This window comes from Centropristis striata, chromosome 15, assembly GCF_030273125.1.
Source record: "Centropristis striata isolate RG_2023a ecotype Rhode Island chromosome 15, C.striata_1.0, whole genome shotgun sequence".
NCBI classification, from domain to species: domain Eukaryota; kingdom Metazoa; phylum Chordata; class Actinopteri; order Perciformes; family Serranidae; genus Centropristis; species Centropristis striata.
In genome coordinates, this window is record NC_081531.1 from 22,855,381 (window position 1) to 23,110,247 (window position 254,867).

The 254,867-nt window shown below is 38.4% G+C and overlaps 5 protein-coding genes and 1 long non-coding RNA gene across 12 annotated transcripts in view; 2 read left to right on the plus strand and 4 right to left on the minus strand.

Moving 5' to 3' along the window:
- Positions 1-8,236: 8,236 nt before the first annotated feature.
- Positions 8,237-82,341, minus strand: hlcs (holocarboxylase synthetase (biotin-(proprionyl-CoA-carboxylase (ATP-hydrolysing)) ligase)). 3 transcript variants are annotated; one of them, XM_059351052.1, is made up of 11 exons: positions 81,875-82,341; positions 80,577-80,717; positions 71,799-71,961; positions 68,836-69,866; positions 67,227-67,406; positions 52,696-52,976; positions 20,937-21,004; positions 20,645-20,805; positions 18,704-18,818; positions 17,056-17,269; positions 8,237-8,937 (listed from the first exon to the last, which is right to left on the minus strand). In XM_059351052.1, exons 1-11 carry the CDS (start codon positions 82,148-82,150, stop codon positions 8,766-8,768), a joined length of 2,802 nt encoding a protein of 933 aa, XP_059207035.1. In that variant the 5' UTR covers positions 82,151-82,341; the 3' UTR covers positions 8,237-8,765. The 3 variants fall into 3 exon arrangements, with proteins under 3 accessions (XP_059207035.1, XP_059207036.1, XP_059207037.1); XM_059351053.1 differs by lacking the exon at positions 80,577-80,717; XM_059351054.1 differs by lacking the exons at positions 8,237-8,937; positions 18,704-18,818 and having other exon boundaries at positions 17,115-17,269; positions 81,875-82,340.
- Positions 82,342-94,344: 12,003 nt separating this feature from the next.
- On the plus strand, positions 94,345-155,121 carry LOC131986392 (inactive serine/threonine-protein kinase TEX14-like). 5 transcript variants are annotated; one of them, XM_059351315.1, is made up of 24 exons: positions 94,345-94,605; positions 99,366-99,547; positions 100,907-101,021; positions 101,738-101,903; positions 103,693-103,838; positions 105,957-106,035; positions 110,413-110,546; positions 118,762-118,857; positions 124,507-124,627; positions 134,564-134,742; positions 136,576-136,727; positions 137,839-138,029; positions 140,235-140,385; positions 140,526-141,295; positions 141,549-141,639; positions 141,726-141,816; positions 143,199-143,335; positions 145,666-145,778; positions 147,378-147,774; positions 149,361-149,462; positions 150,992-151,070; positions 152,066-152,173; positions 152,339-152,453; positions 154,887-155,121. In XM_059351315.1, the coding sequence occupies exons 2-23, from the start codon at positions 99,421-99,423 to the stop codon at positions 152,436-152,438; spliced, it is 3,645 nt and encodes a 1,214-aa protein (XP_059207298.1). In that variant the 5' UTR covers positions 94,345-94,605; positions 99,366-99,420; the 3' UTR covers positions 152,439-152,453; positions 154,887-155,121. The 5 variants fall into 5 exon arrangements, with proteins under 5 accessions (XP_059207298.1, XP_059207301.1, XP_059207300.1 ...); XM_059351318.1 differs by having other exon boundaries at positions 152,084-152,173; XM_059351317.1 differs by having other exon boundaries at positions 136,579-136,727.
- A 1,066-nt stretch (positions 155,122-156,187) lies between these two features.
- Positions 156,188-174,991, minus strand: ska2 (spindle and kinetochore associated complex subunit 2). The gene is made up of 7 exons (XM_059351321.1): positions 174,940-174,991; positions 168,217-168,309; positions 164,475-164,651; positions 163,174-163,248; positions 160,341-160,377; positions 159,728-159,854; positions 156,188-156,815 (listed from the first exon to the last, which is right to left on the minus strand). Exons 1-7 carry the CDS (start codon positions 174,970-174,972, stop codon positions 156,689-156,691), a joined length of 669 nt encoding a protein of 222 aa, XP_059207304.1. The 5' UTR covers positions 174,973-174,991; the 3' UTR covers positions 156,188-156,688.
- Positions 174,992-177,896: 2,905 nt separating this feature from the next.
- tiprl (TIP41, TOR signaling pathway regulator-like (S. cerevisiae)) lies at positions 177,897-188,976 on the minus strand. Its single transcript, XM_059352261.1, has 8 exons — positions 188,757-188,976; positions 186,298-186,425; positions 185,265-185,444; positions 184,561-184,660; positions 183,492-183,623; positions 181,949-182,044; positions 181,785-181,847; positions 177,897-178,436 (listed from the first exon to the last, which is right to left on the minus strand). Exons 2-8 carry the CDS (start codon positions 186,420-186,422, stop codon positions 178,305-178,307), a joined length of 828 nt encoding a protein of 275 aa, XP_059208244.1. The 5' UTR covers positions 186,423-186,425; positions 188,757-188,976; the 3' UTR covers positions 177,897-178,304.
- A 32,381-nt stretch (positions 188,977-221,357) lies between these two features.
- sptbn4a (spectrin, beta, non-erythrocytic 4a) overlaps positions 221,358-254,867 on the minus strand; it is a 62,369-nt gene continuing 28,859 nt past the window's right edge. The window contains exons 3-19 of the mRNA XM_059352258.1: positions 249,395-249,628; positions 248,014-248,103; positions 247,662-247,940; positions 247,072-247,202; positions 239,689-239,893; positions 237,027-237,272; positions 236,764-236,898; positions 234,537-234,778; positions 231,437-231,575; positions 231,216-231,300; positions 230,777-230,988; positions 228,868-230,396; positions 228,717-228,777; positions 228,357-228,625; positions 226,708-226,878; positions 226,446-226,488; positions 221,358-222,687 (exon numbers count right to left, since the gene is read on the minus strand). Coding sequence (XP_059208241.1) covers positions 222,388-222,687; positions 226,446-226,488; positions 226,708-226,878; positions 228,357-228,625; positions 228,717-228,777; positions 228,868-230,396; positions 230,777-230,988; positions 231,216-231,300; positions 231,437-231,575; positions 234,537-234,778; positions 236,764-236,898; positions 237,027-237,272; positions 239,689-239,893; positions 247,072-247,202; positions 247,662-247,940; positions 248,014-248,103; positions 249,395-249,628 — 4,371 coding nt within the window. The 3' untranslated portion in view covers positions 221,358-222,387. The remainder of the gene's footprint in view (positions 222,688-226,445; positions 226,489-226,707; positions 226,879-228,356; positions 228,626-228,716; positions 228,778-228,867; positions 230,397-230,776; positions 230,989-231,215; positions 231,301-231,436; positions 231,576-234,536; positions 234,779-236,763; positions 236,899-237,026; positions 237,273-239,688; positions 239,894-247,071; positions 247,203-247,661; positions 247,941-248,013; positions 248,104-249,394; positions 249,629-254,867) is intronic.
- Positions 244,440-245,463, plus strand: LOC131987103 (uncharacterized). Its single transcript, XR_009395735.1, has 2 exons — positions 244,440-244,957; positions 245,056-245,463. It is a non-coding gene; the product is annotated as an uncharacterized LOC131987103 (long non-coding RNA).

A 254,867-nucleotide genomic window follows, 5' to 3' on the forward strand; every position in this document is an offset into this window, starting at 1 on the left:
TTTCTTAAAATAATGAAAATAATATAAAACAACAGGATTATTAATGTATCTATTAAGTGTAATAATCATCTGTATTATCTTTTAATCATACTCTATTTGTATAGCACTTTTCATACATACAAGAGAAATGTAACACAGGTACTTCACATAAAAAAGAAAAAAAAAATAGAACAATAATAAAACATAGAAACAAGCAAACACCCTCCGCCCACCCATCCCATTATAAACAAAGCACAAACTCAGGAAGTGCCAACTCAGCGTGGAGCGGTGACAAAACACTGGAGGCAGCTTAGAAATTAATTAGATAAAATAAATAAAAAATAAATGAGGGTAACATTTTTTAAAAAGCAAGTAATAATAATAACAATAATAGTAGTTAAGAAAAGTAATAAAACTAGATAAAAGATGAAAATGTAAAAAAAATATAATAAATAATTATATATATATATAAATATATAATAGCAACTAAATAAATAAAAGAGAAGCTGTTGTAACACTAAGATGCATGATCAGAAAAATATTTAATTTGGTTCAAGTGAAAGCCAAATAAAGAATGTAAGTAAGTAATAATAATAATAACTAGGCCTGCAAGCAGGATTGAACGGGACCGAGCAGAGTGGAGCTGTCGGAGGAGGCAACGTCGGGCGTGGCGCTCTGGGCTCAGTCCCTATGCGTCCCAAATGGCGTGTCTGTGTAAAACATGTTACTTCCTGTAGCCAGCGGGGGGCGCTATGACTGTGTGTCAATAATGACATGTGGGTGTGGTCAGGGCTAGACCGTCATCAGGTGTGCGAAATTTGGGACAGATTGGACAATGTATGGTCAAGTTATAGAGTCTGGTGTATTATGGCGAGATGCCATATTTTGCCAGCATGCCACGCCCACATATTCGAAGGTCAGTAAAGGTGTTGATAAGTTATGTTCCCAAAGGGCTTGTAATGGTATTGACCAATTTAGAAGTCAATGGGATTAAATTTGTAGGCGGAGTTTGGTAAAGTATGCAATGTGGTCATTTTATGAAAGGGGGCGTGGATTAAGCATAAGGGGCGGGGCTTTATGAAATGTTGTTATTTAGAAGTGTTAAGGGCTGGACTCTGATGAAGCATGAGAAGTTTGGACCAGATGGGACAAAGTATGTAAAAGTTCTAAGGATGTGTAGTTTTGTGGCAAGACGCCATATTTTGCTGCCATGCCACGCCCACATAGTGTGACAGTCGGTAAAGCTTTCAATAACTTTGGATCCCAAAGTACAAAGCCCTTGTGATACTGACCAAGTTTGAAGTCCATGGGGTGAAATCTGTCGGAGGAGTTCGTTAAAGTATGCGAGGTGGAAATGGGAAAAAGCGATGAATTGTGCTCAAACCAAGATGGCAGACTTCCAGTTGGGTTTAAGGTATGGGTCCAAGAGGCTTTTTGGTGCGTCTCCACATGATTCATGTGTGTACCAAATTCCGTGTCTCTACGTGAAGCCTACTGCTAGGGTTAAGTATAAAACATGACACTACCTGTTGCCAGTCAATCAGGTTAAATCTGTAGGAGGAGTTCATTAAAATATGAAATGTGGTCATTTAATGAAAGGGGGCGTGGATATAGCATAAGGGGCGGGCTTTATGAATTATTATGATTTTGAAAAGTAAAGGGCTGGACTCTGATGAAGCATGAGAAGTTTGGAGCAGATTGGACAAAGAATGGAGAAGCCTTTGGGATCAAAAGTTATTCAAATCTTTACCGACAGTCACACTATGTGGGTGTGGCATGGCGCCAAAATATGGCATCTCGCCATTCACTTCAAAGTTGGTCAGTACGTATTCCAAAATGGTGAGATTTTGAATATGATAAAGGCTCCAAATATGCGATTTACTTTTGGTATGAATAATAATAATAAGAAACAGACCAATTACAACAGGGTCCTCGCACCTTCAGTGCTCGGTCCCTAATAATAATAATAGTATTAAAGCTAGATAAAAAATACAAAAAAATAAAAAGTAAATCATGATCATATATATATATCTATATCTATATATAGATATAGATATATATATATATACTAATAAATAATAGCGAATAAATAAATAAAAGAGAAGATGTAACACCAAGATGCATGATCGGAAAAATATTTAAAAATGGTTCAAGTAAAAGCCAAATAAAAAATTATATTATTTCTTTGTAATTTAAGCCAAAAAAAACCCTCAAAACTCATCCACACTGTAAATCATGTTTCTTTGAGAGAACCTGCTCCTTCATGGCATGGATATTTTCCGCATACTGGAACCATGATGACTTCCACATTGGCGTGTTGTGTGTGCGGCAGAGGGAACAGGAGGAGGGCTGGGGCTGAAACCAAGCACAGGGCTGAAGCCGTTCAAGCAGTTTGCATGTTTCCTTTGACGTTTTCACTTCATCTGTGGAGGATGAGCCAGGAGGCCCAGGTGCTGAAGACAAATGAACTGTCATCAAGTGGCTGTGGAACGGACCTCGGAGGAATTTTACCTCCACACACACATGCAAACACAAACAGAGCACGGTGTAAGGTTGCAGCAGGGAAGTTCTGCTGTGAAGTTTCAGGAACAAATGTTTCCTCTCTCTGCAGTTCAGCACAGGTACTGTTCTGCTCACAGTGATTATTTTTCTGATAGAGTATTTACCAAAATCTACATAAAGATGGAGGATAATATCTTTCTCCACTGGCCTGACAAGTGGGGGCAATTGGGTGATTCTCATGAAGCCATTCTAAGTTCTGTCTGTGAAGATTACATACTTTATTTAACTAAATATATTTCACTTTTATATAAATGAGCAATATAGCCATGATGAGGCATTGTTTTGTGTTAAAATAATATTTTCAACATATTTTTGATTCACAAATTCATTACTGTAATGCATCCAGATAATAATGTCATGGTTTACCCACACTTGTATACAATAAATATTTTATAAACTTTCTAACAATAAATACATATTTGTGTAAAAATTTTACAGAATATAATTAAACATAATGGTTTTTAACAATGTATGAAGAACAAAATCTGAATGAAAATTGATGAGAAAAATGGTTAAGTGTTACGGTAATGATAGAATTGATTCCATCAAAATATGTGTACATTTTAATAAAACACATTTTGGTGATACCAGCTACCCTTGAGCATGTTTAAGTGCTTGCCAAAGGAAAAAAAAGGTGAAAAAAATGTTTTTTTTATTTAAAAATGTGTTACAGTAATGAATTTTGCTCACAGTGTCTAAAAATGTCAGAAAATACCTTAAAATGTTTTAAATAGATTATAAATGAATATTAAATAGTGAATTTAGATTGTCAAAGAAAATATGTATTCAATGCTCTTGGATTTTTGGTATGAGCTGTACCATGTTCATGAGAATCACTCAATTTATGGTTCTCGTGACACTTTGACACTTTTATGTGTTAAGAACGAAACATGACATAACCAAATACAGGCTGTCAGCTGCCAGCACTCACTTTTCATTTGTCACCATTATCCCATCAGGCACTTACAGATGTAGGAAGCATTAATCTCTTAAGGTCAAACTGCCAAAAAGTCTTCTGAGCACTGCTTGGGATTATCATAAAAAGTGATAATGTAATAATCTGCCTATATTGTTCATTTAACAGAAGTTGTAGAGTTCTAAAAATGTAATTACTGGACATATATTGTCATAACTAATTGAAATCCCATGGTTTTCTTAATGATGCTTTTGGTTATTATCAAGAAAACCATGTTAAATGTCTAGATATCAGCTCTTAAATTAAACTCTCTATCAGATATTTTTGTTATCATTATATTTGTCCAAATAATAATAGTTGTACCAGATATTAAAATGAAGAAAACAAGGGCGATCTAATCATTTTTTTCATGACTGTATGTTATCATAACTAATTGAAATCTCAGGTCTACAAAGAGGATTAGGGCCAGGTAGGAGAAAAAATGATGAATGCAGTTTGAGAATGAAGTCAAAATGACCAAAATAAAGTCAACTTTTGAGTTGGGGAAAGTTGAAAAGATATTGCGAAGCTCAAGGTGACATACAGTCATTGAAAAAAATATTAGACCATTGTTTTCTTCAATTTCTTGTTCATTTTAATGCCTGGCACAACTAAAGGTATATTTGTTTGGACAAATATAATTTAAAAAAATAGCTCATAAGAGTTTAATTTAAAAGCTGATATCTAGACATTTTCCATGGTTTTATTGATAATGATTTTGGTTATTATCAAGAAAACCATGTAAAATGTCTAGATATCAGCTCTTAAATTAAACTCTCAAGAGCTATTTTTGTTGTGATCATTATACAGGATTTTGGTTATTATCAAGTGTGTTAGCGTGTAGGGCTGCCTGCAAAATATTTTGACAGGTTTTCCTTTTAGTGAAATAAAATCCAAATTTCACACATTACTTAAATCTAAATGCTTCTATTTATATTTTTAGGCTTTTGATTTGATTCTATTTAAGATACAAGGACACATCACTATGTATGAGAGGCTGTATGGGTTAGAATTCATTCTTCCCTCTCACTTGCACACAAAAAAAACCTCCCACATGTACAATCTTACCTCTCACATTCACATTTTACATCTAACATTCACGTTTTACCTCTAACATTCAAATTTTACCTGTCACATTCACATTTTACCTGTCATTCACATTTTACCTGTCACATTCACAATTTTACCTCTCACATTCACATTTTACTGCTCACATTAAAAATTTACCTCTCACATTCTCATTTACCTCTAACATTCAAATTTTACCTCTAACATTCACATTTTACTCCTAACATTCACATTTTACCTCTCACATTCACATTTTACCTGTAACATTCACATTTTACCTCTCACATTCACATTTTACCTGTAACATTCACATTTTACCTCTCACATTCACATTTTACCTCCAACATTCACATTTTACCCCTAACATTCACCTCTCACATTCACCTCTCACATTCACATTTTACCTCTCACATTCACATTTTACGTCTCATATTCACATTTTATTTCTAACATTCACATTTTACCTCTAACATTCACATTTTACCTGTCATATTCACATTTTACTTCTCACATTCACATTTTACTTCTAACATTCACATTTTACCTCTAAGATACACATTTTACCCCTTACATTCAAATTTTAAACCTAACATACACATTTTACCTCTAACATTCATAGATTACCGTCATAGATTATATGAATATGGTGAAAAACCAGGGAAACTTTTGGCTTTGCAGATACAACAATCGGCTGCCTCTAAGATGATAACTGAAATTAAAACCAGCGATGGAGACACCACCTTAGACCCAAGGGAAAAAAACACCGCATTTAAACAATATTATTCTCATTTATTTGCTTCAGATTCCGTTGTAGATACCACTCGGGTGGATTCTTTTCTTAGTAAACTACCTATTCCACAGGTCTCAAACGAAAATAAGGCCATGCTGGAAGAACCCCTTAGTATTGAAGAATTAAATCACTCATTTACATGCATGCAGAGCTCCAAGGCCCCAGGCCCAGATGGGTTCACTGTGGAGGTCTATAGAGCTTTTTTTGATCAGATCTCTGCCCTACTGTTAGACGTTTTCAACGAGTCATCTTCAATGGCTGATAAGTCACTCCGCCCTACTTTCTATATGGCCTACATTTCCTTGATACTCAAGCAGGACAAAGACCCACTCGAACCTGGATCTTATAGACCAATCAGCCTTCTCAACGTTGACACAAAACTATTGGCAAAGACACTGGCCTACAGGCTTGAAAGAGTTCTTCCGTCAGTGGTCTCAGAAGACCAAACTGGATTTATTAAAAACAGATTTTTATTCTCAAATATCCGAAGACTTTTGGTGAACAATTTATTTCCTGGGTCAAACTTTTGTATAAGGCTCCCCAAGCATATGTCCTGACTTATAATCTCCACTCAGACCCTTTTCCTCTTCATAGAGGGCTGCCCGCTCTCCCCCCTGCTGTTCGCCTTGGTTATTGAACCTCTTGCTATCGCATTATGTTCTTCTGGTCATTTCCAGGGTGTACATGGGGGGGGTAGAGAACACAGGGTTTCCTTGTATGCAGATGATCTGCTCTTATATGTTCAGAGCCCAGTTGAATCAATCCCACATATTTTGTCTCTTTTGAAGGAATTTGGTAGAGTTTCTGGATATAAGCTCAATCTTTCTAAGAGTGAACTATTTCCAATAAACAAAGCTGCTCAGAGCATATCCCTCTCCCAATTTCCATTCAAGGTGGTACAGGGCTCATTTAAACACCTGGGTGTGACGGTTAATAGAATATACTCAGACTTGTTTAAGCTGAACTTAAAGTCACTCGTGGAACGTACAGTTAAAGACATTGGGAGATGGTCCCACCTCCCATTGACCCTGGCAGGAAAAGTGAATATTGTGAAAATGTATGTCCTCTCAAGGTTTATGTTTTTGTTTCAATGTATCCCTATTGTGCTAAACAAACATTTCTTTGGACAATTGGACAGTGAAATCTGTAAGTTTGTGTGGAACAAAAGAAAGCCAAGGATCAGGAAGGCTTTCCTGCAGCGCCCAAAATGTGTTGGAGGCTTGGGCCTCCCTAACTTTCAAAACTATTACTGGGCCTGCAATATAAGAAACCTCTCGTTCTGGAACAGGTACAGAGAGTCAGATGACCGACCTGCCTGGCTCCGCATCGAGGAGGACTCATGTGGCCCCACATCATTGGGCGCCCTGTTGTTCTCCCCTCTCCCTATATCCCATGACTATATCCATCACAATCCTGTTGTGGCTCATTCGCTGCGGATCTGGGCCAAGATGAGACGTAGTCTTGGTTGGCGGGTTGGATCCCCCCTGGGACACTTCGTCCCCTCGCTGGAAAGCAACACCTTCCAGCGGTGGTCTAGTAATGGGATTAGTAGAATGAGATATTTGTATTTAGATGGGTTATTTCCCACTTTTGAGCAGCTATACCACCATCACACTTTTTTGCTTACCTTCAGATCCGGAGCTACATCCAATCCAACACAGTCACATTTCCAAATATTCCCGATCCTACTCAAAAAGATGTACTCTTTTCTGTTGATCCCACGACCAGAGGTGTGATATCATTTATTTATAACCAATTGTCTGTACAAGCAAAGATCACTTTAGACCATTTAAAAAATGCTTGGGAGGAAGACCTGGGCTTAGAATTGTCGATAGACCAATGGAAGATTGCACAGAGCAATGTCCACACCTCCTCCATCTGTGCTAGACACGGCCTCATACAGTTAAAGGTTTTGCATAGAGCCCATCTCTCCAAAGTTAAGATTAGTAAAATGTACCCAGATACAGATCCAATATGCGACCGATGCAAGACTCACCCAGCCACATTGGCACACGTTTTGGTCATGCCCAAAGCTGTCACAGTTCTGGACCTCAATATTCAGGACTTTTTCAGACTGCTTTGGGCACGTACTAGACCCGGACCCGGTTTTGTCCATTTTTGGAGTGGCAGGTGAGAACAGCCCCCTCACAGGATCTAATCTAATTGTGGCCAGATTCACAACCTTACTAGCCCGTAGGTTTATTTTGTTGAATTGGAAACAGGCAATCCCACCTTCCTATACAATGTGGAGGAGAGATGTTTTGCGGCACCTTGCTTTGGAGAAGCTTAGATTTACCCTAAGAGGCTCGGAAGAGAGTTTCCATAAAACTTGGCGGTCCTTTGTGGAGTTGATGGCTGGTTAGCCTTCACTCCCTTGGCCTTTTTTTCTTTCTTTTTTTTTTCATGTGGACTGTACGGCCTTGCATATCTGTGCGGATGACTGGGTGACTGATGGTTGATGAGAGATGTATAGCTAACACAGTGGTAACTTATTATTTTTCATTTTATTTTATTTTCTTATTCGTGTTTCTATCTCTTAATTTTATCTATTTTGTTGTATTCCTTGTCTGCGTGCTGTGCTGTTTGTTTGTTTTTCCCCTTTTCTGTGTTTTGTCATGTAAGTGCTTTTTGTGGGGAAAAAAATAAAAATAAATAACATTCAAATTTTACCTCTCACATTCACATTTTTACCTCTCACATTCACATTTTACCTCTAACATCCACATTTTACCTCTCACATTCACAAAAATGTGTGTACCTGAGAGGTAAAATTGTGTTTAAGTGATGTGTTTGCAGAAGGTCTTTCTCTCTCCTGCTCTCCTCATCTTTGTGACGTTCTCTCTTTGTACACCACTGTGACATGGTAAGTGAGCAGAATTGGTTTACTGAAAGACAAACAACACATTTCTGTGGAAATATTTATTTTAATGAAATTAGCAAGAGCAAAAGCTGCAATGATTACTCCTGTTATGTAACAGTAAAATGGGGTTAGCTGTTCAAATGAGGTGTACAAGATGTATTGCTCCCAAAAAGAAGTACAAGTGGTGAGATAATGGTTTGAACTGGTGGTCCCCAATCAGCAGGTCATAATCAAACCCATGAATGTGCTATCGATACATCTCTGATGCAGATATTTCTAGCTGCCTTTAAACCCTGTTACCAGCACTGTATGTCTTTCAACAAATTACCCCATCTACTTTTATTTTGTATATCAGGTGAACAAAAGGAGCTAACCAATCCTCCCACTGTAAACCAGGTGTAGATTAAGTGATATATGAATCCATTAGAAAAGCCAGATACACACACACACACACACACACACATATATATAGTTACATAAAGTTTTCTGTCAGACTGAACAGCTCACTTATTGCTTCAGTCTGTTGAACAAGATGATTCTGTGTTTTGGTCCTAATGCTGCTTGATGACCACCAGGTTCTTCAGCATGTCGAAGGAGTTCCCATCAGGCTCCACTGACACCAAGCCCTGCTCCTTGTTATGCACTTGGAGGAAGCCGTTTTGGTCCAGACCCACCACCTCAGCCTGCACTCCGTCCTCGCTCCAGAGATGCACCCGAGTCCCGCTGAGGACAGAGAACAGAGATGCTGTCACAGATCTGATTCAGGATGTTATTACAGGGTTCAGGACATGACAAAACACTGAGACTACTCACCACAACCATAGGCCATAAGCCCTTTATAAACTATATAAGCCTAATGCCATGCTCGCCCTACTACTAACTGACATGTGTGTCATGTTTCACTGCTTTGGCTCCTTCATTTCCTGACCTTTGTACATGATATCAGAGCCAAAGACCGATATTGTGTATGGAAGATTTCTTTGTCCGATTTGTTTTGCCCTATTAGGACCTACAGAGAATATTTAGCAATGTATGGTAACTTTCATTACATATTTGCTTGAATTGCTGTGAAGTTTTAGCATTGCTTGTTATCAACATTTGCTATAGAATAATTTTACGTAAAGCCAAATGGACATAGAAACTTTTTTTGGTTATTTGGGTTTGAAAAATTTTTTTCAAGTTCTTTTGTATACAGAATGTATACTTTGAGGGGAAAAAAAGTGCAATTTGAAAAAAATAATGAGAGGAGGGAGATTTTTTTTCATTATGCAGTTCGAGAAAAAAGTTGAAATGTCGTTAACTTTTTTTGTGTTTGGTAAAGTTGGAAAGATTGGCTGTTCCCGTGTCAATAAGTCACCAGAGGAACATTGTTTTCTATCCGAACAGTTACTGCAAGCTACAACCTGATTTTCATCAATGTCAGGAAATGAGCGATAACCACAATATTTAAGGTGTAGTAGTATTAAAATCTCAGACACAAAAAATTAGCTGTAGTTATATGGAAGTAAGTATGTGTCATCGGAGTTTGAAATAAAAAAGTATGGAAGAATTATCCTATCTTTATTCAAGAGCGTAGATTTTCAGTTTGAGAGCATAATTTGTCTTTCTCGTGCTCAGATTTGTTCTCCTCATGCTCACATTTTGCGCTCGCACTCAGATTTCTGCTGCTTTCTTTCAAAATGTGTGCGTGCACTTAAAAATCACATGCTTGTGCTCACATTTCTTCTTCTTGGACACAAACATTTCGCTCGCACTCAAATATGTCCTGTGCTCGCTCAAATCTAAAGTCTACGCGCTCAGATATCAACTCTGCGCTCTCAAAACTTTTGTGCTCGCACCCAGAACACGCACGTCCTCTCAGGTTGAGGTGTCTGCTCAGACTGAACGTGGTCCCGCCCTGCGCTTAAAATAGTGTGTTTCACCAGCCAATAGGGAGACAGCTAGATTGTGGCCCTGTCTTAGGTGCGTTCCCTCGCCTTTTTGAGCGCTCCATCGGGGCGGGTATATGGTCTGTTTGTAAAACTGCTTCTCTCTTAAAATACACCAATTTACCATATCAGCCAGCTATTTGAATCGTCACCTATTTAAGACGCAGCATATTTATGTAGATTAATCTTAAGTGGTTTAGATTATATATATATATATATATATTTTTTTTTTTTTAATTGTTATTATTATTATTTATATATATATGTGTCACGATAGTCCAGTGGTAAAGGACACTACCATCTGTTGCATTTTAAACCATGGGACGCCGGTTCGCATCCCGTCCGCTGCACTCTTGCTGCATGTCTTATTATGATTTAAAATTTTAATTGATAAATTAATGTAACAGTAATACAATCCGTGTAACCAGCTGCTTCTCTTATTGAAACGTTTAACAAGAGATGATGGGTAAATAGACTTGGCTACTTGATTAAAAAGGTACAATGAAAAATACGCTATGATGATGATAATGATTTGAGGATAACATTGGTGCGTGTAATGCAGTGTATCACCGTCCTATTTACGCGGCCAAAGCCAGGGGGCGTATAATTAGGCTAATGTTGGTAATGCTTTCACAAGAAGAAGACCTTGAGCAGGATTCGGAGCGCGGCAGCGAATGAATGGGAGACCAGATGGATGGCCAAAGACCTCAAGTAAGTTCATTGCTAAATGTTGCTACAACTCAAAACACTCGTACTTATCAACATATATAGCGGGCCTTTGTCTGCAAGGTCGGCACTAGGGACAGCAACTCATTATGAAGGAAGTGACGTCAGCGGGGATTCCCTTCAGCTCGCGCATCATTATGTGTGCCTACCTGCCGCTGGTTAGATCATACGTTGCCAATTATTGTACTTTCGTTGTACATTTTACAATGAAGGCCCGCTATATATGTTGATAAGTACGAGTGTCAAAATGATTACTGTACTGTTATTGAAACTACTGTACATGATCGATGTGTTTTGAGTTGTAGCAACATTTAGCAATGAACTTACTTGAGGTCATTGGCCATCCATCTTCTTCTTGTGAAAGCATTACCAACATTAGCCTAATTATGTGCCCCCTGGCTTTGACCGCGTAAATAGGACGGTGATACACTGCATTACACGCACCAATGTTATCCTTAAATCATTATCATCATCATAGCGTATTTTTCATTATACCTTTTTAATCAAGTAGCCAAGTCTAGTTACCCATCATCTCTTGTTAAACGTTTCAATAAGAGTAGCAGCTGGTTACACGGATTGTATTACTGTTACATTAATTTATCAATTAAAATTTTAAATCATAGTAAGACATGCAGCAAGAGTGCAGCGGACGGGATGCGAACCGGCGTCCCATGGTTTAAAATGCAACAGATGGTAGTGTCCTTTACCACTGGACTATCGTGACACCACTGTACAGATGAAAAAAAAATATATATATATAAATAATAATAATTAAAAAAAAAAATATATATATATATATATATCCATCCATCCATCCATTCTCGTCCGCTTATCCGGGGCCGGGTCGCGGGGGCATCAGGCTAAGCAGGGCATTCCAGGCGCCCCTCTCCCCAGCCACAACGTCCAGCTCCTCCTGGGGGACCCCGAGGCGTTCCCAGGCCAGGCGAGAGATATATATATCCCTCCACCGTGTTCTGGGTCTTCCCCGGGGCCTCCTACCAGTTGGACGTGCCCGGAACACCTCTAACGGGAGGCGCCTGGGAGGCCTCCTTACCAGATGCCCAAACCACCTCAGCTGGCTCCTTTCGACGCGAAGGAGCAGCGGCTCTACTCCGAGCTCCCTCCGGATGTCTGAGCTCCTCACCCTATCTCTAAGGCTGAGCCCAGCCACCCTACGGAGGAAGCTCATTTCGGCCGCTTGTACCCGCGATCTCATTCTTTCGGTCACTACCCAAAGCTCATGACCATAGGTGAGGGTTGGAACGTAGATGGACCGGTGAATCGAGAGCTTTGCCTTCAGGCTCAGCTCCTTCTTCACCACAACGGTCCGGTACAACGCCCGCATCACTGCTGACGCCGCACCAAACCGCCTGTCCATCTCACGTTCCATTCTACCCATTCTTGAACTCCTTCGCTTGAGGCAGTACCTCTCTCCCCACCCAGAGGGGGCAGTCCACCGTTTTCCGGCAGAGAACCATGGCCTCAGACTTGCTGACAACCGCTTCACACTCGGCTGCAAACCGCCCCAGTGAGTGCTGGAGGTCTCGGCTTGATGAAGCCAAAAGAACCACATCATCTGCAAAAAGCAGAGATGCAATTCTGAGGTCACCAAACCGGATCCCTTCCTCCCCCCGGCTGCGCCTTGAGATCCTGTCCATGAAGACCACGAACAGAATCGGAGACAAGGGGCAACCCTGACGGGGGCCAACACCCACCGGGAACGTGTTTGACGTTGTGCCGAGTATGCGGACACTGCTCTCACTTTGGTTATATAGGGACCGGATAGCTCGTAGCAACGAGCCCGGTACCCCTTACTCCCACAGTACCCCCCACAAGACTCCCCGAGGGACACGGTCGTAAGCCTTCTCCAAATCCACAAAACACATGTAGACTGGATGGGCAAACTCCCATGCCCCCTCCAGAAGTCTTGCAAGGGTAAAGAGCTGGTCCGCTGTTCAACGGCCAGGACGAAAGCCGCATTGTTCCTCCTGAATCTGTGGTTCGACAATCGGCCGGAGCCTCCTTTCCAGCACCCTGGAGTAGACTTTCCCGGGGAGGCTGAGAAGTGTAATTCCACGGTAATTGGAACACACCCTCCGGTCCCCCTTTTTGAAAATGGGAACCACCACCCCGGTCTGCCAATCCATAGGCACTGTCCCAGACCTCCACGCGACACTGAAGAGGCGTGTCAACCATGACAACCCAACAATGTCCAGAGCCTTCAGCATCTAAGGGCGAATCTCATCCAACCCTGGCGCCTTGCCGCTGGGCAGCTTTTTAACTACCTCGGCGACCTTCGCCAGGGATATTGATGAGTCTTCCCCTGAGTCTTCAGACTCTGCCTCCTCTACGGAGGACATTTTGGCTGGATTAAGGAGTTCCTCAAAGTGTTCTTTCCACCGTCTAAGGACATCCCCAGGTCGGGTCAGCAGGTCTCCTCCCCCGCTGAACACAGCTTGGGCCAAGCCCTGCTTTCCCTTCCTGAGTCGCCTGACGGTTTTCCAGAACCTCTTTGAGGCCGACCGGAAGTCCTCCTCCATGGCCTACCCGAATTCCTCCCATACCCGAGTTTTTGCTTCAGCGACTGCCACAGCTGCAGCCCTTCTGGCCGAACGGTACCTGTCTGCTGATTCCAGAGACCCCTCGGCCAGCCAAGACCGAAAGGCCTCCTTCTTCAGCTTGACGGCCTCCCTCACCGCTGGTGTCCACCAGCGGGTTCTTGGGTTGCCGCCACGACAGGCACCGACGGCCTTCAGGCCACAGCTCCTACCAGCTGCGTCAACAATCGAGGCTTTGAACATGGCCCATTCGGACTCCATGTCCCCAGCCTCACCGTGAGTTGAAGACCCTGCAGACAGGGGCCTCTGCCAGACGTTCCCAGTTCACCCTCACTACGCGTTTGGGTTTGCCAGGTCTGTCTAGCATCCTCCCCCGCCACCTGATCCAACTCACCACCAGGTGGTGATCAGTTGACAGCTCTGCTCCTCTCTTCACCCGAGTGTCCAAAACATGCGGCCGCAGATCAGACGATACGATAATAAAATCGATCATCGATCTTTGGCCTAGAGTGCTCTGGTACCAGGTACACTTATGAACAACTCTATGTTCGAACATGGTGTTCTTTTTGGACAATCCGTGACTAGCACAGAAGTCCAATAACAGAACACCACTCGGGTTTAGATCGGGCAGGCCGTTCCTCCCAATCACCCCCCTCCAGGTACCATCATCATTACCCACGTGAGCGTTGAAGTCTCCCAGAAGAACAATAGAATCCCCAGATGGTACCCCTTCCAGGACACCACCCAGAGACTCCAAGAAGGCCGGGTACTGCGAACTGCTGTTTGGTGCATAAGCACAAACAACAGTCAGAGACCTTCTCCCTGCGACTTGCGGCCGCAAGGAGGCGACCCTCTCGTTCCTCGGGGAGAACTCCAACACAGCGGCGCTCAGCCGGGGGCTTGTGAGTATCCCCACACCCGCCCGGCGCCTCTCACCCTGGGCAACTCCGGAAAAGGAGAGAGTCCAGCCTCTCTCCAGGAGTTTGGTTCCAGAGCCCAAGCTATGCGTGGAGGTGAGCCCAACTCTTTCTAGTTGGTAACGATCCACCTCCCGCACAAGCTCGGGCTCCTTCCCCGCCAGCGAGGTGACGTTCCACGTCCCCAGAGCTAGCCGCTGGAGCCGGGGGTCAGCACGCCCAGGTCCCCGCCTTTGCCTGCCGCCCGACTCTCTGTGCACCCGACCCTTATGCCTGAGTCTGCGGGTGGTGGGCCCACAGGTCGGCGGGTCCACATAGTCTTTTCGGGCTGAGCCCGGCCGGGCCCCGTGGACAAAGGCCCGGCCACCAGACGCTCGCCTGCGTGCTCCCCTCCCGGGTCTGGCTCGAGGAGGGGGCCCCGGTTTACCCATGCCGGGCGAGGTACACTGTTTTAAATGGTCCCGCTTCATAAGGGTCTTTGAATCGCTCTTAGTCTGGCCCCTCCCCTGGGACCACTTTGTCATGGGAGACCCTACCAGGAGCTATTGCTCCCAACAACACAGCTCCCAGGATCACTGAGGCACACAAACCCCTCCACCACGATAAGGTGGCGATTCTTGGAGGAGTATATATATATATATATATATAACCACCCGCAGACTCAGGCATAAGGGTCGGGTGCACAGAGAGTCGGGCGGCAGGCAAAGGCGGGGACCTGGGCGTGCTGACCCCCGGCTCCAGCGGCTAGCTCTGGGGACGTGGAACGTCACCTCGCTGGCGGGGAAGGAGCCCGAGCTTGTGCGGGAGGTGGATCGTTACCAACTAGAAAGAGTTGGGCTCACCTCCACGCATAGCTTGGGCTCTGGAACCAAACTCCTGGAGAGAGGCTGGACTCTCTCCTTTTCCGGAGTTGCCCAGGGTGAGAGGCGCCGGGCGGGTGTGGGGATACTCACAAGCCCCCGGCTGAGCGCCGCTGTGTTGGAGTTCTCCCCGAGGAACGAGAGGGTCGCCTCCTTGCGGCCGCAAGTCGCAGGGAGAAGGTCTCTGACTGTTGTTTGTGCTTATGCACCAAACAGCAGTTCGGAGTATATATATATATATATATATAATCTAAACCACTAAAGATTAATTCTACATAAATATGCTGCGTCTTAAATAGGTGACGATTCAAATAGCTGGCTAATATGGTAAATTGGTGTATTTTAAGAGAGAAGCAGTTTTACAAACAGACCATATACCCGCCCCGACGGAGCGCTCAAAAAGGCGAGGGAACGCACCTAAGACAACAATCTAGCTGTCTCCCTATTGGCTGGTGAAACACACTATTTTAAGCGCAGGGCGGGACCACGTTCAGTCTGAGCAGACACCTCAACCTGAGAGGACGTGCGTGTTCTGGGTGCGAGCACAAAAGTTTTGAGAGCGCAGAGTTGATATCTGAGCGCGTAGACTTTAGATTTGAGCGAGCACAGGACATATTTGAGTGCGAGCGAAATGTTTGTGTCCAAGAAGAAGAAATGTGAGCACAAGCATGTGATTTTTAAGTGCACGCACACATTTTGAAAGAAAGCAGCAGAAATCTGAGTGCGAGCGCAAAATGTGAGCATGAGGAGAACAAATCTGAGCACGAGAAAGACAAATTATGCTCTCAAACTGAAAATCTACGCTCACTCCGATGACACAGATTTACTTCCATATAGTTACTATAAGTATTGTTTTGGCAAAATCTGCTTTTATATAATTTATGTGAATTTTGTATACATATAATAGACATATTGAGGAAAAAGATTGTAGCTTGCAGTCTACTTTACTGATCTCAAAAAGTTGTCTTCATTCTCAACATTTGGACTGTTTTTCTCAAAATGCACAATTTTTTACCCCTCATCTCATTATATTTTCTGTTACCTGGCCCTAATCCTCTTTGGTACCCAAGTAAATGAACATGTGTGACACTGATGGTAGTAAAAAATTATCAACACAATGCTGAAACACAGCTGAATCAAGTTTCTCAATCTAAATGAAACATAAACCGAAGCGCAGTGACTTCATTCTGAAGAGTCACCTTTTTCAAAACCAACATGGCTCAGTTCAAAATTTTGTTTCAAAACAAAACTACTCAAATGTCTGTAGATTTTACGGTGAAAAACTGCTAAACCATGACAATAAAAGACCGTAAAATAATAAATGGGTTAATTCAGTTTCAGTAACAATGAAACACTGTAAATGTATATATCAGCCAAAACAGTATTTTTTACAACAACGTAAATACATTACTCCACTGTAAAATACACTGGCACCATGTGTGAAACAAAAATATACTGTAATATATATACAAGTGCACTGTAATTTTTGCATTTATCTTTTGTAAAAACTACTTTTTCTCACCGTTAAATGTATGAAACACCAATATCTCTAACAGAAATGGACTGTAATATTTTATGGTAAAATCTTTAATTTCTGCAGCATTTATAAAGTATTTTCTTGTCAATTATATGGCAGAACAGTTTCTTTTGATGGAAAAAACTTTTTATTTATACGGTAAAAAAATGGAATGAAATGACAATCTTAAACATGAAATCAACAGTGCAAATATCTTTTTACTGTAATATTTTTAAAAGTTTGACCGTATTTATTACGCTAAAGTTCTGGCAACCAGAGCTGCCGTTTTTTCACCGTTAAAACAACAGTTGCTTTTTTACAGTGTGCGGTGCTCACCTGTGAAGCCATCTCTTGTAGTAGGTGGGCAGGATGGCGTCGGGGCCCCCCTGCTGGAAGCTGCTGATGAGGTCCTCCAGGCAGCTGACGGTCCGGGCGATGAGCTGGGCGCAGCTGAGCGGCTGCAGGCAGCAGTTGTGCTGGATGTTGTACTGCTGGATCAGGTCGTTGATACACACTGTTGGGTTGCTGTTTGTCACATTGAAGCCACAGCCTGTAGGGTTAACACCATGGTCAACAAGTAATTAAGTAAGTAAGTCTCTGCAAACAACAAGAGGCTGGATCTCACTGGTGCTGCTATTACAAAAAGAATGTATCCAGTAGCGGTTCTACACAGGGGCCTACAGGGGCCACTGCCCCTGTGAAGAAGCCCTTGGCCCCTGCTGTGGCCCCTGTGTCAAATTAATAATAAAATGATCAATTTATAATGATGAACAACTGAACAATTCTTACCTATTTTTTGTTCAAACAATATCTCATTGTACACAAAATAAACCCAGAATGTGCACTTTGTACAATAGTTTAATTGTGCAATAAAAGCCTGTGTATATTTTTAAAAAAAAGAAAAAAAAAAAAAGGTAATTCTCACTGTGCTGCACTTTCAAAAAAAAAAAAGTAATTGTGCACAAAAAAATGAGAATTAATTGTTATTGTTAGTAAGTCTCATTGTTTCAATCAATGTTTTTGTATTTTCCAAATAAACTTAAATTAGATTTTTAAATAAGCTAAAATAAAGGTTTAAATATCATCATTGCCGTTTTTTAATGTGCCCTATTACAGATAGAGTAGGTGTAAGGTTCAATTATGTGAATACAAGTGCATCTTAATAAATTAGAATAACATAGAAAAGTTTATTTATGTCAGTAATTCAATTAAAAAAGTGGAAATAACACATTATATACAGGCATGGAAGAAACTATTAGACCACCTGTGTTTTCTTCACTTTATTGTTCATTTAATGTCTGGTACAACTAAAAGGTACATTTGTTTGGACAAATATAATGATAACAACAAACATACCTGATAAGAGTTTAATTTAAGATCTGATATCTACACATTTTCCGTGGTTTTCTTGATAATGATTTTGGTTATTATATATAAAAATAAAAAAAAACTTAAAATTTATTGTTGTTATATATTTGTCCAAACAAATGTACCTACAAATATTAGGCATATTAGGCAGGCCGTATTAAGGAACAGGCCGTATTTCCAGCTTCCTAACTATAAATTTAAAATATTGTTGTATGTAAACTTTTTTTCATATTAGGCATTCAAATGAACAATACATTTAAGAAAAAGGCTGGTCTAATACTTTATTTTTATGACTGTAGATCCATTACAAACAGAATGAAAAATTTCATGTCTTCATTTTTTAAATTTCTTCTTATTATAATGATTATGGTTTACATTTAATGAAGACCTAAAAATTCAGTGTCTGTGAATATTACAAAGGACCAATTTTAAAAAGTATGTTTAATATGTAAATGTTGGCCTCTGAAAAGTATGTCCATCTATATGCCTCAATACTTTGTTGGGGCTGTTTGACTTGAACTACTGGAAATGGGCTTTTCATCATATTCTACTTTATTGAGATGCTCCTGCAATTGAGTGCCAGTCTCATTAGCTGTGATAAAGGGAAGGTGTTTACCTATGAGCAGATGAAAGGTTGATCCTAATACAGTGGAAGTCACCAGGACTCCCCCGAGCTTCATCAGGTTACTGTAATAGATGTCATTGGGCCACTTCACCCTCAGGTCTATGTCCTGAGGAGCATTAAAATATATAAGACATTTTCATTAAATACCTAAAGAACTAATGTTACTATCTCAACAACACAACAACTATTTCAATGATATTTAGGATTTATTCAATCAAAAGCTGCCCGACAAAGCCAAAAGGCACTTATGCAACTTAATTTTAGTGAAAAATTAGTTTAAATCATTTTTGTGGCATTTAAGACATTCTTTATCACGTGGACAATATCTTGTCTCTTTTGTGTCATACTTTGAAGAAATACGGATCGTAGAATAACCAAGGGAAACCACAGTAACTTCAGTTGCTGTATTCCTTCTATGTTTGGCTGCGCTGAACTGGACTTACTGTAGAGTACTGGGAAGTCATTGCACTCTGGCTTTGGTTTGCAGAACATAAAAGTGAAGTTATTATAGGCACGTTTCCATTAGGTACTTTTTCCCCTAGTGAGTTGCTATGGGTGTGGTTTGGGAGAGAGGATCCGCCCAACCTACCTCCCTCGGGTAGGTACTTTTCTGAGTTGCAACTGAGCGGCGATTTTGCGCATGCATGATTCATTTGCAGACTGGTGCAAACTGGACACTGAGGGGTTAACAGACTGTTCCCTCTGACTGCAGCTGGAAGAGACTGGGCTGCTTGTTAGTGCTTTGGGACAATGGTCCTTTTTAAGAGGAGTAGGAACGAGTCTCCAATAGTCTCCAATAACACCAGAAAAAAATTGCTAGATCTGTCGCTAGTCGTTTTTTTAATAAAAAATAAAGAGTCTAGAAGGGACTGAATAGTCACTTAATATGGCGACAAAAGTCGCCAAGTTGGCAACACTGCTTGCCGCGTCTGTCTGTTGTCACAGACCAACACCATTGGTTAGCCGCTACTAAAGTACCTGTATGGGAACAGAGGCCGAGGGGAACTAACTTGTGTGGAAACTTTGTTTCCAAAAAGTACTCAAAAAGTACTCAGTGGAAACACTCCTTATGTTTCACCTCTGTATTATAGGGTACTCTTTGCTGAAGCACACTCTTGTATAGCTAGTGATACTAACACAAGTTCACAGCAAGTGAATAAAACAGTTAAAAGGAACAGGATGGTGGAGATGGCTTTGACACAGGTAATAACCATTGGATAACATAGGTAAAATTACCAAAGTGAGCATATATTGCTTGCTAGGGCCAGCTAACAAGCAAGTGAATAAACATCAAATAGCAGCAGAGCTTCTCCCAGAGAAAATGGAAATTGTGCAACAAATCAAAAGGAATCTTAGCCATAGACTTTGTTGTGAATTCCTGATGCTGACACGGTTTTATCTGTGTCACATTTCTGCATTTAGGTACCTATTTTGCTCTTCACTCAGAAACATCCAAAAACATGAAATATTTAGATTTTTAAAGATACTTGGAACATCACAAGAACACCATAATAATCATAATGTAACAGTAAAAGGTGAATTTTCATGTGATAGCATTATCAGAATAAGGATTTTTATCATCACGTCATTATATTGATTTTTGTTGTGATCAAAAACTAAAGCAACAAGATAAAATGTAAGTTACTGCCTTTTGCTTTGGTATGACACTTTGTTGAGAAGTTGTACAATGGCAGAACATAGTAACTGCCAAAAAAGGGGCAAAGGTCAAATCAGAGGTCAAGATTAATATGTACAAAGAATATTCTGATATATAAGATATAAAACTGCCACATATCAAATTATCTGCCTGGAACTATTTTGGCTGGACAGCAACTTCAGTCATTTTTCTCTTCACTCTGAGAAGTTACTGCCTTTTGGCTTTGTAGGTAAAAGCTGATATTATCTTAGTTGGGGAAATGTGAAGGCTCATACCTGGTATCCAGGAAGTGTGCGAACAGCCTCCACCACAGCCAGAGAAGCCAGATGCTGCAGGAAGGGAATCCTCTGTCCCAGTCTGGAGCTAAGCTCCACCTGGACCGTCAGAGTGAACATGGCACAACCCAGAGGGCTGAGCCAGGCGTTCCTGCCCCGACCTGCAGGGAACACACCAAACATGCAAGGAGATGCTTAGTGATGCCAAACGTCTATTACATGCCTGTGTTTCTACATCTGAGGTGTGTGTGAATGTTGTGTATGCAGGTTTACAGCATACTGGAGCACTGACCTCTGCCCTGGTTCTGTCGAGCAGCTACCGATATTAAACCCACATCCTTTGGCAAGTGCAGAGTCAGCCTGAAGGGAGACAAGAATGAAGAACACAGAAATGTTTAAAGCTTCTTCAAAATGCCTTAAAGGGGCACAGAGTTTAGCATAGGGCTGCACAATTTTAATCGCCACGTTTAAATTAATCTGAAGTCGGCGATATTTCCATTTTAAAATGCAGCTCTCTTGCATATCTAATCAAGCTCTTTCTACACCAGTAGTCCACCAACCACAAGGGGGCGGGGCTGTTTTTCTCCCCTGAAAAAAGCTTGGTTGCTGATTGGATAGAACGCTAAGCAGGATGTGACGTAGTACTCAACGCCACAACAACACGCCCCATTTGTAAAAGCCGGTGAAGCAGTGTTGCCAACTTAGTGACTTTGTTGCTATATTTAGCAACTTCAGATCCCCTTAGCGACTATTTTTCCAAAAAGCGACTGGCGACAAATCCAGCGACTTTTTCTGGTGTTATTGGAGACTCGTTCTTACTCTTAACAAGCCTCCAGCCTCCACGGAGTAAGAAGAGTAAGAACGAGTCGAAGCAGCACAGTCCTCCTACAGCAGTCTCTCCCAGCTGCAGAGCCGGGGGGGATGTTAACCCCTTAGCGTCCAGTCTGCAAATTGCTAACAGGCTAACAGTTAGCTCTGTTGCACTACAGTGTGTATGTGCTGCTACAGGGGGTGTTCACTTAGTGATCTCTGTTTGTTTACAACAAGCACCAGACACTCTGTACACACTAAAAACTGTTCCTGTTGTTTGTTTAAAAGTAGTGCAATACAAATACAGATGTTTTCCTTAACATGATGAATTATTGTGATTGATAATCGTAATTACAATATCGTAATTCATTTTGGCCATAATCGTGCAGCCCTAGTTTAGCCTCACGCTCACTGTTGCCCTTATCAACAAATAGTAATATACATTTCCTCGTGTAGCACTATGAGTCCAGTCTTAGTCTCAATAGAGACTGTGAATGATCCAACCCTGGGTACTTTATAGAGAGGGAAAAGGGGACCTGGCTGTACTGTGACTAAATCAGCAAGCAATACTTAAAACAGTTTTAAAGAAGAGTCAATTAATAAAGAAAATTATCTGCAGATTAATAAATCATAAACAGTTGTTGAGGAACTCCATTTTGGCTGATACTAAGCAATTTTGTCAACTTGTGGAATTCATTTTAATTATCCGACTAAACTTGTCAGCACCAGTTGTCATTAAAGCCAGCAAAGATGGTCACTGACTAAGACAGCTTATGAAGTTTCTTATTAATGCTAATGCAAGTTGTAGTTTAAAATGCAGTTGTGTTGCCACGATCGTCCCGCAAGGTTGTAATTATTAGCACAGTGTCAGCCAGTATTTCATCAATGCTTATTTGAGAGCTGGGGGCTTCGTTACTCTCAGAAACCAAAGAGAAAATGTTTGCACATTCTCTCATCTCCAAATGCAATTAAAGCTGATCCAGTGATCCAAGGCAACTGCCCTCTATTGGCTGGTGAACAAAGATTGTGAAGCTGCCAAAGCAAGCGAGCAGGGCCTTTCTGCTATTGTGATGCAAAGTTGGTCAGTGGTAAATCAGCTTAAACCCAGTCCAAGTGTGAGGGTGCCCCAACTCTGGCCAGATAGAGCTTTGTAACAGACTTCTCTAAGAACTGTTTATCAAAGGGATAGATGGATGGCTCAATCTAGAGTCTGAGCTTAGGGAATTCTGATGTGACAGGCTGTTAACTTTGTATTACTGACTAAATTAGCAATGAGTTAATAAGCCTTCAGGTATAGGTTAAGTATGGATGATTAGTATTAGTGGGTTTGCAATTTTTTCTTGTCCATCTTATAACAAAAGTCAGGTGCCAAAGACAAAGGCACTCATACAGTGCAAAATCTGAATCTTCAGCCACCTGAGTGAATATCTTCCAAAGTTACAGCCTTTTTAGTACAAAATTGTGAGTATCGTTTTTGCCACTCAACAGGGATACACCTTCAAAGAAGGACTTTTATGGTAAAATGAGCATACAGGCTGCATCCCAATGTCAAGGATCTTTCCTTGGTAGGCTCCTTCCTTCAGAGTCGGGTTCTCCAGAGACGAGGCCAGAGTCCTTCCTTTCACTGGTGTAACGCAAAAATGGAACAGCCTTCAGTGTGCAGCTGTGCATCATTGCATAATTGGACATCCTGCTTAAATTCAGCGCTACAATTTCTAAACCAGTTCACCACATGGATGTGTCTTTGACATCAGCACTCTGACACATATTTGTGGAAATGGAAGAATTTGCGAGATTCGCTGATACACTGCTCTCTGTTGGAAGAGCATTTAATTGTTCTGCCTCTCATTTCACGCCGCTCACTTAGAGTACCAATCAGGTGAAATTGGATAATCTTCCACAGCACACCTGATGATTTCTTACGGCACACTTGTGTGCCGCGGAACAGCGGTTGGGAATCACTGGTGTAGTGGTTAGTACTCTTCCCTTACAGCAAGAGGGTCGCCGGTTCGCCGGCCTGCAGCAATTCTGTGTGGAGTCTGCATGTTCTCCCTGTGTCAGCGTGGGTTCTCGTCGGGTACTCCGGCTTCCTCCCACAGTCCAAAAACATGTGCTTAGGTTTAATTGGTGACACTATATTGCCCGTAGGTATGAATGAGAATGTGATTGTCTGTCTCTATGTGTCGGCTCTGTGATAGTCTGGCGACCTGTCCAGGGTGTACCCCGCCTCTCGCCCAGTGTCAGTTGGTTAAGAATAATGAATGAATGTTTGTTTGGACAAATACAGTAGTGTTCAAAATAATAGCAGTCCAATGTGACTAACCAGATTAATCCAGGATTTTCGTTTATATTTTATTGCTACATGGCAAACAAGGTACCAGTAGGTGCAGTAGATTCTCAGAAAACCAACAAGACCCAGCATTTGTGATATGCAGCCCTTAAGGCTGTGCAAATTTTGCAATTAGTTGAAAGGGGTGTGTTCAAAAATATAGCAGTGTCTGCCGTTTACTTTACAAACACAAAACTATTTTGTACAAACTTTTTTTGTTTCTAGGATTTAGCAATCCTGTGAATCACTAAACTAATATTTAGTTGTATGACCACAATTTTTTATAACTGCTTCACATCTGTGTGGCATGGAGTCAACCAACTTGTAGCACCTTTCAGCTGTTATTCCACTCCAAGATTACTTAACAACATTCCACAATTAATTTACATTTCTTGGTTTTGCTTCAGAAACAGCATTTTTGATGTCACCCCACAAGTTCTGAATTGGATTTAGGTCCACTCCAGAACATCAATGTTGTTTGGTTTGGAACCAGATTTTGCTGGTTTACTAGTGTGTTTGGGCTCATTGTCTTGTTGAAACACCCATTTCAAGGGCATGTCCTCTTCAGCATAAGGCAACATGACCTCTTCAAGTATTTTGACACATGCAAACTGATCCATGATCCCTGGTATGTGATAAATAGGCCCAACACCATAGTAGGAGAAACATGCTCATATCATGATGCTTGCACCACCATGCTTCACTGTCTTCACTGTGTACTGTGGCTTGAATTCAGAGTTTGGGGGTCGTCTTACAAACTGTCTGCGGCCCTTGGACCCAAAAAGAACAATTTTACTCTCATCAGTCAACAAAATGTTCCTCCATTTCCCTTTAGGCCAGTTGATATGTTCTTTGGCAGATTGTAACCTCTTCTGCACATGCCTTTTTTTTTAACAGAGGGACTTTGCGGGGGATTCTTGTAAATAGATTAGCTTCACGCAGATGTCTTCTAACTGTCACAGCACTTCCAGGTAACTCCAGACTGTCTTTGATCATCCTGGAGCTGATCATTGGCTGAGCCTTTGCCATTTTGCTTATTCTTTTATCCATTTTGATGGTTGTCTTCTGTTTTCTGCCACGTGTCTCTGGTTTTGCTCTCCATTTGAAGCATTGGAGATCATTTTAGCTGAACAGCCTATAATTGTTTGCACCTCTTTATAAATTTTCCCCTCTCCAATCAACTTTTTAATCAAAGTACGCTTTTCTTCTGAACAATGTCTTGAACGACCCATTTTCCTCACGCTTTCAAAGAGAAATGCATGTTCAACAAGTGCTGGCTTCATCCTTAAATAGAGGCCACCTGATTCACACCTGTTTTTTCACTAAATTGATGACCTCACTGCTATTTTTTTGAACACACCCTTTCAACTAATTGCCCAATTGCACAGCCTCAAGAGCTGCATATCATGAATGCTGGGTCTCGTTGGTTTTCTGAGAATCTACTGCACCTACTGGTACCTTGTTTGCCATGTAGCAATACAAAATATACTAAAAACCTGGATTAATCTGGTTAGTCACATTGGACTGCTATTATTTTGAACATTACTGTATAATGAGTACAACAAAACTATCTCATAAGAGTTTAATTTAAGAGCTGATATCTAGTCATTTTCCATGGTTTTCTTTATAATAAGAAATTGAAGAAAACAATAATCTAATAATTTTTTCCCTCACTGTATTTAGTATTGCAGTATGGGTGCACTGTGGGACAGTGCAGGTACTACATCACAGGTTCTTGTTTTTTGTTTATGGCAAGTAAACAGTGAAATAATTTAGAGGTAAACAAATATAAAGCAAATGTAAAAGCGCCCCAGCAGAGAGCATCCCACTGGTTGCAAAAATAATTCAGAATGTGTAGAAGACTATGAGAACTTCTTGATTGATTACCTTAGAAAACATTTGTTAAAAAACAAATGTACCTTTAGTTGTACTTGATTTGAATAACTCAGACCACCTGACAGCCTTGAAAAAAATGTTAACCTATCCCTTAAGTTCACCTGTGTAGTGGTTAATTCACTAGACTATTCACTACAACACTATTTGCAAATCCTTTAATCTATGCAAATATGTCAGCCAGACGTGTATAGCTGAGGGCAAATGAAAACGTGGGGAATGTAAAAAAAAAACAAAAAAAACCAACCCTCTGAAAAAGCTCACAGCTTCAGGAATTTATTCACTAAACTGAAGCTGATTGCAGTGGACGTTTTGTATAGCGCTTCTGCAGCCAAGTAACTGCCAACATGTGCTCGCTAATGAAAAAAAAATAGAGTTTAAAAACAAAACCCTGGGTCTCTGCTGTCAGAAACACATCGTCTTTAGTCTCAGATGGAAGGAAGTCCTCTTGAATACTGAATATAAATAGCCTATTTCTTATGCAGAAAACTGAAAAAGACAAGAAAAAAGGCTAAATGCATTTTTTTCTATGTGATACAATTATGCTGGAGTACAAATCTTTATATTAGAACATCAATAGGAATAGATAAACACTCACAACCGGGAGGAGGCTGGAACACTGTTCAGTACTGTGAGATCTTAATATACGCCATATAAGCTGGAGCATGACCCTGCTGAGTGTGAGCCTGGTTAGGAGGTGGTTAGTCCCTGCTGAGGTCGTAACTAGGGGATGCTGTTGTTTGGCAGGACCACCGGAGAATCAGCCCGATGCGTGACTGACAGGTCTCTGCCAACAATCAACCCCCTTGGAGAACGAGACCAGGGGCCCAGCTGGCTCTCTCTCTCTCGAGTCCTCAAGCTTCAGAAATGAGCTTTATATGAGAAAAGCTGGACCTAACAAGACAAGTGAGTCCACTGCTGACCACCTCTTGTGATATCGCAGTACCGGGGACATGGGACTGGGCTGGGACTACATTTGGAATTGTTCCTCTGTCAATTTGTGAAGGCCTGAACTGTAAAAGTGGAAACATTAAAACACCCAGTTCTGATTTATTTATTCCCATCTGATCTGATACTTTCGTCAACAATAATCATGTTGAAAATGTTAAAGTGAGAACATTATTAATTCCACATTACCAACTTCCCTTATGTGCAATATTACAAGTACTGTAGTTATGTGCACCTTAGGGTTGGGCGATATGGCAAAAAAATGATCACGGGGGGGGCACGGTGGCGCAGTTGGTAGCGCTCTCGCCTCACAGCTAGAAGGTCCTGGGTTCAATTCCCGCCAGGGAGCCTCCACGCCGTAGCGCTGGTCGGTGTCGGCAAAGCGGCCTTTCTGTGTGGAGTTTGCCCCCAGTTTGTCCCCTGGTCGCTATAGTGCCTCCCTCTGGTCGGTCGGGGTGCCTGATGGGGGGAGAGGAACCAGTGGAAATAACGTGATCCTCCCACGCACTACGTCCTACCGGGGAATCTCCCCCTGTCAGGTGTCAAGAAGTGGTCTGCTAACTCCACATGTATCGGAGGAAGCATGTGGCCAGTTCAGGGCTCTCCCAGACCGACAGGGACATGGTATCGCCCAGGATCACGATAGGACAAACTGGGTGATGAATAAAATGGGTTACAAAATTGTGGGATAAAAAAATAAAAAATGATCACGATATATATTTTCATACAGTTGTCATCCAACTATGGGCAAAGGTTCATCATAATTTGTCACTGTAAAGGCTTCAATTTTGACAGTGTTTTGACTAAATATATACAAAAAGACATTTGTATATCGTTTCGATTATACCCATCCTTCTCTCTTTATGTTACTGCTGTGGTGGGTTTCTGCTCAGACTACACACACACTACAGGGGGTCAGAGAACCAAGTCTCCAATCCTTTAAAACAGCCAACATGTCCATTCCAATATGCAAAGAAGCTCAAATTTATTTCTGGAACTCAATTATAGGATCAGTAACAAATCATACACATATTGTGTCTTAACACTTTAATGCTCTTACACACTCAATGGGTGGCTGTCAATAAAGGAGGAGGAGGAGTGCTTCGGTTATGTGTCTTAATGTGTTCCTGTGTACTCAAGTGATCTCTATATAGGCCAGCTCGAGGCTGAGGGCTGGGGGCCAATGCATTCCTCTAGAAAGTTAATCTTATTTTGAAAGCACATCCACTGAATGTTACAGAGGCCATCACCAGCTCTGAGGAAAGCCTAAATGTATTAGAAAGATTCTAATTGATGTTCATAACAAACAGTTATCTCCACTCAATGACAAAAAGTGAACGAAAAAGATTGCAGATGTGGGAAAGAAGGAAAAATAATATTATTGTAGCATTTTCTTTGTCTGTAGCACCCACACTGCAATAACCATCTGACAAAAAAAGAGAAATAAATAGCTCGAATTAAACAAATACATGCTTGAAAGTAAAATTATCAGCCAGTGCAGTCAGTAAAGTTTTCTTTGGAAGAATTCTTTAAATAAGTAAAAATATCTAGAAACTGGAAAAACAATGTCTTAAAATAACTCCAAAAATACTTATTTCAAGCTTGTTGTGGCTTCAAAAGCCCGAATGTAGTAACATTAAAATAAGCCAGTAATAGTTGAAACTAGCATTTTTTTTCTAATTTCAGTATCTGTGGGTAGATACTGGTGATAGAAAATGCTTTTGAAATAGCATTTAGACTACATGCAACTAAAACTCTCAACTGGAACCAGTATTTTAGGTAAAAAGATGAAAGGTGAAATCACTGTGAAGAGGTTATTCACTCAAATTTGTTACAAAAAGACACATGTTCTTAAAATAAGCACATAAAGCTCCGGTCAGTAGGTAAAATATACTCAAAACAAGATAATTAAGATACTATTACTAGATATAAGAAGAAAGTACTTGGTACGCTTCATGTTTTTTGCAGTGCACAAACCCTTGTTAGAAGACTCGGTGTAGAGATCCTCACTGTACAAGCTGCTCTTCCACATAGTCATCTAAAACAGCACTAAAGACATGTGTAGAGTGTAGCGGTTGTCTCGATACTTGAGGCACAATACGATATTGCGATTTTAAGCATTTTGTGATATGGTAAGTGTTGTGATACAATTGAGATTTAACTGTTTAACTTCATTTTGTGTCCACACAATTAAATTCAATCAAGAATTGTTTTGTCAAATATGAGAAAATTCTCAGTCTATTCATCTCACTTCAGTCTTTTTATTTCTCCACAATGAGAGTCAAAGCCACAGACTGACCAACAAAGTATTCAGTCAAACTGAACTGAAATCAAACATGTATGGACGACAACAACTTTAACTTTAAGCTTCACTGCTCTGAATTTTTTTGAATGAAACACAAAATAGCCTAACTCTGCAGCGTTGTTTCGACAACTTGTCTCCAGTATATTCCTTAAAATACTAACGGCCCTCCGAAACGTAAAATATCGATACTTGGTGGCCATGAATCGATAAAATATTGCCATGCAAAATTTCACGATACCATGCTTTATCGATATCCCCCCCACACCTAATTATTATATACACTACTTGATCTTTTAGGTTCTTTTAGATTGACAGAAAATCTTCTTTTTCTCAAATTTTCTTCAACTTTAAGCTTCCCTGCTCTGAATTCTTTTTTAATTAAATATAAAAAAGCCTAACTTTGCAGCATTATTTCAATGCTTAGATCTTCTAGTTTCATATGATACCAGTATCTCCAGTATATTCCTAAATGTGAGCCTGAGACAGCCTCTGAAAAAAAAGGCGAAAATACTGACAGCCCACCGGGTGTCGGAACACTAAATATCGATACTTGGCGGCCATGAATCGATATAATATTGCCACGCAAAATATGGTGATACTATGCTGTATCGATTTTTTTCCCAACCTCTAAATGATAGAAACACACTACAAGATGTCAACTATTGCACTGGAAGTTAATGCCAAGTAGTCACACACAGCTGGGTGCATTCAGTTGGTGGGTTGACTGAAATACGCCTCAATAGTCAGTTCAAAAAAATAAACAAGAGGGAAAAAAGAGATGGGGATATTCTATTTTGTTACCCCATAAAAGACCTAAACCAAGGACAAATATAACCTGGGTGAAGTGTTCCTTCATTATGAGGAACACAGCCACTGCACTTTATTTTATTCTTGAAACAAACAAACAGTCCTGCTGCCTCAAATATTCATCAGTGCATCAAATGTGGATGAATTGGCTGCTGAAACTAGTCCCCATCAAATGCACTACTTACTAGGGGTGTGACGAGATTAAACTTGATGATAGTTCTTGTCGCATTAAAAATCTGTCTCGCGAGATTTGTGAGCTATCCAAACTTCTATTTGTGACCTGTGAAGGCAGTAAAAGGAAAAGAAGAAGAGGAGGAGAAGGAGGGGAAGCAGCAAGCAGCCAGAATGACGTCACAGGAGCCGGCGGCTTGTAAAGAAGAGTAGCACAGTCCTCCTGCAGCAGTCTCTCCCAGCTGCAGAGCCGGAGTCTGCAAATTGCTAATAGGCTAACAGTTAGCTCTGTAGCAGTACAGTGTGTATGTGCTGCTGCTACAGGAGGTGTTCACTTAGCGATCTCTGTTTGTTTACAACAAGCACCAGACACTTGATGCCGGTAAATTAAAGATCACTATGTTTATGATAATTAGCCATGCTGCTTTGTTTTGATGCTGATGTTGTGCAGTTAGCGACGGCGGCCACAGTTGCTTCTCCTGTGTTTAATCCGTTGTGTATGTGATCACGGATCGAAACTGTCGCTAAGCGATTACGCGACAATAGAAAACCATACATCACCTCCGGAGTCTCAATCCCTCTGGGAGGGTTCATTTTTTTATTTCTATATTTATTTTTAGATTTTAACTTTTATACATTTTAGTTTAAGTTTCAATTTGTGGAAGAAGAAGTTTATTAAAAGGTCATGCTTACATCATGCATGTAAAGAGTTATAATAAAACATTTCAAAATACATGTGCAACTCGGTTAAATAAAAGTCTGTTGGTCCAGTCATATATTGTGTCATAGTAGTTTTCTTAAAATCTCGTCTCGTGAGCGAGACGAGATTGAACGAGTGTATCGTCACAGCCCTACTACTTACATTTCCATACCATTTTAAAAGATAAACATCTTCAGTAGAACCATAGACTGTATAAAATAGGTAGAAACCAGTACACTTGAAGCTGAGTGCCACAGAGAGAGCAGGGAAGTGAAAAAGTATTGATAGAAGGACAGTATTGATAGCCCAAGACTCTATGGAGTCTTGGGCTATTTTGTCCATTTTTGAATCCTTTTCATCCTGCCTGTATACACCACTTAAAAATGTTTTTCTGCACAACCTCACCTATATGACCTAATAATAATTGATTTTTTATTCTGACTTACTGGATCAACATTTGGAACCAAAAAGAAACAAAGAAAAACCAACATTAGTGTGATCTTGTGATTGTGTGTGATCCTGTCATCCAACTCTTGTGTCTTGTGTGTTTAGCGTAGCAATTTATGTCATTTTGTGTCTTTTTTTGGTCATTTTGTGTCTTTGTAAGAATTTTTGTTTCTTTTGTTGTGTCTTTTTTAGTTATTTTGTGTCTTTTATGGTCATTTTGTGTCTTTTTTTCGTCATTTTGTGTCTTTTTTTCGTCATTTTGAATCTTTTTTTTTAACTTTCAAAACACTATTATGCTCAATAAAGAATTTGAAATGTTGCAAATGTGAACAAAGGTTACAAATAAAACATATAAGAGGGTTACATCCTGTTCTATCATTTTATACTAAATCTATTTGAGGTTGTCTCCAGTTTTACTTGGTATATCATCATCAAACTGAAACTGGCCTCTCAGAGTTTACAGCCAGAACTTTAGAGGTAAATTTACAGTAGGGCTCCACGCTGCTTTGTTTTCTAGTCTGGATGTCATGAAGAAGTCTGGATTTGGTGCTTTTGGAGACTCCAGAGGGTTAAGATTACAGTACAGCTGCACTTAGGCGAATAACTCTTAAAACTTGAAACTCAAAAATTTTAAAACTGATACAATCACGTAGAGACCAAATAAAATGACATATTAAAAAGTATTAAAAAAAAGAAGAAAAAAATAGATTCACATAAGAATAGCAATTCTTATCTTTTTTATAAAAATAGATTTTTAAATGACATTAATAACATCATGTTGTCTATTCTTTAAATCAAAAAATTGGAATCAAAAGAAATTGGCAAGCAAGTGGATCTGTAAACTCTGATTTGAATCATTACAATTTTGGGTAACCTGGAGCTTTTTCTTCTCAATTGATAGATTGCTTTGCCCATAAAATCATGTAAAATGCCTATCACAGTTTGTCAGAGTACAAGGTGACCTCTTTAAATGTCTTCTTTTGTTCGACTGATAGTCCTAAACCCAAAGACTTTCAGTTAACAATGATAGGAAACAAATAAACAAGCATATTTGAGAAGCTGAAACCTGAGAATTGTTGTCAATTTTGCTGAAAAAGTAACACATGATTAACTATTTATCATAAGAATAATAAGTATATAGTGTAAAAGTACTAAAGTGTGCAGCTATCTAACAGGAAAGAAGAAAAGGGAAGATTGTAGGCTTGTCACCATAATTACTATATAGGCATATTGTTCAATATATAAAATTGGACACGATAGTTTTTTCTGGACTCAATATATTGTCTTTTACATGAGTTTACATGAGACTTTTTTGTGTTTTTTGTGTTGTGTTTAAAATAATGCTGCAAATGTTTGACAGGCAGTATGATTTGCTGAAAAAAATAATAATCTCAAGCAGCAATTCCAGCTGTTTATATGTTATTTTAATTAAAAAATGATATAACAAATAATGTTTTATAAAAATATAATATTTCCCAAGCAGCCATTCCAGCTGTATATATGTTATTTTATTAATAAAATAATATAATACATAATGATTATCTCATTGCAAATAAACTACAACCAAAACAAATAAAATAGACTTTCAGGCTCTGTTAACAAAACATAACAGAACATAACAGAACTTTTTTTTTTTTGGTTGGAGTTCATTTATTTATGTTTTATATATCTAGGATATTTTGATATATCTAGGATATTTCTTTTCCACATTTCAATTCCAATGTTTAATATTCTTGAGATTTAAAATACATTGCTGTGGAAAACTACTTATTATGCTCTAATATCATTATAAAACTAAAACAACATCAATACAACGATACTATGGTGATAGTTTCTGGGAAATATATCGTCCTAAAAAGTATGTTAGAGTGACAGGCCTAGCAGGTTGTTTGAGAGAGAAGTGTTGGAAAGACCCTCTGTGATGTAACTCTGTTTCATCTCCTCAGATCACTCAGTGACCATTATCATCTACTCATTCCAACAAGACCAGAACAAAGACGTACAAAGTAGTATATCTGACAGACAGAGAGAGGAGGCATTGTCCCAAGAGGAAGAGCATGGGCCTCTAAATCCCTGCTCAGGACTCTTTGTTTTAGGGGGGCAGCTAAGCCACAGAGGTCACCCTCTGAGATACAGCAGGTCAGGAGGATAAACGGCCACCAGCCGAGTCATCAGTGAGGGAGAAAAGGTGGAGGAGGACCTGCGATCATAAGCTCCAGGCATGTCATCTTCTTTCTCACACACATCGACAAGAGACCAAACAAAAAGAAGAGGGTGGGGGCTTTGCTTTCCTTACTTTCACTGGCCCAAAGCATCTGTAAAGTCTCCTCAATAAGACCAAAGCCAACCACATGATACCTGTCCCTTTGTTACTGTTACATTTCCTAATAAATACATAATCTAACTAATTAAATGGGTGGATTTGATGATATAATTTTTCTGAAAGCCATTTATCTCCCCCCAAAAAACCCTCTCTACTCCCCGGATTAAAATATCTCAGATTAAAAGATTATTTCTGCCATCGATGCTCATTTTTGAAACAGGATTTGCTGTGCATAAGCGTGTTTGCATTGATCATTCAGCAGCATCAAAGGGATGATCAATAAGAGAGGACAAACTAATCTGTAAATGTGATTAATTGAGCTAATCCTGTTTACTGAGGGACAGCAGAAATTATCATTTCCAAATAGCACTATTGGAAGTGATCAATGAGAGAGGGCTGCTCCATTACCACAGGGCAGCTGAGGCACCAATGAATGACCTTGCTTTGCTGACTGCTTGTCTGGACGAGGCCTGCCTGGTTCTGGCCAGCAATACACAATCACTCATTAGACGGTCTATATACCTGAAAAGTCTCAGTTTCTGTGTTTTTGTCTCCTCTTAACCCATTTAAGGTGGGAAAGCATTACCAAATTTCTACCATTAAAACCGGGGCGCTGTTGCGTTATTCTACCATTAAAGCCGGGAAATCGGATACGTCGTTTTGTAGTATTTGTAGTTTTTTCTACCTATTTTCGGTCTCTTGGCCAATGAAATGCATCAGAATACATGCGTGAGTGTTGCAATGCAACATGGGACATTTCCAGAACTTTGAAATCATGGCGGAAGACGACTATGGCGGAGGGAGCTCAGAAGTAAGTGACGGAAGCAATCTTGATGAAAACAGCACCGGCGATTTTATTGCTGATCCGGACTTTGAACCCTCGGAACCAATCGACCGGGATTTATGGATGAGGAATATGTTTTTAGACAACATGTTTTCACTGAAGAACAGACAGATTTGTGGCCATCTGGAGATAATAACAATAATAATACTAATTGATTGTGATGATGACATAAGAAATCATGACTGTTTATGTCTTATATTACTTTATGCGTCGTTGAGTACCCTGAAAAGTGCAATATAGATAAAATGTATTTTTATTATTTATGATTATTATGATTATTATTATTATTATTATCATTGTGTTTTATTACAGTAGGCTAATGAGAACTATGTCTATTTCTTCCGATGGTCATATCGTGTTTGCATCTTGCTAATGGGCATGTATTAGTATTATGCATGGGATTTTTATTCAGTCAAATGTAACATTTGCAGAGTTTGTTTTTAAAAAACTTTATTGAAGGTTTGGACAAACTCAACTTCTCATGAAAGCCACCGGTATAAGCTCACAAATACTTTTTGAATTTAATTTCTATCTGCTACAGAGGCTGAAAAATCTTCTGTTGAATTTCCAGAAAAACTTCAGGTTTTAGGGGGTTATTTTAAAATCGCCCAGAGGTTTTCCAGGCATTTTAGGCCTTAATGGGTTAATGAGGCCACAGCTTGTAACAGCTGCAACACTGGTGGGTAGGAAACATGTTTTTCCATGGTTTTCTTGATAATGATTTTGGGTATTATCAAGAAAACATGAAAAAATACACTGTAAAAAACGTCTGTAGATTTTACGGTGAAAAACTGCTAAACCGCGACAATAAAATACCGTAAAATGATAAATGGGTTAATTCAGTTTCAGTTACAATGAAACACCGTAAATGTATATATCACTTCTTCTATATTACTTCTTCTTTTTTATATAATATATTACTCCACTGTAAAATACACTGGCACCATGTTTGTAACAAAGAATATACTGTGATGAATATACAAGCCATCATTTTTGCATTTTCTTGTCAATTATATGGCAGAACAGCGTTTCTTTTGATGGAAAAATGATTTATTTTTTTACGGTAAAATATGGAATAAAATGGTAATCTTAAACGGAAAAATTTACAGTGCTGATATAATTTTACCGTAATATATGTGGCTAGATATCAGCTCTAAATTAAACTCTTATGAGCTATTTTTGTTATCATTATAATTGATCAAACAAATGTACCTAGTTGTACCAGGCTTTAAAATGAACAAGAAATTTGAGAAAGCAATGGTCTCATCATTTTTATTCATGACTTTAGATGCATTAATACTGACTGCTGATCCAGCCAATTTGCAATATAGGAAATCTAGAGTTAAATTTTGTAATATTTAGATTAATAAACATCACAGAGACACAGAGATATCAGCATTTTCCCAAAGTGAGAGATAAAAGAATACAGGGTCTCTGCAGGTTTCAACAAGTCAAATTTAAGACTTTTTTAAGGCCATTATGAATACAATTTAAGAGCCATTTCAAATCCATACTGGCAAAAAATGTTGAATAATTCTTGCTGAATGAAAGTGTTTGCTTCTTGCATTTTTATGTTTTTCTGATTTGCGAACAGCACACTAGCTGGTTGTGCTCGGTAAATTCTTACCTGGCTGCACAGGTACTAAGTTATGTTACAGCGTCCTCAAAAATGGAAACATCTAAAAGCGAGACTGTTTATGAATTTATTCACAGCTCAAATTCTGACCGGGCCGCATAGGTACTTAGTTCCAGTTTGCAGTTAGCAAAAGTTATGCAGTTAGCGTCCTCAAATATTTAAACATTTAAAAGCGAGACTGAAGTTTATGCATCTGTTTTAAATAAAAGTTAATGAAAAGTTATTAAACGTGAATGCATATTTTAAGACTTTTCAAAATCGTATTTACGACATTTTATGAGGTTTTAAGAGAATTTTTGACTTTTTAAGACCCCATGGATAACCTTGTATGGAGTTGTTGACTTGTTTTTTAGTCAGAATTTGAATAAACAAATCCAATCGGAACAGATTCTACAGTAGTTATCTCTCACTAAAAGTAGTCTTTGGATTTAAATAGATTCAACTTTAGCTGACGGGTCTGTGTGGTCTTGGTGAAACTGAAATAAAAATTCTGCATACTTTGGACCCTTCATGGGACTACATGGCCCTTCACCATCACAGGGCTCCAGAGTATAACATACCTTCCACTGGACATAAGAAGTTCAAGTCAAACACTGCACCATATGTTCTCCAGAATAAGAAATGGGGACGTTTAAGCATCTGCTTACAATCTTTTATAATTGCAGGGGCAGCATGCAAGGTCAATTGGGCCAATTTGATTTTTATGGTCGAACCTGTTGCCACAGTTATGAGGAATCCATTTTCCTTGCACCAAACCCCCATGCATGTTCTGTGGTTTGTATTTTTCACAGGAAACAGGACTCTAATTCCATACAGTGTCAGTTTGGATATTGGATTGCTTGTCAAAACAAACAGTGATTGCCAGGGCTTTTACCCAACAACTGGAACAGCTTTAAGTCCAAGAATCCGTTGTTCAGGATGTTTTTCTATTCAGATTTCCAAGGTATGAAGGTGTTTCACTGCAGTAAGTGTATTCTGTTTATGTGACTCTCAGTCACAGTGACTATGACATTATGACAGAATAAAACCTTCCAAATGTGCAGGCAGCATGGAAAACAGAATGTGTATGACCGCAAATAGAAGGGAAAATAATCAAAAATACATTTACATCCATCGCTGCTTCTCTTCCTTTATGCATCAGGGGGAAAATAAAGGGGGAGAAAAGAATACAAAAATAAAAGTGGGCCCTTGGGTTTTCATGTCTGAGCCTGAAGCTCTTACAAGAAAAAGTCAACAAGTAGGAAGTGTGTTGCTCCAGGCACAGGGATCAAGTTCAACAGAGCAGGAAAAGAATCATTATGCTCTCTGGACCAGCCAAGTGGTGTTAGAAAACCCCTATAGTCTCTTATCCCAGGTTTTTCACAAATAAACACTTCCACACTTGTAACTACCCTTAATTAAACACCAACAGCTTCTTGCTAACACTCACACTCACTCACACAATTACAGCTGAAACTATTAGTGGTCGATTGAGAGAAAATGTATCACATTCTGATAATCGATTAATCGTTTAAGCTAAAATGCTACACATTCTCTCGTTTTCTGCTTCTTCAAAATTATCATTGTAACAGCCCATCACCAGCAAATATTGTTGCCATTATACATTTCTCCAAACCACAGATAATGTTAATGTGTTAATGTGTCAGATGAAAAGGCAATATGATGTTAAAAGCAGCGGACTTTAAACCTGGAGACCATTTTTTTACGTCCCATTTGTGGAAGTTTTTAAGGCCAATTCTGTTTTTGTTTTTTTTTACCTAATCCATATATTGATTTTGGTATATAAATTTAACCAAAGACAGTTTTAGGTGTTTATAACAGCAAAGTATCTCCAGTATATTCCTAAAAGTGAGCCTTTCTCTGTATTTTCACTTAATGACAGTTTATTTGAACGTTTTGTTCAGTAAAAATGTCTTATTCAGCGTTTAGTTGGACTAACAGACAGAAGTCGCTGTTCAGTTTTCTGAGGTCAGTAATGTAAATTTAGTTTTTTGTGTCTTTTTTTGTTCATTTTGTGTCTTTTTTGTTCATTTTGTGTCTTTTTATGTTCATTTTGTGTCTTTTTTTGGGTCATTTTGTGTCTTTTTGTGTCGCTTTGTGTCGCTTTGTGTCTTTTTTTGTACATTTTTTTGTCTTTTTTTGGTCATTTTGAGTCTATTTGTTTATTTTGTGTCTATTTGTTTTCAGTGCAGTAACATATTTCATGCTCAAATGCATGTATAACAGTATACATAGGAATACAAAAGGTTTGAAGCAAATAAAAAATAACCGTTTACTGTGATTTCTTTTTTTTTTCAGTGCAAGAACAGCAGACCAACATTAACTGCAACAAGTAATTTTGTGCATTTTTACACTGCACTTTTAAGATTTTATGCTCAAATGCATGTAGTTGTACTGAGGGCCACCTCAAGTGATCGTGCGGGCCGTATGCGGCCCCCGGGCCTCCAGTTGCCCATCCCTGGTCTAAGGTATTAAACAGACAGCTGGTATCAATCTTCTTCTCTAACTCTCCATGAGAAAGCGGATAAGCGCATTTCCCTAAAACTACAAATTAAAAAATGCATAGAAAATAATTTCGTGTGAGGTGGCCATGAAGGACAGCCTGTACGAGCTACTGACAGGGACATCACTGTGTCGAAAGGACTGCGGAGTGTGAAGCTGCTCACTAAAAAGCATTGAGATTCCAGTTTGGTGTGACCTTGTGAGAACACTGTCCTGTGTCTCAGTACTGGCTATTATTAGCCGCTCCCTGACAAACAAAGCATTAATACCCTGGACAAACACACAGTCTGCCAGCCATTGAGCCTCAGCTTCAAGCCTCTGCACTCAAGTGGCTCAACCTCTGTTTTCATCAGCTCCTCAATTTCAGGCCGAGCTGACCTGCAGCCGATTCGCCCTCGAACCAATTCCCTCTCTGCCTATTAGGCCCTCTCAATCCTTTATTTATTATTATTTATACTCCACATATAAGAAAAGCCACAGTCATTGTCATTTCAAAGGACTCTAATAACCGACTCATTTGAAATTCATCATCTGTTTGACTATTTGCTTATTAGACTAACAATAGAAGCCTATTCTTTTTAAATTGGATACTCTTCTATTGACATCCTCAGGAATTTTAACAATAATAACCTAATGGTCCTTTAACCACCATGTGCAAGAATCTACTCTTAGTGGGTCAAAAAAAAGTATTTATGCCTTTAAATCACCCACAGAAAATATATACTTCAGTGACATTTCACTGAAGGACATTTCCTACCAGACGATAAACAGACTTATGAGGAGCTTTAACCCATTTAGGCCTAAAACGTCTGAAAAAAATGCCTCTAAAACCTCTTTTAAAATAACCTCCTAAAACCTGAAGTTTTTCTGGAAATTAAACAGAAGTGTCAACGCCTACTAAAACATTGATTTTTCAGCCTCTGTAGCAGATAGAAATTAAATTCAAAACATATTTCAGAGCTTATACCTGTGGCTTTCATGAGAAGTTGAGTTTATTTGTCCGTGTGTTGCATTGCGACTCTCCCACATGTATTCTGATGCATTTCATTGGCCAAGAGACCAAAAATAGGTGGAAAAAACTACAAATACTACAAAACGAGGTATCCACTTTCCCGGCTTTAATGGTAGAATAACGCAACAGCGCCCCGGTTTTAATGGTAGAAATGCAGTAATGCTTTCCCACCTTAAATGGGTTGAAGCAAAGTGAGGCCTTCTATTTTGCAATCAGCATCTTTTTTGAACATTTATTAGAACAAGTTCCTTGACAGAGTCTCACACATTATGGCAAGTATCAATACTCATATTGGTATCAAACTGACAAAATACAAGGACAATCAAATAGCAAAGTGGTGAAGGAATATTCTTTGTAGATCTAATTAGCAATAGTAATAATAAAAAAACCCAATAATAATAATAATAACTAGAAAATTTCCTCTGGGGAAATTTTGAAAGGGCCACGGGGGCTACTGCCGGTGTGTGTACACTATGATGAGATTCTTCAGAGATTTCAAACTATGCCCTTTAACCTCAAAATCTGTGTGTGTGTGTGTGTGTGTGTGTGTGTGTGTGTGTGTGAGAGAGAGAGAAACATGTATGTGGAGGAGTGTGCGCTACCCCGCACATTTGTGTGTGTGTGTGTGTGTGTGTGTGTGTGTGTGTAGCGAAAATCGCATAAAGTTACCTTTGTGTGTGTGTGTGTGTGTGTGTGTGTGTGTGTGTGTGTGTGTGTGTGTAATTAAAATCACATAAAGTTACCTGTGTGGGTGTGTAGCGAAAATCGCATAAAGTTACCTGTGTGTGTAATTAAAATCACAAAGTTACTTGTGTGTGCGTGTTTGAAGCATGTGTATGCATGTGTGTATGAGGGGCATTTTATGCCAGCACACTACACTAAAACGCGTGTACAGCGCCTATGCGATGACATCAAACGTCTAACGTGCGCGTGTAAATTCCATTCACTTTTAATGGACAGACAGGCGTCACGCAGGCGTCACGCAGACGCTGTACACGCGTTGTTGCACATACGCCTACGTGACGGCTGCGTGACGGATGAACTACGCCTCAAATACGTGACATGAAGACCCGCGTGACTGTTAAGTACAATTCTACATAGGCGTACAGACACGCGTATTGCGAGTACACCAGATAATATGGGTGACGGGTGAAAAGTGCCACGAGCGAAGGTAGTGGACGTCTGTGTGTGTGTGTAACGCGTGTACGCCTATAACAGTTCAGCTGTTACACAGAGTCTCATCTTCATATGGTATTGTTTATAAGAAAGCACAACTTATAGATGAAGAGAAAGACTATCTCGTACGTACCAGATAAACTTAACGTTTTTCCGGCCAAAACCGGAGGCTTAATTAGCCTGTTTTAGGAGTGAAAGTCAGCAAAATGCAGCTTAAACAAAATGTTTTACCTCATTAGTTAACTACGAATGTCTGTAAAACATAATGGGACTGTGCATAAGTGCCGAATTGGGTTAAACAGTGTAGATATAAGGTCCGATGGAATCATATTGTGAACGGACTGCTGTCCACATGGCTACTGAATATTCATTAGATAGGTCCGCATGGCTACTTAATATTCAGGGAAGACAGCGATTACGGCTTCTGCAGGCAGGTAAACCTACCTAATTACAGCTGGTGCATAATGAACTGTATGTCCGCGCGCGAAGCTGGGAACTGGCTGTGAGCGTTGCACTTTACTATTACTATTTTTAAGTAGCTGAAATTATTTTAATTATCCCTTTCACCCTTGCTATAATTAAATATCAATTCGATATCATTCAAACCTAGAGAGAGAGAGAGAGAGATTTCGTTAACAAGAAAATAAAAACTGGCCTGAAAATAATAGAAATATCCTGACAGCTCTGTGGGGGCTTGGAGTTCATCTATAAGTTGTGCTTTCTTATAAACAATACCATATGAAGCTGAGACTCTGTGTAACAGCTGAACTGTTATAGGCGTACACGCGTTACACACACACACAGACGTCCACTACGTTCGCTCGTGGCACTTTTCACCCGTCACCCATGTTATCTGGTGTACTCGCAATACGCGTGTCTGTAAGCACGCCTATTAATCAGACTTTATGCTGGCACAGGCGACGTGTTTTAGGCGTTTAAGTATAGTGTGCTGGCATAAAATACCCCTGATAATGTGTGAGGAGTGTGCACACTTACGCGCATGTGTGTGTGTGTGTATCTGTAACTGTAATCACATCAAAGATCAAAGGCAATAAGATCAAAGCAATCAACTGAATTAACTGATACCACCTGTTAAAGTTCCGAAAGAGTGACAGCAGCCAGAGGTGGACTGGAATTTCTGGCCTCGAACAGAAAGCATTTTTGGCAAAACCATAATACCTATCATTGATTCGACTTCACTTTGAGCGTCCTGAATTCTTCCTGAACGTCTACATGGTTTTTTTTTTTCAGAAAAATGAAAAAATAGCTTTGTTAGAGCGATCTAAAAAAACTGTTCCATATCCCTTTTTCAAATATCTCCCTGCGTTTTTAATATGGGACCCAATTAGGCTGTTGGTGGTGTTGGTGCCGCATCTGTGCGTCGTACGCCCAAACTATAACTCTGACAGCTTTACCAGAGGATTGTGAGTGAACAAATTTTCCTACGTTTCTATGTATAAATTATTTCTGTAGAGTGAAATTTGTGGCCTGGAGCGCAGTTTTAAAATTTATTTTTTGACAGTTTTACCTCTCCCTCTACACTCTGAGCGATGACATCACACACTCTGACACGAACATTCCGTGCAATACACACCCATTATAATCTCAGAATTTCTCCAAAAATGATCATGGTCATTGAACAGGGATTGATAAAAAACTATATGACCTATCGAAACGTTAATACACTGACTTGTGTCTATTGTTTAAAGTTTAAATGGAGTCTCTAGGTGAAATTATGCCGGAGAAGTAGACGTTTAAAAATCTCTAATGATTGTTCTTTTTCGCTCATTTTTTGTCGGCTGTCCCATTCACTTCAATGCAAAATTTTGAGCAGTTTTTCGCGACTTACGTCGCAAAAAATTCGTATTCTGTAGGGAAAAGTAATAGCACACCGATCCCGATCAAACCGCACTTTTTGATATATAATTTGTCCTGCAACTCTTTAAGTTGTAGGACTAGTAGCGGGACGAAATTGCGTCCGGAAGAGGAATAAGAAGAAATCCACAGTATACAGTAGTCGCCCCGAGCACTGGTCCCTACAGCTATTGCTGTACGGGACCAGTGCTCGGTGCCGAGGCCCTAATAATAATAATAAAAATAATAATAATAATAGAAAAATAAGAAACACCATCTAGCCCAGTTGAACAGAGACAGTATTGTCACCTTTCCAAATACATTATAACACGTGACCATTTTTCAAGATACAAGTCCGTCTGAAGTCGAAGGATTGCAGTTATGTGTTCCATACAATTTACATCCTTAAGCCTTTGAGACCACTGGTCCAGTGTGGGTGGATGAGGCTTAGGCCAATTTACTGTGATCATTTTATGTGCAATTAATAAAAGAACCCTGAGCGTAAACACACTATTTTTCCCTAAATCCGTTAATGATACAGTACCCAAAATTAGTTGCTGTGGTTCAATTGGTCTATTTAAATTCAAAATCTCACATATTTGTTGCTTCACATTCTCCCAAAAGTTTTGCAATTTAGGGCAATCCCAGAAGATGTGGGAAAAGTCCCCCTGTTATACCCCTCGAACACAGATAGTTATTATCATAACTAGCTATGACCAAAGGAGTTTTGAAATATCTTACTCTCAACTTCCAGCCAAATTCCCTCCAAATTGGACTGCTTAAACATTTCTGCCAGGGCACCCAAGAACTCTCCCACTCCTCATAAGCCATTATGGTGTTAGCTTCCAATTCCCATTTAGCTTTCACATCAAGTGTATCCACTGATGTATCCATACGGATCCTGCCATATATACATGATATTGTGTTTTTTTGACATCTTTTTAACATACACTCCTGGCTGTTATGGTGTATGTGTGTATCTGTATATTGTGTATATTTTTTGTATTACTTGCATCGCTGATATTGTGTGCATGTTTTAATTGTGTCCTGCAAACTGCAGATGAATCACTAGAAAAAGAGCTTACTTGCATATTTCACCACTGTTAGAAAGCATCGGCAAAGAAAATTTTATAATAAAGTAAATAGAGATGGAGAGGTTCGGTTCAGAAACAAAGGTGCCCTGCTGGACTCAAACAGAGGTCGTTGTAGCTCTATGACACACATCTTAACCACGACCTCACCTGGCATTCACTGATTTTTATATTAATTACATTAGTATTAGAGGTGTGAATCAGCGGAGGTCCCACTATACGATTTTATCCTGATACTTGAGTCACGATACAATATTATTGTGATTTTAATAAGCCACAGACTGACCAACAAAGTGTTCAGTCAAACTGAACTAAACTGATATTAAACATGTATTGACGATAACAACTGCAGCATTTTATCAAACTTTCAAAAACTTTAACTGTCACTGCTCTGTAGTTTTTTGAATGAAACATTAAAAAAAAGCCAAACTTTGTAGCGCTATTTTGACAACTTATCTCCAGTATATTCCTAAAAGTGAGCTATGGCCTCAGGAAAAAACAGAAACAGCAAAAATACTGATGGCGCCAGAATGCTAAATATGGATACTTGGCGGCCATGAATCAATATAATATCGATACTATGCTTTATCAATTCCCCCCACCTCTAATAATTACATATACACCATTTAATCTTTTATATTCTTTTAGATTGACGGATAAAATTCTCAAATTTTCTCAAACTTTAAGCTTCACTGCTCTGAATTTTTTTTAATGAAACATTTAAAAAAAAAAGACATGATATCCTGACACATGGTGCCAATAGATTCCTTAGATCTTCTAGTTTCATATGATACCAGTATTGCCAATACATTCCTAAAAGTGAGAATGCTACAGCCTCCGGCAGCCATGAATCGATATATATCTCCACGCAAAATATCGCAATACCATACTGTATCCATTTTTCCCCCTCCTGTAATTAGTATATACACAATTTCATCTTTTATGATCTTTGAGATTGACAGAGAAAATCTGTTCCAACATATTGTTAATCTAAAAAGACATTTATTAAGTAGAAATGAGAAAAAGCTTGTCTAGTGCAGTAGTGCTGTTCTTGAACTAGAAGGTTTGTGTCCTGGCTCATTTTTAATTCAGTTAAATTTTTCTAATAATGGTGGAGCTACTTACAGTATGCACTGATGTCTAACTTACCAATATCCGAAAGAGGATTTAGTGGGGTATGCTTTTATTTTTAAAGGATGATACTCTATTTTCCTTTCAGATATGTGGTGCATTCATATGCACCACATATCTGGAACTAAGTCCAAGAAAACTGCAGGTCTGCTGCAACTCTCAACTCTTTTAAATGAAGTGAATGATGAATGAACTGATGTCTTGTCTGTTTGTCACTGCCTTTCTATGGGCTTAAATTTGTCTCAATATCTGCAAACACGCAGAGGGTGATCGACAAGTAGTCCTTGATTTGCACACGTGTTTTGCTATCCACAAATACAAATTTCTAATTTGTAACTTGTATTTTGGTTTTTACAAATACGTGTGTATTTGTAACTATATTGTGTATTTGCATTTTGAATTGCCTTGTTGTTGAGAGGTGCTATACAAATAAACTTGCCTTGTCTATAAGCAACATAAAATATTGTGATTTTAGAGCAGAATTTAGGCCCCTGCCTACATTAGAGTTAGTGCAGCCCAGTACTACCAGCAGCTAAGGCTGGATGATTTTTTTAAAATTACTTCATTTTGATTAATTTGACCGATATTGCAATTGTGATAATATTCACAATATTAGACGGAATGATTGTATCATTACTCTGACTTTCATTGAAAAATATAGTAGGGCTGCACATTTAATAACATTTTAATGATTAATAATCGTGATTACAACATTGATCAAAAAAATCGTGATTATCATTTTGGCCATAATCATGCAGCCCTAAAATATATTATAAAAAATGATCATGGTGTGATTTTCTTGCATGGCTCTCTACCCAACAAAGATTTTTCCTAAAGTCTACAGAATATGTTTTTGCCTTTAACGAATATGAGTTTCCCTGTGATTTAAATGATGCACTTGTGCATAATGTGATTTCAATAAAATGTTGATGAGCTGTGCAGGCCAGCTCTGGGGTCCTGTGATCAGGGTGAGTTGGGTGTTCCTCGCCGCAGGCTTGAATGTAAAAGAGACGCTGCTTGTGAGGTTTTGGCTCCTGAATTCTGGAATTCTTTTCCTTTAGAGCGAACATCTGCAGACACAGTGGACACTTCTTTAAAAGCAGCTCAGACCCACCTGTTAAGACTTTCCTTTGTGTAGTTTTTATATTTATTTCTATTTTCAGTTCATTATATTATAATTAGTTGGGATGGGAATAATTAATCGATGATCAATTAATGGCCGTTAAGAATTTGGTCGATCACGTGAAATTTTTAATCAATCTGCGTATTGTTTAATTCTAATTCTAACTGAAATATGGCCGAGCGTTCAGTTCAGTGGCCGTACGTCAATCAGCCAATCAGCTGAGAATTAAGTTGATAAAGCTACAGTTTGCAAACTGGTTGCAATAACAATTATAAAACACACAGAAATACAAGAGGATTAATCTGAGCAAAACTAGCTTACTGTATCAAACCTTTCTAACGTGAATTACTAGGTTTAATTTGATCAAAAACTTATTTAAACACAAAACACATTTAAATATGAAGATTACTGTGAAAACTAACCTCATGGCTCTTCAGGGGCTAAAAGATAAAACATTGAACTCCTTGACCTTATCTTTACAGTTTAATCTCACATGAGTTAGTTTTACCATTGACAGGACCAAGTCTCTTTTCGTCCTTTTCTTGTTATCAAAACAAGCTTTTGCATAGTACTGTATATATACTATATATATATTTTGCCCATGTATGCATGCAGTGATTAATCGGTTAATTGATCATTAACCTTATAGATGCTGGAGTTGGCAGGTTTCTTTCAAAACTCCCATCCCTGGTATTTAGGGTCTGTTTTTTATGCCTGATAAAACTCTCCTCTTTGTTTTTAGATCATGACTAAGATTAGATTAAATAAAAAAAAATAAGTGGAGGAAAAAAAGACCTACAAGAGACCAAATATAAATAAATAAACAGTCCAAATTGAGTAGCAGAGCGTCTCGCTGCAGTGTTCTTCCAGGGGAGTTTTTAATCCAGTAACGGCCTTGAGGCCAGAGCTGGGTGAGGGGGAAAAAAGCAGATAAGATTGGGATTTTTTTATTGGGAGAGTGGCCGCATTCAATTTACATAACTACTCATCTTGTCCATTCTGGTCTCCAGAATGATCAATTAGCCTTTCAGGGATGCAAACATAGGTATGGTGAAAAAAGAGACAGCCTTCGAACGTTAAATGACATTTAAAGTCATGAAACAATAAGCAGTATCATCTGCTCTGAGATGCTGGAGGTGTGTGCTGGAGATACTGAACTCTGTCCAGCTGCCTGCGGAACTCCCTTATAAAAATACACTATTTACAACAACCCTTGTTTAGAGAAGTTTAGGATAAACAACATGGATGATATTGAAAAAATAACATTCATTTAGCCACTTCAATGTAATTCGGCACATATTTTGTAGATAAATGTGGACTCATTTCAGTAACAATGTAACTTAAATGACCAGTTACCAGGTGATCTGTCACAATCATCGTTGTGTTAATTAGAAGGTTTTTTCAATGGAGTTCAGTAATAACGTTACTTACTTGGAACGAAATTCACATCAAACTATCAAACTAGTCAGTGCTGATCAAATCACAGCGGGGGCTGCAGCCCGACCTGTCTGCAGAGAGACCGGCGCCAGGTTGAGACACCACCCCTGCCAGCCTGTGCTGCGCACAGGCGTGCACAGTCACACACAAAGCACACATCTAAAGGTATAAATACTGCAGCGACATTATTGATTATACACAGATATCCATGTAACTTTAACATTATAAACTGACCGGATATAAGAAGTTTTGAGAGGCGAAAATAAAGATTAATTCATGTTTTCAGTCCCCAAAAGTTTCAAAAACAAACTCCTGTTGCTCATAAACATCTTTGGATTTGAGCGGTGTGGTATGTGGTGGTTATTCCTCCAGAAATCAGACCAGCAGCCCTCCCCAGCACATGAACATACATGCACGCGTGGCCGGCCAAGCTATGTACACAGCAGGCTGCAGATCAACCCACAGAGAGGGGGTGTGAGCACAGCACTAGTGTTTCACATAGCCATTTTTTAATCCCTTAAATCTAATTACACCTTTAACTACGTCACTACTCGCCTGCCCCCCCAAAAATAAAAACTCAATGGATCAACATGATTTGCACGAGTCACCCAAACTCCCGTGTAAAAAGCGAGAATCGCCGAAAAGCGCCTTGTTTGCATCCCTGGCCTTTGCAAAGCCGTCAGCTTCTTCATTATTTTATCCACATATATTATGGCCACAGTCTGAGTACCGACAGCTCTGCCCATCACTTCAATCAAGTCGGGCAACCTTATGGGGCTTTGGACAGCTGTCACCGTATTCTGTATTTCTCGATAAACCAGGGCAATGCCTAATCCTGTAAGCAAAAGACCTGTAATCGTGGTTCTGCATAGGTAGATATCTTCAATATCCTCCATGGAAAGAGCCGCCAGGCACACAACTCGCCACCTCTCCCACACGTCCATCGTGTAGCCAGCTGCGAACGTCCCAGCAGGACAGGTGGGCTCCCCAAATCCAGGCTCTCGTCGAGAAGATGGTGTCAATTGCGCTGAGAGACCAGTTGATCAAATCCATGATTTTTAGTTTTGGAGAGCAGTGCAGAGAGAGTCTCTCACAGTATAAGACAAGACGAGACGAGAGAAGGTAAGCAAGTAGGGAAGATAAGGGGAGGTGGAGAGGAGAGAAAAATGCATCTGCCTTCATTGAGGGCCAGTTGTTGTTATATAGTATTTATGTTCACTTAAATAAATGGTTTCAATAAAACTACTTGTGACGTCATATTTGGCTATGACTGAACATTTGCCCTACACGGTGGTTAGCGCTCTCGCCTCACAGCAAGAGGGTCGCCGATTCACCTCCCGCCTGCGGCTCTTCTGTGTGGAGTTTGCATGTTCTCCCTTTGTCAGTGTGGGTTCTCACCGGGTACTCCAGCTTCCTCCCGCAGTCCAAAAACATGCACTTAGGTTTAATTGGTTACTCTAAATTGCCCGTAGGTGTGAATGAGAGTGTGATTGTCTGTCTCTATGTGTCAGCCCTGTGATAGTCTGGCGACCTGTCTAGGGTGTACCCCGCCTCTCGCCCAATGACAGCTGGGATAGGCTCCAGCCCCCCGCGACCCGAGTGCGGATAAAGCGGTTAATGGTAATTAACGTTAATGAATGAACATTTGCTCTCACTTTGTGCTAAAAATATCGGAATTGATATCGTATATCGATATTCAGCCTAAATATATCGGGATATGACTTTTGGTCCATATCGCCCAGCCGTACCAGCCATTATAATGCTGTAAAACTGAGCTATTGTCCAATAAAAACATTTGATTGATGGATTGTGGTTGGCCTTTGGCCACACTGAAACACAAACAACACAAACTGATTCACTGCCACATGGTGTAATACCAAAATCAGTGGGCACCGAGCAAACACTCAACACAATTCTCTCCATTAGCTCGCAAAACTGTCAATTCTACCAAAAAATTTGGATTTTCTCTGCCATATTCAGTATCACACGGAAAACTTAATAAACACAAATGCTTGGAGAAATAAAACAGACATTCCTTAATAATAACATTAATCAAGGCTGCTCCAGAGGGACATCTGGAAACTCAAACATTAGCAGTGAAATCAAACTGCAGCAACAGGTTTGGGGTTATATGGCCTACTCACTCACCCTGCATTAGTTTTTGTATAACCTTAATGACAACACTGTCTGTTCCAATCAGCTCAGTGCTGCTCCACAATCCATTTTTCAAACTTTATGACAGTTTTAATTGCTCCCACCTGCTGCCTCATCGACCCGCTCAACAGCCACTTTTACTCACGTGTGGACGCAGACAAAGAAGTCTATTAGGTGCAACTCGCCTTTGCTGCAGTGAGGTCACTTAGGCATTAAATTAGTTCCAGCCCGTCTACCCTCCCACCCCAGCCGACACACACACACACACACACACACACACACACACACACACACACACACACACACACACACTTGATTCATTGTAGGATATTTTTTTCACTATATCAGTTTTCTTTCTTTTCTAGGCTGGTGTCAAATTCATTTTAATGCCTTTGCCAAAGATGCTTTTATTGATTTGTTAATTATTAAGAGAGCATATATCATCATGTAGGCCTGGGCCATTATATGATCGAGATAAATTTCAGGTCTAATACGGTGATCAGCTGTGAGCATATTTACTTGATCAAACATGTCGAAAATTTGCGTGACAACAGCCAATCAGAGTCAACCTTTTTCTGCTCCACTACTTTTTGTAAGTTGCTGGAGAAGTAAACAGAAAGATGCGGAGCTGAGGGCGGAGAAATAGATGTCAGCCATGACTTAGAGCAATAAACCAGGGAGGAACAGGTGAATGTTGGGAAAAAGCAAAGGAAATTATGATCTATTCGCCACTGTATCGAGAGAAAACTGACATTCACAGCACGGCAATTCGCCCCCTTTTTAGCAAGCATGGCCGACTGTGAGGTAGAATTGGGTGATATACATCGTCTATGATAATATTGTTGACGCTGTTTTGACGATGTGCAACTTTTTATTATTGAGCATTTACAATATCTCAAAAAGAAAACAAATGAAAGGCGCATAGACGGTAGAGGAGAAGTGCATGAAAGTCACTTTGTTAACAATATTAGAAATGACAATGTGCCACTTATTTGCTCATGCTTGTTTGCTGCACAATTTATCTGAATGCTTACCCATTTAATGTCTCTACAGTCTCTTGAATGCTTAAGTTAAGAAAATAAACAAGAGCTGTTGTTCTGAAACATCGTGCCCATCCATAGATGTCCTGGTAAGCAAGAAGAATTTTAAAAGCTATTTTGGGGGTATTGAAATCACATTTTAATGGATATCGTCAGATTACGTTACAGGAACATTTTAAAACAATAATTTTTTTTGCCCATATCGCCCACCCCTACTGTGAGGCAAGAAGGAAGCGCAAGGCACATTTTCTATTATTTGTATTGATAAAGTACAAAATTTGTATTTAAAGGGTATTTAAAGTAAACATGAGATGTATATTATGCATGTTAAATATACTAGCTTTTTCATTTTCGTCTATTTTTTGTTAAAATAATTATATATGCCAATGTGTTTTAAAGCATCACATTTACATTGATAAGTTTTTGTTGAGAAAAAAAATAAACTCTTTTTTGTCTTTTTTTTTTTATGAGGTGGTTTCTCACATCCAGATTCTGTTTTTTATTCAACAATTTTTAGATCGCTAATGATATATGATATATGCATTTAGAGTAGAAATCCACTAGTGATCTGAGTACTTTCACAACAACAGTTAATCAACTGTGAAGATCAGCAAAGCAGCCTAACACAAGTAGAGCATAGTAAAACTGTGAGCGAGTAAAAAAGAAATTATAATGCACACGCTCAAAAAACAGATCCACAATTACCAAGAAAATGCTAAATTTGTGGGTGCATGCCAAGGTTATTATAGTTAACGAAAACTGACGAAATTACTAAAACTAGAATCTGGCACCCAACAAATACCCCAATAAAAAAAAAACTAAAACCAACACTAAAACTAATGAAAACTAAATTAAAAACAAAGCATTTTCAAAAAAAAAAAAAAAAAAAAATTAAAACTAGCAAACACACTCTAGAAACTAATTAAAACTAAATGTTTGTTTGTTTTTTGAAAACAAAAAATTGACAACGAAATTAAAGCTAAAACTAATGAAAAAAACAAAACTATTATAACCTTGGTGCGTGCCAGACTAGCATTAGTCAACTGATTGGCCTGGAGTGTTAAAAATGTGAAATGAAATGGGTAAATCAAAGTGAAAACAATACAGAGCAGCTACAGCCAGACCTGCAGACCATCAGCCCTCCTGCCTGCTTTCAACCTGATGGTTTGATTACATGAGGCTGGTAGCACGCACTTACTGTACGCATCAACCCAACATTCAGACCTCACAGCCAAGCAGCGTAAAGAAAAATGAACAGCACAGGAGAAAAAGTGAAGGTGTGAGAGAGTTCTTAACAAGGAGGAAAGTGCAGAGAAATGCTGCAAAATTACAGATAGACAAAGGCAGTGTTTAAAGAAACACATGCTAGTGGGGCTAATTTCAGCATGTCATAATCTTACAAGAAAATGTGTACTGCGGCGTATCAGGACCAAGTCTGAAAAAAAAACAAAATATGGACCGGGGGAGGGGGGTCATATTTTGAGAAAAAAGTCGCAAATTTACGAGATTCAGGTGGCATCTCTAGGATAAAAAAGCGCAGATTTACGAGATTTAAAGCGGCAAAAAAAGTCAGTAAAATTGTTTTGTATGGAAAAGCGGGAAACATCCTGTGGGTAGAAACAAATGAAATGTGGCGATGAAATACCTTGAAAAACAAAACACTAGCCTATTTTTTCAAATTTTTTCTCAGAAATCGGCTACTTTTTTCCTCATAGATATGCCACTTTTAATCTTGTAAATCTTTGACTTTCTTCTTGTGGATTTGCAACTTTCTCTCATAATTTTGCAACTTTTTTCTTGAAAAATTACCCACCCTTCCCCAGGTCTGTATTTGTTTTTTTCTTCATAATTGGCCCTAATACACCATTGTAAATGTGTGCATATGGAAGTAATATTAAAATAAAAGAGATAAAAACTATTTTCTGACAGGTGGAAGCACCTCCTGTTAGTCTTGAAACTGTTGAGTCATGACAGGTTTTAACTCATGTTTGGATGTTGTGAATGAGATTCAAGATGCATTTTGTGATTATTTGATACAAAAATATCATGTTGACTTTGGAGTCTCTGAACAATCAAGTGTAACTACTGCAAGTAAGCTGAACTAGTTTATTTGACTAGCTGCAGGGATCTGTGCTTTAGAGTGATGAAAGGCACTTTGGAAGGTTACAGCTGGTCAGCCTGTGCACATTGCAGCAATCAAATCCAAGTGTTGCATGTGTATTTGGTCACAAAGACACCATTTTGCCTGTGAGAATACGCTGCTGCCAGACTCAGTGGACATTTCGAACATTAAACAGGCTCAGAGGAACATGTGTTACCCTTGTAACAGGTCCATGGTAGACGTGACGACCTCGGCATACAGCAGGGTGTGCCCCAGCAGGCTGCTCTTCAGGTTCTTGCTGTAGGTCTCCATACTGAACTGCGGCCAGCTCTGGGACTCTGAAGAGTTGGTGACCAGGGCCAGAGATCCCTCCGGCAGCGGAGGACTGTCCTGCAGCTCAGAACAGGACACCATCTTGAAGGAGGCCTTGGGCAATGTGAGGAGAGCGTTCTGATCTGCACGTGTCTGCAGCCACTTCAGGAAGCTGGCTTTGGCCTCCTGTGAGGAGGAGAGATGGACAATAATACCGTCATTTTATTTTATTATATTGGAGCCATTTCTCTATAGACACAGTCTACAGCCAAATAATCACAGGTGTTTTCTGTTATGTGATTGGATACACCAACTGACCGCATCTTCGAAAAGCTTGGAACTACTTTTGCATTTCAACATACATAGGAAAAAGACTATGAAGACTTAAATGTTTTTGCATAATTATATCATTAACTAAGGGCTGTTAGTAGTGTTCATGGTAATGAATGACCATGGCTTCAAGTGGAACTATGTAACACACATTTTTTTAACAGTTTCAGGAAGCACTGTTGGGTAGGAAAACAATACATCATGCTTTGGATTAGGGCTGGGCGATATGGCCAAAATCTTACATCTCAATATAAGCTCAAGTAAGCTTAAATAAAATATACAAGAACCCATATTATTCCACATATTCTCCTTTAGAATAATTCATTAAAATTTGCAATGATTAAGATCAGTGTACATGATGGAAAAGTGGCATTAGAATGTGTGAGAGGCACCAAATTTGGGCTTTTCATTGAAAAAACGTATTCTCCAGGGGGCATAAAGATTCTATGCCAGTTGATCTCCCAACTGTGAAAATTATTGTCTGAGGTGTTTGCTGTTTTAGCTCTCAAAGTGCACAAGACTGGTGCATTTAAGTCAAACACTGATATGATAACAGAACTCCCTAAATCCTACACATTGTTTCTTTAAATATGGCTGTTATCTGCATTACAATCCTAGATCCTCTAAAACTACAGCAGCGGCAGAGACACATTTCATATCAGACACCATCTCTCATTCCAAGCTTTCAGAGACACATTTCACATTCAGAATCAGTTGTAATGTATTTGATGGATGTTCCATTTGAAATAAATGTGCTGAATGAGTTAATCAGTGTGTGTGGCTAATCAATGACATGGTGTAATTAGGCAGCCGTCCCAGTCTGCTGTGTTCCAGTCATTTCCCATTAATCAGGTTCCTCTCCTGTGTCCTGACACACAAAACACGCAGTCTTAATATTTACTCTGTTCTTTATATTGGGAATATACTGTTTTGTTATTGGAGTTGACTTTATTCTCTCGTTGTCTGTAATTGCAACTCTATAAATAAAAAGCTGATTCCATTTAATTTGATTTGACATTAACATGAAGTCATCCTCACAGGATATAACAGGATATGATCTGAACTCCGTATGATACTGACATTTCACAGATGGATGAGAAACTCAGCTTAGATGAGCCAGACGGCTCATCAGAGCCTGTCACAGAACCGACGGAGCATGACAGATTGGTCCCAGTGTCAGACGTCTTTGTAAGTCTTGTTTCAACCCAACTTACTGTATGCAACAGCACAAGCCGTGGCCAAATGCACAACTAATGTCATGTAATCTAAAATAATGTTTGAGTGGAAATCTCCTTTCTAGAATATGTTTCCAACAGTGGTGGAATGTAACTAAGTACATTTACTCAAGTACTGTACTTAAGTACAATTTTGAGGTACTTGGACTTTACTTGAGTATTTTTTAATGTAATTTTATACTTTTACTTCACTACATTTTAGGGGCAAATATTGTACTCTTAACTCCACTACATTTAGCTGACAGCTTTAGTTACTTTTCAGGTCAAGATTTATCATAAAAACATGATAAATTTAAAGTGATTACGCATTTAAATTAAACCACATAAAGTATATTAAATAGTCAAAATGAGCACTACATTGACAGCAATAAAACATTGCTTACATAAATGCATTAATAATAATAATCTAATTATATATTTAGAACATATAGAACAATGTGAGTGCCTCCATTCTGCATAACGAGTATTTTTACTTTTGATACTTTATGTACATTTTGATACTTTTGTACTTTTAGGGGCAAATATTTTTCTTTTTTTACTGCACTACTTTTAACTGACAGCTTTAGTTACTTTTTAAGTCGAGATTTAACATGAAAAAAACAAGATGATTTAAAATGATTATGCATGTTTTAAAATGAAACCACATAACGGTATATAAAGTGCCTTAATAACCTGAACCCTCCTTGACAACAGCAAAACAATGTATCAAAAATTAAAATACAATCATATATTTGTAATATCTAGCAATATCACGGGGTCCATTCTACATTTACTTTTGATACTTTAAGTACATTTTGATGCCGTTACTTTTGTAGTTTTACCTCAGTAAGTTTTGAATGCAGGACTTTTACTCTAGTGGAGTCATTTAACAGTGTGGTATTAGTACTTTTACTGAAGTAAATCGTCTGAATGCTTCTCCCACCTCTGCACATATCGATTAATAATCGTTCAGAATTTGGTCAATCAAGTGGAATTTTTAATCGATCTGTGTATTTTTTAATTTTTATTTTATCTTTGACTGAATATCAGTATCACTGAACTGAAACACAACGAGCATTCAGTTCAGTGGCCGTACGTCAATCAGCCAATGAGCTGAGAATTAAGCTGATAAAGCTTCAGTTTGCAAACTGAAAGTTGCAATAACAATTATAAAACACACAGAAATACAAGAGGATAAATTTGAGCAGAACTAGCTCTCTGTATCAAACCTTTCTGGCATGAATTACTGAGTTTAATTTTATCCAAAACTTATTTAAACACAAAACACATTTAAATATGAAGATTACGGTGAAAACTAACCTCATGGCTTTTCGGGGGCTAAAAGCCACTGAACTCCTTGATGTTTTCTTTACAGTTAAATCTCAGTTGAGTTTACTTTTACCATTGGCAGGATCAGTTCTCTTTTCGTCCTTTCAAAATAAAAGCCTCCTGTTATCAAAACAAGCTTTTGCATAGTACTGTTTTATATATATCTTTTATTTTGCCCATGTATGCATGCAGCGATTAATCGATTAATTGATCGTCAACGTTATAGATAATCGAGTTGGCAGGTTTCTACGCCCATCCCTAGTAAATATAGCTAATTTTTCGCTGCCTGTACACACGACCTATACTGACATTTTTGAGGGAAGAACAGGCTTCCATTTACATAAAAAAGTAGACAAGTTGGATCTGCATTTGCATTTCTCCCGGCCCCTGTAACATCCAACATCATAGAACTACTGACTCTTTGTATGTTTTCCTGTATTAAAAAGGAAAATCACTAGTGTGTTTAAGAATAGATTAAGCACCACAAAACATAATATTGTGATACTCAAGTTAGGGCTGGGCGATATGGACCAAAAGTCATATCCTGATATATTTAGGCTGAATATCGATATGTGACATATATCAAAGTCAAAGCCAAATATGACATGTCACAAGTAGTTTTATTGAAACCATTTATTTAAGTGAACATAAATACTGAATTACAACAGGAGTATCTTTTTTTTTTTTTTTTTTTTTTTAAATCAAAGCTCTAAAAAGTGCATCTAGATAAAAAAAATATCTTACATAAAAATAGCCTATGAAATAAAATAGGCCAATCTTTTTCTGAAATAAATATATTTATATGAGAAAATAATAACGAACATTACAAAAGAACTAAATATGACAAACCCTAGTAAGGGCAGCATTTATATAACAAAATCTTTTTTTTAAAAACTATATTGATATATGCAATATTGTCCAATTCCATATCACATTTAAAAATATATGGATATATTTTTATATCGACATATCGCCCAGCCCTAACTCAAGTCTATGGATATTTCCTTACTCCCCTACTTGGTCGAGAGTGGGAGTTAAAGGCATCTTACAGGATCATCTGGGTGTCATGGCTCCCATTAGATTAATGACAGCGCAGCCTGGAAGCCACTGCAGTGCCCAATGAAGGCCAAAACATCATTTAGTATCAATACTGGACTTCCATAGGAACGCTATGAACTGACAACTGTAATTGAAGAGAATATCCATCACCTCTAACAAGCTTTGACACACAATAATCCTCTGCACTTCTGAATAAATCCTACAATAATAATAATAATAATAATAATCCCAAAGGCTTTGTGATAGTACTGACCAACTTTGACCAACTGTTCGTTTTCAGATATTGGTTCTTGAGACTTTCAGGTGCGTCTTCCCATGATACACGTATGTACCAAATTTTCGTGTCTACGTGAAAAAATCCTATATTGTGAGACTGTTTTGAAATTTTCCAGGGGACGCTAGTGACTCATTTTTCCACGTCCACTCAACACTAGAATACGTCAATTTCAAGGGAGATTGATGTATATTCCAAATATGGTGAGTTTTGGAAAATGATAAAGGCCCCAAAAAGTGAGCCATGTTATATATATATTTATATATATGTTGTAGCATCTGCCCCTCATCCACACACACACACACACACACACACACACACACACCTGTGATGCCTCTGTGCAAATCGTTGTACATTTATGTTTTTCTTTGTTGTTGTTTGCGCTGTATGTCTGCTGTCTCTACTTTTGTCCCTCAAGTCACCTTGTTTGTTATGTCATCTCACCAATAAAAATAAAATAAAAACAAAAAAGCCCCCAAAAAGGCAATTCATTTGGCAGAATACTACTACTACTAAGAATAAGAATAAGAATACACTGACCAATTACAATAGGGTCCTCACACCTCGGTGTCAGAGAAGCTTTGACAAATCCATTCCAGTCCTGATTCTATTTAACTCAAGAACCCACTTCACTTCCAGACAGAGGGAAACAGTGATTTACCACCTTATGGCAGAGAACAGAACACCCACTGAGCTGTGATGGAAGTCAGCCGCACTGATCACCACCACACTGAATGCATTAGTGTGTGCTTGGGAGGGTTTTCATCACCTGCAAACAGTCCTGCTACTACACCCACTACGGCAGAGTGTCGATCTTACAGCTGCTGCAGCTGCCCCCGCTCCCACACAGCTCTCACACCACACAACTGACCCGTTTATTACTCAACGGAGACATACTGATACAATTTAATGACACAGGTAAGATTTATGCGCAATGTGCCTGTGTATGAATGGTCATCATTATTCATTTGATAGTGTATATTATCTAATTCTTATAATGTACGTTACATGTAGGCCTGTCACCATAATTACTATATCGACTTATCGTTGGATATATAAAAATGGACACAATAGTATTTTTCTGGACCAAATGTATTGTTGTTTACATGCGTGACTTTTTGTGCTTTTTGCCGTGGGTTAAAAGTAATGCTGCAAATGTTTGACAGGCAGTATGATTTGCTGAAAAAAATAATAATCTCAAGCAGCAATTCCAGCTGTTTATATGTTATTTTAATTAAAAAATGATATAACAAATAATGTTTATCGAAGTGCAATGTTTTGTAAACAGAGACTGAAAGTCTATTTTATTTGTTTTGGTTGTAGTTTATTTATTTATGTTTTATTTATCTAGGAAATTTTAATAATTCTTTTCCACAATTCAATTCCCATGTTTAATATCCTTTATTTAAAATTTAAAAATGTATCTTTATTTAAGATTTAAAAATTAATTCTTGTGGAAAACGATGTACTTATTACGCTCTAATATTGTTCTAAAACTAAAACAACATCGATACAACGATACTTTCGTTTATCATGATAGTTTTTGGGCAATTATATCTTCCTAAAAAATGTGTTTTCGTGACAGGCCTACTTATATGTTTATAGTATTTTACATTTTTTATTAAGATTCTTGTTACTTATCAGACACTAGAGGTGTGAATCAGCAGAGGCCCCACAATGCGATTTTATCACAATTCATGAGTCACGATACGATATTATTGCAATCTGAATCTTCTTGTTATGTTGTTTCTTAGGAACAGCAATAACGTTCGTGGGCATGTTTAATTATCCAAAAGTGTCAGGAACCAGAAAATCTGAATAAACATTATTTATATTTAATTAATAATTCCATTACTAACCATTTCAATCAATATTTAGTGCAATGGTGTTCTTTACCTCTCACAGATCAGGTTCAATGAGGAGAATTCACTGGTTTTTCATACAAAATGCAACTTTTTTATGTACATTGGCAAGACCTATAACAAAAGTTTTACATGACTTGGAGTTTTCGAAAATTTTACTCACGAGTAAACGCATGAGGTTAGTAAATTTTATTCTGTTCTGGGTCAGATTGACCCGAACGGGGTCAAGGAAATGAACAATTTTTATTTTATATGTTGATTACACTTATTAAGCAAAGCAGAGGAAGTTTCATCCAGAAAAAATACTTTAAAATATTTTTTTTAGATTGTTAAACTGAAATGGGTCAATTTGATCCGCAACATAAGAGGAGGGTTAATCATTTTCCGATAAGGTGAGTATTGCAATCCGATATATTGAGATTTAACTGTTAACTGCATTTGTGTCCAAAATTAAATTCAATCAAGAATTGTTTTGTGAAATAAGAGAAAATTCTCAGTGTATTCATATCGCTTCAGTGTTTTTATTTCTCCACAATGAGAAACAAACCCACAGACTGACCAACAAAGTATTCAGTCAAACTGAACTGAACTGATAGCAAACATGTATGGACGACAACAACTGCAGCATTTTATCAAACTTTCAAAAGCAACGAGATTCACTGCTTTCAATTTTTGTGAATGAAACATACAAAAAGCCGAAATTTGCAGCGTTATCTAAACAACTTCCCAACATGATATCCTGACACATGGTGCCTATAGATTCCTTACATTTTCTAGTTTCATATGATACCAGTATCTCAGTATATTCTGAGCCCGCTAGTCCAAAATAAACCAAAAACGGTGAAAATACTGAACGATAAATATCGACACTTGGCGGCCATGGATGAATATAACATTGCCAAGCAAAATATTGCAATACTGTGATATATTAATTTCCCCCCACCTCTATCAGACAGTATGTAAATATGCCAATGGTTGTTTTTTTTTACTGGATTTTCTTGTTTAAGGAATGTTGAATACTAATTAGAAGACAACTTATCTGAGGTTCACCTGGCTTAAACAATCATGTTGGTAATTTCAGCAAAAAAAAAAAAAGTGTATTTATTTAAACAGTGACAGTAATAAAAAATATTATATAAAATATAAAAATGTTGTCATTATTGGTTGATATGTGGATTATTTGGTCTGCTAAGTGTAAAATTGATTGGTAGACCAATTCATTTATTGATGCCTGCTAACACCTGCAAACGAAAAATGTCTCCCCCACCCTAACGTCTTCATGCATGAAAGTAGGAAGCAGTGGCCAAATAATTTATTTAATAATTAGGTGTGGTGAAAATGCACATGCTGTACATAATAAGGTATAAGTGACTCACTAGCTTTCTTCTTTATCCCACTAAAGTCTCACTTCTTCAGCTCACTGGCTTAATTGATATTTTCTTAATATTTTTAACCTAAATACTTCACTGGGACCACCAGAGAAGAACACTACACTATATATTTATTTATGTATATTTATGTGGTTTTTTCCCTTTTTTATTTTTAGATTATATTTGAACATTTATTTAGTCGTAAAAATAAGAGACAGTTTAGATCTACTAATGAAAAAAGAAACAGTGCATTTTTTATATAACAAACACATCCTGGTTGTAAATAAAATACTGGTGGTTTATAAAATACTTTTGCCTGTTACATTCAGTATGAACAGGGCACAAGAATGTATCTGCTGTAGTTGCTTTTTCCTGCATTTGTTCTTTATGGACTGAAAGATCACCAGCAAAATTATAATTGTAAAATTATCCAATTCCAACAAAAAAAAAATTCCAATATTTTTGGTGTCTGGTATTCATTTTGTACATTTAATTGCATATCAGCAGTTTTAAAGTGACACTGTGGCTTACAGGGAAAACAGATGCTGTTTGTTTTTTTTCGTTTTCTTTGCCGTTTACGCCGCAAACTATATAAAGCTTATACTTTATATTATATTTACATTTTGGCTCAGAGATTTTTGTCTCCTTTTTATTATTACTACTCGTTAGGGCTGGGCGATATGGACCAAAAGTCATATCCTGATATATTTAGGCTGAATATCAATATAAGATATATATCCTGATATTTTTATCACAAAGTGAGAGCAAATTTTCATTCAAAGCCAAATATGACATGTCACAAGTAGTTTTATGGAAACCGATTATTTAAGTGAACATAAATACTGTATAACAACAGGAGAACCTTTTTTTAAATCAAAGCTCCATGAAGTGCATATTTAAATAATAAAATATCTTAAGGAAAAATACCCTATGAAATAAAATAGGCCAATCTTTTTCTAAAATAAATATATTTATATGAGAAAAGAATAACAAAAATCACAAAATAACTTAATATGACAAACCCTAGTAAGGGCAGCATTTATATATAAAGGAAGAATAAAAATTGAACTATATCGATATATGCGATATGGTCTAATTCTTTATCACATTTTAAAGCATATCGATATATTTTTTATATTGATTTATTGCCCAGCCCTAATCCTTTTTTCAATTAATGTTTTTTTATCAGATGCAGAGGAAAAAAAAGAAAAATTTGCCATTGTTAATTTTTAAAACCCATGTTGGTCGACTGCCAGTTAAAAAAGGTTCAAATATGTTTCTAATATCCATCATAATTTCTCTCTATGGTCTATGGTAACATCCATTTGTTGCTTTTTTTGTCCGACTAAAGTGCAAAACCAAGAGATATTAAGTCAAAAGCAGCAAAGATACAATTTCTGAACTCGAAATGTGTTTAAAATATTAAATCTGGCACATGAATGGGAAGGAATCTGTTCAATTCTATGTAATGAGGTACAGAGCTTCCAACCTGCTGAGAGCAAGTGGTGCCTGACAACAAGTACTAATGAAAAGCTCCACCACTCATACTCAAGACCCCTCAAGAGCTAAATATCAAGAGACAAAGACCGCCTGACAATTGGAAGACTGAATGAGAGCTCTAAAGCGTCGTCCACTCGGAGCAGAGAAGCGTTCTATAGACGTGTTGAGGTACACGGAGACCAGCTCTCCTCCTCAACCGACACACCAATCTGGAAACAATGATGTGAATGAATGTGGGTCATTTTTGACCCATGTTGTGCATTAGAAGGTGTTTATATGTTGTGCATCAAAGGGTTAAGGAAGGCCAAACAGGACATCCCACTTCACCGATACTAGCCAGTGGACGGTCACATTAGGAAATGTGATGCATGCTGCTGTGAAGAATGGCTCAGGTTGTTTGCTTCTCGGCAATCTGGAGCTCTGACTCCCCCTAGTGGTTGTTCTTTAGAACATGCATATCAAAAATGCAATTTTCCTACTCCATGAGATGAAGATTAATTACTTTATTAATCCCACAATGGGGAAATTCAACCTCTGCATTTAACCCATCCTTGTTGACACACAGGTGAACACACCATGCAAGGAGCAGTGGGCAGCACATTACTCTTTTTTGGTCATTTTTTGTGTTTTTTTTGGTAATTTTGTGTCTTTTTTTATCATTTTATTGTCAATTTGAGTCTTTTTGGTCAATTTGTTTCCTTTTTTGGTCATTTTGTGTCTTTTTTCGTAATTTTGTGTCTTTTTTGGTCATTCCATTTCTTTTTTGGGCCATTTTGTGTCTTTTTTTTGTCATTTTGTGTCTTTTTTGGGCTATTTTTTGTCTTTTGTGGTCATTTTGTGGTCAATTTGAGTCCTTTTTTGCTTAATTTTATGTAATTTTTGGTCAAATTGATTCTTTTTTGGGTAATTTTGTGTCTTTTCTGACAAATTCCAAAGTAGCAAGTTATTACTTTCCAAGGAGTCTCTGGCTTGAAGCTGACTGTTACACACTCAGGAGGTCAGAATGGACCTTTAAACTTATAGCAAAGGACTTAGATTAAAAGTAACAATAAAATATAAAAAAATATATAAATGCACAGACAGAGAGATGTTTTAGTTGTTGTCTGCTTCATTATTTGTCCAAAATTTGTCGTATCAACTGAGTTTGTCTCATCTGAACTGTGAGATTGTGTTCAGTAAATGGGGGTCGCGGACTACATGCATGTTAAATTGGGGGTCGTGACTCAAAAAGGTTGAGAACTACTGGTCTAGGCCACAGACTGCCCAACGGTCCAAAAGTAACACTGCCATTGTTGCAATTTTCTTATACATTCTTAAGGAATTTACCTGCAGCACAACACCTGTAATCCAGGCCAGGGCACTGGTGGCCTAAAGGTCAGACAGGTGAGCTTGTGACGGGAAGGTCATCGGTTCAGCCTCCCAGATAAGAGAGATCAGGGTGGATAAAGTGAAAAGCAGCCCCTTCCCTCATTACCACCACGAGGAGCCCCTGAGGAAAGCCCTTAACCTCAACAACTGCAGTGATTGTACTGGACAGCTTCCAGGTGTGAATGTGAAACTGTGAGAATGTGATCCTGTACAGCAGGGATTCCGAAAGTGTGGTGCGTGGACCACTGGGGATGTGAGCTGCCACGAGGGGGTGCGCAAGATGAAAAATTTAATGGCGGTCTGATAATTACACAATTAAATTTTTTTCCCCCACACAATAAAGGCGTGTAAATAAACATTTCCTTTGTAAAATGTAAAATCAAAAACCGTAATATTAATCAATAAATCAATGCAGGCTATTCAAAATGCACATCATCTTAAAATGAAGCGTAGAAGAAGTTATCTTCCTCCATTTTTCCAACCTGTGTTATGATGACATAAATGATATAAGGATATGCGTATTGAATATTAAGTTAACTGGTTCTTATTTCTATCTTATTACTTAGACGGGGCAGACGCATGCATGTGTATAGGGCTATATATACTGTATGTGTGTAAATGTTTATATATTTCATGGTCCCTATGTGAGTATGTGTATGTATATGTATATGCATCTAGCCTACGATGTTGTAGTTTATGTTGTTTATTTTTTCGTTCGAAAAGAAGAATTAATAAAATGAAAAAAAAAAGGAAAAATGAAAAAAAAATGACGGGGTTGTGTAACCTCCACGGTCATTTAAAATTGCTGCAATTTTTGTTCAACGTGGCTCAAAATATTATAACATTTTCCCAACTCATTCTCTTTCTGCCTCTGATCCTGAGCCTGTCATCATCCTCTTTGCTCTTAAAAGTGGAAGCTTGCACATAACTTTGTTGCATTATATTGAAACGGTGTTACAGTGTTTCAGATTAATTCAAATGCAAGAGGTCATTGTTGTGATCATGATTATTTTATTATACGTGTGTTCTGGTCATTTGGACATGATTAAACATGCCGCCTTTAATATGACGATAAAAAAGCTTATTGCATTTTGTTTTTTTGAAGGTGTGGGGGATTGGGGGTGTGTCAACCCGGTTGGGACATAGAAGGGGGCGCACGGCTAAAAAAGTTTGGGAACCACTGCTGTACAGGAAAGCATTGCTCTCAGGTGAAAAAGCTGACATAGTTTTCTTGATGAAAACAATCAAAATCTTTATCAAGAAAACTATGGGAAAATGGGCTAGATGTCGGTTCTTAAATTAAACTCTTATTAACTATTTTTGTTGTTGTTATATTTGTCCAAACAAATGTACCTTTGTACCAGGCCTAATGGTGGTCTCATAATAGTTTCCATTACTGTATATATTTGTGGATTCTTCATTCTTCAATGAGGGAGAAGTAGATGTAAATTTAGGAACTTTTTATAAGGTAATTGATCTCTCAGCACAAACTGGACATAATGAAGCCCAGGCCTTCTGAATATGCCTGTCCATACATTGTTCTGTCTGTGGTTATAGAGCAGCTTGAGTGGAGAGTCAACTATTTTTGGCTTCTTTAACTATGTAAATATGAATTGAGATTATATAATATATATAATTCATTAGACTGAACTTGAGTGTTTTCCAAAAATCAACGCGTATGGTATCCAAACGTAACGGCAGTCGCTGCAGTCAGTCACTGTGATGGCTGATCAAAGACTGATTTTCTACCCTCACGTTTGTATTGGCCGTCTGTACACAGACCTGCTGTCAGCCTGCTGCATATATGCTCATATATTTGCATATATTTAGGAAACCAAATTGTTTCCACATGTGTAGCATGCAAGATATCTGTGCTGCCGCTCATACAATTAACTCTAATAAAAACAATCTGGTCGTCACTGCGTGTGTGTGAGTGAATGGCTGAATGAATGAGTGGATGGATGGTTAGATGACGGATAATGATAATGATGGGTGAATAGATATTTGTTCTTAAGGAGCAGCAGGATGTCAACACAAATGTAAAGAAAACATGAGACATTTGATGTTCCAGGCACTCTTACTTCTCTCTATGTATTTGATGCTGCAGGGAGCAATAGGCTGTGTTGGCTTGGACAAACAGACTTGAGGAGAATCACCGGCTGTATCCAAATGTCAAGGAAGGATGCTCAAACAGATGAATTTGAAGGTTTCTACGTCATCGACACCTGCTGAAGGAATGTCCCAATGTCCAGGATCCTCCAGAGGACAGAGTCCTTCTTCTGGCCAAATTACAAGGATGCATGTGTGTGTCCTCCGTGCACCCCGAGTACCCATAATGCCTTGCGCACGAAGATTTAAAAATGGCGAGCGAAGAAACAGCGACACTGGCGGTGCAATATGAATTTAAATATATACGTATTTTCAGTTTACACTGAATATTTGTTATCACATAATTTACAAAACTTGTGTTCAAAGTCATGCAAACCGTATCCATAAACAAATGCCAGAATATTTAGCCAAAAGATAATAAATATCATCTTGATGAATTGCCAGTTAAGTTAATTGATGCCATCTCAGTCGCCAAAGTTATTGTCAATTCATATATATGCATTAGATGATGATGTACTATGTGCAAAGTTATTACGCTGCTATGCCATTCAGAAAGTTATACATTTGTTTATTGTGTTCGCAAGACTGAAAGTCCGCCATTATCCGTTATTGTTATTTATAAATAACTGTATTTGTACTGTAAAATTAAAAATTAAAAAATCACAGAACACATCTCCATGGTGAGTTATGCTGTGACAGTTTAGGTGCAGTTGAATGTGTGGGGGGGTCACAGGTGGGGTGCCAACCAGGTCTCTCTCCTGGCATTTGAGATTATTGGTCAGTCAGGTTTTATATTGTTCAGTTTTACCCTTCTCTTAGAAAAAGTACAACCCCACACAATTTTATACCCGCAACACTATAACCACACAAAGATAATACCTCTCAGGGTATTCCTTTTTATAATACCCAGAACGTCAACAAACAATAAAAGCACAAAAGCATCTTTGTTAAAGAAAAATGTATTCACACAACACAAAGTCCAAAAGTCCATCACATTATTCACTCACAGTTCATTTCTTTGTTTTTTTCAGTTCATGTATACTATAATGGGGGAACAAAAAGAGACAGGAAAAAACCCTCTGTACTTTTAAATGAATCCTCCTCATGAGAATTAAAAAAAAAAAAAATTTTCCGGAGAAACCACCGAAGAAGAAAAAAAACTCTGTCAACGAAAAAGAAAAACAGTGCGGTACCTTAAATTAATGTCAGTCAGTGTCTGCAATATGTCGACCAAGGGGGAAACTGCTCCAGGAGTTTTCAGGAATCCAGTGGACAATATGCCAGCCACAGAGGAAATCCGCTCCGGGAAAACTACAGGTATCCAGGGGACAATCGATTGACACACTGAAGGTGAAGTTAGGTTTCTGCTGTTAGTGGGAAAACGAGACGCATGACGATTAACTATTCCACTGCCTCTATCCTACTAAGCTTGGGAGCTCCGACGCATCCAAAACCGCAACCGGCAACCGGCATCCGCCATGACAGAGAGAGAGGTGGGGATTTTAGATCTTCCACCATTTACGCCTGGGCGAAACGGCGCTGCACACATCTAGTGGGTGGATAGGGGGGCGCGGACAGGCTGGCTGTCACAATGCGTCGCTGCTTTTATTAAACTGCCAAATTCAGCCAGGATCAGTGAAATCTTCAGGTTTAATCCACTTTGTGGCTTTTACTTGCTAAATAGTGAAGATTCAACCTTAAAGCATCTTCTTCCATTTTCCCTAATGTGTCAGAGTGCTGATGCCAAAGACACATCCATGTGGTGAACTGGTTTAGAAATTATAGCGCTGAATTTAAGCAGGACGTCCAATTACACAATGACGCACAGCTGCACACTGAAGGCTGTTCTATTTGTGCGTTACACCAGTGAAAGGAAGGATTCTGGCCTCGACTCTGGAGGACCCGACTGAAGAAAGGAGCCTACCAAGGAAGGATCCTTGACTTTGGGGTACAGCTACTGTGACCTTATCTGAGTCCTGCAGCCTGCCAAAATAGAGACAGGTGAGCAATGTGTATCTTACCTGAGAGGTGGCCAACAGGTGGACTGGGCTTGGGGCTGGAGTCTGGTTTAGCTCACAGCTGACGCCCAGAGAGGTGAGGATCTCTGTCAGGACTTCATAACGCAGTGCGTTGCTGACCTTCAGTTCATCAAAACCTTCAGACGTCAAGTTCTGAGAGTCAGGAGCAATTTCCAGATGGACCTGCAGACAGGACACATGGAGCAGGTCTAACAAGCTTCGAAACTTTGATTTCTTCTTTCTATTGCAAATATTAACATACGCTTTACAAAATTATTAGACCACTCTTTTTCTTCAATTTCGTGTTCATTTTAATGCCTGGTACAACTAAAGCTACATTTGATAATAACCAAAATAATTATCAAGAAAACCATGTTTAATGTCTTGATATCAGCTCTTAAATTAAACTCTTATCAGATATTTTTGTTGTTATCATTATATTTGTCCAAACAAATTAACCTTTAGTTGTACCATGCATTAAAATGAACAATAAACTGAAGAAAAGAAGGTGGTGTGATACTTTTTTCCATGACTATACAAACAATACATAAAAAAATTACAATTGCAATGTAAGCATTACATATTTATTAATTTTGTTGTGACCTAAAACTAATTTGTAAAGCTATGGGACTGAGCCCTGCCTGTACTACTGGTGAGCAGCTAAAGCCTGTTCTCTTTTACACAAGCCAGACTCACAGGACAGTTCTAGAGGCCAACTGGCATCTACTGGTAACTGCATATATGTTTTCCTATATGAAAACCCTTTTTACAAAACATTAGCATCTTTATTAAACTACTTGATACTGAACATATAGTACCAATGTTTATTGGGATATTTATTCAATGTTTTATTTATTCTCCTTTCTTCAATTGGTCCATACACAATGTCCCTTTTCAGCCATGGCTTCTCAGATGGTTCTGAGAACCAAACCATCTGGAATAAAATAAGCATTATTATCACACATCAACCTTTTAGCATCCAACACAGCATTTCAATGCACAGTGAACACTTTTTTTAGGCATACCTTTACAATCTAATGCAATCCAGTACAACAGCTCTGCCACATATTCAACCGTAACAAAGCTTATTAAGAATAAGAATAAGAATATGAAATATTCATTACTGAGGTCTGTAGTTAGTGGTGATGTTGTGCTGGACTTTTTTTTGAAATTTCTAGAATTCTTCCTCCCTCTCATGCATGTACTGGGCACCACTGCAAACTACAACTACGATGGTGAACATATAGTCTCCTCTCTGGCTGAAAATTATTATTTTCCTAATGGTAGAATACAGGTGCACCTAACTACAGTCATGGAAAAAATTATTAGACCACCCTTGTTTTCTTCAATTTATTGTTCATTTTAATGCCTGGTACAACTAAAGGTACATTTGTTTGGACAAATATAATGATAACAACAAAAATAGCTCATAAGAGCTGATATCTAGACATTATCCATGATTTTTTTTATTATCAAGAAAACCATGGAAAATGGCTAATATTTTTTCTAATGACTGTATATGGATACTGAGCAGTTATAAAATTCTAATTGTAGGAAACATTTCAAACAATACTGAGCCCTGTAAAGGTTTGTAATAATGTCATGTCTTTACCTGACAGAGGACAGCTTCCCCACCGTCACCTCCATGGGTTACCCTGACTACAACCATGTCCCTCTGATGAGGGACGTCCCCTTTTAGCTCCCCCCAGAGCTCCACTTCCCCTCCTCCCTGAGAATCCCTGATGTAGACCTTCCCACTGGCCAACACGCTCAGTTCCAGCTCTGTGCTGTCCTCCCTGGTGAAGCTCAGCCTGCTGACCAGTCCCTGCCGCCTCTCCCTGCCTTCTAGACAGAGGCCTGCAGGACACAGGCTGGAGGCTAGTCCCAGGACCCTGCCACCCTGGCTCAGGTATGTGAGAAAACGGGTCTGAAGTTCTGGGGACAGGGTTTCCTTCTCTGCAAGAACAAGGAGCCTGGTGTTGTCCAGCCAGGGGTCACTCAGTGCCTGCTGTGGCAGGAGGGGATACATGATGTTGTTTTCCATGCTTATACACTCTGATAAAAGCTGACGAACCGCCTGGAAACGCTCATCGCAACCACCAGTGTACAGCAGGATATTTGGCGGTTTGCTACTACAGTCAAATTGCCCTGAAGATCCTTTGGCATCATGCTCAACATCATCCAGAGTCTCATCTTCACTATCAAGCCCTACTAAGTTATCATCGGGGAGGTCTGGAATGTTCTCAGCTGAGGCATACTTGACGGAGAGGATGGTGCTGTTCTCCAGCTCCAAACATTCGTGGCAGCTGGACAGATGGAGGTGGTGTCTGTGGTCCTCCATGTGGTGATGATTCCCCAAGGAGAGGTCCTCCGAGTCACACGCCGGCCCCAGATCCCTGGTGCTGCGGAGCGGCTCGGACCCTCTTCGCTCCTCTAACCTCCTCTTTACGTCCGGGCTGAGGAAGAGGCTGCCTTTACGGCACTGGAGATGCTGCTGGTCAACTGACAGGTGACAGCGCGAAGGCTCAGCAGCACCCTCTCCAGTCTGGGTGCTGCAGAGACATTGTGATGTCTCAGTCTTTGGGCTCTGTGGACACTGCTTCTCCAACAGCTCACTGAGAGTGGATTCTTTGAGGAGGACAGCTATGGGAATATCAGAGAAATATACAAACATGTCAGTGCAACCTAATGGCTTACACGCTGTAAAAAAAAAAACTGTTGTTTTTATGGTAAAAAACGGCAGCTGTGGTTTCCAGAACTTTACCGTAATAAACACTGTAGAACTTTTTTAATATTACGGTAAAAAGATATTGGCACTGTTGATTTCACATTTAAGATTGCCATATTATTCAATTTTTTACTGTATAAATAAGTTTTTCCATCAAAAGAAACACTGTTCTGTCATATAATTGACAAGAAAATACTTTATAAATGCCGCATAAATTAGATTTACCATTTAAAAAGATTTTACCATTAAATATTACAGTATATTTTTGTTAGAGATACGGTGTTTAGTAAATTTAGAAGGGAGAAAAAGTATTTTTTACAAAAGATAAATGCAAAAATTACAGTGGTTGCTTGTATATATATTACATTAAATACATATTACAGTGAATTTCACAGTGGAGTAATGTATTTTTCAAAAAATAAAACTGTAAGAAATACTGTTTTGGCTGATATATACATTTACAGTGTTTCATTGTTACTGAAACTGAATTAACCTATTTATCATTTTACAGTCTACAGACATTTTTTACAGTGCACTATGAAAACAAAAAATACATGTAAGCTGTTAACAAGGCCTTAACAAGCTATAAATCATAGTAAATTAATTAAACCTTAAGGGCCGATTGGGAGCTCAAAAGCTGAGATTTCATATAAAAATGTGTTACCAAACAGTGTTTAAATACACATCCAGCAGATAGCATTAGCACCTGTAACCTGCAGCCACAATGGCACATTTTCACTATAATTTTAGTTCGTTTTAGTTAGTTTTGTAACCACAAAATATAGTTTGAGTTAGTTATCGTTTTTTCCAAAAACTCTCGTTTTTATTTTTATTTTTATTTCAGTTAACAAAAATATTTTTTCAATTCTAGTTTTCGTTATTTTGTTAGTTTTTGTAACTATAATAACCTTGATTCTAACAGAGCTAACAAACTCACTGAATGTCCCCTCTGGGAAAAGTTGGTAAAGCCAGAGCAGATCATACATAAACACCCTATAAGCCTCAAGACAAAACTTGCAAAAGAAGTACTGGGAACCAACTACAATGATGAGATCTGAGAAAGTTAGATGGGAATTGACTTGTAACTTATTCTTGTTGGTTAACTCATTATTATATTATATTAACTTTTATGCATAGCACATTAAGTGAAGTGTGAATTACCAGAGAAATTCACACATGAGGAACGTGTTCTGAGGTGGTGATGTAAAAAAAAAAAATTGAATAAAAAAAAAAAGAGGAATTTTCCTATTCACATTGGCTCAGAGACATGATATCCTGCATGAATCTAGAGAAGATTAGATACACTATTCGGGGATTGGAGAACAAATTCTACAAAATATGGTGCCCCTTATTCGTATTATAAGAAACCCTCAACAATAATTTCTGAGTACCCCCCCCTTTCTTATTACTTTATTTTTAGTTTTTAATTAGTATTATTTTCTATTATTTACTTATTTATTTTCTTCCACATTTTTCTTTCTTCCATGTATTTCATCCTTTTGGTTGCTAATCCTTATTTTAATTTATATATATATATATATATATATATATATATATATATATATATATATATATATATATATATATATATATATTTTTTTTTTTTTTTTTTTTTTTTTTTTTTTTTTTTTCTCTGTCCATTTACAAGTTTTTGTCAGCGGCTGTATATGTATGTCTATGTTTGGATGTTTGGGCAGTTTTTTGTGCTGTGTCATGGGTGGATGTTGTACAAAAAATTGAAAATTTTATTCCTGTACAGTGACTGTCTTGTACATACTTTGTCGTCAATAACAAAGCCCACTGAAAGTAAAAAAGAGGAATTTGAAATGTGATTGAAGGCAACATACGGATTATCTTTGAAGGCATAAGTCCATTGTCCAGCTGAAGACGATCTTCGATAAAAGCCACCCCGAGCCGACTGAAGTTATCTACACTGGCCTGAGCTACGGCCCTGAATGGCTGGCCAGGGCTACAGGCCAGAGGAAGACAGTAGTCAGACCACTTCAGCACCTGCAAACAACACAAAAAAATTGTGCTTAGCTCACATCCGGTACGGATCCACACAGTTCATTATGTCTGTCTGCTAAACAAACATCTCAGAAACATGATATGAGGTGCAACAACATAAAATATAAAATCTTAACAAAAAGGCAGTACATTTTTTTCCAAGGATTATCATATTTGAACTAGTACATAGCTCCTTCTGGTCTTGTATTTATCAAGACTACAAGAAATGATGTCAAAACTAAAACCTGTCCTACCTCAGAGCAGGACTGAGAGTTATTGATGTGGCTTCCCTTCACTCACTAACTTTGGTTTCCCCAAAATACAAATTAGAATGTTGTGCAGAAATTTTCTGACAGCTGCAGTTTGGAGAAATGGTAATGGTAAACATGCAAAAATGTGATGCCTGAGTTAATGCACAGTTTACATCTTTTAATGATATTAATCTACCATAAATTAGCAATACATTTGGATAGAACAGGGGTGGGCAACCTGAGGCTCTCGAGCCTCATGTGGCTCTTCAGGCCGTCTGCAGTGGCTCCCTGTGGCTGAGACAAAAAAATGTTTATATATTTATAATATTTCTTTAAATTTTCATTCATCATTGGTGTAGTCCCAACACTGGAAAAAGGTGTGTCTAAAAACCAGATAAAAACATTAAATCGGAGGGAAATGATCTTGCTGCATGGACAGATAATTTCACAAGATTTCTTAAATTAAGATTATTAAATCTAGAAATAAGCATGTTGAACACTTAAAATAAGAAATTAACTCCTAAAACAAGATAAATGATCTAAAACGTTTTTTTTTATCTTGGTAAGAAACAAATAATTGTCAGTGCACTCTGCTCAGGCCAGTTCATCGCTGCTTGCAGCTTTAATTTATCTTGTTTTAGGAGTTAATTTCTTATTTTAAGCATTCAACATGCTTATTTCTAGATTTAATAATCTTAATTTGAGAAATCTTGTCAAGTGAAATTATCTGTCCATGCAGCAAGATCATTTCCCTCAGATTTAGTGTTTTTATCTTGTTTTTAGACATACCTTTTTTGCAGTGAAAGCAATTTGTACCCTTCAGTAAAAATGTGTAGCTTATATACAGCATTAAAATATATATTCTTTGCATTTTAGTTAACTAAAATGTGCATCACAGCTTACCAAAGTCTACGGTCTGGCCCCTTAACCTCTAAATTTTGCCAACTTCAAGTCTAGTTTTGAGTTTCTTTAGCAAGACGCGCTTTCAATTTTCCTTTAGCCTTTTATTTGCTCTTGGGTCCTTGCTGCATTCTGACAAAAACATTAATAAATGCTCCTTAAGACCTATCAGTAATGTTAGACATGGTAGGCTTTGTTCTTCTTCATCATGAGGCTCAAAATAAGGTTTGCGGCTCCATTCCAACATTTTTTCCCTTTTTTTTTGCCAACAATGGCTCTTCTGTTAGTAAAGGTTGCCTACCCCTGGGATAGGGGATTCTGTAAAATAAATGCATACAAAAATGAGGCCAGTAGCTACATGCTGTCAGGGCTGGACTGACCACAGTGAGTGCTGGGTGAATACCAGATCAGCACAGACTGTTGGGTCAGTGTTAAAAATGCAAAAAAAGGAAGCAAAAACAACACAGGGAAATAAACGTGACATTGAGTCAGTGTGTAGAATGTACATGATGGAGAAAGAAAGACAGTACAGGAAAAAGAAAGGAGAGAGAAAAGAGGTGAGAGGGAGCGTATTAAAAAGTCCTGCAGGAAAGTGCAACAAAATGCTACAAAATGACAGGCATGATCAGAAACAAAGGACATTGTTAGAGGCTAATTTAACCTTCCTCTTGTGTTAGGGTTGCACCGACCCGTTTTTTGGTTTTCAATGCATGAAAGTTCCACAAAACTTTTGTTTATTGCATCAAGGCTTTTTGACTTTGTCAGGAACTTCTATTTAAACAAAATTAAAACAAAAAAAAAATTTTTTTTACTAAATTTAAAAATGTCCTGCATAAAATTATAACGTTGTATGTTCACGTGTTGTTTGGGTCGGTTTCGACCCCGCTCGAATATGTAAATGTAAATATATATACATGTCAAAATTGACCCTAACACTATAGGTGTTACTATAGTTAATAATATTAGAATAAAAAAGAAATAAAACAAATTATTTGACGGATGTCGTCTTATACCCCTCAGGCAGCATAACAACCTTTTATTTATTTATATAATTCTGTAATAATTAATTGAGGTTCATTTTACCATTTTAAAAAAATTAAAAACGAGGGGTATGTTGTCAAAAGAAAGGCCAAGGGGACCACACGAAGAATATTAAGACTAATATTTTCATTTAAGACACGATCAAAACCGACCCGCTAACATGGATAGTAACAGAAAGCTAACATAAGAGGAATGTTAAAAAAAAAAAAAAAGCATGCTAGGTACGCCACACTCAGCATGTCAATATAAAACAACTATCCTCCCTGAGCCCATTCTGTGTTTTAACCAATAAGAACCCAGACCCATTTATCCTTGAAAGAAAATGATGGGGGATATACCACATACGTGCAATAGATGTCGTTGTACAGGACATATATGTCAACTTTGGCATTTATTTTTATGATATTTCTTATTTTAATATAAATAAACTCGACACCTTTTCTGCTTACAGAAACACAAATTTGCCTTTTTCTCTGCATCTCCACAACATATATTAAAATTGGGACATTAATAGTGCTGTTTAACAACAAATTATTTTTTGAAATTAGCTACTTTTTTAGATTTCTGTTTCCAGTCACACCCACATTTTGGAGAAGTCACTTCTTGTCACAGTCACATGACCAACTTAATGAGTTAAGGTGAAGCATAAAGCTGAATATGGGAGATTCTAGAACATTTAAAATGTTTTTTACACCCGTGTCACCATGGATTCTTATGAGTAAACTCTATCGGAAAGCAGGCAGGCGATGCATGTGCATGGCGATTAAAAAACACTCTACTAGTTACTCAGAGCTACCAGAACTTCATGATGATCGACACATGTGCATCCAGAGCTCTGAAGAAGGGACAGGTGCAAAGCAAAATCTCCTCAGAAAGTGCACAACAATTACATATGAATATTACTGTAGCCTTAATTATGCAAGTACAACTCTTTTTGTGTCAGGTTTGCAACAGTAAACAACAAAAAGGATACAGTTAACATGCTCTGTTGTAGGGCTGGACAATTGATCGAATTGTAATTGTGATCGTGATTTTGGCCGCAGGTCTACTGCATATCTAATCAAGCACTTTCCACACCAGTAGTCCACCAACCACCAGGGGGCGGGGCCGTTTTTCTCCCCTGAAAAAAGCCTGGTTGCTGATTGGATAGAACACTAACCAGGATGTGACGTAGTACTGGACGCCACAACAACACGCACCATTTGTAAAAGCCGGTGAAGCAGTGTTGCCAACGTGGCAACTTTGTTGCTATATTTAGCGACTTTTCAGACCCCCTTAGGACTATTTTTTTTTTTTTTTAAAGCGACTGGCGACAAATCCAGCGACTTTTTCTGGTGTTATTGGAGACTTTTGGAGACTCGTTCTTACTCTTTTTAATGAGCCGCAAGGGTCGGAGGCTCGTTAAGAAGAGTAAGAACGAGTCGAAGCGGCACAGTCCTCCTGCAGCAGTCTCTCCAAGCCGGAGGGGATGTTAACCCCTTAGCGTCCAGTCTGCAAACTGCTAACAGGCTAACAGTTAGCTCTGTAGCAGAACAGTGTGCATGTGCTGCTACAGGAGGTGTTCACTTAGCGATCTCTGTTTGTTTACAACAAGCACCAGACACTCTGTACACACACTAAAAACTGTTCCTATTGTTTGGTTAAAAGTAGTGCAATAAAAATACAGATCTTTTCCCTAACATGATGAATAATCAGGATTAATAGACGGGATTACGATATTGATCAAAATAATCATGATTATCATTTTGGCCATAATCGTGCAGCCCTGCTGTGTTGTCAATATGCAGAGTTTGTCCTGGGCTGATGTGAGTTTACCAGGCTGAATTATCCTGTTCCGGCCCTGACTGCTCTTTACATTTGTTTATTTGTCGTTGGCACACAGGTTCTCAGTGGTCAAAATATGCAAACACTGCAGTGTAAATATAGGTTTAAATGATCGTGCTGTAAGAGGACATTATTTTCTATTGACAATATAAGTGGGGGGGGGATCGATACAGCATACTATTCAAGGCCGCCAAGTATCGATATTAATCGTTCTGACGGCCGGTGGGCGGAATATACTGGAGATACTGGTATCATATGAAACTAGAAGATCTAAGGTATCTATAGACACCATTTGTCAGGATAGCGTCTCAGGAAGTTGTCGAAATGACGCTGCAAAGTTTTTTTCATGTTTCATTCAAAGAAATTCAGAGCAGTGAAGCCCAAAGTAGTAAAGTAGATATTGGTTCAGTTCAGTTTGACTGAATACTTTGTTGGTCAGTCTGTGGGTATGACTCTCATTGTGGAGAAATAAAAAGACTGAAGTGAGATGAATAGACAAAATTCTTGATTGAATTTAATTTTGTGGACATAGAATGCACTTAAACAGTTAAATCCCAATATATTCTATCACAATACTCAACATATCACAAAATACTTAAAATCGCATTATGGTATCGTGACTCAAGTATCGGAGAAAATCGTATCGTGGGGCCTCTGGGTGATTGTCATGAAGCCAGTCTAAGCTATGTATGTAAAGATTATAAATATATAAATATATTTCACTTTTATATGAATGAACAATATAGCCATGATGAGGCACAATTAATTGTTTTGTGCAAAAATAATATTTTCTACATTTTAAAACATATTTTTGATTCAGAAATTCATTACTGTAATGCGTCCAGATAAAAATGTCATGGTTTCCCCACACTTCAATAAATATTTAATAAACTTTATAAAAATAAATATACATTTGTTTAAAAATGTATAATTGAACAGAATATAATCAAAGATAATGTTTTTAACAATGTATAAAGAACAAAATCTGAATGAAAATTGATGAGAAAAAATGGTAAAATGTTACGGTAATGATAGAATTGTTTGAATTAAAATATGTGTATATTTTATTAAAATACATTTTGGTGATACCAGCTACCCTTCAGCATATTCAAGTGCTTGCCAAAGAAAAAAGAAAAAAAACCTTCTGTTGTTTTTTTAATTTAAAAATGTGTTACAGTAATGAATTTTGCTCACAGTGGCCCTCATTTATCAAGCGAGCGTAGAAACGAGCGCAGATCTGAGTGTATATTTCGTCTAACAACAGGGTTCATGTGAGATTTATCAAACAATCGTATCTCTACAATCACAGCGTGAGAATGATCGGCTGCTGATAAATGTGGCGTCTCGAAACAAGCGTCATTTAAATACCATATATACATATATATAAATATAGCAGCAGCAGAAACGTTCACCGCCAATGGACTGAAATAACGCATGGGAAAAGGACTCAAACGGTCATGTTTTAGACCGTTATGATGCGGTCTGATTGTTGTTGATGGCAGAGTTTAATTTTGTTTGTTTGGGTTTCAGTTCGTTAAAATATTTCGATATTGTTGTTGGGATTCTACCACAGGTGAATTTTGGGTTCATTTGTGGACTTTAACATTTGTGGACTAAATGAGACATTTTCCTAAGTCAACTCAACAAAATGGCAGAACCTCCATTTTGTCCCCTCTCAAGAACTTCAGTTCCCAGAATGCACTGCATTTATGACACCTTCCAGGTGTCATGTCATTGGTCAAGGCACCTTTGACCCCACAGGAGGTCCACTGGCCTGCTATAAAGGAGGCAGTCCTCCCTGTGCTCTCTCTCTCCATCGCTGCTCTCTCTCCACCGTTCCTGCTTGGAAGGATCTCCTTCAGGAGGGGATCCAGAGGCCTGGACTGGATCCACCAGCCCTACCCCCTCACCCCCGCAGAGTCCTGCTGAGGTGAGACCTCTTCTCTTCTGAAACTTCAAGCTTCAAGAATCTCCTTTCCATAAGGAATTCTGAACCAACGGCAACTCTGACCTTCTCTACACACCAAGGCTGCATTAATGAACACAAAGTTCATTGCATCTGTCAGAGAAAGCTCTAATTCAACAAAAAGGACAACCAGCAACCAGCAACTTGACTCAACTTCCTTCTTCCACTCTTCTACTGAAAAGGCTCCCCCCCCTTTTTCACCGGACTCATGAGTAATGTAACTGGGCTTAGATAAGAAATCAGCAAGGACTTTAGCAACAAGGATTTGACCTATGATTAATGATTTGGTTTATATGTGTTTTAAGTATATTTATGTGACATTCGTGTTATGGTCAAAGTTGTATGTTAATCTTGCTTTATACAGACAGTCAGTCTTACTGCAACTAACTATACTAACCTTTGACCTGCTCACACACTGATTAAATTAACTGGAGCTGAACACAGCTCATTGTGTGAGGAGTGGTAAACCCCCTCACACACACACACACACACACACGTTTCCTTCTCTTTTGTAATGTATTCTCTATTTTATAGATGTGTGCTTTTATTTGCTTTACTTGTTTAGAATAAATATCTTTTGATTACGAATGCTGTCTATTTAATGTTGTATATTATGAATGATATGCTGGCCTCTGCTGTGTCAAGAATTCACGATTCCTTCAACCACTATTAAATATTAATATGGTAATTTGATTATAATTATATTCATAATTAATAATCAGTGTTCCAAATTGATAATTTAATAACTTTATGAGACTGATTTAGGTGAATTGGCTATATTTTCTCTGTTTACCGAGTGGTGCCCCTTTTTACGAGCTGACTTAGAGTAAATCAAGTCATATAATTTCTTATAATTAATAATTGTTTATGATAATTATTAATAATTCTTATAGCCATCCAACCACACTTTTGAACCGTGAGATCCACACAAGTGCTGCTCAGGTTCATTCTGCATATGTGGTATCCTTATGGAAGGGATAGCATTTATGATAACGCCCTTTTATTAATATATTTGACGCCCTGTGCAAGGTCATCATTTATTCATAAAAGAGCCATCCTTAATTCCCAACATTTTTGGTGATCCTTGATGAAGGCAATTGGTATCTTTAAACAGATACCCCAACATAGTTGATGCCCCGGTGCGTAATTACAACATTGTGCATATTTTGATTACCTTATTTACCTCAAATAATTGTATTTTTAAGTATTGCTTAAAGCCATGTTATTTATAACTTTTAATTTGGTTAAAATATAGCGTATTTTGTTTATTAAAATACAAAGTAAAACATTTAATGACGAATGAAACATAAGTATTTTTGTTAAACATGAGTGTTAAAATCTACAGTGAAATCGGCTATAAAAAATAATGCTTGATTTAATTTAAAATAAGTACAATAATTGTCTGAAAAGTACATGACATGTCTAAAAGCTGTATGTTAATTTAGGTTAAAAGTGAAGTGGGTTAAATTTAGAACTACATTTGTTTGGTCAATGGTTCATTTCAAATTTCAAATTCAAATGGATTATAAATTCATATTAAACAGTGACTTTAGATTGTATATGTTATAAATATGTATTCAATGCTCTTGGACTTTAGCTATGAGCTTTACCATGTTCGTGAGAATCACCCCTCTGCTGATTCACACCTCTAGTATAACTATGGATTTAGAAATACTTTGAAGACAGTGACCAAACTGGGGGGGGCGCTACTTTTTTTTAAATGTCCTGCTATTCAATCTGTCAGCCTTTTGGATCTTACAAAGTGTTTCACTCTGACTATAATATGACAATTCTATGTCCAGGTACATATGCCTTTTCTTCCCATCATTTGTTTTTTTTACATAGAAATAAATGTACAATAAATGTAACACATATACAAGCTTGCATTTAGAAAGTTGAGGTAAACAAAAATGACAATTTATAATTTCAAAAAAAGCATAAATATGAACTTTAATCTCATAGGATTAGGGGATAATGAAGCTGGGTGTTGGGAAAACCAGTACCAAATGTATCTGTATCATAGAGGTGTGAAATCCCCAGAGGCCCCACAATACGATTTTATCCCAATACTTGAATCCCGATACAATATAATTGTGTTTTTATTCATTTTTTTAACGATATGGTGAGTATTGCGATTTAACTGTTTAACTGCATTTTGTGTCCACAAAATTAAATTCAATTAAGAATTGTTTTGGGAAATAAGAGAAAATTCTCAGTGTATTCATCTCACTTTAGTCTTTTTATTTCTCCACTATGAGAGTCAAAAGCCACAGGCTGACCAACAAAGTATCCAGTCAAACTGAACTGAACTGATATCAAACATGTATAGATGACAACAACTGCAGCATTTTATCAAACTTTCCTCAATTTTTTTTGAATGAAACATAAAAAAGGCTAACTTCGACAACATATCCTGACAAACTTGGTGCCTATAGATTCCTTAGTTTCATATGATACCAGTATCTCCAGTATATTCCTAAAATTGAGTCAGAAGAAAAACACTAAAGATCGATACTTGGCGGCCATGAAACAATATAATATCGGCACGCAAAATATGCCGATACTATGCTGAATCGATTTTTTTCCCTCACCTCTACTGTATTACTATCACTAGTTAAGCAATGTGTGGTGCCTACTTTCTTATTCGATGTGTGAGGAGAATGGTAGCCCACTCTGTGTCCTGCAGCTTCTATGATGAATGAAATATTCTCTATTCGTGGACCACAAACCAGAGAGGACCCCAACAGCACGGTCCATTTGCTGAGGTCATCACATGCCTGGGGACAGTACAGACAGACCAGAAAATAATAACTCCAAACAAACTACAAGACTGTTACAACATTGATTAGTAGTTAGTGACAGGAGTCCTCAAATGCTTTGACCAAAGGTGCAGAATGACATCAAGTGTAGAAGCAGGGTTAGAGTAGGCACATGACATCTGGGCTGCAGCCATGTTGATATAAGAAGAATGATTTCTGTTTTTGCGCTGAAGTCTCACATCAAATTAAGTCTTTAAGAAGTGAAGTCTCAAGTCAGACAAGTCTCACATGTCCAGGATGAGTCTCAAAATCAGGAGTGTACACCCCTGATGTAAATCTAATGACTAATGTCAGATATAGAAAGCCGTGTTTTTACAATACCAACAAAACCAGTGGTGGAAGAAGTATTCAGATATCTTACTTCAGAAAAAGTAGTAATACCACACTTTGAAATGACTCTACCGAGTAAAAGTCTTGCATTAAAAACTTACAAATGTACTTCAAGTATCAAAAGTAATAGTACTCAGTATGCAGAATGGACCCACTCAGATTGTTTTATATATTCTAAATACATTATTGGGTTGTTATTATTATGGTGCATTTATGTAAGCAGCATTTTACTGCTGTCTATGTAGTGCTCATTTTAACTATTTCATACACTTTATGTGGTTTGATTTATAAACATGCATAATCACATTACATTTATCATGTTTTTATGATAAATCTTGACCTGAGAAGTAACTAAAGCTGTCAGCTAAATGTAGTGGACAAGAAGTACAATATTTGCACTTAAAATGTAGTGAATTAGAAGTAAAATGTTACAAATGTGGAAATACTCAAGTAAAGTAAAAGTAACTCAAAATTGTACTTAAGTACAGTACTTGAGTAAATGTATTAGTTACATTTCACCACTGACCAAAACAATGCTGGTTTGTTTGCCTTTTCATTCAATTTTCTTTACCAACAACGTTGAGGAGTTTACGCATATTAATGCCCATACTTTTGTAATTTGACTTGAGTAAAGTTTTGACTGCACTGTGTTTGTATTGCTATTGTTACTGAAGTAGAATATGTGAGTGCTTCCTGCAGACAGAAGTAGCTCTGGAGCTAATAGAGAGATGTAAACAAGGCTGTGACAGGCCCAGATATCATGTCATTTAAAGGCTAGCTCCAACCTGAGGCTCGGTCACATAGACAGCCTTGTCTCCCAGCTGGAGGAAGACGTTGTCCTCGACTGGAGGCGGACCGGGCTGCCGGCGGGCGGCTCCGTGGCGTCCAGCCGGACTCGGCGGTGCTGTGTCTGGTGCTGAGGCCGAGCTGGAGCACACTGTGAAGCTGAAGCTGCTGCTGTTCAGTCTGGTCAGGCTGTTGCGAATCAGCACAGAGTAGCACTTGTGAAAGCGCACCCACAGATAGACGTAGCACAGCGTTATTAACATGTTAACCAGCATACACCAAATGCGCCATGGTGACCGTTCTTCTCTCCATGTACATTGACCTTGTTCACAGCAGAGGATCCATTGCTGTCCAACTTAGCTGTCAAGCTAACTGCTGCCTTCCACTTTTCCTCTTTCAGTTAAATGGCTGTAGTTGTAACAAACGTTATGGCGCATTTCCGCCACCTATGCGGGAGTAAGAAGAACAACAATGGCAGCAGACAAAATGGCGGACTTAAAATGAATGCTATTATAGTCATTATATTTTTTTTATTTTTTATTTTTATTTTTTTTATCATAGAAAAGTTTATTCATGTCAGCAATTGAACCAAAAAAGTGGAAATTACACGTTACATAGATCCATCACACGCAGAACTAAACATTTCATGTATTCATTTATTTTATTTAAATGATCTAATTATAATGATTATGGCTTAGCCTACATTTCACGAAGACCTAACATTCAGTGTCTCAAAAAAAAATTAATATTCCAAAAGACCAATTTTAAAAAGTATGTTTAATATGGAAATGTTGGCCTCTGAAAAGTATGTCCATGTATATGCACTCAAGACTTGGTTGGGGCTGTTTGACTTGGACTTTTCCATCATATTCTAATTCATTGAGATGCACCTCTACTTACATTACAAATCAGAGTGACGGACAACAAAATAAGGTTTTTAATCGATCAATTATTATTATTATTTTTAATTATCAAACACATTCTTTACTGGGTATTAAAAGAAACCAAAAACCGCATATTCCCAATAATAAATAAATAAAATGAAAATTAAAGAAGCGATTTTTTTGGTACTTTTTTGTTATTTTTATTTAATTATTTATTTAATTTATTATGTATTTATTTGTATTATTGTTATTATTATTAATAATATTATTCATATTCTTTTTTTCCTTTTTTTTGTACTTTTTTTTTATTGATATGTATTGCAGTAACATATATATAGCAAAATAAAGAGTGAGGGGGGTTACATGGGGGAGTAACACAATTACAATTAATATTTGTGTGAAATCATAGAGTGCAGGAAGACAAGGTACGTTTCTAGTAGGCCAGCACAACACAAAATCACTTCAAAAACACGGAAACAGGCAAAATAATTCTCGAGTCTTTATGGCTTTCTTGTTTTCGGATTGAGTAATTGTCTTAATGTATTGTTTGATTTCCCTTTCAAGGCGGTAAGTACATGGTATTTGATTAGTGAATTTCCGGTTATGGATATGAGCTTTGGCTAAAAATAATATTAAATTAATTATAAAATATTGGTCTACTTGGGGGAATGGGACTGAAAAGAAACCAAACAATACATTTTGATATTCCAAAAGAAAGTTTTTGTCAATATGTTGACGGATGAATGTGGTAACATTTTTCCAAAATGTCTGCAGGTGGGGACATGACCAGAAGAGGTGGTGAAGATCTTCTGGAGCCTGTTTGCAGAAGGAGCAGAATTCGCTGATGTCTTTTTTATATCTTTGCATAAATAGATTGGAGGGATAGATTCGGTGGATGAGTTTGAGGGAAATTTCTTTGATTTTATTTGTGATGAAGTATTTGGCAGGTAGAGACCATATGTTTTTCCAGACCAGATTTGTGAATGTATTGTTCCAGTATGATACCGCATTTGGGGTACTGATGATTTCTTTTTGGTATAGTGCACGTATATTATGGTTATTGTTCTTTTTCACTGAAAAGCAGATTCGACCGACTTCTGTCAGCACAGGCTCCAGAGGTAACAGCTCAATTTCAGATACTATGACACTTTTGAACAACATACTTACACCCGAGGGTATTGCATCAAATACTATTGCATATTCTTTTGGAGGAATAGGAAATGTATATTTATTTAAAAATTCTGTGTAGGATAACAGTGTGCCGTTCGGACTAAAAAGCTGACTGACTAAATTTATGTTATGATTGAACCAGTTCTCTATAAAAAGTGATTTATGTTTGTATAGTATGTCCCTGTTATTCCAAATGTAATATCTATGTGGGGTGAAGTTATGTTTATAAACCAAAGACCAGGAAAGAAGTATCTGTTTATGAAAGTTGGCTAGTTTTGTGGGGAGTTTTTCAATGTTGTAGGAGCAGAGCAACAAAAATTTAAGGCCACCGATTTTGGAAAATATATAGTTGGGAATGAAGTTCCAGATTGATGTTGGGTTATTAATAAATTGCCTGATCCAGTTGATTCTAAATGTATTGTACAGGGTGGAAAAATCAAGAAAATTAAAACCTCCGTTTTCATAGGAGTTCATTAACGTTGATTTTTTTATATAATGAATTTTATTTTTCCACACAAAGTTATATAGAATTTTGTCAATAGCCACAGTGGTTTGTTTGTTGACATCCAGAGATATTGCTGTATACGTGAGTCGGGATAAGCCCTCTGCTTTAGATAACAGGATTCTGCCCTGAAGGGACAGATCTCTCTGTAGCCAGGAGTTGAATTTTTTTTGTGTTTTTTCTATGATGTGGTTAAAGTTCAAGGAGCACCTGTTGCTTGTGTTTTTGTTGATGATGATTCCCAAATATGTGACAGATTCCTTAACAGGTATGTTGGAGATGGATGTACTATTGCAGTTTTTGAGTGGGAGAAGTTCACACTTACTGAGATTCAGGTGAAGGCCGGATGCTCTGGAAAAAACTGAAATTTGGTTAACAGCACTTGAAATTTGTGAGGCATTTTTTAGGAATAAGCAGACAATTTCCCTGTCTGCTATAGATATCCCTTTGATGGGGCTCTGCTTGATAAAGTCAGAGAGCAGTTGGGCACATAACAAAAATAAATATGGTGACACAGGGCAGCCCTGTCTAATTCCATGATTTAAATTAAAACATGGAGAGGTACCTGTATGCAGTTTAATTGAGCAATTCACTTTCATATATATAGTTTCAATTGCAGAACAAAAGTACTTACCAAAACCGAATTTCTGTAAAGCCTGGAACATAAATTTGTGTTCAATGGTATCGAACGCTTTGCGAAAATCCAAAAATAAAATAAAGCTGTCATCAGGGCAGTATTCAGCATAATCAATGAGGTCCAGAACAAGTCTTATGTTATTAGATATATGTCTGTCCTTCATAAAACCTGTTTGTGTTTCATCAATAATGTTGTCCAGAACTACTTTAAGTCTTTTGGCAAAGATTCCAGCTAAGATTTTATAATCACTATTTAGGAGACAGATTGGTCTCCAGTTATCAATGCAGAGTGGATCCTTATTGGGTTTAGGGATAAGTGTTAAAAGTCCTTGATTCAGAGTGGGAGGAAGAGTCTGCTTATGGATGCTTTCGGTGATTACACCATGGGGGAAGGGGGCAAGCTTATCGGAAAAGGTTATGTAAAATTCAGATATCAAGCCATCAGTTCCAGGGGATTTATTTAACTTTAGATGCTGAATTGCCGATCTGACTTCTTCTAAGGTTACTTGCTTGTAACAGAGGACTCTTTGCTCAAGACTTATAGATTTTAAATGAGAAAGATGTCCAAGAAAATATTTTGTTGCATTTTCATCATATTGTGATTTATACAGGTTCCTATAAAACATTAAACAGTGGTTGGATATCTTTTGTGGATCATCTGTGACAGCTCCATCTATATTAAGTTTTTGAATGCAATTCGTTCTGCTGCGTGACTTTTCCAGTCTAAAAAAATATGCTGTGTTTTGCTCCCCTTCTTCCAGCCATTGCTTTCCGGATCTCACATAAGCACCTTCTGCTTTAACTCTGTATATTTCATCTAGCTTGAGCTGCTGCTCAAATAGTTCTTGTCTGTCATCCTCTGTTAAATCTTCAGGCATACATTGAGTAAGAGTGGCGATTTTGGTAATTACTTTTGTTTCTTCCTCTTTTCTTAGTTTAGCCAACAATGATCCATACTGTCTTAGGTATTTTGCTATTTCAAATTTCAGTAATTCCCATTTTTTTTGCAAACAATTGTCATTCAGCGCCTTCTGTCAATAACATTTTGTTAGAAAGTGAATTTTTTCTGTAACAACTTTATGTTTTAAGACTGAGTTGTTGAGTTTCCAATATGAATTTCGATGCGTGCTGGCATTAGGTTTGAAGTTAATTTGAATATTTATAGTTTTATGATCTGTGAGCGGTGTAGTCAAAATATTAACATGGATATTGTTTACATCTAAACTACTTGAAATGAACCAGTAGTCGATTCGTGACCTGCAGGTACCAGTTTTATTAGCCCATGTATAGGATTTATTATTTGGGTTCTTTTTTCTCCAAATATCTACTAATTGAAATTTCTGCATAAATAAAATGACATTGGAGAGGGAGTTTGCTCTATTCTTTGGGGGCCATCTGTCTACAGAGTCGTCTACTGTGACATTGAAATCTCCACCAACAACAAACACTATGTTTGGGTATTTATCTAACCAGGCTATAAAACGTGATCCCAAGGTGTCAAATAGGGAGTCATTATCAGTTTTGGTATTATACCCATATATGTTGGCCAAAAGAACTATTTTGTCATCAAGCTTTATAATTAGTATAAGAAATCTACCATTTGAGTCATTCTCGGAGTGTAATATAGTTCCTTCAAATTTGTTTTTCAGGGAGGTTACTCCTGCTGATCTTTCTGATCCATGCGAGAACCATAAGTCCTTTCCCCATTGACTTTTCCAGAATTTAGTATCATTTACGGTTGAGTGTGATTCTTGTAAGAAGCAGAAATCAGACTTTTGTTGTTTGACAAATAAGAACAGGGCTTTGCGTTTTAAGTTGTCACGCAAGCCTCTGGTGTTTAATGAAACCACTGATAAAGACATAAGAAGTTATGTAAATTATTCAAAAAACTCTTAATAGCTTTAGTATTTCGCCTCATCATAATTAGGGCCTTTATTTCTAAATTTCCTGCAGTTACCCAATATAAAATACAAAAACATCAGGCAACAATTGATAAACCCCCTCATCTTGAAGTTAAAAACAAAGCACTCACACACCTCTCTTAGGATGAGTGCCCAACAAAAACACCAGGCTTCTATGGCATATTCTACATATAAGAAAAACAAAAGATCCACACTAGGAAAACCAGGTCACTTGCACTGTAAAGGTTTAGTTAGGGAAAATTTGAGGGAGAGACTAAGTTAATTAATTTCCCAAGTAAGGCAACAGCTTCAATCAGATATTGAAAAAAGTTGGGCAACTAAGAAAGGGAAGACCGACCCGCCCACAAGTCCAAACCCAGCACTCAGCTTTCCCTCATTGTATTATGTAACAAAGGTTCATCGCAAATAAAGGAGGGAAAAAAAGAAAGAGTCTGCTGCCTCTGTGCAAACTGCGCCCAGTCTGCGGACTAAGTGACATTGTTCATGTCATTCATAGTGATCCTTTTACGGTCCGGGTACTATAGTATAATTCCTTTTTCTCATTTATTGATATGACGTCGGACACATCGGAAGCGGAAAAATCCCCCGTCAAAATAAAAGTCCCGTGTTAATAAGTACTTATTATCAAGCATAAAAAAGAGGGGGAAAGTATCATCATACACTAGTATAGGCTACTGTTCTCTGAACCATGCACGGTTCACATTTATTAACATAATTATTATTGATTATTAATTATAATCATAACTAATGCCGGCGGGTGAGCCTGACGTTTGGGAAGGCTATCTGACCACATGTTATACACAGCGCCGGGTAGTCGCTGGTGTTGCTGATCGCTTCTGAAGTACTTTTATGTTGTTTATCTCATCACCATGTAATAACAGCGCTACCCTGTGGCTAAACATCAGCACTGAAGCGATAACTTCACTACGGAAGCGTATTGCTGCCACCCTTATAAAAAAAATATATCCTCCATTTATCTCGTTATAACGAGATACTATCACGTTATTTCGAGATAATGACAGTTTCTCGTTATAACGAGATAATAAAAGTTTCTCGTTATAACGAGATACTATCACGTTATTTCGAGATAATGATAGTTTCTCGTTATAACGAGATAATGATAGTATCTCGTTATAACGAGAAACTGTCATTATCTCGAAATAACGTGATAGTATCTCGTTATAACGAGATCATTATCTCGAAATAACGTGATAGTATCTCGTTATAACGAGATAAATGGAGGATATTTTTTTATAAGGGTGGCAGGAATACGCTTCCGTACTTCACAAATTCTCATTTTTAATAATTATTATTTTCATAATGTGTGTGAGGTTGTCGCTGCAGCTGCTGCCCGTTCGTCACTATGCTGACAAGTTGCCGGTGACAACGCGTTGCCATGGTGATAAGATAAACAACATAAAAGTACTTCAGAAGCGATCAGCACCGGCGACCGGGCTGTATAACATGTGGTCAGATCATAGACTGTATAGGCTTCCCAAACGTCAGGCTCACCCGCCGCCTATGGCTGTAATTAAATGATATGACAATGTTCTGAGTGTGCTAATCAAAGGGAATCTTTTAATGTCCTACTTCATTTATCTTGAAAAAAAAAAAACTCTTTCATAGCGATAGCTTTCATTTATGTCGTTACTGGCATTAGTTATAATTATAATTAATAATCAATAATAATTATGTTAATAAATGTGAACCATGCATGGTTCAGAGAACAGTAGCCTATACTAGTGTATGATGATACTTTATTTTTAATTTTTATGCTCTATAATAAGTACTTATTGATACGGGACTTTTATTTTGACGGGACTTTTATTTTTCCGCTTTCGATGTGTCCGACGTCATATCAATAAATGAGAAACGAAAAAAGGAAAAATGAATTTGCAAAAAACAAATAACGGCCGTTATTTCATTTAGGTTGTTTGGTTATTTCGTTTTTTGATGCTGATAGCAAAATCCGTTTTTTCGTTTTTGGTTTAAAACGAAAAAAGGAAAAGGGGGCACTGTTTTCCTTTTTTCGTATTTTCGTTTGGACAGAAAAAGGAATTATACTATAGTACCCGGACCCACCCTGACCAAAATAGCCGTCGTTCGTCTTCGTGAAGTCAAGCCAGCCGCACAAACATTTTAACTGCGCCCGTAACATGGAGCTTACGGCGAATGCTCCGAGTCCACTGAGAAAGCTAGCGCTTGTTTAGAACCAAGTGAGATGACTTCCGGTTTTCAAAATAAGACGATGGAGGCAATCAATCAATCGTTTGTGTTGTGTGTGTGCGTGTGTGTGTTTGTTTTTTTTACACCGAAAAAGGTCTAATATCCCATTTTTACTGGACTGTAATATTTCTTTGCTCCATGAGTTCTGACAATGATGGCTACCTGGCTACTTCCTCAGTCATTGTCAAAGATTTTGTACTGTATTATTTTGGAGACATTTATAATTTTTAAACAGAAAAAAGGCCTTATACTCCATATTTACTGTACAATAACGATACTTTGGTCCACAAGTTCAGACTATGGTTGGTACAGTTGACTTCTGGACCATCCTGGCTAGTTCCTCAGTCATTATCAAAATTTTTTACTGTATTATATTGGAAACATTAAGCCTCAAAGTTGTCCTTTTTTGGTTTGTTTTGCACCGGAAAAGCACTCATACTCAATTTTTACTGTACAATAACGACACTTTGGTCCATAAGTTCAGACTATGGTTGGTACAGTTGACTTCTGGACCATCCTGGCTACTTCCTCAGTCATTATCAAAAAATTTTACTGTATTATTCTGGAGAAATGAAGCCTCAAAGTTGCATTTTTATCTTTTTTTAAACAGGAAAAAAGGCCTTATACTCAATTTTTACTGTACAATAACGACACTTTGGTCCATAAGTTCAGACTATGGTTGGTACAGTTGACTTCAGGACCATCCTGGCTACTTCCTCAGTCATTATCAAAGATTTTTACTGCATTATTTTGGAGAAATTAAGCCTCAAAATTAAAGTGCTGTTAGTGTATGTAGTAGACCTTTGTTGGTGCCAAAATAATTATAAGATACAACTTTGAGGCTTAATTTTTCCAAAATGATACAGTAAAGATGTTTGATAATGACTGAGGAAGTAGCCAGCATGGTCCTGAAGTCAACTGTACCAACCATTGTCTGAACTTATGGACGAAAGTGTCGTTATTGTACAGTAAAAATTGAGTAAAGGGCCTTTTTTCCTGTTTAAAAAATAAAAATAAAAATGCAACTTTGAGGCTTAATTTCTGCAAAACGATACAGTAAAAATGTTTGATAATAACTGAGGAACTAGCCAGGATGGTCCAGAAGTCAACTGTACCAACCACTGTCTGAATATATGGACCAAAGTGTCGTTATTGTACAGTAAAAATGAAGTATAAGGCCTTTTTTCCTGTTTAAAAAAGATAAAAATGCAACTTTGAGGCTTCATTTCTCCAAAATAATACAGTAAATATTTTTGATAATGACTGAGGAAGTAGCCAGGATGGTCCAGAAGTCAACTGTACCAACCATAGTCTGAACTTATGGACCAAAGTGTCGTTATTGTACAGTAAATATGGAGTATGAGTGCTTTTCCAGTGCAAAACAAACCAAAAAGACAACTTTGAGGCTTAATGTTTCCAAAATAGTACAGTAAAAATGTTTTATAATGACTGAGGAAGTAGCCAGGATGGTCCAGAAGTCAACTGTACCAACCATTGTCTGAACTTATGGACCAAAGTGTCGTTATTGTACAGTAAAAATTGAGTTAAAGGCCTTTTCCCTGTTTAAAAAAGATAAAAATGCAACTTTGAGGCTTCATTTCTCCAAAATAATACAGTAAATTTTTTTGATAATGACTGAGGAAGTAGCCAGGATGGTCCAGAAGTCAACTGTACCAACCATAGTCTGAACTTATGGACCAAAGTGTCGTTATTATACAGTAAAAATGAAGTATAAGGCCTTTTTTCCTGTTTAAAAAAAAAAGATAAAAATGCAACTTTGAGGCTTAATTTCTGCAAAATGATACAGTAAAAATGTTTGATAATGAGTGATGGAGTAGTCAGGGTGATCCTGAAGTCAACTGTACCAACCATTGTCTGAACTTATGGACCAAAGTTAGATTACAGTCCAGTAAATATGGAATATTCGACCTTAATCGGACACATACACACACACACACACACACACACACACACACACACACACACACACACACACACACACACGAATTTGGTTGATTGATTGCCTCTATCGTCTTATTTTGAAAACCGGAAGTCATCTCACTTGGTTCTAAACAAGCGCTAGCTTTCTCAGTGGACTCGGAGCATTCGCCGTAAACTCCATAGTACGGGCGCAGTTAAAATGTTTGTGCGGCTGGCTTGACTCGGCGAAGACGAACGAGGCTCATTTGACCGCAGTCCAAATCTCCATAGAGTTAATCCTAAAGCACTCCTTTGACTCAGTCTTTTAAAGGGTTGAAAACAAAACGGGCGTTAATAAACGGTCAGTCAGCCTCTGATTGGCTGGAAGAGACTGGCTGGCAATTGACGGCTCTACAGACCTCAGTCAGGGTGTCATTACTGATCAAACTGTTGCTGCTAAAAGAAGCTAAACAACTGTTTGTAAGTCTTGATTTTACAGCTCAACATATCTCATATTGGTGCATAATACTTTGAGTATTGTTAGGAATTATTCATATTTGTGCCGGTGTTTTTTTTTCAGAAGCTAATGATAAAGCTATGAATATTAAGTTAGCTAACCTAGCATATTAGCAGTTTTGCTAATTTAGTAATTTTCGTTTGGACTTGTTTTTATCTTTAAAGTTGAATGTATCCAGAAACCCAGTGAAATGTAATTTGAGATAATACTAGAAAACCTATGTTCAGTAGAATTGTATAGGCTATTAACGTTATACATGTTGTTAGGGCTGTTCGTGGGGCAGATAACCAGAAGGATTGTGCATTTTATGGTAAAAGCGTCAAATTTTGTATGTTTGTAGCCAAAGACATATAGATCAAAATTTGTCTTTTTTTTGTGGTCATTTTGTGTCTTTTTTTGGTCATTTTGTGTCTTTTGTGGTCATTTTGTGTCTTTTTTTTAGTCATTTTGTGTTGCTTTGTGTCTTTTTTGTTCATTTTGTGTCTTTTTTGGTCATTTTGTGTCTTTTTTTGATCATTTTGTGTCTTTTTTTTTAGTCATTTTGTGTCTTTTTGTGTCTTTTTTTGGGTGATTTTGTGTCGTTTTGGTCATTTTGTGTCTTTTGTGGTCATTTTGTGTCTTTTTTTTAGTCATTTTGTGTCGCTTTGTGTCTTTTTTTGTTCATTTTGTGTCTTTTTTGTCATTTTGTGTCTTTTTTGGTCATTTTGTGTCTTTTTGGTCATTTTGTGTCTTTGTGTCTTTTGTGTCTTTATTTGTTCATTTTGTGTCTTTGTTCATTTTGTGTCGCTTTGTGTCTTTTTTTGTTAATTTGGTGTCTTTATTTGTCATTTTGTGTCTTTTTTTTGGTCAATCTGTGTCTTTTGTTGTGTCTTTTTTTGTTCATTTTGTGTCTTTTTCTGACATTTTGTGTCATTTTGTGTCTTTTTTTGGTCATTTTGTGTCTTCTCAGTCATTGTGTGGTCTTTTGTGTCTTTTTTTGGTCATTTTGTGTCTTTTGTGGTCATTTTGTGTCTTTTTTGTCATTTTGTGTCTTTTTTGTTCATTTTGTGTCTTTTTTGTTCATTTTGTGTCTTTTTTGGTCATTTTGTGTCTTATGTCTTTTTTGGTCATTTTATGTCTTTTTTTGGTCATTTTGTGTCTTTTTTTGGTCAATCTGTGTCTTTTGTTGTGTCTTTTGTTGTGTCTTTTTTTGGTCATTTTGTTTCTTTTTTTGTGTCATTTTGTGTCTTTTTTTGGTCATTTTGTGTCATTTTGTGTCTTCTCAGTCATTGTGTGGTCTTTTGTGTCTTTTTTTGGTCATTTTGTGTCTTTTTTTGGTCATTTTGTGTCATTTTGTGTCTTCTCAGTCATTGTGTGGTCTTTTGTGTCTTTTTTTGGTCATTTTGTGTCTTTTGTGGTCATTTTGTGGTCATTTTGTGTCTTTTTGGTCATTTTGTGTCATTTTGTGTCTTTTCTTAGTCATTGTGTGGTCTTTTGTGTGTTTTTTGTTCATTTTGTGTCTTTTTGGTCATTTTGTGTCGCTTTGTGTCTTTTTTTGTCCATTTTGTGTCGCTTTGTGTCTTTTTTTGTTCATTTTGTGTCTTTTTGTCATTTTGTGTCATTTTGTGTCTTTTTTAGTCATTTTGCGTCTTTTTTGTTCATTTTGTGTCTTTTTTTTGGTCATTTTGTGTCATTTTGTGTCTTTTCTTAGTCATTGTGTGGTCTTTTGTGTCTTTTTTTGGTCATTTTGTGTCTTTTTTGTCATTTTGTGTCTTTTTGTGTCTTTTTTGGTCATTTTGTGTCTTTTTTGGTCATTTTGTGTCTTATGTCTTTTTTGGTCATTTTGTGTCTTTTGTTGTGTCTTTTTTTGTTAATTTTGTGTCCTCTTTTGTCATTTTGTGGGCAATTGTGGGTAATTTTGGGTAATTTTGTGTCTTTTTTTTGGTCATTTTGTGTCTTTTGTGGTCATTTTGTGTCTTTTTTTAGTCATTTTGTGTCGCTTTGTGTCTTTTTTTTTGTTCAATTTGTGTCTTTTTGTCATTTTGTGTCTTTTTTGGTTATTTTGTGTCTTTTTTGGTCATTTTGTGTCTTTTTGGTCATTTTGTGTCTTTTGTGTCTTTTTTTGGTCATTTTGTGTCTTTTCTTAGTCATTGTGTGGTCTTTTGTGTCTTTTTTTGTTCATTTTGTGTCGCTTTGTGTCTTTTTTTGTTCATTTAGTGTCTTTTTTGTCATTTTGTGTCTTTTTGTGTCTTTTTTTGGTCATTTTGTGTCTTTTTTTGGTCAATCTGTGTCTTTTGTTGTGTCTTTTTTAGTCATTTTGTGTTACTTTGTGTCTTTTTTGTTCATTTTGTGTCTTTTTTTGGTCATTTTGTGTCTTTTTGTGTCTTTTGTGTCTTTTTTTAGTCATTTTGTGTCGCTTTGTGTCTTTTGTGTCGTTTTTTAGTCATTTTGTGTCGCTTTGTGTCTTTTTTGTTCATTTTGTGTCGCTTTGTGTCTTTTTTTGTTCATTTTGTGTCTTTTTTGGTCACACACACACACACACACACACACACACACACACACACACACACACACACACGAATTTGGTTGATTGATTGCCTCTATCGTCTTATTTTGAAAACCGGAAGTCATCTCACTTGGTTCTAAACAAGCGCTAGCTTTCTCAGTGGACTCGGAGCATTCGCCGTAAACTCCATAGTACGGGCGCAGTTAAAATGTTTGTGCGGCTGGCTTGACTCGGCGAAGACGAACGAGGCTCATTTGACCGCAGTCCAAATCTCCATAGAGTTAATCCTAAAGCACTCCTTTGACTCAGTCTTTTAAAGGGTTGAAAACAAAACGGGCGTTAATAAACGGTCAGTCAGCCTCTGATTGGCTGGAAGAGACTGGCTGGCAATTGACGGCTCTACAGACCTCAGTCAGGGTGTCATTACTGATCAAACTGTTGCTGCTAAAAGAAGCTAAACAACTGTTTGTAAGTCTTGATTTTACAGCTCAACATATCTCATATTGGTGCATAATACTTTGAGTATTGTTAGGAATTATTCATATTTGTGCCGGTGTTTTTTTTTCAGAAGCTAATGATAAAGCTATGAATATTAAGTTAGCTAACCTAGCATATTAGCAGTTTTGCTAATTTAGTAATTTTCGTTTGGACTTGTTTTTATCTTTAAAGTTGAATGTATCCAGAAACCCAGTGAAATGTAATTTGAGATAATACTAGAAAACCTATGTTCAGTAGAATTGTATAGGCTATTAACGTTATACATGTTGTTAGGGCTGTTCGTGGGGCAGATAACCAGAAGGATTGTGCATTTTATGGTAAAAGCGTCAAATTTTGTATGTTTGTAGCCAAAGACATATAGATCAAAATTTGTCTTTTTTTTGTGGTCATTTTGTGTCTTTTTTTGGTCATTTTGTGTCTTTTGTGGTCATTTTGTGTCTTTTTTTTAGTCATTTTGTGTTGCTTTGTGTCTTTTTTGTTCATTTTGTGTCTTTTTTGGTCATTTTGTGTCTTTTTTTGATCATTTTGTGTCTTTTTTTTTAGTCATTTTGTGTCTTTTTGTGTCTTTTTTTGGGTGATTTTGTGTCGTTTTGGTCATTTTGTGTCTTTTGTGGTCATTTTGTGTCTTTTTTTTAGTCATTTTGTGTCGCTTTGTGTCTTTTTTTGTTCATTTTGTGTCTTTTTTGTCATTTTGTGTCTTTTTTGGTCATTTTGTGTCTTTTTGGTCATTTTGTGTCTTTGTGTCTTTTGTGTCTTTATTTGTTCATTTTGTGTCTTTGTTCATTTTGTGTCGCTTTGTGTCTTTTTTTGTTAATTTGGTGTCTTTATTTGTCATTTTGTGTCTTTTTTTTGGTCAATCTGTGTCTTTTGTTGTGTCTTTTTTTGTTCATTTTGTGTCTTTTTTTGACATTTTGTGTCATTTTGTGTCTTTTTTTGGTCATTTTGTGTCTTCTCAGTCATTGTGTGGTCTTTTGTGTCTTTTTTTGGTCATTTTGTGTCTTTTGTGGTCATTTTGTGTCTTTTTTGTCATTTTGTGTCTTTTTTGTTCATTTTGTGTCTTTTTTGTTCATTTTGTGTCTTTTTTGGTCATTTTGTGTCTTATGTCTTTTTTGGTCATTTTATGTCTTTTTTTGGTCATTTTGTGTCTTTTTTTGGTCAATCTGTGTCTTTTGTTGTGTCTTTTGTTGTGTCTTTTTTTGGTCATTTTGTTTCTTTTTTTGTGTCATTTTGTGTCTTTTTTTGGTCATTTTGTGTCATTTTGTGTCTTCTCAGTCATTGTGTGGTCTTTTGTGTCTTTTTTTGGTCATTTTGTGTCTTTTTTTGGTCATTTTGTGTCATTTTGTGTCTTCTCAGTCATTGTGTGGTCTTTTGTGTCTTTTTTTGGTCATTTTGTGTCTTTTGTGGTCATTTTGTGGTCATTTTGTGTCTTTTTGGTCATTTTGTGTCATTTTGTGTCTTTTCTTAGTCATTGTGTGGTCTTTTGTGTGTTTTTTGTTCATTTTGTGTCTTTTTGGTCATTTTGTGTCGCTTTGTGTCTTTTTTTGTCCATTTTGTGTCGCTTTGTGTCTTTTTTTGTTCATTTTGTGTCTTTTTGTCATTTTGTGTCATTTTGTGTCTTTTTTAGTCATTTTGTGTCTTTTTTGTTCATTTTGTGTCTTTTTTTTGGTCATTTTGTGTCATTTTGTGTCTTTTCTTAGTCATTGTGTGGTCTTTTGTGTCTTTTTTTGGTCATTTTGTGTCTTTTTTGTCATTTTGTGTCTTTTTGTGTCTTTTTTGGTCATTTTGTGTCTTTTTTGGTCATTTTGTGTCTTATGTCTTTTTTGGTCATTTTGTGTCTTTTGTTGTGTCTTTTTTTGTTAATTTTGTGTCCTCTTTTGTCATTTTGTGGGCAATTGTGGGTAATTTTGGGTAATTTTGTGTCTTTTTTTTGGTCATTTTGTGTCTTTTGTGGTCATTTTGTGTCTTTTTTTAGTCATTTTGTGTCGCTTTGTGTCTTTTTTTTTGTTCAATTTGTGTCTTTTTGTCATTTTGTGTCTTTTTTGGTTATTTTGTGTCTTTTTTGGTCATTTTGTGTCTTTTTGGTCATTTTGTGTCTTTTGTGTCTTTTTTTGGTCATTTTGTGTCTTTTCTTAGTCATTGTGTGGTCTTTTGTGTCTTTTTTTGTTCATTTTGTGTCGCTTTGTGTCTTTTTTTGTTCATTTAGTGTCTTTTTTGTCATTTTGTGTCTTTTTGTGTCTTTTTTTGGTCATTTTGTGTCTTTTTTTGGTCAATCTGTGTCTTTTGTTGTGTCTTTTTTAGTCATTTTGTGTTACTTTGTGTCTTTTTTGTTCATTTTGTGTCTTTTTTTGGTCATTTTGTGTCTTTTTGTGTCTTTTGTGTCTTTTTTTAGCCATTTTGTGTCGCTTTGTGTCTTTTGTGTCGTTTTTTAGTCATTTTGTGTCGCTTTGTGTCTTTTTTGTTCATTTTGTGTCGCTTTGTGTCTTTTTTTGTTCATTTTGTGTCTTTTTTGGTCATTTTTTGTCTTTTTTTGTCTTTTTTTGTCATTTTGTGTCTTTTTGGTCATTTTGTGTCTTTTGTGTCTTTTTTTGGTCATTTTGTGTCTTTTCTTAGTCATTGTGTGGTCTTTTGTGTCTTTTTTGTTCATTTTGTGTCTTTTTGGTCATTTTGTGTTGCTTTGTGTCTTTTTTTGTCCATTTTGTGTTGCTTTGTGTCTTTTTTTGTTCATTTTGTGTCTTTTTTTGTCATTTTGTGTCTTTTTGTGTCTTTTTTAGTCATTTTGTGTCTTTTTGGGTCTTTTTTGGGTCATTTTGTGTCTTTTTTTTTTTGGTCATTTTGTGTCTTTTTTTGGTCAATCTGTGTCTTTTGTTGTGTCTTTTTTAGTTATTTTGTGTTTTCTGTGTTTTTTTGTGGTCATTTTGAAAAATGGCCACCATATTGAAAAGTCTTGAACTATATGTTCCCCATTTTGGTGGCTCTAATTGTATCAAATTTCACGTTTCTATCACCTTTTATCTATTGTTAATGTCAAATTTAATCTCAAAACAGGCGGTCGCTGGTGACCATCTTGAAAATTCTTCGTGCCTGCATATCTAATTTTCTTCTATTTGTCTTTGGCTACAAGTTTACCAAATTTGAGACTTTTATCATAAAATGCACAATCCTTCTATCATTTCTAGCTAAGCTGCCTCACTATGTTACCAACAGACAGGATCACATTTTTTCCCTCTGAACTAAAGCAGTGGTAGCAGAAGCTGGGTTAACTTTAGTCACGTAAATCCTGATGGAATATATCAACTGCTTGCTAAGGAAAAATAGTAATACCACAAATAAAAAGAGAAAAAATAATTACAAGGGAAAGTTCTGCATTTAATTAGTTAATATTAAAATGTACTAGTGCTTGGGTGATTCTCATGAACATGGTACAGCTCATAGCAAAAATCCAAGAGCACTGAATACATATTTTCTTTGACCCTTTATAACATATACAATCTAAAGTCACTGTTAAATATGAATTTATAATCTATTTTTAAAAATGTAAGGTATTTTCTGACATTTTTAGAGACACTGTGAGCAAAATTCATTACCGTAACACATTTTTAAATTAAAAAAACATTTTTTTTTCTTTGGCAAGAACTTAAATATACTCATTCTCGTTCGTTCATATTAAATTGAAATATATTTAGTTTAATAAAGTATGTCCTTATAATCTTCACAGACATAGCTCAGCTTCATGACAATCACCCGCTTAATGTGAATACTTAGCTTATATTTTACTTATACTTAGTTTTGAATATGATGTGCTTTGTTATGATAGTATGATATATTACCATATACATACCATATACATTATATGCTTTATGTGTATTAATATGTTGAATGCATTTTAGCATTAATCAGCATTTAGCTTGTTGAGGTTGTGGTTATATCCTGCAACAAGTAATTATTCTGCCCTATAAAGTACACAAACGGTTAAACTGAGAAGTTTGAGTTAGGTTAAACTTTTTTTTAACGTTGTTTACTGGCAAGCCAAATGTGTTATAGGTAGATAAGTGATATGACACTTATTTCTACATGTATTGATGACATTTTTATGCTAAAAAAAATCATGATAATTTATTTGTCCTTTGACCCCAAAATGTAGTTAATGCACTCTGGTTTTGCTGTAAAAGGTTGTAATAGTAATACAGTAATTACAATGTTGTCGTCTTTCAGCTTTTATATTTTGTTTTCAGTAAATAAACATTTTAAATTTGATTTTGTTATAAATGTATTTAAGTGTATGACAACAACAAAAACTTATTATAGGCTTATTATAGATTCATGTTATATTTTAGTCATAATATAATTTTATCTCACTTTACTTCATCACTATCTAGATAATAATTTCCATATCAAATAAACTTATAATTTCTATTATTCTTGTCTTCACTATTCAACACAATGAAGAAATACATGGCTATACTGTATCACAGTCAAAGTGAACTTACTGTGGTCTGCTTTAGTTTTGAGTATTTCTCTGAAATTAAGCAAAATTGAAATCTTAAACTTTTTCACAAGATAAAACAGACATTATGGAGTTCATTTTTAGTTATAACTCAAATTCGACCAATAATGTAGTTACTGCAGCCGGACTTTGTAGGGCAGTATAGCTGTCAAATAAGTATATAGAAGGAGGCACAAGAGGTATTTAGTTACTTTACTCCACTGAACTTACATTTAAATATCTGTAGTTCAAGTCTAGTGACAGCGCCCTCTGCTGACTGCTAGTGGAGCAGATGAAACAGGATGACTGCGCTGCCGTTCCCCTGTCCTGTACATATGGGTGTTGTTACCACTGGAGGTGTACACGCTCAACTGCACAAATACACTTTGGAGAGAAATCTGACTAAGTTGGGAAAACTGCTGAATAAGGGTAAGTTACTGTAATAGTGCCAGTATTATATTGTAATTCTATCAGTTATACATCCAGGTTGAAAGTAGGGCTGGACAATTAATCGAATTTTAATCGTGCTCACGATTACACAATTAAATTAACCTGATCGTCTGCGATATTTCCATTTTAAAATGCGGCTCTCCTGCATATCTAATCAAGCTCTTTCTACACCAGTAGTCCACCAACCACCAGGGGGCGGGGCTGTTTTTCTCCCCTGAAAAAAGCCTGGTTGCTGATTGGATAGAACGCTAAGCAGGATGTCACGTAGTACTCGACGCCACAACAACACGCGCCATTTGTAAAAGCCGGCGAAGCAGTGTTGCCAACTTAGCAACTTTGTTGCTATATTTAGTGACTTTTCAGACCCCCTTAGGACTGTTTTTCAAAAAAGTGACTGGCGACAAATCCAGCGACTTTTTCTGGTGTTATTGGAGACTTTTGGAGACTCTTTCTTACTCTTCCTATTGAGCCTGGCCGGAGGCTCGTTAAGAAGAGTAAGAACGAGTCTTCATAATTCTCCATGTCGAAGCAGCACAGTCCTCCTGCAGCAGTCTCTCCCAGCTGCAGAGGCTAACAGTTAGTTCTTGTCATAGATCATGACAAAACAAGGGAGACCACACATGTATTCAAGTAATAAGAAAATGTTTATTTGATTAATTGAAAACACAAAGAAACTTAATTATGTGAGTCAGAATATCAGTGGTGAGGTGTGTGCATGCAATGTGGTGAAATGCAGGTGTACAAGCTGAAAGTAACTAACAAACTAAACAAAACCAACTAAACTAGACCAAACCAACTACAACAAACCAAGGTGGTGGCTGTGGAGGAGAGAGAGAGAGCTGAGGTCTCAGCTCCTCTATGTAGCCTCAGTGATTGAGACTGGATTCAGGTGTGCTTCTCCAGCCTCCTCCAGTCTCTGCAGACTGGAGGAGTGGCCTGACCTGTGGCTCCTCCTACAAAGGAAGACAAATACAACATGCCACAACACACAGAGGGGGAGGGGGTCATCACAGTAGCAGTCCAGTGTGTATGTGCTGCTGCTGCAGGAGGTGTTCACTTAGCAATCTGTTTGTTTACAACAAGCACCAGACACTCTGTGCACACACTAAAACTGTTCCTATTGTTTGTTTAAAAGTAGTGCAATAAAAATACAGATGTTTTTCCTAACATGATGAATAGTTGTGATTAATATTGTGATTACAATACCGATCAAAATAATCAGGATTATCATTTTGGCCATAATCGTGCAGCCCTAGTTGAACGTACACATGTATTATACTCTTGCATTTAAAAAACAAAAACAAAAGCATGCACTCAGTGTGTTGTGATTTGTTCTAGGTGTTGATGTGAACTGTGTGAATCACCTGGGTCAGACGCCACTCTTCTGTGCTGCTCTGTTGGGACATGTGAAGGTGACGGAGCTGCTCCTGCATTATGGAGCTGACCCCAACCAGTAAGTCTGGACCAACCATTCTAAGGATACTTAACCCTTTGATGCACAGCATGGGTCTAAAGTGACCCGACAGAGTTTTTATGTTCTATGTCTTTGCAATAAATTATTTTCATCATTCAGTATTCCAGGTTTTCCTCAATTAGTTTGTTTTTGATCATCATACATCCTAATTTTTATGTTTTCCTTTATTCATTTTTTAATAAAATCTATTTTTGTGTCACTGCTCTTCTAATGCACAACAGCTAACTACTTAGCTAACTTCTTGGCTAAGTTAGCTTGTTAAGCTAAATACTTAGCTAACTTCTTGGCTAAATAGTTAGTTTAAGCTAACTAGTTAGCTTAGCAAGCTACTTAGCCGAGAAGTTAGCTATGTAATAATACAAAAACCTTTTTTATTCATAAAGTATGAGAGGCAAAATGGAAATATTTGTGTTATCAAAAACAAGATATTTAAAGAATACTTGGAATATTCAATCATAAAATAAGTTGATATCAAAACATAGAAGACAGAAACATACAGCAGCATTAAATAACATGAGAAATGAGTGCATTTTTGACCCATGATGTGCATTAGAAGGGGGGTCAATATGTTGTGCATCAAAGGGTTAGATAGCTTTCTCATTCTCATACGGATTGCCTCCAAAGTCTTGTCAATGATGATACATGGTAATTATCAGGTGACTGCATATTGAAATATATAACCAACTGTGTTCTAGTCGCTGTGAGGACTGGAGCACCCCAGTTCATGCAGGCGTTCTCTCCTGTAAGCCATCAGTGGTGAGTGGCTTACTGGATGCTGGAGGAGATCTCAGACTCCATGACATTGAAGGCAGGACGCCCTTTGATTGGCTCAGGGCGGTGAAGCAGGAAGACAGTGCTAAGGTGAGCTACCGAGAGGAAGCAGTGACATTTTGCTTGGAGCTTGTGAGTGTTCTCTCTCACTGGGTGTTGCTGCACAATTGATCGAATTTTAATCGTGATCACGATTTTGCCCGCCACGATTAAATTAACCTGATCGTCGGCGATATTTCCATTTTAAAATGCGGCTCTCCTGCATATCTAATCAAGCACTTTCTACACCAGTAGAAACCAACCAACCACCAGGAGGCAGGGCCGTTTTTCTCCCCTGAAAAAAACCTGGTTATATTTGGTTATATTTAGCTATATTTAGCGACTTTTCAGACCCCATTAGCGACTATTTTCTGGTGTTATTGGAGACTTTTGGTGACCCTTCTTGTTAAGAAGAGTAAGAACAAGTCGAAGCGGCACAGTCCTCCTGCAGCAGTCTCTCCCAGCTGCAGAGCCGGAGGGGAGGTTTACCCCTTAGTGTCCAGTCTGCTAATTGCTTATAGCTAACAATTAGCTCTGTAGCAGTACAGTGTGTATATGCTGCTGCTGCAGGAGGTGTTCACTAAGCGATCTGTTTGTTTACAACAAGCACCAGACACTCTGTGCACACACTAAACTGTTCCTATTGTTTGTTTTTCCCTAACATGATGAATAATCATGATTAATAATCGTGATTACAATATTGATCAAAATAATCGTGATTATCATTTTGGCAATAATCATGCAGCCCTAATGCATAGTTACAACAACGCTGGATGCCGCCTTAACTTTAAAAGTCAGTTAGACTGATAAAAGAAATATTCTATGTGATTTAGCATTGCACTTCCAAAAAGTAAATAAAGAAACGAGAGCCATATTTATTTATTTCATTGTTTATACAGAGGCATTCAAAATGTTTTATACTGTTATTACTGTTCTTTAACTAAGAGATATGTCAATATCACATCTAGAGATTGTAGAGCATAGCATATGGTTTTCAATGTCTGTGATATTACATACTTCATCTATTTGTTAAAGTGTTTCTGTCTTCTTGCAGTCTGAGGTGTCTTTTGGTCCTCACAGTTGGCACGCATAAACATTGAAACTAAATAGACAGAGTGTTGGTCAGATTATTACTGCCATTGCATATATCCACTTAAAAATTTGCACCTGACTTTCCTAGTTTATTTTGGGCATATTGCATAACAAATGGTGATTGGGAAAATACACTGTAAAAAGTGTAGTCTAAAAACACTAAATCTGAGGGAAATTATCTTGCTGCATGGACAGATAATTTCACTTGACAAGATTTCTTAAATTAAGATGAATAAATCTAGAAATAAGCATGTTGAACACTTAAAATAAGAAATTAATTCTTGAAACAAGATAAATTAAAGCTGCAAGCAGCGATGAACTGGCCCGAGCAGAGTGACCTGACAATTATTTGTTTCTTACAAAGATAAAAAAACATAAAACATGTTACATAATTTACCTTGTTTTAAGAGTTATTTTTTTTATTTTAAGCATTCAACATGCTTATTTCTAGATTTAATCATCTTAATTTAAGAAATCTTGTCAAGTGAAATTATCTGTCCATGCAGCAAGATAATTTCCCTCAGACTGTTGTGTGTGTTTTTATCTTGTTTTTAGACACACCTTTTTTGCAGTGTACAGTTATTATTGTGATCTTGGAAGACACATCAAAATGCACTTTTGTCTCTCTCTCTCTCTCTGCATGTTTTGCTGCATCCTTCAAATGTATCAGACATAATTTAGTTAAAAAGGATATAGAAATGTTTCAGGTCCAACCTGTAATATTGTGACTCTGCTTCTATCTCATTAGATGCAAGAGTTCTTAGAAAGCTGCAAGTCCTCTATGCAACAGCTGTGTCAGAGTACAGCTGCGACAAAGCTTTACTGCAGGCCGTCCTACATCTCAACATCCAGCCTGTTGCACCCTGGATCTTTACTGGAGCGCATAAAAGCACGGTATGGTTACATAAACAACTGTTTCTATCTTTCTGTTCTTTGATTTACAAATTAACCACTCATATTACACATGAATGCCACAAAACTTGCACAAAACATCTCCAAGGTAGTTATTTACTTTCTCTATAACTATCTGGAAACCTAAGGGCTAAGAACCACTGCCTTAGAATTTACGTTTTAGAATAAGGCTACGTTTACATGATGACGGTCTGAACAGAAGACGCAAAAGTGGTGTCACGCCTTCACTTTTTATTCCGTGTTTAGACAAGCGTTTTCGGGAGGAAATCTGCGTGCATACGGTGACGCAAAAGTGTGTGGAATTGGATTGTATACATGCCAGGCGGCATCACTTAAAGCGATAAGAGCATCTTTGGGCATGCGGATGTTTTCACGCCACGCATTTTCATCAGCTACTCCTTCCACAAAGTTCTCCACCATCCACTAGATCTTCCAGGTCTCGTCCAAAGCCGTCTGGCTCGCCTCCCACCAATTGGTGCATCCAAAATGTGATAGAGGTAATTCCAGATCCTTCTCTGTTCACTAATACTATCTGTACATATCCTGTACATTTGGTGGAAAGACTCCTGTAAGTTTATTAGAGCTGCCAGAGCAGCTTGAAGGTCCAACGCATGGAAATAATCCCACATGTTTGTTTATTTCCCTGTACTGGAGCATGTATGTGACGTAAACACATACGTGACGTGAGCAGATCTGAGCAGAGTTTTGCATCTTGGCAGTGTAGATGGACACACTACGGCGGAGCGGATTCAACTTTTCCACTTTGGAGGGTGGTTTCAGATTTTTGCGTTTTTAAGCCCCAAAAACGATGTCACCGTCTAAAAGAAAGGCACTTCCGATAAAATATTTTGTCGTTTTTACCCGCAAACGTCCTCGTGTAAACGGGGCCTAAATATGAATGAAGTGCAGAGCTTAACCTGCAATTGAAACTCAAGCAGGCAGTTCAGTCAGTGTCTTAATCAGACCAGCACAGCACATTCCTAAATCAGTGAGCAGAGCACAGTCCAACTGGTAGAGGATTGAATGCACAAGATTGCATGTGACAATATTGTCATGTGACAGACGAGTGTAGTCCAACAACAGAGGTGCAGACACTAGAGGTGGGAGAAAATATCGATACAACATAGGATTGCGATATTTTGTGTGGCAATATTATATCAAGTCATGGTCACCAAGTATCAATATTTAGCGCCGGCGGTATTTTCACCATTTTGTTTTTGTTTTGGGAGGCTGTAGCAGGCTCACTTTTAGGAATATACTGGATATACTAGTATAATATGATGATAATATGAGTATAATATGCATCAGAATTAGGGCGTAAAATGAAAAGTTGTATATCACCATAGTAGACACTTTTAATTACTGAAAATCAAAGATTAGCACAAAACTTTTACTGTCATGAACTATAGAAAACAGTTTTGCTGGAAAAATAAAAAATGTTCATGTAATTTTTGCTGATATTTACATTTAAATTTACAGCAGAAAACCCACTCACTGTATTCTTTACGGTGAAGTTCTGGCAACCACAGCTGGTATTTTACCGTAAATTATACAGAATTAATTTTTACAGTGCATAGACACCATTTGCGTGCAATATCGTGTATGAAAGTTTTCCAAATAACGCTGCAACGCTGTTAGGCTATTTCTTGATGTTTCATGGTGAATTTTATTTTCTGGACTCAAAATACAGTTAAACAGTTCAATCACAATATTTTGAATGGCAATACTCACCATATCGCAAAATGCTTAAAATCCCAATAATATCGTATCGTGATTCAAGCATCGGGTTAAAATTGTATCTTGGGGCCAATGGGGATTCTCACCTCTAGCAGACACCTCAGGTCAAAGCTGCAGAGCTATACTCCCATATAACGACTCAGACATATAACAGCTGGCTGTGTGGTTCACACTGTATTCTGTCCACTTCAAAAAGAATGTACTTTAAGATGAATTGTTGCTCTACTAAACATATTACCGCATAGTCTAATCTATATAAAATAATGACATCAGGAAATTAGAATAAATTAATAATTTTATGTATCCGCAATTATGTAATCTTTAATCACCTGATATGTTTTTGTGTGTTTCTACTCCTTTTAGTCGAATTGACATGCAGTTCAACAAGAAAACACACAGCAAGAATTCCTGTACAACAACCCATGCTTTAGGCTTTGGAAAGGTATATCCCTTCATACAGTATACAGTAGGTGTTGGTCTACACATTGCTATGTGTGCAGTCTGTGTTTGAGAGTAGTGACCCTATATAGATAGGGTTGGCATAATCATGACATTTTGCTGACTAATAATTAGTGCAAATAATTGTGATAAATGATTGTATTTTTGTGATCATTATGTAATAATAATATTAATAATAATAATGGTAATATGTTTATTTATACAGCACATTCCAAGAGCAGAGCATCACAAAGTGCTTCACAATTTAATAAAAGAAAACAACCAAAGTTTTAATAAAAGTAGAAAAAATGCATAGGTAGCAAGGCATAGGAAAACAGTCAGTCAAAAGTCAAAACAAGTGGGTCTTAAGCTGCTACTTAACAGTGTCCACACTTGTAATTAAACATTAGTCCAAAGGGAGAGAGTTCCAAAGAGTAGGGGGGTGATTCTCATGAAGCCAGTCTAAGTTACGTCTGTGAAGATTATAAGGACATACTATATTAAACTAAATATATTTCACTTTTATATGAATGAACAATATATGAGGCACAATTCATTGTTTTGTGTTAAAATAATATTTTATACATTTTTAAACATATTTTTGATTCACAAATTCATTATCGTAATGCATCCAGATAAAAAGGTCATGGTTTCCCCTCACATATATACAATAAATATTTAAACTTTATAAAAATAAATATAAATTTGTTTAAAAATGTATAATTTAACAAAACATAATCAAACATAATGGTTAATGTATAAAGAACAAAATCTGAATGAAAATTGATGAGGAAAAAATGGTTAAATGTTACGGTAATGATAGAATTGTTTTAATTAAAATATATTATTAAAATATATACATATTTTAATTAAATACATTTTGGCGATACCAGCTACCCTTGAGCATATTTAAGTGCTTGCCAAGGAAAAAAACAATAAAAGGCTTTCGTTGTTTTTTTTCCATTTAAAAATGTGTTAGGGTAATGAATTTTGCTCAAAGTGGCCCTCATTTATCAAACGAGCGTACGACAGAAAATGAGCGTAAGATAATTTCTACCCAAGCCTCGGCATTTATCAATATGGACGCGAGCGGAGGGTACGATCAGATCTCACGTCTGCTCTCAGCTCGGGTACGCAGGTTTGAGTCAGCATGAAGTCCACACGGCTGAGTCTGAGAATTGATCTTAGACTATTGTATCGATGCCTGGAGCTGATAAAACTCTGTGCTGTTTTTTTTTTTTTTTTTTTAAATGGTGACAAAGCAAACCATGTTTAGACATCATTTATCATTAAAACATTTAAAATAAATACACCCTGCGATGTGATAATTCTTTTACGAGAATACTAGCCAAGGCTGTTAAATGTTGTTGTCTTCTGTTATTTACTGTTATTATTAGGGCCTCGGGGCAATCGCACCGAGCACTAGTCCCATACAGCAATAGCTCTGGGGACCAGTGCTCGGGGCAAAGCCCAGAGCACTACTGTTATACTGTGGATTTCTTCTTATTCCTCTTCCGGACGCAATTTCGTCCCGCTACTAGTCCTACAACTTAAAGAGTTGCAGGACAAATTATATATCAAAACGTGCGGTTTGATCGGGATTGGTGTGCTATTACTTTTCTCTACAGAATATGAATTTTTCGCGACGTAAGTCGCGAAAAACTGCTCAAAATTTTGCATTGAAATGAATGGGATGGCCGACAAAAAATGAGCGAAAAAGAACAATCATTGGAGATTTTTAAACGTCTACTTCTCCGGCATAATTTCACCTAGAGACTCCATTTAAACTTTAAACAGTAGACACAAGTCTTGTGTATCGGTGTATTAATCCACGTTTCGATAGGTCATATAGTTTTTTATCAATCCCTGTTCAATGACCATGATCATTTTTGGAGAAATTCTGAGATTATAATGGGTGTGTATTGCACGGAATGTTCGTGTCAGAGTGTGTGATGTCATCGCTAAGAGTGTAGAGGGAGAGGTAAAACTGTCAAAAAATAAATTTTAAAACTGCGCTCCAGGCCGCAAATTCCACTCTACAGAAATAATTTTTACATAGAAACATAGGAAAATTTGTCTTCTCACTCACAATCCTCTGGTAAAGCTGTCAGAGTTATAGTTTGGGCGTAAGACGCAGAGATGATCCACCAACACGCACCAACAGCCTCATTGGCTCCCATATTAAAAACGCAGGAAGAATTCGGAAAAAGGAAAAAAAAAACAGTTTGTTTTAGATCGCTTCAACAAAGCTATTTTTTCATTTTTCTTTAAAAAAAAACATATGTAGACGTTCTGGAAGAACTCAGGACACTCAAAGTGAAGTCGGATCAACGATAGGTATTATGGTTTTGCCAAAAATGCTTTCTGTTCGAGACTAGAAATTTCAGTCTGTCCACCTCTGCTGTCACTAAGCCGGAACAGGTGTCGGTTAATTCTTTTGATTGCTTTGATCTTTGATGTGATTACAGTTACAGATACACACACACACACACACATGCGCGTAAGCACGCACACTCCTCACACATGCATACAAATGCTTCAAACACACGCACGCGCATGCATGCACGCATGCACGCACACACACACGCACACGCACACACACACACACACACACAGTAACTTTATGTGATTTTAATTACACACACACACACACACACACACACACACACACACACACCGGCAGTAGCCCCTGTGGCCCTTTCAAAATTTCCCCAGAGGAAATTTTCTAGTTATTATTATTATATAGACGCGTCAGCGTCTCCTCCACCAGCGGTTCTGACCCAATAGAAACATTTCCAATCAGCGCTGCCACACACTCCTTTAACTGGGACAGAATTATTACTAAATGTAGAGCGGTGAATAATATTTCTCCATCATAATAATATTTTATAGATTAGGCTTTATCACAAAGTATAAATTAATTACTCAAACCTCGCCGGGAGTTTAATGGTCCACTGCTACTCTGCTGACAGCACCACTGATTTCCTTCCTTTTCACTTTTTATGCTGCCAAACAAAACCAATTTGTTGTTGCAGCTGTTGGACGTCAGCGTTTCACTTTCTGACTGAGAAATTACTCTTCTTTTGGAAATAAAAACGTACTTTAAAACATTGTTTACCTCCTTCAACCAAAAAGCTGTGAAAACATTTCAACAAGTCTGTAAAATATTCACCAAACTTGTTTGAGTTTATAACTATAAGGACTTTTATTTCATTAACCTCATTAAATGTCTATTTCCTCCTGTTATTTGTAACGGTGCACTTTGCTAATAAAGTGACTTTAGGGGAAAAAGAAAATCCTCTTTTTGGCCGCATTGCGTCCTTCGGTGTCGTAAACTCCTGGAGGCGAGCCATCTGAATCGGGTATAGATTATATGCATGTTATATATATTAGGGCGTGGTATTTAAATTATGCTTGTTTCCAGCCGCCACATTTATCAACAGCCGATCATTCTCACGATGTGATTGGAGAGATACGATTGTTTGATGAATCCCACGCGAACCCTGTCGTAAGACGAAATATACACTCAGATCTGCGCTGGTTTCTACGCTCGTTTGATAAATGAGGGCCAGTGTCTCTAAAAATGTCAGAAAATACCTTTAAAAAATTTTTAAATAGATTATAAATTCATATTAAACAATGGAGATCACACATGTATTCAAGTTATAAAAAATAATGTTTATTTAATTAATTGAAAACAAAGAAACTTTATTATGTGAGTCAGTATATCAGTGGTGAGGTGTGTGCATGCAGTGTGGTGAAATGCAGGTGTAGAAGCTGAAAGTAACTAACAAACTAAACAAAACCAACTAAACTAGACCAAACCAACTACAACAAACCAAGGTGGTGGCTGTGGAGGAGAGAGAGAGCTGAGGCCTCAGCTCCTCGATATAGCCTCACTGATTGAGACTGGATTCAGGTGTGCTTCTCCAGACTCCTCCAGCCTCTGCAGACTGGAGTGGCCTGACCTGTGGCTCCTCCTACAAAGGAAGACAAATACAACATGCCACAACACAGAGGGGGAGGGGGTCATCAGACAGTGACTTTTGATTGTATATGTTATAAAGGGTCAAAGAAAATATGTATTCATGCTCTTGGATTTTTGCTATGAGCTGTACCATGTTCATGAGAATCACCCAGGGGCTACCACCTCAAAATCAAAATCTCCCTTTGACTTCAGCTGGGAACAAGGAACAGTTCAGATAAAGAGCCAAGGCTTTCCATAATATGTGGGACAACGTCCTCCGGGTAGAAATAAGAATCTCAGTTTTGTCAGTATTGAGCGGTAAGTAGTTGTTGGCCATCCAGTCTTTTATGGAGTTTATGCAATGCAGTCACTATTGTAGTAGCAGCAGTGTTCTCCTTGTGTATGTTTGCCTAGGTGTGTATTAACAAGCCATGCCAGGTGTTGGCTGTGCCAGCATCTATTCCACTGATTAGAGAGAGCGATCTGAGCCAGGCTGATGACGGAACTCTTCTCCCCTTTACCTGTGGCTCTGTGACCTCCATGACCAAGTAAGACTTTTACTTAGTCAATCAGAACCACTGAAACTTTGTCCACACATAAAAGGAATTGGATTTTGATTGTCATAGCTCTCAAGATTATGGGCTTAAATTTGTCTCAATAATATCTGCAAATGCACAGAGGGTGATCTACAAATAGTCCTTGATTTGCACACGTGTTTTGTTATCCACAAATACAAATTTCTAATTTGTAACTTGTATTTTGGTTTTTACAAATACGTGTGTATTTGTCAATATATTGTGTATTTGTAAATACACAATTTTCCATTTGTAAAAACAAAAGACATTTGTAAAACTGAAAATTCTGTTTGTAAAGTGTGATTCAGCATTTGTGAATCATCAATCACACACGCATCTCTTTCCTCAAAGACGTATTTTTGAGACATTCTTGTCGAGAGAATCCACAAACAGCTGGTGATTCACGAATGGCCGCCCTCCTCGACAGTAGGTGGCAGTGTTATTATATGCATTGATGGAGCTATGGTTTGGATGTCTTACAGAGATATAACAGAAGCCCAAAGTATTTTCACTGTCTTACATGGATTCAAAAGTCTAAAAAATATGAAATACAATATATTCTTTGTGATTATAGAATCTTAATCAGTTTAAGCAAATGAAATATATGTAATCAAAGTAAATAAACTCACACTCAAACCTCTCCAAGGTTTAGTGAATTATGCATACATAGTGACCTTTGATAGTGATCTGCGTTACGCACAGAGACAGAGAACAGAGACAGACAAAATAGACAGAATAATCAAATTATTTTTACAATTCCCTCTTTTGACCTCACATCCAAGAGGTCAAGTAACTAAAACATGTCTTCGTCTTCCGCATTGTCACAATTATCAACAGTAGCAATATCAGTGACCATGGAGATGAGGCAGACACAGACAGAGCAGATACGAGAAATACACACAACACCACTATGCTTGTGTCGTCAATATGTCAATTTCTATATATAATAGTAATAATATAATAATATTACCACCATACGGTACTCTGTGTCCACTCTCCCCCCTCGGCTCCAGGTGACACAGAACAGAGAGCACTATAACGAGAGATATCAAACAGAGCAAAATAGCCATATCCAAAGCAATCTTTCTGTAATATTTATCCAAATGTTTGCAGTATTTCATGTCAAACACAATTGTTTATATGAATATGTTTTTTTCATGAATGTATGATTCTCACAGCATATGTCATTGCTGTTTCAACCTGATATGGACCTGCCCAACGTGGTTCCGTCCACTTCCTTTTGATGACCTTCAGCCACACCCACTCAGAGGGTCTTACACCCTTACCAGAGCTTTCTCTGTCTGGAGCTGTCATGTCTCCTGGACCTGTGGAGACAGAAGGCTTCCAGTGCAATTAATGTACAGCAAAAGGACACATGATCCAACCGTGGTAAATCCAGGGGCATCCCCCTTTCACCCACATTGGCTGGTCCTTCAAAACATTTACTGTAGAATAGTGAAGCACACTCAGTGGAAATGAAACCAAAATAAAACACAAAGTATCTCAGTACACTGATATTAACTGAATCAGTATTGGAGAATAAATTGCAAGAAATGTTGGGCAAGAATATAAATTCAGGCAGATTGTGAGTCAAATATCCATTTGAAAAAGTGCTTTTAGCCTTTTCAAAAATCTATTATAAAATAACTTTGACCAATGGGGTAAAATAGACTGCATTTAAAACGGCTGCAATTTGCTATATAAATATTCTATTTGCAATATAATGAATGGACTAAATTTAAACATGCTCTCTATATATCTGAAGCTGTGTGCATCTAAAGCAACCCTCTCTGCTGTTTAAACGTTAAACCTGTTGCTGCAACATGCAGAGACAACATATTACATGGTGAAAACAGCTGACGGGACTTCTGACAAATCCCCCCTCTTTTATTTATTTATTTTTTTTAACCAGCCAAACACTATGGCCTAGACAGTAAACAATGCGCCCCTCTAGCTGACTACCTGACCATTACTGTCTACCTCAGCTAAACCTAGTCTTCATGTGGTGACCAGCGGCGGATACTTATGCACTGAAGCCCATGGCGAGGGGAAGCAACCAGAAACTGGCAACCTACCCTTGACCATGGATGTGCTCCCGAGACAAATGCTCTGACCAGGGCCACCACAACACTAGTAAAATAACAAACAAGACGGTAAACGCCACTTAGCCTAACAGGGGAACACTTGTTTGCATTACAGAAACATTCTGCACACCAGTCAATTACAATTATACTACGCTTCCACACAGACCAGGAAAAACTCCTCCACCCAAAGCACAACACATTAAGGATAATAAATCAATCAAAACATAAACCAAAGATACCATGAGGTGTGATTATCAGTAAAAGTCAGTATAGGTGAGTGAGTGTAACTGTTAATTTGAAAAGAAAAATGTTGTGTATAAAACAACAGGCCTGAAGGAGACCAGACTATCTCTCTCTGCCTTATCTGTGGCCTTGGAGCCTCTGTCTCTCTGCCTGCTTCTCTCTTTTCTTTCTACACTTGTCTCTGCTCAAATCCTATCTCAAGGACCGCACCTTTCGTGTAACTTGGAGGGGTTCTGTTTCAGAACCCTGTCCACTCACCACCGGGGTCCCTCAAGGCTCTGTCCTTGGTCCGCTCCTTTTCTCGACACCAACTCCCTTGGCTCCCTCATCCACTCACATGGCTTCTCCTACCATAGCTATGCCGACGACACCCAGCTAATCTTCTCATTTCCCCAGTCTGAAACACAGGCAGCAGCACGTATCTCTGCATGTCTGTCCGACATCTCCCAGTGGATGTCCTCGCACCACCTCAAACTCAACCTGGGAAAGACTGAGCTACTTTACCTCCCAGGGAAGGGCTCCCCCACCACTGACCTCCACATCACTGTCCAGAACACAGTGGTTGTCTCCACAGAAACCGCCAAAAACCTTGGCGTGACTCTTGACAACCAACTGTCCCTCTCCACAAACATCACCGTCACCACTAGATCTTGCAGATTCTTGCTGCATAATATCAGGAGAATCCGCCCGTTTCTCACTCAGAAGGCAGCTCAGGTCCTGGTCCAGGCACTGTTCATCTCACGCCTGGACTACTGCAACTCCCTCATGGCAGGTCTGCCTGCCAAAGCCATCCGACCTCTGCAACTCATCCAGAATGCAGCCGCTCGATTGGTCTTCAATCTTCCCAAATTTTCACACACAACACCCCTCCTCCGCTCCTTCCACTGGCTACCTGTGGCTGCGCGGATACGCTTCAAGACTCTAGCTCTGGCGTACTCTGCTGCTAACGGTTCAGGTCCTACTTACATCCAGGACCTTGTCAAACCCTACACCCCTGCCCGTCCTCTCCGCTCTGCATCAGCCAAACAGCTGACGACTCCCACCCTGCGTGGGTCAACTCGCCTCAAAACCACTTCCAGACTTTTCTCTGTCTTGGCTCCCAAATGGTGGAACGAGCTCCCCACCGACATCAGGACCTCAGACAGCCTGTACATCTTCCGCCGCAGGCTGAAGACCTTCCTCTTCCAACAATACCAAGGTTAAGCCATGGTCACCTAACACATATATATATTTAAAAAAAAAAAAAAAAATTGCTCTTCTTCTCCTTCTTCTTCTTTTCTATTCTTTTCTTCTTTAACATATAGCACTCCTGTAGCGATTACAATTAGGTCTTAAAGTTATGTACTTACTTGATTTCTGTGGTCTATGTCTAGTACCTTCAGGTTGAATGCACTTACTGTAAGTCGCTTTGGACAAAAGCGTCTGCTAAATGACATGTAATGTAATGTAATGTACACTGGAAAAAAAATAACTCATAAGATTTACTTAAAAAATATATATTGTCAGTATTTGCACACAAATGATTTAAGTAAAATTTTATGCTGCAATATCAAGTTACACTCACTTGCCAGTATCAAGTAAATTTTACATTCGATAAAACATAACAGTTCTGAAGATATTAAGTAACATTTACTTAATTACATCCAAATTTTAAGCTATATTTATTTAACCAAATTAAGTAAAGTCTATTTGTTTTTCATAAACAAGAACATAATTTTACTCAACAATTTAAGAACACTTTATATATCTGTAGTATTTGCTGTTATGAAGTAAGTAGATATTAATTATTTTCTTGTGCTTGACATTTTAATTTACTTGGTTGTATTATGTTACATTACTCACTAAAATTAGGTAATCATGGCCAGTTTCTTTTAATAAATTTCACCAAATAAATTTAACCAATACTCTATGCATTTTATATATCACACAACCAAATTAAAATGCAATTAAATCCACTGCTACAAACAGACAGTATTACACAGTAAACACTGTATCCAACATACACTATTGGAGAAAAATATAGGAACACTGTCAATAGTAATAAACATAAAGTCGAATAATCACCTTCGGCTTTGTAAAAATAAAATAAAATAAAAACTGAGCAGGTAGAAATGTAACAAAAGTAGAAGCTGGCAGAGCTGTTGTACTGGAATTAAATATTGCATTAGACTGTGCAGCTGTTCCAATTATTTTGTACTTATTACAGATCTGTAAATAGTGCTTTTCAAATATGTAGTGAAAAACGTATAACCCCCTAATATCATACTCAGACACTCAAGAACCTTTCACTCACACAGACATGCTCAAAACAACTTCTGGGGGAAGGTCAAGACAGAAACAGTCTCTTAAACTTTGAGCAGTGGTGTAAGGATTATTCATACCCTTATTTAAATGGGAAACAAACAAACAAACACACAAAAACAAAAAATGCACAAGTACTGCATTAAAATTTGTACTAACAGTAAATTAAAGATGTATCTCCAGCAAAAGGAATTTAAAGTAAGACTTAGTATATTTTTTAAAGAAAAATATCCAAATTTTGAGTACAAGCAGGGTAGTGACCGGCCTTGACCAGTGTGTGGATACTTCAACCTATAATGTTTATATTTTTGTATGTATAACACATAGTAATGTAGTATATAAACTTATTATCACCATTATTAACCTACATAACTTGTTAGCATCCCCCACACACACAAGCACACACACACCCACGCAGCAACCACCTACTTTGATCTCTCACACCTGTTTTCACCATATATTGTGTGAAGACATGTTCTATTTGATTTTGAAGTGTTTAATGTTTGAACATTGTTTTAATTCTTCACACATCCCATTCCATATTTTTACTCCACTGAATGAAATGCAGTTTTCTATGATATATATATGTTCAGATAGTCTCTTTGCCACAGTGCTGAGTCAAAAGATTGTATTGGACGCATTGCCCTGTGTTTTGAATCAGATTGAGAAGCTTCTACAACATTTATAAGAAATGTTGCGCTCAATCTCTGGGAGTTTAACTCAGTTTAGCACACAGTTTTAAATACAATCTTAACAGAGTCACCAATAGTTTAAAACAAACCTCCCACAATTCCCCACAGACAATTCTCAGAGTAGACACACTTCACAATTTACTTCTATGAGAAAAAAACCCAGCCCAGACATTTCAACCCTTCATGGATTACTTTGATCTATTATTATATGCACACACATGTTATGAAAACTTCTTGATAAGAACAGTCTTGATCAGAACAATACAGCGAGACCTTGTCTCCTGTTTTTCAGCTGGATTTTCTAAAAAAATCCCCCTTTAAAATCAACACAGAGAACCGAATTCTCTGTCTTCAGGCTGGATAAAAATCATTTAAAATCCACCCTTTCTGCAATTATACAGCAGACTTAAATCTCTGTTCAATACATTTCTTGATGTATGTTCTAGCTATGACATCTGTTTTCCATTGACAACAACTCAATTTTGGAATTAGGCCAATTTGCACAGATTTTATTAAAAAGGTTTGTGCTCACCTTTCTTGATTAGGGCACCTGGCTGTTGTCAACAAAGTCTGGATGTCAGTTGTATCAGCAAGAATTCAGGCTGTTATCTATTTCCAAAGAGAAATACAGGTTAAATTTCAGATCAAGCATATATAAAAAATATTTATTACTCACGTCCTCCAGCTCCCACTCCCCATCACGTCGGGGTCACCATTTGTTAGAAAAATTGCATGAGGAAACATTGAAAATTGAATACTCTGACACCAACAGAAAATCCTCACTATTTTTCTCTGCGCAGTCGTTGATGGGGAAATGATGAGCAGGAGGATGTCCAAGTTCTCAGTTTAACAAAAGTTTATTACAATACGTCAAAAAATGTGCAGTTACAGAGCTCTGGGTCCAAAACTACATGTCCCTGATACACACAGACGGGTTCAGTTCGTGAAGTCTGAACACCGTCTATTTCCTTCAGACCCATTATTTATCCTAACAATTGTTTACAAAACATGATAGTAGATTTCTTCCAGGAAGTTCCGCCTTCTTGATCTGTTGATTCATCAGTTTTAATCAATACAAGGACACGTCATGCCACCTGGGCAACAATCTTGCTGCCCAGAACAAGGCCGTGACATCAAGTCCTGAACTTCTCCAGAACATTCAACAAAACCTCCTGCCTTGTTATGTCTTACAGAGATATTATGTCTTACTGAGATATAGCAGGAGCCCAAAGTATTTTCACTGTCTTACATGGATTCTAAAGTCTAAAAAATATGAAATACAATATATTCTTTGTGATTATAGACTCTTAATCAGTTTAAGCAAATGAAATATATGTAATCAAAGTAAATAAACTCAAACTCAAACCTCTCCAAGGTTTAGTGAATTATGCATACATAGTGACCTTTGATAGTGACCTGCGTTATGCACAGAGAACAGAGACAGACAACAGAGACAGACAAAATAGACAGAATAACCAAATAATTTTTTAACACACCAATACCGTGAAAATAAAATGAAAACAATGATAACACATAGCAGAGAGGAAAGAGACATTTTGAGCATAGCTCCAGTAAGCTGTGCATGTGAACGTACTGACTGAGTTATGACAACATGGCCTGCTCCTTGGAGCAGGTCTCTTTCCTCTCTGCTCTGGTGCACTGGCCAGTATACTGTAGGTAAATATATGTTTCAGTACCTCACTGTACCAATGTACTGTAGTATTGGATGGAGGGTTGGTCTGTTTGTAGGCCTAGTATTCCATGTATATTTTTTGCAACATGCATTTAGCCTACAGTGAACAGTGAACATGTATTTCTCCAGCTTCATGTCCTGAGCATTGTGTTTTCTATTTTTCTATGTAGTGTTTAGTGACTGCTCAGTAGTGTTTTTAATTTTGATTGACTCAGGGCACGATTTGACAACATAGTTCAGTTTTGAGCACAGATCTGAGGTTTTGTGAATGTAGCTTGAAAATTGGGTTTTGTGTTCACAGTTTAGAGAAAAGGAGAACAGCTTTCAAGAAATGTATCTTAGCGATCGAGAAAAACTGTATTGAGACAAATTTAAACCCATAAAATATTCTCACACAGTGCATAGAAGCGGTCGTTGCAGCACCCTCTGCTGGCCTCAGTGAAACACAGTGGAATAACATGTTACCTTTTAAATAATCTGTAATGAAGGAGAGTATGTATTACTTATGTATTGAATCAGATATTGGTAATCATAAAAGAAACATAATTGGAAAAAATCAGTCAGTCAAACTTATCACACCCAACGAGCCCCATTTTTGTCATTTTAAAGGGGAAACAGGTAAATAAAGAGAGACATGCAGGTCAGCAGTATGTGACATCAGAGTGTACATTATCTGAAAGCTGTGAACCTGGTATTAATTTGAGATGCAGCTCAGGATTGTGTTTTGGTTACACTTTTGCCTAACAGAATGTGACGCGAGCAAGCGTAAGCATCAAAATCAACTTGTTTTGGACACTGTTTCTGTTTATCCCTGTCGCTCTCTCTGAGAGCACCAGAGTCGACAAGGAACAGCCAACTTTTGAGCATCATTTATTCCCCTTGTCAAGATGCCTTGACATGATACCATTGGCATTCCTTTAGTCGATCAAGATCTGTCTCACAGGTCTCATACTGTAGAGTGAAGGCCTTTTTCTTGTTCACTCATTTCTTATACTTCGCACAAGATCATACCAGTGACTGTAGAATGAATGACTTACATTTATTGTCTACAGACTAAAAAAAATAAAACATTACAATGAGCCAAATTGGGTCAGGTAAAATTATTACGACCTTTTATTCAACCAGAGATATTTCCTTAAATTGATGACCATGTTGGGTGCCACTGTGTGTCTCAGTTTCAGCTGGAGGGGTTCCAGGGTGACAGTCAAAACATTGAGGGATAGTCAGACAGACTATTTGGACCTGCTGCCCATGGAACAAGACTACTGCAGGTGAGAGAGGACAGGATGGCTCTCATTTATCAAACGAGCGTAGAAACCAGCGCAGATCTGAGCGTACATTCCATCTAACGACAGGGTTCACGTGTGATTTATCAAACGATCGTATCTCTCCAATCACAATCATGATCGGCTGTTGATAAATGTGGCGGCTGGATACCACGCCCTAATATATATATATATATATATATATATATATATATATATATATAAATAACTGACTCAGAAGACTCAAGAGTTCACAACACCGAAGGACGCAATACAGCCAAAAAGAGGATTTTTTCCCCCCCTAAATACTAATAACAACTGCAGGAAATGGACATATTACAGAAATGAATATGAAATAAAAGTACTTATAGTTATATACTCAAACAAGTTCGGTGAATATTTTACATTTGGAGCACAGACTTAAAAGTTTCCACAGCTTTTTGGTTGAAGGAGGTAAACAATGTTTTAAAGTAAGTTTTAATCCAAAAGAAGAGGAATTTCTCAGAGTCAGAAAGTGAAACGCTGACGTCCAACAGCTGCAACACAACAAACTGGTTTTGTTTGGCAGCATAAAAAGTGAAAAGGAAGGAAATCAGTTGTGCTGTCAGCAGAGTAGCAGTGGACCATTCAACTCCTGGTGAGGTTGGAGTATTTCATTTATAGGCTAACATCGTGACATATAAAGCTTAATAGCCTATAGAATATCCAAATATTATTATGGTGGAGAAATATTATTCACCTTTTACATTTAGTAAAAATTCTGTCCCAGTCAGAGGAGTGTGTGGCAGCGCTGATTGGATCTATTGGGTCACTGGGGATTTCCACCGGACGCGTTACAGCAGCAGCACGTCTCCACAGCGTTTTTGCTGCGTCTGTCAATTCACACCGGGCGCGTTACAGCAGCAGCACGTCAGCTTAGCGAGCCGGCCGTATACACGTGAGATAACGAGATCACGCGATAATCCTGACCATACGGGAGACCATAAACTTTAGACTCTATTTATACAGTTTATACTATGTTTATACTATTTATACAGTCTATGGATAAACTGTGTGTATAAAGTAAACAACAACAACAAAAAACAACTTACTTTGCTTCTCTGAGGTGAAAGATATGTTGATCTGACCATCTATCCTTATAAAAAACAATATGTTATGTCATAAATGATTGTATGATGTTCCACTTCAACAGTCAGTCTCTTGTCTTCCGTGTCGCCGATCCTCTGAGACCCTTTGATTGATTGATTACCGATCTGGTGCCCCGGTCATAACATAATGTTGATGTGAAGTAGTTTTAGGCTGCATGAACTGCGTATTGTGTTTTATTTTGAAAGGGGCGGAAGTGTTTTACGCTGATTCTGAGTCGGACTTCCTGTCTGGTGCGATCTGCTCTGTTGAGATTCACGCGATTTGGCAGCGTCTCGCGGAGAAATAGAAGTCCTACCTAATGCTCGCGTAGAGACGCTGACGCGACGCTGCAGTAACGTTACGCTACGCGCCCGGTGGAAATGCTCTCATTGATTAGAGTGTTACCTATTTGCAACGTCATACGCGACGCTGACGTTACGCTGCAGTAACGCGCCCGGTGGAAATCAGGCTTCAGAACCGCTTGTGGAGGAGATGCTGACGCTCCGGTGTCAAGCAGGATAACGGTAAACATTTAATAGCAGAAGACAAGATTTTATAGACTCTGCTGGCATTCTGTTTAAAGAATGTAACAGTCGCAGGGTGTATTTATTTTAAATTATTTTTTAATGATAAATTATGTAGCCTAAACATGCTTGGCTTTGTCATCATAAAAAAAAATACACAAAGAGTTTTATCAGCTCCCGGCATCAATACAATAGTCTAAGATCAATTCTCAGACTCGGACGTGTGGACTTCACGCTGACTCAAATTTGCGTACACGAGCTGAGAGCAGACTGAGATCTGATCGTACCCTTTGCTCACATCCACATTGATAAATGCCGAGCCTTGTGTAGGAATGATCGTACGCCCACTTTACGCTCACTTTCTTTCCACGCTCGTTTGATAAATGAGGGCCAATGTGTGTGGGAAAGTCTAATGTTTTGTTTTTTGGTTGTGGTTTTGTTAACTTGTGAAAGTAACCACGGTTTATACTTGTTGTAATAATTTTATGATCATGATGAATCTCTTTCCTTTTGGAATCCATTATATTTTTTAAAAATATGGGTTTTTTTTAACCATTTGGTATAGAAGTTATAATGATCAATAAACCCATTAACAGGACTGTAACAGTTTATGTCTGGCCTGTGAACCTTAATTCAAAGTTTGAAAAATAGTATAGAAGGCTTTTATTTTGCTGTTCTAGTCCTCTTAACCTCTTTGCTGGCTAAATGACGGAAAGTTAGTGAATAATGAAATAATGAACAAGACAATAAAATAATGAAAACTAGAATTGGAAAAACATTTTCGTTAACTGAAATAAAAATAAAAATGAGAGTATTTTAAAAACAATAACTAACTGAAACTGTATTGTGTGGTTACAAAACTAACTAAAATTATAGTGAAAATGTCCTTCGTCATCGTCAACTTTTTTCATACGTAAACCTTTTTGGTTGATATGAAATCTATTTAATCTATCTGGTTTTATGACTTAATACCAACCTGGTCTCACAGAAATCCGTGAAATAGCCACGGATTTGCTTAACTCAAAATCCATGGAATAGCCACGGAATCACTCAAATTCCCGTGAAACTGACACGGTTTTCGCTACAATGCAAGTTAATGACAGTCATATCCCAACCTGGTATTTTTTCCTATTGGTTTATGTCCAAGTCACATCACTTTCAAGGTTCCAGCGGTCAGAACAAAAAACATGGCGGACAGTTCTCTCATTTTTAGTGAAAAAAATCAATATTTTGACTTTGTTTCTGCATAAAAATGGATTTTGATTACATTTCTAGCAAGAAATATATGTTTTATTTTCTAAATATTCAATCAGTGAATATACATAATCACTTTGTGGCGAAGATCTCGCCAGAAAAAGACGATCCGCTGTGTTTTATTTTGTAATCTACCGGATGTGCTGTGCGATCCTACCGGATGTGCTGCGATCTCATTGAATCGCGCTTCACTGTAAATGGCCCGGACTCTGCTCTCCTGTTTCAGTTAAAATATAATGCATTTTATCTGATAGGGCGCCTTTCAAGGCACTCAAGGTCGCCTTACAGCATGAATAAAACAAAACAGAACATCATACAATTTGTTAAATAAAGATGAAAATAAGAATAGAAATACATTTAACCAAATACAATCGGACATATTCAAATATCATAGAAAACATTTACAAATACATTACAATAAAGGAGGGGGGTTGGTGCGGAGGATCAGATGGAGTGAGCGAGTCGGAACAGGTATGTCTTGAGTTCTGATTTGAACTGATTGAGAGATGTAATGTTGCGAAGGGAAGGGGGAAGGGAATTCCAGAGCAAGGGAGCAGAGCGACTGAAAGCTCTGCTCCCCATGGTAACCAGGCGGGCAGGGGGGACGGAGAGGTGGGTGGAGAAAGATGATCTGAGTGGGCGGGCGGGTGTGGCAGTGTGGAGGAGGTCAGAGGTATTGAGGGGCGAGGTTGTGAATGGCCTTGAAGGTGAGCAGTAGAGTCTTGTATTGGATGCAGTGTGTGATTGGGAGCCAGTGGAGCTGCTGAAGGATTGGTGTGATGTGGTGACTGGATGGGGTCCTTGTGATGATGCGGGTTGCTGAGTTCTGTACCAGTTGTAGTTTGTGAAGAGTTTTTTGCGGAAGTCCAAACAGGAGGAAGTTGCAGTAGTCAAGTCGGGAAGTGATGAGACTGTGGACCAGGATGGCAGCTGTGTGGGGTGTAAGAGAGGAGCGGAGGCGGTTGATGTTGCGGAGATGGAGGTAGGCTGAGCGGGTTATGTGGCTGATGTGTGAGGTGTATGAGAGTGTGTTGTCGAGGATGACACCCAGACTGTTTACCTGGGGGGATGGAGAGATGTTGGAATTGTCTATGGATATTGTGAAACTGGGAGATTTTGATAGGATGGTTTTTGTGCCAATGAGTAGAATTTCTGTTTTGTTACTGTTCAGTTTCAGGAAGTTGGATGAAAACCAGGACTGTATTTCGAGGAGACAGTGAGGAAGGAGGGAGGGAAGGTGGACTCAGGTTCAGTGGAAATGTGGAGCTGGGTGTCATCCGCGTAGCAGTGGAAGTTGATGTGATGTTTCCTGAAAATGTAACCGAGGGGGAGTAGGTAGATGATGAATAAGAGGGGCCCCAGGACAGAGCCTTGGGGTACCCCTGTGGTGACTGGGAGTGGTTGTGATGTGAATGATTTAAGTTGGATGAAGCATGTGCGGCCAGAGAGGTAGGATTTGAACCAGCTGAGGGGGGTGTGCATGATGCCTATGGAGGGGAGTCTGTCAAGGAGGATGGTGTGTGAGATGGTGTCGAAGAACGCACTCAGATCAAGCAGGATGAGGATGGAGAGGAGACCGGAATCAGCTGCAAGGAGGAGGTCGTTGGTGATTTTGAGTAGTGCAGTTTCAGTGCTATGGAGAGGTCGGAAGCTGAACTGGAATTGTTCAAAAATGTCATTGCGGGAAAAGTGGGAATGGAGTTGAGTGGAAACATGTTTTTCCAGAATCTTTGAGAGAAATGGCAGATTGGAGATGGGACGGAGGTTGTTAGGGTCGTTGGGATCTGCACTAGGTTTCTTTAGTATTGAAATATCTATTTAATGAAATATCTTCATTAAACAAACATTGTTGTCTTTTTTTAGCATAGATAATATACATACAGTATAATTATTTATTAGACAGTGTGTGATATTCGATATATTGGGTAGAAATAGGTTTTCACAACCCTAATACGGAAGAACTACAAAAAGTTTACTGATGTCGACATAAGTACTGAAGAGAGGTCTAGGGAGTTGTAGTTTTTTTTAATAAAACAGGGTTTGCCCTAAAATTGGAAGTTTGAAATACTTAATTAGTGGCTTTCCAGGGGTTTGAGGGGATGTCAATCACATTTTAGGCATCAGTATTATTAATATTGTCTTGTTCAATGGGGGATTTTTTATTTTTTCAGCATATCCTAAAGCCCCCCCCACTCCCACCCCTTAGTGACTATGCTCACATTATAGTCCATGTCATCACCTTTCTATAACAGCAGGTCTGTAACCCATTTTGTGTCTTAGTTATAATCATTTAAATATGCCCCAGGGTTAAGGTTCAAAGGTCAATATAAAACCTTAGAATTGATATATGTTACTCTCCAGGCCAAGATCTTTCCAGTGATGTATTTGGTTTAGCTCTATGACAAAGTTTTATTTTTTCACATCTCGCACTCAAAGGACTGTGGGAATCTAAGTCTCTTAGGGCAGATTTCCAAGGTTTGAAAAAAATAAAACTTTTCATAGAGCTAAACCAAATACATCACTGGAAATGTCTTGGTCTGGAGAGTAACATATATCAATTTCAAGGTTCTATAATATTCTTGCTTTGAGATATTGACCCAAAAAAATGACAATGAAATTAAGACTAAAACTGATGAAAAATCCAAAACTATTATAACCTTGGTATGAACCTTTTGCTGCATATCAGCAGTCATAAACTAACATGCTAACCATAATTAAATTTGTGTGTCTGTCTCTATTTCTACGTCAGCCAACTGTTCCACCCACAGCTGCTGCAGCTGATGGCAGTGAGTCTTTCTGATGACCTCCGGACGAGTCTGGTGTTTGAACCAGTCAATGTCGGCACGCTGCACAGCCTGCTGCACAACAAGGTAACAGAGACTCACCTGGAGGATTATTTTATACTCCTGTCAAACACATAGAGTACAGGTGCATCTTAATACATTAGAATATGATGGTAAAGTCAATTTCCAGTAGTTCAAGTCAAACAGCTCCAACCAAGTATTGAGTCATATAGATGAGGTCCTCTGGCTTTTTAATTATTCCAAGAGGTAAGACTAAAACCTACAGGCAGGCAGCATTCAGCCATTATGGCCCGCGCCTATGGAACAGCCTGCCAGAGGACATCAGGACCACAGAGACTGTTGATGTTTTTAAAAGGAGGCTCAAGACCCACCTGTTTTATTTTTCTTATTCTTATTTTCTTTTCCGTTGTATTTTAGTTTTTATCCTGTCCTGTTGTCTTTAGTCTTTTAGTTTTTATCCTGTCCTGTTGTCTTTTAGTCTTTTAGTTTTTATCTGTCCTTTAGTCTTTTAGTTTTTAACTGTCCTTTTATCTTTTAGTTTTTATCTGTCCTTTTGTCTTTTAGTCCTTTAGTTTTTATCTGTTCTGTTGTCTTTTAGTCTTTTAGTTTTTGTCTGTCCTTTTGTCTTTTAGTTTTTATCTGTCCTGTTGTCTTTTAGTCTTTTAGTTTTTATCTGTCCTGTTGTCTTTTAGTCTTTTAGTTTTTATCTGTCCTTTTGTCTTTTAGTTTTTATCTGTCCTGTTGTCCTGTTGTCTTTTAGTTTGTATCTGTCCTGTTGTCTTTTAGTTTTTATCTGTCCTGTTGTCTTTTAGTCTTTTAGTTTTTATCTGTCCTGTTGTCTTTTTGTCAGGAGCTTCCTCCCTCTGCCCTGTTAACAGCACTAATTGCTGCCGCTCCAGTCTCTGCTCTGTCTGATCAGCCACACCTGGATCTACTCCTGCACTAATTAACCTGCCAGCTGCACTGCATTCCCTGTTCATCACCCTCTGTATATAAGCCCTGGCTTTCAGTACCTCCTTGTCAGATCGTCTGCAAACCAGTACCAGTACCCTGCCTGTCTTCATACGCTTCTGACTCCTACCTGTGATATCGGACCTGCTCAACTACGCCATTGATCTTCTGCCCCGTGACTCTGGACAATCATCGAGTGTGCCCTGGAACCCACCCCGCCATCTCAGTGAGACGCCTCACAGCTCTGGACTCACACCCATACACTCCCTTTCCCCATATCCTTCAATAAACTGTTTAACGTGACGCTCTTGTGGTCCTCGTCCTGTTTGGTGTCTGACAGTACGATCTGACCAAACATGGACCCAGCGCACGTCCCACCCAGCATGGAATCCGACGAACCTGAACAACCTACCGCCATGCAGCGCCTGGAACACACAGAGAGAGAGGTTAACCGCATGACTGATGACATTGCCTCCCTGCTCCAGGTCGGCCATCAACAGCAACAGCAGTTCCAGCAGCAACAGCAACAGATTCAGCAGCAGCAACAACAACTTGCCATGGTTATTCAACTTCTCACCAATCTTACTCCTCCGTCAGCTTCAGCCAGTCTGCCCACCGGCCCAGCTCCCGAGTCATCTGCCCTGGTCACTGCCGCCGCTGTTGCTGTATCCCCAGAACCCAAGATTGGCAATCCAGAGCGGTTCAACGGCGACCCAACTCAGGTACGGGCATTCCTGACGAGCTGCCGTGTCCAGTTTAGCCTGCAACCCCGAACCTTTGCCACTGAAGGGGCTAAAGTAGGTTATGTGATCACTCACCTGACGGGACGGGCTCGACTGTGGGGAACGGCTGAGTTCGAGCGCCAGACCCCTGCATGTGCTACCTTCAACCTGTTCGCCGAGGAGATGCTCAAGGTCTTCGACTTGGGATCCACAACAGCTGAGGCATCACAGACCCTGATGAGTATTCGCCAAGGCAGAAGGACCGTGGCGGATTATTCCATCGATTTCCGAACAGTGGCAAGTCGGAGCTCCTGGAACGTGGAGGCGTTGGTGGATGCGTTCCTCCACAGCCTGGCGGACTACATAAAGGATGAGTTGGTTTCCCATGATCAACCCTCCACCCTCGATGAAGCCATTGCTCTGGCTGTCCGCATCGACCGCAGGATCCAGGCCCGTCGTCGAGAGAGAGGGCGCAACAGTCCATCCACCAGCACACGGAGCAGCCCGACTGCTCTCCCGTCATCTCCTGCCACACCATCTTACCAGCCGGACCAGCCTGAACTGATGGAAATCGGCCGCGCCTCCCTAACCCCTGCAGAGCGGCAGCGACGCATCACCTCTAACCTGTGTCTGTACTGTGGCGGTGATGGGCATCGAGTCGCCACCTGTCCAGCAAAAGCCGGAGCTCACCAGATGTAGGAGGAATCTGGCTGAGCTCAATGAACATTCAGTCCTCCATCAATCATAAAACCCTGATCCAAGTCTGTCTTCACCTGTCTGATACAACCCACACTCTGGCAGCCCTGGTGGACTCTGGCGCAGAAGCAAACATTATGGACACAGAACTTGCTCGTCAGCTGGGCTTGGAAAGCCACCGCTTGTCCGCTCCCGTTCCAGCCCGGGCCCTGGACGGTCACGTACTTGGCACAGTTACCAGCATCACAGCCCCCATCTCAATGTTGGTGTCAGGCAACCACCAAGAGACCATCTGCTTCCACCTTCTCTGCTCCCCGGGCCAACCCCTAATCCTGGGCCACCCATGGCTCCGTCTCCACAATCCTCACCTCGAATGGGCCTCCGGAACTGTCAAAGAGTGGGGAGATGACTGCCACCTGACCTGTTTGCGTGCTGCCTCGCTGCCCACCAGCTCAATACCCCCCAGCACTGCCCCTGACATTTCTAATGTTCCTGAATGCTACCATGGCCTCCGGCAAGTGTTCAACAAGACCAAAGCCACATCTCTGCCCCCACACCGTCCGTACGACTGCGCCATTGACCTTCTCCCTGGATCTGCTCCACCTAAGGGTCACCTCTACTCACTGTCTCCTCCAGAAAGAAAGGCCATGGAGGATTACATCAGGGACTCCCTAGCAGCTGGAATCATCCGCCCGTCTTCTTCTCCTGCTGGTGCCGGGTTCTTCTTTGTGGGAAAGAAAGACGGTTCTCTTCGGCCCTGCATTGATTACCGAGGTCTGAACGACATCACAGTGAAGAACCGGTATCCTCTGCCCTTACTCACCTCTGCTTTTGAGCTGCTCCAGGGATCCACAATGTTCACTAAACTGGACCTTCGTAATGCGTACCACCTAGTGCGCATACGAGAAGGCGACGAGTGGAAAACAGCATTCAACACCCACACCGGCCACTACGAGTACCTGGTAATGCCATTTGGCCTCACCAACGCACCAGCGGTATTCCAGGCTCTGGTGAATGATGTGCTGCGGGACATGCTGAATAGGTTCGTCTTCGTGTACCTGGACGACATCTTGATTTTCTCCAGGACTCTGTCTGAACACACTCGTCATGTCCAACTGGTCCTCCGTCGCCTCCTGGAGAACTCCCTCTATGTCAAAGCAGAGAAGTGCGAGTTCCATGTTCAGTCTGTGTCATTCCTGGGATACATCGTGGCTGAGGGAAATATCCAGATGGACCCCGCAAAAGTCTCGGCCGTTACTTCCTGGCCAGTTCCGGAGAAGAGGAAGAAGTTGCAACAGTTCCTTGGCTTTGCCAATTTCTACAGGAAATTCATCCGGAACTACAGCACCGTCGCCGCTCCCCTCACCACTCTGACCAGTATCAAACACCCCTTTGTCTGGACCCCAGAGGCTAACAAAGCCTTTCAGACCCTCAAGGCCCGCTTCACCACGGCACCCATCCTCCTGATGCCAGATGCAGACCGACAGTTCGTCGTCGAGGTGGATGCCTCGGACATGGGAGTCGGGGCTGTACTTTCTCAACGGGCAGTGGAGGACAACAAATTGCATCCCTGTGCATTCTTTTCCCGCCGGCTTTCGCCTGCAGAGCGCAATTATGACATTGGAAATCGTGAGCTTTTGGCTGTCAAGCTTGCCCTGGAGGAGTGGCGTCACTGGCTGGAGGGGTCCACGGTCCCGTTCCTGGTCTGGACAGATCACAAAAACCTTGAATACATCCGCACTGCCAAGCGCCTCAACTCCAGACAATCCCGCTGGGCCTTGTTTTTCACCAGATTCAACTTCACCCTGTCATACCGCCCAGGTTCACGTAATACCAAGCCGGATGCTCTCTCCCGCCAGTTCCAGAAGGATGACGCCCCTTCCCAGGAACCTGCACCCATCCTGCCTGATCCCTGTATCATAGCTGCTTTGACCTGGGATGTCGAGGAAGAGGTTCAAGAGGCTCTCCGTGACCACCCCGGCACCAGTGCATGCCCCGATGGCCGTCTCTTCGTCCCTGAGAACTTGAGATCCCGGGTCATACAGTGGGGACACAACTCCCGCCTTGCCTGCCACCCGGGTTCAGCCCGCACCTGCCATCTCCTTGCCCAGCGCTTCTGGTGGCCTTCCTTGAGAAGGGATGTCAGAGAATTTGTCCGTGCTTGCCTCACCTGCAACCAGAACAAATCCTCCAACCAGCCACCCGCTGGATTACTCCAGCCTCTGCCTGTGCCCACACGACCCTGGTCCCACGTCTCCCTGGACTTTGTAACAGGCCTGCCCCCATCGGATGGAATGACTGTCATTCTCACTGTGGTTGACCGGTTCAGCAAGATGGCGCACTTCATTCCCCTCCTGAAGCTGCCATCTGCTAGAGAGACTGCCCAGGTTGTTATAGATCATGTCTTCCGTCTACACGGGCTGCCCAAGGACGTTGTCTCAGACCGAGGCCCACAATTCACCTCTACATTCTGGAAGGAGTTCTGCCATCTTCTAGGGGCCACAGTAAGTCTCACCTCTGGATTTCATCCCCAGTCCAATGGTCAGTCAGAGCGGGCGAACCAGGAACTGGAGAAGGCACTCCGATGCATGGCTTCCCGTAAGCCCCAGGCTTGGGCGCAACAACTGACATGGGTAGAGTACGCCCACAACTCCCTCACCTGTTCTGCCACTGGTATGTCACCTTTTCAGTGTGTATATGGCTACCAGCCCCCTCTGTTCCCCAGCCAGGAAGGAGAGGTTTCCTGCCCGTCTGCCCTCGCCCATGCTCGCCGATGCCGCCGCACCTGGTCACAAGCCCGTGCCACACTACTCAAGTCAGTGACCAGCTATGCCACTGGGGCTAACCGTCGGAGGACACCAGCACCCACTTACTGTGTTGGTCAGAAGGTGTGGCTGTCAGCCAAGGACCTGCCGCTGAGGGTGGAATCACGAAAGCTAGCACCTCGGTTCATCGGCCCATTCCCTATCCAGAGGGTCATCAGTCCAACCGCGGTCCGGCTCCAGTTGCCAGCTTCCATGAAGGTGCACCCCACTTTCCATGTTTCGAGAGTCAAACCAGTGCATGTAAGCCCGCTGGTCCCAGCGGCACCTCCTCCTCCTCCTCCTCGCCTCATTGACGGTGGGCTGGTGTACACCGTTCGACGCCTGCTTCAGTCCAGACGGAGGGGTAGGGGCCTCCAGTATCTCGTCGACTGGGAGAGCTATGGGCCTGAGGAGAGAACCTGGGTTCCGACCAGTCGAATTGTGGACCGGACTCTCATCGCCGACTTCCACCGTCTGCATCCGGACCAGCCTGCCATCCGTCGGGGTCGTCCTAAGGGGTCCCGTCGCTCCTCCTGCCCAGTTTCTGACCCTGCCCTGGCCCCTGATGGCACCTCTCAGGCCCCCTCGGAGGAGGAGGCCATGGAGTCTGACCGCTCAGAGGAGTTCTGACCCTCCGCCGGCTCCCCCTCCGCCCGCCCAGTTTGATGTTTTTTGGGGACTTCTGGGGCCGTCCCTTAGGGGGGGGGGTTCTGTCAGGAGCTTCCTCCCTCTGCCCTGTTAACAGCACTAATTGCTGCCGCTCCAGTCTCTGCTCTGTCTGATCAGCCACACCTGGATCTACTCCTGCACTAATTAACCTGCCAGCTGCACTGCATTCCCTGTTCATCACCCTCTGTATATAAGCCCTGGCTTTCAGTACCTCCTTGTCAGATCGTCTGCAAACCAGTACCAGTACCCTGCCTGTCTTCATACGCTTCTGACTCCTACCTGTGATATCGGACCTGCTCAACTACGCCATTGATCTTCTGCCCCGTGACTCTGGACAATCATCGAGTGTGCCCTGGAACCCACCCCGCCATCTCAGTGAGACGCCTCACAGCTCTGGACTCACACCCATACACTCCCTTTCCCCATATCCTTCAATAAACTGTTTAACGTGACGCTCTTGTGGTCCTCGTCCTGTTTGGTGTCTGACACTTTTAGTCTTTTAGTTTTTATCTGTCCTGTTGTCTTTTAGTCTTTTAGTTTTTATCTGTCCTGTTGTCTTTTAGTCTTTTAGTTTTTAAATGTCCTGTTGTCTTTTAGTCTTTTAGTTTTTATCATGTCCTATTGTCTCTTAGTCTTTTAATTTTTTTTCTGTCCTGTTGTCTTTTAGCCTTTTAGTTTTTATCCTGTCCTGTTGTCTTTTAGTCTTTTAGTTTTTAACTCCAGTGTTCCCTCTTGGGGGTCTCCGCACGTCTCCGGGAGACTCCCTGGGCCCGGGGGTCTGGGCAGCTCTGCACCATATGTGGAGTCCGCCCCGGTCTACCCGGGTCCTGGTGGTCTCTGTGATGGCGTCCTCTATGGCTGTGGGCTCTGGCACCTCTCAATGTGGATGCTCCCACAGGTTGCTTTTTCCTCATCTGGATCCTCGGTGCCCTGCCATGTCTCTATACTGTCAATCAATATGTGCTGTGTGTGAGTCTGAGTGTGTGTGTACGTGCCTGTCTATGTGCGCATGTGTGCATGTTTGTGTATGTGTTCATACAGATGTGTATGTGGGGATGGGAGGGGTGGGTTTTGTCATTTTTATTGTCGGTTTTTATTCTAATTTTTTGTAAAGCACTTTGTGTTGCATTTATATGTAAGAAAAGCGCTATATAAATAAAGTTTGATTTGATTTGATGACATACTTTTCAGAGGCCAATATTTCCATATTAAACATACTTTTAAAACTGGTCTTCTGTAATATTTACATTTTTTGAGACACTGAGTTTTAGGTCTTCATTAAATGTAAGCCATAATCATTATAATTAGAATAAACTAAATCATTTTTTTTGTTTGTTTGTAATTGTTGATTAACTTTTTATTTTCAGTTGAATAATAACATGTTCATCGTCCAAAAAAATACAAAAAGCACAAGTTCCTAACGAAAAGATATTCAGCTTATAATTTGAAATGAGAAAAGCAGCAAAACTGGGAAATGTTTGGCCTTTTTACTCAAGGATATTAGAAATAATGTTAGCTTTAAATTTTATTTATGACCATGAATGTTTTTAATGCTGTCTCAAAGACTTCAGGGATCAGGCAGTGGAACCGAAGTATCGAATTCTCGTCCAACCAGTCCCACTTACAGCTGTCAAAGATGACGTCAAACCCCTTTTTCATAGCATCAAATTAATAGTTAAAACCAAACTTGAACATACATTAAAATGGTAAGCAGAGGTGGAAAGTAACTAAATACATTTACTCAAGTTCTGTGCTTAAGTACAATTTTGAGGTACTTGTACTTTACTTGAGTACTTCAACATTTTAACAAACATTATGCATACTTCTGGTATACATAAATCGAACCCCTCCAATAATGCATCTTCAGATTACACTTGACAATCACATTTAAAATAACTTTACCTTTTTTTGCTGTTTACCAATTAAACAGCAATTTGGTCCAGTGTAGCAAAAATAGAGAAATTAAAAATCATAATATTGAAATGTTTCATTCTGTGTGTAATGGATCTATATAATGTGTAATTTCCACTTTTTGAATTGAATTACTGACATGAATAAACTTTTCTATGATATTCTAATTTATTGAGATGCACCTATACATTGCATTTACATGGTATGCGCGTCAATCGTTGCGCTACATTTTTGTTCATATCTAAAGTATTAATACACATTTCGCACAAAAATCTGATACAAAATGGTGAAATGCTGACATTTAATATTCAGATTGCCAAAGGTCAATTTCACTCATGACAACTTATATTTCATATTCTGCAAAAACACTGGCCATTATCCAATACAAGTACACAGAACAATTGTATCTATTTCTAGTTTTTGATTTTTCTTCTCTTTGTTAAACATCTGAGAAGTAAAAATATATACTTTTATACGTTTAAACTCCTTGCGACGCATAGACATATGCAACCTGTGGCAAGGGTCACAAGACATTGCATAGATTTAAAGGGTTATAAGCCCAAATGGTTAGGATAGGGTATGTTTAGATTATTGCAATGTTATCTCCCAGAAACATATAATTTTGTTTGTGACAAACGGGTGATTCTCATGAACATGATACAGCTCATAGCAAAAGTCCAGGACTATTGAATACATATTGTCTTTGACCCTTTATAACATATACAATCTAAAGTCACTGTTTAATATGAATTTATAATCTATCTGAAAAATGTTAATGTATTTTTAGACACTGTGAGCAAAATTCATTACTAAATAAAAATTAAAAAGCGAAAGTGTTTGGGGTTTTTTTTTCTTTGGCAAGCACTTAAATATGCTCAAGGGTAGCTGGTATCACCAAAATGTATTTTATTAAAATGTACACCTTTTAATTTAAACAATTCTATCATTACCGTAACATTTAACCATTTTTTCTCATCAATTTTCATTCAGATTTTGTTCTTTCTTAAAACCATTATATTTGATTAGCCTGGCTAACACCAGACTATTCTCAAATGAGGTCTAGTCTGGCAACGAGCAATGGATTTCTCCGTAGAGGAGGTGTGGTTTACGATCCTCCAGAGCCGTTTATTGGACGCTTAGAATGTCCATCAAAAGCGTGTAGGTAGCTCTTAGCCAATCAGATCAGTTGTACCAGATGACCTAGTAGAGCAACAGAAATTGATGTTTGTTGTGTGTGTGTCTGTGAGAGAGTGTTGTTTGCTGCTTTGTTTCTCCAGTTCTCGCTTTCTGCAAGATTATTTATTTTCACGCTTTATTCCCCCTCATGTCATTCAGCCACACACATCCACTGATTTTATGGGCAATAAACAAGCTGCTGCGGGCCTCTCGGCGGCTCCGCTGTCCGCGGTAGCGGGGCTATTAGCCGCTAGCGACTATGAGCTATTAGCCGCTAGCGGCGCTAATAGCCGCTAGCGACGCTAATAGCCCCGCTACCATAACGCCGGTGATCTCAGCGGAGCCGCCGAGAGACCTTTCACCTTTCAACTTTCGCTCTAAACTATTTAAAACACCATCTACAGCTAAAGAGAGTTTCACGTCTGCAGCAGCCATGTTGGATCCGTAAAACTACAAGCTTCCAAGTGCTGAGTAGTACGCGTCATCGTCTTGCCGTCCCTCCCCGCTCTGTGATTGGATCCCTAAAACAGGGCTAAAAAACCTTCCTAGTTTCCAGACCGCCTGGAGGTTCAAAATTAAATTCGAGCGCGCAAGGCAGTCTGGGTATACCCAGGCTAATATTTGATTATATTCTGTTAAATTATACATTTTTAATCAAATGTATATTCATTTTCACAAAGTTTATTAAATATTTATTTTATATAACTGTAGGGAAAACCATGACGTTTTTATGCGGACGCATTGCAGTAATGAATTTGTGAATCAAAAATATGTTCAAAAATATTATTTTAGCACAAAACAATGAATTATGCCTCATTATGGTTATATTGTTCATTCATATAAAAGTGAAATATATTTAGTTTAATTAAGTATGTCCTTATAATCTTGACAGACATAGCTTAGACTGGCTTCATGAGAATCACCCAAACATGGAAAGGAAACTATATTACTTTGTGCATGAAGCACAAGCTTATAACAAATCAAATCATTATTATGTCCATTGTCAATAATTGTATGTGTTTATGCATATTCACATTGCGTGTCTATGTGTTGTCTTCCCCCCTTCCCTGCAGCATGCAGAGTTTCCAGTGCTGCAGGAAAGGTGGCTGCTGTCAGTGATGCTGCAGGTTTGTGAAGGTCTGCAGTACATCCACAGGGGAGGACTGGTGATGAGGGCCCTTTCTTCCCACAGTGTGGTCCTCACTCAGTTCGCAGTGGCCAAACTAACTGGTTTAGGCTTCATGGTCCCCAGGTAGGCAGACCCACGGCATCCTTGATGGAGTAGGTACAGATTAAACTGCCTGAATGATGAGAAGTGTTAAAATGAATAAATTGTGTTGAATAGAGATCGAAGGGGGATTGGTGTAGAGCCCAGGAGGAGCATCATGATGAGTGACTCATAACTAATTAATGAGTAAGCCAGTCATTCCTGGCAGCCATGGGCTCTACTAGAATTAGTTGCTTAACCCTCTGGAGTCACCAAAAGCACCAAAGCATGACTTCTTCATGACATCCAGACTAGAAAACAAAGCAGCGTGGAGCCCTACTGTAAATTTACCTCTAAAGTTCTGGCTGTAAACTCCATGAGGCCAGTTTCAGTTTGATGATGATATACCAAGTAAAACTGGAGACAAGCTCAAATACATTTCATATAAAATGATAGAACTGGATGTTACCCTCTTATATGTTATATTTGCAACCTTTGTTCACATTTGCAACATTCAAAATTCTTTATTGAGCATGATAGTGTTTTGAAAGTAAAAAAAAGATTCAAAATCACATTTTATGTTGGACTAATGGACTAAAAAAGACACAAAATGACCAAATAAAAGACACAAAATGACTAAAAAAAGACACAAAGAGACACAAAATGACTAAAAAAGACACAAAATGATCAAAAAAAGACACAAATGAGTAAAAAAAGACTCAAAATGACCAAAAAAAGACGCAAAATGACAAAAAAAAGACACAAAATGACTAAAAAAGACACAAAATAACCAAAAAAGACACAAAATGACCAAATAGATCAAAATAACTAAAAATACACAACAAAAGACACACAATGACCCAAAGAAAGACACAAAATAACTAAAAAAGACACAACAAAAGACACAAAATGGCCAAAACACACACAAGATCACATTTATGTTGGTTTTTCTTTGTTTCTTTTTGGTTAAAAATGTTGATCCAGTAAGTCAGAATTTAAAAAACAATTATTATTAGGTCATATAGGTTGTGCTGGAAAAAAATACAAACCAACATGGCATTTAAACATTTTTTAAGTGGTGTATACAGGCATAATCAGGAAACAGTAAAACAGCATGAAGCCAGTCCAAACTAAAGCAAGACAAAATATTATAGATAAATGATTAAATAAATAATTAAATTAAATTATTATAAATAATAATTTAAATAGATACAAATAAGAATGATAAAAGCAATAAAATGACAACATTACATCCAAATAAGTAATTTTAACTCTCCTGTTATGTTGCGGGTCAAATTGAACCATTTCAATATTTAAAAATAAAATAAAAAATAGTTAAAAGTTTTTTTTCAGGATGAATCTTTTTCTGCCTGGCTTAATTAGTGTAATCATCATATAAAATGAAAATAGTTAATTTCACCATTCCAGTAATGGAGTTAATAATGAAATATAAACAATGTTTATTGGGATTATTTGGTTTCTGACACTTTTGGATAATTAAACATGCCCCGGTCAAATTGACCCACGAAAATGATTGTTGTTCCTGAGAAACGAACATAACAGGAGGGTTAAAAAAAGGTCACTGTTCCAAAGCTCAGAAGCCTTGAGGGCAAAATCATGGTCACCTTTAGATTACAACCCCGACACATTTCAGTGCCAATGGTTGTTGATCTGTGGTGGAAATAAATTAAAACTGGGGAGATGAAATTGTATGGATGGTATTGTCAATGACACAGATGTGACACAACAGACCTGATTAATATTTGACGAATAGTATTAGAAGAATAAAGAGTATAGGGTCTTCAATCCTGGTAAATATACTTGTTTCAATGCACTCCTTGTTTTAAGCAAATGCTGTGTGTATTTGTGTTTGTCCAGCAGTCAGAGAACATGTGTCAAACCCCCCATGCACATAGTCCTGCCCCCCAGCCTTTACAGATGGGCTGCTCCAGAGGTCATTAAACAGCGAGCGTGTACACAGCAGGCTGATATCTACAGTCTGTGTGCTCTGATCCAGGAACTCTTCACAGGTAACTCTCATCCTGCCTTTTCATTTTGAACTTAAATATAGTATGTCGACGAACGATACAGAAAGTCGTTCCTTCCAACTGCAATAAGACTTTATAACTCCTCTACCTCTGTCAGAGCCAACATTACTGAACTGCACTAAATCTACTGTCACTTTTTATGCACTGTGCACCTGTACAACAATCCACTCCAAATACTGGAACACAAACTTCATGTCATATGTCATATGGTATTAATCATTTTGATATTATATATCATATTTATACAATATTCTTGTCCTTTTGTACATTGTAGTTATTTACATATTCTTATACTCTTAGTATACTATATATTGTATGTATATCTTGTATAGTCAACTATTTATATGCATATATAATGCCGGTACAATATATCATATTATATCATATCTTGGATCTATCTATGTATATATATATATATATATACATATATAATGCAATGTTATTGTTATTATTACTACTACTATTATTATTTCATATACATATATACTGTTGCTGCCATACTATTATGACTATATACTGTGATATACTACTATTAATTTTATACTGGCCTTATTATTATTCATGTTATATATTATTTTATTTTATCATATTATTATTACTATTATTATTATATATTTTATACTGTACCGTTATTATATACATGTCTAGTCACAATAACATTATTACCATCATATCATCAGTATAATTATAATTGCTATCATCTTGCCACTGTACCTTACCTACCAACTGATCTTCTTTTTAACTTCTTAAGTGTCCTTGTTCTATTCTGTGTTTTTTCTATTATTGTTTTTATTTATTCTACTTCAGTATTTTATTCTGTTGTATTTTATTGTACTTAAATACCAGACTGCTGTGACAACCGAATTTCCCTTCGGGGACGAATAAAGCTATCTATCTATCTATCTATCTATCTATCTATCTATCTATCTATCTATCTATCTATCTATCTATCCATCTATCCATCCATCCATCCATCCATCCATCCATCCATCCATCCATGTCAGGGCATACGTTGTTGCCTTTCCTGTTGTAAAGAAATACAGTAAGTTCAATAGAAGAATGTCAGTCTTCAGTGTTTCCTACATTGTTTCAGAAAATGAACCATGGGGCACAGTGGACGTAGACCGGATCAAACAGATGATGGATGCAGGACAGACTCTGGCAGTAGACAGCAGCATTCCACTGCCTTACCAAAATGTGGTCCTGAAAGGCCTGCAGCAGCACCCAAAGGGCCGTACATGCACCCTGCAGAGCCTGTGCTACACTCTGAAACTGGACATCAAGGTGTGACGCAAAGCTTAATAACCAAAAGTGGATTTATAGTTATGCAGGAAAAGGACAAGTTCATACTTTTTAAAGACTTATCACAAAACAATACTGTCATGACCACATGTGCAGTCAAACAGTCATTAGCTTGTTCAAGGTGGGAATAGTGCACCTTTGTTTTGCCTCATTGTTTGGATAAAAGATTTGAAGGTGCAGGACAAAGGTGTTCCTCTTCTAAGCTGGTAGCAGGGGTGGTCTACTGATGTCCTGTTATAATGCATTAAGTTGGCAATTTACGATCCATCTTTGACCCTGTTTCCCTTTAGCAGTAACATGTGGTCTGAGTGATCTAAACACAAGTGGACAGCTCTAAATACAGGTGAGAACACTGATTTCAATGCGTCCTGACAGATGTCAAAAACCACATTCAGAGGTGGTTCAGGCCTCATGTGTCCACATTCCACATAGTAGTGAGAACGGGTATGTGAATCTTGTCCACATTAGGGTCCGCCTACTCAACTGTCGCCCCCTACCTGATTGCTCTGTGTATTTATGATGAATGAATTACTAGGTTTAATCTAAACACAAAACACATTTAAATATGCAAGATTACTGTGAAAAACTAACCTCATGCCTCTTCGGGGCTAAAATAAATAATTGAACTCCTTTACAGTTTAATCTCAGTTGAAGCCTGATTTCCACCGGGCGCGTTACAGCCGCGGAACGGCAGCGCCGCGGTCGCCGTTGCAAATAGCTGCCACTCTAAGTAATGAGAGCATCTCCACCGGGCGCGCTGCGGAACGTTACAGCAACGTCTCAGCAGCTGCTCTCCGCAAGCATTAGTAGTAGTAGTGGTAGGACTTTTCTCCGCGAGCGGCTGCGGAACCGCGTAAATTTCAACAGAGCAGATCGCACCAGACAGGAAGTCCGACTCAGAATAAACGTAAAACACTTCCGCCCCCTTTCAAAATTAAACACAATACACAGTTCATGCAGCCTAAAACTACTTCACATCAACAGTATGTTATGACCGGGGCACCAGATCAGCAATCAATCCGTTCCGCGGCTGTAACGGGCCCGGTGGAAATCCCCAGTTAGTTTAACGATCGACAGGATCAAGTCTTTTTTCGTTCTTTCAAAACAAAAGGGTCCGTTATCAAAACAGGCTTTTGCACAGTACTGTACATATATATATATAAACATTCATTTATTTATTTATTTATTTTACGCCTGTATGCATGCAGCGATAAAGGACACTCAGGACGTGAGTAAGGGAGGATCGGGTGGTTGCTCAGGGAGTGATGAGGAACTGTAAGTTGAACATATGTAAGTGCTCCTTGCAGACATTTCTCAAACTTTATTTTGTAGGCTAAGGAAGAGTTGTATCGCAACCGGACGATATACAGTTAAAAACAGCAACACATTTGGTGTTTCTCAAACGGAAATGATGTACATGTTAATTTACATACAGAGCGGGAAGTGGAATTGGATCACAAGTGGTCACTGAAGACGCATGTGGAGACACATGCTACTGCCAGGTGAGAACACACAGACTGTCCAGAGAGAGCTGTCCACTTGTGTTGGGATCACTCAGATGTTACTGCTAAATGGAAACATGGTCTTTTTGTGGGTTGGGTGTTACACAATTTCTCACTTAAAGTCAGTGCTGTTGTTAACAGTCAGACTGCCGACATGCATCAGAAACACCTAGTGGCATTATGCTGTCATTGTTTGGTTCAGTGTAAAAAGCAAAGCTGGCTTAAAAGCAGACCTTTGTTACACCAATGTTGCAGAAACTCTGTGCTAAAGTGCATTCTAAATTTCATCTAAAGTGGTTATGAGACTCCAAGAGTCTGAGCTGTCTTCCAAAATCTTTACAGTATGAAATTTACTTTTTGTATTTCCACAGACACTGTTTGCTTGCTGAGCCACAGCAGTTGGAGGGGGTTCAGAAAATGTTTATGAGTGAATAAAAACATGAAATACAGTTTCTATGGCAAATATAAGTTAAAGTAATTTTACCCCCCTTATCAATAATATTTTTGTAATACTTTTTATATAACTTCATGCACACGGCATTAGAGGCCTGCAATAAATATCAAAGATGAGTTTTCACTTAGTTTTGGCATGACTCAAAACATTTTCTGTCCTGCACTGTGATCCTGAGAAATGTCTGAAAGTTAGCTTTTACATGATACACTTGTTTGTATGTGTGTGTTGCAGAGGTCCTCCCTCGTGGAACAGACGAGTGGTGGGCTGAACCACACAGAACCAGGTCAGGAACCTGAGGTCCAGATCACAACACAGCGTACTACTGTGGAGGAATCAGATCAGAGCAATACTGAGAGCGATACAGAGTACAACACACTAACATGTACGGTTTCCATGTGTACTGAGAAAAGTTAAAGAACTACACAACTAATGGTTTGGAAGATGTAAAAGTGTGTTTACTTGTTGTGCTTCAGACACATAATTAATCACAAATTAATTATAAAATTCCTCTGTTTCCTTCAGTGGTCAGGCCAGGCATAATTAAGGCAGACGCAGTAGATGAAAGACAAGTCCACCTGGACAAACAGCAGTACAGAGTAGCAAGGCCAGAGCTGGGGAGAGAAAGAGATGAATCAATCCTTCATCCATCGTACCCTTACAAAGACCTGCTTCCTCTGCTTGGTGAGTTGGACTCGCTAAGTGATGAGGAAGAACCTGATCCAGAGTCAGACATAGACTTGGAGATAGCGGAGCAGCTGGAAGACCTGATGCTGTCCAAAATGGGAATGAATGAGCAGATCAGCACCATTACGGTCAACCTCAAAGTGTCCCAGGAGTTGCTGCATCAGGCCAACAGAAGCCTAGACACTGTGGAAAGACACACCCACAGAAGGGAGGACCAACTGGACTCGGTGACCTGGCTCAGAGAGGCTCCTCCCTTTACCCACATGGACTCCTCATGTCCATCATCCACCATCTCTAACTTCTCTATGTCCTCCACAAAGCTTCCAGGAGTTAATGCTGCTGTTGGACCACATTCAAAGCAGTACAGTCTTTTACCACTCATGGGAGATGATTGGAAAAAGAACCTGGAGGCCCAGCTTCTGAACAGAGATTGGGAGCTGCTGAGCCAAGAAGAGTTGGATTTATGGCTGAGTCACTTTCAGGTTGAACAGCAGCAGTATGAGGAGGGCCACTCAGTGGACGCTGATGACAGCACAGAGGAGCTAAGCCAGTACACATCAGCTCTGGACAGAAGCCTTCTCAACATCCTCTCTGGGAAGAAGCAGGAGGTAAATGGGTTTTCTCCACAAGACCGTTGTAGACTTTTACAGGTTTTTATAATTTGTGAGACATGTTTCTCTATATTGAACTGTAGAAAGTCTTTGGTGCCTTGACACAAAATGCATTTAGTGACCATAGCTTTCAAAATTAATTTTAAATAGACACACTATTTGTTGTTGATCACAACTGTTTGTTCTCACTGAGTTGCTGCCCCAAGCAAAGGAGTTCAGGTAAGAGTAAGCATGTGATTGGCTCCTCCAGACGTCCAGTTCACAAGAAGAAGCAGATGTTACAGTGGAGGTGTGCAGGCCAGCAGATAGTGGGAGTCTACTGCTAGATACTCACAATACCAGTAAGTCATTTATATTTACTGCCATTGAAGTGTGAGTATATAAAAGGTGTAAATGTTGAACTCAGTTTCTCTGTTCTTCTCCTCAGAATATGAGAGCTTTCCAGACAACTTTGAGAAAATGGACACTAATCCTGATGTCAGTGGAACACAGGATCAGTATACAACCAACACTGACATGTAAGGACATTGACATGGACCTATGTTCTTCATATTGAAAACCGCATTGAGGATGAATTTGATTGGATGACATTGCAAAGTGTTATGCGTGGGATCATTTTTTATAAAATAGCAAAAGCCTTCAGGCCACAGGTGGGTGTGTAACCTCCAGCCATTGACAACACACAGGATGTACAGCCAGCTACTTTTACATTTAAAGCATACAAGGCGTCCTTAAGGGTCTGTAAGATACCTTGCTCCTCTGCTGAAGGCTGTTGTGTCTGTTAATTTATTTATTTATTTATTGGATCTCCATTAACACCAGCACATTAGCATAGCTATTCTTCCTGGAGTCCAAACATTAAATCAAATTGTCCATTCTCCGAGATCATCGACAAAACAACAACAACAAACGTCAATACAGTCACAACACACATACAATCATAGACATGACACAACACTTGTATAGTACAATTAAGAGTCCATACACAACATACAAACACCATGACATTAGATACAAACAGATGCCAAAAAAAGTTAATGAAAGATAAATAAAGAAAAAGAAAAAGCAGTCCCACAGGATAGGAAGATTCTTTATACGAACACCCTTGTGCAACCCGTACAGTGTAGATACTGCAGCTGCAACATTAAGGGAAATTGTTTAGGCAAAAATGTATACCTCTCTTTGGAATCTATTAATTCGATATAAACCTTAAATCATGCTGTAACTTATTATTTAATCCTACTGCAGACGTTTCGGCTGAATATATTGTACAATAATTTGCATACATGACAGTTCTAGTTTTATCCAACACAAGTGGGAAATCGTTTACAAAAATAGGAAAATAATAAAAGCCCAAGGCAACTCCCTTGAGGAACCCCACAGTCAACATATTTAATATCAGACACACTGCCATTAAAGAAAAAACAGTTTGACTTCTGTTTGTCAAATCATCACAACAACTGCTTGAGTTTTCCTATTAATTAAATGGTCAATAACATCAAATGCAGCACTAAAATCAAGCAGAACGACATCCACTAATTTTCCATTGTCTATGTCCGAGCGCCATTCATTTGTCATATGTGTCAAGGCTGTGTCTGTTTGACCTTAACACACACACACATGTGGCAACAGCATAAAGCTCATAAAAACTTTATATAAAACGAAATTTGAATATATGTGTGGCAACATTGAGCAGGGTTGGGTGGAGGTGTGGGTGTGTTGATTTGTGCTTTGACTGTGGCAACCATGAAACACAGCTTTCTTCTCACAAATGCTGCTCCCTCTCTTCATTCATTGTCTTGCTCGCTCAACCACCACTGCTGTGGCACATGCTGCTGCTTACATTAACATCAACCTATACCTATAACCTATATATCAGTGTGTCTTTGTCTGTGTCTAGGCCTCAGTCAGACATGGTGGATATGCTGGCTGAACTCTCCAGCATCTCACACTCCCCAGCTCAGCCTCAGGAGAAACTCTACAGTATCAGGGCCAACGGACCAGCCCCACCCTGTAATAGTACCCCACGAAGCCCAGGTAAAACCACAATGTGCACTTTATGAACAATACCAAACTATTTTTCACATGATTTGGCTCAGGACCTTAAATGTTTACACAGTTCTCCCAAGTGTAAACCACCTACAGTAATAATCACAGGTACAAAATCCCCATTATGAAAACCAGGTTATGATCAGGACTGAAGTTGGTTAACAAATTCAATGAAAGTGATAATAGTATTTTTTAAAGCAGTTTTATGAAGGGGACATTCCTGTCCTCTATGGTAACAAGTGCTTTTCACAAGGAAAAAAGTACGTATGTAAACTAATTGAAAGGGTTAATAATTAGAATTGTAAAGAATAATGGAATATTTGGTAATATTTTTTAACCCTCTTGTGAGGGACCGAGTCAGTCAGCAATGAGGACAACAGGTAGTATATTCAAAAAAGGGGTCTTTATTTACTCAAAGTATAAAGCAACAACATTTAAAACAAAAGTAATAAAGAATTGGGCCCATAAAAGAGGTCAAACTAACAAAACTGTATAACGGTCAACTGAACAAACTAACAGAAGACAAACAGACCTTATGACTAAACACAACAGGGAAATTATATAGTGGGGGATCAGCCCATACCAAACACAAGAGGGGGTTTACAAACATTAAACACAAAAGACTACAGCTACTTTACCAACGAAGCAAATCAGGAGAATTAACTCACTTAAATAAACAATCTATACTAACCAAACAAAATTAATAATTGAAATTACTAATTGTCTAAAGAAAGTAAACAGTGAAGTACTAAATCCCCCTCCCCCCAAAATAAAACAAAACTTAACTATAAATTAGACATTACCGACATTTATGGCTGTGTGGCCATGGCTGTGGCCATCACACCTCTGGAGTCTCAAAGCTCCAAATCATGACTTCTTCATGACATCCAGACTAGAAAACAAAGCAGCGTGGAGCCCTACTGTAAATTTACCTCTAAAGTTCTGGCTGTAAACTCCATGAGGCCAGTTTCAGTTTGATGATGATATACCAAGTAAAACTGGAGACAAGCTCAAATATATTTTGTATAAAATTATAAAGCTGGATGTAACCCTCACGTTGTATTTGCGAGCTTTGTTCACATTTGCAACATTTGAAATTCTTTATTGAGCATGATAGTGTTTTGAAAGAAAAAAAAAAGACTCAAAATCACATTTTATGTTGGACAAAAGGACTAAAAAAGACACAAAATGACCAGAATTGTTACGCTTATGTTAAGGCTAGAGCACGAAGCTGGACCCACAATGCAGACACGGCAGATAGCAGTTTAAGTTCTTTAATGAAAAAAGGCTGAGAGGCAGGTGTGGAGCTGGGGTGCAAGGCTGGTAGGCTGGGCGAGGCTGGACGAAGCAGGAGGCAACAGCAAACTGGAGGGAACACACCACTGCACACAGAGAGCAGCAGGAAACACAACAAAAACAGAGCAAATCCTAACAGCTTAACACACAAGATACAAATAAAATGTCCCACTAGAATAAAAACCAGAGTTGGATGACAGGATCACACACAATCACAAGATCACATTTATGTTGGTTTTTCTTTGTTTCTTTTTGGTTCAAAATGTTGATCCAGTACGTCAGAATAAAAAATCAATTATTATTAGGTCATATAGGTGAGGTTGTGCTGGAAAAAAAAAATACCAAAATGGCATTTAAACATTTTTAAGTGGTGTATACAGGCAGGATGAGAAGGATTTTTTTTTTTAAACTAAATAGCCCAAGACTCCATAGAGTTAATGATCACAACTGAAGTTGGTCAAAGCTTTAACTCAGTGAAAGTGGAAACGTATTTAATGTTTCATTTTATGGCACTTCATTGACACAGACATTTTAGTCCAATAAGGATATCAGAGTAACTTTTTGAAAGTGAGGCACACAAGAGTTGATGAATCCGTTTACTGGTGAAAGGCGACAGTAACCTGGATACTTATGTGCGTGTAAAAGCACTGATAGACAATAAAAAAAATGTATTCCAGTAAAGGAGAGCATAAGGGTGATTCTCATGAACATGGTACAGCTCATAGCAAAAACATATTTTCTTTGACCCTTTTTTAAACCATGACATTTTTATCTGGATGCATTACAGTAATGAATTTGTGAATCAAAAATATGTTTAAAAATATAGAAAATATCATTTTAACACAAAACAATGAATTGTGCCTCATTATGGCTATATTGTTCATTCATATAAAAGTGAAATATATTTAGTTTAATAAATTATGTCCCGATAATCTTCACAGACATAACTTAGGCTCGCTTCATGAGAATCACCCATAAGTAACATAGGATGTGTCCCTGTTGCTCGTGTTGTGTTTTGACAGACGTATGCCGGCGAGTGATGACTGGTGTGATTGAGGACAATCTCCCAGACTCCCCTGTCTGCAGCCACCTCAACTCAGAGAGTTTCACCACACCTAGAGAAAGCTCAGTAAAGGTGTGGGTTTCTTTAGAGGACTCATGCAAAGCATTCTAATGGGGGAACAAAATGTTAACTTGTTGCCTTTTAATATACTCCAGATACAACATCTCAAACTGTGCACGTCCTTCATGAATATGTATTGTGTTCATCCAAGAAGATTAGTTATGACACCAAGACAAACAGTTCCTAAAGCAAACCTACAGTCATGGAAAAAAGGATCAGATCACCCTTGTTTTCTTTAGTTTATCCTTCATTTTAATACCAAAGGTACATTTGTTTGGACAAATATAATGATAACAACAAAAATTGTGTAGTGGAAATTACTACCTCAAATTGAGTGAGAAAGTGAATCAAAGATCAAGTCAAAGTTCCTTTTAGTTGTCTTTATTATCAGACATCAGAATACACTGCAAAAACCAACCGACAAAACTTACAAATAAATAACTAGAAGTAAGCAAATAAATGCTTGAAAGAAGTAAATTTATCTGCCAGTGCAGTAAGTAAATTTTTCTTTGTAAGAAAATACTTATTTTGAGCAATTGTGGCTTGAAAAGCAAGACTGTAGTAACATTAAAATAAGCCAGCAATAGTTGAAACTAGCACTTTTTTTCTCATTTCAGTATCTGTGGGTAGATACTGGTGGTAGAAAATGCTTTTGAAATAGCATTTAGACTACATGCAACTAAAACTCTCTATTGGAACCAACATTTTATGTAACAACTCACCATATTCAACAGCTGAATAGATTGAAAAGCTCACAATGTCAATCCCAAAAACAAGTCTTAACACAAGACTGAAATCCCTGTGAAGAGGTTATTCACTCATTTTTGTTACAAAAAGACACATGTTCTTAAAATAAGCACATAAAGCTAAGGTCAGTAGGTAAAATATACTCAAAACAAAATCATTAAGATACTATTACTAGATATAAGAAGAAAATACTTGGTAAGCTTCATGTTTTTTGCAGTGTAGGTACAGCAGAGGAGAGCTTTGTCCAATCTCAAAGGCTTTGGAAGAAAAGGGTCCTTCTCGAATCAAGCCTGAAGTCTCTCTGCCTTTTTCTGTCTGTGTCAGATCATTTAATTAAAATGTTCCATCCTACACCCAACGTATGGGCGCGGTTTATGGGAACGTGCATGCTGATAAGTCTACTTTATAACCTTAAGAGGAATTCAACTTATACTGTTTATATTCAAATTCCACAGCCTCTAATGAACAAATAACAAATCACAGATCCTACAGTACTTATTTCTGGTTTAAACCGACTGTTACCAGGTCAGACTGGGGCCTTTTACAAAAGAAGAATACATTAAAAGTAACATAAAATATACTACAATTGTTCATAAGAGTTTAATTAAAGCACTGATATCTAGCCATTTTCCATGGTTTTCTTAAAAAATATTTTGGTTATTATCAAGAAAACCATGTTAAATGTCTAGATATCAGCTCTTAAATTAAACTCTTATGAGCAATTTTGTTGTTATCATTATATTTGCCCAAACAAATGTACCTTTAATTGTACCAGACATTAAATGAGCAAGAAATTGAAGAAAAAGGGTGGTCTAATAATTTCTTCCATGACTGTATATGTGCTGTTACCTGTCAATTTTTCAGCATCCACCTTTCAAGGTAGACTCTAGCAGCAGTCCCCAGGGCTTCATCACAGCCAGCCAGGAGAAAGGCCTGCTGGACATTGGGTCTCTCAGCTTCACTGTCCACAGCTGCTGCACTGTGGAAGACTCACAGGAAGAGGAAGAGGGAGAGTGTGAACAGGAGCAGAATGAAGAGAGGCAGGAGGAAATGGATGGAACCAGTCAGAGTCAACCAAGGACATATGTGGAGGAAGAAGAGGGGGAGAGGACTGAAGAGGAGCCTGAGGACATGAATAAAGGATTAGAGATCAATGAGTGCACTAATGAAGGAGAAATGGTGGAAGAGGAGAAGGAGAGAGGAAAGCATGTTGGAGAAGATAGTGAGGAAGAAGAGCATGGCCAGTGTGAGCCACATAGAGGTGAGCTCCATCATGTCTCATCATATAGTACTGCTCTGCACCATTTAACCCTTTGATGCACAACATATTGACCCCCCTTTTAATGCACAACATGGGTCAAAAATTACCCACACTAATTTCCTTCATGTTATTTAATGCTGCACACATTTAATTTAATGTGTGTTTCTGCGAAAACATAAAATTAGGATGTATGATGATCAAAAACAAACTGATTGAGGAAAATCTGGAATACTGAATGATAAAAATATATTTTTTTGTAATATAGAACATAAAAACTCTGTCGGGTCACTTTAGACCCATGTTGTGCATCAAAGGGTTAAAGTTTAGAACAAAATCTAAAGTATCTTTATATAGTTGATACCCTCCACTTGTGACAAAGAGCATTGCATATCCTGTTCTCACAGAACAGACTGGAATCCAGAATGGTTGTGGTTGTGGTTATTTCACAGTAAAAGCCTCCACATAATTTACCAGTGTGTGTTAGCATTCGCAATAACTTCCTCCAGCTGTGATCTGACTGAGGGACCAAACAGTAAATATAGAGGCTGATGTCAATGAAATAAAATGACTGTACTATTATATTTTTTCTTGGCATATATTTGTTCACAGTGACCATGAAGTTGTTGTGTTGTACTCTTCTTTCTAAGGTTTGTCTGTGTATTGTCTTAGCATTTATAGTGTGTTGGTTTTACTGTTGTTTTTGTTGTTACTTGACTGTCTTTGTCTTGTTTTTTGTTAGTAATTTCTGTTTATATTGCATGTTAGGACCCCCTTGAAAATGAGATGTTTCATCTCAAGGGGTTTATCCCAGAGAATAAACTCTAAAAAGGGCCCTTCCCTACTCCCTACTTTCAGCACCCTTGCTTAGCCCATAAGAACCCATGGTGATATGCATGTAACAAACACTTTAAATATACTAGAATCTCCAATGTACAGCTTTATGCTTCACCTTAACTCATTGAGTCTCTAAGCAAGACTGTTTGACTGTGACAAGAAGTGACTTCAAAATGTGGCTGTGACTGGAAACAGAAATGTGAAAAAGTAGCTCATTTCAAAGTGTCCTGTATTGCATTTAACCTCTTTTGACCATATTTACTGAACAAATTAATATAAAACAAGTAATAAAAATATCGCTGTGACGTCACATCAGGCTTTTAACCTAAAAATTAAAAACCTGATGTGACGTATTTGTCACAAAAACAAAAATGGTAATAGGCCACTCAATTATCTGTCTGGGTTCTTATGGACTAGATTAGACTACTCATCTTCAAATTCATCTCTCAGCTACACATGTGTTTTATGACTGCATCTTAGACTATTGTGATGCTATTACAGTAACAAAATCTGCCCACGACAGACCGAGACATATAAAACCTGGCAAAGCAATCTGCTCCTGTGGTTGTTCCCAATGCAATAGGTGTCTCCAGGACAACATTTTGCCTTGATGACACACACACACACACACACACACAAATTATATATATATGAAACAATATGAGCCACACACTGTCTCGGCAGGTAATCACAATCCCTCTCACCACTGGATATATGCATAAATCTTTATACATTTGACTTTTTTTTTACAGATGTAGGGTCAGAAGTGGAGGAAGAAAATATTGATGACAAGAGGAAGGAAACAGGATTATCTAGCCGTGGAGAAACAGGAGACAACCCATTGGTTAAAATCGGTGAGCAAATTGACATGACAGCATACAAATACTCAACTATCTGGTCTTTAATATTGAATATTGATTAAGGACTACGTAAGGTCTGGACCCAAATTGCAAGACTCAAAAGGCAGGTATCAGTACAACCACAGTCTTTTATTGATGATGAACACATTATATAGATCCATTACACACAGAATGAAACATTTCATGTCTTCATTTACTTAATTTCTTCTAATTATAATGATTATGGCTTACATTTAATGAAGACCTAAAATTTAATGTCTCAAAAAAATTTAATATTACAAAAGAGTAATTTTAAAAAGTGTTTAATATGGAAATGTTGGTCTCTGAAAACTGTGTCCATCTATAGTCGTGTTTCCACTAGAGGGGGAAGTGTCCACCGGGAAAGTCTCAGGCCACACCCTCTCTAAAGTCTGTTCACTCTGCGTGTCTCCACTACAAGTTAGCCCCCAGAGGGATTTAGAGACTCGGAGGTGATGTATGGTTTTCACTGTCTCTAACTGTGCACAACGTCAGCAGTTGAAAGCAGCATGGCTAATTATGCGTCTCCACTGATCATAAACATAGTGATTGTGAATTAACCAGCATCGCTAACTGTGCAGTGTGCAGAGTGTCTGGTGCTTGTTGTAAACAAACAGAGATCGCTAAGTGAACACCTCCTGCAGCAGCAGCACATACACACTTTCCTGCTACAGAGCTAACTGTAGCTAACTGCCACTAACGGAGGCTCTTAAGCCTCCGGCTCATTAGCGGCTCGTTAAGTAGAGTAAGAAGGAGTCGCTGGATTAGTCTCCAGTCGCTTTCTTGAAAAATCGTCGCTAAGGGGGTCTGAAAAGTAGCTAAATATAGCAACAAAGTCACTAAGTTGGAAACACTGCTTTGCCGGCTTTTACAAATGGCGTGTGTTGTCGTTGTGTTGAGTACGTGGGCGGCCGTAGGGTTGGTGGTTCGATCCCTGACCATGGCAGCCTACATGTCAAAGTATCCTTGAGCAAGATACTGAACCCCAAATTGCTCCTGATGCTGCGTTCATCGGTGTGTGAATGAATTCCCAATGGTGGCAGGTGGCACCATTTAGGGTGATCTATCCAATCAGTAACCAGGCTGTTTTCAGGGGAGAAAAAAGACCCTGCTCTTCTACAGGGACTAAAAAAGTCCTGACAAAAGCCGGCTCCGGATTGCTCGTATTCAAAGTAGGGGCGTTTCACCGAGTGAGACCCGCCTCATTCCAGGTATTGCCCGGTAGTGGAAACAGCCCTTGTATGGTTCAATACTCGGTTGGAGTATGGAAATGGACTTTTCCATCATATTCTGATGTATTGAGACGATCCTGTAAACCAGACAGGGGAGGAGACATAGGAGGATCAGACAAACAGAAAGACAACAACAACCAAAAGGGGAAGGAGGAGCTGCTGGGCACAGATCATGACAGAAGTGTGTACATTATTTGGTTGGGAGTGTTTACTGACAATTACAATACTAAATGTCTTGGATTAATTATCCCTTACCCCCCCTATCCCACACAGTGACTGTCGATGAGCAGAAAGAGCTCAGAGTGTCTCCAGAATCTAAGCAAAGTCACAGTTTATTGGAGGACACCAACAGGTATGTTTATGTTTGTGCCTTTTTAGTCTCAATCATGTCAATCTAACTTTGAAAACACAAAATTCCATGATTAGTCAGACTCTAACACCTGAGGCTGAGCCATGCACTGCAAAAAGCCACCTCACAAAAACAAGAAAAAAAAAGTATAAAAATAGCAAAATTAATTTCCAATGGAACAAGAAAATTTGGCTTGTCAAGACTTCCGGGCGCATTAATGTGCTGCCCACTGCTCCTTCACTTGTGTGTAAAAAAGGATGGGTTAAATGCAGAGGTTGAATTTCCCCATTGTGGGATTAATAAAGTAATCTTCTTCTTCTTCTTCTTCTTCTTCTTCTTCCCAAAACAAGTAAAAATATCTAATCTTAACTAACCCATAAATACCTTAGAATTAGTGTATTCTAACAAATAACAAGTGCATTTTTCTTGATTCTAATGAAATACACGTGACCTATTTTCTCAATATGTTGAAAAATATTCTTGAATTAAGTAAATGCTAGAGCCATCATCTTGACATAATGATATGCATAGGCATTATATTTCTAGAAACCAGCAAAGTCAGACTAAAAACTAGTGAACTTTTCTTGATACAGCTACAAAGATTTCCATCTGGCTGCTTGTTTTAAATATGTGAAGAGGTCAAAATATGTCAAAGTTATGATTTCTTAGTTATGCTTGAAATAACAAATTATTACTTTGAAATAACAGTTTTATACTTGTAAGTGTTGATGAAACAGCTTTGTAACTTTTGATATTCTAGTTTCAAGCATGTATTTACTCAGTACAGGTCATAACATCTCAGTAACAAGCTGTAATATCTGATTTAGATAATTAGGGACCAAAACACTTAAAACAAGTGAAACAGTCTAAAATAAAAGGTGCTGACTAAGAAGAACTGTCTTATCAGACAAAAATAAGCATATATCCTCTTGATCTAAGATATTTAATCTTACTTAGATTTCAGTTTTTGCAGTGTGATAATGCAGCTAGTGTCTCAGGTGTGTCTCTTTGTTCAGAGCCCACTCAACACTAGATGATGTGCTGCTGGGCTTTGTCGTGGAGGACATCAGAAAGAGTCCAGGAACAAGTCAAGGGGTCAGGGCACTGTGAGTATCAAGTACACTGACAATCTTTTTAACCCTTACTAAAAGTTATATTTAAAATGCAATTTCAATTCATTTGGTTTTGAGCATTTTTTCAGGGTAAAGGCTGCACATTTCATTCCAAAAATAGAACAAGAAATATACTAAGAGGGTGCCCCCCATGTCTAGGTGTCAGCTGTTTGAAGGGCAGCCTGGTGGTGGTGAAGGACACCCAACAGGAGATCATACACACACAGTCAGCTCCAGTGATGACTCAGCCTCCACCTGAAAACACTCTCAACTGGTAATTACTTTATTAAACCTCATACATACAGAGTGGGAGAAAAACAGACAGAAATATACACACACATGACTTTAGATTTAAGCTAAATGCACACATCATTTCAAATCAAATCAAATCAAATCAATTTTATTTATAGAGCCCAAAATCACAAATCACAGATTTGCCTCAAAGGGCTTCTCAGACTGTACATGGTATGACACCCTCTGTCCTTAGACCCTCACAGCAGCCAGGGAAAAACTCCTCAAAAAAATATTAAAAAGACAAATATATCTGATTGACAAAGAGCTGTGACACAAAAAAGTTGGTAAACATTTGTGCTCCAGCAGTCTGTCCACCTTGTAAAGAGCAGAAAGAAGACAATTCACAGATCGTTTCGTACCAGCAGCGGTTGTCATTACACATGGTCATTAATTATAACACCTGTTTTATAAGTCACTATATACTAACTCATATTATCTCTCTGTGGTATCACTTTTATTAAAGGTATTATTAAAACATTTTGTTCCTGGCACTCATAGCGAAACAGACTTTATATACAAAGTGCATGATTAGTCAAATACTATCCCATTTTCTTAACATTGCATGGTTGGAATACGGTTACAAAAAAATACAAATGCAGGTCTCCATCAAGAGACAGAGCATACATGGTGGCATGGTTCAGGAAGTAGAGCAGTTGTCTCATAATGGGAAAATTCCTGGCTGCAGATAGTGTTGAAGTGCCCTTGAAAAGAAGGTTGGCACTTTGCATGGCAGCCTCTGCCAGCAGTGTGAGAGTGGGTGACATGTTGCAGGTGTTGTAAAGCACTTTGAGTAGTAAAGCACCAGAAAAGTGTCTATTAACATAGCTGTGATATCCGCACAAGCAAGTTTATAATAGTTTTGGATTTTTCATTCGTTTTAGTTTTAATTTCGTTGTCAATTTTTGTTTTCAAATTCAGTTAGTTTTAATTAGTTTTTATTTTGGGGGGGGGAAATGCTTAGTTTTAGTTTAGGTTTTATTAGTTTTAGTGTTAATTTTATTTTTTTTGTAATGGGGTATTTGTTGGGTGCCAGGTTAAAAAAAGTCACAATAAATGTTTCCTTTATTTCCTTTGTCTGATCCATGTGAACCCCAATAAGGTTATTAAGTCATAAATCAGATAGATATATGAAATAGATTTCATATCAACCAAAGATGAAAACGAAGGACATTTTCACTATAATTTTAGTTAGTTTTGGAACCACAAAATACAGTTTCAGTTCGTTATCGTTTTTTTTTTTTTTTTTTAGAAACTCTCACTTTATTTTTTATTTCAGTTAACGAAAATGTTTTTTCCATTCTAGTTTTCGTTATTTCGTTAGTTTTCGTTAACTATAATAACCTTGCACACAAGGAATGTTGATGATGCTAAAGACAAAATAGAGTCATGGAAGAAATTATTAGACCATTGTTTTCTTCATTTTCTTGTTCATTTCAATGCCTGGTACAACTAAAGGTACATTTGTTTGGACAAATATAATGAGAACAACAAAAATAGCTCATAAGAGTTTAGTTTAAGAGCTGATGTCTAGACATTTAACATGGTTTTCTTGATAATAACCAAAATCATTATCAAGAAAACCATGTTGAACAAGTGCTGGCCCTTAAATAGAGGCCACCTGATTCACACCTGTTTTTTCACTAAATTGATGACCTCACTGGTTGAATGCCACACTGCTATTTTTTTTAACACACCCCTTTCAACTAATTGCCCAATTGCACAGCCTTAAGAGTGTCTTGTTGTTTTTCTGAGAATCTGCTGCACCTACTGGTACCTTGTTTGCCATGTAGCAATAAAAAAATATACTAAATACCTGGATTAATCTGGTTAGTCAAATTGGACTGCTATTATTTTGAACTTTGTCGGGAGAGAACGCTGAAGAACTTTCTCTCCGTGCTGTGCGTAACTAAAGCTTTTGATTGATCACAACTGCTGCTGCATTTTTCTTCAGAGACTCTTCAGAAACACTCTCAATATTTTGGGAAGAAACTGCAACTACAACATACAACTTGACTTCATAGTCAAATTATATTTATCTTTGTTATAATCATTTAGGTTTACTTCTTTTTACATATTTATGACACATCATCATTGTACCCTAATGATGACATCATTTGACTTTGTGTCTTCCTCTCCTACACTCCTTGGTTTAAGACAAATAGGTTTAAACCAAGGAGTGGCACATATATAGAAAACCACTGTCCCATTCATTCATGTAACACTATACAACCACAATCCCAAAAAAAGAGGACATTGCCTCAAATGTAAATAAAACAGAATGCAGTGAAGACCTATTGTATGTCATTTGCAAAATGTTTTGAATACACATTACATATTATGTATTAAATACATATTATGCGCAATCCATGCAGTATTGTAACCTGTACCTTTTCCACTCTGTTTGTGATCACAGGACGACTGTTGGACCAGAAACCAGACTCTTCATGTTCTCGTTTGTGTTTTCGTTCCTACTGTGGCAATTACAGGGAGCTTCTGTTTGTAATGTATTGCTACTAGTTTTCTGTTTTTAAGCAGAGTTTGTTATTTTGTTACTCTGGAACATTATCAGAATGTTACGGAAGCTGAATGAACTGACTATATGATTTCATTGTTTAAGTCAGAACTGTAATAAAGTGAATTAAGACTCAGTTGACTTTATTCAAATGTGTTCAGAATGTGCAATAATGTTCACAAATTGTCTTGTGCAGCAGGTGGAAAGAAGTTCAACCAACATTGAGCAGCTTAGCTAGAAATTATTTAAGGATTGTGCATTTTATGATAAATGCCTCAAATTTGGTAAACTTGTAGACAAAGACATTTAGAACAAGATTTGATGTGGAGGCGCGACAAATTTTCAATATGGCGGCCATTTTCAAGATGGCCACCAGTGACCGCCTGTTTTGAGATTAAATTTCAAATTAACAATAGATAATAGGTGATAGAAACACGAAATTTGGTACAATTATAGCCAGCTAAATGGGGAACATGCAGTTCAAGACTTTTCAATATGGTGGCCATTTTTCAAAATGGCTGCCAGTGACAACTGTTTTTAGATAAAATTTCATATTAACCATGGATAATAAGAGAATTTGGTAGTTATGCTCAAAGACACAAAGGAAAAACAACCCATCACCCATTTTTAATGGCTGCTAGTGACAACTCTTTTTCGATCAATTTTCATAATAATGGACATAAATGATATGAGGATATATGTTGGATTTATCTACTAAGCAAAGCACTTGGGAACCTTCATTTGAATTACTCCTTTTTCAATATGGTGGCAAAGATGGCAGCTGACTACCAAAAATGTTGAAGATGGCGGGCATGCCTGGTTGCCTAGGAAACCAGTGCTTTCAATACAATTGCATTTATCTTATTTGGATATCAGTTAGGGTTAGAGTTAGGGTAGTCTGTGTAGATTTGTGTACATTCACATTCACACCAAATAAAATTGTCCTTAAGAGTATTTTACAATTAATAAAATAAAAACATGACGGATCCAGATGAGCTTTACAGCAAAAATAAAAACCAAAAAGGTTGTCACTGAGCGGTCAAAGACCTGGGGCTCCTCCTAAATACGCAGATGTGCGCTCATCAAGCCAACTATGGCGTCCCCAGTATGTCAAAAGCAAATTCTTTTTACAAAATAACAAACAGATAAAAAACAATATAACACAATATCAAACCAAAAAAAGGCTTGTAACAGTCTGCAAATGTGTTTATTTTGCTTTGTGCTGTTTATTTAAGGAATTAAAAATTATATACAAAGACACCATTGTAAAACCCTGTCATCCCTGCTCTTAAAGAAGCATTGTTTCCTCATCTTTACCATTTTTCTCCTCACAGTTAGTGTTACAGATACGTATTCCCTTTGACTGATTGATACAATCAGTCTGCTGTATAATACAGGAATATCAGGATCACTCATATGCAAACATATGAAGACATGGAACACACCAAACATCCATACATTTATCACCACTAATTCTTTAATTTAGTTCTGTAGTTACGCATGCTTTTATATTCCTCAGGGACGAACATATTGCAACAGAAAACAACATCTGGGCTGAAAATATGACCCGCAAACACCTGGTTTCCTGGGTGAGTCCGGTGTGGTGGATCCCCCTAGAGCCTGTGCTGTGATCCTCCTCCATGCTCCATGTGGGACAGTGACAACATCCACCCATTCAACAGTGTCCACGTGTTGATTCCTTCTCACACCACCAGACGAACGTTCCCTCTCTTGTCCTGCTCCACTAAAGAGAGGTGCTGCAGGACCTTCAGCTTGGCATCGCTCACCTTCATCTTCAACTGCTTCATCTTCTGCACACTGATGGAGCCGCTGCAGAGGAAACACAAAGATACTGTAACTAGAGCTGCAACAACAAGAATCGATTGAATTAATCGTCAACTATTTTGATAATTGAATAATTGGTTTGAGCAGTTTTTTAAAGACAATGGGCCTCATTCACCAATATCTTCTTAAGAATCTTCTTAGATTCTTTCTTAAGTCCTTCTTAAGAAGATTTCTAAGAAGACCCTACGTCAGAGTCTAATTAACATAGGATTAGCATAGGTAACCACCCATTAATGCCCATAAAAGGACCCATAAAAAGGACTGCAGGGCTGTGTGTTGACGCCACACAGAGGAAACAGCAACAGAATGCCTAAAGCAAAGCGTTGGAGCACAGGGAAAATAAATAAATAAAATTAGCAGCCTTAGTGCAGGTTGCAACAACACAAACAAATTATTTTCTGGAATAATACCTTGAAACCACAATATGTAACTGGCCGTAGAGGCCAAACTGGTCAGAGAGTTGGACTGTGATTACTTTATCAAGGACTTTTCCTCGAAGAAGGCCAGTAAAAAGCCGGTGGTTTAAGTGAGTAGTTTCTAGGACTATAGCCGGTATCTGAGTCGGCGTCCGAGTGCCGTGTTCGTCCCCCCGGTCGGACGGTCGGTCTGAACACATTAGCGCGATTTAGTGCATTTTTTTATTACCATTACAACATGACTCCCCCATGGCATGTGCCTGTATTTGTGTGTGTAAGTGCGTCTGTGTGCGCCGGCCAGCGCGAGGGAGAGAGAGAGTATTAATGGGACACTCTGGATGCGCTGGTTGATAGTTTTTTTAGGTGGTTACCTATATTTTAATTAATACTACAAGGGCTGGCTATTTGAGCGTTCTGTCTCTCCCATAATATATGTATCGTCCTGTACATGGCAGGTGCCAAACAAAACAGACCTAAACTGACAGTAATGTTGTGTGGTTGTGTGTGCCGGTGTTATGTGCGTAATGGAAAGAGCGACGTTGCACGCGCACATGATGCGTGTGTAGACAGGGGCTCGTGGTCATGATAATCCGTCTATGTGTATATCGTCCTGTACGTGACGGGTGCCAAACAAAACAGACCTAAATTACCTAGTTATTTTGTGTGGTTGTGTGTTGGCCGGTGTTGTTATGTGCGTAATGGGAAGAGCGCCTTTGCGCGCACACTTTCCGTGAGTAGGCACTACGCAGGGGCCCGTGGCGAGTTTGTGTCCAGAGGTTGTGGACTGAGGGGTTGCAACCTTGGCTTGATTTTATTTATTTTTTATCACAGATGAAGTCCCGCAGAGCCAACTTGCAACAGAACCAGTACGGACAGAGCCCTCCTGCAGCAGCAATATATATGCCATTGTTTTGTAGGTCGTGGAGAAATGCCACCTATAAATAGGGTGGTACGGACGGCATTATTTCCAATTTACTTGATTCATGTTAAAGGTTTGACACATTTAATTTAATTAAAATGAAAAAAAAAATGAAATGAATAAATAAATACATAAATATGACATAAATTTCACTGTAATGTATTTTATTTAACTTAACAAAAGAAGACAACACAACCATGCCAACATGTCAGCACTGAAATGTGCTTAAGAGTACTCCTGAGTGTTCGTAGGATTTGTTCTTACCTAAGAAAAATCCTGGATAAGAACAAAATTCATGAATGCCACAATCTTCGTAAAATCTTCGTAAGTGGGACTTAAGAACAAATTTGTTCTTAAGAACGGTTCGTGAATGAGGCCCATTAAGTCCAAATTCTCTGATTTCAGCTACTTCAGTGTGAATATTTCTGGTTTCTTTGTTCCTTTATGACAATAAATTGAATATCTATTTGGTTTGTGGACAAAACAAGAGATTTGAGGACGTCATCTTGTGGTTTGGGAAACACATCGATATTTTTCAACATTTTATTGACCAACAACTGAACAACTTGAACAACTAATCGATTAATCGTTTAAATAATTGACAGATTAATCGATAATGAAAATAATCGTTAGTTGCAGCCCTAACTGTAACAGCTGATCATCAAATGATGCAGCTCTGTGTCCCATTTCATGTGCATAGTGAGCAGAGAGAGGTTTCAAAACACTCAATTCACAGAAAAATGCACCAACTCCATATTCAGAAAATGTGCATTTAAATGAGCCATTAGGACTTCCACAAGGTTGTGATGTCACAACTATACTAATGTGTGTATCTTAGGGGTGTGACGAGATCTTGCGAGATTAAACTCGACGATATCAACGAGATCTGTGAGCTCTCCAACTTCTACTTGTGACCTGTGGAGGCAGTAAAAGGAAAAGAAGAAGAGGAGGAGAAGGAGGGGAAGCAGCAAGCAGCCAGGATGACGTCACAGGGGCCAGCAGCTCGTTAAGAAGAGCAAGAACGAATCGAAGCGGTACAGTCCTGCAGTAGTATTTCGCAGCTGCAGAGCCGGAGTCCGCAAATTGCTAATAGGCTAACAGTTAGCTCTGTAGCAGTACAGTGTGTATGTGCAAATGTATGTGTGAGAAATATTTATTTTATTTTAACTTTTATAAATTTTAGTTTTAGTTTCAATTTGTGGAAGAAGTTTATTAAAAGCTCATGCTTACATCATGCATGTAAAGAGTTATAATGAAACATATCAAAATACATGTGCAACTCGGTTAAATAGAAGTCTGTTGGTCCAGTCATATATTGTGTCATTGTAGTTTTCTTAAAATCTCGTCTCGTAAGCTGAGAGTGGTCACAGCCCTAGTGTATATATATATATATATATATATATATATATATATACATATATATATATAGTGATAGGAAGGACTCTGGACTTGACTTTGGGATACAGCCTGGGTCTCTGAGTACATGTGAACTTCTCCAGTGTAAATATTAACATGGTATTATGAATAAGACTAGAAGATGGTCAGTGTAGTTGCTTCCCAACCTGTTTTTGCTGAGGTGTTCCTGCAGCTGCTGGTAGAACACTTGGAGGTCGTCCAGCTGGACGTTGGAGCGTATGCTGACAGGAACGGCCTCCAACATGGCTTCACTCAGCTCCTCATCCTCAGAGCCTGCAGACACACAGACAGACACGTCAGGCTTGGAGTTCAACTCACTTACCTGATGGTGGAACAATGCTTCCTTATTTATACTTATGGGACAGTTCCCTTGAATCTCACTTCAGAAATATGTACATTATTTAACATTTAACATACCCTTATAACATATCAATAAAATTAACTCAACCAACATTAAGCAACATTATAAGTATCAATTCTGAGTTTTTGTTTTAGTCAGAACTCATTGTTCCTGTGAAGTACCTGACAAACTGACCTTTAAATTGCAGTGTTCTGGTTACAATCTGAGTTTAGTTGTGTTTGCATGCTATCATTTCTAATTAGAAATAGACAAAGTACAGTTGAGGGTGACGGGAGTGAGATTGCAGGAATTGAGCTGATGATGGCGCTAGATGATTAGTCAGATGATCTTAAGTTTTGGACTAAAGTCATGGACAGACGAACAGTATTCAGAGCAGAAAAGAAGAAGAACAGACTCACTCTGCTGGGAGGCAGACGCTGCTTCAGCAGGAGGCTCCTGAAAGAAAACAGCACTAGCAGAAATCAGCAGTAGTGACAAATGATCACACTCATGACTCGTGACCTCAATTGATATTGACTCTTGTTTAGGGCTGCAATTAACAGTTATTTCTATTATCAGTAAATCTGAAGATATTTCTAGTAATCTAGAGTCTAAAGCAGGGATCGGAAACCTTTACTAACAAAAGAGCCATTGTTGGGCAGAAAAACAAAAAATGTGGGAATGGAGCCACAAACCTTATTTGGAGATAAAACAGCCTACCAATATTAGTTATAGGTCATAATGAGCATAAATTAATATGATTTTGTCAGAATGCAGTGAGGACCCAAGTGCAAATGAGATGCTGGACACTGCAGAAATATCTAAGGAGGTTTAGAATCGAAAGAGAAACACAAAACAAGACGAAGTTGGCAAAATGTAGAGGTTAAGGCACCAGGCCGTAGACTTTTATAGCTATGATGCTCATTTTAGTTGTTGAAACATTTTTTTCATGCTGAATATGCTACATATTTTTAAAATTGTAGAATACACATTGCTTTGGGCTTACACCAATGGTGAATAAAAACGAAAATGTAAGGAATTAATTAATTTCTTTCATTCATTCGTTTAATGTCATACCATTTAGGTCAAAACGACAGACGGCCTGAAGAGCCACATGGGTGATTCTCATGAAGCCAGTCTAATTTATGTCTGTCTACTTTATTAAACTAAATATATTTCACTTTTATATGAATGAACAATATAGCCATAATGAGGCACAATTCATTGTTGTGTGTAAAAATAATATTTTCTATATTTTTAAACATATTTTTTATTCACAAATACATCACTGTAATGCGTCCAGATAAAAATGTCATGGTTTCCCCACACTTATATACAATAAATATTTAATAAACTTTATAAAAATAAATATACATTTGTTTAAAGTGTATAATTTAACAGAATATAATCAAACATTATGGTTTTTAACAATGTATAAAGAACAAAATCTGAATGAAAATTGATGAGAAAAATGGTAAAATGTTACAGTAATGATAGTATTGATTGAATTCAAATATGTGTATATTTTAATAAAATACATTTGGTGATACCAGCTACCCTTGAGCATATTTAAGTGCTTGCCAAGGAATAAAAAGAAAAGAAACCTTTTGTTGTTTTTTTTATTTAAAAATGTGTTACGGTAATGAATTTTGTTGCTCACAGTGGCCCTCATTTACCAAATGAGCGTACGTCAGAAAGTGAGCGTAAAGTGGGCGTAAGATCATTTCTACGCAAGCCTCGGCATTTATCAATATGGACATGAGCGGAGGGTACAATCAGATCTCACGTCTGCTCTCAGCTCGTGTACGCAAATTTGAGTCAGCGTGAAGTGCACACGTCTGAGTCGGAGAATTGATCTTAGACTATAGTATCGATGCCTGGAGGTGATCAAACTCTGTGGTGTTTTGATTTTTAATAGTGACAAGCAAAACATGTTTAGACTACATCATTTATCATTAAAACATAATCCAAAAATAAATACACCCTGTGATTGTGAAATTCTTTAAACAGAATACCAGCCGAGGATATTAAATGTTGTTGTCTTCTGCTGTTTACAGTTATTATTATTATTATCCAGCTCCGACACCGGAGCGCCAGCGTCTCCTTCACCAGCGGTGCTGCCCGAATAGAAACATTTCCAATCAGCGCTGCCACACACTCCTCTGACTAGGACATCATTATTAGTCAATGTAAAGAGGTGAATAATATATCTCCATCATAATAATAGCAATATTCTGCTATTTTATAGATTATTAGGCTTTATATATCACGATGTATAAATGAATTACTCAAACCTCGCCGGGTAGTTTAATAGTCTGCTACTCTGCTGACAGCACCACTGATTTCCTTCCTTTTCACTTTTTATGCTGCCAAACAAAACCAGTTTGTTTTGTTGCAGCTGTTGGACGTCAGCGTTTCACTTTCTGCCTCTGAGAAATTCCTCTTCTTTTGGAATTAAAACTTCTTTAAAACATTGTTTACTACCTTAAACCAAAAAGCTGTGAAAACTTTTAAGTCCGTGCTCCAAATGTAAAATATTCACTGAACTTGTTTGAGTTTATAACTATAAGTACTTTTATTTCATAAACCTCTGTCGCTGCATATTTCTGTAATATGTCTATATTGCCCCTATTGTTAATTGTAACAGTGCACTTTGCTAATAAAGTTGACTTTAGGGGAGGGAATCCTTTTTTTTGGCCGTATTGTGTCCTTCGGTGTCGTAAACTCTGAAGGCGAGTCTTCTGAATCGGGTATATATTAGGGCGTGACATTTAAATGACGCTCGTTTCAAGCCGCCACATTTATCAACAGCCGATCATTCTTACGCTGTGATTGGCGAGATACGATCATTTGATAAATCCCACGTGGACCCTGTCGTAAGACGAAATATACACTCAGATCTGCGCTGGTTTCTAAGCTCGCTTGATAAATGAGGGCCAGTGTCTCTAAAAATGTCAGAAAATACCTTAAATTTTTTAAAAATAGATTCTAAATTCATATTTAACAGTGACTTTAGATTGTATATGTTATAAAGGGTCAAAGATTCATGAGAATCACCCACATGTGACTCCGGAGCCGCTGGTTGCCTACCCCTGTTTTAAAGTGATGCCTAAAATGTCTTGTTTCCTTTGAAACGATTTGAAGACAAGCTAAAAGACCAACTCTGCAATGTTGTGATGCAGACAAGGAAGTGAAACTGTAACAAAGGTTAGTAATAAACAAGAAGGTTTCTGGCAGCTGACTGGGTCTTACCTCTGTTGTGGTCTCACTGACAGCTAATCCCAGGAGTTTTAATGACTCCAGCTCGGACTCGTTCAGTGGCTGAACCTGCAGCATGGTAACAAAGACACAAAGACGTCATATATTTGTGTGTATGAGACAATACTTGCCCGGACAATACCCGGAATGAGGCGGGTCTCATTTGCCGAAACGCCCCTAATTTGAATACGAGCCGTCCAGAGCCGACTTTTGTCGGGACTTTTTTAGTCCCTTAGCGACTATTTTTCAAGAAATCGACTGGAGACAAATCCAGCGACTCTTTCTTACTCTTCTTAATGAGCCGCTAATGAGCCGGAGGCCAGCTTGTTAAGAAGAGCCACTGTTAGCGGCAGTTAGCTAGTTAGCTCAAGAAAGCGACTGGAGACAAATCCAACAAATCCTTCCTACTCGCCGCCGTTAGCAGCAGTTAGCTACAGTTATCTCTGTTGCAGCTGAGGAAGTATTCTCTGGATTAACTAAGTTAATTAATATTTTAAATGTCTTATTTTGATGTTGTAGAAAACAGACATTTCCTCAGTAAAGTGAGACATGTTAAAGTGTGCTGTGACCTGCAGCACGTTGCTGTATGTGCTGCTGCTACAGGAGGTGTTCACTTAGCGATCTCTGTTTCTTTAGAAGCACCAGACACTCTGTAAATTAACGGCATCGCTAACTCTGCACAATCAATATGTTTATGATCAGTGGAGACGCATAATTGGCCATGCTGCTTTCAGCTGCTGATGTTGTGCACAGTTAGCGACGGTGAAAACCATACATCACCTCTGGAGTCTCTAAATCCCTCTGGGGGCTAACTTGTAGTGGAGACATGTAGAGTGAGAGGACTTTAGAGAGGGTGTGGCCTGAGACTTTCCCGGTGGACACTTTCCCCCCTAGTGGAAACACGGCTATTGAACTCCTTGACGTTATCTTTACAGTTTAATCTCACTTGAGTTAATTTAAAAATTGACAGGATCAAGTCTCTTTTCGTCTTTTCAAAATAAAAGCGTCCTTTATCAAAACAGGCTTTTGCATAGTATTATATATATATATATATATATCTTTTATTTTGCGCATGTTTGCATGCATCGATCAAACAATTAATTGATCGTTAACGTTACTGATAATGGAGTTGGCAGGTTTCTTCCAACGCCGATTCCTAACAGGAACCATGTTCATCACAAGTTAAAAAAGAAAGACCATCAAGCCTCAGTGTGACATTCACAAAAGCTTAAGTAGACCAAACATTGTTCTGTGTACAGTGTAGTACATGAGTGGTGTGTGAACAGTGAGTGTACCTCTGCATCAGTCGTCTGTTGGAAGTGTTGGACCAGATCCATGGCACTGCTGAGGTTCTTTCTGATGTTGTCCATGGATTCTTTCTGTGCAGCCGCGATCTCCTTCACCTGTGAGCTCAGCGCTGCATGTTTGGCCTTGATGGCCCTCACATTCTCCAGGATCTTCGCCGGGTTCTCCTGCAGGCACAGTCCGTCACCGGAAGGTACACACAGATAAGGATTATCAGAATTAAAGTTTCATTACACCAGGGGTGGGCAACCTGAGGCTCTGGAGCCTCATGTGGCTCTTCAGGCCGTCTACAGTGGCTCCCTGTGGCTGTGACAAAATAATTATACCAAATGAATACTGATTTCTTTAAATTTTTATTTAAATTTTTACGAATTTAAAATGTAAGTTGTAATGTAATGTATGTTTTTTGTGTGTTTTTATGTGTTTTTGTGTGTGTTTTTATATGAGCGTTTTTATATGTGGGTTTTTTTGTATGTTTTTATGTGTGTTTTTATGTGGTTTTTTGTGTGTTTTTTTTGTGTGTGTTTTTACGTTGTTTTTTTTTTGTCTTTACATTTTTATTTTTATTTATCATTGGCGTCGGCCCATTGGAATTTGTATTCTTCAATTGTAAAAATGTGCAGCTAATATGTGGCATGGCATTAAAAAGTCAACTAAAATGTGCATCATAGCTTACGAAACTTACAAAAGTCTACGGCCCGGTGCCTTAACCTCTAAATTTTTCTAGATAGGCAAGCTTTCGATTCCAAATTTCCTGAAATATTTCTTTGGCGTCCAGCCTCTTATTTGCACTTTGGCCTTCGCTGCATTCTTCATATTAATAAATGTTCATTATGGCCTATTCATCATGTTGATAGGCTCATTTAGACTTAGTTAGGTCGTTTTTATCTTTAATGTTGCCAACAATGGCTCTTTTCACAAATGTTTGTTAAATCAGCATCTCTACATGTGTGGCAGCCAGTCCACTCCAGTGTGCACTCCAGAGCCTCCTCATTCTACTTAAAGAGACAGTGATCACCTGAACCATATCTGACTTTATGGAAGATTATAAAAAACACTGCTGTGATTAAAGATTGAGATTATCTCACCAATAATGATTTCTATACTCTTTCTAAGTTAAAATATTAGTGCTGTGTTGTTTAAAAATGAATATGAACATGTTTTCTTTGCATTATTTGAGGTCTGAAAACACTGCATCTTTTCTTGTTATTTTGACCAGTCGTCATTTTCTGCCAATAAATGCTCTAAATTAGCCTGGGTATACCCAGACTGCCTTGCGCGCTCAAATTTCATTTCGAACCTCAAGGCAGTCTGGCAACCAGGGCCGTTCCTTAGCCCTGTTTTAGGGATCCAATCACAGAACGGGGAGGAACAGCAAAACGATGACACGTGCTAGTCGGCAGACGGAAGCTTGTAGTTTTGTAGTTTTCTTATGGATCCAACATGGCTGCAGCAGACGCGAAACTCTCTTTAGCTGTAGATGGTGTTTTAAATAGTTTAGAGCGAAAGTTGATTTTAAAAGAAGAACAACGTTTGACGTTACGCTCCTGTTTCACCTCGAAAAAGGATGTTTTAGCCTTGCTTCCGACAGGATTTGGGAAAAGTCTAATCTACTAGCTAGCGCCGCTACTAGCGCCGCTACTAGCCCCGCTACTATATAGCCCCGCTACTAGTCCCCCTACTAGCCCCGCTACCGCTCGCTGCTGTAACCCCGGTGATCTCGCTACGAGCCGGGGGACAGCGGAGCCGCCGAGAGACCAGCAGCAGCTTGTTTATTGCCCATAAAATCAGTGGATGTGTGTGGCTGAATGACATGAGGAGGGAATAAGGCGTAAAAATAAATAATCTTGCAGAAAGCGAGAACTGGAGAAGCAAATCAGCAAGCAACACTCTCTCACAGACACACACACACACAGACACACACACACACACACACACAGACACACACAGACACACACAGACACACACAGACACACACAGAGACACACACACACACACACACACACACACACAGACACACAGACACACAGACACACACACACACACACACACACACAGCCGGTAGACTGTGAGCAGCCAAAGCCAGAACATGCTGCAGAAAAACGTTGCAGAAGCAGAATGGAGCATTTTAGTCTTGAAGTAGAGATGGGCTAGTCTGGCTATGTAAACCATAGATGTAAACATAAATTTCTGTCGCACTATATACGTCATCGGGTTTAACTGATACGATTGGCCTCTACAGAGAAATGAACGGCTGGTTTCCAGACTAATGTGATTAGTCTGGTGTTAGCCAGGCTAGCTCTAAATGGCAAAATTATAAAATTTCAAACTTGAAACAAAAGTTGTCAGCACTTTATAGAATGAAACAAACATATTCCTTTTACTCAAACGCATTCCTATAAATAATATAACCAGCAAAACGGATTATTTTGCAGTGGTCTCTTCATTTTTTCCAGAGCTGTATAATGGATGGTAATGGTGATGATGATGGCTTGTGGATGACAATTACTGTTAAATAGTGTAAAAAAATATTATAATAATAAAAAATATTATATTTAATGTGTGAATGCTGTCCTTTTTGGATACAATCAACAGTACCAGAGGGTGATAATGAACCATAGCAAGATTCTCCCCAGAAGGCAATATGAACATTTACTGTCACAAGAATGTTGGCCAAAATAATTGCAATTCACAGTATTTTCTAGATAATCATCAAATACTCTTAAAATGAAAATAAAACTTTCCTCAAATAAGAAGATGGATTTTCTGTCAAAACAAATTTGATTTGACCTGTTGCATAAGGGCTGTGGCCAAATAAGTGCTAGTGTTAGAGGAAAAACTGTAGTTAAATCTGGTCAATTTGCCAGAGACCACAATAGAAAAATAGGCTATAGGGCGATATGGACCAAAAGTCATATCCTGATATATTTAGGCTGAATATCGATATACAATATATATCCTGATATTTTTATCTCAAAGTGAGATCAAATTTTCAGTCAAAGCCAAACATGACATGTCACAAGTAGTTTTATTGAAACTGTTCATTTAAGTGAACATAAATACTGTATAACAGGAGTACCTCTTTTTAAATTAAAGCTTCATAAAGTAAACATTTAAATAAAAAAATATCTTAAATAAAAATATCCTATGGAATAAAATAGGCCAAACTTTTTCTGAAATAAATATATTTATATGTGAAAAGAATAACGAACATTACAAAACAACTATGACAAACCCTAGTAAGGGCATTTATATAGAAAGAAAGAAAAAAAATGCAATATGGTTTAATTCCAAATCACATTTAAAAATATATCGATATATCGCCCAGCCCTATTATAGGGCTGTCCATCTTATTTTTTATTCATATTAGCTACCTGTTCTTTGATTTTTTTGGACAAAAACAGGACAGAGGGTTGTATTAGCTACTTCTACGTGTCCTGATTTGTTCTGTTCTGTTACCTGTTCGCCAGTCATTTACTGTAATATTTCGACTTGTGTTGCATTGTTCCTTTATGTACAAAAATCAATATTACTAACTGTGTTTGAGGTTTTCAGAATTTTTTTTAGAAACAAATACTGTGCAATAACTATTGTTCACCCCTAACTGGTAAATTGCATTTTAAGCTCAGTAGTTATTGAACACCCTGTATACTGAAGATTGTGTTGAGTCTGTTCTATCTTTAGTTGTGTGTAAAAATGAGAAGAAATAACAGCTGTTATTTTAGTTATCACCTCAGCAGGACATCCATTCTCTGCAGCGTTCTTGATGAAGTCCGACTTCAGCCGCTTCTCGATGTATTCCAGGTCTGCCTCTGACTTCTGGAACTGCAAAGACACTCAGCTTTATGCTTTGGTAGTACACCGCTGTACACTGGTTGGCTCATAAACAGGGCTTGCTTTTTCTAAAAGTATAGGTACATATTCATTGTCTATGGATAAAAAAAAAAAAACAGGGAGGTGATCAGTCCATAAAGCAGGGGTCGGCAACCTGCGGCTCCAGAGCCACATGTGGCTCTTCAGGCCATCTACAGTGGCTCCATGTGGCTGTGACAAAAAAAAAAGTACATTTTCATTTTTCATTGGTGTAGGCCCAAAGCAATTTGTATTTGTCAATTGTAAAAATGTTAAGCTTATATACGACAATAAAGCATTTCTTTGTAACATAAAGTCATGGAAAAAATTATTAGACCACCCTTGTTTTCTTCAGTTTATTGTTCATTTTAATGCCTGGTACAACTAAAAGTACATTTGTTTGGACAAATATAATGATGACAACAAAGATTTATGATAAGAGTTTATTTTAAGAGCTGATATCTAGACATTTTTCATGTTTTCTTGATAATAACCAAAATCATTATCAAGAAAAACCATGGAAAATGTCTAGATATCAGCTCTTCATTATTCAGTGGTCTAATAATTTTTTCCATGACTGTATTAATCAACTAAAATGTGCATCATAGCTTACGAAAATCTCAAAAAGCCTTAACCTATACATTTGGCCAACTCCAAGTCTAGTTTTGAGTTTCCCTAGTTACACTAGCTTTAGATTACAAACTCCAAAATCATATTAATAAATAAATTAGTCATGCTGGTAGATTCATTTAGACTTACGAGGTTATTTTGGCCAACAATGGCTCTTTTGTTAGTAAAGGTTGCCGATCCCCTGCCATAAAGCCATTATGGTTACTGTGGTGTTTGAGGAGACTGGTTTGTTAAATTTTGCAAATGGTATTTCATAAAGTGACATTAGCTGTTAAAGGGGTCGTGCGTAGAATTTATGCTGTGTTTACACAACCAGCAACCAGCTCCAAGTCACTTTCAATAGAAGCCAGTGATATAAAGCTACACACTGACGATTGACACTTGTAGCTGTGTGACAGGCATGGTGCACTACACAGGAGCTGTATCCCAAAGTCAAGGAAGGATCCTTTAATTAATGACCTAGACTCTGGCAGCCTGCCAGACTCTAATCTGTCCAGCCAGAGTCTCACGTCCTGCGCTAACATAAAAGTATTTTTACACACCAAATATGGACTTTTATGGGAAAAAAATTCTCCGGGGGACCCCCCTAGCCAGCTATTTTCCACACTGACTGGCTGCTCCATGTCCTAATGGACAGCATGTTGACAGCAATTATAAATGACACAGTAGGATAAAAAAAATTCTAGAATACGGTATCTCCCAACTGAGAGCTAAATGAGAGCAAACGCCTCACATTACATTTTTTCGCAAAGTGCACAAGATTAATATGTTATACTTAAAAATTTTCTCCAGGGGGTGGGGGGTAAATGGACCTGCACTTATATAGCGCTTTTCTAGTTGCTTCGCGACCACTCAAAGCGCTTTACACTACAGACTGCCCTCATTCACCCTTTCACACACACATTCATACTGGTGGGAGCAATTTGGGGTTCAGTATCTTGCTCAAGGATACTTTGACATGTAGGCTGCGCAGTCAGGGATCGAACCACCAACCCTTCGGTTGGGGGCCAACCAACTCTACCAACTGAGCCACAGCCGCCCTAGGAGGGGGCCTAGATGGTTCCAATGTTTTTTTTGATCATGATTTTAGTTATTATCAAGAAAACCATGGAAAATGTCTAGATATCAGCTCTTAAATTAAACTCTTATCAGCTATTTTTGTTGTTATCATTATATTTGTCCAAACAAATGTACCTTTAGTTGTACCAGGCATTAAAATGAACAAGAAATTAGAGAAAACAAGGGTGTTCTAATAATTTTTCCCATGACTGTATATTGTATTGCATGACTCAACATATCGCAAAATGCTTAAAATCGCAATAATATCGTATTGTGACTCAAGTATTGGGATAAAATCATATCGTGAGGCCTCTGCTGATTCACACCTGTAATAAATACAAAGGAATATGAATATTATGTTAGAACTGTGATGTCTCGAACTTAGGTGTGGAATAAAAGTTAATTGGTGGGGTATTTTTCATCTAATTTTATTGAATATACTATAAAACAGGGAAACATATATGAGCTTGAAGTAAATATTGAAATGACTACTGTCGATTAGTTGTACCAGACATCAAAATGAACAAGAAATTGAAGAAAATAGTCAAAAAAAAATTTTTCCATGACTGTATAAACACATGAAAGTAAGACTATTTCGCTTAGAAAGAGCCCTTCATATCTCCATAGAGCGGGTCCTCTTCCATGTTGTTTCTACTTGGACACAAAGAAAACAAAAAAATAATACTGGCTCTAGAGAGGACCTTTCACACTTTTGTTAGGCCACCATAGGTTCCCCTTCATGCTTAAAAAGGGAAGTTCTTTAAAAGGACAGAGTGGTTTTGAAAGAGACTGATCATGTTGTCGTTCAGATTATATAGAACAGTCTCAGAGTAGGTTAGTAGCGACACATAGAAACATTGTTGTATGCATCTTTTTTCAATGACTCAAACTGTACACCATCTATTTTCCCTTGCGCACTCTCACCCAACCCATCAAATCACAGCGTGCTCCATCTATCTGCTCCACTGGACTTGACACAGTCCAGACGTGTTAAAGTAGTAAGTGCAGCTGGTCTCTGCGGTTTTCAGATGCTTTGACAATACTATTGCACTGCTAGCTGTCTGATACAGTAGTGCAATGAAGTCAGAGCACCTGCCAACAGCTGGAGCTGAAGAGGGTTTAGAAACGTTTCCATCGCTTGGAACCATTTCTGGCCAATGCCCTTTTAACATTGCACTGCTTTTCTAGCAGGGTCACCAGTAGTACAATATAAAAGGGGCACTGGACAGACAGCGGAACAGTTGTTGGACTTTCTCTCGGTTAGTTGTGAGTGTATCATAATAATAATGTGTACTAATGTGTGAGGTATTTCACTACATCATATAGAATTAGACTGCATAAAGTATACCCTCTACCACATTGTCCAGACTGAAATATCTCATCTACTGCTATTGGAGATTTTTTTCTACAGACATTCATGGTCCCCAGAAGATAAATCCTGGTCACTTTGCTGATTCCCCAACATTTCCTTTAGTGCCATCAGCAGGTCAGGTTTCCACCAATCCAGTCAATTAGCTACTTTTTCTTTGTGGCCACTATTACCCCCTTTCGACCAAAGGTAGTTCGGAGCTGGTGCCTAATCTCGAACCAGTTCCTTGCAATTTGACAGTCAAAAAAAACAGCTCTATGCCAGCAGAACTGTCCAGAGAAGCTTTTTGCTGCTCTGGAACAGGCGGCAATCTCCGTGCCTGAGCATGGAGGCCACCAGGAAGTGCATAAAGCCTGCAATTCACCGAAATTCCAGTAGGGGGTGCTAAGTTTGGCTGCAAAAGAAATCTGCACATTCATTTCAGTGCTAAATTTGAAAACTTCTCACTTGATTTATTACCTCAGAAAAAATTTTCAGGGACAACATTATGGTCTCAATCGCTAGTAAAAAATCTTCTCCAAGACAATTTGATGTCAATAGTTCTAATAATGGCCCCATTTAGAAGAAAATAGAAGATAAAGAATCGTATGATTTGGGGCGTTTCTAGCTTTGATTGACAGGTCACTGACAAGGCGAGCCGTCACCAGGAGAGAAGCAGAGCAATGCGTATCCATGGAAACGTGTCAATAAAGTTATATATAACGTTATATAGATAGAAAAGAGGACGTTTACCGGTTTGGTCTCATAACTTTGACCCTTTCACACTGTATTTTCACTTAATGACAGTTTATTTGAATGTTTTGTTCAGTAAAAATGTCTTGTTCAGCGTTTGGTTGAACTAACAGACGCTCCAAGGAGTCGCTGCTCAGTTTTCTGAGGTAAGAAAGATACATTTTGTTTTTGTTTTTTTGCTAGCCAAAACTAACATCCCAGTTAATGCTCCAATTAATGCTAACATGAATTAGCAGCGGCTTCTCTCAGTTGTTGCCAGTGTAGAGAGGCTGTAGTCAGTGTCGTCAGATCCCTCGCGATCCGCCACAGTCCAATTATGGTCTGCTCCGCGTATCGGAAACAAGATGGCGACACAAGATGGCCACCAGTATAACGCTGAACTCGAGGCTTCCAACGGGCAGTCCACAAACCAATGGGTCACGTCACGTGACTACGTCCATTATTTATATACAGTCTATGCTCTGGAACCATGAACCACTTGTGTCAGGGGGGAAAGTATCCACCAGGAAAGTCTCAGGCCACACTGTGCACAACGTCAGCAGCTGAAAGCAGCATGGCTAATTATGCACAGAGTCTCAGCTGATCATAAACATAGTGATTGTGAATTAACGGCATCACTAACTGTGCCTGAGTGTCTGGTGCTTGTTGTAAACAAACAGAGATCGCTAAATGAACACCTCCTTTAACAGCAGCACATACAGACTGTACTGCTTCAGAGCTAACTGTAACGGCGGTGAATAGGAAGGAGTCGCTGGATTAGTCTCCAGTCGCTTTCTTGAAAAATAGTCCTAAGGGGGTCTGAAAAGTCACTAAATTTAGCAACAAAGTCGCTAAGTTGGGAACACTGGATTTTACAAATGGCGTGTGTTGTTGTCGTGTAGAGTACTATGTCATGTACTTAGCAATCTATCCAATCAAGAACCAGGCTGTTTTCAGGGGAGAAAAAAGACCCTGCTCTTCAACAGGGACGAAAAAAGTGACAAAAGACCACTCCGGATTGCTCGTATTCAAATTAGGGACATTTCGGCAAGTGAGACCCGCCTCATTCCAGGTACTGTCCAGCTATTACCCGGTAGTGGAAACAGCCCTAATGTGACCAACAAAAAACACAGAGGTTGACTATGACTGCAAATTCAAAGCACTGTGTCCTAGCAGCAGCACAAGTGTCGTGTTTCGATATCAACCTAGGCTCGCAAAACCAGGAGCAAAATTTGTAAGGAGACAAAGTACCCCACTATTGTTGTTATCATGCTTGAAGTTGGAGCTATATGGAGACATATATACAGACGTATACAGTGATGTAAAGACATGGCTCTAGAGCCTGTGGAAAAGCAGACAGGTTCTGACACGTTCGCAAGATGAAACTACTGTGAACCAGCACCAGAGCTAGGTTCGCGTTGGCTGAAAAGGGGCATATGAGGAACACATTTGTGGTTTTGAGTGAATAGTCTCAATAACTTTTAGATACTACTGTTATGCTTTCGTTTCTACTTTTCTAGTGTAAACACAACACATATTTAAAAAACCTGCCTAGAACCACAATATATAACGGATCTGGAATATGGCAAGCTGTTGGGGACAAAAACAACATAATTTGGTCAAACACTTTACCTATACCTGTTTTATTAATATTTTGCTATAGCTACATAAAAAAAATGTTTGAGAGCTACTTATCATAAAATAAATACTAGTGGTGAGGGGGGGGGGGGATCCATACAGCACAGTATTGTGATATTTTGAGTTGCAATATTATATCGATTCATGGCCACCAAGTATCAATATTTAGCTTTATTTTAGAAATAACGCTGGAAAGTTACAATGGTTTTAGCTACATGCTAAAGACACTGGAACCAGGTATGTGACTCTGTGGCGACGTTATATTCACGGTCAGTCTATGGCTTTGACTCTCACTGTGGAGAAATAAAAAATAATTTTCTCTTATTTGACAAAACAATCCTTGACTGAATTGAATTTTGTGGACACAGAATGCAGTTAAACCTAAAAATACAATCTTGGAAAAAAATATTAGACCATAGTTTTCTTCAATTTCTTGTCAAGCCATTTTTCATGGTTTTCTTGGTAATAACCAAAATCATTATCAATAAAACCATGTTAAATGTCTAGATATCAGCTCTTAAATTAAACTCTTAGCTATTTTTGTTATCATTTAATTTGTCCAAACAAACGTACCTTTAGTTGTACCACACAATAAAATGAACAAGAAATTAGAGAAAACAAGGGCGGTCTAATATTTTTTTTTCCATGAATGTATATGTTTATTAAATATGTGACGAATCTGCTAAATGAGGCAGAAAACAGCTGCACACACCAGTACGGGCAGTACCAGTTAGTGTTGAAACCAGTAAGGACACAACACCGGGCTCCAGCTGTGTGGCGGGCTGCTGCTGCTGCTGCCGCTGCCTTCTTGTGTACATGTCTTCATGGTGGCCATGTTATTACATTTAGCAGACAGGAGGAAGCGGCTGTAGACAGCACAACGTTCCGTCTGGACTGGCCTAACAGGCTGTTAGTAACAGTCGCTGTTAGCAACAGTAACAGTTGTAGAAGACAGAAGGTTCCAGACGAGGCTGGAACATTAACGGTTGACGGGCCGCCGACTGGCGCAAAGGAGTTTGAATTGTTTATTAATACAAAGAAAAAAAGCTGAGCTGACTGCTTTGACTGTGACAGGAGGAATAACTCATCGATGATTAATTAGCTGCTGAATGTCTCTGGAATCGTTTAACACGGATGAAAAGCCATTTCAGAAGCTGAATATCGCAGAAAAGACAATAGTTTGACACTGTGCTTACCATCAACTCCAGCTTCTCAACTGCTGTCTCCATGTTGAATAGTTTTCAGCCTGATGCGGGCTCTTCTATTGGCCAGCTGTCAGGAATGCAGCAATCTGATTGGTCCGCCTTGTAAGGCGAGAGGCTGTGTGTGTGTGTGTGTGTGTGTGTGTGTGTGTGTGTGTGTGCGCCATATTGCTGCCCGTCTTTTTGTGGAATGGCTGCATTTTTTTTCTTTCAAAGGAAAAAAACTTTATTTACAAAATCTATACCTATCTATATAATTATGAGATAAAGATGTCATAATTAGGAGATACAAAGTCAAAATTATGAGATAAAAAAAGTCATAATTATGAGATAAACAGTCGAAATTATGAGATAAAAAGCGATAATTATGACTTTTTATCTCATTATTTTGACTTACTTTGAGGATATTTTTATTATCAAGGCTAAGGTTTATCTTTCTTTTTTTTGTGGCGGTAAAGGGGCTTCCATAAGGGCCACATTTTTTTTTGTTTAAATTCTCAGGTTCACTCTTATCCAAGGCGTCAGTCTTTAGATCTTCTTCAAGAGATTTCTGACATGAGAGGTCAATTTACTGTTAAATTTAGAGACACCAAATTATGGAAAACCTTTTCCCATCTGGCAAAGAACTCAATATTTTCGACTTTGTTCTCGTAATTAATTAAATATTTACAACTTTATTCTCGTAATTAATTAAATGTTTACAACTTTTTTCTCGTAATTAATTAAATATTTACAACTTTATTCTCATAATTAATTAAATATTTACAACTTCAATCTTGTGATTACATTTTTTTTTCTAAATGTGGCCCTAATACTCAGTCGTAATAACATTCTCTAACATCTGAGAAAAAAACATTTAAACTTTCAACTTTTCCTGTTAACCCTCCTGTTAATTTTAACCCTTTGTTTAACAGCAGGAAACCCCCCTAATGATCTTTTTTCAACTTGAAATTTGATAACTTTTCCTAGAATGACCCCATCATGAGAAAAAGTCAAACATTGTCTTTGTTCATATTTCCATGAAAGCTGTACACTAACAGGGTGCAAATCTTGTCTGTGGACATTTTTGATCTAAAAAACCATTTTCATACCACAAAAACCATAAAAACCATGCATGCATGTGGGCACGTATTCACGCACTCTTGCTAACAAATTATACATACGTACTATACAGTACCTTAAGCAATGAAAATAATAATAACTAGAAAATTTCCTCTGAGGAAATTCTGAAAGGGCCACGGGGGCTACTGCCGGTGTGTGTACACTATGATGAGATTCTTCAGAGATTTCAACCAATTAATACTAGTAATGTTATAATACTACATAATATACAAGGAGCACATCTACAATAAGCATTCCTTTTCAAGTATTTATTTATACAGCAACCTATGCCCTTTAACCTCAAAATGTGTGTGTGTGTGTGTGTGTGTGTCTGTGTGTGAAACATGTGTATCTGGACAGTTGTGTAACGAAAATTGCATAAAGTTACCTGTGTGTGTGTGTGTGTGTGTGTTTGAAGAATAGACTATATAAAATGGTTTGAAGCATGTGTATCTTGAGGAGTGTGCGCGCTTATGCGCATGTGTGTGTGCATGTATCTGTAACTGTAATCACATCAAAGATCAAAGGCAATCAGAGCAAAACTATAACTCTGACAGCTTTACCAGAGGATTGTGAGTGAGAAGACAAATTTTCCTACGTTTCTATGTATAAATGATTTCTGTAGAGTGCAATTTGTGGCCTGGAGCGCAGTTTTCAAATATATTTTTTGACAATTTTATCTCTCCCTCTACACTCTGGCGATGATGTCACACACTGTGACACGAACATTCCGTGCAATACACACACATTATAATCTCAGAATTTCTCCAAAAATGATCATGGTCATTGAACAGGGATTGATAAAAAACTATATGACCTATCGAAACGTGGATTAATACACCAATACACAAGACTTGTGTCTACTGTTTAAAGTTTAAATGGAGTCTCTAGGTGAAATTATGCCGGAGAAGTAGACGTTTAAAAATCTCCAATTATTGTTCTTTTTCGCTCATTTTTTTTCGGGCGTCCCATTCATTTCAATGCAAAATTCTGGGCAGTTTTTCGCGACTTACGTCATGAGAGGTAAAATTGTGAATGTGAGAGGTAAAAGTGTGTTTGTGAGAGGTAAAATTGTGAATGTGAGATGTAAAATTGTGAATGTCAGAGGAAAAATTGTGAATGTGAGATGTAAAATTGTGAATGTCAGAGGAAAAATTGTGAATGTGAGAGGTAAAATTGTGAATGTGAGGGATATTTTTTGTGTATGTGAGAGGGAAGAATGAATTATGGCCCATACGGCCTCTCATATGGAAGTCTCTAACAGACAAGGAAAGTATTTAACCTTTTCAGTCTCAGTTTTCACTCTTCATACACATTCAATGTTTGACCGCAGCCGAGGCTACAGTGTGTGTGTGTGTGTGTGTGTGTGTGTGTGTGTGTGTGTGTGTTCATGGGAATGAAGGAACATGCCACCCGGTGATAAAATGTGATTCATTTTTTAAAAATTGTTCATCCCTTTCTTTGTGATTAGACTGGTCTCTGGGTAATTCTCTTGTTGGATGGATAATTCCATATTCTAGTTATATTTGGTAATAATCGATCATTCTCCCTCAAACTACAACACCATTTCATTTAGGTTCCATAGTCCCACCGGACTCACTGTCCCACTGCGAATGTTGATAGGAAATAATTAAACCATGATGAACTTCCTGAAAAGAAAACAAGAAGCCGGCATAAGCAGGTAGCAGTTAGCTGTATTTTCACACACAGAATTTATTTGGCCATATGGAAGACATATTCACATAAATTCTGGAGGTGTCTGACTTGCAAATGGAAAACAAGCTTTTTTTCACCTTCCGTAAGTCAACTTAGAAAATACAGTAGACGTATTTACAGAAATTCTTGATGACTTTGACTTCAGAAAATGCAGTGCTCCTATGTGTGGCTCTTTCTTTTTTTTTTTTTACAAACACATTATCGAAACACTAATATTACAAGCATGGAAACAGCTACCAAGCCGCTCAACTTGACAGTGAAAAAATGTCTCATAAAACAAAATCGGTTCAAACTCAACCAGGGTTAAAGTTTCTATGATATCACAGTGCATGGAGCTGCACTGTGAGCACACTGAAACTGTCTAATGTCTGGCTGCAGAGTGTTAACAACACACCATTGTAGTGGTCACATATAAAAACTATTCCTGTACAGTTATTTTAAGGGCAGATCAATTTTTGTTATGTTACCGTAAGATTAGTTTAAGACTACTATTCCCATTTTTCATCATGCAACACATCAATGTGGACCGATGAGCATACTGGTTACTGGAGGCCGTCGTTCTCAGCTAACTCAGGCTCCATCACTGGGAGCTCCAGCTTCTCACACTCCATCAGCTTCAGGGTCAAGTGCTGGGCGATCTCATTAGGATCTGTGTACAGTGCAGCAGGAACATTCTGCAGGAGACAGCAGCAAGTTTAGATCAATTCAGTCAGGAGTTTTAACCCTCTGGAGTCTCCAAAAGCTCCAAATCATGACTTCTTCATGACATCCAGACTAGAAAACAAAGCAGCGTGGAGCCCTACTGTAAATTTACCTCTAAAGTTCTGGCTGTAAACTCCATGAGGCCAGTTTCAGTTTGATGATGATATACCAAGTAAAACTGGAGACAAGGCCAGATATATTTTGTATAAAGTTATAGAATGTAATTCTTTATTGAGCATGATAGTGTTTTGAAAGTAAAAAAAAATTGAAAAATCACATTTTATGTTGGACTAAAGGACTAAAAAAGACACAAAATGACCAGAAAAGACACAAAATTAGAAGACAAAATGACCACAAAAAACACACAGAAGAAGACACAAAATTACTAAAAAAAAGACACAAAATGACCAGAAAAGACACAAAATTAGAAGACAAAATGACCACAAAAAACACACAGAAGAAGACACAAAATTACTAAAAAAAAAGACACAAAATGACCAAAAAAAAGACACAAAATAACTAAAAAAGACACAACAAAAGACACAAAATGACCAAAAAAAGACACAAAATGAGAAGACAAAATGACCAAAAAAACACAGAAGACAAAAAAATGACTAAAAAGACACAACAAAAGACACAAAATGACCAAAAAAGACATAAAATAACAAAAAAAGATACAACAAAAGACACAAAATGACCAAAATTGTTACGATAGTCCCACTAGAATAAAAACCAGAGTTGATGACAGGATGACACACAATCACAAGATCACATTTATGTTGGTTTTTCTTTGTTTCTTTTTGGTTCCAAATGTTGATCCAGTAAGTCAGAATAAAAAAATCAATTATTATCAGATCATATAGGTGAGGTTGTGCTGAAAAAAATATACAGGTGGCCAGCAGGTGTATACAGGCAGGATGAAAAGGATTCAAAAATGGACAAAATAGCCCAAGACGCATATTGTGCTACAAAAATTACATATAATCCTGTAATTATGAGAAAAAGATTAATTTAAAATGAGCAATTATCAATGAACAAATTAGTTTTCTATTGAAATACATGGGGAGGATTTATGCAATGTCCTGCATATTTTTAAAACTCATCTTAAAACCTTTTTTTATTCCTTGGCTTTCAACCACACACAAGACTCTGCTCTTGTTTTAGCGTTTTATGGTTTGCTTTTATTTTTATTTTTTAATTGTTTTTTTTTTTAAAGCAATAAAACTATTAATTTTAGTGTTTATTCCTGTATTATTAATTTTATTGTTCTTGTTTCTGTTTGTTTATGTACAGCACTTTGTTGCGACTGGGGTTGTTTTAAAGTGCTTTGCAAATAAAGTTGAGTTGAGAATATAGACATTTAATCAGTGGAAGAAGTATTCAGATCCCTTACTTCAGTAAAAGTAATAAAAAAAATAAAAAAATGAATGAAAAAAAAAAAAGTAAAAGTCCTGCATTCAAAACTTATTTAACCCTCCTCTTATGTTGCAGGTCAAATTGACCCATTTCAAAATTTAAAAATATTTTTTAAATAGTTAGAAGTATCTTTTCATAAAAAGACAATAAGAAAAAATATATTAAAAAGTAGTAGTACATGTACTTAGTTACATTCAATCACTGCTTTTTATTGTATTAATTGATCGTATAGATGTACATTTCAATTAATATCCAGCATTTTCTGAAAATATATGGGAATAGTGGGAATGTTTTTCAAATGCAAATCATTGGTTATTAAGTTAAGTGAAAGTTTTTAAGTTGTGGTGATAAACTGTGGTGATTTTCACGTCATGTGGGAGGGGATTTGCTTTCCCTGCAAGTTTCTCCAAGGCGGGAAAAAATGGTAAATGGACCTGCACTTTTATAGCGCTTTTCTAGTCGCTTTGCGAAAAGTTAAAATGCTTTACACTACAGACTGTGCTCATTCACCCGTTCACACACACATTCATACTGGTGGCAGAGGCTACCATAAACGGTGCCACCTGCCACCATTGGGAATTCATTCTCACACCGATGAACACAGCATCGGGAGCAATTTGGGGTTCAGTATCTTGCTCAAGGATACTTCGACATGTAGGCTGTGATGGTCAGGGATCAAACCACCAACCCTCCGATCACTGGACGAGCGATCTACCAACTGAGCCACAGCCGACTTCAAAAAGAGAAGTCACAGGACCAAACGGTGTAATATCATCGAGGTACAACGTGTACAAGTGGTGTAGTGTAAGTGGAGCTGCGATGTTGGAGGGTTACAGCAGATGGCGCCGAAATAAAGGGATGGTTTCAGCTCAGGGGCTCTTTGGGTGCTCTGCAGTGATTCCCAACCAGGGGGCGCCAAAGATCCCCAGGGGGTCACAAAGCCCTCTTGATTTTAAGGGGTGTAATAAATCTAATGTGTTAAACATAGATCAGTCAGCATTGAATTCATAAGTGTGACAAAAACAACTAAATAATTGCTACATTAAACGTTTATTCATTTATTTAAACAAAAAAAATATTTGTGTGTCTTTTTTTGTCATTCTGTCTTCTCATTTTGTGTCTTTTTTGGTCATTTTGTGTCTTTTTTGGTCATTGTGTATCTTTTTTTAGTCATTTTGTGTCTTTTTTTGGTCATTTTGTGTCTTTTTTGGTCATTTTGTGTCTTTTGTTGTGTCTTTTCTAGTGATTGTCTTTTCTTCGTCATTTTGTGTCTTTTTTAGTCCTTTAGTCCAACATAAAATGTGACTTTGAATCTTTTTTTTTTTACTTTCTAAACACTATCATGCTCAATAAAGAATTTTAAATATTTTAAATGTGAACAAAGGTGTCAAATATAACATATAAGAGGGTTCCATCCAGTTCTATCATTTTATACTAAATCTATTTGAGCTTGTCTCCAGTTTTACTTGGTATATCATCATCAAACTGAAACTGGCCTCATGGAGTTTACAGCCAGAACTTTAGAGGTAAATTTACAGTAGGGCTCCACGCTGCTTTGTTTTCTAGTCTGGATGTCATGAAGAAGTCTGGATTTGGTGCTTTTGGAGACTCCAGAGGGTTAAATCACAATATATTGTATCGCAACACTCACCATATCGCAAAATGATTAAAATCACAATAATATCGTATGACTCAAGTATTGGGATAAAATCGTATCATGGGACCTCTGCTAATTAACACCCCTACCAGACAGTATCAAATATATACAAAATATTTTACCTTGTTGCCAGTGTATCACAAGAGGAAGCAATACAATATATTCCTGTAATGATATTTTGTCTTGAGTCCCATGAGTCCGTCCGGCTCTGTAGCTTGTTATTAGTGCATGCCGTGTCACAACTCACCTTGAGTTCTGCTATTTTGCTTTCCCTCGTGCTGAACTCTCGTAGCATGTAATCCTTTCCAGCCTGGAACAAAACAACAACATTAAAGACTTTAGTCAGTGTGAAGAACTTCAGCCACAACAGCAGGAAGTGCACTCTGTCCTGGCTGAAAGGAAACAACTTGCCTCATGATACAGCCGCGTGTCATTTATTCTAATCAGCACTCCGTCCACTCGTAGGAAGAAACGCAGCAATAAGAAGAAACTGGTGGGCATCACCCTCTGCATCATCAACAAGACACACAGCAACATCTTCAAACTCTTTTTGCATGCAATATCATATCAATATGTTAAATGTGAAACTGACACAGACACACTAACACAGAAAACAATTAAAAGTCCCTTTGCTTAAATGTTACTAAATCTGGTAGTCATTTTAATCAATAGTAACCGTTCATCATAAACAGGGTTTCTGCAGGTTTCAGCAAGTCAAATTCAAGACTTTTTTAAGACCATAACATATACAATTTATGACTCATTTTACATCCATTCTGGCAAAAAAGTACAAAAGACATGAAGGAAAATCTGAGGCCCGGAATGACTTGGAAAGTGTATGAATTTATTCACAGCTCTTCCACATTGGAATAAAAAATGCTTAACCCAACTACTAACACCAGAAACCTCTCTATTGTGAACTAATGTTTGTTTCGAACCTTAATTTCCTACTGTTTAATTCTGATTGTTTAAATTGTGACCAGGATACACAGGTACTTGGTTCTGTTTTGTAGTTATGTTATAGCCTCCTCAAAAAATCTAAACATTTAAAAGCAAGACTGAAGTTTATGTATTTGTTTTAAATATGGCCGGGACTTTAACACGTTAATTAAGATGAATTAATTACACAAAAATTAACGAGTTAAAAAAATTGACGCATTTTAATCGCGGAACCCCTTTTTTGCACCACGGAACGTTTCTCACTGGATGAGTTTCAGGCGGACCGATTATACTGGAGCACCAAGTAGCGTTCATGAGTTCAGACAACAACAAACCACAGTGAACATGAAGGAAGAAGTTGATGAGACGCTTTGGTTGGCCCCGTGGATGATGGGACATTTAGTTACAAAAAACCAACAGATGGAAGCGTTGATTCCGATTAGCGCCGCTAGCGGGGCTAATCACCGGCGCTACCGCAACGCCGGTGATCTCACTACGAGCCGGGGGACAGCGGAGCCGCCGAGAGACCTTTCACCTTTCAACTTTCGCTCTAAACTATTTAAAACGCCGTCTACAGCTAAAGAGAGTTTCGCGTCTGCTGCAGCCATGTTGGATCCGTAAGAAAACTACAAGCTTCCAAGTGCCGAGTAGTACGCGTCATCGTCTTGCCGTCCCTCCCCGTTCTGTGATTGGATCCCTAAAACAGGGCTAAGAAACGGCCCTGGTTGCCAGACTGGATGAAGGTTCGAAATTAAATTTGAGCGCGCAAAGCAGTATGGGTATACCCAGGCTATACAAAGCCTCTAATAAATTAGATTTTTTTAATCGAGTCCCGGCCCTAGTTTTAAATAAAAGTAACGTTAATACCTTTCAAAATCCTATTTACGACATTTTATGAGTTTTTTAGATAATTTTAGACACTTTAAGGCCTTAAGTTCAAATTATTGGATTTTAGAGGTTTTAAGACTTTTTAAGACCCCGCAGATACCATCATCGACATCAACGCAACACTCACAATTTTGACGCTGATCATGGAGACGCCATGGTCGTGCAGCTCGTCTTCGAACAGCAGCACCTCATCAAAGAACATGATCTGTTCCCGAGCTTTCAGCTTCTCCATGTCGATACGTTCCGACGTCTTTGTCACCTTCAGGCGAACAACAACAGGTAGACAATTAAAATAAAGATGGAAACAGAGCTGTCCCTAAACACAGACGCTCTCTACAAAAAGGGGAAGGGCCGCCTCTTTTTCTTCTTGAAGCTCAGATCTCTGGACATCTGTAATAAGATGCTGCAGATGTTTTATCAGTCTGTGGTGGTAGTGTGTTGTTTTATGCTGCAGTCTGCTGGGGAGGCAGCATCACACACAGAGATGATCAGATTGGTCTAAAGAGCTGGTTCTGTGGTTGGAGCCAGGTTGGACACACTGGAGGAGGTGGTGGAGAGATGACCTGTCAAGATGTTCCAGGCCATCCTGAAATACCTGGATCATTCAGAAATTTATTGAGTAGGATAAACCCCTTCAGAGGAATCCTCTCGTTTTCGAGGGGGTCCTAAAGTACATTACAAAACAAAACACTCAACAATTTACAGACATACAACAACAAAGACAACAGGCATCAATACAAACATAGAAAAAATGAGTACAAGAATGAACACAAGAATGAACACAACCTCTCAATGGCCACAAGTTGGCCATAACATTAGCCTAGTAAAACTGAAAGAAGTAACATAATATTATTGTAAATTGAAATTGCAGTGTTACAAAAAAAATACAAAAAATTGACATAACATTATCTGAAACACGTGCAGTTTAACTCAAAATAAGAAGACATCGGCTACACAAAACCTTTATGGACCAAAAAAACAGCAGTGGACGGCTCCTCTCTCTCTGTTGCAGGACGGAGAGATACAAAAGATCCCTCTCTCCTACAGTCATCAGGCTGACTCATTCTAACAGAGATTCTACCAGACTAACTGAATTTACCCTCGGGGTTGAAATTCAGGGTTTTAAGTTGATTTGAGCTGGATAGAAATCACATACACAGAACAAAAGGCACCGATGTTACTGCTAAATGACCCACCGCTATCTGCATGCCGTCTCCTAGAAGAGTTCCTCTGTAGTCTGTGGTGTACGTCCAGTCGTAAGGTCTGACTACCTCTTTGGAGTGTTCAGAATCAGCTCTGGTAGGAGACAGACATTCATGTTAACTACGCAGGTGACTTTCTTCTCTGTATGTATATATTTTTAACTGGGGCGCAAGGTTAATATAGTTAACAAACGAAATAACGAAAACTAGAATTGAAAAAAACATTTTCGTAAACTGAAATAAAAATAAAAACGAGAGTTTTTTAAAAAACAATAACTAAATGAAAATGTATTGTGTGGTTAAAAAAAAACCTAAAATTATAGTGAAAATGTCCTTCGTTTTTCATCTTTGTCAACTTTTTTCATACATAATCCAGTGTTTCTATTGGAAGATGCAGAATAAATATGTTTACCGAGTCTACACTCAAAATTCAAAACACCTGGAACTGTAAGAGTTAATAACCTTATGGGGACTGAGATGGATAAACCAAATAAAGGAAATAATGGCAAAATTTATTATGACCTCTTTGAATCTCATACCCAACACAAAGCCCATTACAAAAAATTAAAACAAATATATGTAGTATTTTAATAAAGTATGTCCTTATAATCTTGACAGACATGACTTAGACTGGCTTCATGACAATCACCCAGATACCCTGCAATAAAACAATCCTCCAGCTCTGATGCTCATCCTACCTGCTCTCCTGCCATTCCTGAGCACAGGCCACCTTCACAGCATCCTCCATGTTGTTGACTCTCTTTAGGGCATCGATGGCATTGAATTCAATGCCATAGCCATCCGCGTGTTGGATGCGCAGGATGTTGTCTCCAAACAGCATCTCTGGGAGGGAGGGCATGTTCATCTCCTCCGCTAACCTAGAAAGGCAATCAGCATTCATTAACCCATAAGAACCCATGGCGACACCCTGTAACAAACACTATAAATCTTCTACAATCTCCCATATTCAGCTTTATGCTTCATGCTTTATGCTTTATTCAACATCCTGGTGTGGTGGTCATGTGACTGGAAGTGACTTATGCAAAATATGTGTGTGACTGGAAACAGAAATGTGAAAAAGTAGATAATTTCAAAAAGGTTATATTTTGTTACGAGGCTAAATTTAAACCCATTTAACAAATCTAATCTGTTAATAGGGTGTCCTGAATTACATTTAACTTGTTCTGACCATATTTCCTGAACAAATTAAAGTCACAATTTTGATATATGTTATAGAGATGCAAACAAAAAGGCAAATGGTTATTTGTTTTTATTTATTATTGATGTATTATTATTTTGTTACTTAAAAACAAATCTGAAAATAATTTGGTGTTAAACTGCACTATTAATGTCACAATTTTGATATGTGTTGTGGAGATGCAGAGAAAAAGGCAAATTTGTGTCTCTCAAAGTAGGAAATGTGTCAAGTTTTTTTATTTTAAAATAAGAAATATAAAAATAAATTCCATCAACGCCCAATGTATCGTATATGTCACATCACAGATCTTTGAGATTTAGAGGTAGTTGTTTAAAACATCAGAAATGTGTTCTATGTGGTCCACTTGGTCTGTGGTAGATCCCCCATCATTTCCTTCAAGGATTACTGGGTCTGGGTTCTTATGTGTTAAACATATCGGGGCTGCATAATCTGAGTAAAAGCTAAGGGCCCATAAGCGTTTTAACAAGTAAAAAGCAGAAGATCTGCTACCTACTGTGAGAGGAACATCTCACCGTTCAATGTCTTTGGACTTCATGATGTGGTTTCTGGCAGCAGTCACTTTCCACGGTCCGAAGGTGAAGTCCTGCCGACTGCTCTTGAAGCCATGAGACATCATCGTGGACAGAGAGGCCAACATCAACTACAACAGAGATCATCAGGAGACTTTACATAGGGGCTGTGTCTTGGTTGTTGTAGTTGGATTGTTCCATTCCTTCATTATGACTGGCTGAGCCGTGTCTGGAGTAGGGTGTTTTAAGGTATACTGTGGTATAGGGGTGTGCCATGTCGTATCCTTCACAATAATACTGGTATATTTTTTATGTGATAAAAAAAAATGTATATCGAGATAATGGCAACATTCCTACTTCTTCACATAGTGACGTCAAAACTTCCTTAGGTTAAAGTTCAAAAGTACCAGCAACAAAATATACTTAAAGTTTCAGAAGTAAAATTACTTGTTATGCAGAATGACCCCACTCAGATTGTTTTATACATTATATATACATTGTTGGATGATTATTTCTGATGCATTTATGTTAGCAGCATTTTACTGTCGTCAAGGTAACCGCACATTATCACCACTACTTAATTCACTTTTATGTGGTGTAATTTAATGTGTTTATGGTTATGATTTTTATTTTTTTTGTATGATTTTCATTCATACAGACTGGAAAATAATTTAAAAAAAAATCATGTTTCATACATATTTTTAATTATTTCGTCATTATTTCGTCAAAACACCCCGAAATATCATTATATTCTTTTAGGGCCATATCGTCCGGTATGTGGGATAACAATTGATGGTTGAATTTCCCCATTGTGGGATTAATAAAGTAATTAATCTTAATCTAAACCTTAGGAAGACTTTTTTTTTTTTACACCAACTTCAACTAAAAAATGTTTTAGTTGACAAGTAAACATGAAGTTTGGAGAAATACATATACAAAAAATAAAAGGAGGGATAAAAGAGCTGGCAGTCAGAATGAAAGTGAACCAGCCGCATGACCAGCACAAACACACACACAATGATGTATCAACACACATAATAACACATCTACAGTCATGGACAAAAATTATTAGACCACCTTTTTTTAAAATTTCTTGTTTATTTTAATGCCTTGTACAACTTTGGACAAATATAATGATAACGACAAAAATAGCTCATGAGAGTTTAACTTCCCATGTTAAATGTCTAGATATCAGCTCTTAAATTAAACTTTTATCAGCTATGTTTGTTGTTATCATTATATTTGTCCAAACAAATGTACCTTTAGTTGTAGCAGGCATTAAAATGAACAACAAATTAGAGAAAACAATGGTCTAATATTTTTTCCATGACTGTATGTACTCTTGACTTGCACTCATACAGGTACATTCTTGGCATTCATTTCAATTAGCTACACCTTTTAATTTATTGTAGTAAGTCAATTCAGAAGATAAAATAAAGTCACATATTCATTCATTGAAAATAGTTGGGTTTTTTTACCCATTGCGTGATTCTCCTGAGCATGGTACAGCTCGTAGCAAAAGTCCAAGAGCATTGAATACATATTTTCTTTGACCCTTTATAACATATACAATCTCAAGTCACTGTTTTAATATGAATTTATAATCTATTTAAAATTAAAAAAAAATTTTTAAAAGTACTTAAATATGCTCAAGGGTAGCTGGTATCACCAAAATGTATTTTATTAAAATATACACATATTTTAATGCAAACAATTCTATCATTACCGTAACATTTAACCATTTTTTTCTCATCAATTTTCATTCAGATTTTGTTCTTTATACATTGTTAAAAACCATTATAAATTATTATAATCTGTTAAATTACACATTTTAAACAAATGTATATTTATTTTTATAACGTTTATTAAATATTTATTGTATATAAGTGTGGAAAAACCATGACATTTTTATCTGGACGCATTACAGTAATTAAGTATTACAGAAATTATTATTTTAACACAAAACAATGAATTGTGCCTCATTATGGCTATGTATTAATTCATATAAAAGTGAAATATATTTAGTTTAATAAAGTATGTCCTTATAATCTTCACAGACATAGCTTAGACTGGCTTCCAATCCAATCCACTTATAATAATAACACAATAAAAAAAAGATAAGTGGACAATAAAACACTAAAATACAATATGATAAAATAGAATAAAATAAAAAATAAATAAAACGCACTGCCCGCACAAAATAATATATATATATATATATATATATATATATATATATATATATATATATATAATAAAATATGTATACACATAAAAACCTAAAATCATAACGCTTCATGAGAATCACCCCATTGTACATTTTTTTTCTTCTCCAAAAACACCCATTATAATATTGAATTGTAGGGCAGTACGTTAATTGGTTAATTTGTTCGTTAATTTCAACAAACAGCTATCCGATATGGCTTTTCTTTTCTTTAGTTGGAGAACAGATGATGTCTTACCGTTGACAGTGAGTTCCTCAGCTCTGGGCTCCGCTCTGCTGCTAACACCGGGTCTGTTTGGTCGGCTGGACATTAAAGAAGTCCGGCCATGAGCAGAAACACTGTCACTCTCTACAGCTGGCTGTGTTTACACGCCCAGTGCTGCAAAAAGAATAGATCTGTTTACCTTGGTGTTGTTGTTAACTGGTACCTGTCATGGAGGCTGCGTGAGTGCGTCGGTATAAACTGTCCGGGTTTGTTAGCTACTCTCACTATGCTATGGTTCCGTTGGTTCCAGCAGCAGGCAGCAGCCCTTTGAACACACTTGACTGGACGGCCATAAGTCATCTCCGCCACGTCACGTTCAGCCTTTAATTCAACATATCTCTAACTATATTTTCATAAGTAAGATTCAAAATACTTTCATGAACCTTAATATGTATCGGCGTTTCTAATTACAGAAAGTCAATTTGACGTTGCTGAAATCTGCTATTTCTTTGTGTATATCATTATTATTTTTATTATATACTGTTGCTACCATTATTATTATTATTATCACTATATGCCGTTATTATACTGGTTATTTTATTATTATTATTATTATTATTATTATTATTATTATTATTATTTCACATACCATATAAACTGTACTATTATTATTATTATTATATATTATAATTACTATTATATATTATATCATATACCATATATACTGTACGATTATTATTATTATATCACATACCATATTTACTGTATGATGATTATTTAGCACACAAACTATTATTCACCGGGCTTGTTAGTGCCACGGCTAAGCAGCGAGGCACGAGGCATCTCTTATTATTGCTCGTTTATTATTAGTGCCTCGTGCAAAGCATGAGGCATCTCTTATTATTGCTCATGTTTATTATTCTTTATAGATTATTCTTCCGTAAAAACTTTGGCGCGTAACTAGTCTCACAGCTTTTAGAAATTGCGAAAAGTAAAAACGTCAAAAGTTGCGCCCTAATCAGGAATCGTGTGAAATGACTTTTATTAGCGATCGGCATGCACGTTTTTGCACAACGTGCACAAATATGCACTTTTCGGCCCATCCGGAACGCATTGTGCCAACAAACATTTCCATTTTTCCAAACTAATGGGGAGGCCGATTTTGCCACGTGTGTGTATTGCGCGGAATGTTCAGAGTCTAGTGTGATGATGTCATCACGCAGAGTGTAGAGGGAGAAAAGAAATTGTCAGAAAATACATTGGAAAACTGCGCTCCAGGCCGCAAATTCCACTCTACAGAAATAATTTATACATAGAAACGTAGGAAAATTTGTCCTCTCACTCAGAATCCTCTGATAAAGCTGTCAGAGTTATAGTTTGGGCGTAGGACACAGAGAAGCGCCGCCAACACGCACCAACTGCCCCATTGTGTCCCACATTAGAAACACAAGACTTTTCTAATGGTTTTGACAAACGGTTTGCAAATTATTGGGCAAAAACACGTCAAAAAATCCCCCCAATGTAACCCTATGGAAAATCTAGAGTGGTGATGTCATCAAGGAGAGTGTAGAGGGAGAGGAAGATTTGTCAAAAAATAAATTTGAAAGCTGCGCTCCAGGCCGCAAATTTCACTCTACAGAAATAATTTATACATATTTGTCCTCTCACTCACAATCCTCTGGTAAAGCTGTCAGAGTTATAGTTTGGGCATGGGACACACAAAAGCGCCACCAACACGCACCAACTGCCTCATTGGCTCCCATATTAAAAATGCAGGAAGATTTCTGAAAAAAGGAGATCTAACAGTTTTTTTAGATCGCTCTAACAAAGCTATTTTTTCATCTTTCATAAAAAAAAACATATGTAGATGCTCAGGAAGAACAGGACGCTCAAAGTGAAGTCGGATCAATGATAGGTATTATGGTTTTGCCAAAAATGCTTTCTGTTCGAGGCCAGAATTTCCAGTTTGTCGACCTCTGGCTGCTCAGTGTGGCGGAACTGTCTCCACCGTCAGTTAATTTCAGTTGATTGCTCTGCTCTGATTGGTCGACTCCACCTGGCTGCTAAACTACCAAAGCCCCCCTCCTCCAACACAGACATCTTAACTGAAAAGTTTACTTTAACTCAGCGGTTCCCAAACGTTTTTAGCTGCGCACCCCCTTCTATGTCCCAACCGTGTTGACGCACCCCCAATCCCCCACACCTTCAAAAAAAACAAAGTGCAATAAGCTTTTTTATAGCCATATTAAAGGCGGCATGTTTAATCATGCTTAAATGAGAACACATATAATAAAATAATCACCATCACAACAATGCGGTCTAGCATTTGAATTAACCTGAACACAGTTTCAATATAATGCAACAAAGTTATGCGCAAGCTTACACTTTTAAGAGCAAAGAGGATGATGACAGGCTCAGGATCAGGCAGAAAGCCTGGAGCTAAACAACCCGTCATAATCGTATCATCATCATAATCATCAATCATAACACAGGTTGGAAAAATGGAAGAAGGTAACTTCTTCTACGCTTCATTTGAAGATGACGTGCATTTTGAATAGCCTGCATTTATTTATTACTTAATATTAGTTTTTGATTTTACATTTTACAAAGGAAATGTTAATTTTCACTTCTTTATTGTGTGGGGTGAAAAAATGTAATTGTGTTATTATCAGACCGCCATTACATTTTTCATCTCGCGCACACCCTAGCGGCAGCTCGCACACCCCCAGGGGTGCATGCACCACACTTTGGGAATCCCTGCCCTAGACAATAACAGGTTGTCTTACATAGTTTTTGCTGCTTCTTCTAGGGTGGGTAAATAGATATCTTACCTTATTAGGTGAACGGCCATGCATTCATATATTTTTTTCTCATGATCTCATGATCTCATGATCACGAGTTAATTTAATTTGTTTTCTCGAGATAACAAGATAATTTCCTGGAGATCTGTAGTCCAGACACGTAGCCAACAAAGGGCTCGCCCATTTTACTCACTGGCCCACCCAGCCAAGTATGATAAAAACATATTTTGTTACAAAAAAATATAAACATGTATGTTGAAAGGAAATAAATGTATAATTGTATTTGTAACCCAGCCCATGTGGGATGAGCCTCTCCACACCCTGGAACTCTGCGTTGTGTTGTTTATGATGATGTAGGGCGGAGGAGGGACCAGTCGGACACGGGTGGTCGTTATATTTGCGGATCAACTATAGCACATGACACAGAAATGCAGTGCCGCCCACCTTCCTACAAGTGCTGATTGCACTTAGATTTTTATGATTTTCGTGCTTTATTTCTTACAGTATTAAACGGTAGATAAGGTGTCAACGCACAGCATAACATAGGCCTGCATCAGACAGAATTCTCACATTAACAGCAAGTGGTTTCAGTACCACGGACAGCTCATGCGTAACACAAAATGCGCAGATCATAGCCTACAGCAACCAGTTAGTGTGGAAACCAGTAAGGACACAACACCGGCCTTTAGACTTTCTGTTTTCTCACGCCAGTGTTAACTTGTACTGTTTAAAATTGAGCTGCCAGCCGTTCACAGCTGTGTTCACATTGTTTTATAAATGTGGTTCATATCAGACTGCGTGTGAACTTACAGTCCTGAATTGTGACCACTGTGAAATGCGACATGACTGTTCAGCCTGAGGTCGCATTGGAAAACATCAGATCTATATCCGATTTAGGATCACAAAGAGACCCAGTTCTGATTTGAAAAAAAAATAGATTCCATGTGATCTGTGCTGCATACTGTACAAAACAAAACAAAAACAGAAACAGATAAGCAAAAAAAACAAAAGAGATTTGCCATAAAAAGTGTCTGCTTTATTTGAGTCTATATTTCAATGTTCAAAATCCACACCCTATTCAACTCTCCCTTGTTAAGCCAATAGGAATCTGGCATTCATTGACTTTCTTCTTTAAATACTCAGCAAAAAAAGATAGCCGTGTAATTTACCATACCCTGGACCAGTAGTTCCCAAACTTTTTGAGTCGCGACCCCAAATTTAACATGCATGTTGTCTGTGACCCCCCCCTCACTGAACAGAATCTCACAGTTCAGATCATACAAACTCAGTTGATGCGACAAATTTTGGACAAATAATGAAGCAGAGAACAACTAAAACATCTCTCTGTCTGTGCATTTTTATATATTTTTTTTAATATTTTATTGTTAGTTTTAATCTAAGTCCTTTGCTATAAGTTTAAAGGTCCATTTTGACCTCCTGAGTGTGTAACAGTCAGCTTCAAGCCAGAGACTCCTCGGAAAGTAATAACTTGCTACTTTGGGATTTGTCACAAAATTACCCAAAAAAGAATTAAATTGACCTCAAAATGACACAAAATGATTTTAAAAAAAGACATAAAAAAGACATAAAATGACCAAAAAATTACATAAAATTAAGTAAAAAGGGACTCAAATTGACTACAAAATGACAAAAAATGACCACAAAAAGACAAAATGACCAGAAAAGACACAAAATTACCAAAAAAAGACACAAAATTACCCCCCAAAAAAGACACAAAATTACCAAAAAAAAACACAAAATGACCAAAAAGACTAAAACACATGAACACTTTAACACATCGGAGACAGAGCTGACTTCCAAAATTATTTGGCGACCCCCAGAAATCATCTCGCGACGCCAATTGGGGTCGGGACCCCAAGTTTGAGAATAGCTGCCCTGGACAGGGCTCCCCGTGGTGGTAGCCACAAGAACATACTGAATTCTTCAGACCCCGGGAATGAGAGTTTCGCTCAAACACAATGGCTCTAATTGATATTTATTTATGTGATGGTGACTATCTAACTGCTCAGTTGTAACCCCCTGTCCCTTGGAAGAACTGCAACATCCCTTACAAACTAGAAGTAATGGTGTGGGACATGAAAATTGAAAAGGAACATATACCATAGTTAAATCAACCTCTGATGGAAATCAGACATGACATTAATGACAGTCAGGAACATGGATACCGGAATACAAAGGAGTTTTTGGTCCAAAATACAGAGTACCTTAGAGATCAGCTCAGAGACACTATGAAATGGCTACAACAGCATCACTCAAAACTCTTAAAGATATACATTGGGTTCTGTCCCCCATGGTTGAGATAATCCGCCAGCTGCAGGAAGAATAACTTCTTGTAGCCTTAAGCTACACAGTGTCTATGAGGAGGTTACTGCAGCAAGACAACAACTCTACATGATTTTACTTCAATCCAATCCAATCCACTTTATTTGTATAGCACATTTAAACAACAAAAACGTCTCCAAAGTGCTGTACATAGAATCAACAAACATTTCCATATAACAATCAGCAATAAATAATAAGTGTATTACTCTAAAATGATGCTATAAATAAAACAATAAAATCAAACAGATAGTAAAATAAATAAAAGACGTAGTTTGAAGTAGTCAAATAAATAAAAGACACAGAGGACCGCAAAACTCACGCAAAGTTAAAAAGCCAGGGAATAAAAATGGGTCTTAAGACGAGACTTAAAGCACTCCACCATGGGGGCTGTTGGGACATGGAGGGGGAGGGCATTCCAAAGTCTGGGGCCCACCACAGAAAAAGCCCTGTCCCCCCTGGTTTTAAATCTCGCTCTAGGCACCACGGGCTGGAGCTGGCCCTCGGACCTCAATTTGAGTGCTGGAGTATAGATTTGGATGAGGTCCTTGATGTACTGTGGGGTCAGTCCATTCAAAGCTTTAAAAACAAATAACAAAATCTTAAGATCAATACGAAAATGAACAGGGAGCAAGTGCAAAGACGCAAGGATTGGGATTTACTTACAGATATCGGTCACTTTGTCGGCGCTGGAAGTCAGATATCACAGAAGGCAAAGAAGCCTCTTTCATAGTGCCGTCCTGCAAATGTCCCGCTATTTTGCCGGAAAGATCTGTCCCAGCTTTTCGCCTTAGGGCGTTCATAGTGATCCCACAAAGGATTGATATTCGTGCCCTCTCATAGTGCAGTCCAGCGCCGTGGAACGAGGTTGTAGGGCTCACAGCTTCCCAGAAGGTTCATTTCATCACAGGAAGCTATTGTCTATAGTGTAGCCAGCCTTTTGTTTGGTTAGGCCAGTGTAAGTGTTAAAACTACACTGACGGGTGTCTGTCAAAACAACACCTCAGCCAACCATTTGTTTGTACTAAACCCCCCTGTTTAGTCTTTGATTCCCTAATCATGGAGAACCCCTGTGTAGATAAGTTCATCTCCTCCCTAGCACAGAGCCTTCAACCTGGCAATCCTGAACTAATCAACAAGTTAAACTTCAGTGAGTGCAGTGATGAGATCAACTCTCTACTCAGCGGTAGTTATGATGCGAAAGATGCATCTAAAGGCCCTTTGGTCAGATGTTTGCTTTTGAATTTCCACAGGCAAGCCAACATTGCTTCTCAGAGCAAATCTGCTCTTGAAAGGGAGGTGGAGTCACTGAGAGCACAAAATGACTCTCTTCTCCAGGAAATTCAAACAGCAAACAAGAAATCCATGCGCTATCTAGAGGATCTGCACTCAGCTGAGTTAAATCTCTGTGTGCACAAGGAGGAATTGTTCAGGCTTAGAGCCCAGTGTCTCCCTTCATCACGGACATTTGAACAATGTGACTCAGGTTACTGTGATTCTAACTCCTCCTCTTCTAGTGACAGGTCAACTCCCCCACCTGTCAAAGGATGGGAACACATCCCATATGACTCCAAGTCTGTGGAGATAGGGTCAGCTTCTCAGCTCCCAGTGAGAGACAGAGGTTACAGCCTCCTGACCTCCCATCTCCCTAAAACCGATGTTGAAGAGATTTGTAGCTTATCATCTTCCAGATTTTCTACCAGCTCTTCTTTTCAGTCAGCATCAAATCAGCATCCCCTCAGACATGCTAATTTGGTCTTGCCCTCAGCAGAGAGGAAACCACAGGCTCCCCGCTGGGAATTTGACTTGACTCTTTAGCAAAAGATGTTGAGATTTTCAATCCAGGAAATGATCAACATGTAGAGGATTATTTCTCTGTATTAGAGTACAATCTAATTGACCTGCCCCATGCAACCAACAGAGAAAAAGTTAAACTTGTGTGGCAAACCAGCGGTAAAGCTGTTCGCAAGTTTATACTGACGTTATCTGCCAGTGTCAGAGATGACTATGCTCAACTCCGTCAGGCATTAATAGAAGAATTTTCTTCTTCTGTTGATAACCTCACATCTCTAGTTGCAGCCCTCACAATCAAACACTCTCGTCGTGAGAATCCTAGAGATTATTACAACCGTTTGAGGTATGCGTATTTTCAGGGCAAGAATGCACCAGGCTTAGAGGAAGACAGTAACTTTAAGGCCTTATTCTTGAGAAACCTCCACCCATGCGTACGCACTCACGTTGTACTCACAACAAATAATGGTAAGCCCTCTATGCACGAGTTAAAGAAAGTGACACAGGTGGTTTGGGAAACTGTTGTCAATTCCAAAGCTAGAGCGAAACCATTTGAGCCTGCAAGTGTAACCACGGCAGCGTCTCAGAGCTCCCCTGCTCTAAACTCTCACCCTCCCAGCAAACCGAAAGGGGGTGAGAAAAGGCAACGCAGGGAGACTAAGCCAGATCGCAGCGTCCACCGACTATACAGAGATAGGCATTCACATAGCAGAAGCTGTAGGAAGCCATACTCTGAGATCTTGGCCCAGAATTATGACCAGACAATGAGCCCTTCAGATGATGACCTCAGCATCTCTGAATCCAGTTCAGAACGTGGTCATAATCAGTTTGACAGCGCCTCTGACTGCATCTCTGCATATGGCCACATGGAGCGTTACAGCCCTGAGCCACGACAGCAGAGAAGTAACAAAAGCTACAGAGGACGCTTTTGAACCCAGACAGGATAGTCCACTTCCGTACTGACAGCAGAACAAATGCTGATTCAGTACCTCACCTTTCTCTTCTTCTTTGGCAGTTTCTTAGGTAAACTTGTGTTTGTTAGCAACAGCAACAAATTTCAGTTAATTTTAACCCAGTAATAGTCAGACATCGTCCTATTAACTGAGTTAAAGCCTAAATTCTGATTGGACTAAAACACCACTGTCTAATTTTACATGTACACTTGGACAACTCCTCGTTAGTACCTTCTCAGTGAGACAGCTTTTGTTTAACATTAGCTTAGGACACACTACCATGACATCACAATAAGTCATACATAGTACCACACCCTTCTCTCCTCTCACCTAACAATAGTACATAACTAACATTTTTCTCACTAACCCTGATGATGAAATGTGTAGTTATTGTTTCACCATGTCATTATAGTTGTGTTTATCTGGATTTTGTTTATATCTACTGTTCTTGCTTAGCCAGATAGATAGAATAAACTGCCCAGACGTTACCAACTGAATGAACTAACAAATGAACACTTTCAACTGTGGACCCTTCTTTTCTTCATTGGCTCGCAGAATTACCCATCAAGAGAAACTCTGCGACCGAAAGGGGGGATATGTAGGGCTCACAGCTTCCCAGAAGGTTCATTTGGATTAAAGACTGAATGCAGTGATTATTATTGTCAACAAATTCTCTCCATGCTTCAAGATGGAGGTCGTTCTTTGTCCCCCTCCAAACAAAGACAAACGACCCCCACCCCCACAGGTATCTGGAGATACTTAAAGGCGTCTCATTTGGCTGATACCAACAGGAAATACAACTTCCAGGTTGAGACACAAAAGTGTCCTGCAGCCACCCCTTTTTTCGCTTCTCTTCTCAACTCCCTGAGGAACAGCATGCCTGCTGTCCTGGTCTGATCTTCCAGGAGGAAGATCAGACACCTTCCCTCTGTCTCCAGCTCTAAGCGAAGGCCGGTGAGGACCCAAACCAAGTGGGCCCACCACGATGCTTCTAAGTTTCCTGCCTGTGATCTATCCTGGACATAATCACAGAGACCCTCACCAAGCTTCTGGAGCCAACAGCAAACAACGCTACAACCACCAAAACCCAACCAGGAACCAGATTCTTCTCCAAAAGGATTTCTGCTTTCCCTTTCAACTCTGGACTCTGTGGTATAGTACTGGGCAGTTAGTAAGCAAGAACAAGTGTGTTAAGCTTTAATCAATGGTGTTGATCTGTTGTGTGTTTAAGTATATTTGTTGGGATATTTTGTGTAGTTAGATCATTTGAAGTTGTATGATTAATGTTGCTCTACATATCTCAAGTTGTACATGTAAATTAACTATAACTCATTTGATTTGCTCACACACTAATCCACATGAAATATACTTTAATTTGGCTTCCTACAACACATAGACCTTCAAGACCGCATGGTCTATTGTTCTTCAAGAACAAAAGGGCTTCCGCCATTTTGATTTATTTAAATGACCGCTTTTCGGCAGCCATTTTGTTACACATTTTTTTTCTCACTCACATTTCCACTGTAAATAGTCTTTTAGATTAGTTATTGTGTGTTCTGTTTGCTTTGTTTTATTTAGAATAAATATATTTTTGGATTAATATGCTTCTCCCTTTAATGTTGCACATGAATGAGTGATTTGCTAACCTCTGCTATGGAAAAGAACTCAAAATTCCTTCAACCGTTACTAAATATTAATAAGGTAATTCGATTATAATTATATTTATAATTAATAATCAATGTTCCAAATTGATAATTTGTTAACTTTATGAGACTGATTCCTATTCCTATTCCTAAGTGAATAGGTGGTGCCCCATCGAGTAACTTTAATTCATTTAAAGTATTAAATATTAATTTAGTCAATTTCCGATAGCAAAATTGACCTAAATTAGCTTTACCTCTAAATATTTTGGTACCCCTAATGGAGGCAATGTGTATCTGAACCAGATACCCCTACAAGGTGATCCATGTTTTGAAGCTGCCATCCGCTGTGCCATCTTGGAACTCCTTCAGATGAAACCATCTAGCAAGTCAACATACCAGGATGTCTCTGAGAACTCCTTCCTGGAATGTTTAATGAGAATTCAATGTCAGGATATCTTTGAAAAATACAAGACCTATAAAACAGTGCTTTGGTATTTAGGTGTTGATTGGGCTCAGCTCTGCTAATAATACAAGTTAAGAAAAGCAGGGAAATTGCAGCTTCAGAAAGACCCTGGGATTTCATAGGCTCTTTCCCATACAGTTCCAGAGGTAATGTGTACTCTGTTGTATTTATGGAGTATTACACCCATTCCGTTGAGCTTTACAGAAGAGAGGGTGTCCAAGTCACTCACCAACCACTGTGTTTCTCTGATCCTGTGACTGGTATTCTATCCAACAATAATCTGGGAAATCCTGCCTAGAACAATGAATTTCTGTTTCTGATTGAATTAAGTAGAGTCAAACCATCACTCTATAGCACAAATGTGGACATTGTAAACATTTTTGTGTGGGTTTTTGGAGCAGCTACAACCAGGCCCTGCAGCACATCCACCAGGCCCTGCAGCACATCCACCAGGCCCTGCAGCAGCCTCCACCAGGCCCTGCAGCACATCCACCAGGCCCTGCAGCACCTCCACCAGGCCCTGCAGAACATCCACCAGGCCCTGCAGCAGCCTCCACCAGGCCCTGCAGCACATCCACCAGGCCCTGCAGCAGCCTCCACCAGGCCCTGCAGAACATCCACCAGGCCCTGCAGCACCTCCACCAGGCCCTGCTTGGGACCAGAGGCCCAGCTACTATCAGCTGCTACCGCCAGCCCAGCTCCTGACTACCAGCCACCAGCTACCATCAGGATACAGGCTACAGGATACAGGGTGCCAACTAGCAGCTGGCAGCTAACACCATGTCACCAAGGAAGGTGAAGAAAGGGGGAGATGAGGACTTTGTGACCTTAACCCAGGTACGTGAAATGTTGGAACAACAGAAACTGTTTTATAGAGAGCTGTTGGAGCAGCAGGAGCGTAGCTGCAAGAACTTTTTGACAATTGTAATTGAGTCAAATAACAAGAGATTGGATGCAATGGTGAAGGAAATAAGCGAATTGCGAGAAAGCCTCCACTACACGCAAAAAGATGTGGATGAGCTCCTGGCCAAGGAGAAGTCATCAACTACAAGACTCTCCCAAATAGACTCAGATCTCTCAGTTGTTGCCACAAACATCCGTTCATTTCATCCACAAATGGACTTCTTGGACAGTCAGTCACGACGAAATAACATTATGATTGATGGGATTCCGGAGTCTGAAAATGAGAACTGGGCTGAATCAGAAAAGAAGGTGAAGAAGATCTTCTCTGAGAAGCTCAAACTCTCAGGCTTGGAGTTTGAACGTGTGCATCGGACTGGTAAATCAACAGGAGAGAGAGCTAGGCCAATAAAAGATTCTTTAGACACAAGGACAAAGTCAGAGTCATGGAGAAAGCAAAAGACTTAAAAGGGACCAACGTGTACATCAACGAGGACTATCCAGAAGATGTTTGCCAAAAACGTAAAGAACTCATACCAGCTATGAAGGCTGCACGTGAGCGAGGGGAAATAGCATTCCTCCGCTATGATAAGCTCATTGTCCATCCTGCCTCCCGACCCCCAAACAAAGGAGTTGGAGAGGGAAATGCAGACAAGTCTGGGGGTTCGTAGGCCTAACCCAAACATGGCTGGCCACAGTGACTGTAAGTCTCATTTTGATTTAAGTTATGAACATGAACTTGAACTCTTTAAATCTTCCTAACAAAGGCTGGGTGATTGCTCACATAAATGTATGTAGTGTCAGGAACAAGATTCAGGAATTGAACAGACTAGTGCAAGCAAACACCATTCACATACTTGCATTGACTGAGACTCATTTAGACTCTTTCATTCTTGACCCATTGGTATCATTAGAGGGTTACTCTTTATTCAGAAAGGACAGAGACAGATATGGAGGGGGAGTGGCTATTTACATACAAAGTCATCTTCCTTCAAAATTGTGTCAGGATCTTATGTGTAATAATGTAGAAGCACTGTGGGTTCAAATACATCTACCTCACTTGAAACCAATATTGGTTGGCTGCTGCTACAGGCCTCCTGGAGCAAATTCTCAGTACTTTAATGATGTGTGTGATATGATTGACAGAGTTGCTGATTCAAAGAGTGAAATTTACTTGCTTGGGGACATGAATACTGACTGGCTAGATAGTAATTGTTCCTTGAGGAAAAAGTTATCATCATTGGCTAAAGCTTGTAATCTGTCACAAATAGTTAGCAAATAGCATTGTTCAAAGCCAGTTTCTCTACCAGTTGGATTCAGTGATCACAATATTATAGCAACTGTAAGAAAATCAAAGATTCCAAAATCAGGTCCAAAAATTATATTCAAAAGGACATACAAGAGATTCATTGAAAACAATTTTTTAGATGATGTTGGAAAAATTGACTGGAATGGTGTGTATACAGCTGATGACCCAGAGATTTCTTTAAATTAATTCATGAAGGTTTTTATGGAAATTGTAAATAGACATACTCCCATGAAGAAGTTTACAGTGAAATCTAAAATTGCCCCTTGGGTTGATGAGGGGATTAAATGTTTAATGAAAAAAAGAGATGAAGCTAAAAGAGTGTTGGCAACATCTTGTTCTGCTGAGGATAGACTAAATTATTGTAAATTGAGAAATATGGTGACAAAATTGAACAAAAGTAAAAAGAAGGAATATTATAAGCTGAGAATAAGTAATGTGAGACATGATGGTAAACAACTTTGGAATACTTTAAATGAAATCATGGGAAGAAAGACAAATGGGTGTGACTCTTTTGTAGAGGCAAATGGTGTGTTTCTAACAAAGCCACTAGAGATTGCTAACTATTTTAATAACTTTTTTTTCCAAGTAAAGTTCACAAATTAAGGCAGAATATGTGCTGCACAAATTCCAACACTTTTAACTTAATAAATAATGAAATAATTTAAGATAAGAAATGTACTTTTGAATTCCTATGTGTTAACACTGAAGAGGTCATTAGGTTGTTGGAGTCCCTCCCTGCCTATGGTTAGGCAGGCACTGACAACCTAGATAGTAAGATACTGAAGCTGGCTGCTAATCACATTTCAGGGCCTATATGCCATATATTGAATAGATGTTTGTTAACTGGAAAGTGTCCTGGACTGTGGAAAGAGGGTAAAATTATTCCTTTGCCCAAGGACAGTAGATCAACTTATAGTGGACCAAATAGTCGCCCTATAAGTATTCTTCCTGTACTGAGTAAAATTATGGAAAAAGTTATTTATGTTCAGTTACAGGACTATTTCACTTCAAATGGACTTACCACTAAATACCAGCATGCATACAGACAAGGATATTCAACTAGCACAGCACTGACACAAATGACGGATGACTGGTTAAGAGATATTGATGACTCAAAGGTAGTAGCCGCTGTTATGCTAGACTTCAGTGCTGCTTTTGATGTCATAGATCATGAGTTGCTGATTGGAAAGCTTATTTCTTATGGGTTTACACACACTGCCATTACCTTGATTAAGAGCTATTTCTTTGCTAGAACACAGAGAGTTTACTACAATGGCAGTTTATCTAATAGCAGTAACTAAACTTGTGGTGTGCCTCAAGGAAGTTGTCTTGGTCCTCTCCTCTTCTCTATCTTTACTAATGATTTGCCATCTGCTGTAAAAAAGCTAGTATAGTGATGTATGCAGATGATTCTACAATGTATTATGCAGCAAATACATATAAGGAACTCAATGAAGTTGTATCACAAGAACTAGAAGGTGTGCATGGATGGATTACATCGAACAAGCTGGTCTTGAACACATCTAAAACTAAGAGCATTATTTTAGGGTCTAGACAAAAACTGGCTGCTAGGCCAAAATTGGATCTATATGTGGCCAAAGAGCCCATTGAACAAGTGGAGAAGGTGAAATTACTGGGCATGGTCATTGATAACCATCTGGCATGGTCAGAACATATAGATAGAATCATTAAAAAAATGGGGGTTGGCATTTATTTCACTAGACAATGTGCACCATATGTACCATCTCATATCCTGGAACAAATCTGTAGATCATTAATATTATCTCACCTAGATTACTGTTCAGTGGTCTGGGCCTCAGCCACAAAAAGAGATCTGACAAAATTACAAGTGGCTGCTAGGCTAGTTCTAGGTTGCTCGTCTAGAACTAGCACTCTTAAAATGCAATCTAGCCTATCATGGCTCAATGTTGAAAAGAGGCTGGCCTCATGCACAGTGACATTTCTGAGCAACACATTAACAACACACAGACCTGAGTTCATGAAAGATAAAATAGTTTTTTGTAATACTGTGCATAAACATAACACCAGGAAGGCAGACAAGGGTGATAATGTGCAAGCTCATCCAAGAACTAATTCTCTGAAAAGAACAGTGCTTTATAGAGCGAGTAAAATATGGAATGATTTACCACTTGATATCCATCAAGAAAAAAGCAAAATATCCTTCAAAAAGAAATTAAAGATGTACTTTGTCAGTGGTTAATGTTAGGTGTTGGGCTTATTTTATTTTTTGGGGGGGTTTATTTAAAAAAAAAATTGTTTATTTTGGTTGAAAGGACGCTACTCTTTATAGAAGCGATGTTTGCCTGGATTCATGATGTCCAGGATTACAATCAATGATACTGGTTAAAGCTGTATTGTTTTTTTTTTGTATTTTATTTGTTTTCTGATCAAATGCATTTGACCAATTATTCCTAAACATTTAATCCAAATGGCTATAATTCAATGGTTTGATTCTACAAACTGTCTTAAATTTGTGCTGCATTTTGTAATGAACTTTTGTGCTGCACTTTTGCACTTATTTTGGAATGTATTTTTACTGTTAAAGTTGTTGTAGGACTGTTGAGTATTACTTGTTGGAATATGGACCCCAGGAAGACTAGCGAACTAGCTAATGGGGATCCTTTAATAAAAACATAAAAACATAAAAACAAAAAAATTATAACCTGATGGGGAGTACCAGACTACATCCTGTTACCCCTAAATTCCACTGCATGCATAATGGCTGCAGATCCGTCGGCGGAGCCAATACGCATTCATTATAATCACTGTGTGAGGTTCCACCGACTCCAGATACGCTGCGTAGTGAGTCCGTCATCGTACCGCCATCCATCAGCCCTGGCAAAACTTGCGCAGAGCTTCTATTTTTGACGGACGATGGAGCACGGCGCATCACTTCAGCACAGAGCTGAGACCATGTGAACCAGTAACTCTGCCGATGAGACCATGTGAACCAGTAACTTTGTCGCTGAGACCATGTGAACCAGTAACTCTGCCGCTGAGACCAGTTGAACCAGTAACTCTGCTGCTGAGACCACATGAACCAGTAACTCTGCCCTGAGACCATGTGGACCAGTAACTCTACCGCAAAGACCATGTGAACCAGAAACTCTACCGCTGAGACCATGTGAACCAGTAACTCTGCCGCTGAGACCATGCAAACCTGCGACTGCTACTGAGACCATACGAACCGGCAACTGCCACTGAGACCATGCGAACCGGCGACTGCCACTGAGACCATGCGAACCTGCGACTAACACTAAGACCATGCGAACCTGCGACTGCTACTGAGACCATGCGAACCGGCGACTGCCACCGAGACCATGCGAACCGGCGACTCTGTCGCTGAGGGACCATGTGAACTGGTGACTCTGTCACTGAGACCATGCGAACCGCCACTGAGACCATGCAAACCGGCGATTGCCACTGAGACCATGCAAACCGGCGATTGCCACTGAGACCATGCGAACCGGCGACTGCCACTGAGACAATGCGAACCTGCGACTGCCACTGAGACCATGCGAACCTGCGACGGCTACTGAGACCATGCGAACCGGCGACTGCCACTGAGACCATGCGAACCGGCAACTCTGTCGCTGAGAGACCATGTGAACCGATGACTCTGTTGCTGAGACCATGTGAACCAGTAACTCTGCCGCTGGGACCATGTTAACTGGTGACTGCTACTGAGACCATGCGAACCGGCGACCGCCACTGAGACCATGCGAACCTGCGACTGCTACTGAGACCATGCGAACCGGCGACTGCCGCCGAGACCATACGAACCGGTGACTCTGACACTGAGACCATGTGAACCAGTGACTCTGTCGCTGAGACCATGTGAACCAGTAACTCTGCCGCTGAGACCATGTGCACCTGTAACTTTGTCGCTGAGACCATACGAACCAGTAACTCTGCCGCTGAGACCATGCGAACCGCCACTGAGACCATGCAAACCGGCGATTGCCACTGAGACCATGCGAACCGGCGACTGCTACTGAGACCATGCGAACCGGCGACTGCCACTGAGACCATGCGAACTGGCAACTCTGTCGCTGAGACCATGTGAACCAGTAACTCTGCCACTGAGACCATGTGAACCGATGACTCTGTCGCTGAGACCATGTGAACCAGTAACTCTGCCGCTGAGACCATGTGCACCTGTAACTTTGTCGCTGAGACCATACGAACCAGTAACTCTGCCGCTGAGACCATGCGAACCGCCACTGAGACCATGCAAACCGGCGATTGCCACTGAGACCATGCGAACCGGCGACTGCTACTGAGACCATGCGAACCGGCGACTGCCACTGAGACCATGCGAACCGGCGACTCTGTCGCTGAGAGACCATGTGAACCGATGACTCTGTCGCTGAGACCATGTGAACCAGTAACTCTGCCGCTGGGACCATGTTAACCGGTGACTGCTACTGAGACCATGCGAACCGGTGACTGCCACTGAGACCATGCGAACCTGCGACTGCTACTGAGACCATGCGAACCGGCGACTGCCGCAGAGACCATACGAACCGGCACCTCTGTCGCTGAGAGACCATGTGGAGCGGTGACTCTGTCGCTGAGACCATGTGAACCAGTAACTCTGCCGCTGAGACCATGTGAACCGATGACTCTGTCGCTGAGACCATGTGAACCAGTAACTTTGTCGCTGAGACCATGTGAACCAGATCTCTTACTTAAGTAAAAGTACTAATACCACATTGTGAAATTACTCCACTACAAGTAAAAGTCCTGCATTCAAAACTTACTGAAGTAAAAGTACAAAAGTATCAGCATCAAAGTGTACTTAAAGTATCAAAAGTAAAAGTACTCGTTATGCAGAATGGACCCACTCAGATTATTTGTATTGATGCATTATGTAAGCAGCATTTTAATTTCCTCAGAATAGGGCTTATTTTAATTACGTAATGTACTGTTATGAGGTTTACATCTTATCGTAATGGCTTCTTCCTGGCAGAGTGGCCTTTCAGTCCATGTCGGTACAGTACTCGTTTCACTGTGGATAATGACACACTCTTACCAGCTTCAGCCAGCATCTTCACAAGGTCTTTTGCTTTTGTTCTTGGGTTGATATGCACATTTTGGACCAAAGCACGTTTATCTCTGGGACACAGAACCCGTCTCCTTCCTGAGCGGTATGATGGCTGGACATGGGTATAATTATTTGAACAGATGAATGTGGCACCTTCAGGCATGTGGAAATTGCACCCAAGGATGAACCAGACTTGTGCAAGTCCACAATTCTCTTTCTGATATCTTGGTTGATTTCTTTAGACTTTCCCATGATGCTACACAAAGAAGCAGTGTGTTTCAGGCGTGGCTTAAAATACATCCACAGGTGTGTCTCGAATTAACTCTAATGTTGTCAATAAACCTATCAGAAGCTTCCAAAGACATGACAGCATCATCTGGGCTTTCCTAAATTGTTTCAAGGCATAATAATGTTAATGAATGTAAACTTCTGACTTTGAAGAAAGTAATAAATTAATTTGTCTAAAAAATCCTTCTCTCATTATTCTGGCATTTAGCAAATAGAAATAATTTTGGTAATCCTAACGGACCTAAAACAGGAAAAGTGATTGTCTGATTTCATGTCAGACAGTGAGAAAAAAAGCATATGTGTCTTTTTATGTAGTGTATGTAAACTTCTGGTTTCAACTATATATATATATATATATATATATATATATATAAAGATCATTCTGACTGTACTGCACTTTCAAAATAAAAAAAGTTATTGTGTACAAAAATGAGAAATGTCATAAAAAAACTGTTATTGTTGGTGAGTCTCATTATTTAAATCAATGTATTTGTATCTTCCAAATATATTTAAATGAGATGCTTAAATAAGCTAAAATAAAGACTTTGAATGCTTAAATATCATCTTTGCCATTTTTAATGTCCTAATGTGCCCCTCTGATTAAACACTGGCCCCTCCTTGGCCTCCACAGTAAAATTGGTCTAGAACCGCCACTGAGTAGAGCTACTGTATATTTTACAGTAACTTGCTGGTGAAACTGCTGCCAGTAATCTACTGTATTTGATATGTTACAGCAAAATACTTTACATTTAATTATAATAAGTTACGGTATTTCTGGGATACAGTAGAGCTAACTTACTGGCGAAACTGCTGCCAGTAATTTACTGTAATTTTACACTAAAAAGTTTTACAGTGTAATACATTTGTATTCAAAAATGCTTAACAAGCATCAACTGAGAACTGCAACACATGTCAAGCTTGCTGCTCCTCCTCAGGCAGCATCCCGCCTCTTTTTTTCCATCCCACATCTCACAGCAACTTCTGCATAGATAGTCTCCAAGAGCTGAGGGGCTGCCTGTCCAAGGAGAATCTCTGCTCCTCATGCAGGACCTGCTGTCTCATCTGAGGACAGGCAATACTGGACAGTTCAAATAGGACGGTTAAACATTTGCAGTTAGAAAAAATAAAATTCACCCTGAGAGGTAAGATAAATACCTTTTCCACAATATGGCATTCATTTATGGACTATAATACCAAATAAAATCCCATGAAAAATTAACAACTGTAAATTTTAGAACACTTGACATCCTCTTTCTTTTATTTGTAAACCTGATTATTATTGTTTTGATATTTGATTTGACTCCACCTAGGTTTTTTATTTTATTTTTTATTGCTTTTATATTTCTATTATCATTCTGTTCTTTCCGTGTTAATTTGTGCTTGAAATCAACATGTATCTACTTTATTTTTGTATGTGGAAAAAAAGAAAAAAGAAACAATAAAGAGAAGTTGAAAAAATTCTCTAATTGAGAAAAAAATGTTTTGTTTTGTTTTTATCCATGGCTGACTTTTGAGATTAGACAAGCAGTGAGAATGTACTGGATCATTTGTCTTGAGATCCTGGACATTCCTCTGCAGTATGCCACAATAATTCATGTCATCTGCTCTGAAATTTCTTTCAGCATGTGGAATGATTGTTAGTATTGATTACATTCACATCAATTATGTAATATTTATTTCCAGACTCCTCTCATGCAAGTTAATGCTGGGTTTTTACCCTCATGGTTGAAGTTTAAGTGTAAACCAGACAGACTCTACACTGTAAAAAAAGACTTTTGTTTTTATGGGGAAAAAACGGCAGCTGTGGTTGCCAGAACTTTACCGTAATATTAAAAAAAGTTCTATCGTATTTATTTTAAAATGATATTAGCACTGTTGATTTCCTGTTTAAGATTAAGCCATTTCATTCCATTTTTTACCGTATAAATAAAAAGTTTTTCCATCAAAAGAAACGCTGTTCTGCCATATAATTGACGAGAAAATACTTTATAAATGCTGCATAAATTAAAGATTTTACCATTAAATATTACAGTATACTGTAATAAATTATTCTGTAGTCATTTCATTTTACTTAATATATTTGATAAAATGTAATAAATATAAATGCGTCCTTGATTTTGAGGCAGTTGTTTAAGTAACTTTAATATAAAAATGTTTGAGATAGAATCTATTTATTTTCATCACATTAAATATAATCTTTATGTGTATGTAATTCTAAATCAAGATAATTTTGAATTAATCCAACACAATAGAATTAGTCTGTTTTTAATTGACAGGCACTTCCTGTTAAATTGTTATTAACTCAACTTGTAACCTAGTTAGATTTAATTAATAATATTGCGTGCAATCTGTTGCCTCAATTTTATTTGTTAGCATCTTTTTTACAGTGTATATTTCTGTTAGAGATATGATGTTTAGTACATTTAACAGTGAGAAAAAGTTTTTTTTTTTTTAAATAAATGCAAACATTATGGCTTGTATATATATTACAGTATATTTTTGCTATAAACACGGTGCCAGTGTATTTAACAATGCAGTAATGTATTTTAAAAAAAATAAAACTGTAAAAAAATACTGTTATGGCTGATATACATTTACAGTATTTCATTGTTACTGAAACTGAATTAACCCATTTATAATTTTACGGTCTTTTACTGTCATGGTTTAGCAGTTTTTCACCGTAAAATCTACAGACATCTTTTACAGTGTTGTGTATGACAGTTACTGTAGTGAAAGAGCATGAATCCACAGAAATTCTGACTCATATCTGTCTCAGGGCAGGAAATCCAAGTTTTACAGAGAGATGCATTTTACATTTAAGATTTTCTCTATTATTTGATGAAAATAAAAGCATTTGATCACATTCCTTAACCCTCATTATACTTACATAACATACAAGGACTATTGAACTTCTGTAAAAGATTTTTTTTTTTTAAAACCCCCCAAAAAATCATAGTATACATAAGTAATACATTAAGTACACAGCAAAATCTGTAATGTTGTTTTTTCAGTGTTAATAATTTTGAGTTGGTGAGTGTTGATTTTGGAGTTGTTTAACAATTGTAGTGATCAAAAAGCTCTGCCAGCGTTGTTACATGTTAACACCTGACACCTGAGTTAGATTCACTTCAGTTGGAGTTGATTTTCAGATTGTGTGACTTGTATGTTCGGCTAAAGACAAAATGCACTTTTAATGTATCGTAAAACAAAACAATGAATGTTAATTATCACATGAGTGAACGGAAATAACATGATTTTAGGGTTAAAAATACACTTTAATGTGTAAAAGTAACACAATGTTTGTTAAAAATTCACACTCACAGTGAAAGGGAATAACATGATTTTAGTGTTGAAAATACACTTCAATGTGTCATAAAATAACACGATGTATGTTAAAAAATTAACACTCACAGTGAAAGGGAATAACATGATTTTAGGGTTAAAAATAAACTTTAGGGGGCGCTGCTGAGCTTCAATGGAGTAGGACGTGAGTTTGGAGGCTCCTGCTGATTTCGGTCGAAATTGTTGTTCTTCTGTGCTTTTACGTTACTTTTTTTTGTCCTGTGTTACACAACAGTGTTTCTTGTTAAAAAGTTTTACTTTGGACCGCGAAAATGTCTCGCAACACTCGCAATACTATTCAGACACAACTGAGGCCTAATCCGCAAACCACGACCTCACCCTCGAGTGGGCCGCCGACTCCTACAGGTGTCGCCTCGATGCAAGCTAATCCTGACACCGATACCCTTAAGCACGAGTTGCTAACTTCGCTGCGGCAAGACATTGCTGCTATTTTTAAGAAGGAACTCCAGGATACCCTCGGCGATGTTTTGTCTACTATCAAGCTCGACCTGCAAGCGGTGAAAACACAGCTGGCGAATGATAAAGCTGCTACAGATGCTACCATGTCCGAGCTAAAAGGTACGGTCGGGGAGATGGAACACGCCCTCACGGAGTGCTCCGATGACATCGCCGAGATGAAAACTACAATCAAGTCCCTCACTGCTAACGTGGCCAAGCTGGAAAATAAATGTGAAGATTTGGAATCCAGGTCACGGCGCAACAACGTTAGGATATTGGGAGTACCCGACACCTGCACCACAGCCGCTGTAGCCGACTTATTAAAGGAAGCTTTTGGCCTGCTAAAGGAGCCGCTTTTGGACCGGTCCCACCGGACCCTCCAACCCAAGCCCAAGCCCGGTGAGCGTCCACGAGCCATCATATGCAGACTACATTATCACAGTGGTTGTGTTGACATTTTACGCCGCGCAAGAGAGCTCCGACAAATGAAAGTCGGAGACCTGACCATCTCAGTCTTCCCTGACCACACTGCCAAAGTAGCCCGGGCTCGGGCTGCATTCAACGAGGTCAGGCGACAACTCCGTGGCATTGACGGCGCTCGCTACGGTCTGTTTCATCCAGCCCGACTTCGCATCACATACAATGGTGTTGAAAAGGACTTCGTTTCAGCGGATAAGGCCAGCGACTACGTCAAAACTTTGATTTCTGGTTGAGCTCCAGTAATTATACTGTCCTGTGTTGTATTATTGCTTAATACAGGTGGCCTTAACTCAATACTGGTGCGGTTTCCTGGTATGTTGCACCAACTAACTTTGTGTTACTATTGTTTGTTTATAGCATGCAATTTTTCTCGCCTCTTCCTTATTCAATAAGGCTATACTATACCACATTCTGGGGTTTTTTAAGCTCTATTGTGTAGATCAGTGTTATCTCATTTTTGCTCTATTGTCAATTTTATTTTCCATTTTCAATACGTCGTGACTGATACGGGGAAATTTGTTTTGAGCTACTCAGGTGAATTTTTATTTATTTATTTTTATTTATGTATTTTTTGAATGTTCACCTCAAGATGACATTACTGTATTGAGTTTTTTTTTTTTCTCTCAACTTTTGCGCATACTGTTAAACAGAGGTGAAGTCGGCGGGAGTTTTCTTTTTTTCTCTCATACTTCTGCTTGCTCTGCTTTGTCTCCGTGTTGTTCAAACACCATCATGGACAACTTTTGGTTAGTGTGGGTAACACTGCTGTCCCCTTTGTTCTGTAGTTTTATGGGGACTTTGGGTGTATTTGTGTTTTTTGGGGTATTTTGGGGGGAGGGTGTCCCACCTCGGCGACAATATGGGTTTTTGCTGTTTTTTTCTTATTTTTATTTTTTTTCTTATTTAAATGGTTAATTGCAATATAGATCCCAGCATTGCTGGGTCAGGTGCACCTCTCAGATTTATTAGTTGGAATATCAGAGGTATGGGTAATCCTGTCAAGAGATCTAAAGTTTTTACACACTTAAAAACGTTTAAACTCTGATATAGTATTTTTACAGGAGACTCACCTTCGTATTAAAGATCACCGTAGGTTACATTGCCCTTGGGTAAGTCAAGTCTTCCACTCAAATTTTAACTCAAAAGCTAGAGGGGTCGCTATTCTCATTAATAAGAAAATTCAATTCTCATCCACTGATGTCATCGCCGATAGGAATGGCAGATACCTTATTGTTGCTGGTACCCTGATGCAAAAAAAGGTTTTGTTAGTAAATGTATATGCCCCGAATTTCGATGATGTTGAATTTGCTAACAGATTGCTGAGTAATATCCCCTTCATAAATACTCAGTTGCTGATCCTCGGTGGGGATCTACATTTTTTTTTTGATCCAATCTTGGATCGCTCTAATCCTCGTGATCTGACCCAATCTGCTATGTCTAAAGCATTCTCAGATTTTACGAAACAGAATGGTCTCATTGATCCGTGGAGATCTCGTAACCCTTCTATTAAAAAATTTTCTTTCTTCTCTCAGGTGCACCTTTCATATTCTAGGAATTCGATCTAATTTCAACTAAAGAGGCAGAGCGCTTGTTGCTATGCACTCGAGGCTCGTATTACGAACATGGCGACAAGGCAAGTCGTTTACTGGCACATCAGTTACGACGTCAAGCCACTTCCCGTTTGATACCTAGTATTAAAAACACTAATGACACGGTTACTACAGATCCCTTGGAAATTAATGCCACTTTTAAATCATTTTACTCTTCATTATATAAATCTGAATTTCCTACAGACAACGTTAAAATGGATGAATTCCTTCAGAACCTTTCGATTCCTGTCATTGATATTAATACTTCCAGACAATTGGACTCCCCACTCTCCCTTGAAGAAGTATCAAATGCTATCAAAGCTATGCAGTCTAACAAAGCCCCAGGCCCTGATGGCTTTCCGATCAAATTTTTCAAAACATTTATTGGTAAATTGGCGTCTATACTTCTATCTGTATTCAATGAATCTTTAGTAAGCGGTTCATTACCTCCAACTCTGACACAAGCCACTATAGCGCTCCTTCTCAAAAAAGACAAAGATCCAACCTCCTGTAGTTCCTACAGACCATTATCTCTGCTTAATGCTGATGTAAAGGTGTTGGCTAAAGTTATTGCATCTCGTCTAGAGAATGTGCTTCCTTATATTATATCTGAGGAGCAAAATGGTTTTATAAAGGGTTGTCAATTGTTTTTTAATACCCGTACACTTTTCCATATAATCTATTCAGAACATTCGGCTGAACTTCCTGAACTTGTGATTTCTTTAGATGCTGAAAAGGCATTCGATAGGGTAGAGTGGGAGTACTTGTTTGCAGTTTTAAAGAAATTCGGATTTGGTGATAAATTTATTTCTTGGATTCGCCTTCTTTATTCATCCCCTAAAGCCAGTGTCCATACTAATGATGTTTACTCTGATTATTTTGCCCTTGGTCGCGGAACCCGACAAGGTTGTCCGTTGTCGCCTCTGCTCTTCGCCATAGCTGTCGAGCCTCTGTCTATTACATTAAAATCTTCCCCCTTAGTTAAAGGAATCATCCGTAATGGAATGGAATATAAATTATCGCTATATGCGGATGATTTGTTGTTATATATAACAGATCCTACATTCTCTATCCCTGCTGTTTTAAGTATTCTGGAGGACTTCAGCACCTTTTCAGGTTATAAATTAAATCTGGGGAAAAGTGAGTGTTTTCCCATTAATACTATAGCATGTCTTCTTCAGCAGTCAGACTTACCTTTTCGGTTTATTCCATCAGGGTTTAAATACCTAGGTATCAACGTGACTCGTTCTTTATCCAGCCTTGCATCAGCTAATTTTACTCCCCTTATCTCAAAGATTACATCTGATATTCAGAGATGGGGTAACCTCCCCCTTTCATTAATTGGCAAGATCAATGTTATTAAAATTAATATCTTACCAAAATTTCTATTTTTATTCCAGTCAATTCCTCTTTTTCTACCTAAACATTTTTTTGACTCACTAGACAAGATAATTAGTTCTTTTATTTGGGGCGGGAAGCCGAGTTCGAGAAGTTCGTAAATCTTTACTGCAGAGATGCAGACTTAGTGGAGGACTTGCATTACCTAATTTCCAAGCCTATTATTGGGCTGCTCACATCCATAAACTTTGTTACTGGTTAAAATCTTCTGGACCCTCTTGGTGTAAATTGAAACTATCATCCTGTAAGAGATCTTCCATACCTGCTTTACTTTATTCATCTTTACCTATAAAACCCTCTTTATATATTGAGAATCAAGTCGTTCTTAACACACTTAAAATCTGGTTTCAATTTAGGCGGCATTTTAAATTTGTAGCTGCATCTTCCTCAAGTCCTATCAATAACAACCATTTATTTCCTCCATCACTTTCGGACCCAACATTTTCAATATGGCGTGACAAGGGTATTAGACAATTCAAACATTTGTATGTAGGTGGTGTATTGGATAGCTTTGCCAATTTGTCGTCTCGCTACGGCCTCCCTTGTAATCATCTATTTCGCTATTTTCAAACTCGCAGTTTTGTTACTAAGTGTTTCCCTGATTTCCCTTCTTTACCGCCGGAACAGCAATGGGAAAAAATGTTATCATTTACTCCTCATCACAGAGGAATCACTTCAAAGTTGTACAATATTATTTTGGCTTTTAGCGACCACTCAAATGTTAAACTTTGAGTGGAAAAAAAGTTAAAAGTGCACTTATGTGGTGTCATAAAACAACACCAAGGGTGTCAAATATTTAACACTATTAAGGTATTAAAATATAACACTTTTCAAAGTGTAATTTTAACTCAGAATCTGTGAGAACATATAAACTCAGAAAAAGTGTTAAATTTAACACTGAGTTGAATTAACACTCCCGATTTTGCTTTGTAATATCTTCTAAAAAAAAGGACCATCTACTGTTACCAGCCCTATGGGGGTTGTTAGAGCCCATGCTGAAAAGCTATAGAGAGGTTTTAGAGCAACACATGCTGCCATCCAGACAACATTTCTTCCAGTTTATGAAGCAAAAATGGGAAATAATTTCACTGTAAAACATGGCCTATGTGGTCTTGTCCCAAATTTTATGGAACATGTTGCAGGCATCAAATTCAGAATTAGTGTGAATTTACTATTAACAATACGAAGAATCAGCCCGGACATTAAATACAATGTCTTTGGACTGTTTTCAATTAAATATATGTCAAAGATGATTTAGCAAATGATCAAACCCTACTTTCTTAATTACATTTTTAGAAAGCATCACACCTTTTTTTCTGAGGCTTCTTCAGGAATATCTGATTTGGAATAAATGTACAATTATAAAGTGTCCATCACTGACCGGCCATGCTACAAACCTACAGAGGGGACAAAAGACAATTGGCAAAATTACGGGATGAACAGATTTTATGAGACAGTACCATATTTCATATTTTGTAACACACATATATTGGCAGATGTTATTCAATTCAATAAACACATCATAATTAAAATGTACATTCTCTGAAACATACATCAAGTTGTGCAGATTTTGTGTAATACTGTATACATGTATGTTGTGTTTTATTAAAGAATAGACCCTGCATCACCACCACTCTCTCACTCTGTGCACAGGGCTTTCCTTTAGTGCACAACCAACGGTACATGAACCTTTTATTTTTACTCGGATAAATTATTCACTTGTCCACTCACATCTTATTTCAAACCGCGGCTCAGATGAGATTCAGCGTTTGTCACTGGTTGCTAGAAGAAAAGCCATAAATACAGCTTAAAAATCTTTTGCCAGTTATTGTATGTACAGAAGCAAGAGAGGACGGGTCTGAAGCATTGACATGGACACAGTTTGGGAAATAGCAGCCCTTCAGTTGATTTCCACCAATGATTGAGGCCTGCGGTGGTGTCAGTATGAAGGCTAGGTCAGCTCTAACTCCAGGGGGCGCTCATGTGAGCACACACACCCTCTTATGTTTCTAAAAAATAAATTTTATCTTAACCCATAAGAACCCAGACCTATTTATCCTTGAAGGAAAATGATGGGGGATATACCACAGACCAAGTGGACCACATAGAACACATTTATGATGTTTTTAAAAAAAAATTCTACCCCTAAATGTCAAAGATCTGTGATGTGACATATATGTTACATTGGGCGTTTATGGAATTTATGTTTATGATATTTCTTATTTCAAAATAAATAAACTAGACACCTTTTATGCTTACAGAAACACAAATTTGCCTTTTTCTTTGCATCTCCACAACATATATCAAACTTGTGACCGAATAGGATAGGATTATTTTTTGTTCATATTTGGTCAAATGTACTTTAAATTGAACAGTAGAAAATTTATTAATTTAAAATAATTTAAATAGTGAAAATAATTGAGTGGCCTATTACCATTTTTGTTTTTGTGACAAATACGTCACATCAGGTTTTTTTCTATTTTTAGGTTAAAAGCCTGATGTGACGTCACAGCTATATTTTTGTTACTTGTTTTATATTAATTTGTTCAGGAAATATGGTCAAAACAGGTTAAATGCAATACGGGACATTAACGGATTAGAATTGTTAAATGGGTTTAAACTTAGCCTCGTAACAAAAAAAAAGCTTTTTGAAATTAGCTACTTTTTCACATTTCTGTTTCCAGTCACACACATATTTTGGAGAAGTCACTTTTTGTCACAGTCAAACAGTCTTGCTGAGGGACTTAATGAGTTAAGGTGAAGCATAAAGCTGAATATGGGAGATTCTAGAACATTTAAAGTCTTTGTTACATGTGTGTCACCATGGGTTCTTGTGGGTTAAGAAAAGTATCAGCTGTTTACATTTCAACGTCATAGCTTCATACTTTACTGTATGTTGCTATTATCTCTTACGGATGAACCCCAAAAATTGTCTGGAAGCACCAAGGCGTGAGCCAGTGTTGTAGTCAAGACCACCTAAACCAAGACCAAAACAAGACCAAGACCACAGTGTATCGAGGCCGAGACAAGACCAAGACCAGTCCCAGCCGTCTCCGTTAGCAATAAGATTTATGCAAAATCACAGTAATGATATGAACAAGTAAATCCAAAAATGCACAGTTGTGGTCTTGACCGGTCTTGAAATAAAATCCAGAGTCCGTTTTGTCCGAGACCGAGACGAGATCGAGTAAAAATGCAGTCGCTTCGGACACGAGACTGAGTCCTTCAAAAAGTCCGGTCTCCAGTACTACAACACTGGCATGAGCATAGAGTATGTGGAGTTCATCAGTCAATGCTAGTCAATGCTGCTAACTCATGATGTTGTTTTATCAGCTGGAATCTTCACAGATACTGAGAGAGCTACAGTAAAAGCTGATTATCAGTTTCAAGAATGTGCAATTGAGTAGAGAGCCACTCAGCTTGTAATAGAAGCCATTACAGTCATGGAAAAAATCATTAGACCATTGTTTTCTTCAATTTCTTAATACCTGCTACAACTAAAGGTACATTTGTTCTGTAATATAATGATAACAACCCAAATAGCTGATAAGAGTTTAATTTAAGAGCTGATAGCTAAACATTTTCCATGGTTTTCTTGATAATAACCAAAATCATTATCAAGAAAACCATGGAAAATGTCTCGATATCAGCTCTTAAATTAAACTCTTATCAGCTATTTTTGTTATTTTCATATTTGTCCAAACAGATGTACCTTTAGTTGTACCAGGCATTAAAATGAACAAGAAATAGAAGAAAAAAATGGTCAATCATTTTTTCCATGACTGTGTGTGTGTGTGTGTGTGTGTGTGTGTGTGTGTGTGTGTGTGTGTCCACATCAATTGCACGTCAAGTTTGCATCAGCAGGTTTGGAGGTTTATTTAATGTCATAGCAGCAAGTTGTAATGTAAAGAAACAACAACATACACACTTGTAAGACCATCAATGAAGGAAACCAAGTTTGCACAAGATATTTTTTTCTTCAGTCATGGTTAATGCTGCCTATTTTAATTCCTCTTACTGTTATATAACATAGTGGAAAAAAATCCCCTGTCCCCCTTTCATAAAAGTGATGGGAAGCAAAACACTTAAAACGCACATGGTGATGCGGGCTAAATATCTGCCATGAGCGATAAATTGGAACAATTACAGCCACATGAAAATACTATAGCTCCTATTTGGATGATAAAAATATGTATTGCAATGACAGGCTCGCTGTCGTTATTCATGTTTCAACTGGTTCCTCTTATGAACCGTTGTTTCAGGAAATTGCATGACATGGCACTTATGTAAAAACAAACAGTGACTGACAAATAAAAATAACATTCACACCATAACAGACCCCATCGATTCTTGTTCAACTGATTTGAAGGCTATGGCAAGCCATTATAAGTTGTTATATTATTATGTTTTTTTACAAAGACTAGATTATTCTGTAGTTACATTTGGACGAGTAAGATTCTAACAACGTTTGCCATTCATGTTTATGGGGTTTCTCATTACAGATAGCTATCATTATGAAGTTGCCGTTAATATCTTGAACAAAACTAGTTTGAATCTCACTATTCAAGATTGAATTTCAGACATTTCTAACCAGAGGTGTGGACTTGAGTGACATGACTCCAGTCAACTTTGTTTATATTTGATGTCTTTAGACTCAAAGATCTAAAAAGTCTTGCAACTCGAATTGGACTTTACCACCAGTGACTCATGATTTCACTTGGACTTGAGCCCCTTGACACGAAAACACTCCTTCCCCAAACCCCAGACTTAAAAATACAGTCATGAAATAAATTTTTAGACCTCTGTTTTCTTCAATTTCTTGTTCATTTTAATGCGTGGTACAACTAAAGGTACATTTGTTTGGACAAATATAATGACACCAACAAAAATAGCTTTAGCTCTAGACATTTTCCATGGTTTTCTTGATACTAACCAAAATCATTATCAAGAAAACCATGGAAAATGGGGGAAAAAATGGAAAATAAAAAGAACTATGTTTGGATGTTTATATATGTTTAACTTTTGATACTTTAAGTACATTTTGATGCTGATACTTTTGTACTTTTACTGAAGTAAGTTTTGAATGCAGGTACTTGAAGACTAGAACTAGTAGAAATCTGAATACTTCTTCCACCACTGCATATGTATATATAATTATACATGCAACATATATGTCAACAAATGTATTAAATATACATAAACATCCAAACATAGTTCTTTCCCCCCCTCCATTTTCCAAGGTTTTCTTGATAATAACCAAAATCATCAAGTGTCGAGATATCAGCTCTTAAATTAAACTCTTATCAGCTATTTTTGTTGTTATCATTATGTTTGTCCAAACAAATGTACCTTTAGTTGTACCAGGCATAAAATGAACAAGAAATTGAAGAAAACAAGGTGGTCTAATCTTTTTTTCCATGACTGTATGTTATTTAAAAGTGTTTAATGCAAAAAATAATCTTCTTTTAATTTCCCTGAATCAACTGACCTTAACACTATTTTCCCCTGCAACCAATCCAACAGCATCCAGTCATGTTACAGCTGGAGAAAGTCAAAGCTGAGTGCTGATCAGAGTGCCATTTGGGGGAAAAACAATACAAAAGATAATTTAGTTTAGTTTATAAAATATGTGCAGTGGTCAACAAAACATTAATCACAGTATGGAAAACTTGTTGGCTGCACACGTAGCAATTGGTTGCACTAAATAATGCACTACTTTTGCTGAGTAGCTCATTAAACAGACTCAGGACTCATAATTTAAGATTTGGGTCTTGACCTAGGACAGGGGTAGGCAACCTGAGGCTCCGGAGCCAAATGTGGCACTTCAGGCCGTCTACAGTGGCTTCCTGTGGCTGTGACAAAAAAATGTTTTTTCATTGGTGTAGAATTGTAAAAATGTATAGCTTTTATACATTATCATTATATTATATTAAAAAGTTTTCACATTTTAGTCAACTAAATTGTGTATTATAGCTTACAAAAGTATACGGCCAGGCTCCTTAACCTCTAAATTTTGTCTAAATGTTTTTCTTTATTGTTTTACTATTTATTCTGTTGTTTTGAGACATGTCTATGGTAAAACCAAAGAGGAATTTCCACTCAGTGGATAGTTTTCGTATTCGTATTCGTAATCGTAAATTTAAAGTGAAGTTTTGAGTTTTCCATAAGTAGGCAAGCTTTCGATTCCACATTTGCACTCAGGTCCTCGCTGCATTCTGATAAAATAATATTTATAAATGCTCATTATGACCTATTAGTAATGTTTGTAGACTAATTCAGACTTAGTAGGCTGTTTCATCTTCATTGCAAAGCTCAAAATAAGGGTTGTGGCTCCATTCCAACATGTTTTCTCTCTTTTTGGGCAACAATGGATCTTTTGTTAGTAAAGGTTGCCGACCCCTGACCTAGAACTTGACTCAGTGAGTGCAAACACTCAAGACACACTTAAGACCTGCAATGACTTTGTACCACCTCTGTCTCTCATTTTGACTAGTCTAAATGATATATTGAATAAAAATGCGAACTTACGGCTTGTCAAACAAATAAATAAACGTTACAATGGCTTGCCATAGCAAGCTGCAGTAATACAGACAGATACAGCAGCACACTGTCACTACAATCCTCAAGTCAGTGAATAAAAATGCTGTATCTGAGATAGACTTTTGGTGTTTTTATAGAAAGGAAGACTGTTAAGAAGTCATTTTTTTATACATTTGAGGTGCAGTTTGATAGAATGGAATATGGAAAAAACACTTTATAAGTACATTAAAAAAAAATTTCAGCTGCTGCCTGTGTATTCCCCCCTTTGTCTTTAATGTGAGTACAATGTGTCTAAATGGCTACATTTTACTGACATTAATGTAAAATTAATTGATATACATGACAAACAATAAGTGATCTGTTCATCTCTGTGATCACAGCACACTGTACTTCAGTTTAGTCACCAGTAATTTGATTATCCAGAGCAGCATGTACTGGACTGCCCGGGTTAGTTTTAATGTGTGTAATATATAAATTTAGTACACCTCTCACAGACACACTGACTACTCATCAGCTATTAGTACAAGTTCTTATTGGGGCTCCTGAATCTGAATAAATATAGGCATATAAAAATACAACAAGCATACCTACTGTATGTCCTGCTGCTCTTCCCTGGTAAAAGGTGTTTGATACAACTAATACTGGTGTACTTATATACACTATGATATTTAATAGTGGCTCCTAATTTTGCATATTTTTCATTTATAATAAACATTAATATATTTGAGAGATGATTGTTTTTATTTGTGGATTAATACAAATGTTTTAATTTTACCCATTTCAGTTCAGAGCATTGTTTTATTAGAGCACAGGATTTATTGGTATACATACAAAGATAGGTATATACAATTCATGACTTGAACCATGACAGTTTTACATTTAACTTGCCTTTGATGGAGAGATTTCCAATCGGTTTGAACTTCAAATGAAAGACACAGAGTACAGAGAGGCTTAGCTCTCAGTGAACTGCTTCAGGGTTTTACAATTTTGGGGCACCACGCACTCTGTGGTGACTGGACATTTCACAGCTGAAATCAATACATTCTGTGGAAAATAAATTGCAGTAATACAGTACAAACAGCAGAGGGGCCATTTGGCTTCATGTTACAGATCAAGGAGTAGTCACTTCTCTGGTACATGACACCCCCAGAAAACAAACATCCCTTTCTTCTCATGCTTACTGTGGTTAGAAGACAACCCTACTTTGTCAAACTTACCTCTGGATTTTCAGAAGTGGACCATGATAACCCCCCCCCCCCCCCCCCCCTTCCCCAACTCACATTAAATTATTGCAATTCCAATACTGCCCAACTTATTTCAAGAAAATAAAAATAAAAGGCAAGTTTAACAGGTGCACTAATAGACTTTTTCATGCAATGTTCTGATTTTTGTCATGTATACAAAGGCATTGTGTCACATAGGCTTAGTATTACTTTGAGCATTGCCACTTTGAACACACCTTGGATTAGAATTTGATGGAAAGCTCTTTTCTTGACATGGATCATCGTGGACAAACAATAATAATAAGAAGGATAGAAATAAAAACCGAAAAGAAACTGTAGAACTGTGTATTCATTAACACCAATGAAGTCAGGTGGGTAACACCAGCATTCCATTATATTAACATGATTCAAAGCTAGCCATGTGATGGGATTAAATGTCATTATGATTAGTATACAGATGTGTCAAGTGTCTAAGGTGCACAACTGCCCGGAGTAAGCTTATGTGGATGTGACAAATCATAGAGTTCACATTTGCAATTATTTCTTGTTTCCTTTTTCCCCTTTTCTCTCTTCAACAAAGAGAAGAAATAAAAAAGTATATTGCTTCAAAAAACTTTTTTCTTTTTTTTTTTGATATTGTGAAACATTTCATTCACCACTTCTCGGGTTTTTGTCTAGCTAGACAGAGCATTACATTATCAGTCAAAGATACATACAGAAAGATGCTGTGAATCCAAGAGATTAAACGATCAACGATGGGACGTGACAGTGACTAATTCCTGGGACCACTTGTTGGAGTCTGTCTGTCTTTTCTGTCTGTCTGTCTGGGCCAACCTCCTATCTACCAGCAGGTGGCACAATGCAAGCACTGATGTATTGCCTGGGTGAAGGGGAGGGGCTGAGAGATTAGTCTGTCACAGTAACAACAGTCAGTCCAAGGACCATGGCCTCAGTGTGTTCCAGCTCTGTGACTGAGGATCTGCAAACCTAGCTGCACATGCTCTCCATCCATCCCTCCCACCCACCGCCTCCTACGCCTTTTGTCAGTGAGTAATGTTAAAACACAAAGGGGGCTCCTCATTTGCTCTTTCCAGACGTGCTGGAGCCCCCTGCCCCGCCCTCCATCTTGTCGGCAATTTCTGACGTGTCTAACTTATCGGATCCATCCCCTTTCTCTGACCTCTCCTTCTCAGACCTCTCCTCCCCTTCGGCCAGCTCGGACCTCTCTGACCTGGCGTCTGCGTCCCCCTCCGACTTCTCCTTCCTCTCCGAGTGGTCGGGGTCCATGGACGAGGTTCCGGGCTTGTCCCATATGGCCATGGCCTCATGCTCATCTATACAGGTGGTGATGTTTGAAGTCCAAGCCTTCAGGTCCTCCTACAGAGACCAGCAAATGACACACACCTTACATAAGGAGTTTCTTATGTAATCTTTTTCTTTTGTATGTTTTTTATATTGTGTTTTGGGATTTACACCATTTCATCATGATTGATCAAAGTTTATTACCTCCAACAGAGCAAGCTGCTCTCATTCACAGTTCGACATTATAGCTACAAAAATGAATGCACTAAAATTCATAGAAAGCCCACAGTATTCTGAGCTAGGAGCCACAGCTAATTATGCCACATATTAACATTTGTTCAGCAGCCTCTAGTGACCACAGTAATTATGACATAAGCAAATAAGGTGTAATAGCCAATAAGGGCCAGTTCAGCAATAATAACTGAAGTTAAAAATAGTTAAAAATAAATGATGATAATTTCATTTTTAATTCATGCAATGCGTAGAGTATGTTTACCTTTTATGTATTAAAGGTTATAAAACGTTTCTATGCTCTAAATTCTACAATGTGATGTCACTATATAGTGGTAACTACAGTAACTGACTGTGTGGACCTTAAGTTTTGTTGTTTTTAGAGTCAGTACATGGTGGAAGCAACACAGTCTTTTGACTGTGCGTCAGACTTTGTAATTTACTTTGTTGTTTTTAAGTTAACATTTTAAAAGACAAAAGAAGTTGTCATGTTTCGTCACTTGCGTGGAAAAAGAGTGATTTTTTTGTTTGTTTTGAAGTAGGGTAATTTCCTGTTGACTTTCATATAGACTTCTTATAGGACGCCACAGGAATGAGTACTTGAACCCAGATGTAAGTTTGTATTTTAGAACAATGGGGTCTAACCTCTCAAACTCAATAAGGATTTTTAATGGGTTTGTGGCTAGATGTCTGGAATGAGGTCTGTGGTTAACACAACCTGAAGAGATGTCTGCTTTGTGTTGTATGACATAAAACACGTAGTGGTTGCTAACAAGCGGCTAAATGAGAATACAGTGGTTGCCAAGGACATTTAACCGTACACGGAAAAGAACCCTCTCACTAGTCCGCCTCAGTCTCTAGTTGTGTTTTTTGGTGCCCTTGCAAAAACTTGTGCATTGTAAATTATGTACATCAACAATTTATTAGGCTATGGATTCACTAGCTTGTCAAAACTGCTGGTTAGCTTGTGTAATTCGCAATAACATAACGTCTCGTCGCTCAAGTGGAAAAATAGTGTTTTTTCAACTGACTCTAGTAGTGCAGTAAAGAAAGAAGAGCAAATGGAGTGCCACTACATAAGGAATTAAGCTAATGTAGTATAAAGAGAAAGAAAGCCCGTTCCAGCCTCAGAAAAGAGGCAAATCTACTCTTCCTCCCTCAGAAATTACGGATTTGGCTGTCCACTGCTCTTCCACCAGTCAACCTAGCTCTACCTAGCCCACCACCACTGTGCTAGGTTGACTGGTAGAAGAGCAGTGTTCCATGAGGACTTAGAGAGGCACTCAAGAGGGAACAATGGGTAGCTAGCAGACTTGCCTGAAGGCACGAAGGGTCCGTGTCCCATCAACTTGTGGCCCAGTTGCTTCTGGACCTACTCAGGATTGACAACACCAGAACTAGTTGAGTTCTGGTGAATGTGTTTTAGGATGCGCTTACTCTTGTAAACTGTTTTCTGGGTTTAGATTATTTCTGTGTGTATCTGCATGAAAACTTTCATGCTATCTAACCATGCTCCAGTCTCCATGAATATCCATTTTTATAATGCACCAGTGCTGCGGTATTGCTGCGATAGCATCCCCACAAACCATGGTAAAAGGGTACAAAAATCCTTAATATGAGCAAGGCACATTCTCATATGTGTTAACCTATGCACTCATTATACTAAGGCTAGATTAGCATGTATGAGAACATGTCAAAAAGGTTTACATTCCCCAATGATGAGCTAGCTCCTTAAAAGGGTGATGGTTGTATACTTATTGTGATGTGGTACTGTATGAATGACAGAAGCTGCAGCAAAAAAAACCCAGACCATAAAAAAAATAATTGAATAAAAAATAACTCAATATATAAATGTTTTTGTCATGTCATTATCTATTTATCTATGTATTAATTTCCCAGATTATTTACTTTCCTGTAAGAAATGTATATAATAGTATATATAGTATATAATACAGACATATATACAGTTGAAACCAGAAGTTTACATACACTATATAAAAAGACACATATGTTTTTTTTTCTCACTGTCTGACATGAAATCAGACAATCACTTTTCCTGTTTTAGGTCCGTTAGGATTACAAAAATTATTTCTATTTGCTAAATGCCAGAATAATGAGAGAAGGATTTTTTAAGACAATTTTTTTATTACTTTCTTCAAAGTCAGAAGTTTACATACACTAACATTATTATGCCTTGAAACAATGTGGGAAAGCCCAGATGATGCTGTCATGTGTTTGGAAGCTTCTGATAGGTTTATTGACAACATTAGAGTTAATTCGAGACACACCTGTGGATGTATTTTAAGGCACACCTGAAACACACTGCTTCTTTGTGTAGCATCATGGGAAAGTCAAAAGAAATCAACCAAGATATCAGGAAGAGAATTGTGGACTTGCACAAGTCTGGTTCATCCTTGGGTGCAATTTCCAGATGCCTGAAGGTGCCACATTCATCTGTTCAAATAATTATACCCAAGTATAAACACCATGGGAATGTCCAGCCATCATACCGCTCAGGAAGGAGACGGACTCTGTGTCCCAGAGATGAACGTGCTTTGGTCCAAAATGTGCATATCAACCCAAGAACAAAAGCAAAAGACCTTGTGAAGATGCTGGCTGAAGCTGGTAAGAGTGTGTCATTATCCACAGTGAAACGAGTACTGTAGCGACATGGACTGAAAGGCCACTCTGCCAGGAAGAAGCCATTACTCCAAAAGAAACATAAAAAAGCCAGATTACAGTTTGGAAATACACACAGGGACAAAGACCTTAATTTTTGGAGACATGTCCTGTGGTCTGACAAAACTGTAATCTGGCTGTTCTATGTTTCTTTTGGAGTAATGGCTTCTTCCTGGCAGTTACACAAAGAAGCAGTGTTTTTCAGGTGTGGCTTAAAATACATCCACAGGTGTGTCTCGAATTAACTCTAATGTTGTCAATAAACAGAAGCTTCCTAAGACATGACAGCATCATCTGGTCTTTCCCAAATTGTTTCAAGGCATAATAATGTTAGTGTATGTAAACTTCTGACTTTGAAGAAAGTAATAAAAAAATTGTCTTAAAAAATCCTTCTCTCATTATTCTGGCATTTAGCAAATAGAAATCATTTTGGTAATCCTGATTTCATGTCAGACAGTGAGGGAAAAAAAGCATATGTGTCTTTTTATATAGTGTATGTAAACTTCTGGTTTCAACTGTAGGTTTGGGGAAAATATATTAATACATTTAAAAAATAAAGAATACAATTTAAAATGAATAAAACATAAATGCAAATCCGAATAAATACATTTTTAAAAATGAATAAAAATAGATACATGCATAAATAAAGGGGGAGATCAAATAGGAAGGCTAATTAATGAATTCATTCATACAAGTAAATAAATAAATAAAAATGCAAGGCTTGATAACAAAATGCATTCATAGTTAAAAAAAGATTAACAGATGATTTTTCCTTTAACATTACTGAGTACACAATAGGTATATTCCTTAATGTGTACACTGTTATTTGATCAGAGAGGGGCAGTCTTTTCATGGATCTCTTATGTGACCATATAAGCTCTAAAGTAATTAAATAAACATGACTCAAATATAAATGTTCTTACCTCATCTTTTGCATGGAATGCAAAGTTGTTTGCTTCGTCTATCCTGTTGCAGAGAAAATCAACAGGGAGTGTCAGTTTCAAATAAACTGCAGTGCTTTAAATAAATAATAAAGAATGTTTAATATTCTGTGCTTTGGTGTTTCGCTCTTAAATTATTTTTATTTTTTTAAATAGGCTATAAGTTCTTATTTTAAGTGAAAAGCAACATTGCACTTGAAAAATCATTAAGTAAGATGACAATTCCTGCCATCAAAACTCTTACTTCAGAATGAAGACATTCTTCTTCTTCTTGTATCCCATTGATGGATCAAATGTGCAGGTACTAAGGTCTACAGGAGGCTCTTCATTGTATGTTGTGGTCAGATGCCTGGCATCCTTGTAGAAGGTCAGCTGTCCATCTTTCAGCACACAATAAACGTTCACCCAGGACTTGCTGTAAAATAAAATGACACATTGAGCAGTCTTTAAAGATCTTATACATATCGGGGACATTGCTTGGGTCAGTTGGATGTAACCGAATCAGTACAAATAATATATTGAAGATGAAAACAACACCTAACAACAATTATGTCTAAAATATTATGTGTCATTTACTACAAAGGTACAGCAACAAGCTAAAGATTAAGGGGTATATTCAATACTAATTTGATTGAATAGATTTTGCACTTTAGTTTCTGTTGCAATGATTTTCAAGCTCTATGATCTTTCACAGCACTTATTAGTGGAGCGGATTAGATCATACAAGGAAGGCATTGTGCATTTTATGACTAAAGCATGAAACTTATAGATCACTATAAGTAAATATAGATCATGAAGTTTATTTTCAGACGTGGAGGCATTTCAGATTTGACCCCTTGGTAGAGTGCGTACCATAGAGGCATTGTCCTCGCAAGCGGGCGCCCGGGGTCGAATACGACTCAGAGCCCTTTCCCGCATGTCTTCGCCCATAACGTTAGCTTTTTAATTTGGATTTTTTTTTTGGCTGCATTAACTGTCATCATCACTTTTCAGACCCTGAGGTTTCTGCTTGGCCGTGACCAGGACAAAGGAAGTTGTCATGCCTAGTCGCTCACATGGAAAAATAGTGTTTTTTCAACTGACTCTAGAAGTGGTGCAGTAAAGAAAGAAGAGCAAATGGAGTGCCACTACATAAGGAATTAAGGTAATGTAGTATAAAGAGAAAGAAAGCCCGTTCCAGCCTTATAAAAGAGGCAAATCTACTCTTCCTTTTCAGACCCTGAGGTTTGTGCTTGGCCGTGACCACGACTTTAGTAACTTAACCCCACCAATTAATCTAGGTCATTTATAATGTGCTCCTTTGCCTTGCAAGTGAAGACCAGTAACTACAGTAAGCAAGTTAGCTTGACTAATATTTTTATCTTACATTCGAGCGGATAAATACATTCCATTCCTTAAACTTTTGCTCTTGTATTTTTGGTTTTTGGAAAGGTTTAAAAAGACATCACTGAAACCTTAAGTATCACTCTTGTTAGAATCCCATGGACAATCCAATGCTTGAACACAGCTGCGGGCGGCTGTGGCTCAGTTGGTAGAGTGGTCACCTGCTGATCGGAGGGTTGATGGTTCGATCCCTGACCATGGCAGCCTACATGTCAAAGTATCCTTGAGCAAGATACTGAACCCCAAATTGCTCCTGATGCTGCGTTCATCTGTGTGTGAATGAATTCCCAATGGTGGCAGGTGGCACCGTTTAGGGTAGCCTCTGCCATCAGTATGAATGTGTGTGTGAATGGGTGAATGAGCACAGTCTGTAGTGTAAAGCGCTTTGAGTGGTCGCAAAGCGACGAGAAAAGCGCTATATAAGTCCATTTACCATCTTGATGGGCCCCTTGAATCTATTGGCAAGGTATTCTGTGTCTGTTGTATGATTTTTATCAGTAATGGCTGTACCTGTTTGGGCTTCTCTGCTGAGCTTCAAGATCAGAGGTGGTGGCCTTTTTGCGGTAGAGGAAACCTTCGTTGTGGGCAGTGTGTGAAGGCGGCTGAGGTGTCGTTGGGGCGCCGGTGGCTGGGGCTGAACGAGAACGCCGCGTCTCCTCTGGCTCTTTTGGACGGGGCCTCCTCCTCGGCTTGGGGCGGTCTCGGGCGCGAGGACGTCCATCAAAACGAGTCACCGGTGCTGAGAGGCTGCTTGGAGGGCGATAAGGCTCTCCTCGTGCCTAAGAAAGCATAAAAAAAGAGAGAGTGTTACATCAAGACATAAATAACAATGGACATACACAACACCATTATAATAGTAAGCCAACTCACATGTGCTGCCTCTCGCTCTTGGACCTGTTCTACGATCTCTGCCATGGTATTTCTCTTATCCCTGCAGTGACAACAGACATGAGTCACCCAAACAGGAAAGATGTAAAGATCAATTGAATTTTACTATGACCAGCACGACTCATTCACATACCCTGAGCGTTTGTCAGAGCCGTCCTTAACAGAGCCCTCCAGGTCACTCGAGTCCTGTCTCTGCAGCCTCTGCTTGCTGCTCCCCTCCTGTTCGCTGGACGACTGCCTCTCGAGGCGCCTCCGGTAGCGCTCCTGACGCACAATCAGCGGCAGCTCATTCAGCCTGGCCTGGATCTCTTGTTCGCTGGAGGTCTGTCTACCCAGCTTGTACTCCCTCTCTCGCCTCAGATGGTCCATCTGAGGATCAGAGCGGCTGCCACGGGGATCCCTCTGGAGACGACCGTGGAGGAGCTCCAGCCCTGACTCTGGCCCCATGTCTGCCATCGGGATGTCCCCATACTGTTCCCGCTGCACTCTGCTGGCCTCTAGCAGAGGGTTCACAGCCTTGTGGATGTGGTTGATCCTGGGCTGCATGAAGTCAGCTTTCAGGTGCTGCCATGCATACGCCATTTTAGGGTCCATGATGCCACCACTCTGCGCCAGGAAACCAGAACTGCCCAGACTTCCACTGCTGTGATGATTTTGTGCCAGAAAGCCTGAGCTACCCAATCCCCCACTGCTCTGATAATTCTGAGCTAGGTATCCAGAACTCACCACATTAGGCTGTTGTGCTAAATACCCAGAACTCCCCAAATTAGGCTGTTGTGCCAAATACCCAGAACTCCCCATATTAGGCTGTTGTGCCAAATACCCAGAACTCCCCATATTAGGCTGCTGTGCCAAATACCCAGAACTCCCCATATTAGGCTGTTGTGCCAAATACCCAGAACTACCCATATTAGGCTGTTGTGCCAAATACCCAGAACTACCCATATTAGGCTGTTGTGCCAAATACCCAGAACTACCCATATTAGGCTGATGTGCCAAATATCCTGTACTCCCTAAATTAGGCGGATTTCCCAAGTATCCAGAACTTCCCATATTTTGTGTTTGGGCCAAATATCCAGAACTGCCTGTATTCTGCTGGGTCAGATAGCCAGGGCTTCCCATACCTCCACTGCTTGGCTGCTGTGCTAGGTTACCTGAGCTTCCTAACCTGCCACTGCCTAGATGGTTTTGCGTGCCACCCAAAGAACCAGTAGTCAATCCAAAGTACCCAGAGCTTTCTGCACTGCCAGGAGTTTGATTGTTTATCCCAAGGTAAGTCGAAGTATCTGGTCCACCACTCTGGGATGTCAGCGCAGAGAAACCGGAGTCATTTCCACCTCCGGCTGCCTGGTGGTTCATCCCAAGGTACGAGGAGCCGACCAACTTCCCACCGCCTTGCTGTTCCAGTCCGTGGTAGCCTGATCCGTTTATCACTGTCTTGTAACTGGCAAGGGTTGAGGACAATCTCTGGGTTGAAGGGGTGGCACCCAGATCCAGACTGGTCTGTAAGGGTTTGGGTTCTAGATGCGCCTGTACCGTGTGCCTCAAGAAAGGTGAGGTAGCACTGGTTGAGGGAACACTGGGAGTCAGACATGATAATGGGAACATCCTTCGGCTGGAGAGTGGGGTTGTCTTTTTCTCTTCCTCTTTTTTCTTCTCAGCCTAAAGAGAGAGTTAACTAAATAACTAATAGCACTATACAAAGCCAATTAAAACAAAAAAAAGGCAGAACAGCCCAATGAAAAGAGGCTTACAACAATTTATCAGTAATGTTTTGCTTATTTCAGAACAGTTTTATTTGCTACAAAGCAATGTAGCATGAAAGGCAGATAGGGTGCAGTAAATGAGGATACACCACATGCAGTAAACGTCGTGAGACAGTTTTAAGCCAGATTTAAGCCAGATTTAACGATGCAAACTCATAGCATGCGCCCATGACTGCTAAGCAAACACAACATCCCAAGGTCACATTTTTTTCCTGTAGCAGCATTAAATTGTGACTCCACCAAACTGATTAAACATTTATCTAGAGTCAAGCTTACTGCAGAAAGCTGGCGAAGAGAGCTGAAGCGTTCTTTCCAGGTTACAGCAGCCTTGCGGAAGGCCTCGTGGCGAAGGATGAGTTGCTCAACCTCGTCTGTTTGGGCCCGGGCTGCTCCTCCCTCTGGCTCCTTGGAGGTGATCAGTGGCTCCTTGGCCTTCAGCCAGGCTTCCGCCTTTACTGTCTCCTGGGCAAACTGGAAATGTTCCTGCTCTGTAGGTGACAGGAGCAACAACAGCATGGTTATCATTACACCAATGCACACTCGAGTAGAAATATCTTGTTTACATGCTTGTGTATCTTATTTTTTAGTCATTTCTCATACATGATTTATGATGAAGGGAAAAAGTGGAAAAATATGTATAGTTTGAGCCAGCATAAAATAATGTTGTGATGAGAGCTGCCTTTGCTCTGCTGTAGTCGTCTAGTAAATGACTCACTGCGCTGTAACTTTTCTTGGTGTTTGTCCCATTTTTCGATAAGATCCCTCTGTTTAGCCAGAAGACTGTCCAGCTTCTCTTTTATCTGTGGTGACAAACAGATTGCAGTCATGACCATAACAACATATTGCTACTTTCTAATCAAGTCATTGTATGGAGTTTTTAGTTTTCTATGTGTGATAGTCATTCAAACATTCTGTAGTACTGTTTGTTAACCTGACCTCCTCTGATGCAGGGTTGCCTGCAGCTATTAGGATCTTGCCCAGATCTGCACACTGTTGTATGGTCTTGCTGCGACCGTCAACTTTGGCTTTCAGCTCCTGATGTTGTCTCATCATCCCCTCTAGAGCCGTCAAATCCCTGAAGAGGGATAGATCAGATTATTTGGGTTAAATGAAGCAACACATGCAATCAGGGAATCCTTATACCTGCAGAGTGTAAAATGTAAGCTGTATATACTACACAAGTATACCAGTTGACATAATGTGATACAGTACTAGTGCTAATACAGTGAATGAAGATAAATAATAAGGACATGAGTAATCATCTGACTTCTTTTCAGGTCGTTCTGTCAGTTCACAAAAAATTCCCCATCCTCTAGTGGCCACAGTTTGACCACACATCTCGTTTAGACTACTGCAACTCTCTACTTGCAGGTCTTCCTGCATGCACCACCAAGCCTCTGCAGATGATCCAGAATGCGATGGTGCATCTTGTCTTCAACCAGCCCAAGAGAGCACAAGTCACTCCGCTACTCATCTCTCTGCACTGGCTCCCAGTTGCAGCCCACATAAAACTCTTGCTTACAGGACAGCAACAGGAACAGCGCGCACATATGTGAACTCCCTAGTTCAGGTCCACAAACCCTCCTGCCCACTACACTCTTCAAGTGAAAGACGTCTAGCTCCTCCGCCATTGAAAAAAGGCCCTACGTCTCAAACCAGACAAGACAAGTCAAGAGAACCTGGCTTTTATTGTTTTTTGATGTCTGTCTTCTTGAGAGGTCAACAGCCAGGATTAATAATGCTAGACCTGAAACCATACTCAATTGGTCTAAAGCTATTGCCGTGGTCCAAGGGTTACTTTGAATTTAATTAACGTTTCATATGATTCTCTTTTTATCCTGGAATCTGTGTATATTACCAGTCTCTCTATATTTCTGTTTGGGCTAAATGCATGTTGTTGTTGTTGTTGTTTTTTTGTTCTTTTGTTTGTTTGTCTGTTTTCGCCATGAGGCTTTGTACTGGTCTATCGTTGTTTTCATTTTTGTTGTTGTGGTTGTTGTATTATTCTTTGTATGTTATTTGTGTGTACATTATGTCTAATTTGTAAACAGGTTTCTGAGTCTTTGTTGTCTAGAATTGTGTTTTAGTGTTTTGTTTTCATATTGTGGCTCCTAATAAGTAATCCACTGTTCTTTTCTTTGTATATTCGTTAATAAAAATTATATTTAAAAAAATTGACACAAAAACATTATAGCTGTTCCTGAGAAATGAACATAACAGGAGGGATAAATGTCTTCTTTTACCCAACCATCAGTTGAAACCAAGGTTATTATAGTTAATGAAAACTAACGAAATAAAGAAAACTAGATTTGAAAAAACATTCTTGTTAACTGAAATAAAAATAAAAACAAGAGTTTTTAAAAAAACTAACTAGCTGAAACTCTATTGTGAGGTTACAAAACTAACTAAAATAATAGTGAAAATGTCCTTCGTTTTCATCTTTGTCAACTTGTTTCATACGTAAACCTTTTTGGTTGATATGAAATCTATTTCATCTATCTGGTTTTATGACTTAATAAACTTATTGGGGCTGAAATGGATCAGACAAAGTAAATAAAGGAAACATTTCTTCATATTGTGACCTTATTGAATCTGGCACCCAACAAATGCCCCATTACAAAAAACTAAAACACTAAAACTAAAATATTTTCCAAAAAATAACTAATTAAAACTAGCAAACTCACTCTAAAAACTAATTAAAACTAACTGAATTTGAAAACAAAAAATCACAACGAAATTAAAACTAAAACTAATGAAAAATCCAAAAGTATTATAACCTTGGTTGAAACTCCAAACATATCCAAATAACAATTACATGAGATAAAGTAAAGCAAAACATCTCCAGTTGAGAAACTGGAACCAGAGAGACCAATTCTTAAAATAATAGCTTTTTCTGTTGGTCAATTTATCAATTAATCAACTAAACATTTCAGCTCTAAATGGAAAAAAAGCATTGGTTACAGCCCTACTGTACGCAGGACAAGTACATATGTTCTGCCATCTTTAGTCCCACAGTGTGTATGTTCATGCATATGTTGATATGACGACAGCTGCTAAAGAACTCCAGCCAAGTGGATGTGCTGCTTATTGCACAGTTGGAAGAAATGACAAATACTGGCAGTGATTACAGAGTAAGATGAGATGTATAGCCCTCAGTTACATCTTATAAAGAAATTGAATAACAGATGTCATGTGAAATTAGGCCAAGGTGGCACAGCAGCCTTATTCCACACTACATAGTAATGACATTCTGTCTGCACAAGACCACAGAGACTTTCAGTTAACTGAACATTGAACCACAGAATGCAGCGACTAAACCTGAACCACATACTGTATACAAAAGGGGTTTACACTGCACAAAAAATAGGCTTACCAAGTTTCTTGTTCTTATACCTAGCAATAGTATTGTAATCATATTGTTTTGAGTATAATTGACCAACTGACCATCGCTTTACGTGCTTATTTTAAAAATGTGTCCTTTTTTGTCTTGTATAGTTAAAACAAGCTTAAAAATGTCATTTAGTAAAAAAATAAAAAAATAAATTAAAAAGTGAACAAACCCTCTTCAAAGGGATTTGAGTCTTGTTTAAAGACGAGTCTTTAGGATTGACATGTTTCTCAAGCTATTCAACTGTTATTTGATGTAATATGCTGAGTTTTTACCTAAAATATTGGTTCCAATTGAGACTTTTAGTTACATGCCGTTTGGATGCTATTTTAAAAGCATTTTCTACCCACCAAAACTTGCTAGTTTTAAGTAATTGCTGGCTACAGTCGGGCTTTTCAATCCACAATTGCTCAAAATAAGTATATTTGGACTCATTTGAAGCCATCATTGGTTTTTCCAGTGCCTAGATATTTTTTACTTATTTAAAGAATTCTTAGAAAGAAACATTTACCTGCACTGGCAGATAATTTTACTTGTTCAAGCTTGTATTTACTTAATTCTAGTTATTTATTTCTTAATCATTTTGGCCAGTTAGTTTTTGCAGTGTATTCACATCTCAACACAGGAGGTGTACAGCAGATGTCTTACCTGGGCTCATCCCATCCTATCTGGCCCATGATGCCTTCCATCCACATCAGGTTTTCACGCACCACTGAGAAGAACTGCACCTTGTCTGTGACTGAAGTGACCTGGACACGACTGGCCTCACAGGAGCCCAGCAGCTCCTTCCAGGCCTCCATCACCTCGTGCTCTTTCACCATGATGGCCTCGGCCTTCTCGCCAGCATAGATGGTCCTCAGCTGGGCAGCGTTCTCCTGCAGCTGCCTCACCTGCACCAAGACAGGATGAAGAGAGTGAGCGGCAGAATATAGTCAGTGTAGAAAAGGGGTAGGCAACCTGAGGCTCTGGAGCCACTTGGGGTTCTTCAGGCTCCCTGTACTGTGAAAATTAGGCAAAATTAACCAATTATCTCTTTACATTTTAAGTGAGCTAAAATGAGCATCATAGCTTATGAAAGTCTACGGCCTGGCGCCATAACCTCAAAATTTTGCTGAACTTTAAACTTCACGTCTAGTTTTGAGCTTCCCTCTCTAGGCTACACTGTAAACAAAACCCTGTTTTTACGGGGAAAAAACGGCAGCTGTGGTTGCCAGAGCTTTACCATAATAAATACGATGCAACTTTTTCTAATATTACGGTAAAATTATATTAGCGCTGTTGATTTCCCGTTTAAGATTGCCATTTTTATTCCATATTTTACCGTAAAAAATAAAATGTTATTTCATCAAAAGAAACGCTGTTTTGACCTATAATTGACAGGAAAATACTTTATAAATGCTGCATGAAAAAGATTTTACCATTAAATTTTACAGTATATTTTTGTTAGAGTTATGGTGTTTAGTACATTTAACAGAAAAATAATTTTTTTTACAAAATATAAATGCAAAAATGATGGCTTGTATATATATTACAGTATATTTTTGCTACAAACAAGGTGCCAGAGAATTTTACAGTGGAGCAATGTATTAAAAAATATATATATATATAAAAAATTAAAATAAAAAAAAAAACCTGTTTTGGCTGATATATACACTTACGGTGTTTCATTGTTACTGAAACTGAATTAACCCATTTATCATTTTACGTCTTTTACTGTCATGGTTTAGAAGCTTTTGCAGCTTTCAATTCCAAATCTCCAAAAGATATTTCTTTGGTGTCCAGCCTCCCATTTGCACTTGGATCCTGGCTGCATTCTGAAAAAATCATATTAATAAATACTCATTGTGACCTATTAGTAATATTGGTAGGCTAATTTAGACTTAGGCATTGTAAGGCTCAAAATAAGGTTTGCAACTCAAATTCTGACATTTGTCTGACAAATGTAAATACCATGTAAAAGCTTCACATTTTTACAATAAAATATTGCTTTAGGCCTTCACCAATGGTAAATGAAAATGAAAATGTAAAGAAAGTAACGTTTCATTTCGTATAGGTTTTTTTTGTCACAGCCACATGAAGCTACTGCAGATGGCCTGAAGAGCTTCATGTGGCTCCAGAGCCTCAGGTTGCCAACCCCTGCTTTTAAAAGAACAATAGTTTTTTCTTAAAAATAAGTGGTGAAATTATATATGTGAAAGTGTCACTGCAGGGTTTATCATACACTGCAAAAACTGAAATCTAAGTAAGATTAAATATCTTAGATCAAGAGGATATATGCTTATTTTTGTCTGATTAGATAATTCTTCTTAGTCAGCATCTTTTATGTCCGACTGTTTCACTTATTTTAAGCGTTTTGGTCCTTAATTATCCAAATCAGATATTACAGCTTGTGACTGAGATGTTATGACCTATACTGAAACTGAACTGAAAGCTAGAATATCAAAAGTTACAAAGCTGTTTCATCAACACAATTTATTTAATTAGTTATTTTACTTATTCTTGTTTATTTGTTTTCTCTCGTTAGCGCTTCTTGCTTTGTTTGCCTATTTATTTTCATTGTGTTATACATATAAGTGAGCCATGTTATATATATTTATATATATGTCATAGCATCTGCCCCTTATCCACATACACACACGCACACACACACAAACACACGCACACATACACCTGTGATGCCTCTGTGCAAATCGTTTATAATTTATGTTTTTCTTTGTTGTCTGCGCTGTATGTCTGTATGTCTGTATTTGTCTCTCATGTCACCTTGTTTGTTACGTCATTTCACCAATAAAAATTAAAAAAAAGAAACGAAACACCTAATTTTTTAACTTTTTCCTTGTTTTTGTGAGGTGGCTTTTTGCAGTGTGTCACTCGCCTGTGCAACTAGCAGTTGAAGGGCATGCTCGAAGGAGTGCATGAGTCTCTGCAGGGTGGCTGGATTGGTGATGTTGGCTTGGCACGCCCTCACCTCTGGCAGCTGCTTCATCTTCCCTGCGATCTGAGCCAAGACCTACAACACAGGACAGCGTCGTTATCACGAGCACTTTAAAAATAGAAGCTGCATGTCACGGGCCAGACTGTCTACCTTTGAAGAGAGGAACACCTGAATCACAGGCTCAGATTTGTTGTGACTGTTACCTCTTTGCAGTCTGTGAAGAACTTGTGCAGCTGGTGGGACGCGGCCAGCATCTGCCTGCGGGTCTCCATCAGCTCCAGGAGGTCGGCCCACGACTCGTTCAGTCCGTCCTTCCACTCGGCGATGGTGGCCGCGTCCGAGTGGCCGCAGTCAATCATCTCGTTCACCATTTTGTTCACCTGCTCCATGCGTTGCTGGCCCACACTGTTGGTTTCTGAGGCAAACTTGGTGAATCTCTCCTGAAGCACCTGAACACAGAAAGCACACAAGATTACAGTGATGCAGTAGCCTGGGTATACCCAGACTGCCTTGCGCGTTCGATTTCATTTCGAACTGCCAAAGGGTCTGGAAACCAGGGAGGTTTCTTAGCCCTGTTTTAGGGATCCAATCACAGAGCGGGGAGGGACGGCAAGACGATGACGCATACTACCCGGCAGATGGAAGCTTGTAGTTTTCTTACGGATCCAACATGGCTGCTGCAGACGCGAAACTCTCTTTAGCTGTAGATGGTGTTTTAAATAGTTTAGAGCGAAAGTTGAAAGGCGAAAGGTCTCTCCCCGGCTCCCCTGTCCCCCGGCTCGTAGCGAGATCACCGGCGTTAAGGTAGCGGGGCTATTAGCCGCTAGCGGCGCTAATCACCGGCACTACCGTAACGCCGGTAATCTGGCTACGAGCCGAGGGACAGCGGAGCCGCCGAGAGACCCGCAGCAGCTTGTTTATTGCCCATAAAATCAGTGGATGTGTGGCTGAATGACATGAGGGGGAATAAAGCGTAAAAATAAACAATCTTGCAGAAAGCGAGAACTGGAGAAGCAAAGCAGCAAGCAACACTCTCTCACAGACACACACACAACAAACATCCATTTCTGTTGCTCTACTACGTCATCTGGTATAACTGATCTGATTGGCTAAGAGCTACCTACAGACGCTTTTGATAGACATTCTAAGCGCCCAATAAACCACACCTCCTCTACGGAGAAATGAATGGCTGGTTTCCAGACTAAATCTCATTTGAGATTAGTCTGGTGTTAGCCAGGCTAGTGATGCAGTAATGCAATACATACAGTCAGGGAAAAATGATTACACCACCCTTGTTTTTATCAGTTTATTTTTCATTTTAATGCCTGGTACAACTAAAGGTACATTTAACAACAAAAAAATCTGATAAAAGTGTAATTTAAGAGCTGATATCTAGACATTTTACATGGTTTTCTTGATAATAACCAAAATCATTATCAATAAAATCATGTTAACCATAATTTTTTTGAGACAGTGAGTTTTGTTGTTTTGACGATTAATGAACCGATTGAGTCAGGTTTCAAGCAAAATGATGAATACAGTTTGTAGATGAAGTAGCCGTTATTATGTAGTTTTATAATATCAACATGAGCATTTAGCCTCTCTCAATTTATAGATTTTATTTAGAGTATTTATTTAGAGTATTAAGTGTATTTGCTGTTTTTTTCTCTTTTTAATTAGATAAGATAAGATAAGATAAGATTAGATAAAATAAGATTAGATAAAATAAGATATGACTTTATTTATCCCATAGTGCGGAAATTTAGTCGTCACAGCAGCTCAAGATACAGACACATAGATATATACAGAATAGAGAAAAAAATGTCTAGATATCAGCTCTTAAATTAAACTCTTATCAGCTATTTTTGTTGTTATCATTATATTTGTTCAAACAAATGTACCTTTAATTGTACCAGGTATTAAAATGAACAAGACATTTAAGAAAAAGGGTGTTCTAATAATTTTTTCCATGACTGTACATTCAAATCAAATCATTATCTTACAATTAATTTAAGGCTTAAGGTCATAGGACTAAAACTGAATTAAATATATTAAGGTTTTATGGTGTTTTTAGAAATTGTAATAATTGCTACATGCTTGCAGCAAACAACAGAAATGCCCTGACATGATGATGACCGCTCTGCTGCTTTGTTCCAAATATTAAATAATTGTATTTTCTGGTAATGTTCTCTCAAAAATAACTTACTAGTTTTCTTACTAATCGACAGTGTGATACACTGTAAAAAAAAAAAAAAAAAAAAAATTGTTTTTACGGTAAAAACCTGGCAGCTGTGGATGCCAGAACTTTACCATAATAAATACGGTAGAACTTTTTTTAATATTACGGTAAAAAGATATTAGCACTGTGGATTTCATATTAAAATTGTCATTTTATTCCATATTTAGTGTATAAATAAAAGGTTTTTCCATCAAAAGAAACGCTGTTCTGCCATATAATTGACAAGAAAATACTTTATAAATGCTGCATAAATTAAAGATTTTACCATTAAATATTACAGTATATTTTTGTTAGAGATATGGTGTTGAGTACATTTAACAGTGAGAAAAAGTATTTTTTACAAAAGAAATGCAAAAATTACAGTGATGGCTTGTATATATATTACATTAAATACATATTACAGTGGATTTTACAGTTGAGTAATGGATTTTTCAAAAAAACAAAACTGTAAAAAACACTGTTTTGGCTGATATATACATTTACAGTGTTTCATTGTTACTGAAACTGAATTAACCCATTTATCATTTTACGGTCTTTTACTGTCATGGTTTAGCAGTTTTTTACCCTAAAATCTACAGACATCTTTTACAGTGTAGCTGTAAAATGTGTCGTGCTGGTGAACTGACCGTGACATCCTCCAGGTCGTGGCCCAGCTCGGTGGAACTGGCCACCGTCTCGCACTCAGTGATCCACTTCTCCAGCTCCTCCACATCCTTGTTGAGCTGGTAGAGCCAGTACTGCTGCTCCAGCTTGGTCTTCCTGTGCTCCACCATGTCCTTCAGAGACACGTAGAGCCGGTCTATGTGGGACTGCTGCTTGGTGAGCTGCTCACTGTGGAGAAATTGAGGGAAAATGTTATGAAATGCGGATGAGCACAGATGGGAGAGTCAATATCACCATAAGGTGCCTTTGAGACTTCCCCATTTCCAAAAAAAATTGAGATTTTTTATTTATTATTTATTTGATCATATTTATTGTGTTAAGTAGATGTTATGTGATGTTGTGCAGTAATGTGCTGCCCACGGCTCCTTGCATGATGTGTTCACTTGGATGTAAAAAAGGATGGGTTAAATGCAGAGGTTGAATTTCCCCATTGCGGGATTAATAAAGTAATTAATATTAATATTAATCTTAATCTTAATCTTAATCTTAATCCTCTGGTCCATCTATTTATTGAAAATACACATGTTTATTTATATATAATATGTAGACAAGCTGAGGAAGCCAGTTGAAAGTTCAATCATAGGAGCTTTCACAGTGTGCCATTTATGTTTCTAGACCATTATTAAAATGTGAATTTTCTTTCTACAATGAAAACTATTACTATTTTTAATTTACATGCAAATAGACTGTTTTGTAATTATATTATTTATTATTTTCTCTGCTGTTTTTGTGTGTATAAATGGTGAAAAAAGGTACCATAGACACATGTATCTTTTGTTTATATTTTCAGTTCCGGCAGCTTTATACTTTGTTAATTAAAATAAAATGAAAAATCTGACGAGAAAAAGATGCTAAACAGAGACAGAAATGAATGCATAGGAAGTTAAAAAATTTGAACCAAAATCTCCTGGACTTCAGAGGATTACAGTTTTTCACAACCGCTATGACCCGTTTGTCAGAACCTTAAAAACTTTTTCAAAACTGTTAACGCACATCACACCTGATACACACAATCCCCCAAACAGTTAATTTCATGGTCAAAATCACCCAGTGTAACTAAACACAGACACACACTTCCAAAATACAATAATACACTAACACAGTTCACCAAATCTACCAAAACACTGACACACGTTGTCTTCCAACAGAAACATTTAGTCAGTCACAGCACCGTGTCATAAAAAACACTGACAACTGATGGAATAACACAAACCGAATCACTTTGCATGTTTCTTAGCTACTTTTTTTCCTTTTTCTTTTCCAATCAACAGATTATTGTATTGATCATACATGTAAATTAACCCTCTGGAGTCTCCAAAAGCTCCAAAGCATGACTTCTTCATCATCCAGACTAGAAAACAAAGCAGCGTGGACCCTTCTGTAAATTTACCTCTAAAGTTCTGGCTGTAAACTCCATGAGGCCAGTTTCAGTTTGATGATGATATACCAAGTAAATCTGGAGACAAGCTCAAATAGATTTAGTATAAAATGATAGAACTGGATGGAACCCTCTTACGTATATGTTGTATTTGCGACCTTTGTTCACATTTGCAACATTTACTGTCAAATTCTTTATTGAGCATGATAGTGTTTTAAAAGTAAAAAAAGATTCAAAATCACATTTTATGTTGGACTGAATGACTAAAAAAGACACAAAATGACTTACGAAGACATGAAAAGACATGAAAATGATTAAAAAATGGACAAAATAGCCTCCATAGAGACAATATTTGTGATGATGTTCTTCATTTTTCATTTGTTGGCCATGAATTTTGGTCCTTTTTTGTACAACACTCAGTACAGAAAGTGAACGAGCCGTGTCAGAGCAGCTTTGCAGAATGTTTACGTATGAAAGAAGAAGATAGTGAATGACAGGATTTGCAGTAAACACTTTACTGTATTGCAAATTAAAATGACTTACAGTAGAGTAAAGAGGTAAAAAAAATCAGCTGTCATTCATTACTGTCTTGCCAAATAGACAAAAAGAAAAAGGAGCAGAAGCTGTGATCAATGTAATCTTCAATCCATTAGTTTTGAACATGAGGTTTTCTGTTTTGACAAACTGTGTGAAAGCGACTGAAAATTCACCAGTTAACATCTACTGTTTTGGTCTTGATTGAGCTTGTGTGTAAAAGGAGTTAAAACTAATTTTAAATGTGTAAAATGTGTGTATTTTGTGTCAAAAGAAGAAGAATTGTGTTAATTGTATAGCCCACACAGGCTGATGTTGTGGTAACTGTGTGAAGTGTTTTGAAAAAGCGGTAAAAGTATTGAACAACGGGTCATAGCGGTTGTGAAAAACTGTAATCTTAATCTCTTAATCTTAATCTAATATAATCTTAATCTTAATCTTAATCTTAATCTTATGTTGTTAGAAATGCATTTTGGTCAAGATCCCACACTTTTAAAAAAATTATAAATGAACAATAGGCAGACAATGTACATGTAACATGCAAACAGCAAAATACAGTCATGGAAAAAATTATGAGACCAGCCTTTTTCTTCAATTTCTTGTTCATTGTAATGCCTGGTACAACTAAAGGTACATTTGTTTGGACAAATATAATCATAACAACAAAAATAGCTGATATATATATGTTGTATTTGCGACCTTTGTTCACATTTGCAACATTTACTGTAAAATTCTTTATTGAGCATGATAGTGTTTTGAAAGTAAAAAAAGATTCAAAATCACATTTTATGTTGGACTGAATGACTAAAAAAGACACAAAATGACTTACAAAGACATGAAAAGACATGAAAATGATTCAAAAATGGACAAAATAGCCTCCATAGAGACAATGTTTGTGATGATGTTCTTCATTTTTCATTTGTTGGCCATGAATTTTGGTCCTTTTTTGTACAACACTCAGTACAGAAAGTGAACGAGCCATGTCAGAGCAGCTTGGAGAATGTTTACGTATGAAAGAAGAAGATAGTGAATGACAGGATTTGCAGTAAACACTTTACTGTATTGCAAATTAAAATGACTTACAGTAGAGTAAAGAGGTAAAAAAAAAATCAGCTGTCATTCATTACTGTATTGCCAAATAGACAAAAAGAAAAAGGAGCAGAAGCTGTGATCAATGTAATCTTCAATCCATTAGTTTTGAACATGAGGTTTTCTGTTTTGACAAACTGTGTGAAAGCAATTGAAAATTCACCAGTTAACATCTACTGTTTTGGTCTTGATTGAGCTTGTGTGTAAAAGGAGTTAAAACTAATTTTAAATGTGTAAAATGTGTGTATTTTGTGTCAAAAGAAAAAGAATTGTGTTAATTGTATCGCCCACACAGGCTGATGTTGTGGTAACTGTGTGAAGAGTTTTGAAAAAGCGGTAAAAGTATTGAACAACGGGTCATAGCGGTTGTGAAAAACTGTAACTGTTTGGGGGATTGTGTGTATCAGGTGTGATGTGCGTTAACAGTTTTGAAAAAGTTTTTAAGTTTCTGACAAACGGGTCATAGCGGTTGTGAAAAACTGTATGTTCTTCTTTCATATGTAAACATTCTGCAAAGCTGCTCTGACATGGCTGGGTCACTTTCTGTACTGAGTGTTGTACAAAAAAGGGACAAAATTCATGGCCAACAAATGAAAAATGAAGAACATCATCACAAACATTGTCTCTATGGAGTCTTGGGCTATTTTGTCCATTTTTGAATCATTTTCGTGTCTTTTCATGTCTTTGTAAGTCATTTTGTGTCTTTTTTAGTCCTTCAGTCCAACATAAAATGTGATATTGAATCTTTTTTTACTTTCAAAACACTATCATGCTCAATAAATAATTTTACAGTAAATGTAGCAAATGTGAACAATGGTGTCAAATCTAACATATACTGTATCTAACATATACGGTTCCATCCAGTTTTGTCATTTTATACGAAACATATTTGAGCTTGTCTCCAGTTTTACTTGGTATATCATCATCAAACTGAAACTGGCCTCATGGAGTTTACAGCCAGAACTTTAGAGGTAAATTTACAGAAGGGTCCACGCTGCTTTGTTTTCTAGTCTGGATGATGAAGAAGTCATGATTTGGAGCTTTTGGAGACTCCAGAGGGTTAATTTACATGTATGATCAATACAATAATCTGTTGATTGGAAAAGAAAAAGGAAAAAAGTCGATTTGACACATGCAAAGTGATTGAGCTGTGTTCTTCCATCAGTTGTCAGTGTTTTTTATGACCCTGTGTTGTGACTGACTAAATGTTTCTGTTGGAGACAATGTGTGTCAGTGTTTTGGTAGATTTGGTGAACTGTGTTAGTGTATTATTGTATTTTGGAAGTGTGTGTCTGTGTTTAGTTACACTGGGTGACTTTGAGCATGAAATTAACTGTTTGAAAAGTGTGTGTATCAAGTGTGATGTGCGTTAACAGTTTTGAAAAAGTTTTTAAGGTTCTGACAAATGGGTCATAGCGGTTGTGAAAAACTGTATTGTTTTAGCAATTGAGAAAAACTGTAAACAGTAAAGGAAAAAACAAACTGATTTGCTTTCTACTGGAATGCTTTTGAATGTGAACATTACATGTGGACATACAGTTCCCAACCAAGAAATTTAGTGTAAAAACGGTGGATTGCATGTTTTGCATGCAAATACCTGTAAAACTGAAACATAAATGTCTATGCACTTTTTGTAATGTCAACAACAGCCAGTATTTTGAAACCTGGGGCCCGTTGCACAAAAGTAGGATTAAGACATCCAGGATAAGTGACTGAGCTGGGCTCAAAGAATCCAAAACAAGAGCGTCCAGGCTCAGTTGGTTGCACAAAGACCAATCCAGGGTGAGCAGACACGGATTCATCAAGCCAGGTGAAACCTATCCTGGATAAGTGCGCGCTAGCGGCTCCCTCAGATAGACCTCGCCACCGATCACAGATTCACTGATTCACCATGGCGAGTAGAGCGGCTTACTTTACCCCGTCGGAGGGAGAAATCCGGATGGAGGCATACGAGGAGGTGAAAGACATTATTAAAAAGAAAGGCAACACCGCCACAGTGATAAAGCAAAGAGAAAACGCGTGGCAAAGTATTGAATGTGTAAGTAGTGCACAACTACACACTCACCGCTCCGCTGAAACTTCACAATTACAATCCAAATAGTTAATTCACATCTCCAAAAACGCAGTTGTACTTTGATTATGAATTAGTTGAATTTTTTCAACTACTCATGACTCAGTCCATGACTCCAGAGTCTTTGGGACCTCTGAAACCTGTCAGCGCCTATCACTAGGTGAGCCACACAACCATTAATAACCACTTGTTACATCATGGCTGTGTCAAGAATGTCACTCTGTTTGAGGTTGTAATGATGAGATTTTGTGTTGACAGGTGAATTCTCTGGTGTGTTGCTGGGAGACAGGGGGTCTGCCTGCCAGACTTTTCTCCTGACACCATTCACAGACCCCCAGGAAGCACAGCAGGCCTACAGCCATGCTCATGCCAGGACCAGGACCAGGACCAGGCCCAGGCCCAGAGTTGAAATGACCTTTGGCCTCCTGAAGGCACGCTTTCAGTGTCTTCACTGTCCTCCACAATGTGGCCTGCCTGAGGAAGCAGAGGGCCCCCAGAGGGCCCCCAGCCATGGACTTGGACAATCCTGCAATCTTCCCTGATGACGACAGTGGTCGGATGGTGAGGGACCAATATGTGTTAAATTATTTTAGTTAATATGCATGCTTTAAATTTAAGTTAAATATGTCCTGCAGTGGCAGAGGATTTTGTGTGTTTTTATTTATTTTTTAATTGATTTGGCCTCTTATGATGATTGTGCTGTATACTGTGTGTATACAAGCTTGCAGGGAGGCTACTGCATCATTCCTCTGTTCATTCCATGTGTATGGATTTGTCCTGCATTTATTTCAGTGTGCAGACATGCAGGGTGTATTATATTCAGACCTTTGAATGTGTATTTATCCTTGTGTTGAATAATATACTTTGATTCTGTGCTTTCTATCTTGAAGAGTCACTGTGACTTCAGTTTTGAAAGGAGCCGATGGTTTACCTGTTTTGATTTATCCTTATTCAATAAAGGAACATAATGTTACACTTTGTGTATATATCTATTTATATGGGATGTGTATTTTATACGACCGAGTTTTAGGGCCACACTGAGGAAGACAACAAAAGTCATACATTTATGAGACTGATTCTTTCTGCGGAAAAGATGTATTGTCTTGCATCTTTTTAAAGTCCTGATACTTCTTTTTTTAAGATAATTTTATTGGTATTTTTCATGCTTTTTTAAAACTGACAGATAGAAAGGGGGTGACAGAGGGGAGGATGTGCGGCAAAGGGAGCACAGGCCGGATTCGGACCCCGCTCCACCGCAGCAAGGACTTGGCCTTAATAGTAAGCACTCTACCAGTGTGAGCCACCGGGACACCCTGTAGTCCTGATACTTCTGACAATCTGATGCTGGCTGATGTGCCAAAAGATTAAGTATCTCCTTGTTGGTGAAACCTATTCTAAAGTACAATTCCACAAAAAGCTCCACGGCCCTCATTTTAACAACTCTCCTCCTCTAAAACGAGTTAAATTAGTAATCTGTCATTTTATATGTAGCCTTATGGTCTATGGGAAACTGTAAATTATCTAATGATTGCAACATCTTCTAAAATAATTAATTATCCAAAATGATTGAAATGGATGATCACAAATGTTTAAATAATGACAGTGGGTCTAGTTCTATGTGATAACAATGTGTAAAGGGCAGTGGAATAACTATTGGTGTCCGTTTGTGGTGACTGCTGACTGAGATAAGGGATGAGATTAAATAGATCCTGGAACATAGCCTGGTCTGGGGCAGGTTTGCTCCACAGACTAAATCTCCATGGTAACTTATACCATAACATATCCTACTGCCCCCTATCCTGCTTTTGTGCAACCGGATCATGGATAAGTTGAGCCAGGATAACCAACATATCCCGGCTTAATCCCTTATCCTAGTTTTGTGCAACAGGCCCCTGGTGTACTTTGATTGACTGCATGTACCTTGTGAAGTGAAAACAAGTGTTATTCATTGACAGAATAATTTCATTTTGAGTCAGATTTCCAGTGTTTTGGTAAAGTTAGTGTGTGCAGAGAAAGATGTGTTCTATTTTGAAATGAAGAGTTAGTATATATTTAACAAAATGTGTTTTTGAGAAGAAAATTATCCATTTGGTCAATTGTGTTATGTAGGTGTGAGTCTGTGTTAAGAGTTTAGAAAAAGTATCTGAAGTATGGGTAAGCGCTTGTTAGCGATTGAAAAAAACTGTAAAGAGCTGATATCTAGACATTCTACATGGTTTTCTTAATAATGATTTTGGTTATTATATGTGTGTGAGACAGGGAGTCATGTTGTACCTTTCTGGGTGTCCAAGCTCCAGGAGACGCTGGCATTGCTGGGACAGCATGCCCACTGTCTCTGCATACGTCTCCACTGTTTGCTCCAGAGCCAGGTGTGTCTTCAGCAGCTGCAGGGTGCTCACCTCGTCCTGGAAGAAATCACAATGATGTCACAATGCAGCTTCGACTTTCTACGGTGGCCCTGAAGTGCAAATCACAACGGCAAATCAAAAAACACAACAACAAAACGTTTTTTGATTTGTCGTTGTGTTTTCTGTCGTTGTGTTTTCTGATTTGTTGTCATGTTTTTTGATTTGCTGTTGTGTTTTTTGATTTGTTGTTGTGTTTTTTTATTTGTTGTTGTGTTTTTTATTTGTTGTCGTGTTTTTTCGTTTGCTGTTGTGTTTTTTGATTTGTTGTTGTGTTTTTTATTTGCTGTTGTGTTTTCTGTTTTGTTGTTGTTTTTCTTGATTTGCTGTTGTGATTTTTGATTTGCTGTTATGTTTTTCTGTTTTGTTCTTGTTTTTTTTATTTGCTGTTATGTTTTTTGATTTGACTTTCACATGCATGCCAACAAATCCCTGTGTGAGCGACAGGGCTGTCCTCACCGTGCCTTTCTCTTCATTGACCAGCTGCAGCTTCTGACCTGACAGCCAGGACTCCACCTTGGCCGCCTCGCTGTAGTACTGCTGAGCCTGCAGAGTGGCATCCAGCATCACACACCTCCTCTCCGTCTCCAGCTGCAAAACCTCCCACAGCTGGCGCACATGCCCCGCCCCTTCACGCACAAATTCCACCTCAGGAGTCCTCAGCGAGGCGATGATCCCCGCACGGTCCAGGACCTCCTCCACACGGGCCCGCCGCCCTGTCAGCTCCCTCTGGAGAGTCTGAAGGACCAACCACAGGTTAGTTTCCAGGCTGGCGAAAGGGGACCAAAGCCTGCTGATCTCTGACGCTTACCTGGTTCTTTTTTACATACTGCTGGACAGCCTGGAGGTTATTTCCGTAATCCTTGCAGGAGGCCAAAGGAAGCCTCTCCTGAATCCACAGCTACAAAGTAACCACAGTCAGGTCAATGCATTCTTCACAATGTGAACAGAAACCTCTGTGTACACACAAAAGGAAGCAATAAGGGTGTCTAAAAACAAGATAAAAACATTAAATCTGAGGGAAATGATTGCTTGCTGCATGGACAGATAATTTCACTTGACAAGATTTCTTAAATAAAGATTATTAAATCTAGAAATAAGCATGTTGAACGCTTAAAATAAGAAAATAAAATAAAATAATTAACTCTGAAAACAAGATCAATTATCTAACACTTCTAAATCTTAAGTTTTTTTAATCTTGGTAAGAAACAAATAGCTAACTGCAGTGCAGTATTGAACGTGGAGACCACACTGTAAAACATGTTTGTAGAAATTACTGTAAAAAACAGTCAAATTGCTTCAGAAATAGGGCGTAAAATTAAAAATTGTATATCACCGTATTAGACACTTTTAATTACCGTAAAATCAAGGAATAGCACAAAACTTTCATTTTTATTGTCACAAACTGTAAAAAAAAAAAAAAAAAACCCACACAGTTTTATTACAAGAATATTCAATTTTAATTTAAAAGTAATGGAGAAATACCATAATGTCACAAGGACATAATAACCCTAAAAATAATAATTAGTATTCAGTCTAAATTATTTTTGCTGATATTTACATTTAAATTTACAGTAGTAAACCCACTCACTGTATGTTTTACAGTGAAGTTCTGGCAACCACAGCTTCGGGAGGAAACATTTTCTGGTGCAATCTTTTAAATTTGTATTCCTCAAATATCTTCCATGATATTCTAATGTATTGAGATGCACCTGTATATGGCAAATGATCACATTCAGTTTTAGACATCATCCTACGTTTCCTGGAATCTTGCTTGTACATGATATTATAGTAGATATTTGAGGAATACAAATTTAAAAGATTGCACCAGAAAATGTTTCCTCCCCAAGCTGTGGTTGCCAGAACTTCCCCATAAAACATACAGTGAGTGGGTTTAATACTGTAAATTTAAATGTAAATATCAGCAAAAACTGTCATTTAGACTGAATAATAATTATTATGTTTAGAGTAATTATGTCCTTATGACATTATGGTATTTCTCCATTAATTTTAAATTAAAATTGAATATTTTTGCAATAAAACTGTGTGTTTTCTATAGTTTGTGACAGTAAAAATTAAAGTTTTCTACTATTCCTTTTGTCTATTTGACTATAACTACTGGAAATGGACTTTACATCATATTGTAATTTATTGAGATGCTCCTGTATGTAAGTGAGGGATGTTTAACTCACTATCTCATCCTCCAGGTCCTGGGCCACTTGATGCATCTCTTTGGAAGCCAGCAGGATGCGGCGTCTCTCCTTCAGGGGCTCGATGAGGCGCACGATGCGGGTCTCCACCACACCTGACTGCTCACCACTCTCCCTGTCACCTGCCATCAGCCCTCGCTGGGGTAAGGAGACCCCCTGCAAGCTCCCCAGCTCTCCCACATCCTTGTAAAAGTCCCCTATCTGGGACTCCATGGCCTGCACCGGGGAGGGGGGGGGGGGGGGAGGTCATGTTACAGCCGTACGAGGGATGGACAAACACAGCACATCAGCTGTTTTCCCGTCAGAACATTTCAGGGTTATGTAATGGACTGCCTCACTTTAAGGAGAAAAAAAGCATATGCTGCATTTTTTACTGCCACTGGAGCTTGTGTTTAACTCTACAGAGTCTTGGGCTATTTAGTCCATTGTTGAATCCTTTTCATCCTGCCTGTAAACACCACTTAAAAATGTTTAAATGCTATGTTGTTGTTGTTTTTTTTTCAGCACAACCTCACCTATATGACCTGATAATAATTGATTTTTTATTCTTTATTCTACGACTGGATCAACATTTTGAACCAAAAAGAAACAAAGAAAAAGCAACATAAATGTGATCTTGTGATTGTGTGTGATCCTGTCATCCAACTCTGGTTTTTATTCTAGTGGGACTCCATTTTATTTGTGTCTTGTGTGTTTAGCATAACAATTTTGTGTATTTTTTGGTCAATTTTGTGTATTTTTTAGTCATGTTTGTCTTTTTTAGTCATTCTGTGTCTTCTGCTGTGTTTTATTTGGTCTTTTTTTATTTTGTGTCTTTTTTGTGTCGTTTTTAGTCATTTTATGCTTTTTTGTGTCTTTTTTAGTCATTTTGTCTTCTCATTTTGTGTCTTTTTTTGGTCATTTGTGTCTTTTTTGGTCATTTTGTGTATTTTTTAGTAGGGGTGCACCAATTGATCAGCGCCGATTTTCTTAATTTTGCGGGATCAGCGATCGGCCAATTCCTTTACGTCAAACCGATCTTATCTAGCGATCTTATCTACCTCAATAATAACCCCCCACTGGCGAAGCAGTGCTAAATTCAGCAACTTTTCATCCCGGTTAATTCACGATCACTATGTTCATGATCAGCAGAGACTCTGTGCATAATTAGCCATGCTGCTTGTGCACAGTTAGCGACGGTGAAAACCATACGTCACCTCCAGAGTCTCTAAATCCCTTTAGGGGCTAACTAACTTGTCCCGCCGTGAAAAGCCTCTCCCCTGTTTGTTTCTTCTTTTACAGCTTGGCATCGAGCCCACCACACTGTATCATCAAATGCTACGCTGCCCCTGTGCGGAAGGCATCAGTAATACAACTTTTTTTTCCTTCCAGATATGATGAACTATTCAATTTATATGATTTAATGACTATTCGAATATTTTCAAAAATCGATGCCCATCCCTAGTTGTCTGTATGTTATATTATAACGGAACCAAAAACCACTTTATTTATGGTTGCATTTCTTTTGTTAGTTTGTCCTGTAAATTGTTGCTTTCTATTTTAAGTTCAATATTTTATTAACTACCTCAGACATTGTGATTTCCTGTATTTATTAAAGAAAAATGCTGCTGTGTTATTGTTTTTCAATAAAATAAGATTCAAACATTGAAAGTGTATGCTGTGAGATAAAAAAAAATCGGTACCGGACAAAATCGGAATTGCCAGTTCAGGCTTTTTAAAAATCAGTGATCGATGATTGGCCAGAAAATTGCAATCGTTGCACCCCTATTTTTTAGTCCTTTAGTCCAACATAAAATGTGATTTTGAATCTTTGTTTTACTTTCAAAACAATATCATGCTCAATAAAGAATTTGAAATGTGTTTGTATTGTTGGTGGCAAATATAACATCAATTCATCATTTTATACAAAATATGTTTGAGCTTGTCTCCAGTTTTACTTGGTATATCATCATCAAACTGAAATTGGCCTGCTGGAGTTTACAGCCAGAACTTTAGAGGTAAATTTACAGTAGGGCTCCACGCTGCTTTGTTTTCTAGTCTGGATGTCATCAAGAAGTCTGGATTTGGAGCTTTTGGAGACTCCAGAGGGTTAAGAACACGCCACAACAGTGGCCTCTGTGGACACATGTCACAGCGGGGAAATTACATAAACAACAGTGAGCTGGAGTATGCAGTCTGTCAGAAGCATTAGCTACATCAAGGCAGATTAGAGAGGTTTTAGTTATACAAACATTTCTCACAGGCAAAGGTGCTGTGGAGGTAAATCATCTTACATGTTACAATGGAGACAAAGAGCCAGAGGTTGCTTGTTTCTGTTTGCTTTGGCTAAAACCAATGGTAAATAAAGTTCAGTTTATTGGTAAGAGCAAGTATGATTGGATCGTAAGGCTGATATTGTCAGTCATATTTTAACCCTCGAGGCACCTTAGGGACCAAACGTGTACATTCAGCTATTTTTTTATTTTTGATCCTCAATATATCTGTCAATTTAAAGGCTAATTGTATGAAACTTGGCCAGGGTCTGTTTTTTATTATAATTTTTAAAAATCCAAAATTCCTCTTTTGCAAGGTGTATAGAATAGGAGATACACATAACACTCACACTTTGACCCTTAAGGCCCGTTTTGGTCCCATTGACTCCCATTATAAACACACATTTTTGATACACTGTAATCCTGACATAATAAAATGCTTTTCCCATGAATAGCTAATAAATCTAAGCCACTCCCTTCAAAATACATGGAAAATAGGTTTTAGGTCTGATGACCCCCCTCCAACCACCAGCGGCAGCAGAGCTAAATCACATACAGTTTCAATGGAGGCCTGCTTCTCTTACCTTGCAAAATGCATGGCAATGAAAAGGTTAACACCATAAAAATGTTCTTGGTGTGTTGGGATTGATATAAAGGGGTTATCAATTATTGACCTAGTTAAGGCTGTAATAACTTCACCCCAAATATTCCACTTTGCAGCTTATTTTTGAAAATATTGCATATTTTGTGTTTTTGCCCTTGAAAAGGGGGGTTCTTATGACAAAAATGGCATTAAAACAAAAAATGGGGAAAAATGTATATCTATGTTAGGTCTGAAGCTGCTTAAAGATTTTTAAAAAAAAAAGTATGTATCACATTTTTAGGACACTTGAATGAGAGGGACCGTTTCAGAACCTTAAGGTGTAAAGTGTAAGGTCATTTTAAAGAGGCCTCGAGGGTTAACACTGTACAATATTTCTATAATTTAATTTATATGTGCAATATTCTATGGTCCATATCCAGCTGTAGTAAATAGTTAATAAGTTATATTTTTACTTCTTAATTTGCTAATACCTCTCGTATTTCTAGTTTATACTACTGTTTATTTATGGTTTTGTTTTTGCTATGCACTGTGAAGCTGTAATTCTTAAATTTCTCCCTTGTGGGACTAATAAAGGAAATCTTAATCTTATTTTATATGTTGTCCAATATGCACTGATATGAGCATTTTTTTTTACAGAACATATAATGCAGAAAAAGAAACTTGATTTAGAAATTGCGTTATCATAACTATTTCTAAGCAGGGCACTGGATTAATAAAATGTCCTTTTTTATGCTGTCACCTATAGATTCAGACTGAAAAAGTCAGTAACATACAACTCAGTGGACACTTAGTGGGGGCCGCACCTTCTCAGCTGAGGGCCCCAGTCTGTGGAACAAACATTACATCTCCACCTCTTCTGAGCTCTCTGTCTCTCTTTGGTCAGCTCATGTTGTTTTAACCCATAAGAACCCAGACCTTTTTATCCTTGATGGAAAATGATGGGGGATATACCACAGACCAAGTGGACCACATAGAACACATTTATGATGTTTTAAAAAAAAATTCTACCCCTAAATGTCAAAGGTCTGAGATGTGACATATACGTTACAATGGGCATTTATGGTATTTATGTTAATGATATTTCTTATTTTAAAATAAATAAACTAGACACATTTTCTGCTTACAGAGACACAAATTTGCCTTTTTCTTTGCCTCTCTTGTAACAAAATAATAACAAATAAATAATAAATAAAAACAAATAATCCTTTGCCTTTTTCTTTGCATCTCCATAACATATATCAAAATTGTGACTTTAATTTGTTCAGGAAATATGATCAGAACAAGTTAAATGCAATACAGGACAGACACCCTATTAACGGATTAGAATTGTTAAATGGGTTTAAACTTAGCCTCGTAACAAAAAACACGCTTTTTGAAATTAGCTACTTTTTCACATTTCTGTTTCCAGTCACAGCTACATTTTGGAGAAGTCCCTTCCTGTCACAGTCACATGACCACCACAGTACACCTTAGGGACTTAAAGAGTTAATGTGAAGCATAAAGCTGAATATGGGAGGTTCTAGAAGATTTAAAGTTTGTTACATGGGTGTCACCATGGGTTCTTATGGGTTTAATGTGCTATAAAAATGAATTTGCCTTGACTTGACTACTTCTCTAAAGATGGTGATGTAGCAATCTATCATTTACTCAACTGCTGTACTCGGGTTCAGTTTTGAGGTCCTTGTACTTGTACCTGAGTATGTTTGTAACAGAGAAACAGAGAAATCTGTTCTCTCTCCCAGGGCTATAACAACAGATTTGGTTCAAGAACAGATTTGGTTCATGCAGCCCTGGGAGGGAGAACAGATATTCTCTGTTCTTGACACATCATCTGGGCAGAACTTTGTTCTTGTGTGGTGTCCAAGAACTATTGTTTGATCGGTCAGAAATCTGAATTTGAATGAGACGTGTTCTGCAGTGGGAGGGCCCTATGACAACTTCTGCAGTAGAGTTTCTCGTGAAGTATGAAATGTCCTGGCCAGAAAGAACTTTGTAGATTCTTGCCACCTCGAGAACAAATTTCTCTGTTCTTGTGGACTATGCTATTTTACAGTTCTTATAGTCTACTGCATTACAAAACTGCAACCATAAAATGAAAATGATGAAAGTGTCATGGAAAATATTAGACCACCCTTGTTTTCTTCAATTTCTTGTTCATTTTGACATTTACAGAGTTTAATTTAAGAGCTGATATCTAGACATTTTCCATGGTTTTCTTGATAATGATTTTGTTATTATCAAGAAAACCATGGGAAATGTCTAGATATCAGCTCTTAAATTAAACTCTGTAAATGTCAAAATGAACAAGAAATTGAAGAAAAGGGTGCACTGCAAAAAAGGTGTGTCTAAAAACAAGATAAAAACACTAAATCTGAGGGAAATGATCTTGCTGCATGGACAGATAATTTCACTTGACAATATTTCTTAAACTAAGATTATTAAATCTAGTAATAAGCATGTTGAACACTTAAAATTATCAATAAACTCTTAAAACAAGATAAATTAAAGCTGCAAGCAGCAATGAAGTGGCCCGAGCAGAGTGCAAATTATTTGCAGTGTGGTCTAATAATTTTTTCCATGACTGTCACTTTTTAAGGTA

Coding starts and splice junctions, on each gene's coding strand:
- ska2 (XM_059351321.1), bottom strand. CDS start 174,972: ATGGAGACAGCAGTTGAGAAGCTGGAGTTGATG. Junction 168,310..174,939: donor TTGAGAAGCTGGAGTTGATG/GTAAGCACAGTG, acceptor GTGTCTTTGCAG/TTCCAGAAGTCAGAGGCAGA. Junction 164,652..168,216: donor AGAATGGATGTCCTGCTGAG/GTGATAACTAAA, acceptor CTGTGCCTGCAG/GAGAACCCGGCGAAGATCCT.
- hlcs (XM_059351052.1), bottom strand. CDS start 82,150: ATGCTGGTTAACATGTTAATAACGCTGTGCTACGTCTATCTGTGGGTG. Junction 67,407..68,835: donor GGGAAGCTGTCCTCTGTCAG/GTAAAGACATGA, acceptor TCCTGTCTGCAG/GTCCATCTGGAAATTGCTCC. Junction 52,977..67,226: donor ACCTGTTGGCCACCTCTCAG/GTAAGATACACA, acceptor TCCTCCTCACAG/GAGGCCAAAGCCAGCTTCCT.
- tiprl (XM_059352261.1), bottom strand. CDS start 186,422: ATGTTGGCCTCTCTGTCCACGATGATGTCTCATGGCTTCAAGAGCAGT. Junction 185,445..186,297: donor AAGTCCAAAGACATTGAACG/GTGAGATGTTCC, acceptor TTGCCTTTCTAG/GTTAGCGGAGGAGATGAACA. Junction 184,661..185,264: donor CAGGAATGGCAGGAGAGCAG/GTAGGATGAGCA, acceptor GTCTCCTACCAG/AGCTGATTCTGAACACTCCA.
- LOC131986392 (XM_059351315.1), top strand. CDS start 99,421: ATGACTGCGCTGCCGTTCCCCTGTCCTGTACATATGGGTGTTGTTACC. Junction 136,728..137,838: donor GATCCAGGAACTCTTCACAG/GTAACTCTCATC, acceptor ACATTGTTTCAG/AAAATGAACCATGGGGCACA. Junction 149,463..150,991: donor CAACCCATTGGTTAAAATCG/GTGAGCAAATTG, acceptor TATCCCACACAG/TGACTGTCGATGAGCAGAAA.